The sequence below is a fragment of the Musca autumnalis genome, unplaced genomic scaffold (assembly GCF_047663935.1).
Source record: "Musca autumnalis isolate F117 unplaced genomic scaffold, ASM4766393v1 scaffold_3, whole genome shotgun sequence".
NCBI lineage: Eukaryota > Metazoa > Arthropoda > Insecta > Diptera > Muscidae > Musca > Musca autumnalis.
This window is the reverse complement of record NW_027411866.1, coordinates 205,044,971-205,333,328: the sequence shown is the minus strand read 5'-3', so window position 1 is coordinate 205,333,328 and position 288,358 is coordinate 205,044,971. Positions and strand designations below refer to the sequence as shown.

General features: G+C 36.6%; 7 protein-coding genes, 1 long non-coding RNA gene and 1 pseudogene across 20 annotated transcripts in view; 5 read left to right on the top strand and 4 right to left on the bottom strand.

The window, feature by feature from the left end:
• The window catches only part of Nmdar2 (glutamate ionotropic receptor NMDA type subunit 2), a 545,795-nt gene extending 508,356 nt beyond the window's left edge, over positions 1-37,439 (top strand). For all 4 annotated transcript variants that reach the window (XM_073976408.1, XM_073976409.1, XM_073976410.1 and 1 more), the window contains 4 exons: positions 241-392; positions 492-999; positions 1,083-1,187; positions 36,906-37,439. In XM_073976408.1, coding sequence (XP_073832509.1) covers positions 241-392; positions 492-999; positions 1,083-1,187; positions 36,906-36,948 — 808 coding nt within the window. In that variant the 3' untranslated portion in view covers positions 36,949-37,439. The remainder of the gene's footprint in view (positions 1-240; positions 393-491; positions 1,000-1,082; positions 1,188-36,905) is intronic.
• Positions 37,440-64,385: 26,946 nt separating this feature from the next.
• LOC141396989 (uncharacterized) lies at positions 64,386-73,983 on the bottom strand. Its single transcript, XR_012411292.1, has 3 exons — positions 73,938-73,983; positions 68,556-69,871; positions 64,386-65,427 (listed from the first exon to the last, which is right to left on the bottom strand). It is a non-coding gene; the product is annotated as an uncharacterized lncRNA (long non-coding RNA).
• A 17,094-nt stretch (positions 73,984-91,077) lies between these two features.
• Positions 91,078-92,552, top strand: sta (stubarista 40S ribosomal protein SA). Of its 3 annotated transcripts, none has more exons than XM_073976403.1 (3): positions 91,078-91,143; positions 91,441-91,686; positions 91,869-92,552. In XM_073976403.1, exons 2-3 carry the CDS (start codon positions 91,468-91,470, stop codon positions 92,472-92,474), a joined length of 825 nt encoding a protein of 274 aa, XP_073832504.1. In that variant the 5' UTR covers positions 91,078-91,143; positions 91,441-91,467; the 3' UTR covers positions 92,475-92,552. The 3 variants fall into 3 exon arrangements, with proteins under 3 accessions (XP_073832504.1, XP_073832505.1, XP_073832506.1); XM_073976404.1 differs by having other exon boundaries at positions 91,108-91,245; XM_073976405.1 differs by having other exon boundaries at positions 91,139-91,352.
• A 17,942-nt stretch (positions 92,553-110,494) lies between these two features.
• mei-38 (meiotic 38) lies at positions 110,495-153,088 on the bottom strand. 3 transcript variants are annotated; one of them, XM_073976394.1, is made up of 5 exons: positions 152,834-153,088; positions 152,709-152,768; positions 152,004-152,641; positions 151,719-151,931; positions 110,495-111,083 (listed from the first exon to the last, which is right to left on the bottom strand). In XM_073976394.1, exons 1-5 carry the CDS (start codon positions 152,934-152,936, stop codon positions 110,988-110,990), a joined length of 1,110 nt encoding a protein of 369 aa, XP_073832495.1. In that variant the 5' UTR covers positions 152,937-153,088; the 3' UTR covers positions 110,495-110,987. The 3 variants fall into 3 exon arrangements, 2 of the variants coding, with proteins under 2 accessions (XP_073832495.1, XP_073832496.1); XM_073976395.1 differs by having other exon boundaries at positions 151,728-151,931; XR_012411707.1 differs by lacking the exons at positions 151,719-151,931; positions 152,004-152,641; positions 152,709-152,768; positions 152,834-153,088 and adding an exon at positions 144,553-145,973.
• Rab27 (RAS oncogene family member Rab27) lies at positions 143,179-249,148 on the top strand. Of its 5 annotated transcripts, none has more exons than XM_073976397.1 (4): positions 147,938-147,997; positions 154,929-155,109; positions 227,817-228,344; positions 248,404-249,148. In XM_073976397.1, exons 3-4 carry the CDS (start codon positions 228,180-228,182, stop codon positions 248,935-248,937), a joined length of 699 nt encoding a protein of 232 aa, XP_073832498.1. In that variant the 5' UTR covers positions 147,938-147,997; positions 154,929-155,109; positions 227,817-228,179; the 3' UTR covers positions 248,938-249,148. The 5 variants fall into 5 exon arrangements, with proteins under 5 accessions (XP_073832502.1, XP_073832500.1, XP_073832498.1 ...); XM_073976400.1 differs by lacking the exon at positions 147,938-147,997 and adding an exon at positions 151,474-151,547 and having other exon boundaries at positions 155,021-155,109; XM_073976396.1 differs by lacking the exon at positions 147,938-147,997 and adding an exon at positions 154,429-154,711 and having other exon boundaries at positions 154,900-155,109.
• LOC141398758 (NADH dehydrogenase [ubiquinone] flavoprotein 1, mitochondrial pseudogene) lies at positions 237,849-239,479 on the top strand (annotated as a pseudogene).
• Positions 242,255-242,700, top strand: LOC141398761 (NADH dehydrogenase [ubiquinone] flavoprotein 1, mitochondrial-like). The gene has a single exon (XM_073976402.1). The coding sequence runs from the start codon at positions 242,263-242,265 to the stop codon at positions 242,668-242,670; it is 408 nt and encodes a 135-aa protein (XP_073832503.1). The 5' UTR covers positions 242,255-242,262; the 3' UTR covers positions 242,671-242,700.
• Positions 249,149-253,589: 4,441 nt separating the features above from the next.
• On the bottom strand, positions 253,590-270,083 carry LOC141396985 (trypsin eta). 2 transcript variants are annotated; one of them, XM_073972732.1, is made up of 5 exons: positions 269,904-270,083; positions 254,741-254,942; positions 254,280-254,565; positions 253,839-254,064; positions 253,590-253,775 (listed from the first exon to the last, which is right to left on the bottom strand). In XM_073972732.1, the coding sequence occupies exons 1-5, from the start codon at positions 269,944-269,946 to the stop codon at positions 253,654-253,656; spliced, it is 879 nt and encodes a 292-aa protein (XP_073828833.1). In that variant the 5' UTR covers positions 269,947-270,083; the 3' UTR covers positions 253,590-253,653. The 2 variants fall into 2 exon arrangements, with proteins under 2 accessions (XP_073828833.1, XP_073828834.1); XM_073972733.1 differs by having other exon boundaries at positions 254,280-254,562.
• A 1,002-nt stretch (positions 270,084-271,085) lies between these two features.
• pck (Claudin superfamily protein pickel) lies at positions 271,086-280,835 on the bottom strand. Its single transcript, XM_073976382.1, has 4 exons — positions 280,590-280,835; positions 280,137-280,345; positions 271,968-272,163; positions 271,086-271,901 (listed from the first exon to the last, which is right to left on the bottom strand). Exons 1-4 carry the CDS (start codon positions 280,666-280,668, stop codon positions 271,615-271,617), a joined length of 771 nt encoding a protein of 256 aa, XP_073832483.1. The 5' UTR covers positions 280,669-280,835; the 3' UTR covers positions 271,086-271,614.
• Positions 280,836-288,358: the final 7,523 nt, after the last annotated feature.

Genomic DNA, 288,358 nt, shown 5'->3' with positions numbered 1-288,358 from the left:
AGCATGGTCCGCTCTAGTTGTTGACTCTCTAAAATTGTCCAACATAACTTACTGACTTTTGTTTCGATTCTCGCTGGGCTCTGTGACATCAAGTTACCAAATTTAGTAATTTAAGCTCAGAGGAGCCAATCGCAGATAATTGAAAATGGATTTTATCCATGCCTTTTATATGTTTTCGTTGATACAATAACAAAACAAAAGATTTCATATTTTACACAAACGTTTTTTTTCTAATTTCAGATACAACAAATCCAGTGTAGCCGATGGCGTTGCAGCGGTACTAAATGGCAACTTAGATGCCTTCATTTATGATGGCACAGTCCTAGACTATTTGGTGGCCCAGGATGAAGATTGTCGACTGATGACGGTGGGCAGTTGGTATGCCATGACAGGTAAACAAACAACACAAAAAAACAAGACAACTTCAAATTTAATTGGCACTTATTCACCTCTCCTTCGTCTTCCTCCACCTCTTCTATTTCTCCTTTTAGGCTATGGCCTGGCCTTTAGTCGTAATTCAAAATACGTCCAAATGTTCAATAAACGTTTATTGGAATTTCGAGCAAATGGTGATCTGGAACGTTTACGTCGCTATTGGATGACGGGGACATGTCGACCGGGTAAACAAGAGCATAAATCATCTGATCCCCTGGCATTGGAACAATTCTTGTCGGCATTTTTGTTACTGATGGCGGGTATATTGCTGGCAGCTTTGTTGTTACTGCTCGAACATGTCTACTTTAAGTATATACGAAAACGTATTGCGAAAAAAGACGGCGGCCATTGTTGTGCTTTAATTTCACTGTCGATGGGTAAATCGTTGACATTTCGTGGTGCTGTTTATGAGGCAACGGAAATACTGAAGAAACATCGCTGTAATGATCCCATATGTGATACACATCTGTGGAAGGTGAAACATGAACTGGATATGACAAGGCTGAGGGTGCGTCAGCTGGAAAAGGTGATGGATAAACATGGCATTAAAGCGCCACAATTAAGGTGAGAAGTAGTATTAAATTAGTTGCGAACTAATTTAAAACAATGTTTTTGATTTTCGCTTTTCTGCTAATCTCCTCTTTCAGACTTGCCTCCTCCTCAGATTTACTAAATCATCATCACTTAAAAGAACGCCCGCCTTTGATGGGAAATTTAAGTTTAGCTGCCAGTGCCCAAGATTTATACAGGTGGTAAGTTTGTCGTTTTTCCAACCCTACCCCAAACACAAACAAATCAACACAAATATAATTGTAGCCTCACCAGCCATAGTCAAACAGCATGCCACCAACTAAACTACCAACCAACCAACTAGTCAATCCACAATCCCACACCCTCTTAACAATACCCATACTAATAATCATTGTACACCCAGTTAATTAAAGGTTCCAAACCAAGTTCCACCCAAGCAATCAACCAACCACATAAAATATCCTCTTCTACGAGTTCTTTGGAATAAACGTAATATTTATATACGTAGCAATAGCTTCTCCAACCCTATTTTCTTTGTTGTATAAAGTATCCACCACCAGCACTGTTGTTGAAAACCTTGATCTGACCTCACCCTTTTAGCATGTTGTAAAAATTCATTCCCCCCTCTCCGTCCAATAATTATTAGATTGTAACCGCAATCTTTTTAATTCGTTTTTAATTAACAGCTAAAATAAACAACAAAATTTATAATTTTTAATTGTTTTCCAATTTCCGTTTCCTTTACGTCGTTCGTTCGTACGTACGTCCATGAGGTGGAAGTTAGTCGAAGTGAAAAAAGTGAAGTGTGGTAAAATTTACACAAATACATTAACAACAATAACATTTTCACACTATTGGTTTACTTTTTTTGTTTTCTTATCGAACTATTGATCCATTTGCCATAATTTTAAGAAGTTTGAACCTAACATAACGAGCAAACATTTGGGAGCCGAATAACCCATTGCAAAGTAATTTAAACAAACTTTCTTTCAGAAAGGGTCTATAGAACCACCTTTTCTTTCAGAAAGGGTCTATAGAAGCACCCTTTCTTTTAGGTCTATAGAAGCACCCTTTCTTTCAGAAAAGGTCAACAGAAGCACCCTTTCTTTCAGAAAAGGTCAACAGAAGCACCCTTTCTTTCAGAAAAGGTCAACAGAAGCACCCTTTTATTTCAGAAAAGGTCAACAGAAGCACCCTTTCTTTCAGAAAAGGTCAACAGAAACACCCTTTCTTTCAGAAAAGGTCAACAGAAGCACCCTTTCTTTCAGAAAAGGTCAACAGAAGCACCATTTCTTTCAGAAATGGTCAACCGAAGCACCCTTTCTTTCAGACAAGGTCAACAGAAGCACCCTTTCTTTCAGAAAAGGTCAACAGAAGCGCAGAAAAGGTCAACAGAAGCACCCTTTCTTTCAGAAAAGGTCAACAGAAGCACCCTTTCTTTCAGAAAAGGTCAACAGAAGCACCCTTTCTTTCAGAAAAGGTCAACAGAAGCACCCTTTCTTTCAGAAAAGGTCAACAGAAGCACCCTTTCTTTCAGAAAAGGTCAACAGATGCACCCTTTCTTTCAGAAAAAGTCAACAGAAGCACCCTTTCTTTCAGAAAAGGTCAACAGAAGCACCCTTTCTTTCAGAAAAGGTCAACAGAAGCACCATTTCTTTCAGAAAAGGTCAACAGAAGCACCCTTTCTTTCAGAAAAGGTCAACAGAAGCACCCTTTCTTTCAGAAAAGGTCAACAGAAGCACCCTTTCTTTCATAAAAAGTCAACAGAAGCACCATTTCTTTCAGAAAAGGTCAACAGAAGCACCCTTTCTTTCCGAAAAGCTCAACAGAAGCACCCTTTCTTTCCGAAAAGCTCAACAGAAGCACCCTTTCTTTCATAAAAGGTCAACAGAAGCACCCTTTCTTTCAGAAAAGGTCAACAGAAGCACCCTTTCTTTCAGAAAAGGTCAACAGAAGCACCCTTTCTTTCAGAAAAGGTCAACAGAAGCAACCTTTCTTTCAGAAAAGGTCAATAGAAGCACCCTTTCTTTCAGAAAAGGTCAACAGAAGCACCCTTTCTTTCAGAAAAGGTCAACATAAGCACCCTTTCTTTCAGAAAAGGTCAACAGAAACACCCTCTTTTTCAGAAAAGGTCAACAGAAGCACCTTCTCAGACTGTAAAATAATGGCTATTTCTTTAAAATTTTATAAGGCAAAATCACCCATTTTAGTCATTACTTACTTACTCACGGTGCGTCTGAACCAACTTTAAATGGAAAGCTCTTACACCTGGAAAGTTTTTGGGGATTCTGAAACTACAACGTTCATAGACGAGAAAATTCAAAAAACAAAAATAAAATAAAATAAACTAAAAAATAATAAAATAAATAAATAAATAAATAAAACAAAATAAAATAAAAAAATAAAATAAAATAAAATAAAATAAAATAAAATAAAATAAAATAAAATAAAATAAAATAAAATAAAATAACATAAAATAACATAAAATAAAATAAAATAAAATAAAATAAAATAAAACAAAATAAAATAAAATAAAATAAAATAAAATAAAATAAAATAAAATAAAATAAAATAAAATAAAATAAAATAAAATAAAATAAAATAAAATAAAATAAAATAAAATAAAATAAAATAAAATAAAATAAAATAAAATAAAATAAAATAAAATAAAATAAAATAAAATAAAATAAAATAAAATAAAATAAAATAAAATAAAATAAAATAAAATAAAATAAAATAAAATAAAATAAAATAAAATAAAATAAAATAAAATAAAATAAAATAAAATAAAATAAAATAAAATAAAATAAAATAAAATAAAATAAAATAAAATAAAATAAAATAAAATAAAATAAAATAAAATAAAATAAAATAAAATAAAATAAAATAAAATAAAATAAAATAAAATAAAATAAAATAAAATAAAATAAAATAAAATAAAATAAAATAAAATAAAATAAAATAAAATAAAATAAAATAAAATAAAATGAAATAAAACAAAATAAAATGAAATAAAATAAAAAAATAAAATAACATAAAATAAAATAAAATAAAATAAAATAAAATAAAATAAAATAAAATAAAATAAAATAAAATAAAATAAAATAAAATAAAATAAAATAAAATAAAATAAAATAAAATAAAATAAAATAAAATAAAATAAAATAAAATAAAATAAAATAAAATAAAATAAAATAAAATAAAATAAAATAAAATAAAATAAAATAAAATAAAATAAAATAAAATAAAATAAAATAAAATAAAATAAAATAAAATAAAATAAAATAAAATAAAATAAAATAAAATAAAATAAAATAAAATAAAATAAAATAAAATAAAACAAAATAAAATAAAATAAAAAAAATAAAATAAAATAAAATAAAATAAAACAAAATAAAATAAAATAAAATAAAATAAAATAAAATAAAATAAAATAAAATAAAATAAAATAAAATAAAATAAAATAAAATAAAATAAAATAAAATAAAATAAAATAAAATAAAATAAAATAAAATAAAATAAAATAAAATAAAATAAAATAAAATAAAATAAAATAAAATAAAATAAAATAAAATAAAATAAAATAAAATAAAATAAAATAAAATAAAATAAAATAAAATAAAATAAAATAAAATAAAATAAAATAAAATAAAATAAAATAAAATAAAATAAAATAAAATAAAATAAAATAAAATAAAATAAAATAAAATAAAATAAAATAAAACAAAATAAAACAAAATAAAACAAAATAAAATAAAATAAAATAAAATAAAATAAAATAAAATAAAATAAAATAAAATAAAATAAAATAAAATAAAATAAAATAAAATAAAATAAAATAAAATAAAATAAAATAAAATAAAATAAAATAAAATAAAATAAAATAAAATAAAATAAAATAAAATAAAATAAAATAAAATAAAATAAAATAAAATAAAATAAAATAAAATAAAATAAAATAAAAAGATCAAAGTTCACATTTTTAGGGTTTTACGATTAACTAACTTTAAACGAAAGCCGCTTACACCTGGGAAGTTTTTGCGGGTTCTGAAAAATCAATTTTCGGCGTTGAGAAAAATCTAAAAACAAGAACAAATCGCTGGAGGGATTTTTAAATAAATTGAGGTCAACGTTTAATTTTTATACCCACCAAAGTATTTAGGGTATATTAAGTTTTTTACTTACTTAGCTGGCCCATTACAGAACATTTGTTCCATAGGCCGAACTAAGAAAATATCTCCAATTCTCTCTAATTCACTCAGGAATACCGCGCCTTTTCATCTCTTCACACACTTGCTTGCGCCATCTATTCTTTGGCCTGCCAATTATGCGTGCACCGCCAAGCGGCTCATATTTATAAGCCTTTTTAGCGGGTTCATCTTCTCCCATTCTTATGATATGGCCTAGCCAACGCAATCGATACGTTTAAGTATACTGATGTCGTTGTATAGCAGATACAGCTCGTGGTTCATACGACGTCGATATTCACCGTCAACGCAGATTGATCCGTAGATCTTTCGAAGAATTTTTCTCTCAAACACGCCAAGCACTGCCTTATCTGCTTACGCAAGTACCCAGGTTTCGGAACCATACATCAGCACGGGTGGTATCAGTGTTTTGTAAAGCGTTATTTTATTTATATTTTTGTTTGACGAGTTGTAGCTTTCTTTTTGAAGTGCTTACTTAAACCAAAGTAGTATTTGTTGGCCAATACAATTTCTCTTTTTATTTCTCAACTGATGTCGTTTGTTGTGTTTACGGCGGTGCCGAGGTATACTAAGTCTTTTACTACCTCCAAATTATAGGAACCAACTTCAACAGTTGGTCCGAGCTCTATGGACTCACTGGGCGTCGACACCAACAATTTTGTCTTTTCGCCGTTTTCCGCCAGACCCACTTTAGCAGATTCTACTTCGAATTTCATAAAGGTATCGGTATTCTAGCAGGATGTTGAAAAGATCACACCAAATGCTGTATCCTTGCCTGAAACCCCTTTTTGGTACAAAACTCTTCGGAGAGGTTCTTTCCTATTTTAACTGAAGAACTTGTGTCAGTTAGAGTCATTTTACAAAGACGAATGAGCTTTGCGGGGATATCAAATTCAGACATGGCTTGGAATACCTTTGAACGTAACGGGCTGCCAAAAGCTGCTTTATAATCGACAAAAAGGTGGTATGTGTCGATCTGCATCTCTTGGGTCTTCTCCAGGATTTGCCGCAGGGTAAATATCTGGTCAATGGTGGACTTGCCAGGTCTAAAGCCCCATTGGTATGGTCCAATTATTTCGTTGACCATGGGCTTTAGTCGTTCGCACAATATCCCTGACACTATATTGTAGGCGATAGGGAGAACACTTATGCCCCTATAGTTAGAGCATACAGTCTTATCTCCCTTCTTGTGGACGGGCCACAGGATACTCAGGTTCCAATCGTCGGGTACTCGTTCTTCATGCCACATGGTGCTAACTTGCTGATGAATACACCTTATCAGCATGTCGCCTCCGGTTTTGAACGGCTCAGCTGGTAAGCCATCGGCTCCTGCTGCCTTATTATTCTTCAGCCGGTTTATTGCTGTATTTACCTCATCTTGGCTGGGCGGTATACATTCAGTACCATCTTCTGGGATTGGGTCTATGGTATCTTCGTCGTCTTCGCTACTATTGGATACCAACAGTTTGAAAAAATGCTCTTTCCATATCCTTAGCTGTTACCAGATTACCTTGCTGGTCTCTACAGGAGAATGTGCCAGTTCCAAAGCCATCAGTTTGATACTTGACTCTTTGGTAGAATTTTCGGACTTCATTCTGATTCCTGTACATCAAGATTTTTTCACACTCCCTCTTTTCCATTTCTCTCTTTTTCTTGCGGAAATGTCGTTTCTCCTCTCTCCTTTTCTCCCAATATCTCTCTCGTGCGCTACGCGTTGCTACTGATTGTAAAGTAGCCCTATATGCCGCATTTTTCTTATCGGTAGCAGCACGACACTCCTCGTGATAGAATGGATTCCTTGGTGGAGTTCTCTGGTATCCAAGTACTGATTTTGCGGCTGTTTGCATGGAGTGGGCAATGTTTTGCCATTGTCCTGATATCTTACCGGGACGATCTTACCTTGTCTTCAGTGGGGGCATGAGCGCAAATAAAGCTAATGTTGAAAAATTTTGCATTTAATGAATTGCAGCGAGTCTTTCATTCATTTACTGGGATGAAGCTGAAGACCAGGTGTTTTAACCTCCGACCAACTACAAATCCGCAACCATACTCATGCTTTGTGTCATGGCAGCTATAATACAGTGCGTCACCTTTAGGTGTTGTTGTGAGGCCTTTCCCATTCCATCGTATTTCCTGTATGGCAGTAATGTCGGCCTTGTACTTTTTAAGTACATCTGCCAATGCGTAAACTGCACCTTGCCTTTAAAGAGTGCGAAAATTCCAGTTGCAGATTCGCAGATCATGATCCTTAAAACGTTTGCGGGGGTCGTCAACTTTTGAGGGATTTGTTTTTCTTTTCTTTTATTTTTTCATAGTAGACAGCTTTTTCTAGCGGAGGGTTACTAACCCTGCGCCCAAACCCAAGCTTTTAACGTTCTTATGGGTGAACGCGCGGCACATATTAGCTCACTACCCCAGGTGACACCACGGGGAGGTCAGTGTCCACTTGAGATGAAAGAGGGACCAAGATAAAATTCTGAAACATCAATTTTCGACGATGAGAAAAATCTATAAACAAGAAAAAAATCGCTGGAGGGATTTTTAAATAAACTGCGGTCAAAAGTTAAATTTTTATACCCTCCACCATAGTATGGAGGGTATATTAAGTTTGTTTTTCCGTTTGTAACGCATTGAAAAAATCATTTGCCACCCTATAAAGTATATATATTCTTGATCAAGGTAAAATTCTGAGTCGATCTGTGCATGTCCGTCCTCCTGTGGTAATTACTCTAGCATCCACAAAAATTAAGATAGGACGCTGAAATTTTGGGAAGATGCGTCTTTTGTTTGCAGGCAGGTCAAGTTCGATTACTCACTTTTGAGATTTAAGGCTACTTTATGCTCCAGATATGCATCAGACCCAATACTTAATAAAAATATTTGTTTAAACTACGTTGCCGTTTCTCCAGATCTCTTGTTCTCCAACTAGAAATAAATCTAACATCTACTTAGTTTCGTTTCAATATTTTATTATATTCCTATTCAAATAATTTATACATACATGTAAAGTAAAACTTCCTTTAACAAAATTTTCTTCAAAAAGTAATTAGCAAATGTTGCCAAAAACCAAAATAAATATTATCTCGCATTCTCAGACGTAAGCAACAAACAAATAAGTGAAATAAATTTCAATAACTACATGCTACAACCCCAAGCAAAATGCGAAGCATATACATACATACATATGTATGTATGTAGACTCAGAAAAATGTATAGACACGCAAACTATTTTCTATAAACTAACTTTTACTAATTAAATGCCTGGCTCAATAATTTGTTATGAGATTGAAGTAATTTATTCTTGGAAATCAATTTCAAAAAATAAAATTACAAAGTGTGGATACATAGTAAAATTATATATAAACAAGTAAAAAGTTGTTAAGTTCGGTCGGGCCTAACTTTTTATACCCTTCATAATAAATTAATCTGAACTAAAATAGAATAATTGCCTAAATTACACTATACAACACTGAAAATACAAACAACTTCCAGTACGCATTTTCTGAAAGTACATATTTAGACGGTTTTGTAGTCTGGTAGGGTTTTGTCCTGTCAGATCCAGTTCGGATTTTATGGCCTCATCTAAACCGGGCTAAATCTACACTTTTTTGCATTTATCAGCCCTTTATCTCAGAAACGAATAGGAATTTGGCCTTGCTGTCTTTAGCAATATTGTAGCCCTAAACTAGTAGAACCCACATAAGAAAAATTTGATCTAGGACATCAAAATCTATAAAATATAGAAAATTTTACATAATTGCTGAAATTCTGGTCAGTATCTGCTAAACTGTTGGGAGTTGAACTAAGTAACCTTTTGCAAAAATCTTCCAAATAAAGTTATCAACAATTCTTTAGACCATTCTGAAACTCTAAAATGCTTACTTCATGTTGTTTCAGCGGTATTTTGCATCATATCTTTTACAACACGTATTTCCAACACAGTTCACACCAACTTTTTTTTCGCATTTCGGATTTCACTACATTATTGACATTTTTATTAAATCGTTGTTGAAAAATGTACTGAAAACAAGGGCATAGAGGCATTTTACAACAATGACATGTTCTGAAGAGTTGTGTATTACATTCCAGGGAATATTTTTCCAAAAGAAAATATTCAGAAAAAATTAAAGGTTTTGCAGATACGGTGCGAAATGTATAAAAATTGTGGAATTTTTGAATATATTTTGAAATTTGAGGCAATAAATGTAGTTTTTCTAGTTTATTATTTCTCTAAATATTTTATTCTTGACCTTAACTACAAATTTGCTTCAGAGGTCAGAAGAATAGAGATATAGCCCCGAATATCTTTAAAAACTCAAAACTTGGGTCTGTACTTTCAAAAAATCCACAGTTCGAATTGTTTGCACAAGATCACCTCAAAAAAGATGCACAGTGTTATCTAGTCTAAAAAATGTTTTCAATGAGGTGGTACCTTTGTTTATATGGGGGGCTATATCAATGTGGCGGCCTATGGTCACAATTTTTGGTGGAAAAGTTTTGTGACTGCAGGGAACCTAAAACGTCAAATTGCGGGTAGTTCTATCAAAGAATGTAGCTGAAACCCACAATACACCGAAAATCAGGAGGTACCGTTATATGAGGGCTATACTAAAAAATGGACCTTTGTTTTTTTTATAAAGAAGTTTCGTGACCACTGGGAATCTCAAATGTCAAATTAAAGATAGCTCGGTTAAAACATAAAGCTAAAATCCTCAAAATACTGAAAATCGGGAGGTATCGTTATATGAGGGCTGAACAACAACATGAACCTATATTGACGATTTTTGGCGGAGAACTTTCGTGACTCAAATGTCAAATTACAGATAAAAATTGTAAGATGAAAAATTGTTCAGGATAAAAATTGTAGCTGAAATCCCCAAAACACCGAAAACCGCGAGGTTATATGACCGGGGGCTATATCAAAACATTGACTTATGCTGATGGTTTTTGGAGGATAAATTTAGTGACTCAAATGTCAAATTTCAGCTAGTTCGGTTAAAAATTGTAGCTAAAATACTTAAAATACCGAAAATGGGGAGATACCGCTGTATGGGGGCTATACCAAAACATGGACCTATATTGACGATGTTAGGCAGAGAAGTTCCGGGTAAAAATTGTAGCTAAAATTCTCCAAATGCCGAAAATTAGTATCAAACAAGTAAAAAAGTATCAGTCGGCTTTGCCGACAGAGATATACCCTCAGCCTGTGTATATTGAAACAATTTTTTCCCAAAAAACGTGTGTATTTAGGGGGTTTTAAAAATTTTGGGCTTTGAACTGACAAAAATGTTGATTAAGATTAAAGATTTGCGGAGGAGATACTAAAAGGAAAGGATCGACATTGACCATTATGGAAGTGGATCTCCAGCCACTACATATTGTGCCTATGGGGTTTTACACACTTCGAGCTCTTTGCTCTAGAAGTATGGACTTGCCCCTGAAAAAAAAACTTTTACCATCGTAATTAAGGCAGCGAATGCAAGTCGCTTCAACAAAAATCGAAGTGATTCGATATCAGGTCTTAAAGTCTTATCCGAAATTTTGTGTGGGAGGTACCGAATGGAGTAGACAAATATAGTCCATATTTGAACCTGATCTATATCGGGTAGATATATTATGATGTGTAATGTATGGACCAATTCGGCAACTCCCTTCAAAAGTTACCGTACGAACAATTTTTCCGAACATTTTTGAACTTTTGTGGGGGAGGTACCTGAAGGAATGGACCGATATAGCTTATCTTCGAACTTAAACTAAGTTTTGCACAAAATATTACGAAGGCCACATTTTGGACCGAAACGGTAGATCCGTTCGAGAGTTATCTTACGCTCCAACCACCTCACACTGTGTCATAGGGGTTTTTTGCAACTTTCATGCTATTTTCTCAGGAAGTATGGACTTGCCCCTAATGAAACTTGTACCATCCTATGGGGGCAGTGAATGCAAGTTGCTAAAACAAATATCAAAACGATTCGAGAGATGGCCCTAAACTGAACTTTTCCGAAATTTTGTGTGGGAGGTAGCCGAACGAGTGGACTGATTTAGTCTATATTGAAGCCTTATCTAAGTCTGGTACACATTTCAGGATGTGCAAATTATGGACCAAATCGGTTACTCCCTTCAAGAGTTATCGTGCCCACAAATTTTCGAACATTTTCCAACTTTTGTGTGGGAAGGAAGGAGTTGACCGACATAATAATTTTCATCTATTGCCTTCAAGGATAACAATGACATCAAAAATGTCCTTGAAAAATTAAATACTAAAAACTCCTTTAAAAAAAATCCTGCATTTTTTTCAAAAAAAAATATATGTTTTTGAATTTTTGCCTTTTAGGGCCAAGATCATTTTTAATGATGATTTTTTGAAAAAAAAAAAGCGTTTGTCGTGAAGAAAATACATTTCAGCGGGCAAATATCCGCGTAAATTTGCATTTGAAAAACAAAAAGTTCTAGGAAAGAGAAGCCACTACATAGTCGATACGTCCGAAGATCTGCTTCACCACCAGTGAAACCAGGTAACGTAATTTGGTGACTATGTGGGTTCGAGTCCTTGGCTTTCCCTTTTCACTTGCAAATAATTTCCGATCATCAAGCTTAACTCTAAACGAGAAAATTAATAAAAAATCATTAAAAATGATCTTCGCCCTAAAAGGCAAAAATTCAAAAAATAAAAAAACAGGCTGAACCCGGCTGGGATTTGAACCCACGTCCTTGAAAACATATCAAAAAATGTTGTCACGGCGTGTTAGCGTCCAAAGCCAAAACTCATAACTTCAAAGGCATCGCAAAAAAGCGTTTGTCGTGAAGAAAATACATTTCAGCGGCCAAATATCCGCGTAAATGTATAAAACACATTTGCATTTGAAAAACGAAAAGTTCTAGGACAGAGAAGCCACTACATAGTCAATACGTCCGAAGATCTGCTTCACCAACAGTGAAACCAGGTAACGTAATTTGGCGACTATGTGGGTTAGAGTCCTTGGCTTTCCTTTTTCACTTGCAAATAATTTCCGATCATCAAGCTTAACTCTAAACGAGAAAATTAATAAAAAATATATGTTATTATCCTTTATGTAGTGCAACACTTCCCGTAATTTCAATATCCTACCTACAAAACATTTTATTCTATATCATTGTGCAACACGAACAAAATTAAAAAATAAATAAACAAACCTTATGTTGACACCGCAGCATGATAGAAGACCAAAAGGGAATTTGACCTTGACGATTTTGATTTTGAACATGAGGTTTGGTGGATTTTATGCATTCAGAATTAGTTCTTTAAGACAAGAGCTACAACTTTTCCTTTCGAGAGTAAATTAAAATTCTTAGCGATTTAGAAAATATGAGCCGGGCAAAATTATCCCTTTTGACAACAAGGCCTCAGACCTTTGGGGCCCATAACCGCGAAAGTGGAAGCGATGGGGAAAAACTCCGAGACATGTGTCTTCTTATTTTTGGTGTTCTATCATGCTGCGGTGTCAGAATAGGGTTAGTTTATATATTTTTTAATTTTGCTCGTGTCGCACAAGTATTTAAAACATTTTTTTTTTTTTTGCAAAATTTTGTCCTCTGAAATTCGAATGTCTTTTAAAAGGTCAACAGGAAGAGAAAACGAAAAATCTTAAGTGCATTTTAACTCCATTTTTCCTAAAGTTTTAAACGTATATACATAGTCCGGTTCATGTGTAACGCACTTCTTTGAAAATTGTCTGACGGTGTTATTAAGAATTTTCGTTTAACATTTTGCCTTTTCTACCGATAAAACTGTTAAAAGTGATTTTATAAAAGGTATATTGTAATAATACCCCTCAGTAATGTTGGCGACATTTCCTGAGTATTTTAGCCTTGAAAAACTTCTCCACAAGTGGTGTCTTAAGACACGCCGTTCGGACTCGGCGATAAATAGTATGTCCCATATCATTGAGCTAAATATAAATCGGGGTGCACTCATTGATATAAGAGAAGTCTTCCTTGTCCCGTATGGGATGTTGTGGAAAAAAATTTAATATTGTAAGAATTTATTTATTTACATAAATACATACATTCTCTATTTTCTATTAAAGTATAGCAAAATCGTCCTTAAAGACAAATTATGTTTATTATTAATTCGCACCACCATTACCGCATAACAATCACCTTGAAAATATCATATTCATTAAAGAATTATGATGTCCTTATGACAACCGCAGTACAACACTATCACAATCCATCCTTGTTGCTTCCTATTCTTACTTTTGTTTCGTCACTTGACTATAATTGTTACTACGAAACGGAAAATGGTCATTATATGGTTGATGCTGATGCTGCTGTTGTGTCGCCATAATCTAATGTAGCAGAATGAAAATATGATAATGATAGCTGCGGCGCACAGTGGGAAAACATGTATAATTATGAAAAGAATAGCTTTAGATTGACAGTTTTACTTCATATACTGATATATTTGGTCGATTTGTATTTTTTATATATTTTTTGGTATAACTCCCGTAGGGCGGTACCTCCCGATTTATGATATTTTGATGATTTTAGCCGCAATATCTAACTGAAACGGCTGAAATTTGGCATTTAGTCTTCGTTGGTGGTATAAAATATTGCGACAGAGAGTTGTCCACTTTTTGATTTAACCCAAAAAAAAACGGTACCGCTCATTTTTCGGTATTTTTAAAATGTCACCTACATCATCCAACCGAAATGACTGAAATCTGATTTGAATGTACATAATTTATGGCGGAGAGTATAATAAGAGTTCAAAATCACCCTCTTCTGCACTCTTTAGTAATAAAAAGTTGTAAATACCATTACGGTATATCAAAAATACAAAAGATTCCGCAATAATATATTCACAGAATTCACACGTATATCGTAATTTTACAGCTAAAAAAGGTCATCGTTAACATTGACTACCGTTCTGACTACCTATTTCTAATTATTACATATGCCGTCAATATTGCACTATCGTTTCATAGTTTCCTTCAAGTCCATTTTTTGATTTTCTGCACGGTAGATCGGTATTTTTCCCACTGTACGGCGGCGGCAATGGTGATGGCGTTGACAATGACGATGGTGGTGTTGACAATGTTAACGGATGTCATTGTGGTTGTTGTTGTATATCTTCATGGTCCATGGGTGTTGATGGCACCAACAACAATTATTTTGCATTAAATTCCACTCCTTTTTATCTTTGGATTGTGGATATTTCGGCTAGAATTACATGAGAAATTATTACCACCAACACTAAAAACCGCATACTCGTATTCGCATTCATTTAGCCATTTGCAAGGCTTGGACAACACAAACAACAAGGAAAGGAAAGCAAATTTCTGTTAAAAGAGTATATGCTATAAGTCAGGATATAAATTTGTATATTTTGTAGCGTGTGTGAAGCAAAGAAAAAATGATGTATTTAAAGAATATTTAATGTTATAAGGAATGTAAAAGTCCTTCACGAACTTATGTTTGTGGGTTTATTGGGGTCTATAGTTGGCTATTTTTTGATTACGTGGGTGCTACCGCTTCAGGATATATTGGGAGATTTGTTCCCTGTATATTGCATATCCTCACAACGTTTTGCAATCTCACGGCAGCGGGTTCTCTCGTACCGGATGGACCCGGAACCACTCAACATCCGTCTTCCGGCCAGCGTCTGCCGCCTCAGTGTACACATGTTTGTATTTGTATCCTTTTGTTTGTATTGGCAGCAGCATATCCCGGAATACCTCTTCCGGATTCTTTTGGTCCGTGCTGGTGCGGAGAAAAACCCAAAACCAATATATTTTGTGCTCGGTTTGTCACATCCACATATTCACCCACATCCAATCTTCGGTAAGATGCAATGGGTGTCGGTAAGTGGTACATCTAAGGCAGCAATCGGCACCCCTTTACTCGCGAGCAAGCAAAGAGAGTTTCTCTCTCCACTCACACAATGTAACTCATTGAAAAACCATGCACTCACATAATGACAAGCCGTGTTTGTTCAAATTTTTGTTGTTGTGTGGCGCTTGCTGGGACAATGTTGCTCCATGCTGCGTGATCATAGCCCCTAGTGAGTCGTCGTCATCAGATTACGAAACTCCCCCGTAGTCCCCCCAAAAACAAACGCACACGCAGCTATTAACACCAGCCGTTGTTGTTCCACTCCCAGTAAATGCATCCTTTTTGCAATTTAAATGCAATGGACCCCGAAGTAAGATCGAGGAAATAGTGGAATCAGAAGAATATCAAGGTCGCAGCGCAAGCTCAACAACAACTGCGGCTTACAGCGTTGTGGTGGTTACAACGTACTGAGGAAGAATCGCAGCAGAAGTGGAGGTGAAGATTAGCTTTCCTATTACACCAGTCTGTTCAATACAGACCTATCTCGCCTGATCTAACTCTAATGATCCGTACACGGAATGTATGGGGAGGTAGCAGTTAGGTATGTAACTGCCGAGATAGAGTTGTTGAACGTATACATCCAGAACGTATACATAGCCCGCTTTTGGAAGTTCATAACCGTCTTGTCATGGGGGACTTTAATGTGCATCATGAGCTGTGGCATTCGGTCTTCGGAAACGACCAAAGGGGTACAGCGTTTTGCTCGGACGGACCTAGCAGAATTAGAGGCAGATATAACCATCGTGCCTCCTGGTCTGACAAATGACGTCAGCTGGCAACCCGTCATTTCTCTCGGATCAGACCATCAATAAGGACGCAGACCAAGCAGAATTAGAGGAGAGTGCCACAGTTCGCCAGACATAACAATCTTGACACACAAATGACGTCAACTGGAAACTCGTTATTTCTCTCTGATAAGACCATTTCCCCATAATTTTTCCCCATTAGCAGTCGGCCCGATTTCATCACCCTGAACGCCGCAATGGACGAAAGTCCATCATGGGAAAGCTGATTGGCCGAGTTTCAGAGAGTTAACCAATCGCCGCTTCAGAGATCTGCCCAATCCATCTGATGTTCGGGTAGCGGACATTATCACTGCAGCAGCCGCTCGCCATATACCAGCTGGAAGAATACTCGAAGTGATAACAAATTTCCCAGCAAAAGCGAAGGGATTAGTACATGAGCGTGATGAGCTTCGTACAGCCAACCCCAGTGACCCCAGAGTCAGGAAGCTGACCGTGGAAGTTAACAGTTTGTTCGGGGAGCACAAGCGGAACAAATGGTTAAATCATCTGAAGAGTCGCAATATCGGAGTCGGTATAAGTGAATTGTGGGCAACGGTTAAGTCACTCTCGAACTTTGGAAGGAGAGAAAATAGGACCTCAGTCACGTTTGACGATGTTGCGTTGACTGATCTGAAGAGGTGCGCAAGTTATTTTAATCGGCAGTTTGTCGAGCTCCCCCCGGGAGTGACAGGGCGAAGAGAAGAATACAACGTCACATTAGATCTTTTTCTGTCGAGAATGAATCACCACAATTTACAATGGATGATGTTGCGAATGCCATTAGGAAGGCTAAATCATCCAAAGCGTTTAGGCCCTGATGGAATCTCCATGGTAATGCTGAAACAGTTGGATGAGCCGGGAATGGAGTATCTCAATAAAGTTCTCAACTTGTCGCTATTCACCGTAATTTTTCCCAAAGTCTGGAAAATGTGAAGAGTGGTGATTTGGTGTAGAAGTTTCTATTACTCCTAGGATGTTTGGTATTGCAAACAGGCTATATCGGTCCACGTTTTGATATAGCCCTCATAGAACGGAACCTCCCGATTTTCGGTATTTTCAAGTTTATAGCTAAATTATCCCACCGAAATGGCTGAAATTTGGCATTTAGTCTTCGTTGACGCTATAAAACATTACCCCAGAATTTTGTCTGTATAGGTCCGCGCCTTTATATAGCCCCATAGGACGGTACCTCCCGATTTTCGGTATTTTCAAGTTTTAGCTTCATTATTCCACCAAAATAGCTGAAATTTGGTATTTAGTCTTCGTTAGGGCTACAAAACATTCCCCCAGAATTTTGTCTGTATAGGTCCACGCCTTTATATAGCCCCCATAGAACGGTACCTCCCGATTTTCGGTATTTTTAAGGTTTTAGTTTCATTATCCTACAAAAATGACTGACATTTGGTACGTAGTCTTCTTTAGGGGTATAAAACTTTCCCCCAGAATTTTGTCGGTATCGGTCCACGCCTTCATATAGCCCCCATAGAACGGTACCTCCCGATTTTTGGTATTTTGAAGGGTTTAGCTTCATTATCACACCGAAGTGGCTAAAATTTGGTACTTAGTCTACGTTGGTGATATAAAACTTTCCCCCAGAACTTTGTCGGTATCGGTCCATGCCTTCATATAGCCCCCATAGAATGGTACCTCCCGATTTTCGGTTTTTTGAACGTTGTGGCCTCAATATTCCACCGAAATGGCTGAAATTTTGTATTTAGACTTTATTGGGGGTACTCAAACTAAATTTGTCGGTATAGGTCCACGCCTTCATATAGCCCCCATGGAAAGGTACCTCCCGATTTTCCGTATTTTGAAGGTTGTGGCTTCAATATTCCACCAAAATGGCTGACATTTGGTATTTAGTCTTCAATGTGATATAAAACTGTTCGCCAGACATTTGTCTGTACAGGTCCACGATTTCATATTGCCTCATTTCCGACTAAAATTCGTCGGTATAGGTCCGCGTTTCGATATAGCTCACTTAGAACGGTACCTCCCGATTTTCGTAATACTGAAGATTGTGACGTCAATATCCCACCGAAATGGCTGAAATTCGTTATTTAGTCTTCCAAGAGTTAGAAAATATTCCAGAAGAGTATTATCAGTGTAGGTCCACGTCTTCCTATATCCCCGCAGAAGCGTACTTCTTGATTTTCGGTATTTTTTAATTTTTTGCCACATTTTTTGCCGAAATATAGAAAGTTTGGTATTTAGTCTAAAAACTTTCCATCAGAAATTTGTCGGTATAGATCGACGTTTTGAAATAGCCTCCATAGAACGATGCCTCACATTGTTTACAGAAATTGCTGAAATTTAGTATTAAGTCTTTTTCATACACGAAAAGAAACTAATTATTCCATTTTACTTCAATACAACTTGTGGTGGAGGGTATAACAAGTTCGGTCCGGCCGAACTTAACGCCGTTCTTACTTGTTTATAGTTACCTACAAAAATCTGTAAAAAGTTTTCATAAATATTTTCAAAGATGACATCTTTTTCCTCTGAGTCACCCTAATACACGTTAACCATTAAATGTGACTTCTAGCATTCGAAGAAGCCTTTACGACGTCATCTACATAATAAAGATACCGTATATACTGTAGGTTTTATATTAAACGTTATCTTTATGATAATTAACTTCATTTTGTTTTGGTTTTTTTGTCGTTGTCCGCTTTAGCTTCTTCTTCTTCTGCTTCTTAACTGCAATAGCAATTACGGGAATAACGGAAATAGTTTATAGCCACTTCAAAAGGCACTATTTCTGTCGTCAGCAGCAATGAGTTGTGTGAGTGAGTGTGTGTGTGAGAGAGAGAAGAGTTTGTTTGTTGTCGTCACAACAAACTTAGCTCAAAAATTAATTAAGTTAAATTTTTTAAAGTGATTTCCCCTGTTTACTCCCTCCCAATGTTATACATTGTCCGATTTTCTTGATAATTGACCCAGATCCAGATAAAGTGGGCTAAAAATAAAGTCATTTTCTAAGAACGCAAATGACGTAAAAAAACCAAACCAAATAGTCCGGTCAAAATAGACATTGAAATAGCAAAAATTCCCACAAAGCTGAATTTTGGTGGAGAGCTAGGGTTTGCCATTAGAAGCAACGTCCTAAAAGTCCCCATCGATCCCATGTGTGCAAAAAAAATTATTCGGGGTCAAAGGTCAAAATTTAAGGGTTTTTAGGTTTTCAGATTTATTTTTTGAAAACGGTTGATCTAATCAAAAAGTGACTAAAGTAAATATTGTAGACAGAAAAATTATCTACAAGTTTGACCCTTACAATTTTTTCTTAGAAGGAACCATTCTTGAGATATAGCTGTTCTAAAAAACACATGGTTTTTATGCACTTATAAGGGAAATATGCACATATTCAGACGGACCGGCTAAAATAAGCGAAGTAATCGGGTCTGTCCCCCCAAAAAACATATATTTTCTTGAAGAGCGAAATTATAGCTATCTTCTAAAACAAATTCCAACAAAATCGGAGTGTGTTTAGTAGAGTTATTCAATGTTAGAGTCATTTTGTGCAAAAATAGCCCATTTAACCCACATGTATAATCGAAAGCCCAACGGGAACGACCCCAACGAAAACTCTCCGATTTTTTTCAAGTTTTGTCCGAAGGTAGGGTTTGTTGCACTGATTACGGAAATGTATAATTTTCAACGGTTGCGGATCCGGTTCGCCGGTTATTAGACCCGAAAAGCCAAATTTAAAAACCGGGTTAGACCCGGTTCTACTGAACCGATTACTGCAAAGTGGATATCGTTTGAAAGCTTACGAAAGTATCTAACACATAGTGTCGTTACTTTAACCGATTCGCCTCATAATGTACTTACACGGCTAATTTTTTATTTGACCTTTAGATCGAGATATCTCGAAAATGGTAACTCTTTTTTAAGAATCATAAGGACCAATCTTGTAGACAATTATTGAATCTACAACTTTTACTTTAGCGGTCTTTTGCTAAGTATTACCGTTTTTGAGAAAAATTAAAAAAACTGAATAATGCCTCCAAAAATGACCTTTGACCCCGAATAACTTGTTTTGCACACATGGGATCGATGGGGACTTTTAGGACGTTGCTTCTAATGGCCAACCCTAGCTCTCCACCAAAATTCAGCTTTGTGGGAATTTTTGCTATTTCCCCCTTATACGCATGTCTATTTTGACCGGACTAAAATGCCAAGTTGTTTACCAAATGTAATTGTTTGAATAGCATCTTCATAACAAAAGGATTAGTTTGTTTGTGTGTGTTTTGTGTGTATGCGTGTGTGTGGGAGAGACTTGAAGATAATCAAGGCCATATTCAGAAAAATATTAAGGAGATGTTTTTCTGTGTGTAAAATATTAAAAGGAAAGTTAAAACAAAAGAAAATTTGCTTGAGGGAGAATTTGTTTGTTTCGTTAATGGAATGTTTTTGTGTTTTGAAAACTAATCTTTGAGAGGTATTATTTATATTTATTTATAAAAAAGAAAAGAAATTATTTTATTTATAATTAGAATTATAAATAGAATATTGATTTTAAACATTTTTATGGGTTAACGAAATTATTTCCCAGGAACATTGTACACTGCAGTCTTATGATATTTTTGGGCGGAATACAATCAGAGTACGACGCCATTTATAGGGGAATTTCATTCGGTTTATCAACATTATCTAATCTTAGTAGAAGCGTTTTCATTCACCGTTCAAAATGTTGAGCTATAAATTTGCTCGGAAAGCGCTGTACCCTAGGATGGAATGCCAAAGCGCATGCCAAAGCATTGAAGTTCCCTAGCACCAGACTGTTATTGCCTTCCAATAGCGAACTAATGTCGGGCTTATAACGCAAGGCACAGCTATTCATCGCCCACATGTACATTCAGCAACTCCACCTCGGCAGTCCCACACTTTACTGCTACTCCCATACACTCCATGCTTGGGTCACGTGAGTCAAGCTCAAGCGGGATAAGTCTCTGCTGTACAGACTGGTGTAAAAGGAAGGCAAGTCCTCCTCCTCTGCTTCTTGTGCGATCATTCCGCAAAACTACAGGTCTTTAAATCTCACAATGTTTCCTGCATCGGGGCGACCATGATGTTATTTCGACTTATAAACTCTAAAATTTCGGTGAATTGCTGGAATTAGGAAAATAGATGATGCATTTGTTGAGTTTGAGGAGACAGCGCGGGTCTCCCTTATTTCGACGTTGATAATTCCCACGACGAAGTTGGAGAAACCCATGGGAATACTCTGGTGCGGTTAGCAGCAACATAACTCCTGTCGTCCGCGCAAGCCGCAGCTATTTGCGATAAGACCACAAGAAGGAACAATGTTCTCAAGTCGTTGACCGGCAACACAAATGTTAGCGCTACGCAGTGGAAGAATATTCAAACCTACCAGAATGCCGCCCTGAGGACTGCAACAGGGTGCCTCCTCATGACAACAGTGCACCATCTTCATAAGGAGGCTAAGGTTTTACCGGTGCATAGGCTTTTGGGTTTTCCCGGTTTTTATCATTCCCGGGAAACGGGAATCATAAAATCGCCATTCCCGGGAATCCGGGATTTCCCGGGAAATTTTAAAATACGAGAGTCAATACAACAATACTTCTGACGTTTCTAGGGGCTTTTTGAGTTTTTAAGCTAATTTCTTAAGAAGTATGGATTTACCCTGAAAAAAAATTGTACCGTTTTAACAAGGGTCGCACACAAAACATGTTGCCGAACATTTAAAAGAGGGAGTGTGGGATATTTCTCCCTTCGACGGTTATCTTATGCTTTTTCTCAGGATGAGTGGACTTGCCCTCCCAAAAAAAGTTGCGCCGTCGTAACACGGCCTTCAAGTAGAACTTTTGGAAAGAAATTTAAAACGATTCGAGATGAACTGTTAAACTGCAATTTTCCAAAATTTTGTGTTGGAGGTACCCGAAGGGCTAGACCGATATAGTCCATATTCCAACCTGATACATGAATAGATGAAATAATACAATGTGCAAAGTTTGGACCAATTAGAAACTTCCTGCGGGAGTTTTCTTTCCAATTTTCCATTTTAGTTGTTGCCATCAAGGTTTTTTGGAGCTTTTAAGACATTATCTCAGGAAGTACGGACTTGCCCCCGACAAAATTGGTACCGTCGTAAAGGGGGCCGTAAAGACAAACTGCTGAAAAAATTTGAAATCGATCCGGGAGGAGCTCTTAAACTTCACCTTTTCTGCATTTTGTGTGCAGCCCTTTCTATGCCTGGAACTAATATTACCATATGCAAAATTATGACAGATTCGGTTACTCCCTTCGAGAGTTGTCGTACGCACCATTTTTGTGATAATTTTTGAATTTTTGTGGGGAAGGTACCGGAAGTAGTGGACCACCGATATGGTCCATCTTCGAACTTAAACTATGTTTGAAAAAAATCTCGAATGCCAAATTTTTGACCTAATCAGTGCCTTTGTTCGAGAGTCATCGTGCGCACCAGCCAGCCAGCCAGCCGGACCATCTTTAGCCCATTGATTGAGGGTATAAAAATGGGATTTTAAAATAGAAAATATTATTTCGCACTTAAATGGAACATAATAAAAATCCGTCTTTATAGTCCATGTTTTCCCGTAAACACTTTTGTAGATTAAAGATAAATATTTCCAAATCTTTTGTAATTTATTGATTCGGTAAAATCTAATAGAATTCTGATTCTATGATATAAAAATGACGGGCATAGTTTATTCATTCATTCAATATTAGTTGTGATAAATGTAAAAAGATATTTCCTGATTTCCCGGGAAGTATGATTTTGTTTCCCGGGAATTCCCGGTGCGGGATTTCCCTACCCAAAACCCTACCGGTGCATCAACACAACAGGATGTTGTAGATGCAGTACCTGCTTAGGTGTTATTGCAGCGAGCATCCCTGTCACGATTTAATGGACAGTCTTCTCCCATCTAAGCACGCTAGGAGAGATCTTCATGATCTAGAGAGAGATGTCCAAACTATTAAAGAGAACCTCTAGACCCACAAGTCTATCAGGCAGTCGTGGATAGCATTCACAATGACGCAGTCGCGCATACAGTACAGAGATACTGTGTGAAGGTCGTACTCGTGGACTACCCCCACCCATCGCTGCAGAAGAACGCCAGCTGCCAAGGCAAACACGACATGTGGATTGTGCCCACACGACGCTCTGCATTTGTTTAGCTGCTCAGCTAACCCTACTCACCTGCATCCCGTTTCTTTATGGACGAAACCAGTCCAAGTTGCAGAATTTTTGAGGTCTGGATACAGAGGAACCGGAACCTAAAAACTTAATTAATGCTCAATCGAACATATTTGCGTTGCTACAACAACAAAAATAATTCCTCTTATCGCAGTAGTCCTGGATGCGACTAAGACCTGAGGAGCCTTCACTATCCTCTGCACTATATGTAATTCAATATTCTATACATCCATTACATCTCACCGAATTTGACGTATGGTGGATGGGGATCTGGCAAACGGAACAGATCCATGGTGTGGGGTTGTTCTTTATACAGGAACGAACCAAAATAGCTTGTAGCAGGCATTCGGGGATATATTGCAGCCTCTGTGGTGAAAAAAGTAAACGAACACAAACCCATAGTTATTGATGTGACGGCCCTTGTCGAATAGGTTTATGCTAACTATTGGGTTTTCAGTACTTCGGCATCGAGTTTGCGATCTGTGATTTATCGTTCTCTTTCCGCTTTATTAAGTCCAAATGGATAAAATATCCCACAGGATTAACAAGGCGCTTGAACCAACATGTTACACCCACAGCAATAAATACATGCACTGAATATACATTTGCATGCATGTATATTAGGCCGGGGCGATTTGAGAACGTTAATGGGGCCCTTCGCGTTTCTGAATAATATTTCTACGGTGAAAATCGAGCCTCCCAATTTTTACTTGAAGTTTTTCATTGACGTTTTTTGGATATTTTGGCATATAACAGCCAAACCATTGAGATTTGCGATCCAACACAAAGGCCAAAATTGTAGCCAACACAATAATTTAGAACTCTCTACAACATCGCAAAATTATTGGAATGCTCCTTCAGGCAGTTTTGGCCTTGAGCCTGCGCAAATTTTTCGGCAAATATCGATGAATGAAACTGTGCTACAAAAGTTGAGTAGAAAAATATTCAAGCGTTCTGTTAGAAAATTCTATCGTGTTGGGGTCCATGGACAACGAAAATACCTTTGGTTTGTTTGGGTCACTTCGTTTTATTGTTTTATAACGGTAAAAGTAGTGAAAATCTGGGTTTCGTACATTTTCAAATTTAAACGGGCATATCTTCTTCTTTTCACAACGGATTTCTATTGATCCTTTTTCCTTTTAAAGGGGTGAATAATATCTTTCAAAACGTGGACCGATATAGTCTATCTTAGAACTTGACATGTCCTACACAAAAAAATCTATTTTTCCAAAATTTCTGCGTCTTATCTCAGTTTTTGTGGATGCTAGAGTGATTACCACAGCCGGACGGAGAGGCGAACTTGCATAAAAAACAAAAAGTTGAACACACAAAAAATTGCATAGCTCCTCCATTTTTCAACCGACTTTATTAGTTCCCGTTTTCGGAAGCTAATCTAAATTTCATTATGGTGAAAATAAATAATTATACTGTGTGGTGTCTTCTAAGCAGCCTAGTGCAAGAGGAAAATAATTTTCCCGCCTTTTTGGTCCTGTTTTTATACCCTCAGCATTTGTGCTAACGAGGTATATAAGTGTATATACTTTCATACGGGCAAAATGTGCCTCATCGAAATAATGGTTTTAGACCCCAAGTATGTTTGGACGAAATCCGTTTCAGACAATTTGGAGTTGATTTAGCAATGTCCGTCCGTCTGTCTGGCTGGCTAGAGCGAACGATAACTCTCGAATGGATTAACCGATTCGGTCTAAAATTTGGCTTTCGTAATATTTTGCACGAACTTAGATGTTTCAAGAAGGGCTATATCGGTCCACTCCTTCCGGTACCTCCCCCACAAAAGTTTGAAAATGTTCGGAAAATTTGTGCGCACGATAACTCCATACTTTGCACATCTTAAAATTTCTACTAGACTTAGATGAGGTTCCAATATGTACTCAATCGGTCCACTCCTTCGGGTACCTCCCACATAAAATTTCGGAATAGTTCAGTTTAGGACATGCTCTCGTATCGCTTTGATTTTTGTTGTAACAACTTGTATTTACTGGCCTCTATACGATGGTACAAGTTTCATCAGGGGCAAGTCCATACTTCCTGTGAAGAAAGTCTGAAAGGTGCACAAAACCCCTATGACACCGTGTGCAGTGGTAGGATCGCAAGATAACTCTCGAATGGATCTGCCAAATTGGTCCAAAATTTGGCCTTCGTAACATTTTATCCAAACTTAGTTTAGGTTCGAAGATTAGCCATATCGGTCCACTCCACAAAAGTTTAAAAATTTTCGGAAAATTGTGCGCACGATTACTTTTGATGGGAGTGGCCGATTTGGTCCAATTTTACACATCCTAATACATATACTACTCCACTCCTTTGGGTACACAAAAATCGAACTGATCACCGATTTGGTCCAAAATTTGCCCTTCGTCGTATTTTGTCCATACTTAGTTTCAGTTCGAAGATGCGCAAAACCGGTCCACAACTTCAGGAACCTCCCCCAAAAATTGAAAAAATGCCATTTAAATGTTACATTTTATATCTACTGAAGAGAGCAGCCGATTTGGTCCAAAATTTGGATCTCCTAATATTTTGTACATATTCGAAAACGGCCCATATCGGTCCCCTCCTTAGGTACCCTAAGGTTCAATATTTCTGTCTAGATGTAGTTTAGGGTCTGTTCGAAGATCCTTTGGAAATGTATACCAATGCTGTTTGTTGTGGTCCTGTTTACAGCGATGTTATGTTTTTCCTGGACAATGCTCCATGCTCTCTGACATACTGGTCCAAAAGTTATACGATGGTACACTGAAATGATTAGTGGGCGCGATATCTATCGAAAATGTATGACCCCCAAAATAAGATCCACTTCCATAATGGACTATGTCGGTCAATTCATTCATGTACCTCCTCCCCAACACATTTGAACTTTAATCCAAATCCACAATTTTGTCGGCTAGTTAAAATGTCCAAAAAGAGCCACCAAATTCTAAAAAGACCCTAATTACATCCGATCTTTCCGTAGATGAAAGTTAAAATTCACATAGGCTGAGGGTATATCTCTGTCGGCAAAGCCGACTGATACTTTTTTACTTGTTCTGGTCAACTTTTGTAGCACAGTGTCATTTATCGATATTTGTCGAAAAATTTGCGCAGTCTCAAGGCCAAAACTGCCTGAAGGAGCATTCCAATACTTTTGCAATGTACTAGAGAGTTCTTAATTATTGTGTTGGCTACAATTTTGGTCTTTTGGTGGTCAATGGTTTGGCTGTTATATGCCAAAATATCCAAAAAACGCCAATGAAAAACTTCAAGTAAAAATCGGGAGGCTCGATTTTCACCGTAGACATATGGTCTAGTGGACTTTTTTGCTCAGTTCAATTCCAGGAATCAGAAACGCTAATGCCCCCATTAAGGTTTTTTCCTTCCACACAAATCGCCCCGGCCTAATGTTTATGCCAGTTAGTGTTGGTATAAAATCTTAAGTCCTTTATATAACCAACCTCTCTGCTAACAAACACAAAATTACTTCAAGATTTACAAATATGTATGCATTTACATACATGACTTTAAAATAACTACAAGATGTAACAACCATAATATACCGACACATACACACATATGTATGTGTATGTCTGTGAACATACCGACATGCAATCATAGAATGTATTGTATTCTTCTTTGCATATCCATGAATCTGAAATTAATTTTGTATCTACTGGCAGTGGTTTTCTTGGAGTAGAATAACAGAACATTGTATGTCTGTATATATGTACGTATGTAGTAGTAAAATGTGTAGAATCTACACATATCGTACATATGTACATCCACCAGACTACTAGTCAAGTCTCTGGCTTTTGGAATGTATGTACAACTCTGGGTGGTGTATTTGTATAGTAAAATGTGTCTTTTTGTGTGCAGTGTTTCTAATTCTTGTCTGTTCTTTTGTTGTTGTCGTTTTTTTTTTATTAAATGCCTATGAAAGACTTAACTACAACAAAAGCAAAACGGGGAATGCCTGTTGTAATGTTTTAAAATATGTTGCTTCCTTCCGGTTATATACACATGCCGATCTCCATACCCAGTTACTTGTTTGGGGGGTAGGGAAGAGGTTACGTTGTAACTCTACTACAAACCCAGTCATTGTTCATTCTTCCATTACCATTACTGTGTGTGTTTGTTTTTTATTATTCCTTATCTGAAAATGTGATTTCTCTTACCACCCAGAGAGGTCCTCCACCCATTGCAGAATATCAACATTAATTGCTTATGTGCAAACAATATGTAAATGGGGTTATTATGGTACATTTATAGGTGTATGAATGTCGGTGAATGTGTGGGAATCTCTGTCGTTATTGCACATTTGTAGAGCTGATGCATATAGCCTATGCTAGAATACAATTACCAACAAATAGTTGTATGTAATTTAATTTTACAGTGGGGCACCTTACTCTGGAGAATGTGGGAGACCTTATATTCCCATAGAAATGGGGGCACCTAGTATTCCTATAGAAGGTTGTATCATTTCCGGGGGCTACCAAGAGTTGAAGATTTTGCATACACATGTGTGGATAAAACAAGGCTGCGTTCCGTTCACCGAGATTCTTCTAATGCCAGGAAGGATGTTAAGCATGTTAGGTACTGCTGTTCCTGCTGGTGCTTCTGTAGTTATTGTTGTTTAAGGAGTTCAGTACGTTTTCTTTATTTTCGTGTTTCCTGTTATGTTTTTTTTTTCATTTCCATCTCCCCCTCAGTTACTGCTGCACTACATTTGTTGGTGTTTTGCTTTTCGTTTTGTTTCGAAGCGAGTTTCAACATTAGAATTACAGTCTTTTGTTTTATTTCCTCTGAACAAAAAACAAAGGAAACAAAACTTGTTTGGCTTTCACTTTATTTTTTGGGACAAAAGATGAAATGGTGGTGGTGTTTTGTTTTTCCTCTTCCTCCGCAGCCTTTTTTTCCTTTATTCATGAAAATTGTTTTTAATTGTTTTTGGATTTGAACAAAAAAAGTAAGAATGAAAAACAAAAACAATACATGTGATAAGAATCAACAAACCATATGTGAAAAGTGGCAAGGGGAGGTGAGGAAACATTTAAAACAACAAAACAATTGTCAATTGTTGTTCTTATGAAAAATGAATGCAAATTTCACTTAGGCGAAAGTACATACACATGTCTGTGCATGCATAAACAATACAACAAATACATACATGTGTTGAGGCTATGTATATGTGTGCTTTGTTTTTTACACTCAGTTTTATTTTTCCAAATTGGGTATGTTCCACAATATCCCCTCTGGCATTAAGGGGGCTTCTCTTTTATGTGTGTGTGCTTCTAAGCACATGGACTTTGTTTCGCAGTCTTATCAAAATGCCTCCACAAGTATTTTTGTTTTGTTTTCCCGAGCTTCTTGTTGGGATAAAACCTCAAGTTAATTAAAATGACTTTTATTGTTTGTGCGAATTTTAGCATCCACTCTTAATTAAAATGAAATATCCTTTATCCTGTGAGTAACAGGAATTAGATAAGATAGTGTAAATGATGGCCGAGTTGTTTATGGTAGTTATACTGGAGGAGAGAGACTACTTGGCATACAACTTCCTAAGGCCAATGCTTAATAACAGAGAAATACTTAAAAAGAAAACTACAACTTGGAGAGCTTCATTGGACATGGTAGCGTATTAGCAATATCTCTAACAATATCTCTAACGCACGCTTATTGCTTTGCAGCCCAATGATTGTTTTTTAAAAACATATGTACATATCGTCTGCTCCGTCGGAAAAGGTCGTAAGTCCCTCTCAATAAATTTTTCAGGAGGAAGAAAAAACATTCCAGCGCTTTCTGTATTAAAGATTTTATTATGATGGTAAAGACAGTATTTTTCGTTTATTTATTCCGCTTCAATACCTGTACTTTGATTGATAAAATTCGTTTTGGACACAATTGGATGTCTTTGGACTTACGACCTTTTCCTTGTACAGTTTTTATTTTTGTAGGGACTTACGACCTTTTCCTACAATTTACGGACTTTTTTAAAATAAAATATTTATACTTTACAAAACAATGTGGAATGGGTATTATAAGTTTTTTTTTGTCCAATGTTCGTGTAACATCGCGAAGTATTCATCGTAGACCGCCTCCCCTTGCCATTTTTTCATATCTTGACGAGATAAATCGATCTAGCTATGTGTGTCCGTCCATCCATTAACAATTTTAATAAAACTCCAGGCCTCAATTTTGGACCGATCGTCACGAAATTTTGTGGAGAGGTCGGGTTCCTACCAAAAGTGACCCCATTAGATGTTGGTTATGATCGAAAGGTGTGAAATGGACCAAACCCACAGTTTTTACCCGACTTTGTAACTGTCCTGTAGATCGCAGTAATATTCCAATCGGAGCGAAATTTTAAGAATGATTTGAGTTTAAGGCAAAGAATAAGCTTGCAATTTAACATGGTGATGAGATAATTATTAGCGGGTTTAATGGACCAAAACGTTTTTTTAAATGCGCTCTATATAAAACTTACGAACGATTCCGTTTCCCCAATTCTGGGTACATATTTTAGCAATAAGACCCGACCAGAGTAAAATTCTATGTCGGTATAATCATGACCGTCTGTCCGTCTTTTGAAATTAAGATACAGCTCGCAATTTTAAGATAGATCTTCTTGATTTGGTATAGATGTTTGGTACTGACGCCTTCATATAGCCCCCATAGAATGGTACCTCCCGATTTCCGATGTTTTGAAGGTGTGGCCTCAATATTCCTCCGAAACAGCTGAAATTTGGTATTTATTCTTCGTTTCGGGTATAAAACTTTCTCCCATAAATTTGTTTATGTAGGTCCACGCCTTCATATAGCCCCATAGAACGGTGCCTCCCGAATTTCGGTATTTTGAAGGTTAGCCACATTGTTTTACCGAAACGAATTGAAGTAAAATTCAATACAACTCGTGGTCGAGGGTATAACAAGCTCGCCCTGGCCGAAGTTAAGGACGTTCTTACTTATTATTGATATTCACTGGCATATCCCAACTAATTTGCGATGCAAAAAAAAAATTAATTGACATAAGAAAAGGTAACATAAACTGTTTCAAGAGCCAGCAACGTGGACCGCTTCGGCTAATATTTAATATAAAACATTACACGTCCTTTTTTGTCTTCCCATGTATTTCTGCCACAACTCACTGCATCTTTTGTTTTTGTCTGCAAACCATGTAGAATTTTCAGCATGTAATGTCTTCCTGCGTTTAGGGAGTTTACCATCAGAGCTTTCAGAATCACCGTGAAAACCATAGGGAACTACACCCATGACACCATCGTCTAATTCCATTCCAAATTCATACTGCTCTTTGTTTGCAAAAACCATGATGTCTTCTTATAGTCCGGTCAAAATAGACATTGAAATAGCAAAAATTCCCACAGAGCTGAATTTTGGTGGAGAGTTAGGGTTTGTCATTAGAAGCAACATCCTAAAAGTCCCCATCGATCCCATGTGTGCAAAAATAATTATTCGGGGTCAAAGGTCAAATTTTAAGGGTTTTTTAGGTTTTCGGATTTATTTTTTGAAAACGGTTGATCTAATCAAAAAGCGACTAAAGTAAATATTGTAGGCAGGAAAATTATCTACAAATTTGACCTTAATAATTTTTTTCCTAGAAGGAACCATTCTTGAGATATAGCTGTTCTAAAAAACACATGATTTTTATGCTCTTATAAGGGAAATATGCACATATTCAGACGAACCGGCTAAAAAAAGCGAAGTAATCGGGTCTGTCCCCCAAAATATATATAGTTTCTTGAAGAGCGAAATTATAGCTATCTTCTAAAAAAAATCCAACAAAATCGGAGCGTGTTTAGTAGAGTTATTCAATGTTAGAGTCATTTTATGCGAAAATAGCCCATTTAACCCACATGTATAATCGAAAGCCCAACGGGAACGACCCCAACGAAAACTCTCCGATTTTTTTCAAGTTTTGTCCGAAGGTAGGGTTTGTTGCGCTGATTACGGAAATGTATAATTTTCAACGGTTGCGGATCCGGTTCGCCGGTTATTCGACCCGAAAGGCCAAATTTAAAAACCGGGTTAGACCCGGTTCAACTGAACCGATTACCGCAAAGTGGATATCGTTTGAAAGCTTACGGAAGTATCTAACACATAGTGTCGTTACTTTAATCGGTTCGCCTCATAATGTACTTACGCGGCTAATTCTTTATTTGACCTTTAGATCGCGATATCTCGAAAATGGTAAGTCTTTTTTAAGAATCATAAAGACCACTCTTGTAGACAATTATTGAATCTACAACTTTTACTTTAGCCGGCTTTTGCTAGGTCTTACCGTTTTTGAGAAAAATTAAAAAAACTGAATAATGCCTCCAAAAATGAATTTGACCCCGAATAACTTGTTTTGCACACATGGGATCGATGGGGACTTTTAGGACGTTGCTTCTAATGGCTAACCCTAGCTCTCCACCAAAATTCAGCTTTGTGGGAATTTTTGCTATTTCCCCCTAATACGCATGTCTATTTTGACCGGACTATGCACTATGTCGCGAGTTCAAACAAACGGTGGCCAAATATAAAATGAGTTGGCGTTGGCAGATGAATTTTGGTATAAATACTTATAGTTCACTGACAATGTCGAGAGCAAAAAATTGGGAAGGTCGGTCCACGTTTTGGGATAGTCCCCATGCAACGGTACTTTTTAATGTTTCGGTATTTTGAATATTTTAGCTAAACTTATCAACCAATTTGGTTGAATTTTGAGATGCGGGATTTTCACTTTACAAAAAATTTTCCGATAAAAATTATGGACATAGGTCCACGTTTTCATATAGACCTCATATAACGGTACCTCCCGATTTTCGGAATTTTTAAGATTTTACATATGTTTCACGCCCAAATATGCCGAAATTTTGCATTGAGGGTTCCCAATGGACCAAAAAACTTTTCTGATAAAAATTATGTACATAGGTGCACGTTTTGATATAGCTCCAATAGAACGGTATCGCCCGATTTTCGGTATTTTCAAGGTTTTAGCCACATCATATTTGGTATTCAGTCTTCGCCAGGTCTTGCGAAATATTTTTACAGAGAATTATTGGTATTGGTTCACGTTTTGATATAAACCCCGTGAAACGGTACCCTCAAATTTTCGGGTTTTTAAGTTTTTAGCCACATTATCCACCCAAAAATACAGAAATTTGGTGTTCAGTCTTCATATATTTTTGTGAGTTTATTGAATACATCAAAATTTTGTCTTCAAATAAGAGAATTTACCTTAAAATTTTTTTAACCGATTAATGGCCAATAAACGACGCATTTTTGTTAAAAATCAAAATTTTGACTTTGTATTCTTTTCCTTGACGGTGTATTCTTTTTCGGGGACAAGTCCATACTTTTTGAGATAATGGCCCTGGAGCTCCAAAAAATCTGCCGGCACTAACTAAACTTGGTTGTGCCTAACATAACACTCGCGTACATACTTGGATTACGCCCAAATATGGAACGTACATCGTACCACTCCTTAGGGCATCTCCCACGCATGATTTGAAACATGTAAAGTTTAAAGTTTTTTATACCCTCAGCATTTATGCTAACGAGGGTATACAGACTTTCATACGGGCAAAATGTGTCTCATCGAAATAATGGGTTTAGACCCCAAGTATGTTTGGACGAAATGTGTTTCAGACAATTTGGAGTCGATTTAGCAATGTCCGTCCGTCTGTCTGTCTGGCTGCCTGTCCAAACTTAGTTAAAGTTTGAAGATGGGTTATATCGGTCCACTCCTTCCGGTACCTCCCCCACAAAAGTTCGAAAATGTTCGGAAAATTTGTGCACACGATAACTCTTGAAGGGAGTAACCGATTTGATCCGATTTGTATCAGACTTAGATAAGGTTCCAATATGGACTCAATCGGTCCACTCCTTCGGGTACCTCCCCCACAAAATTTCGGAGAAGTTCAGTTTAGGACCTGCTCTTGAATCGCTTTGATTTTTGTTGTAGCAACTTGTGTTCACTGCCTGAGAAAATAGCGTGAAAGGTACAAAAATCCCCTATGACACCGTGTGTAGTGGTTGAAGCGCAAGATAACTCTCGAACAGATCTGCCGATTCGGTCCAAAAGGTGGCCTTCGTAATATTTTGTGCAAACTTAGTTTAAGTTCGAAGATTAGCCATATCGGTCCAGGTACCTCCCCCACAAAAGTTCAAAAATGTTCGGAAAAATTGTGCGCACGATAACTTTTGAAGGGAGTAACCGATGTAATCCATACTTTGCACATCCTAATATATCTACCAGATATAGATCAGGTTCGAACATGGACTATATTTGCCGACTCCTTTGGGTACCTCCCACACAAAACATGGGATAAGTTCACTTTAAGACCTGTTCTCGAATCACTTCGATTCAGAAAACAGACCAAAAGGCGTAAAAAAACCCTATGGCTCCATATGTAGTGGCTGGAGAGCATGAACTAATCAAACGATTTGGTCCAAATTTTGGCCTTTGTCATATTTGTCCAAACTTAGTTTCAATCCGGTCCACAACTTCCGATACTTCCCCCCAATATTTAAAAAAATGTCACTAAAATGCTATGCACGATATCTCTTGAACGGGCTGAGGCACTGTGGTTCCGCCCGTGGACAAAAATCGAAAAATTTATGTTGACAAATTTGATTGCGATTGAAATAAATATTCTCTAAACACATAAAAATTTTATTATCCAGTATTATTTTTGCCAATTTACAGCGGTAATATGCCAAGTTAAGTCGCAGAAGTTGAGATTTGTATGTGGTACCTTAAAAACGAAAAAAAGATCCGCAAAGCATTCGTAGCTTATGCGTGAAATTATAAAAAAATTAAGAAGTAAATGTACAATTTGCAAAATGAAGCTTAAAGTTGATGGCATTGACAATTTTCTTGCGAAAAAACAAATTCAAAATTCGTTTTCTAAGTTCCTAAAAAATAAATTCTTTGTATATGACTTTTTGTGTTATTTTTAAAATCATTGCTATAAATTTATGTTGAGTTTTACTAATGGTGGCTCCGTAAGGACAAGTCCATATTTCTTTAAAAATACAGGGTAAAGTCTCTAGTTTACGATAAAAAGAAATCCAGCTGTCACCATCTGCCACCCTGTAAGTTATTCCCCTTATACCACGCCTGTAAAATCACCAAAATTCCGAAAATCGGAAGGTACGTTTATATGGGAGATACACCGAAGCGTGGACCTATATTGAACATTTTTTGCAAGGAGGTATGGTGTTCCCTCAGAAATTAAAATGCAAAATTACAGCCAAATCGGTTGAAAAATTTAGCTAAAATCGTCAAAATACCGAATATCGGGAGGTACGTTTATATGGGACCTATACTTGGACCTATATTGAACATTTTTTGCACAGACGTATGATCTTCCCTCCGAAGTCAAAATACAAAATTACAGCCAACTCGGTTAGAAAATCTGGCTAAAATCGTCAAAATACCGAATATAGGAAGGTACGTTTATATGGGAGCTATATCTAAACGTGGACCTATATTGAACATTTCTTGCAAGGTGGTATGTTGTTCCCTCAGAACACAAAATGCAAAATTACAGCCAAATCGACTGGAAAATTTGGCTAAAATCGTGATAATGTAAAAAATCGAGGAGTACCTTTATATGGGGGCTACACCCAAATGTGGACCTACATCCATTAAATTTGTTTTTCTCCCTTTTGGGCTCGTTATAAAACTATGTTTAAAATTTCGAGGCGTTAACTCGATTAGAACTATTTTTGGCACTCCTTTCCATACAAGTGACACCACTGTGTGAGGGTATATTTCTGTCGGCAAAGCCGACTGATATTTTTTACTTGTTATATTTTATGTTTCATATTTTATATTAAAATTTTATATTTTATATGTTGTATTTTTGGTGCCACCGTGGTGCAATGGTATGCACGCCCGCCTTGCACGCAGAAGGTCGGGGGTTCGATTCCCCGGCCAGGCAACATCAAACATTTTTCAACGGTGGCAAAATACCCCTCAGTAATGTTGGCGAAATTTTCTGAGTATTTCAGCCTTGAAAAACTTCTCCACAAGTGGTGTCTTAGGACACGCCGTTCGGACTCGGCGATAAACAGTAGGTCCCATATCATTGAGCTAAATATGAATCGGGGTGCACTCTACCTTGCCCCGTATGGGATGTTGTGGAACAATGTTTTTTTTTATATGTTGTATTTTATATTTTAAATTTTGTATTCTATAATTTATATTTAATGTTTGATATTTTAAAATTCATATTTTATATTTTATAGTTTATGTTTTATATTGCGTATTTTATATTTCATATTTTTTATTTCTTGTTTTATATTTGTTATTTTATAATTTATATCTCATATTTTATTGTTTATGTTTTATATTTCATATTTTATAATATATAGTTTACATTTCATATTTTATAGTTTATATTTTATATGTTTTATTTTATATTTTTTATTTTGTTATATTTTATATCTTATATTTTATAGTTTATATTTTATATATTACATATTATATCTTATATTTCATATTTTTTATTTTATATTTTTTTATTTCATATTTTATTTTTTAATATCTTATATTTTATATTTAATATATATATATATATATATATATATATATATATATATATATATATATATATATATATATATTTTGTATATTGTATTTCATATTTTATATTTTACATTTTATATTTTGTGTTTCATATTTTATATTTTTTTCTTTTTATACTTTTATATTTATATTTTTATATTTTATGTTTTATATATTGTATATTTTATGTTTATGGCTTAGAGCCATTGAAGTACTTTTTACAATACTGTGAGTTCAAAATCGTATAATAATTAATTTGCCTGCTCTCTAATTTAAATTAAATTTACAACAATTTATTTCACATCTATGCTTGTAAATTATACCGCCCACGGCTTGTGCCCAAATGTTGTTACATTATTCCAACAAATTGTCCCCAAAATGGTCATTTCTATAGAAATGCATATCTTAAGGCGACGGAAAAAAGAAAACTTTCTTGCCGACATTAGTCAAAAACTTTTCGAAGAATAATTTGTAATGCTTTTCTCCATTTTGACACATTAAGTACATGTTTTTGTGTAGATATGGCGTCCCTAAGCAAAGGACATTGACATAAATTATTAGATTACAAAGAGAAGGGGAGGAGGACACAACAATTTATAGCCTCTTTGTGTATGTGAATAAATAAAACAGAAATTAAATATCAAATTTGTAGGCCAACAAAGAGAAAGAGAAACAAATATATGTAGTTGTTGTTCTTGTTATCCTTGATGAGTTATACAAAAGGCTTGATTGATTTGCAGGATTTTTGTATTTATTGTTACTGTTGTAATTAATAGGAAAAGTTTTTCTCTCCCACATAGAATCATGATTACAATAACATGTTTGATTATTATGGCAAATGGACAATTTTCAGCTTAAATGAATACACATCCGGCTTAAATGAACTTCACAAGCACAGACATACATCCATAACAAAATCCCACTCACATACTCAACACCATTACCACTAAAACCTAACCACATTCCAGCTAAACGTTGCAAGAAAGCATACCACTCCTCCCAAATTGGAATCTAGGAAAATTGGAAATAGCAATGAAGTTCTTAACATCAGATATCATCAATCACATGGATGACTTGAGAATGTCGTGTACGAAAGGATACACAAAATAATATCGAGATAACATTCAATTTAATTACACATACACACACTCAAACACAAATATACAAACCCCAAAAAACAATAAACAAAAATTATTTTAGAAATTTAATTAAATGTTTGCAATAGAATAACATTTAAAATAAATTGATTAATAATTAAATATTTTCCTTTCTTTTGTTTTTTATTTGAAATTTTTATTTTCCTTCCTGTTTCATCTTCTTAGGTCATATAAAACGGAAATAGCGGAAATGGAAACTGTTCTCTAAGGAGTCAACAAACATCACAAGACCAAAAAAATAAAACAAAACTCAATCAGGCTCTCACTCTCATCTTATGTACATGATAAACTGATATACCATTGTATCGTAGCAGGTTCCAAATGTTCATCAAAAAACAACAACTACAACAAGGTATTTTTCCACACCACTAGCATCACTAACAACAACAGCAACAACTGAATTATGGCAAAACAAAATTCAATTTTTTTGTAAATCTTGAAAATTCTTTATTGAATATGTGAAAAATTAATTTGTTGTATTGTCGAATTGAACGAAAGGAAAATAAAAAAAAAACAAAACGAAATTCCTTCCTAAGGATGCCATGTCGACGAAGTAGATGTGTGTGTGTACGTGAATGTACATCACACATCATAAATCAAGCAACATTTTGTGTGCCATATTTGTAAGTTAACAATAAATGTATTAAATTTAAGACAAACTAAAGCAAAAAAAAAACAACTACAACAAAAACAAATAAATTTAAATTAAAGGAGAAACTATGGAAACGGAAAAAATGTATCTAGGTTGAGAATGTTGGTTTGGCAAGGAAATATTTTTTTAAGCATAAGTCTTTTTTTTTTTGCTCTGGAGACTGTAGCAAAGGTTTTTTTCTTATTATGAAAATCGAAATGGACTTCCAATCGCATTGTTGTGTTCTGTGTTATTTCAAATGCCGAGAGGAAGCGTTACCAATTCTGATATAGTTTTGAGAGATTATTTTTTCAAGCAACTCCCACAAGTTTTCCATTTGACGGAATAGAAAGCCTTCTCTACTTACTAAGTTAGATGTCTTAACAGAATGTTTTGTTCCATAAGTCGAACTAAGATTAGATTTCCAAAGCACCGATCTTATAATTTACTTCTTTAATTTTGAAAGCCATGTTTTGTAATATCATCTTCAACTTGCAGCGTCTTAAGTCAAAAAATGATCATGCATATGGCCCATAAATCTCTCGAAGAATTTTTCTCACAAAAATACTAAGTTTTGCCTCATCTGCTTTCGCAAATACCCATGCTTCGGAACGATAAATAAATACGAGAGAGGTGATTTTGCTTTTAACTAACATTTTTAGTTTTATTCTCGCGGTGCCAATAAAAATAATTTTAAATTTAATTTTTTTATACCCTCAATCTTTAGGCTAAGATAAGACCAAATTTTGGGTAACGTAACCACAAATGTTGAACAAGTTGAAGGGAGTAATCAAATTTGTCATACTTCTGCATATGGTAATATTACTTATGGACTAAATTGTATAACGAGTGGTTTTATCGAAGGCTGAGATTAGCCCAGCCATTAAGGACCCACAAACCTTAAGTAAGAACAACAGTTAATTGTGATACAACGCTTTATTGATACAATTGCGTAAATATAAATATTCAATGGTTTTGAGATTAGCTGGAGATGTAGTGTATGTTGGTTGGCTGTCGCATCGATTCGGTTGTTGGTGGCAGTCGTCGGCAACACTCGGCTCGGTATCGGCAATCGGCTCGGTGACGATCGGGTGAATGATGGTACTCGGCTGTGTGACGATCGGTTGTGCTACTCTGTAAAGAGAAGAGTCGAGAATGGTTAGGTAACGGAGTGAACAAATCGCATGGAGCGAACGAATCGCGAGGAGCGAACAAATCGCAAGTAGCGAACGAATCACAAGTAGTGAACGAATCGCTAGGAGCGAACAAATCGCAAGTCCGACGGTTGCTGTTAGATTCGGTTAAAGTGACTGCGGTCAATGTCACACGTCTTTTCTTGTACTTCGTCTAACGCCAGCACTCGACAAATTCAGCGACGAAAACTAAACGTCTTATCCGTCTGTGTTTACGGAGTGAATGAGAATGATTTTAAGGCGAGTTATCCAGGAAATATACTGAAGTTTCAATAATGCATGAATAGTGTTGTAATTATGCATGTAACAACATGCATGACGCAGGGTTAATAATGAGGAGGTAGAGGTGTAATGTAGCGGTCGGGAAAACATTGTTTTGAAATTTCTTGCAACAAGTTCTTATAGCGGCGCGCAGTGGTTTAGAATAGTTTGTTTTTTTCCTGGTCAAAACACTGTAACTTTTGAACGGATAGAGATATCGATGAATAAAAAGGATCAAATTCGGTCTAAAATTAAATTTTTTATTTTTTTTTCACATTTTGCATCAAAATATGAGTGTTTTAGAGTTATTCAAATGTTCCAATCAATTAATTTTTTTTAAAAATAAAATTTGTTCCAACGCTAAACAAAATACTCCTTGGATTTTCAAAAAAAAAAATCATATAAAAACTCATAAATATAAAAAAACTATAATTCATGTGGGAAACCGGTAAGAAACACCATACATATTTGCCAATGTGATTTCAATAATTTTAAAAAAGTGTTAAACTGTACGGTTACAAAAGTATACATGGGCTGAAAGAGGACACTCTCTGGTATTTATCTGCGAAAACAGAATATTGTTCTATGCTGTTCCCTAAAAGTTCTAGTCCACTAAAATTATAATTTCATTAAAATTAAGTACGTGAGGAAAAATAAAATAACTCACTTCGTGTAAAAGCTACGGTAATTTATTGAAAAGGGTTTAATGGCAACGACCCTTCCTATCTAAGAAAATATTCCATGAAATAGCAATTTCTTTCTCCAGAACTTTGCGCAAATGACGCATTTTCCGAAATTAGAAAAAAATGTCGTCTTTAGGAGCAACCACGCCCACACCTTCCAATATTTTGAACTAATTTTTTGTTTTCCTTAGTTTCAGTATGGTTAATATAGAACATCATACAGAAATTAACAATTGGTGACGTCAAACAATTCCACAGATAATGTCACAAACGCTGAAAAAACCCTGCCGGCACCAACTACACTGGGTTGTACGTAAGGTAACCCTCGAAGGGAGAAACAGATTTAGTCCAACGTTGTACATCGTTCTATTTCTTACAGACTCGGACTATGTCCGAATATAATAAGTTCGGAAAGAGTGCAGTTTAAGGACTCGTCTGAGATCTTTTTTGAATTTTTGGCAACATGTTGTGTACACAGCCCCAGGTTACAACTTCTTGAGAAATTGGCTCAAAAACTCAAAAAAAAAACGTCAGAAGTATTGTGTATACTTATTTTCTTTAGGTCCGATGCGGAGAGACTGATACGTTTTAATTTTTGAAAGTCCACAATTGGTCCGGGTCCATTGGACGTCTTGCGTATTGATACCATGAACTTACCGTCTTATCATAACGTCCGTTACTGCCAGACCCTACGGTGGCTGCTACGGCTGTTGTCGATGTCATCTGCATAGGCCAGGAACATTATTTCTTTATTGTAAATAGTGTTATTTTTATGATTTTTATATATCCCGTATGACCTTCCCCAGCAAGATGTTAAATAGGTCACCCGATAGGCTGTCACATTATCTTAAATCCGTATCAAAAGTATCGGAGAGGTTCTTTCGTATTTTAACCAGGGTTTCGGAGTCGAAGTCTACGAGTCGGAGTCGAGCAATTTTGCTGGAGTCGGAATCTGAGTCGAAAAAATAACTCGACTCCGGGCACATTTTTTTCCACTTTATAGAAATATAACATTAAATTTTGAACAAGAAAACTGTTTTAAAAATCATTATTTATTTAAAAAAAAAAAAGGTGTAAGAAAATATGCAAATTATTTATTATACTAAGTTAAAGGACAATTCACAGGATATATACAATCCTCTGAAGTGTAGTATATCTATTTCATTTTGTTGATCCAATTGATTCGTTACATTTTTGCAAGCAAAAGCAAAGTTCTATGACAATCGAATTAAAATTGGACCTTTAACCTCTTTCGTCAGAAGTCTTACTGGTCTTCTTACAAGGTCTATGATATTCTCATCTTGTTTTTTATGAAAAGTCATCCTTGCCTTCTATTAAAAACATTGTGAAATTTCTGAGTCATGACATAATGATTTTTTTATTGACCCACATCAATCATTGAGACACTAGCTTTATATCAAAAATGTTCCACCGAAACTTATATGTAGGTTTCCCATTTCCAAGAAATCGATATTGTCACGTTTTCATTGTTCTTTATAAATTTCACCCGTTACTTTCTCAAAAAAACCGTATGTTTATGTATTTCGGTAAATTAACCATATATCAAATTCGGAAGTTTACGCCTCTGAATTAGGCATCATAAGTTCGTTGTAGTTCAACGACAGATTCATCCCGCCATAACTCAGAAGTCTGACAAACGTCGAATCTTTCTTCTAGGATTCATTATATACTCAATGAGGGCTTTAAATGTAGACATTCAAATAACCGGATCTCTTCGCCAGGAACAGATATAGTTCATGTGTATACGAAATTCAATGAAATACATAATCATAGAGTTTTCATGAGAAAGGATCGGGTAAAAGTGATAAAGGACAATGAGAACATGACAATGTCGATTTCTTGTCCTAGTGGAACGACCCTACATAAAATTTTCCTACGAAATCTCATCGTTTGCTAATTTTTCAGTTCCAGAAAACATCCATCTGCTTACGTGCTGAGTGGTGTACACAATATATCTCAAATATTTCAATAAAATTATCCACTCCACACCAAAGTTCAAAATGTGAGCGCTGAATTTTAGCCAACCTCAAAACTTCGTAATATTTTTCTCTTTCAGACGAAGAAAAAAATCTGCCAAAAAGTCACGCAGTTTTCTCGAAAAAAAGTCATGAAAATGGCTTTTATTGAGCTTTACAACTGGGGGTCTCCTTTTAAGGCTAAGCTCATTAAAATGTTGGCTTACATCCAGTTTGAAACTTGGTCGTGAATTGCTTAAAATTTTTATTGCTTGCAGTTCCTACGATCACATATTTTGAAAGCTTAAAGATTTTCTCACGCGGAAGAATATACTCGTGCAAAAAAGGAAAACCGACAAAAACTTTCTAACTTTGCAATTTTTCAATGTAAGATTCGGCAGAAACAGTATTGAATGTCCTTTCTAATGAATATGTATGGAAAAACTAACACATTAGCCCATATAGGCCAAAATATAGGACAAATTTAAAAATTTGTGCATAGGAATTCACTCTCGGAGTCAACGCGGAGTCGGAGTCGTGAAAAAAACTCGCCTGGAGTCGGAGTCGAGCCAAAAATACCTCGACTGTGAAACCCTGATTTAACAGTTCATCTCTTGTCAGTTTATGTTATCTGCATAAACCAATCATATTAATTTTGCCGGTGCCAGGAAATAATGCCCACGGACATAACTCCCAAAATTCGTTGGGAGTTATGTCCGTGAAGCAAAGCGGACATAGCACCCAAATAAAATCGCGGACATAACTCCCAACGATTTTTTTCTTAATTTATAAATTATTTCTTTGCTTAATTTTGAAATTTATAGCTATACATTCTTTTAAAGTTTAGAGTAGAAGTTAGAATGAGGGCGGAATTATACATTTGAGAAGGCCTAAGTGCCAACCAATACCGAAGTATCCACAAATTCCTCCTGAATTCATTATTTAAAAACGAAGTTATGCCCGAAATTATGTAAGTAGCAGTTAGGAGAAGTTTTAAATTGTAAAAATATTTGTTAAAAAAATCGCGCTATTTTTTCAAAAATATTTTCGTTTTTCAGAAAGTATTTGAATATTTGTATAAATAAACACTTTTTATCTTCTTAAATTATGAACATATTTTTTTCAAAAATATGTTTGACTTTTTATCTCCTTAAATTGTGAACTTATTTTTGAATACTTTTACAAAAAATGTTATTTTCTTAAATTTTGAAAATATTTTTGTAAAAATCGCGAACTATTTACAAAAACTTTTTATCTTCTTAAATTGTAAAAATATTTTTGTAAAAAATCGCTCGATTTTTTCCGCCAAGGGGGGGTGGGACATAGCTCCCAAAAAATTTGACCATATTGGGCTGTCGAACGCCGTCTTATAGTCGACGTAGTGATGGTATATGTAAATCTGGTTTTCATGGGTCTGGGTAGAGCCAGTTCTAACCCGATTATTCAATTAGTTTTAGCCCTTCACACAATACACCCGACAGCACATTATATGCGATGGGTCTCCCTTCCTCCGTTGGGTATGTATTCCTCCACAGACATTGTTCTATTGTGCTTATATAAGTATGAAGCCAATGGTCTTGATAGTTAGGCTTGCAGCCCATCAGACTACAGTGTCTTTATTGTTCTTCATTCGGTTAAGTGTTGTGATGACCACGTAATACCGTAATTTTGGATTGGTTCTGGAGTATCTTCATTGCCGCCTATATTCGATATCAAAAGCTTGATAAAATGCTCCTTTTAGATCCTCAGTATGGTATTTGTAAAAGTTACCAGGTTCCATCAGCCTTCTGGCTAGAAAGGGTATACCCACCTTCATACGGGCAAAATATGCCTCATCAAAATAATGGTTTTAGACCCCAAGAATGTTTGTACGAAATGTGTTTCAGACAATTTGGAGTCGATTAAGCAATGTCCGTCAGTCTGTCTGGCTGGTTGGTGCGCACGATGACTCTCAAACGTATGAGCCGATTTGGCTATCGTAATATTTTGTCCAAACTTAGTTTAAGTTCGAAGATGGGCCATATCGGTCTACTCCTTCAGGTACCTCCCCCACAAAAGTTCGAAAATGTTCGGAAAATTTGTGCGCACGAAGGGAAGTAAGTAACCGATTTGGTCCATACTTTGCACATCGCGAAATGTGTACCAGACTTAGAAAAGGTTTCAATATGGACTCAATCGGTCCACTCCTTCGGGTACCTCCCACACAAAATTTCAGAACAGTTCAGTTTAGGGCCTGCTCTCGAATCACTTTGATTTTTGTTGTAGCAACTTATATTCACTGCGACGGTACAAGTTTCATCAGGGGCAAGTCCATACTTCCTGAGGAAATAGCAAGGTGAAAAAAACCTATGACACCGACTTTGATTTTTGTTGAAGCAACTTGCATTCGCTGCCTCAATTACGACAGTAAAAATTTGTTCAAGGGCAAGTCCATACTTCTTGAGAAAAAGCCCGAAAGTTGAAAAAACCCACTATGGCACCATATGTAGTGACTGGAGAGCTCGAACCGAATACTGCGTTCTTCCACACTTTGGATATCGTAATATTTTTTCGAATATTAGATGAAATTCGAAGGTCCACTCCTTCCTTATTTTCTGGGGTAAGTCCATACCTTGTGAGATAATGTGCCGATTTTCGGTATTTTGAAGGTTTCAGCCACATTACCTTACCAAAATGACTGCAATTTGGTATTTGATCTTCTTTGAGGCTACAAAACTTTCTCCGATAAATTTGTCAGTATAAGGTCCACGTTTTGATATAACACCCATAGAAGGGTTACGCCCGGTTTTAGCCGAATTATCCTTCAGGAATGGGGTACAATCCCGGTTTTCGATATTTTGAAGGTATTCGACATAAGTATAAAAAAGGCACACAAAATTCTGAAAATACGATAAAAAACAAATCTACATAGGCCGAGGGTATATGTCTGTCGGCAAATTCGACTGATGCTTTTTTACTTGTTTTGTTCTGTCGTTGAGATATACATTATATCGGAGTTTTTTTTAATTTGTTTTTTAGGGCTGCACCCAAATTCTATATGTAGTTCAATGCTTTTTTTCGTCTGGTCCGAACGGCTGTAAATGGGGAAGTGTAAGCCAGCAGTACGCTAAGATTTGTTTATTACTTTCGAAAATATTTGATTTTTTTTCGCCTGCAAGGCCTGCAACGGCGACATCCATATTCTCCTGCTAGTCTATTAAAGTTTAACCTTAATCTGCCAGTCTTTATCTGCCGTCGGGACATGAGTGAAGGTGAGAGAGAACGTAACATTTATCAAATTTGCCTTCTTCGGCGAACGCGGAAAATTTGGAAGCAAGCCAAACCCACAATTCAACCTTATGTAAATTTTCGATCTGGTACACCGCTTCCGCTTAAATATATGTAGCACTATTGCTATCGATTTTCGCATTATTATTTATTATTTTATATATATATTTTTTTTTTTTTTGAAATTATCAACTTCCTTGCCACAACATCCTTCCCCCAAACCACTGTGAGCACATTTGAAATCCAAACCAAACGAAACAAATATTTAATTATAAGAATAATATTAATATTTATTGTGTAAATATATAATAAATGTGAGTACAGAAAAGAAACTACCACAACAACACAAAAACACTTTGAAGAAACAAAATTCTAAGAATTGCCAGGTGGTGTTAATTGAATGCCAAAAACCAACTGAAAATGTAAAACACCGATAAATCAAAATCAAATCTAATATGGAAGGCTAAGGGAAGGGACGATACAAAATGAAACGAAACGAAGCAACCCCAAAGAAAGAAAAAAAGAGAGCAGTAAAAACGAGCTTTAAAGTTTTTGATAGCAAACAAAAAAACAAATAATTCCAAAAAACATTTTTTATTATTAAAACAAAACAAAGAAACAAACCAAATGAAGCAAAGCAAACCACCTTTTTCGTATTAAGAACAACAACAAAACCCCACAGGTTATAAAAAACTTTAAAGCCAGAAAATAAAAAAAACAGATCGAAGAAACCAAAGAATGGAAGCTTGCTGAAAACAAACAACTCCTAGAAAATTAAATTAAAACTAAAACTGAAAACTGTCCTCAAAATTACAAATTAATATTGAAAACCAAACTCACCTTAAAAATGAAACAAATACTGTACAGATTCTAAAACCAAACCACAAGATTTTTATAAACCATTAAAAACTACAAATCTTAGTCAGCCAGACAAGCAAGCAACCAATCATCTAACCAAACTCCAACAAAAATTGTTAATTTGAAATTATTTTTTTAAAACTGTTAAACATTTAAAAATCATTAAAACATAAATCTATAAAAAACTCAAACAAATGTTGTTATTAAATTTTTAAATTAAAAAATATTGTGATAATTTAACAAAAATTCTAAGAAAAAAAAATAATAAAACAAAAAATTCAAATCGCAACGAAAGGAAACAATTGTTATCTTTTCCAATAGTTTATACTGAGCGCTTCAATCCAATGTACATAGATATGTATATTTGCAAAGGGAATTCAGTTTATAATGTAGTCCTTGGTCCTGAAATGTAGAGACCTATTTTCAAGAAACTTTTGGAATACATTACAAACTAGTCTCCCCTAAAGTATTTACATACATGATATATTATTTTGCAACACTGTGTTATTAGAGCTGGACAACAAATTAGAGCTGGCAAACCATCGATATTCCCAACATTAGATATTTTCGATATAATAGTTTAAAAAATCGATTGCTATCGATATTATCGTTAATTTGTCACCACCATTAATTTGGAAATGAAAATGGCGGAAATGTCTACGCTTTTGTTGACATTTTGCAAAAATAGTTCACAGAAATCAAAAAGGAGAAAACGACAATTGCTTTTATTTAATAAAAATACATTTTACTTTTCCGAAAAATTTGTACGTGTGACTACCAACTAACTTTCTTACATCCGCAAAAACGAAAAACCGCGAATTTCTATTAATTTCAATGAATTTTAGGTTAGGGGTTTTTAATCCGATAATATCGATAGACAAAACTATCTATCGATATTGTATTTTTAAAAAATAATCGATATTATCGATAGTGCCATCGATTGTTTGCCAGCTCTACAACAAATGTTAGACACCATGACTGGAGTTGTGATGGTTGTTGTAAACCTAGCTGTACATAGGACTAGCTTTGCTAGGAATAAAGCACAACATTTATGACAACAATAAGAACGTCAATGGTGTTTTCGATAGTATAACAGCTCTATAAACATGTTTACATTTATGAAAGCCAGTGGATTTCAATTGTCAATTCCTTTTTGTATACGTCAAATAAATCCTAATCTGAAATCCATATGTAACTTGTTTGACGTATACACAAAGGAGTTGACAGTTAAAATCCACTGCATTTCGTAAATGTAAACATACGGGCCGATTCCGTACAGCGAGGCGAGTCATGTCGCGTCGTCTATCGTCTCTGTGACAAAATTTAAAAAATGCACTACGTACAGCGATAGAAAATAATCGTCGATAACAAGTAATTTTTTTTTTTTTATTCGTTAGTAAAAATGTACGGCGACAGCTAATTTGTTGTCGCCGGAAAATGAACATTTCGGCGACAAAATTTGACGACGTCAGGCGATATTGCCATACGGAATCGAAAAATTGCATTTGGTGACGCGACACGACTCGCCTCGCTGTACGGAATCGGCCCATATGTGTTATTTGCTTTAAAGCTTTAAATAATAAAACCCAAAACTAAAATGCTATCCGTCTCTCTCTATCACTCTTGCTAAATCTGAGTCTTCTTAATTGGCAAAAAATATTAACGAAAATAATTAAACTATTTCGAATCTCTCAAGCTATCCTTAGACTATTACTCTCCGCGTTATTGTATTAAAACAAAATCCTTCAAAACAAAGAAGTAAAAAAACACACAAAACCAAATACTGCCCACAAAATTTAATTTTCCAAATTTGTAGCTAATAAAGAAACAAAAAAAGAAAACAAAAACCAAAACATCAACTATGTATTTCTTAATCCAATTTAATACCCACTGTTCCATAGTAAAAGTGATTAAATCCATTTAATCGCCAGCAATGGTTTCATTAGATTTGTTGTGAATTTACTTACTGATGTGTGCTGAAAATATAGCTTCTGTCATTCTTCTTTCTCTCACACTCCCTCTTAAGCGCCTGTAACTCTCGTTTTTTCTTCTTCTTTTGTACAAAATTCTATTTCCATTGTATTTATGTGCGTGTGTGTCTGTATGTTTGTGTCTATATTTGTGTATGTATGTGTATGAAGTTAAGTATGTGTTATGTATTATATTTGAATTTGGTAAAACAAATTGTTATAAAACTAAACTTTATACTTTTGGTATAAAAACAAAAAGCAAAAACGCTCCAATTGGATTATTAAAGAAGAAGAGAAAATAAAATAATATTAAGCTGAGATTTTGTGTTTTGTTGATTTCTTTGCATTAAACCATTTTGATTTTATGTCTTTGTTAGGTGAAATGGAAAACTGGTATTGAAAGAGTTGGCGGATTCTGTTCCCCATAACATCCAGAGGGATGTTTTTAGATCAAATATAGGGAACTTCCTGTCTATGACCGAATACGAACAGAGACTTAAGCACGACACCGCTCATCAATAACTTTAAAATAAATAATATACACGGAAAATGTTGTTAGAAATACTGACCTTCGAAACCTAATAATGAAAACGCGAATATATATCATCAAAAATGGTTTTATTGTTTTTCAAAGTATTCTCCAGCATGATCACGGTGCTCTTGAAGCAACTTTAAATGGAAGGTGCTTACTTACTTAGCTGGCCCATTACAGAACATTTGTTCCATAGACCGAACTAAGAAAAGATCTCAAATTCTCTCGCGCCTTGTCATCTCTTCATCCACTTGTTTGCGCCATCTATTCATTTTCCTACCAATTCTGCGTGCACCGCCATGTGGCTCGCATTTATACGTCTTTTTAGCGGGTTCATCATCTCTCATTCTTATTATATGGCCTAGCCAACGCAATCGCTGCATCTCGATACGTTTAACAATATTGATGTCGTTGTATAGCAGATACAGCTCGTGGTTCATACGACGTCGATATTCACCGTCAACGCAGATTGGTCCGTAGATCTTTCGAAGAATTTTTCTCTCAAACACGCCAAGCACTGGCTTATCTGCTTGCGCAAGTACCCAGGCTCCGGAACCATACGTCAACACGGGTAGTAGTCCGGTCAAAATAGACATTGAAATAGCAAAAATTCCCACAGAGCTGAATTTTGGTGGAGAGCTTGGGTTTGCCATTGGAAGCAACGTCCTAAAAGTCCCCATCGATCACATGTGTGCAAAAAAAATTATTCGGGGTCAAAGGTCAAATTTTAAGAGTTTTTTAGGTTTTCGGATTTATTTATTGAAAACGGTTGATCTAATCAAAAAGTGACTAAAGTAAATATTGTAGACAGAAAAATTATCTACAAGTTTGATTTTTATAATTTTTTTCCTAGAAGGAACCATTCTTGAGATATAGCTGTTCTAAAAAACACATGATTTTTATTTCTTATAAGGGAAATATGCACATATTCAGACGAACCGGCTAAAATAAGCGAAGTAATCGGGTCTGTCCCCCAAAAAATATATATCTTGAAGAGCGAAATTATAGCTATCTTCTAAAAATTCTTCTAAATTCCAACAAAATCGGAGCGTGTTTAGTAGAGTTATTCAATGTTAGAGTCATTTTATGCAAAAATAGCCCATTTAACCCACATGTATAATCGAAAGCCCAACGGGAACGACCCCAACGAAAACTCTCCGATTTTTTTTTTCAAGTTTTGTCCGAAGGTAGGGATTGTTGCGCTGATTACGGAAATGTATAATTTTCAACGGTTGCGGATCCGGTTCGCCGGTTATTCGACCAGAAAGGTCAAATTTAAAAACCGGGTTAGACCCGGTTCTACTGAACCGATTACTGTAAAGTGGATATCGTTTGAAAGCTTACGGAAGTATCTAACACATAGTGTCGTTACTTTAACCGGTTCGCCTCATAATGTACTTACGCGGCTAATTCTTTTTTTGACCTTTAGAACGCGATATCTCGAAAAAGTCTAAAAATCGTAGTCGACTTTTGTCTGGAGGGAAAGTTCCATAATCGATTATCTTGTAATCGATTTTCGAGTTTGCCCATTGATTTTTGCCTTGACGGTTTTACAGTTTCAAAAAAAAAAACTCGAAAATCGACGAATAATCTATTAAAATCAATTTTTTGCTGTTATGAAATAGACGAAAGTCGAGTGTTGGGACAACTGATATAATCGCCAAACCGAAAAATCGCATTTTTTGGCTTTATACCAAAATCAAAAAGTCGAAAAATCGGTTATTGCTTTCCATTACCTATCCCTAGTCCTAATGAGGTTTGTTCGAGGCATTTGAAGGTGGGAAGCCCTTTGGCGGTGTTCTGCTCCTCAGGAGATCTTATCCTCTTCGCCGCTTCCGAAGAAGTAGAGAGAGTGTCTGTGGCATCCTTTAGAACATTCCATTGTTCCTCCTTTTTCGCAACTTGCCGATGTTCAAATTCCGCGTTGTGTCTGTTCGTACTTAATTTGCTACATTAAATCGGGTACGTACATTTACAGCGACAAGGTGGTGGTCCGAGTATATGTTTGCTCTTCGGAACGATCGTATATCCAACACACTGAATGTATTCTTTCTATCACAACGTGATCCATTTTATTTCTTGTTTTCTGATCGGGAGAGAGCCAGGTTCCCTAATGAATGGTTGCGAAGTCTATCAACCTTATTTCATTGTCAGATGTTCACTGTGGAGACTGAATTTCCAGGCCGTTGGGGCAAAGATATTATCCTTTCGCTATGTCTTCGGAGGGAACACGGACGAAGTTAAGTCTGCTGTTGAAGATTTTAGTTTTTATCAATATGAAAATTTCAATGACTGACCTATGATAATGACCTATGATGACTTCCGAAAGGTAATTTGCTTTGCAAATATCTTAAGTATCAACACCGTTCTACTTAACAACTGCTAAGCGATGTATTTAAAACGTCAATGCCTCGACACATAAGAATCATGACATTCTTGTTTAATAGGCCATTTAGATATGACATCATTAGCCGGATTTAGCCCATTATCAGTTTTTATTTACTAAATCCGCCCAAAATCTACCAGATTTACCATACAAAAAAAATTCTTGTAGATGCATAAGTGAATTGCTACAACAAAAATAATTTACAATGTCATACAAAGTTGATTTTAATCAACCAAGACTAATATTTACGATGTCTAAACAATAAAATAATTTTTTATTTGCTCATTAGTTAGCATTAACAGCATAAGGTGTATCATTTTCAATACTAAACAATAGGTCTGTACGAAAACATTCTCAGCAATAACTACTCAGCAATTTCCAGCAAATTCTCTCAGTGAAATTTACTCTCTCAAGCAAGAAAAATTGCAGAAAGTTATAGAACAACATTTTGTAATAACTTGTAAGGAAGTCAGCTGTTTCCGAAAATGTATGAAAATTGTTTTTATTTCTTTTGATATTTTAAACCAAATGGAACAAAAATACAAATTTAAAAATGCATTTCCCTTATTTAAAGCAGTAATCCTATGTCCCAGGCCACACTATGAGTAATTTAGAATATTGCAACAAAGCAAAATTGCAGAAGACATGAAACCGTGTACACTAGTTTCTTGAAATTATGCATTTTTCCCAAAAAATGCAAACTTTCATGTTAAGATTTCAATTACTCTAGTGTGGCCCGGGACTATCCACAACGCTTCAAAATGTAAAAAAATGTGAAATTTTCATTTGAAGTTGTTTTCATTGAACAGCTGATTTAAATTCAGCTTGCCGAACTTACAAATTTTAACGGGACAAATTTTCCCAGCAAAAGTTTGCAAGTTCTCAGTCACAGAACTCTCCAAAAGTATCTCCCAACTCGCTCTCTTTTGCTAGACAATTTTGTTATCGATCAGCTGATTTAAAGTCAGCTTGCCGAACTTACAAATTTTTACGGGACAAGTTTTCCCAGCAAAAATTTGCAAGTTCTCAGTCACAGAACTCTCCAAAAGTATCTCCCAACTCGCTCTCTTTTGCTAGACAATTTTGTTATCGATCAGCATTCAGAAAAAATTTTTACGAATTTATACAACATTTTTGGGTTATCGTACAGACCATGGTACTATTACAAAGGTAGATGCCTCAGCCAAGCTGATCGAATCTAAAACATCAAAAAGCCATATGATTCGGTAAATAAGAGATAGCATGTGTTCGCTTTATGGACAAACACAAGTGATAAAAAGAGACCATATGGCGAAAATATTGACATTTTACATTACAAAAGAAGTTGCTTTGTTGTAGCAATTCGCCGATGCATCTACCTTTGTAATTGTACCATGGTACAGACCAAATAAATTTGTAATTCGCCGTAGGTTTTTTGAGACAAATTCAATTTACAACGATTTCTTTTTAAGTTTCAAATTCGCTCAGATGGGCTAGTGCATCTACCTTGGTAATTGTGCTATGAAAAAAAAAATCAGCTGACTGCCATTTAAATCCTCCAAAGTTATATCTAATCGCAATGAGATTTGTACTGGATTTATTAAATCCAGTTGAGGATTTACGGCTAGTCTAAATGAGCTATAATGCTTGGTTTACATTTGCGAAATCCACTCGATTTCAACTGCCAAATCCATAGGTTAAACGTCAAATGAAATCCAGATGAGATTTCATTTGACGTTTGAGCTATGGAATTGACAGTTGAAATCGAGTGGATTTCGTAAATTTAAACTTAGCATAAGTCATATCTGGTAAATGACTAAAGACCAAGTTCGACCTAATTCAAATGTGACTCTTGGTCTTTAGTCTTTCATCAGATATGACTTCAGCAAGAATGCCATGCTTCTTATGTGTCGAGGCCTTAACAGCTACAATTTAGTATTTAGTCATCCCTAGTATTAGAAAAGCTCCTGGAAAAAATGTTCAATATGGGCCCACTTTTTGATTGGATTCCCAGAACGGCAACATCCAGAAATTTTTTGATATACAGTATGCAAAGTTCATATTCGTACACCCCTGAAAAATGAATAAAATCGTTATTAATTCCAATTTTTATGTGCAAATATGAAATAATTGATAGGAATTACCATAACGAAGAAAGACTTAAGAATAACAAAACTAATTTTTAATTTATTCCGTCATTTAGGTATAGATGGCGCCTGTGTGGGTGGCAAAATTCGTATTCGTACACCTAAAAGCACTATATATTTGGAGTTTTTAAGGATTTTCAAAGCAAAATACCTCAAATTTTTGGTTTAGTCGTCTTTCTGAATGCCTCTGCTATAGAAATATTTAAAAATAACGGTAATTTTATTAAAATTTTTGCATAAATAATAAGAATAAAAAGTCGGAGGAATATTTAAAATCCTTAAGAAAACTGTGGTAGATATGATTAGCTATTGCAATTTATTCCCGAATTTTTGAGGAAAATAGCTAATAGCAGTCCTTCTGTAACAATATTTGAGGTCTAATATAAAAACAAATGTTGTCAGCGTTTGGAAATGCAAAGAAACGTAATCCGGGCTTAGGTAAAGTAAACACATTTTTGGTTTTTACTTGGTAAAAATCGGAAGTTTCGTCCTATATTTGACATAACATGTATTGAAGTGTTAGAATACGGTTTCGAAAATCATTTTATGCCGAAAACTGTGAGAAATTATGAAGAAAAATGAAACTGTACAAGTTTTCATACTGTCTGCGTACGACTGAAATTCTACCTTTACTATGAATGAGGGTTATGACTGCCGAATTGCGAAAATAGTGGTTTTTACTTCTTGAAAATTATATTTCTTTACCAAAGGATCCAAAATGAGTACAAAAATGTCAAAAGAATGAAGTAAATAGTCCAGGAAAGAACGTGGGGTAACCTTTTGAAGAAATGCATTATTTCTGGGAAAATTTTCTTAATTAAAATTTTTTTATTCCTCGTAATTTCCGATATTTCTTGACATAGAATGATTTTCGAAGCCGTATTCTAAAACTTCAATACATTTTATGTCAAATATAAAACGAATCTTCCGAATTTTACCAAGTAAAAACCAAAAATGTGTTTACTTTACCTAAGCCCGGATTACGTTTCTTTTCATTTCCAAACGCTGACAACATTTATTTTCATATTAGACCTCGACTATTGTTACAGAAGGACTGCTATTAGCTATTTTCGTCAAAAATTCGGGAATAAATTGCAATAGCTAATCATATATACCACATTTTTGTTAAGGATTTTAAATATTCCTCCGAATTTTTATTCATGCAAAAATTTTAATAAAATTACCGTTATTTTTAAATATTTCTATAGCAGAGGCATTCAGAAAGACGACTAAACCAAAAATTTGAGGTATTTTGCTTTGAAAATCCTTAAAAACTCCAAATATATAGTGCTTTTAGGTGTACGAATACGAATTTTGCCACCCACACAGGCGCCATCTATACCTAAATGACTGAATAAATTAAAAATTTGTTTTGTTATTCTTAAGTCTTTCTTCGTTATGGTAATTCCTATCAATTATTTCATATTTGCACATAAAATATGGAATTAATAACGATTTTATTCATTTTTCAGGGGTGTACGAATATGAACTTTGCATACTGTAAATAGGTCCACACTTTGATAGAATGATAGCGCCCACTTTTCGGTATCCTAAATGTAATAATATTATATAATCAAAATGCCTGAATTTTCAAACTTATACCTAGAGGACTACATTTGGGCATAAACTCCATACACCGGCATCTGAACGGCATCTCTCGCTTTTCGGTATTTTAAAGGTTTTAGCCTCGTTATCCCAACGAAATTCATGAAATTTGAAAATTCAGGTTCACGTTTTTAAATAGGCCCAATAAAATGATACCTTCCGATTTTCGAAATTCCTGAATTTGAATTTCGTCTTCTTTGGGCGTTAATGAGAGGATGATCGGTACAGGTTCAAGTTTTGATATACCTCCCATAGAACACATACAGCCCGATTTTCGGTATTTTTAAAGTTTTGAGCCACATTATACAACACAAATGGTTGAAATCTAGTTGCAATACCATTTATGATGGAGGGTATCAAAAGTTCGGCCCGACGGAATTTAAAGCCGTTTTAAAGTTTCAAAGACATAAAATCATTGTTACTCCCTTCTATCTTTATTTCTTTAAAATATATCTAATTTTGAATAATATATGTTTTTACATTAAGCAGGGTTGTATTTTTTAAGTACGGGGGGAATATTAAGCAAACCAAAAAGGGGAAAACAAAAACGCAAAACAAGGATTACAAACAAACAAAGAAAAAACACAATATTTTGTAAAGTAAAACGCTTATTTTTCAAAACCAAAAAAGCCAAAAAAAGAGAGATTTAATTTAGCTAATTTAAATGTTAATTTGTGTAAATAAATGACAAAAAATATTGTATAAAATATTAAATTATAAAATTAAAACAGAAAACAAAATATTTTTGTGAGCAGCCATAAAAAGGTTTTAAACAAATTTGTGGTATTTTTTAATTTATTTAAGCAAAAATAGATAAGAGGAGCTCTCCAAACACTTGGGAGTTTAAGAAAAAATGAGAATGGAAATTATGAAAAAAGAGAATAAGATCAAAATAAAAGTGAAAGTTGAAAAAGTGATGTAAAATATTAGCATTCATCAGGGTATGAATCAGCTGGCAGTAATGCACTTGTCTTAATAAAGACAAAACGGAATGCGATTTTTATGTTTTATTTATTAACAATTATATTTCTAAGTAAATTACAAATATAAGGGGGAAGCACTGGCTGCTAGGCCTTAAGCTATTTTTATGTTATATTAATTTCTGTTGCATTATTTTTGATTAATAAACAATGTTACATTGTCTGTTTCATTATGTGGCTAATTAAAATATAATGGCAAATCCAGAAAATTAAAAGAAAAAAAAATCACACAATGAAAAACCACCTTATTTTATTTCTGGTTTAATGCCAATAATTATTTAATTTACATGTTGACATACCACCCTTAGAAAAACATGTTCAAAATTTGAATGATGTATGCAACACAATTTTCAGTTGAAATGTTACAAAAAAATAAATAAAAACATAAACATACATAGATAAATAATAATTTATTGTAACTAACACAATGGTTAACATTTTTATATTACCTTATTTTTAAAACAAGAATGGCAAAACAAGTTGATAAATATATTCATGAAAATAATAGATATAAAAACAAATTAAATATATTTTTGTAGTTATTTATTGTTTAGTTGGGAAATAATTTATTTTGATAAAAAAAAACAACAATTTGTCAAATGAATAATTTATTGTGTACATATTTATTTTGCAAGGATTTTCCTTAGTTAGCCAAATACACCTGAAACAATTTATAACAAAAAAATTACACTAGTTTAAAAATTAAAAAAAAATGATATATAGATTCGATGTTTAAAAAAACATTGGTAAACATTTTTAAAATTTCTTAGATCTTATGTTAAAATCTGAAAACAAACAATTAAAAAGTCTATAAATTTTCAATTTATACATTAAAATCAAAGGGAAATTATATAACAAAAGCGAGCTAAACATTAATTTAACTGTGAGATATACATATTGACCACCTTTACCTGGGTAGACAGAATTAATACGAACTAGACCTCTGAGATCACTGCAAAAAGAAAGACGTGGGCGTCTAATCTTAGTGAGTGCTTGGAAAAGTAATCGTTCCAGCTCGAAGGAACCTGCTTAAGAGCGAAAAGATAAATCGAACTTTGCGCCAGTAATTTCAATCCGTTTTTTGATATTAGTGTAAGTCTAAAGTGCTAAGCTATAATAGAAATCTTAGGGTCAATATTTTTTTCCAGAGGGTTTGGATGGTTTTCAAGTATGCGTGTGTCGTTTCTGCAAAACCTTTTCATTTCTTCTTCAACTGGAAATAGTTGTATAATATTAATGGATCGCACAAATCCAAACAGATTTAACCCATTTCGTACCGAGACAAATTTTTTATTTATTTTTTAAGAAAATATCTTTTTTTAGGATAATTAGGAACCACTAATGTCAAAAATCTACTCAAAAAAAGTTTACGTTTTTTTTTTGTTTTCCCGAAAAGGTGTTCGAAATTTCGAACACTGGTGCTTTTATATGTAGAAGTAAACAATTTTGATTTATTTGTACTTTTATTGATTTATTTTATCATTTTTTGAATGATGAAAGAAATGGCGTTGGAGTAATACTGAAGCAAAATATAGCAAAATTTGTTAAAGGGGGATTCATCCCAAAATCTGACAGAGCTATTCTTATAAAGCTGGAAACTAAACCAATAAATATAAATATCATACAGGTATATGCTCCAACTGCCGACAAAAGCAAAGAAGAAATAGAAACTTTTTATAAAAACATTGAAGAGTTGATGAAACTAACAAAGCCCCATGAAATTACTATTGTACAAGGTGATTTTAACTCAAAAATTGGCAGTGGGATTGTTCCCGGTATAACAGGGTCGTATGGACTAGGAGAACGAAATGAAAGAGGAGACCGCTTGATTCAGTTCTGCCAAGAATTCAACCTCAAAGTGACAGACACGATGTTCAGCCTTCCAGCGAGAAGATTATACACCTGGAAATCGCCACAAGATAGACCAGGAAACATCGTACGCAATCAAATAGATTACATTTTAATAAATAAAAATAAAAGCCGAAATCCGAATTGCCAAAAATAAACAACTAAATTTGCAGTGTCAAGAAATCGAAATGCTTCAGAGTCTACACGACGACTTTATACAACGACGACAATTTACATAAAAAACTAAAGGAAGCAGCGGGAGTGTATAAGAAAAGATATCCAAATGTCTTATACAATAGTAACGACAAACCAATATTATCAATAGAAGAGAAAAAGAAAGTCTGGAAAGAATATGTTCAACAACTGTTCACAGATAATAGCCGATCAGACAGCAGCGAAGAGGTACAATTGCAACATTCTGGAACCCCTATAACGAGAAGTGAAATAGAGTCCGCGATAGCATCACTTAAGGACAAAAAATCGCCGGGAGCTGATGAGATTCCATCAGAAATATTAAAACTTATAGACTCTAACAATATTGAGCTACTAACAATACTTTTTAATACGATTTATGAAACAGGAATATATAAGCTACGCCAAATCATGCAATGACTACAGGTTAATAAGTCTAATGAGTCATGCTTTAAAAATATTTCTTAGGATAATACACAGGAGAATTTATCCAAAATGCGAAAAATACATGGGCATATCACAATTTGGTTTTAAAGAAGGTATGGGTACTCGTGAAGCCTTACTTTCCCTGCAAATTATAATCCAAAAAATGCCAGTACAGAAAGATGTTTTCATATGCTTTGTCGACTATGAAAAAGCATTTGATACAGTGCAACACGACAAACTAATTGATATCCTTATCTCAATTGGGATTGACAGTAAAGAAGTCCGATGTATCAAAAATCTGTACTGGTATCAATCCGCACAAGTTACTATTGACGGAGACAACACAGAACCTATCCTAATATCAAGAGGCGTCAGACAAGGATGTATATTGTCTCCTTTGCTGTTTAATATATACTCCGAAAAAAATTTCGAAGAATCAATCAATAAAAATTCAAAAGGTATACTCGTTGGTGGTAGATACATTAATAACATACGATACACTGATGATACTACAATACTAGCTAATAGTATCTCAAATCTGCAAGAATTAATGGACAAATTGGTGACATGCAGCAACCAATATGGACTAAATATAAACACCAGAAAAACAAAATATATGGTTGTGAGCAGGAAGAATAGCCACAGCAATATTTCCCTTAAAATACAAAATGTCTCAATCGAAAGAGTCCAAAACATTAAATATCTCGGAATAACTTTAAATGACGAATGGGATTGCTCCAAGGAAATAAGAAGGCGTATTGAAATTGCTAGAGACTCGTTTTTCAAATACAAGAGAGTTCTATCCATCCATGATATAAATCTCGAAACTAAATGTAGATTTATAAATGCATATATATGGTCAACCTTACTATACGCTATGGAGGCATGGACAATAAAATCATTAGACATGAAGAAATTAGAATCCTTCGAAATGTGGATCTACCGCAGAATTTTAAAAATACCATGGACTGCCTTAGTTTCAAAGAATGTAGTGCTTCGAAAAATGAATCGAAATAGAGAGATAATGATAAACATCAAAAGACGGAAAACTGCCTACCTTGGACATGTCATGAGGAATTCAAAATACAAGCTCTTTCAGGATATCATAAAATTAAGAATAGAAGGAAAAACTCCTAAAGGCCGAAAGGAATTGTGTTGGATTGCGAATATTCAAGAATGGACTGGAATACGGGACGTGGGACACCTACTTAGTGCTGCCAGAAGCAGAGACATATTTGCCGATATTATGAAAAATCTATGAATTTATTTGAATTTTTTTATTAAAATCCATTGTTTCTTTGTAATTGTAATGGTCGCCAACATTCGTATGACGAATAGGCAAATAAAGAAGAAGAAGAATAAAAAATGGTTGAAGAGTGATATTGAGTCTTCTTTGCACCTACAAAACTTTTCCCCGGAAATGTGTCAGTAGTGGTCCAAGTTTTTGTTACCCCCATAGAACGGTACCGCCCGCTTGCGCATGTAAATCATGTCCTTTATATTAGCAATAATTTCCCATAATTACTTTTTAAATTTAATTTTTTTTTATAATTTTTTAAAATTAATTTAAAAAGCATCCAAAAATATAGGTTTCAAAAATGTACCCCTGCCATCGAGAAGGAGGGGGAGTTTTCAAGGGAAGAATCTTTTTATTTGCTGACAGTTGAGACTTAATATATATACTAAAGCTTTTATTAAAATTTGCCTTTTTAATCCATAAATATTTTTTGGAAAAAAGTGATTTTAATGTTAGAAAAATCGAACACCAAGTACGAAATGGGTTAAGCAAATAACATAACCAGATTTTTCATTTCAGAATTCACTTTTATATTATATCATAAACATAAACATATGTTTCCACAACATCCCCGAAGGGACAAGCGAGACTTCTCTCATATCAATGAGTACACGCCGATTCATATTGGCTCAATGATATGGGACCAACTTTTTGTTGCCGAGTCCGAACGGCGTGTCTTACGACACCACTTGTAGAGAAGTTTTTCATGGCTTAAATACTCAGGAAATGTCGGCAGCATTACTGAGGGGGAAATTTTGCCACCGCTGGAAATTTGATGTTGCTTGGCCTGGGATTCGAACCGCAGACCTTCTGAGTGCAAGGCGGACGTGCTAACTATTGCACCACGGTGGGCCCCATTATATCGCATATATTATGTCAACATCATTTACACGCAGAGAAAAAATAGTTTTCGCTTTTGTAGGAACAAGAATGTCTATTTTTGTTCCAAAGATTTATTTGTTTTGTTCAAGAATTATAATTGCAAATCCGAAAGTACCATCTTCGGCTCCCAACATAAGCTGTCTTCCTTTACTTACCTGAGGTTACCATTTTTACCATTTGTTACCATTTTTAACCTGCAAAGCGTTCCACATATGCATTTCTCTTCTACCACAGGCTACCAGCAAAGTTTCTGCAGGTAAAAAATGGTATAACTGATTTTTCGACTTTTGTTTGACGATTATTTCACAATGAAGAAAAAATGGACGAAACACAGAAGAAAAAGTCGAACGCTGACAAAACTAAATTAAAAACTGTGAAATAAAAGTCGAAAATTGATTTTTTATGTTTCTTTTTGACATTGCTACCAGATCTACCATTTTTTCGTTCCTTTACTTTTCTGGTAAAAATGTTCATGAGAGAGCAATTTTGAGAAATGTTGACACTTTTCTCTTTTACCACTGTTACTATTAAAAAAGCAAAGGTACAAAGCTATAAAAAACAAAATTTTTTATTTAATTATATATAATTCTCATCTACACTTTCTACATAACTTTGGTATACTCGTAAATGTCACGTAAAAAGCACACAACATAAGGAATAAAAACCCATCACAAATATGAAAAAAATACAAATTAGTTTCATCTCAAAAACATTTGTCAGATTGTGTCGGGGTATAACTCAACCATCAAAACCCAAAGAAGAATGAACAAGAAGAAACAAAAACAACAATCTCATTGGTGTACATACAAAAAACACAAAGATAAAATCATTCTGTCATACAAACAAAAACTCACCAAAATTGTTTTTTCATCACGACAATCGAATACCATTGAGTAGAGTTGTGTCGTTCCGGAACGAACTAGTTCAAAGGAACTACTCCACAAAAGGAACGACCGGTACTAGGTCCGACTATGCGGTTCAGCTAGTTCCTTTTCTTTCAGTTAGTTCCATCAGTTCATTTAACATCAGTTGTCACTCTCTCTCTCTCTCTCTCTCTGTCTTTTATAAGTGAATAAGAAATCTCATAGTGTCATTTCGTTTTTCATTTCTTACTAAACTGATCTTTGCCGAACTAAAAAAAAACAATTGAAGTATTTTTAATTAGCAAAACGATTGTAAATTTGTTTTCTACCATGAAGAAAGCCGAAAACAATTTATTTTTCTTTTGTTTTGATGGAGAAGAAGCACGAACGATATGAAGTGAGTGATCGAGTTTGAGTGTGGTTATACATATAAAGGTTGGTACTAAAAGGAACTATGGAACTAACTGAACGACCTAGTTCCTTTTGTCGAAAGGAACGGAAAAGATCGAACCGCAAAAGGAACGAGATTTCCCAACTCTACCATTGAGCAACAAAGTGCAAACTGTCTTGCTTGCACCTTCTGTCTGCGTCTCCGCACCTTCGACGACCCCAATGTGTGAAAGGTCGAAAAAAATCTCCAGTCGTAAAGGTCATCGAGTCCATACTCCTGTTGTACTTCACTGAGCACTTCCGCCTGGCCGATTATTAGCATGGCTTCAGAGCTGGAAGAGGCATAACTAGAGCCCTGAGTGAAGTCACGACAAGGATCACAGAAAGACAACACATTAAAGAACCATATTAGTAAACCATATTAGTGGCGCTGAACTTGTCGAAAGCCATCGACACAATAAACCATACTCCTGAGGAACGTTATGTAGACCTCTCAACCTAACTAACTCAAGAGATGATTGGTAAATTACATGGCAGGAAGACAGTCTTATATGGAATTCCGCAGTCACAAATATCTTCCCTCTTCCATATTCTTCAATTTGTATGTCCCCCAATCCACCTGACAACGTGCTATTAATAGCTCTGTTCCTTTACGTGCCTGAGGTTACCATTTCTTACCATTTTTAACCTGCAAAGTGTTCCTTTACTTTAAAAAGCATACAATTTATATGAGACCAGTTCACCACTTTTACCATTTTTAAAAGTAAAGCGCTCGGCACATACGGTGCGTTGTGCGTCGCGCTACAACAACCACATGAAAAATGTGTACGTGATGCCAAGTTTTTTGAAAAACAACAACATGGCTGGCGCATTAAAGTTAAACATAATTTAACTGTTTTGGGACAACGCATGTCCCAACGTGTCACTAAACGGACCGTATGTGCCGAGGGCTTAAAGGAACAGACCAAATATGTCTGTTCCAGAACCTGCAAGAATCTACGAATTTTTACTAAGATAAAAATGTTTCCTTTATGTTATCGAAAAAAATGGTAAGAAGTAGTAGATCTTTGTAGTTCTGGAACAGACCAATTATTAGACGCCGATGACAGTACAGTAATAGGTCTGTACGATGACCCAAAAATTTGTACAAATTCGTACACATTTTTACTGAATGCTGTTCGATAATAAAAATTATCCAGCAAAAGAGAGCGAGTTGAGAGATTTTTGACAGTTCTGTAACTGAGAACTTGGAAATTTTTGCTGGGAAAATTTGTCCCCAAGTCTGATCAGCTGACTTTTAATCAGCTGTTCAATGTAAACAGCCTTGCGATTATTTTGTTATTATTTTTTTCAGCCGTAACATTCATGGTTTAATAAGAAAGGTTAGCCAAAGCTTTATGTCAATTTAAATTTTTTTATTCGAGTATGCCTAAAACTTCAAAACAATATAAACAAACTGTGTATGTGTGTGTGGTGTTTGAATAATATGCCAAACAATTTTAAAAACAATAGAATTCAATGACTTTTAAAATTGTTTTTAGACCATTTGTATGGAAGAAATTGGTGATATTTGCATTGAAACAATCAGTTTATCATATTCACAACTCGATTATGTGGAGAAAACTTAACTCTTCATTCATTTTTCGCGTTTTTTATAAAATGCTCAAAAAATACATTGTAAACAACCCCACTTGTTGCTTTTATTTTGAAGTTTTAGGAATTCAAGAAAAACAAGGGTTCTATAGATTTTTTTTCATTTAAATCTACCTCCTTACTTATACCATGGTAACATTACTGTCTTGACCTAATTTTGGCTAGCTGGCATATTCATCGATGCCTATATTTCTTGGCAGAAGTTGCCAGATTCCCTTCAGCATCTATGCGCAGTTGAATCACTACAAGTGTACGGTACATTTGCCGTTGGAGTACATCTTTTCCTATGAATTCACTTATGAATTTTACAAGAGAGCGCGCAGTTAGGACGCACTCCATTTTGCTTCCACAGCACTCAGCTAGGATGCACTCCATTTTCGATCCAAATTGCGGCTTAAAATGCAGTGCTTTGGATTGAATTTACATATATGCATTCTTCGGATTGCATTTTTAATCAGTCTAAAGATGAGTAAATTTGATTTGTACAGTCTTTTGATGTGTACAGTCTTCTGAAGAAATGTGTAGGGATCAACCAACTGTTTTTTCTGTAGGGATATCTACAGCAACTGCTTATAAAATGTATCGAACGGAGTGCATTTGTCATAACTCTGTTAGACTACATTGAAAGATGTTGTGAAATCATAACTCCAATTGCACAACTTCCAAAATTTTTTGCTGGGATCAGATTTGAGTAAATTTGATGTGTACAGTCTTTTTTGCTTGATATTGCCATATTTTTACAAAATGTAATATTTAATTTAAATGGCAGGTGTCATGGTATAAGTAAAGAGGTAGATTTAAATGAAAAAAATCTATAGAACCCTTGTTTTTCCTGAATTCCTAAAACTTCAAAATTAAGCAACAAGTGGGTTTGTTTACAACACCAATTTTGAGCATTTTATAAAAATCGCGAAAAATGAATGAAGGACCAACGTTTCTCCGCATAATCAAGTTGTGGATATGATAAAATGTTTGTTTCAATTATAACCTGACGAATTATTTCCATACAAATGTTCCAAAAATAATTTTAAAAATCATTGAATTCGATTGCTTTTAAAATTGTTTGACATATTATTCAAACACCACACACACATACACAGTTTGAGTATATTGTTTTGAAGTCTTAGGAATACTCGAATGAAAAAATTTAAATTGACATAAAGCTTTGGCTAACCTTTCTTATTAAACCATGGGCAGGTGTAATAATAAATCTCTGTAATAATAAATCTTCTCTTAAAGTAAGGTATAACAAAAATTGGCTTTAATGGCAAAACGTAAGAATGGGCCTATCAGTTTCATACTGCTGTCGTATGGTTATATAAGATCGAACGTTGTACGTTTTTTTTTTAATAAATTATTTTAAAATATATTTAAAAAAATTTTTTAACTAGTGTAATTTTTTTTAAATATACCAAAATAAATGCCTTTTATAGATTGTTTAAATTTCTAGTTAATTTTTATACATTTGAAATCAAACTAAGAACCATCTGAAGGCAGGACCAAAGAACGCGGAATACACCGATTTATTGGTCTTGCAATCGCCACATTACAATAAGAATAAGAAATTAAATTCATATTATTTTATAATATAGAATTAATTTCTTACTCTTATGAAAATTGTTATTCTTTTTCGAAAGAAGGAAACAAACAAACAAAACCACAAAAAACAAAAACATTTAAAAAGGCAAAACAAGTTAACATTACATGATATAAGTAGTTAGTAATTAAAAGAAACAACAACAAACCAAACCAAAAAAAAACTTAACATTTTTATTAAATATAGAAACAAACAAAAATACAACATTCCCGCAGACACAAAATAATAAATAAATGTGAAAAAATAGACGTTAAGTTAATAAAAATTTACCGCATAAGGTCATGCCGGATACAAATAGGCAACATTGTCTCGTCATAAATACAATGTGTACTTACATTTACATAAATAAACAAAAGAAATTTATTTTTTATTATACATACTCGTATATATTGTATATGTGTTCTGTACAAAGCAACAACAACAAAACAAACAATGAAATAACAACAAAATACTCATGATCCACAACATGACATTGTTTTTTTTTAACAAAGAGAACAATTTTTCATATAACCAACAACAACAAAATTACAACAAAAACCTTAAGTTTAACAACATAACCTCATAAAAAAATAAACAAACACAACATTAAAAACTTAACAATTAATTGATTAAAATAAAACAATTAAGCTAAACCCAATTTAAAATTATAGCTAAAAAATTAATAATAAAAACATTAAAAAACTAATAATAATTAACAAGCAAAACCATCATTAAATGAATGAATGTAAATCATTGTTCCAAAGAAAAAAATCCAAACCAAAAGAATTGATAACAAAATGTCACTTTTATTAACAAAAAAGAAACTTATAAAACAAACCAAACTAAATTAAACAAACAACTGATTATAATTGATGGTAACTAAAATTAAAAACAAATAATATTTTAAACAAAATTAATAATAATAATGAATTGTTGTGGTAGATACTGAGCAAAAATTTAAGAAAAAATGCAATAAAATAAATGTATACAAAAATTAAAAATGAACTATTGTGTTTTATTTTTAAAAGGTAATTAATGGTGGACAAGAATGGTCTACCACTTAGTTAACTTTTTTAGAAGAATCAGAGATGCCTAGTGTTTAAAAAAGAAGAGACACGAGGTCTTTTCTTAGTGAGTGCTCTTACAACACTGATATTTATTGAATAAAATACTACTTATAAACTACTTATGAAAATGTAACTTAACCTAATAGCTATATTAAATTACGTGTATTTCATGTGTATGTTTTGAATTTTTTGTCCTCGTGTAATTCTTTGTGTGTGCGAAAAATGACGTTTTACATATGATTTATAATTTTTGCTATTACACCAGTATATGTTTTTTTATGTGACATAACCTATAAATGTAAACAAATCCTTTATCAAATCGATTTATTTAAGTTTCTTTAAGAAATTATTTCTTTCATCAAATTTTGCAAATTTCTGCTTTCATCAAAACAAACAAATCAGCTGTTTTCTATTTATTGTACATACAAAAATAGGAAGGGCTCAAAAACGAAAAAGTTACACATGGGTTCACACATCATTTTGATAGATGAAATTTTTTATATGGATCACACTATGTGTACAACATGTAGATGTAAAAAATTCAAAACATACACATGAAATACACGTAATGTAATATAGCTATAATGCAACTACAATCACTCTTATCGTTTCTAATAATAGAGAATATCGGAACGCTGCAGCGCGCTGCTTGCTTATCATGCGAGATGTGAGTGTGTTTGTGTGTGGTCATGACCTTTATTATCACCCAGTCGTATGCACAAGAGTACGAGATCACTGAATCTTTTATTACTTTTATTGCCTGCTGGAGAGCTGAAAATTCCCAAAATCTATTTTTATAAGAGGATTTCCAGCGGCCAATCTCAACCAAAAGCATGTACAACATTTGTTTGTACAGTAATTTCTGGTTACCTGCATTATTCATAGCTGCATTTTGGCGTTACCTGACCAAAAATCTGTTTATAGGCAACTATTCTCTAGATTCCGTTTAAGATATTATGTTTTAGTGCACATTCAATAGCTGCATTTTCGTCATAGCTGCATCAAAATTTTGGTGATTTTACTTCAATTTGGTTATAAAATTTACATATATCTGCACAAGGAAAAATTTTAAATTTTTTTGCGAACTCAAAACAAGGATAATATTCAACCACTCTGTATATTCTCCGGGGCAGCTTAAAAAAGTATTGTGTAGTGGACTGTATTTTGTCATCCTAAATATTTTCTCTAAAACTAATAAACAGTATGTATAATACAAAATGAAAATGAATGCTACTGCGCTAATTGTTTTTCCATCTTATCTTCGGACATCTTCACCCATATGTTGGCGACGTCTGCTGCCATTGGTTGGTTTTTCGTGGTTTGTCCTTAATGATGAAAATTCCCCTTTGCCGTTGCATCTCTCTTTGAAACATTAACTCTCTTAGCATAGAGAAAGCTACTCTCCTCGAGCATCTCAAGTTCAGCCAGATGTGGGCTTTCTAAACTTTGCCGTTCTGATGTCTTAAAACTCATCGTCGCCTTCGGTATCGTCTTACCTGGATCCATTGTTTCATATTGCTTCGGTAAAATAATGAAATTCATTTCGCTACTTTGTTCCTTGGAAGCAATCGATTCGTTGCAATAGATTCGTCACCCTTTTGTTTGAAGAGTTGGCTTGCAATTGATGTTGGAGGATCTGTTTCTACTTCTTCAGGATTGCGATATTCAATTTCTGCTTGTGGTTTTTTTTTATTTAATGACAACGTTAATTTGGCAAAACGTTCGCTGCTTGGAACTGCTCTCTTTTAAGGATTAAGGAGCTTGTACTAAACCGTCTACGGGTTCTTCTGCATTGTTGATGATTGATGGTGATTGTTGTTGCATGTCCACATTTGTTGTTGTATATGTGACACTGGTATGCGACTGCATTTGACTGTGGAAATATTCTAAAAATCCTACGTTTGTAGGACTTGCCGGCGGGAACATTTCCGTCCTTCCATAAAGTGCTTCTATTTCTTTTAGAGAGAAGACTTTTTGAGTATAGTTTTGGGACGTACGTCCTCTTTTGTGTTTGTTTTTATAATGGGACTCATGCCCTCTTTTCAAATTTCTTATGTATTTTTTTAAATGTTTGCCTTCGCGGCTTTTTCTACTTTTGCCTCATTGGGTCTTTTCTTTACTTTGCTTAATTCGGTCTTTTCAAATTGTTGCCTCTCTGGGTCTTTTTCTATTTATGCCTCATTGGGTCTTTTCTTTACTTTGCCTCATTGGGACTTTTTCAAATTGCCTCCTTGGGTCTTTTCTCAATTGTTTGCCTCTTTGGGTCTTTTTTAAATCTTGCCTTCGCGGCCTTATTATTTTTGCCTTCGCGACTTTAAAATTTTTACCTTTGCGGTTTTTATATTCTTGCCTTCGCGGCTATTTCATTTTTGCCTTTGCGGCTCTTAATTTTGCCTTCGCGGCGTTTTCATTTTTGCCTTCACGGCTCTTAAATTTGCCTTTGCGGCATTTTAATTTTTGCCTTTGCGGCGTTTTCATTTTGCCTACACGGCTTTTAAAATTGCCTTTGCGGCATTTCCATTTTTGCCTTCGCGGCCTTTCTATTATTTATTATTATTATTATTATTTTATCTTTTCAGCAATTCCCATCTTTTCTTGAGAAGAGCTGATTCTATTTTCTTATTTTATTGAGTCTCTTACCACTGGTGGGGGAAAACTCAATTTTTTAATATTTTTGTCGCTAATTCAAACCCCGATCACAAACCCATAGGTTTATGTATCGAAGGCTCGAAGGCTGTAAATGCGAGAAGAGAAAAGACAACCTTTCGTTTCGGTTGAGGATTCAATTCCAATTTTATTCAAGATCAAATGAATCTTAAGAACTAAGTTACAAAATAATTCTTAGCCTATCTTCTCTTATTCTATGCTCTTATCACTACAAGAACCTGCTCCCTTGCTGAGTGCATTATCTCTTGGGCGATGCCTTTATTATCAATGCACCCCAGCTGTTCACATAAACTGCTATCTCTTGTGCTCTACTTATCTAAAATACATAGATTTTTATTGCCCATTGTACTTTAATATTTTATGATCGAACATATTAATAGAAAATGTTGCTGCTGGAAAACTGACTGATTAAAATAATTTTCAATATTACACGAAGTTCCCCAACAGCACAACCATTACTAAATCATGTACAAATAATTTGTACACCTAGTTAAAACCTCAACATTTATGCTAACGAGGGTATATACACATTCATAGGGAAAAATGTGCCTCATCGAAATAATGGTTTTAGACCCAAGTATGTTTGGAGTCGATTTAGCAATGCCTGTCTGTCTGGCTGGATGGAGGGCACGATAACTCTCTAACGGATTAAGCGACTTGGTTCCAAATTTGGCTTTTGTAGTTACTCCCTCGGGTACCTCCCCACAAAAGTTAAATTTTTTTCGCAAAAATTATCTCGAAGGGACTTAACGATCCATGATCCATACTTTGCACATCGTAATATTTCTACCAGATATAGATGAAGTTCGAATCTGGACTTTATCGCTCCACCCCTTCGGATAACAACCACACAAAATTTCGGAAAAGCGTAGTTTAGGATCTCCTCTCGAATCGTTTTGATTTTTGATATTCGCTACCCCGATTACGACGGTACAGGTTTTTGCAGGGACAAGTCCATACTTCTCGAAAGCTGTAAAAACCTGCTATGGCACCATGTGTAGTGGATGGATGGATAATAACTCTACAACGGATAAACCAAAATTTGGCAGTCGTAATATTTTGCGCAATACTAAAAAAGTTCTATGATGGGGTCATATCGGTCCACTCGTTTGGGTACCTACCTTCCCCAAAAATATTCAAAACTTTTCGGTAAAATCGAGCGGACGATAACTCTCGAAGGCAGTAACCGATTTGATCAATACTTTGCACATCGTAATATTTCTACGAGACGTAGATCCAGTTATATGGACTATATATGTCGGAAAAGTTCATTTTATCACCTCCTCTCGAATCGTTTTGATTTTTCGTGAAACATGTTGCACTCAAATCCCCTATAACGATGGTACAAGTTTTTTTGAGTGGAAAATCAATACTTCTTGAGAATGTTACCGAAAACAGTAAAAATACACCTATGGCCAGCATCTGTAGTGGCTGGTACGCACTACATCTCTGGAACCGAATCGTAATATTTCTTCGAATATTAGATGATATTCGAAGATGGTGCTTATAGGTCCACTCCTTCCGGCACCTCCCCCACAAAAGTTCGAAAATATTCGCTATAGCAAACGATTTGATCCAAACTTCGGATTTCGAAATATTTTCTGCAAACTTAGTTTATGTTCAAAAGTGGGATCTATCGGTTCACTCCTTGGAGTACCGCGCACACAAATGTTCAACATTTTTGTTTAAGTGCGGTTAATAGCACGGTTACACTACAGCTTTTTGCCGGGTTAACCCATGGTACAATCATTACAAGGTAGGACACAGCAAACATATGATTACAATTTTTTCCTGAGGTCCTCCTATTGTGTCAAAACTGTTTTGACAAATGACAAAATAAATTGATTAAATATAAATAAAATCAAAATATAAATAAAAACAGAAGACAATACATACATTTTTCGAAAACAAACGTGACTTCAACATTAGCGAGGAATGCTTTTAAGCAGTTGTGGCAGTTCAGTGGAGGAATATGCTGTGGCTATCTTTTGTGATTGCAATTTAACTATGTCCAACCAGACCGTCAGATGCCCAAATGACAGTGAAGATGCCTGAATCTGGTGCTGTTATCGTGTGTTCTGTGGATGCGAAGTCTATCAGCCTAATCCGTAGTCAGATTTTCGAATTTCAAATAAAATTGATTTTGAAAAACTTAGCCTTTATCCAATTGCAGCAAGTCTTTATTCAGAGTGAATCCGGATACCAGATGTTTTAACCTCCGACAAACTATAAATCAGCAACCGAACTCATGATTTATGTCATTGCACATAATTCAGTGCGTCTCCTTTGGGTGTTGTTGTGACGCCTTTCCCTTTCCCATTGTATTTCCTGTATGCCGTAATATCGGCATTGTTCTTTACAAACATATCTGCCAGTGCATAAAGTGCACCTTCTCTATGAAGAAACGCAGGTACAGATTCGCAGATCATGGTCGTTAAAACGTTTGCGAGATTCATGAACTTTAGATGGGGTTTGTTTTTTCATAGTACGATGTTTTTATAGGGTGGGTTACTAGCCCAACGGACAACCCAAGTGTTTATAAATATTATGGATGAACGTGCAGCACATGGGGAGATCAGGGTCCACTTGAGATGGAAGAGGCACCATGATAAGTCATTATCATGTTAAAGCCGGTTAAAACCGTTGCTTTTAACGTTCTCTCCTTCGTCACTCTTACCATACAAACGTTTTTTAACCTCTAGAAACACGAATGGCACCTTCAGTATTCCTAAAAGCGATAAGTCTCGTTATATTGTGGCTATACCAAAACGTGGACTTATATAGCCAATTTTCAATACAAAAACAAGTGAGCAAAGGCTATAGTCGGGACGGGGCCGACCATGTGTTACCCTACACCACTACCCCTGTGCATAAGCTTTTCACTGGTAAACATTTCTATTAGGGAATATAATCCGAATACAATCAAACATATTATGCCTTTTTCTCTCGGGACCCCCATAAGCAACCAAAATTTCGTGACCATCCGATCAAAATTGCGACCTGTAGCGTGATTGCAACCTACTTTACACCAATTTAAAGGTAATATTGTCTTCTTCTATTGACAGGCTTTGCCGTTGGAAACCCCCACTAGAAGCCGATATATTCACAAAGAATAAAACTTTGAATTTGTCTCCACATGAGTTTTCCCCCATTCCGACCCCTAAATATTGTCCGACTATCACTACAATCAATAGGCTTCTTCTTCTGTGGGGCCCGCATCTACCCCCAAAATCTAGTGAGTATCCGATCAAAATTCCAACCGGTAGTGTGATTACAAAAAAAATGAAAAAAGGATATATTACTGACTTTTGCAATATCTCGGTTGTTTGGCCACTTACGCCAACATACTTTGCATCAATATAAAGGAGATCTTTTCTTCTACAATTAGCGGGTTTTCTTTTTGGAATGCTCCTATCGGAAGCGGAGATATTCGCATAAGAAAAAACGTTGACTTTTCTCCACATAAGCTTTTTGCTTATTCCGACTCCTGAATATTATCCGACCATCACCAAACTTAATAGGCTTCTTCCTCTGTGGGACTCGCATCAACTCCCAAAAAATTCGTGACGATCCTATCAAAATTGCGACCGGTAGCGTGATTACAAGGAAATCGGAAAATGGGATGCATTACCGACTTATGTGATATCTCTGTTGTTTGACCACCTACGACAGCCTACTGTACATCGTTGTAAAGGTGATATTTTCTACTTTCCTTGCCAGATTTTGCTTTTGATATACCTCTTAAAGAAACAGAGCTATTGGCTTTGAAATAAAACTTTGACCTTTTCTCCAAATAAATTATTGCCCATTTCGACCCCTGAATATTATTCTTTCGTGTCGATCCGATCAAAATTGCGACCTGTAGCGCGTTTTTGAAAATAATTGAAAAATGGGATGTATTACCGACTATTGCTATATCTCCGTTATTGGGCCACCTACGCCAACCCGCTTTGAATCATTGTAAAGATGGGATATTCTTCTTTCATAGTCAGGCTTTGCTTTTGGAAGATCCCCAACCAAAGCTGTGATATTCGTCATTATAACTCAAATCGCAAAAATAAAAAGATGGGTTGTATTAGCGGCTATTGCGATTTCTTCTTTGTTTGACCACCTACGACAACCTACTATACATCGTTTAAAAGGTGATTGTTTCTACTTTTGATATACCCATTATAGATGCGGAGATATTCGCTTTGAAATAAAACGTTGACTTTTTCCGCAAATAAGTTTTTTGCCCATTCCGACCCCTGATTATTATCCCACCATCACCAAAATCAATAGGCTTCTTCCCCTCCGGGACCCTCATCAACGTCCAAAATTTGGTGACGATCCGATCAAAATTGCGACCTGTAGCGTGATTACAAGGTTTAGATGGACAGACGGACAGACGGACGGACGGACACACATAGCCAGCTCGTCGAGACATTCATTTTGGTATATATAAGTATGGGTCTAGGACCATTATTTCGATGCGTTACAAACTTTTTGGCCAAAACCAACTTATAATACCCTCCCCACATAGTGGTGTAGGGTATAATTATAAAGGCCTACAATATAGTTGGCCAACATTTTATCCAAAACATCAATCAATTCGGACACTAGAGTGATCTCCGCAGACAGACGGACATGGCTATATATATGTTTATTTCATGTGGGAGCGTCAATAAATGAAAAAATAAATTATTTTTTAAAATTAAATGTAAACAAAACAAACTTTGACATAATTTCAAATAAACAAAACTTGTTGCTTTTGTTATTAGTAATTTTGAAGTTATAAGCATACTGGCTTCAGAGTTGTTTTTTAAAAATTTAATCAACCTGCCCAATCTTCTAATAATTGAAACATGGGTTAACCCACTTCATGAGGATTTATTTGCTTAATCTGCTCAAATCTGACCAGATTTTCCATACAAAAATTAAATCCTCTCATGGCTGGGTTTATTTTAAATCCGGCAAAAATCCACCAAAAATACAGTGTTGTATTCGGTATTTGTGCAAAAAACCAACCAAAAGTCGCAACTGTTTTGCCAGTTTGTCGTGTTTTACAGCTATACCTAATTTAAGTCGTGACGTACAAAAAATATTCACCTACCTACCACAACAACGCTCTCTGAGCGTCCGTATTACCTAAATACGTTGAATCCGAAATCTCATTTAAAACACAAAAACCGTGACAGAAACTTTATTAAACGTTTTCATTCGTAAAACAAACATTTTTCCTTTGCAATAAATTGTATTTCATGTGTTGTTGGGCTTTTGTTTTCAAAATACAAATCACACACACACATACAAACAATAACGTTCTGTCAAAGTTAAACTTTTTCAACTTACAAAAGTATACGCTCGACGTATTTCGGTAGTTCTCATAAGAATACATGTCGACGCCTCCAAACAATAGTATGCTAAGTCGACTTAGCATGTTTTCAAGTTCTTTACATTTTTTATTTAACGTCCTTTAACTTAAATTCTGTCAAATTTTGGTAATGATCGGACAATCCGAACAGAAGTTATAAACAAATATTTACTTAGCATAGTACTGAAGGTCAAAGAAATTTCCAAACTTTTAGAGCTTGTCCTGCAAAACTCGCTTTTCAGAATTAGCAAACTATTATTTGGAGGTGTCGAACGTCCTTTAACTTAAATTCTGTCTAATTTTGGTAATGATCGGTCAATCCGAACAGAAGTTATAAACAAATATTGACATAGCATAGTACTGAATTTCAAAAAAATTTCCAAACTTTGAGAGCTTCTCCTGCAAAACTCACTTTTTAGACTTAGCATACTATTATTTGGAGGTGTCGATGTGTTCTACTTTTTTCACCACAAACGCCCTGGGTATACGTCCGTATATAGGTATGGGCCTTCCACGTTTACGATTGGTCGAATGAGATTTTATGGAGTTAATAAATTTAAAGTTATAGTACGTTTACATTTACGAAATCGAGTGGATTTCAACTGTCTATTCCTTTGCATATACATACGTCAAATGAAATCTTTTCTGAAATCCATTGGATTTCATTTGACGTTTAAGCTATGGATTTGACAGTTGAAATCGAGTGGATTTCGTAAATGTAAACAAGCATTTTTAACAAAAAGTACGATTGATACCTTGATACAAAAATGTATCAGAAATGTTTGTATGGTAACATGGGGCGCCTTCGCCACGTTTTTTTCAAAATGTTCTCATATCGACATCATTAAAGTTTTTCCAAATATTATTTGTGGTAAGAATTTTAGCATATCTTGACTATAAGTTTTGACATATATAATATAATTGTTCCACAAACATCCCAGGCGGGACAGGGGAGACTTCTCTCATATCAATGAGTGCACCCCGATTCATATTAGCTCAATGATATGGGACCTACTGTTTATAGCCGAGTCCGAACGGCGTGTCTTACGACACCACTTTATAGAGAAGTTTTACATGGCTGAAATACTCAGGAAATGTCGCCTACATTACTGAGGGGTATTTTGCCACCGTTGAAAATTTTGATGTTGCCTGACCGGGGAATCGAACCCACGACCTTCTGCGTGCAAGGCGGGTGTGCATACCATTGCACCACGGTGGCACCGTGTAAATAAATTATTATAATTTTGTTTTTAAAATATTATTTTTGAGCATTTACAAAATGTCTAAAAAGTGGCGAAGCCTCCCCACCCATGGGGAAGCTTCGCCATCGACATAGGACATATATCAACGGACTCTAAAACTGGCATTTACCATACTTCCTCCCCAGATATCAACATTATGCATAAAAAGAACATGTTTTCTATTTAATAGTCAAAAATTATTCTAAAATTTACAAAAAGAAACATATTCTAGCCGTTAATTGAAGTAGGTACCTTGAATTTAGGCAAAAAAAATGAAATTTTTGCCAAACTAGATAGGTTTAGCATAATATTTGATTTCAACTTCACATTATAGCGTGGTATATCAATAGCATAAACAATTTAAGTTAAACCTGACATATTTCTCACATTAACCCACAACACCCCTATCATGGCGTAGCCGCCCCACCCCCTACATAGTTCATAATATGAATATATTGACATTTATAATTACTTTTATCATGCAAATTATTTGGATTTATATTCTTCAGTAGTTGTCTATTAACGGTATAAAATATAATTTTGATATCACAAAAGGTATACAAGATATCACAAAATATACCCACCATGAATATTTTTCTCAATACCCCAAAAACATGAAACCGCGTGCATCAGCAATCATATATTTGATAGAAATGCCAATTTATGGGAGATGAAGGATCTTCTTTAAACTCACAATTTTCCCTTTAACGGCATTTCTGTAGCAGTTATAATTATCAAGAAAGTCGGTGCTGGCGAAGGCGCCCCAGTGGCGAAGCCGCTCCATGTTACCATATATATCTCATACGAGAAATTGTAAAAGTAAACAAACATCAGCTGACAGTTTATATCCTCGAAAAGCTAAGTGTAACCAGCAAAGATTAACCCACTGGATCTATTAAACCCAGTGGGTTAACCTTCAATAGTGTAACCGGGGTATAAGGGTCTGATCGGGAATCCTTTGGAAATTTTTACCGAAGATACTCTTATACTCCGGTTACACTATTGAAGGTTAACCCACTGGGTTTAATAGATCCAGTGGGTTAATCATTGCTGGTTACACTTAGCTTTTCGAGGATATAAACTGTCAGCTGATGTTTGTTTACGTTATACATACAAAATAACTAATAAAGTCGTGTGTTACACTTTTACAATTTCTCGTATGAGATATCGTCCCCTCTTTGCTCATATTGGTATATTTTACACACAGGGATACATTTTTGTATCATGGTATCAATCGTACTTTTTGTTAAAAAAGTGTCTAATGAAAAAAAAATAATTTTATGATTACGAAGTAACTTTAGATTTAATAACTCCATAAAATCTCATGCGACCAATCGTAAACGTGTAAAACACGACAAACTCTGTTGCAAAAACAGTTGCAACTTTTGGTACTTTTTGAGTAGAGTTGGATTTTTTGCACAAATACCGAATACAGTACTGTATTTTTGGTGGATTTGTGCCGGATTTAAAATAAACCCAGCCATGAGAGGATTTAATTTTTGTATGGCAAATCTGGTCAGATTTGAGTAGATTAAGCAAATAAATCCTCATGAAGTGGGTTAACCCGGCAAAAAGCTGTAGTGTAACCGTGCTATTAGTGCCCCTCTTTACATCCATGTTTCCTGATATAATGGTCCAAAGGTTCTAAATTATATGGTGACCAACTGAAATGACTGCCGCTCGATATCTATCGAGAGGAATGACTCCCAAAATAAGACCCACATCCAAAATGGACTATGTCGGTAAATTCTTTTAGGTACCTCCCGCGCAAATCGTTTGAGCTTTAATCCAAATCCATATTTTGTCGGTTGAAAACCAACCTAAGTCTTTTTTTGGGAATAAGTGTTTCAATTCACACAGGATGAGGGTATATCCCTGTCGGCAAAGCCGACTGATACATTATTACTTGTTTTAAAGAGCTTTTTGTGCGTGAGCTGTTTTCAAATAAGATTTTATGTAATCTTATATAGAAACTCAACACACAAAACATACATGGTCTGTTCCCGTACTACACATTTTTACTCCGATAACCGATTTTTCCTTTATGTTATCGAAAAAAATAGTAAAAATGTGTAGAAATGAGCAGTACTGGAACGGACCAACAGTTTGTCAAGTAATAGTTTTCACACTAATAGTTAGTTTACATTTACGAAATCCACTCGATTTCAACTGTCATTTCCATTGCTTAAACGTCAAATGAAATCCAAGTCGATAGTCAGACTAGCACGATTTCAACATGGTCCCGGTCCACACTAACGTGAATTTCATTAAAAAAATTTCGTGAAATTAGGTGTTCTTAAATCGAATTCCCCACTACAGCCATTTTATGATTTTACTTTACTATGGAGGTCGATCTAGAGACGCATAATTTCATGCAATTTTTTCAATGAAATCACTCTAGTGTGGACCGGGACATGGCGAGTCAAGTTTATAGGCGAGGGATATGAAGTAGTGAAACCCATGTGTTTTCTGTGTTTGTTGTGTTGCCTCTTCTTGTTATTCGTTGCAAGTTTTTTTCTTCCATATTCTTTCATGTTTATTTTCTCAAGCAAACATTAATAACAAAACAAGCATAAAAAGATTTAATAACAATATTTAAATAATGAAATAGTGAAAATTTAAGTAATAATATTAATTTAATTATTAAAGTTATTTATTTTGTGTTGTTTTTTAGTTTATTTATATTTGTTTTGTTTTTATTGGTATGTGAAACACAAAAAAACGCGAATGGTAAAATAAATAGGACACGCAAAAATCTTAAATTTCACATTAACGGGTGTGGACACTAACGAAACTTGAAAAGAAACTTTAACGAAATTGGAATTCAAGAAACATTGCTAGTCTGACCATCGACTAATTTGCCGTATGTTTTTGATACGAATTCAATTTACAACAACATCCTTTGACGTTTCAAATTCGATCAGATGGGCAGATGCATCGACCCTGGTAATTGTGCTATTGACAAAAATCAGCTGATTGTCATTTAAATTCTCCAAAGGTATATCTAAATGCAATGAGATTTGTACTAGATTTATTAAATCCAGTTGAGGATTTATGGCTAGTCTAAATGAACTGTTACCATGATAATAAAATGCTAGTGTAAACTAATATTATTTAGTTTTACAATTTTCCGTTACTTCCGTCTTTATTTTGGTTATTATAGGCCATACGCTCCCGAAAACAAAGAGTGCTTTCGACGTATGAATACAACACTGTTGCAAAATTACAACCATGCATGGTATAGTGTAACAACGCCCTGGAGGGCGAAACCTATAACTCTGCGTGTTGCGTGTGCGTAAAAACAAACAAAATACATGTATTTCAATTTTAAATACATGTATTTTGTTTTTGTATTTTTGAACGCATACGCAACACGCAGAGTTATAGGTTTCGCCCTGACACAACACTGTCCAAAATTTATTGTCTTATTTTTTTTATTTTGTGGCAACGCTGAATCCTCTCGTGTGAATTGTCTTAAACTTTTATTTCGTGGCAACTCTGAATCGACAGTATCAATGCGATTTGGCAACACTAAAAAAGACAATGGCAACTGAAAAAATGCAATTTTTGAATCAGTCGTTAATACTATGTTTACATTTACGAAATCCACTCGATTTCATCTGTCAATTCCTTTGTGTATACGTCAAATGAAAACTCATCTGAAATCGATTGGATTTCATTTGACGTTTGAGCAATGGAATTGACAGTTGAAATCGAGTGGATTTCGTAAATGTAAACATAGTATAAGATTCTAGAGTTGTGCAATCTAGAATGCGATTCTCTAACTAATTTTTTGAGTTACCGACAAAAATCGGTAGAATTAAAACGCAAAATTATGAATGAAAAGTTCAAATAAAAGTTGACAACACTCTTGCTATCTGCAGAACTTTACGACTGTTTTTTATTCGTGGCTAACTTACCGAAAACATAGGTAATTACCGAAATTATAAGCATTTCAATTTTACCGACAATTGTCGGTAACACAAAAAATGAGTTAGAGAATCGCACTACTAGTTCCCGGAGCGGATCGATCATTCTAGTTCCTTTTCCCAAAAGGAACTAGTTCCTTAATATAGTTCCATAGTTCCAAATAGTTTCGAGACCGATATAGTTCAACGAATATTTCTCTTTCATTGTTCTTTTCGTTCCAAATAGTTCCGAGATCGAAATAGTTCAACGAATCTTTCTCTTTCGTCGCTCTTTTTGTTTTCTTCGTCCCAAATAGTTCCGAGACCGAAATGTTTTCATGGTTTGGTGGATAAATTGACATAAAAATAAATAAATTGCAGCGAACAAACAGCAACAACGTAAGATCGACGTAGGCGTTAAATTGAAGGAATCAGAAAAACGAAAGGAACTATATGAGCTAAAGGAATTATATAAACGCAAGAGCTGAATATATTTCCTTGGAACTAGTTCGTTCCGGAACTACACATCTCTATTAAATTCCTTCGTTGAGGATGGTCGTGTGCACGGGTGCTGAAAAAATTTCCTTCTCTTTTTTGGACACCCGTCTATTTCTTCTTTCGTTTCTCATAATTGGACACAGGCCTCCATTTTTTTCTCTTTTTTGGACGAAGAAGAAAAATTAAAAACATGAGTGATTGTGATGAAGAATCAATTTTGATTAAATGAAATTAAATTAATTGAAACTTTAAAGTGATTGTACAACAAAAGAACAAACCAAACTACGAAAGGTAAATGTAAGAAAGAAAAAGCAAAATGAGGTAAGTGGGATTTAATTATATTAATAATTATATATTAAATTGAATTTTGAAGATTTTTTAAGTAGTATTAGTTGTATTATTCCATTCTCATTCACACCATGCATGCATGTGCTTTTCATTCATTCTTACTTGTAAAGTCCCGTTGCAAACTAGAGAGATGTGATGGAAAATTTTAAGAAATTACGTTCGTACGTCGAGTTCATCACCATTTCATAAATTACCTTTCGTATGGAACTCGATGTAAAGGCCTACGTACATAAGCTGCCTCGCCTGGTTGCCTTGCTTGCTTCTGATAAAAGAATAAAACCCAGTTCGAAATTTGCTCGGCCTCCTTTAAGGCCTGCGTACATAAGCTGCTTTGCCTGATTGCCTTGCTTTGCTGCTTCAATAAAAAAATAAAAGAACAAAGAAGGCCGACCCAATTTCCAACTGATGGCAACCCAGTTCGAAATTTCGTCTTTATTCTATTATTTTTATTACGTCAGAAATGAAGCAGGTAAGCAAGGCAATCAGGCAAAGCAGCTTATGTACGCAGGCCTTTATTCTTTTATTTTTATTATGTCAAAAATGAAGCAGGAAAGCAAGGCAACCAGGCAAAGCAGCTTATGTACCCAGGCCTTAAGAACCATATTTTCATGAAATTCTTCCAATGGCTGTGTGTCGTCATAATTCCATTAAATAAATATCATCCTCATAATGAAAACTAACTATACTAGCTGACTTCAACATTGCAAAAAAAGACATCATAAAAAGAAGTAATGAATATGATGATTGGAGCCAAATTCATTATCATCATAAGCTCGATTCAATGATGAATTAGCACTTTGAATGTCCTAATAATCTTGATTCAAATTATACATTTATAATAAGATATATGTATACGTCGTTGTAATTTATGAATGTGGACCCATTATATGCTGCACACACAATTATTATCTTAAATAATTACCGCAATTCTAATTGCTTCTTATGTATTTATGCATATCAGTACATGTCAATGTGATGTGCGCAAAATGCTTGCACAAATTTAACGATTGTAATTGTATTAATGTTTGTTTAATTTTGTATGTGTATGTTCCACACATGGAAGATGTCATTGCATTATGAAGTCGGCCTATCTGTTAAACGTATGTTTCATGTTTTTTTTTTCATATTATGTTCTTTTCTTCTTGTTTGGCAGGCGTCCACCATGTCACCGATAAATATAATTTCCTTGCCTTATTAAGTCCCGATCCACACTAGAGTGATTTCATTGAAAAAATTGCATGAAATTATGCGTCTCTAGATCGACTTCCATAGTAAAGTAAAATCATAATATTGCTGTAGTGGGGAATTCGATTTAAGAACGCCTAATTTCATGAAATTTTTTAATGAAATTCACGCTAGTGTGGACTGGTACTAACTAAAATAATACGAGGCCGTAAACTTATTTAACCAATGTTATGACAATAGTAAGTATTATATAAGATATAAGACTACAAATTATGTTCTATCGCGGATAATGGAGGTTCCCGGGTAATCGATTCACGGATAATCAAGGTACGACTGTATTATTATTGATCCTATTGACATATTAAGAACAGGAATACCCTATGTTATTAGGTTTATTTTAGAATGCCTTGTTTACATTTACGAAATCGAGTGATTTCAACTGTCACACTTCCATAGTGTATACGTGAAATGAAATCAACAGATTTCATATAAGTTCATTTGACGTATAAGGGAATTGACAGTTGAAATGGACTCGATTTCGAAAATGTAAACAAGAGAGCCTCAAAAAAGAGAGCCTATAAAAAGTTGAAGACAATAAAGTAAATTGAAGGGTAAAATAAATATAACTTTCGGTGAGTTCCTGTTGCTACCTGGGTTGCTGGTGTCATCCACGTCCTCAGATGATGACTAACACTCCCGAACCGACACCTAACACACTTCACAAACTGAACCGTTGCTGTCCAATCTCGATTGGCCCTGGTCATGGATTTATATTGGCTTAATGATTGGGACCTACTTTTATAGCCGATTATTTGATGAACAAATGATGTGATGTTTGTTGTGACACAGGTTAGTAGAAATCAGCAGTTGTAATTATAAATTATTATGCTTTGGATTATTATTATTATGGTGTATATTATTATATTAATTTATGGTAAGTAATTGCGTGGAAACTGTTGTGCGAATCTATAGAAAAGCAACAAACAAAAATGCATGATAAAATGAATATAAGGTTATGTCATGCACACTTTATAAATATATGGCCCATCTTCGAACTTGAATCAAATCTGGATAAAATATTTCGATACCCTAAATTTGAACCGAATCGATTGATCCGTTAGAGATTTATCGTGCGCACCAGCCAGACAGACGGACGGACATTGGTATATCGACTCAATCTTAAACCATTATTTGGATGGGGCACATTTTTGGTCGTATCGTATTTTTAGAGATACCTATAAAAAACAGTTTTTTGATCCCTACAGCGGCATCATTTTTCCAAAGTCAAAAACAGTGCATCATTTTTAAGAATTTGTTATAAAATAAATAAATAAAGACTAAAGTTGTGCATATTTTTGAGGAAATTAATAAAGGAGCTGGAATGGAGTGGAGCTGGAGCCATGTCGAAACCTGAACTGGAGTGTGACGCCGGAAGTCGACTCTTGTTTCCGGCCACACATATTTTTATCCTTGGCCAGCGAAGTGCTGGTATTGTCATATATTGTTTTCTCTAACCTTTGAATTGATTCCCTTTCTAACCGTATTCTATCATATTATCATATCACCTAATGAATTGTATATAATTGAATTTTACCTTTTCCTTGTTATCGTATTACTTCGTTGAATTACATATTTGTGAATACATGCGAACATGAACGTGTTTATTTTCTCTGAATTATTAATGTGCACTCGTTCTTGTTTACACCATCGATCGTCGGCACAACAAACAAGATCATCAAGTAAACAATACTCCAATTCGAGTTCGTAAACAACACTCCAATTGGAGTTCGTAAACAACAAAATGCAAGGGAATAGGGCACGGTGGAGTTCGTAAACAACCACTCCAATTCGAGTTCGTAAACAACAATGTTGGCTGATGTTGTTCATAAACAACCAATAACAACATGTAAAGGGATAGGTTTTGAAGTCGACGCCGACGGTAGTCTAGGACCCTATAAAAGGACGCGGCAAGCTGACAGCGAGGACAGTCAGTGAAAGTGAAAATTACCAAGTGTACGCATAGTAACCCAGTGCCCGTATCAAAGTACCCAGCTATTAAGAAAAATCCTCAGGTGAGTAGAGTGAACAAAGCCAAGTGTCGATGTGTGTGTGAGTTTCCTAAGCCGTCCACACATCTACGATCGAACCGAGCAAGCCCAGCGCGATTGAGTCTCCACAGGCCAATCGCGACTTCCCTCAAGAAAGGCTGTCCATCGCCACTTCAGAGGCGATGGAGTTTCTACAGGCCAATCGCGGCTTCCCCCAAGAAAGGCTGTCCATCGCCACTTCAGAGGCGATTGAGGTTCCACAGGCCAATCACTACTTCCCTCAAGAAAGGCTGTCCATCGACCACTTCAGAGGCGATTGAGTTTCCACAGGCCAATCGCTACTTCCCTTAGGAAAGGCTGTCCATAGCCACTCCAGCGTCGTGTTACGCTCTGGTCCCGAGAACCGTCCAAGGTCTCACCTCCCAGGTCTCGAACCCCACTCCTGCCACCTCAAGCGTCCAAGTGCCATCGTGTGAGTGAGTTTCACAGGCCACTTACATATGCCCGAGCGGACCGTGGAAGCCTGGCGTTAGGCGATCGATTTTTCACAGGCCAATCGTAACTACCCTTCCGGCTTTCCACCGCCACCCCGGAGCAGTGCTCCGTTCGAGAACCGCCCAGATCCCGCATCGGCAGCCCAACGAGTGGACACCGCCACGAGAACTGTTCTAGGTCTTACGTTGCCGGCTCCAAGGATAAATGACATAGAGGCAACCGCCTTGGGTAGCGCACCAGCAGGTTCAACTCCCGGCCACAGCCCCGAGCATCTTGTTTTATAACCGATTAAAAAGCCAAAGCTACTCCCAACACCCAAAACATCCTTTTCTTACTCTCCGTCACTGAAATCAATAAATATCTGGGACGTGCCCTGGCCACCGCGAGCTGCCTCAGCAAACGGAGCCATAGGTGTCGTTACAGGAGATATGAAGTCAATATAAGGAAAACATTGAATGCAGAGGACAAACTGTTGCCGTGAATTTACCGCAGATATTTCATAATATGTGTCAATGTAATCAAATTCTTGTTTTTGTACTTTTTATAATAATAAAAAAGTTCTTAGTATACACAAATATAAAAATGAGTTTTATTTATTCTGGGATATTTTACAATGCTTTCTTTTTTATTATTACATCTTTGGAGTGATTCTAATGTCGTGATTTGGATTTAAAATGGATGTACTCTAGTGGCATTTGTTCTAGTGATTTGCTGGGATATTTATATGTATTTTTAGCTGTGTTCCAGAACTAAAAAGTTTTTACAATTTTTACGACTTTTACACATTTTACTCGAAAAAGCGTTCCCGTACACAAAAAAGTTGTATAATGTTCACTTCTCTTTAAACAAAAATGGCGCTGAATGACGCTCTCTTTAAAAACTTTTTACACGACAAATTTGGGCGAGTAAAAAAATAGTAACATGGTTGCCGGCGTCTGATTGGCTGATACGCCGACTTTGACATTTGTTCCAGTTTTTTTTGACGTATTTTCCATTTTTCCGTTCCCGAACTATTTCAGAAAACTTGTGTGTAAGAACAAATTTTTTGCGATTCTCTCTTTTACGAGTTTTACCATTAAAAAGTACGGGAACGAAGCTTTTATTTACCTCTATTATATCTATTATTTTGCCATGCAAAAATGTGGGTGAAATTACTCAAGTGTGGCGCGGTACTTATCTAATCCGACAACATACTTATCGAATTGTCAGTGTCATCGAAGTTTTGCCGCTCTCTATCGCCGCAAAAAAAAAGAAAAACATTCTAAAACGCGTTACGTTAAAGTACAATAAAAGTCCCAATTTACATTAGGCGAGTTTACTTGCGGCAATTGTCAGTTTGATGGAGAGAGAGGTGAGGTATATGGTAACCCTTTGCCTCTCAACACCCTCTCTCACCCACAAACTGACAATTGCCGCAAGTAAACTCGCCTAACGTAAATTGGGACAAATAACATTGAAATAAAATGGCTTACCAATTAGCTTCATACATTGGGCCGTCCTTTAGCCATTAGAAAGAAGAGTGGCGATTTTAAAAGCGCTGTTTTCAAGGACCACTTATATGAGGGAACAGGAATTCCTACACTTTTTAACACCTGCACTGGAGGAAGTGGAGCTCATGTTCCCTCAAAGGGAAATGGGCTTTGAAGGAAGTACCGCCAATACACTCCGAACAATAATGTCCGAAAAACCGGCAGCAGAAAAAGAATGTGTCCTTTCTTTTGATGGTATTAAGGTGGAGGACCCAATAATCAATTACGTGTATGCATTCCAACTAGCATCGCTAAGAGGAAATTGGAAGCTATTGGTCGGTACTGTGGCCAGGCCAAGTTACCCGATGTTGCATATCCGTGACAACTACCTTCCGGAAATTTATGCAGCAGCGGATAATATAGGAGTAAAAATAGTGTTGTGTGTGTGATGGGGTTCCTCAACATTTACAATTGATTTCACCATTACAATATAATGGAACATTTTTCGATCAAGTTCGCCGGATATATTGGTGCCTCGTCATTGCCCATGTTCTATGCAACATTGTGCATGCTTTTATGGAGAGAAGGCTCACATATTACACGGTGGAGCCTAATTTTCAGCTCATTCAGAATTACTGTAAGCATCGAGGCACCCTGGGAAATTCATATTTTTACGAGAGTTTCAACATTGCACACTACAATGAAATTTTTAATGATTCGGTCCTACAATTCTTAGATGACCTTGAGCAAATCAATGCAAAAAATGATGATTCTGTGTTCATTGATTGAACATAATGATCTACCTTTGGAACGAAAGACAAGACTATTGAGAAAATTCTACATCTTTTTTTTCAATGTTACTTGTCATAATATTGAAGCATATATGGCAACGATACAATGATGGCGGGTAATGTTAAACACTGGCGACTTAGATCTTATGAAAATGAGTTCGCATTCAAACATAAAACATTTCTTTGCCGAAATAATGAAAAGGACGGAAGGTACGCCAACACCAATGACAATGCGTTATGCAAAAAGCAGATCTGATGCTTGCATCGAATACTTCGGTCTGGAAAGCGCTGTGTATTGGAATGAACACAAGTTTGTCCGATGAAGTAAGTTCAAGGTATAAATTAAGTTAAGAAATTATAACTAAATTTCTACTTTTTATAGATGCTGGTGTCGAATGCTGAAGTGAATTTTCATAAAAATAAAAAGTTAAATCATTAAATATTTTACAAATATAACATGAGTTTAAACATTTTGTACAAAAATAGGAAAATATACATATGTATACACTTGGCAAAATATTATGGGTTTGTATTTTTCCCTGAATTGCTATGGGGATATTTTTAAAAATTCGTACTTATGGGTACGAGAAGTACCCGCTGAAGCTAGAATCTTGAAATATTGGTTGAGGGTCAGACTTGGTGTGTAGGTGTGAGATAAGGCTGGGTTTTTGGAAATTCGAAGTGAAGGGTACGAAAAGTACTAAAATGTACTAAATATCCCAGCAAAATTTATTTGAAGTTGTTCTATGTGAAGTAGTGATTGCATAGTTTTTTTTGAAGCAGTTCTTGCAGAGTCATGAAAAATGCATTCCGTTCTTCACATTTTGACAATGTCCGATTTGAATCCATTTAATAAAATTTCACATTTAAGAAATTTCAAAATTTAATTTGTATACATAAAATGATATTTGGTAAATGTTGAGTAGAAGGAAAAATGGCTTGACTATGAAGCCCTGGCTTTCATTGGGCTTTTATCCTATAATTAATGTCAGTAGTCCATTCTTTTGTACTTATTCGTGTTTGTTTTATGACTTGTGAACAGAAAAAAACTGTTTGACCTGAGTATATAGGTATTACAGCACTTTAAAAGTCGGCGATATCATGCCCCTTTGACTTAAATTTGATTTACAATTTTCTACTTTATTGTCGTCGAAGAGACATTCTTCCAGACCAATATTCGAACATAAATGATACATGTGGTCAACTATAGTGGATTTGTAAGCATGATAATACTTAAATTTGTACTGCAAGGATAGTTAAAAAATGAAACTTGAATTAAAATACCTATTACGAGGGCGGTTCAGAAACTTCTTAGCCTATCAATGAAAGAGAATAGTTAGTTTTTCAAAAATATTTTTATTTTTCAATATAATCTCCTGAAACTTCAATACACTTAGTCCAACGATTTTCAAGCAATTCTATCCCTTGATTAAAATAGTTTTCCTCAAGGTCTTCAAAATAGTGGTTTACAACTGTAATTGCATCTTCATTTGAGGTAAAACGCTTGCCAGCAAGGAATTTTTGTAGATTTGGGAACAAGTAAAAGTCAATGGGAGCTTAATCAGGAGAATAAGGTGGGTGGTCAAGCAATTCGTACATTAATTCGTTGATTTTAGCCATTGTTAAAACACTCTTGTGCGCTGGTGCGTTGTCTTGATGAAAAATTATTTTTTTGTGTTGTAAGCCAGGACGTTTTTCTCGAATTTGTATATTTAATTGATCCAAAAGGTTGCAATAGTACTCCGAATTTATTGTTTTACCCTTTTGCAGATAGTCAATCAATAAAATACCTTTGAAGTCCCAAAAAACCGTTGCCATAACCTTTGGGGCACTTGCTCCAGCTTCAGTCCATTGTTTGGATTGTTCATTCTTATGCGGTTTTGATCGACTGTTAACAAATGCTGCACCCATCTTGCAGAAAGCTTTTTCATATGTAGTTATTCATGCAAAATTAAATGGATTCGATCATATAAGATGCCCATGATATTAGCAATTTCACGCACTTTTATTCGTCGATCATTTAATACCATATCATGCACTTTGGCTACAATTTCTGTTGTTGTTGCTGTTTTTGGACGTCCACAACGTGGTTCATCTTCAATGCTTGTACGACCACGTTTAAATTCAGCAACCCAATTTTTTACTGTTGCATATGAAGGAGCACTTTCACCTAACACATTCACCATATCATTATGAATTTCTTGTCCCGATAAACATTTTTTATGTAAATATTTAATGACAGCACGCATTTCTAATTTTTCCATTGTAAAAAAATTGCGGATGCGTCTTTTTTGAACACCTGTTTCTATATGAAGGAGTTGCCAGATCAAAACAAAATTTAACATGTGTTCATAACATAGATGGAAGTTTCCAAAACACTTAACTTTTTTCTGTTTATACCGCGCTTTTTGTGCTAGGCTTAAGGCCCCGGCACATACGGTCCGTTGAGTGTCGCGTTACAACAACCACATGAAAAAATCGAGAACAAACTTGGCATCACTTACACATTATTCATGTGGTTGTTGTTTCCAACGCGCGACGCGACTCACAGCGGATCGTATGTGCCGGGGCCATAAGAAGTTTCCGAACTGCCCTCGTACCTAACCTAACTATTTTCAATGACCTCCCTAATTTATCCATACTAATAATATGGCTAACCATGGTTTAATAATAAAGGTTAGCTAAAGCTTCCTGTCTATTTAATTTTTTTTCTTTCGACTGTTCCTAAAAAGTCAAAACAATATACACAATCTTTGTATGTGTTTAAAAACAATCGAATTCAATGATTTTCAAAATTGTTTTTAGAGCATTTGTATGGAAGAAATCCTTCAGCTTATTATTGAAACAAAGATTTTATCATATCCACAACTCGATTATGTGGATAAACCTTGGCCCTTCATACATTTTTCGCGTTTTTTATAAAATGCTCAAAATTGGTATTTTGTAAACAAACCCACTTGTTGCCTTTATGTTTACTAATTTTGAAGTTTTATGAATTCAGGAAAAACTAGGGTTCTATAGATTTTTTTCATTTAAATCTACCTCTTTACTTATACCATGTGGCTAACACTTGGTATTTGCTTTCAGACAATTTTCGAAGCTCAGAAGAGATCTAACGAAATAAAAAGTCATTTAAAGCAAGTATATAAAACGTTTTTGTTGGAATATTTCTTGATTTTATCTGAAAGTTCTTGCTAACTTTTCCATGTTGAGAATTGAACCAACGTTCCTAATAAAGCGGGTCAAATTTAAACCAAAAAATTTAGCAATATTTGCATGGGTAGTACATTTTTTCAATTTTATTTGATTCAAACCTATTGTGATGATCGCAAAAATTGGGCACTTTTTGTAAATTTTTTATTATAATTGGGATATTTTCCGAAAATATGTTCCCAGCAAAAAAGTTTGGAAGTAGTGCAATGCAGAGTTATGATTTCAATACATCTTTCGATGCAGTCCGCACGGAGTTATGAAAAATGCACTCCGTTCGATACATTTTAGAAGCACTCGCTTATACATCCCTAGCCAAGCAAGCCAATTTTTTGATCCCTACAGTCGCAGTCTTTTTTTTTTTTGAACACAAGAAAGAGTGTCTAAAATTATAAGATTTTGTTTAAAAAAATAGCTTTGTTCCTTGACTTTTTTAATGGTAAGGGTGGTAAAAGAGAAAAGTGTCAAAATTGCTCTCTCATGAACATTTTTACCAGAAAAGTAAAGGAACGGAAAAATGGTATATCTGGCAGCAATGTCAAAAAGAAACATAAACAAATCAATTTTCGTCTTTTATTTCACAGTTTTTAATTTAGTTTTGTCAGTGTTCGACTTTTTCTTCGGTTTTTCGTCCATTTTGTGAAATAATCGTCAAACAAAAGTCGAAAAATCAGTTCTGCCATTTTCTACCTGTAAAAATTTTGCTGGTAGCCTGTGGTAGAAGAGAAATCCATTTTCGCTCTCACTCTCTTAAAAATTGCTTCCAGTTTTGCCACTTTTCGGGGTTAAGGAACGCCTTGCAGGTTAAAAATGGTAACCTCAGGTAAGTAAAGGAACACAGCTAATAAAGAAATACAAACTAAAGATACCAACATTGCTGTAATTCACGAGACGCAAATTATTTTTGAAGTGGAGTCAGAGTTTTTTTGGAAATCTGTAGTGGAATTCTGTAACTCATTTTTGCTGTTTCCGACAAAAATCGGTAAAATTAAATCGCAAAATTATGACTAAAAACATAAAGAAAAGTTGGCATCACTGTTTGTTTCGGTAGAGGCTAGCGACTACTTTTTATTCATCGTTAACTTACCGAAAATTTTCGTTAATTATCGAAATTATAAGCATTTTAATTTTACCGACAATTATCGATAACAGCAAAAATGAGTTACAGAATCCCATTACTGAACTGGAGTTGGAGGAAAAATGAAAAACTATTTGGATGATGAAGCAATATCAGTGTCACAAAAAGCAGAGCAGAGGAAGTAAACTCAGTTATGATCAAATTTAATTGAGAGTTTTTATAATTTGTATTAGTGTAATAAAGTTAATATACTTGTTTACACGAATAAGCAATGTATTTTATTTATTTTGGGATATTATCAATGGCTTGCATTTTATAGCATCTTTAAGACTGCATTTAAATTCGAAATGGAGTGCATCCTAGCTGTGTGCCGTGGAAGCAAAATGGAGTGCATCCTAGCTGCGCGCTCTCTTGTAAAATTCATAGGTGAATTCATAGGAAAAGATGTACTCCAGCGGCAATTGTTCTAGTGATTTAACTGCATCCGCGGATGCAAACTTTTTGCTGGGTTGGCATAGTATAGTGCTTGGTTTACATTTACGAAATCCATTCGATTTCAACTGTCAATTCCATTGATTAAACGTCAAACGAAATCCAATGGATTTCAGATGAGTTTTCAGTTGACGTATACGCAAAGGAAATGACAGTTGAAATCGAGTGGATTTCGTAAATGTAAACCAAGCATTATGCTTGGTTTACATTTACGAAATCCACTCGATTTCAACTGTCAAATCCATAGGTTAAACGTCAAAAGAAATCCAGATGAGATTTCATTTGACGTTTGCCAGCTGAAATCGAGTGGATTTCGTAAATGTAAACTTAGCATAGGACTCTCAAAAAGTAAATAGTATGGATCTGCAATACGAACACATCAGAAGATACCTTAATGCTTTGTTTACATTTACGAAATCCACTCGATTTCAACTGTCAAATCCATAGGATAAACGTCAAATGAAATCGAGATGAGATTTCATTTGACGTATAACCTATGGATTTGACAGTTGAAATCGAGTGGATTTCGTAAATGTAAACTTAACATAACATATAAAAAGAAAAAAATTGAAACCTATTCAGATGATCGCTAGTGTATAATTGACAGTTGAAATCGAGTGGATTTCATAAATGTAAACCTAGCAATATTCGTCAAATATGTCCCCATAAAAAGATTAAGCCGACAAAAAGCTCTAACGTTCTTTACCATGATAATAAAATGCTAGTGTAAACGAATATTATTTACTTTTACAATTTTCCGTTACTTTCCGTCTTTATTTTGGTTATTATTTTAGGCCATACGCTCCCAATAACAAAGAGTGCTTTCGACGTATGAATACAACACTGTCAAAAATTACAACCATGCATGGTATAGTGTAACAACGCCCTTGAGGCTTGATGACGAAAAACAAAATGCAGACTCGTCCATTTAATTATCGCTCCCAGTGGCATCCACAACGTAAGTAGTCGTCGCTTGGAAAAGTACCAAAGAAAAAAATGGCGGCAGTGAATTTTTCAATAAGATGAAATTGTTTAAACAACAAAAAAGAAATGTGAACAAGTAAATATCCAACAACTTCATAAAAAAGACACAACAAGTAATTCATATTTTATGGAATGCTTGCAATAAAAATCAACCCTTGCAAATGTGTTGGACACAACTAAAATGTACGACACGTGTTAAATTGCTGCTGCTAATTTGAGGTTATGTTTTGGGAGTAGTTTTACTAATTATATGCTTTTCTTTTCATTTTAGGTTCCCGTAACTCTATAATACGTTAAAATGTCGGGAGGCTTAGATATTTTGTCCCTCAAAGAGGAAGATGTTACCAAAATGTTGGTAGCCACCACCCATTTGGGCTCTGAAAACGTCAACTTCCAGATGGAACAATATGTTTACAAGCGCCGTTCTGATGGTGTCAACATCATCAACTTGGGCAAGACCTGGGAAAAATTGGTCTTGGCTGCTCGTGCTATTGCCGCCATTGAGCATCCCGCTGATGTAAGTATTACAAATAAACAAGTTATAATAAAACAGAAAACTTACATGATGTTCATATACTAATCTTTCGGGGCTGAAATTCAATGATGCCAACTTCACATCTGATAAAATCATAAATTCTTTAATAATTTTATTTGTGGAGAGAATTTGTCTTAATGTTGTGTATTTGCTTTTTATTGCAGGTTTTCGTCATCTCTTCTCGCCCCATTGGTCAACGTGCTGTCTTGAAGTTCGCCAAGTACACCGACACCACCCCCATTGCCGGCCGTTTCACTCCTGGTGCCTTCACCAATCAAATTCAACCAGCTTTCCGTGAACCCCGTTTGTTGGTCGTCACCGACCCCAACACCGATCACCAACCCATCATGGAAGCTTCTTATGCCAACATCCCCGTTATTGCTTTCGTCAATACCGATTCTCCTCTCCGTTATATCGATATTGCCATTCCATGCAATAACAAATCTGCCCACTCCATTGGTTTGATGTTGTGGTTGTTGTCTCGTGAAGTTCTCCGTCTTCGCGGTACCATCTCCCGCAGCGTTGAATGGCCCGTTGTTGTCGATTTGTTCTTCTACCGCGACCCTGAGGAAGTTGAGAAGGAAGAAGCTGCTAAGGAACTTTTGCCAGCCGCTAAGGTTGATGAAGTTATTGAACACCCCGTCGAAGAAGCTTCCAACTGGGCTGAAGAAGTTGTTACCGATGTTGTCGCTCCCGCCGTTGTTGCTGGCGCTGAAGACTGGAATGACGATACCGTCAAGTCCTCCTGGGGAAATGATGCCAACTTCTAAATACAAAGCATTTTAGAAGGATGAATATATGATTTGACCGAAATAAAAAGGCATTTTTTTATTTCTACAAAACTTAAATTTCTTTTGTGTTTTTATTCTCGGGGTATTTATCGAATTATACGATTATAGGAACGAAAATGGGTCAGAGTTACTTGCTGCACGTGGTTTTTTGTATAACACGTGTTTGGTAAATGTATTCCAATTAGGTATACAATTCAGTTACTCTTTAAACAACCGATGAAAGATTTCGATCGAGAACCATCATGCCGTTTTATTTTTGTGTCTAGCAAATGCTCGATCGAATACAGTAATTAGGCCACAGGGTATTGAAATGTTTGGTTAGTTTTATATCCAATACTTTGGCGCTACTGATAAATGAAGTATAGATGCCGTAAGATCCGGAACACTGACCGAGTTTATAATTGCAAGTTGTAATTTATCATCAATATAAAAAGTCTTCCGGTTTCGAAAATTATCATTTATGAATGGGATAGCAGAAAACATATTGACCTAAGAGGACAAAGGATGTAAATGTATCCATTAAAAAAATGAATGGAACCAATGGACAAAAATGCGTATTGAAGGCCAATATTGTTGAAATCACTATGGAGGTGACGACTTCGGGAACTTCATTTACAACTGTAAAGTTGTATTTAGACTAATAGACATCGGAATCCTATGCAAATGCATTTATGGTTAGGATGGTCGTAGAGAAAATAAAGAGACAGACTCGTTTTATCACAAAATAAAACGAATTAGGCCCAGAAATTTTTGCATATCGTGCATATTTTTACATATCTGCATAAAATGAGCATATGCAAAAATATATTCAATATCCCACCGACATGGCTGAAATTTGGTATTATGTCTTCGTTAGGGTTATGCAACTTTACAACTGAAATCTATCCGCATAGGTCCACGTTTTCATATAGCCCCCATAGAACGGTACCTACCGATATTCGGTATTTTGAAAGTTGTAGCCTCAATATCCCACCGAAATGACTGAAATTGGTATTTAGTCTTCGTTAGGGGTATAAAACATTCCAACTGAAATTTGTCGGCATAGGTCCACGTCTTCATACATCCCCCATAGAATGGTACCTCCCGATTTTCGGTATTTTGAATGCTCTGGCCTCAATATCCCACCGAAATGACTGAAATTTGGTATTTGGTTTTCATTGGGGGTGTAAAAATTTTCAACCAGTTATTTGTCGGCAAAGATCCACACCTTAATATAGCCCCCATAGAACGGTACCTCCCGACGATTTTTGGTGTTTTGAAGGTTGTGGCTTCAATATTCCACCGAAATGGCTGAAATTTAGTATTTAGTCCTCGTTGGTGATATAAAACTTTCCACCTCAAATTTGTCCGCATGGGTCCACGTCTTCATATATCCCCCATAGAACGGTACCTCCTGATTTTTGGTGTTTTGAAGGTTGTGGCTTCAATATTCCACCGAAATGGCTGAAATTTAGTATTTAGTCTTCCTTGGGGGTATAAACTTTCCACCTAAAATTTAGGTTCAGGCCTTTATATAGCCCCCATAGAACGATACTTCCCGGTTTTCGGTATTTTGAAGGTTGTGGCTGTGGTTATACATTTCTCTATTTTATTGACTTGTCTGAAGAGAATGTTAAACAGAAAAATTGTACATATGTACAAACATTTATACCTATTATTGAAATATTTGTTGCATAAGAAAATGCATAAATTTTGCATATGTCATATGTTTCGATAATCAGAAGCCAAAAATATGCCCAGTCCCAAAATTTGACATGAATCGGACCAAAAATAGGGGTTGCATAAAATTCCGCTGTCTGTATAGTTTATTGATAAAAAGTGAAAAAAAACAAAGTTTTTGGTTACTACCCTTTTGTTGAACAGGTGTGATATGTATATATACAGGGCAATCATGAATAAAAATTCCGTGCGGAATTTGTTCCCTTTCCCCAATTTCACAATTTTCTATTTCCATATTTATGCCCAAAAAGGGAATATTTTTGTCGATTCGACTAGAATTAAGTGATTCTACACCTTTTTCAGATGTAATTCGAATTATTTTAATTGTAATTCGAGAATTTTATTTTTAATTCGTAACATATTATTTGTAATTCGTAATATTTCATTTGTAATTCCAATTATTCCATTTGTAATTCGAATTATTCCATTTGTAATTCGAATTATTCCATTTGAAATTTGAATTATTCCATTTGTAATTCGAATTATTCCATTTGTAATTCGAAATATTCCATTTGTAATTCGAATTATTCCATTTGAAATTTGAATTATTCCATTTGTAATTCGAATTTTTCCATTTGTAATTCGAATTATTCCATTTGTAATTCGAATTATTCCATTTGAAATTCGAATTATTCCATTTGTAATTCGAATTATTTCATGTGTAATTCGAATGAGTTCATGTGTAATTTGAAATAAAATAATTCGAATTACAAATGGAATAATTCGAGTTACAAATATAATAATTCGAATTAAAAATGGAATAATTCGAATTACAAATGGAATGTTACGAAATACAAATATAATTCTCGAATTACAAATGAAATGTTACGAATTACAACTAAAATGTTTCGAATTACATGTAAACAATTTTTAATTATTTTCCGTGCGGAAAATTCCGAGGGAAATATTCATGAATTGCACTGATAATCTCTGCAAAGTCCATACTTCCCGAGATATTCAGGGCAATCATGAATAAAAATTCCGTGCGGGATTTGTTCCCTTTCCCCAATATCACAATTTTTAATTTCTATATTAATATTTTTGTCGATTCGACGAGAATATTCCATAATCAAGTGATTCTCACAGTTTTCAACGTTTTAAAACATTAGCTTCGTTCCCGAACTTTTTAATGGTAAAACTCTTAAAAGAGAGAACTGCAAAAAATTTCTTCTCACACACAAGTTTTTTGAAATAGTTCGGGAACGGAAAAATGGAAAATACGTCAAAAAAACTGGAACAAATGTCAAAGTCGGTGTATCAGCCAATCAGACGCCGGCAACCATGTTACTATTTTTTTACTCGCCCAAATTTGTCGTGTAAAAAGTTTTTAAAGAGAGCGTCATTCAGCGCCATTTTTGTTTAAAGAGAAGTGAACATTTTACAACTTTTTTGTGTACGCTTTTTCGAGTAAAATGTGTAAAAGTCGTAAAAATTGTAAAAACTTTTTAGTTCTGGAACACAGCTATTAATTTTTAATAGAATTTCAGGATTCGATTCTGAACATTCAAACCTATCGGTTGTGTTTTTTCAATAAAATAAAAAAAAATCTGAAATTTGTTTTTCAATTTTTGTCTGATTTACGGAAGAAAAACTTTATAAATAAAGATTAATCTTAAACGGATAACGTATTTTGCTTGTGCAAATAATGGGGAAACACCCATCCCTATCTCAGGCAGGAGGAAGGCCTCCGAATGGGAACTCAATTGAAGATTCAAATGGCGTTTCACTTGGAATTCAATTGGATCGTGCCAACTTATGTAAATAAGCTAATTCAGAATCGCAACGGCGAGGTGATTTATTGAAACAATCAAGTGATTGCGCCCTCCCGACAGATTCTTCAATGTCAAATAACAATGAATTATGCTATGATTGTGACCAGGAGACAAGTCCCAACATTCAAAATGATCAAGAATTCCAAGAAGTTAAAGGGAAGAAGAAAAGAAAGCTTGATGGTGATGTTGTAGTTGATTTTTCTAAGCACACGTTCAAAAATTCTGATGAACCTCATGATGGTATAAATCGTTCCAATAGAGAATGCCAAAGCGGTTATAAGAGAGTCGTTTTGTCCACCAATTTTCTTAGAAAACGTTAATATAGCAGTTGAAATCTAAAAATGTCCAATTTAAAATCAAAAATCAGTCGCAAACCAAAAGCAAGCTATTCTTAAAAGATGCAACAACTCACGCTGAGATGATGCAATTGCTAAAAGAAAGGAATATTTCATCTTATTCGTGTACTCCCAAGGAGCTTAAAAGACAAAAGGTAATATGTAGAGGTCTATACTATAAGTCTGATATCAATGATATTATTAAGTCTGATATTGATCATTTTGTACCGGATACTGTAGAAACAGTTACAAAGTTTTCAACAGAGTTCTCTAGAAAAAATGGATTTGATACTGGTTTATTTTTAATAACTCTTAAATCTAATCTAAAGTCCTTGAACAAACGGTTACGTGGGAAAACCCCAAGATTTCTTCGAAAATACCCCAATGCTGGTCGTGTCAGCAATGGGGTAATTTTTCTAAAAATTGTACTCGCCCTTTCTCTTGCGTGAGCACATGAACGAGGTTCTTGCCAATTAGGTTTGGATGACAAAGTTTTCTGCGTAAACTGGACATACGGCAAATTATAGAGGCTGTAGCTCTTACAAGAATTACGTTTCATATAGGAAAAAGATTGCTGAAGCTTCAAAAGCTAAACAGGAAAAGCCTGATTTAATTCAAGAATTTTTAAAGGTAGCAAAAGTGATATGTGGCACTGAGGCTCTAACCCTCGAAGATAAGATTAGAAATTTTATGTCTAATTACAAAAATATGTCAAAGGATCAAGCGAAATCAGAGTGCTTGAAATTAGTAATAGATATTCAAAATGGGTACTCCCCGTAAATATTTGAACTTAGTTACGTTTAAGTTTAATAGGCAGAAAACTTGAGCTAAATGTATTACTGGATCAGCATCAAGTTGATATAGCTTTTTTTGCAGGAGTTACATTTACCTGTGTTCAAAAACATATACTTAGATAGTTTCACCGTTTTAAGAGATAATAGTTCTCTTGGTGTAGGTATAGCAATTAAAAATGGTGTGTGATATTCAAAAGTAATAATCCCAAATTTACATTTTCCAAATTTATTTGTAGAAGTAAAGGTAATGAGATTAACGGTTCAGTGCGTAAAATCCTATGTGGTTCTGTTTACTTTCCTACCAACTTTGATAGGAGATTTTGAATTTCTCAGAGAGTTACAATGGTCTAATATTAGCAGGTGACTTAAATGCTAAAAACAAAGTTTGGGGAGATACTGTTAATAACTATAATGGTGAAGTGTTATCAAATTGGATTAGTTCCGAAAATTTAAATGTGTCTAGAATCCGTGATTCTTATCCCACCTACCCAGGTGGTTCGTCTCAATTGGACCACTTTATCGTCAGTTGTAATTTAATATGTAACCAAAATTTTACGACAAGTGCGTTGTCGACCTTTTTAGACCATTTACCATTAAAACTTAAACTGTCATTTTCGGAATTTAATTTTATATTAGATTCTCCCGAGAACTTCGTTTCTTTCAAAAACATTAATTGGAGTTTATTTAAAAACGATGTTGCAAATGCATTATTATGTCATTTTCCTCCAATAGACCGAAATTTAACAAATAGTGAAATTGATACATTTGTCGATGAGTTCGTCACAACGATAAATTTTATAGTTAAAATACACTCTGCGGATGTTAAAAATGTAATTCTAAATTTGTAGTCTCTGAACATTTGAAGAATTTGTTCAAAATTAAGTATAATTGGAAAAGAGACTTAAAGAGAATTTACGCTCGAACACTTAATAGGAAACATCCGGACTATTTGCTGATATCTAAACAACTTGATCTGATCAAGATAATTATAAGAGAACAAGTAGAGTTAGAGCAGGCAGTTGTCTTTAATTCGAAACTTCAGAAAATAAAACCGGGTCCTTGGGCATATAAGCAGATTTACAAACTTATAGGGAAAAACATAAATCGAAAATTGATGATATTTCGGTTGATGGTCAGAATATTTCCGATTTGAATCAAAAATTAGGAACCCTTAAGAATCATTTTACATCTATTTATCAAGGATCTCCTACTAATAGAGACATATTGCTCATCGACGAAACTATAGACCGAACTTTATCTAGAGTTCCTGAAATTATCCACGCATTTGTTAATGCTTTCACAGCTTTAAATAACCAGAACAGTGCTATATTTACATCTTTGAGTTCTCTTTTAAATAACTTAAAGGATATAAATAACACGAAGTCATGCGGTGTGGATAACATTTCCAATTATTTAATAAATAATCTTCCAGTAAAAGCTTTTGAGTACTTAACAATCATTTTTAAGAATTGTATAAATAACGGTTATTTTCCGAGTGCGTGGAAAATTGCAAAGATAATAACAATACCGAAAAAAGGCGATAATGATATTAATAATTTAAGGCCTATTTCTTTACTATCAAATTTTGGAAAATTTTTTGAAAAGATCATAAAGGAAAAAATGGACGTAGGTTTGGATGTTCCTTATATATCACAGTATCAATTTGGTTTTAAGAAGGCAAGTTCCACTGTACATGCACTGTTAAAATTTCAAAATGATATTGTTCAAAACTTAAGGGAAAAGCGTTGTACTGTCGTGGTGTCTCTTGATATCGAAAAAGCTTTTGACAAAGTTTATCAAAATGGTATATTATTTAAAATGATTTCTATCGGCTTTCAACCTGCGATAGTGAAACTGTTCAAAAATTTTTTTGATGATAGGAAATTTTGCGTTCAAATTGGAAATACTTCGTCGTCTTTGGGTTCCATGACATGTGGGGTGCCACAAGGCTCAGTGCTGGCACCTCACTTATACAACATCTCTATTTATGATTTTCCTCACGAAGTTAACGGTTCAAAGGGTATATTATATGCCGATGATTCTCTCCTCTATGCCCATGATGAATCTCCGTTGGTTGCACTACAGCGTGCGTCGTCGCATCTGGATCAAGTAAACCATTTTTACTCTCATTGGGGTCATGGTAGAACAAATACAAGGTAAAGTTAATACTACAACAAATACAACTCGAACAACAACCACAAAGGAATTTGTTTTTGTTTGTAAACCTTAGTGTCAACGTAAATGTAAACAAAACAAGGAAATGTCTATAAATTATTGGAATTTAAAAAAACTAATAATTTTTCACATTTGATTGAATATTTTGGAAAACATGAATGAAAACTCGTTAGATTTTCAATTTGAATGTTTCCATATCATTCCCCTAAATGCATAATTTCTCGCAGAAAGTAGAATACTTGCAAAAATGTTTCGGGTCGCTGGTAATTCATTGAAAAAAGAGAAGATGTTTCAATCATTTGCTTTTGAAAACAAAAAAGCACATGTTTATTAGGGCTATATTCTTTTCAAGTTTAACAAAATACCACACATATTAACAAATATTGTACCGCCTCTATAAGCGGTGTTTTAGTGTGCGGCATGTCGTTCGGACCTGAAGGAGGTTACATGTCAATGATATGAAGCCGTCTTTATGGGAAATAGTTTTTTTTCTGATGAATAAATTTGTTCTTCAAAAATATATATCCCTAATATACATCGAACATAGAAATAAATACATAAAATGTCGAATGGAATTTGACACTAACACTACAACCCAGTTCAGTCAGCTGGGTATTGCTGCTACCTTTTCTTGTTCTACCATGCATTGGGGTATAAAAATTAATGTATCTAAAAGTAATGCCATTTGTATGATAATGATTCCGGTAAATGCAAATATACAGTAGTTCCGGAAAGTAAAAGACTAGACTTGAGAGTTTAAAGATAGCCTCAAATACTTAGGGGTGGTTTATACTAAATTACTAAAGTTTAACAAACACGCCGCATATAATTTAGAAAGAGCAAATAAGGTAAAAGGCGCATTTGCCAGTTTATTTAATAATAAATTCTTGTCCAGAGATAGTGAATGATAGTGAAGAAGATATACTCGTAGTTAACGTACATAGCATCTATCAGACGACACATAAGAGATAAATCTAATCCTTTAGAATTGCCATCAGTATTGTGAATTTGTTTGGTTTCCAACATTCATCAAAATATTTGTTAATTTTTTAGCTTTAAAGCCTATTTTCGGCTTCCAAAAGACGCGCATTAAAAATGACTTCAAAAAAACCCACAGATCAACAGCAATACAGACGCTCTTTAAAGTGTGTGCTGCTTTCAAAATAAAAACTATTTTTATTCAAAAACAAATTTCTCGGGCGTTGTCGGGTGCATTGACGGACCAAAGAAAGATGTTCGCCATTTATATCTGAATAGAAAAGTTTTTAGTTTAAACGTTTAGTTGGCAAGTACGTTGTCAATTTCTACTTCATTTTGAGGTTTTTCATTTTCCACCTCAGCAGATTGTCCAATTTCACTGTTATTATCATCCCATGTCTCTTCAATTCCGTAGATCGCTCCTGCAGGATTTGAAACCATATTAATTTGCAGTAAGTTTGCTACCGCTTGCTCGCTCCATCGACGTCAAAGATATTTCTTGTGTAGCTGTATTATTCTTATTTTAAGACATTTTTTTCTTTTGTTTGGATTTAAAATGAGTCCATACTCTGTTCCATTCATCTGGTGTACGCACACAACTATTTAATTGCTCCGCAACATCCTTCCACACCTCATCAAAAGTGTCTTTAGTTTCGCCAAAAATCTGACTCCACGAGCTACGTTTCGGTGGGCTTCCATTTTTTCAAGCAGCATTTCAAATTGCTGTTTTGTAGTAATTTTTACCAATATAAGTACTGAAAAACCAAACATCGTATATAATATTAAATAAATTCACTTAAAATAAATGAAAATGTGATCTACGTTTCATTTTTTCGTTTTTATTCGTTTGCAAAAATGCACGGCGACAGCTAATTTGTTGTCGCCGGAAAATTAACTTTACGGCGACAGAATTTGACGTCGTCGGGCGACTTTTGCCATACGTAATGGAAAAATTGCAACTGGCAACGCGACATGACTCGACTTCTTCTATTTTATGCTTTTACAATTTGGTTTAGCATATCGCCTACGACAATGAAAAATTTAGACATTTTTAAAAGACATGTACTTCGTAAATGCATAGGTCGAAATTTTCAGTTGCCCAACAAACGTTTTTCAAATGAATATATTTATAAGGAGAGCAATATTACTCCGTTATCTGTTTACGCTCTTAATCTAATGAAACGGTTTGTAGAAAATCTGTTTTATTATGATGGGGAATTGATTCAATGTATTTTGAACCGTGAAGAAGAATATAGCTGGACAAACACCAATTACCTTTCAGCTATTGGTATTCTCCAAGAACAATTTGATGGTCCTGTTCCAAATTTTTATTTATGTTTTTCAAAACTGTGCATTTCCTGAGTCCATCCATACATCATATATCAGGGTCAACAATAGTGGTAAAAAAGTGAGCAAAAACCTGTCGATGTTTCTTACGATGATAAATAATATATAAAATTTCAGAAAAAATGGAAATGATTGCAAGCCATATTAATGCCTAAAAGTAGGCAACAATTATTGTTCCCACCATTATAACACCAAGTAATTATAGCCAATTGAAAAATTTTGTTATAGTACAAATTAATTTATTTACATACATTCAAATATAATAATACATTTTCAATTACAATTTTTTAAAATATGTATAATTTCCGTGTATAATATAAATTCGATTTAGTATAAAATTTTGTATATCATTCATATTGGAATTTTAGAATTTAGTTATTAAGTTAATATTACGTTTTAGAAGTTTATTGTGTTTTTGAATGAATGTTTATGTAGATAAAAAACAATTCTTGATTATAGAACCAAAACAAATAAATTGAACAACAAAGTATAAAATGTTTGAATTTTATAAAATCATTTTAATATCATCTAACTGTATAATTGACCGTAATCTTACCTGTAGTTTATCATCTATGTCACAAGAACGAATTTCGATCGAAAGTGGAATTAATTCCGTATTTAGCTTCTTCAGAAAACAAAAAAAAAAAAAACAAAAAATGGTATGAAACCACTTTTGATTTTGTAAGTGGAATTGTATTTTTTGAATTTCATTTTTATATGCAGTCGTAACCAAAATCGGTCACATCTCTTTTCTCATATTTCAACGCCATACGTAATACCGATTCGTCGTATTAAAAAAATAAATGTTATTATTAACCCAAAAAAATCCTAAGACTGATGACTGTGTTTCTTTCGATATTTTATGGATCTAAGATCCTGTAATATACAAACATTTTCGTAGTAGGTATATAATTTTTCATCATATAAAAAATGTAAACTTCGATTACAAAAGTCTACGATACTTGCATGCCTACGACTATACCAACCGTAATAAGGCTGATTACCATGCACAAAGGATGGAACAATGCCAGTCACTCCTTTCGATAGCTATCGTGCTTACCAGCCACTTTAGTCGATCTCCGTCGATTTTTAGGTTTTTTTGCCATTATGGCAGTAAGCATTGACTAGGCTACTAAAAATATTTTATCGCTGTAAATAGAACCACAAGGAGTACCTTCAATGGGAATTTTAAAATAATCCTCGAACAGCCCTTAAGCAAGGATGTTGATATTTTGAGAGGGAGGTACCGATAATGAACTTCTGGGAACTGTATATTTGCAAGTAATTATACGATGAGCAAAGTTTCGGCCAAATCGGAAGTTACCGTGCCAACAATCAGTCATTTTTGTTCCTGCCGACAGGGTTTTTACAGCTTTTGTGACATTATTTCAAGAAGTACGGACTTGCGGCAGGTACCAGAGGAAGGTATAGTCCATATTTTAGCCTAATAGAGTATGCCTGAAAGAAATTACTACGATGTGCAAAGTTTCGCCCAAATCTGTTGATCCTGTCGAGAGTTATCGGACGCACTATTTCAGATAACATTTTTGAACTTTGGTGGGGCGGGTACCCGAAGGAATGGATCTTCAAGCTTAATCTAATTTTGTAGAAAATATTACGATGTGAAAAGTTTAAACCAAACCTTAATCTGTTCGAGAGTTATCGTGCGCTCCAGCCATAAATAGTCTGAAACGATTTTATCCACGATTTTAGGGTATTTTAAAAGAATAGTACACCCTAGTCCGCCCATATAAAATAATTGAAAAATAAGCGTAAATGGGGTGAACAAAATCCCTGAGGAGTGAAGTGAGAGGTGAAGTGTGCCTCAGAACCTACCCGTATGATGCATATATTGGGGGTCCTTATAGGGTATTATCATTGCTTCTTCGCTAATATGGAGTTCAAGACATTTCCGAAGTCTAAATTTTGATTGCGTCGTTTTATTCTGTAAAATAAGGCGTGGGTGCCACCGTGGTAAATCGAATGACCGGGTTCGAATCCCAGCCAGACATAATCAAATTTTTAACGGTGGCAAAAAATCCCTCATTATTATGTCGGCGAACTTTTCTGAATATTTCAGCCATGTAAAAGGGGTGTCGCAAGACAAACCGATTGGATTCGGAGATAACCAGTAAGGTCCCATATCATTGAGCTAAAGGAGCTTATTCACGGTGAGTTATCTCATCTCCTTTATAATAAATCCGCTTAGAGACAAAATTTACGGGGAATTTACATTCAAAATAGCCCTCACTATGGATCGGAGTGCGCTCATTGATATGAGAGAAGTCTCTCTTGTCCCTTCTGGGATGTTTGTGGACCATTTATATATACATAATAGGAAGGAATACCACTTTCAAGATTTTAATGGTTAAATTACACTTTCCTTAATACATTTTTTGTTAACTTTTATTGGGAGGGTTGGCGTTTTTTAGTTTTTAGGCTATTTTACTTTACTAGTCAGGATTAATCCCACAGTCGTTGTTTTAATATTTTATTAAAACAACTTTAATGTATTAGTGGGAAAAATGGAGATGTTTACCAAGGGGTAAGGCAGGGAAGACCATAGTTTCGGATCTCGCCACAGATGCTCATCAGTTTCCTTGTTTCTTGTTTTTTAACAAGAAACTTTTTGTACATAAGTGGCAATTGCGCGCTTTAATAAAATATTAAAACAACGATCATGGGACTAAGCCCGAATATTTTGAAAAGCGAAATAGAAATCGTCATCACGAATAAGAAAGTGGTTTATTGCTGTAATAAGCAATACCAACGAACGAACGCATAGCAGTGGGAAGAATTTGGTTTTATTTGCAGGTGAAGTTGTTCGAGTTTAGGTAGGGCCAAAGAAAATCTCAATCGGAGTGTTTCTTTGGACACGTATCTATTTGAGCGAGCAATTGACACTTGGGTATGAACAGGGCAATCAAGAACAAAAATTCCATGAGTTTTCAATTTTTTTATTTCCATATTTATGTCCCAAAAGGGAATAATTTTGTCTATTCGGTGAGAATATTCCATAATTAAGTGATACTAGTAGTTTTCAAACTTTTAAAATATAGATTTTAAAAGAATTTCACTTTTTAAAGTGAGGAAAATTCCGAGAGAAATATTCATGATTGGCCTGATTAAGTTTTTTGTTGAAAAAAGGAATTTAGAAAATTAGTTTTTACATCAACTGTCTTTAACACCCGTTAAAGGTAGTGAGCTAACATGTGCCGCGCGTTCACCCATAAGAACGTTAAAAACTTGGGTTTGGGCGTCGGGTTAGTAACCCTCCCCTAGAAAAAACATCCTACTATGAAAAAACGAAAGAAAAGAAAAACAAACCCCTCTAAAGTTGACGAACCCCGCAAACGTTTTAAGGACCATGATCTGCGAATCTGCACCTGGAATGTTCGCACTCTTTATAGAGAAGGTGCAGTCTTCGCATTGGCAGACGTACTTGAAAAGTACAAGGCCGATATTACTGCCATACAGGAAATACGATGGATTGGGAAAGGCGTCACAACAACACTGTATTATAGCTGCCATGACGTAAAGCATGAGTTTTGTTGCGGATTCGTAGTTAGTCGGAGACTAAAACATCTGGTATCCAGCTTCACCCCAGTGAATGAAAGACTTGCTGCAATTCGAATAAAAGCTAAATTCTTCAACATCAGCTTTATTTGCGCTCATGCTCCCACTGAAGAAAAGGACGAACAGACCAAAGATATATTTTACGAGCGCTTAGAAGAAACATATGACCGTTGCCCTGCCCATGACATTAAAATCATTCTAGGCGATTTTAACCCTTTCGGTGCTTCTTTTTTGTTTTTGATCTGAAAAATATATTTTTCCAATTTTATATATACTTAAGCCCACTATATGAATAATCAAAACTAATTTTTTAACATTTTGTTTGGAAAAGTGGTTTTTGGACACTATGCCATATGGCATAGAATGTATTTAAAGGAAAAAAAAAACAAAACTAAAATATTCAAGTTTTTAATTAAATTTCATCTTATAGAAGACCAGGAGGCCTTATAGAAGAGGAAGATGTCTTCTTATAGAAGAGCAGGACGTCTTCTCATTAAAGAGCAGAAGGTCCTCTCATAGAAGGGCAGGATGTCTTCTCCTGGAAGAGCAAAAGGTCGTCTCATAGAAGGACAGGATGTTTTCACATAGAAGAGCAGGACGTTTGCATATAGAAGGGCAGGAGGTCTTCTTATAGAAGAGCAGGAGGTCTTCTTATAGTAGAGCAAGAGGTCTTCTTATAGAAGAGCAGGAGGTCCTCTCCTTGAAGAGCAGGAGGTCCTCTTCTTGAAGAGCAGGACGTCTTTTCGTAGAATAGCAGGACGTTTGCATATAGAAGGGCAGGACGTCTTCTTATAGAAGAGAAGGAGGACTTCTTATACAAGAGCAGGAGGTCTGCTCATAGAAGAGCAGGACGTCTTCTCATAGAAGAGCAGGAGACCTTCTTATAAAAAACCAGATGGTCTTCTCATAGAAGAGCAGGGGCCCTTCTTATAGAAAAGAATAAGATCTTCTCATTGAAGACCAGGAGGTCTACTTATAGAAGACATGAAGGTTTTTCATAGAATATCTGGACGTCTACTATTAGAAGATTTTGGGGTCTTCACATAGAAAGTTTTCTTATAGAATATCTGGAGGTCTTCTTTTAGAACATTTAAAGCCTCTTATAGAAGACTTAGGGTCTTCTTATAGAAAAGCTAGGGTCTTCTTATAGAAAAACTAGGGTATTCTTATGAAAGATTTGAGGCCTTCTTATAGAAAAACTGGTGGACTTCTTATAGAAGACCTGAATGTCTTCATATACAAGATCTGAAGGACTTCTTATAGAACACCTGAATGTCATGCTATAGAAGGGCTGGGGGTCAGCTTGTAGAAGACGTGGGGCCATCTTATATAATATCTGGAGGAGTTATTTTAGAAAATCTGCAAGAATTGTTATACATCATCTGTAGGTTTTCCTATGTTGGATCTGAAGGTTTCCTTATAGAAGACCTGGAAGTCTTAGTATAGAAGACCTGGAGGTCTACTTATACAAGATCTGGAGGTCTTCTTATAGATGACCTGGAGGTCTATTTATACAAGATCTGGAGGTCTTCTTATAGAAGATCTGGGAGTCAAACAAAGTGAAATATTTCCGTTGGGAAAAATCTATGCCATATGGCATAGTATGAAATATAAAAAATCTGGCAGCTCCATTGAACTATATTTCGGATCTTTTTTTCGTTTTAATTATTAAGGCAATGATTATCTACTAAATTAAATACAAAAAGTTAACAAAAAAAATATTTTTGTTAATAAAATATATAAAATTATAAGATGGTGTTTTCATGCAAATTTTAAATCGAACGAGGATCGCTTGCTCTTTGAGACATAACAATGTATAGGGTCCACCAATCAAAATTTTTTGTCGAATTATTTTTAGATAACACTTCAGGGAAAAATACAAAATTATTAAAAGAATGGTATCCATAAGTATTTTGCCTTAAAACGGGCTTCAAAAACTGGCTATGCCATATGGCATAGAATCACCGAAAGGGTTAATGCCAAAATTGGAAAGGAGAATATCTTTGGCCCAACAGTCGGGAAATTCAGTCTCCACAGTGAAACATCTGACAATGGTATGAGGCTGATAGACTTTGCAGCTGCAAAAAACATGGTAGTTAGCAGTACCAGATTTAATCATCTCGATATTCATAAGGGCACCTGGCTGTCTCCAGATCAAAGAACAAGTAATCAAATTGATCATGTTGTAATAGATGGAAGACATTCATCCAGCGTGTTGGATGTACGATCGTTCCGAGGCGCAAACATTGATTCGGACCACTACCTTGTTGCAGCAAAGGTACGTACCCGTCTAAACGTTGCAAATAAAGCACGAACAGACACAACGCGGAAGTTGGACATCGATAGGCTGCAAACACAACAGATAGCCACAGCATATTCCACTCAACTAGCCCAATTGCTTAACGCGAGCACTCCTTGTCCCGATAACATAACAACACAATGGCAGCATATTTCCCACTCCATGCAAACAGCCGCAAAATCCATACTTGGATTCCAGAGACCTCCACAAAGGAATTCATGGTATGACCAGGAGTGTCGTGCTACTACCGAAGAGAAAAATGCGGCATATAGAGCTACTTCACAATCAGTAGCAACGCGTAGCGCACGAGAGAGATATCGGGAGAAAAGGAGAGAAGAGAAACGTCTTTTCCGCAAGAAAAAGAGAGAAATGGAAAAGCGGGAGTGTGAAAAAATCGAGATGTACAGGAGCCAGAATGAAGTCCGAAATTCTACCAAAGAGTGAAGCATCAAACAGATGGCTTTGGTACAGGCACATCCTCCTGTAGAGACCAGTATCTGGTAACAGATACAGATAGTGTGATCAGGATATGGAAGGAACATTTCTCCAATCTGCTGGTATCCAATAGTAGCGAAGACGATGATACCACAGATCCAATCCCAGAAGATGGTATAGAATGTATACCGCCCGGCCAAGATGAGGTAAAAACAGCAATCAAGAGGCTGAAGAATAATAAAGCAGCAGGAGCCGATGGCTTACCAGCCGAGCTGTTTAAAACCGGAGGCGACGTGCTGATAAGGTGTATGCATCAGTTAGTTAGCACCATCTGGCAGGAAGAACGCGTACCCGACGATTGGAACCTGAGCATCCTATGTCCCGTCCACAAGAAAGGAGATAAGACTGTATGCTCAAACTATAGGGGCATAAGTCTTCTCCCTATTGCCTATAAGATAGTGTCAGGGATATTGTGCGAACGACTAAAGCCAATGGTCAACGAAATAATTGGACCATACCAATGTGGCTTTAGACCTGGCAAGTTCACCATTGACCAGATATTTACCCTGCCGCAAATCCTAGAGAAGACCCAAGAGATGCAGATCGACATATTTCACCTTTTTGTCGATTATAAAGCAGCATTCGACAGTCCCCTCCGATCAAAGGTATTCCACGCAATGTCTGAATTTGGTATCCCCGCAAAGCTCATCCGGCTTTGTAAGATGACTTTAACTGATACTAGGTCCTCAGTTAAAATTGGAAAGAACCTCTCCGAAGAATTTTGTACCAAAAGAGGTTTCAGACAAGGAGACAGCCTTTCGTGTGATCTTTTCAACATTTTGCTGGAAAAGGTAATACGAGATGCAAATGTCAAAAGAAATGGCACAATTTACACCAATAGCCACATGTTACTTGCCAATGCTGATGACATAGACATCATGGGACGATCGGTAAAGGAAGTAACTGATACCTTTAGGAAGGTCGAAGCAGAATCTGCGAAAGTGGGTCTGGCGGTAAACGGCGAAAAGACCAAATTGATGGTGTCGACGCGCAAAGCGTCCATAGAGCTCGGACCAACTGTGGAAGTTGGTACCTACAATTTTGAGGTAGTTAAAGACTTCGTCTACCTCGGCACTGCCATAAACACAACAAACAACATCAGTTGTGAAATAAGAAGAAGAATTGTATTGGCCAACAGATGCTACTATGGTCTAAGTAAGCAATTTAAAAACAAAGCCACCACATCTCGTCAAACAAAAATAACACTATACAAAACGCTGATACTACCCGTGCTAATGTATGGCTCCGAAGCATGGGTACTTGCGCAAGCAGATAAGGCAGTGCTTGGTGTGTTTGAGAGGAAAATTCTTCGAAAGATCTACGGGCCGATTTGCGTCGACGGTGAATATCGACGTCGTATGAACCACGAGCTATATAAGCTATACAAAGACATGAATATAGTTAAACGTATCGAGATGCAACGATTGCGTTGGCTAGGCCATATCATGAGAATGAGCGATGATGAACCCGCTAAAAAGGCGTATGAATACATGCCACATGGCGGTGCACGCAGAATCGGCAGGCCTAAGCTTCGATGGAGCATACAAGTGGATGAAGAAATGAAAAGGCGCGGTATTCCAAAAAGTCAAGCGAAAAACAGGAGGAATGGAGATCTTTTCTTAGTTCGGTCTATGGAACAAATGTTCTGTAATGGGCCAACTATGTAAGTAAGTAAGTACTTATGTCCCAAAAGGGAATATTTTTGTCTATTCGGCGAGAATATTCCATAATTAAGTGATTCTAGTAGTTTTCAAACATTTAAAATATAGATTTTAAAAGAATTTCACTTTTTAAAGTGCGGAAAATTCCGAGAGAAATATTCATGATTGGCCTGATTAAGTTTTTTGTTGAAAAAAGGAATTTAGAAAATTAGTTTTTACATCATATAGGCCCCATTATATCTCTGACCTGTCTAAACAACGTCGAATTCCAAAGTGGACAAATGTAGATTACCTTTTTTATGGGATACTATTTGTATTATAAAGGCAAAATGCGAAATAACACATTTTGGAGAAGTTTTTTTAGCGAACGTTTAATGGCATGTAAAGTACATATGGACCTTTTAGAAGGCCATGATTGAGATTGGGTTACAAAGTGTTGGGTGGTAACTCAAAGCATGACAATCCAAAATTAAAAAAAAACTAGCGGTTTTGGTTTCACTACTAATTCCCCTTCGTATATGATCGATAATATTCCATATACTCGCCGTCATAAGATTAATATTCAATAAAACAGTTTTTAATTTTATAACGTTTTTTTGCTTCTCCTGTAAAGTTTTGGTTTTGTGGGTTACGTCTTGCAAATGCAAAATATTTGCCAAAGTAGCAGGAGAACAGCTTAAAATCATTCTTAAAGACTCTGTTGTCTCTTTACAAATTTGAGGTTTTATAACACCTCATAATTGTTTTTTTTTTTTCTATTTGGTCTTTCGACATAGGCGTCTTGGATAGTTTAAAAAATCGAACCGAAAAACATTGGACATAGTAAATTATTATTCAAAATGTATGTATTTGTGTTTTTGCAAAAAAAAAGTTTATTATAATAGTAATATTGTTATAAAAACATTAAATAATTAACTGTTATACACATAAATTAATGATATATAAAATAATAATAAGATGTATTAGTAGTTAAAAAGGAGAGGGAGAGAGGGTGTACACGTGTGAGATGGGTGTGGTATAGAAAAAGAAAATAAGAGCGCATATTTTATTGTTTTGAGTTCTTGTTTAGGAATATCTTAATAGTAAAAGATCTAAAAAGGCAAATAAACAATATTTCTCCATTTCAAGAGATGTTAATTTGTGGTTTTAGGAAAAAATTATAATAATTGCAAAAAATACATTATCATATTGTGTGTGTTGGTTTATGTGTTAAATGTTTTTACACGTTTGACGAAAGAATTCAACTTTCTTTAATAATATCTCTAATATGTTAAGGGGGTTTGTTAAATTGTTTTGTTTTTATGTTTTTGCATTTCAAATGTATAAAAAACGAATAATATCTTAATGTCTAAAGGGATTTGGTCGTGCTTTAAATGTAGCAGCTTTTCTTAATTCACGTATGCGCTCCTCTTCACGTCTTTTGCGTTCTTCTTCCTCCTAAAAGTAGACAAAGAAAACACAAAAAAAATTATTAGTTTATGAACGAAATAATCAATTATGATGTTAGTTAAAAATGAAACAATTACAAAATATTAAGCAAATTATGAGATTATTGTTATATTTTACATTAATGGTTTGGGCTTAGTATAATACCGATTAAAAAAAATAATGACTGATAAGAATCTACTTGTTGATCTCAAATGTTTTGCAAACATTGCCGTCATTCTGAAATTGCTTTTGTTTTAAATGACGGCAAAGATGACACAGTTTAAATAAAGTTTATTAATCTCTTGAAAGCGACAATTTTACCTCGGTATAAATTCCAGTTTTCTTTCCACAGAATTGATAAAACCTTTCTAAAAGTTTTTGAAGTAATCTATGGAATGAATATAACAACTTAGGGTCTAGAAATTATAGAAATAGAAATTCCACAAAGGGAAGCCCTGGAGAATTGAATGCCATCTACAAACCACTCAATTAAATGCTTTCATTTCCGTTAACATATTGTTTATAGGTCGTTCGAAGTGCAGACAATCCGGAATACGAAGACCTTTAAAAAAATGTGTGTTACACCCGCACTTCTTTTGTACTCTTCCATTCAGGCAAATCATTGATATTAAGCAATTGAATACAACAAAACCTAATTTCCATGCCAAGAGGACATATGGACACACACAACGCCAACAACTAATGAGAACGAACATAACAACACCAAAGGGGACACACTTTTCTCAATTAAAACGTGAAAATATTCCAACGAAAAGAAGAAATGCAAGACACACTTACATATGTTATGGCTGCTAAAACACAACAAGTGAAATGTAAGAATTGGTCAAACACGAATAGCTACAAGCTTTTGGTGCCACACAACAACAACCCAAATGCGAAAACCCCCAGAAGAAATGAAAATTATAATTATAAAGCGGAATATGCATAGACCAAGAGGAGAGATAAATGGTGGTACACGTAAAAAGAACAAGAAAGAAGAATGCCATTATGAGAAAAAGGTAAAACGCTGAAAATATGTCACAATTCAGTCCGCAAACAAGTTAGGAAGGAAGGAACCATCAGCTGTGCTGACGGAGATGTACCCCCATCTTTTGACCAAAAAAGTAAATAACATATATTGATTTTGTATTACGAGTTTGCTTCAAAATAAGCGGAATCTGTAGGAACCGTAATGTGGGGCTATAACAAATCATTGACATATACCAACAATTGTTAGTAAGCAAACTTCTGATTCATAGAGGACTCGAAATATGGGTGGTTTGTTAGAATCAGTGATTGCTAGACTTGTTGATTGGGATCCATGCCTTGCCAGTTCATCTGCCTTCTCGTTTCCCATAATGTCACAGTGTCCCGGTACCCAGCAGAGTCGGACAGCGTTTGTGAGGTTCACCAAAGCAGTTCTACACTCAAAAACGGCCTCAGACTTGATGTTGGAGGATTTGATGCCTACAAGAGCCGGCTGACTATCAACGAAGATAGTCACCGGTTCAAAGATTTCTGCATCCAAACTTTTTATCAACTCTGTAGCCATTTTGATCTCGAAGATGTCGGCTTGGAATACACTACAGTCGCTGTTCAACCTGTATGGAGAGATCCTCAGATCCTCAAACAAGAAACTCTAGACCAACGAGCCTATCAGCAGGCTTGTATAGCATTCACACTGATGCAGTACGGAGATGCAGTTTGAATGCGGTATTTGGAGACCACAACCCATCCCATCGCAGCAGAAGAACGCCAGCTGCCAAGGCTAACAGTTCTACACTCAAGAACGGCCTCAGACTTAATGTTGGAGAATTTGATGCCTACAAGAGCCGGCTGACTATCAACGAAGATAGTCACCGGTTCAAAGATTTCTGCATCCAGACTTTTTAACAACTCTGCAGCCATTTTGATCGCGAAGATTTCGGCTTGGAATACACTGCAGTCGCTGTTCAACTTGTATGAGTACTCGAAATATTAAATTACGTTAAACTTAATATGGTAAAATTAGTTTGAGAGTTATCTTGAATACTAGCCATTTTGTACCCGTAGTGCGTTTTGGAGCTTTTGGGCCATTACCTCAGGAAGTATGGACTTACTCCGGAAAACAATTGTACCGTTGTAATGGGGGCCGTGCAGACAACCTTTTGCCAAAAATTTCAAATAGATCTGGGACGAGTCCTTAAATTGCACTTTACTCAAATTTTGTGTGAGAGGTGCCGCCCGAAGAAAGGGACGGAAAAATCCACATCCCAACCTGATATATGACTGGATGAAATAATACGATGTACAAAGTTTGGACCAATCTGAAACTCCATGCGACAGTTGTCATGCAGATTTGCATTTTTATTAGGTTCAGTCAGGGTTTCTTGTATCTTTTAGGCCATTATCTCAGGAAGTATGGACTTGCCCCGGAAAAAATGGTATCGTCGCAATGGGAGACGCAAGGACAACCTGCTGGAAAAAATTTCAAAACAATCGGAGAGGAGTTCTAAGGGCCTGTTTATGTATGTCGATAAGAAAATGAATGCGTAAGAAACACTACCAAATTTGAGTTTTTCTTTTTCAAATTTGTTTTCGGTTTTGAAGAAATGCAAAGGAAATTATATTTCGTAAACTTAAGTTTGGGTGTGTTTCATGCGCACACATTTTCGTTTCGAATACATAACGAGGCTGTTAAGCTTCACTTTTTCCAAATTTGGGTGGGAGGTACCCGAAGGAAAGGACCGATATGGCCCATTTCGAACTTAATCTAAGTTTGGACAAAATATCAAAAAGTCCAAATGTTTTGACCGAATCGGCTGATCCTTTCGAGAGTTATCGTGCGATGAAGACCAAAGAGTAAGTTCTCTACTCTTGAAGTCAACAGGCAAGAAGGCGAAGGTAAGCGGAAAAAAGGCTAGACCACCTGAAGCAATGCAACATTGGTACAGGATTAAGTAAATTGTAAGCAACGGGTAAATCAATCTCGAATACGGAAAAGAAGGATGATAGAATGGCTGTTAATTTCAACGGCGTGACCCGAAAAGGTGCTCGTCTTATTTTAAACGGCAGTTTAAAGAGCAACCCGAGAGTAATAGGGCGATGCTACAGATGCGAAACGCGAAATCATCCAAAGCGTTGGACCTACGCCGGATATCGATGGTAATGCCTAAGCAACTGAATGAACCCGGAGTTGAGTACGTAACAAGTGTCTTCAACTTATCGTTAGCCACCCATATTGTACCAGAAGTCTGGAAAGTTGGCAGGAAGGAAGCAGAAGTGAATCGTACAGAGCGATTTCCCTCCTGTCGCCAGTAGCATAGATTCTGGAGTCTGAATAGGCCGTGAGATCGAACAGTCATGGTGGCCTTGGCCTATCGAAGGCCTTCGATACTGTCAACCATGCCATGGCTGTTAATTTCAACGGCGTGACCCGAAAAGGTGCTCGTCTTATTTTAATCGGCAGTTTAAAGAGCACCCCGAGAGTAATAGGGTGATGCTTCAGATGCGATGGTAATGGATATGGACGGTAATGGCTAAGCAACTGAATGAACCTGGAGTTGAGTATGTAACAAGTGTTCTCAACTTATCGTTAGCCACCCATATTGTACCAGAAGCCTAGAAAGTTGGCAGGGTGGTCCCGCTACTTGAGCCAGGCAAGGAAGGAAGCAAAAGAGAATCGTAAAGGTCGATTTCCCTCCTGTCGCCAGTAGCAAAGATCAAAGTCAGAATATGCCGTGTGAACGAACAGTCATGGTGGCTTTTCGCCTATCGAAGCCCATCGATACCGTCAACCATTCCAGACTGTTCAAGAAAATAGAGAAGACTTCTCTCCAGCCGTGTTTGAAACGTTGATTAATCAACTATATGTATGGACACCAGTCGTTTGTTAAATTCAGAAACAATATGTCCAAAACCCGTAGAGTTAAACGGGGAGACCACAAGGCTGGGTAATACCTCCGGATTTGTTTAACCTGTAACTTTCTGAAATTCCACACAATGCAGGCTTGGATATTATTCACACTTATGCAGTACCAAGATACAGTTTGAATGTCGTACTTGGAGACCACAACCCATCCCATCGTAACAGAAGAACGCCAGCTGCCAAGGCTAACACGAGTGATTTTAGCCCACTTAAGATCCGGACAATGAAGACCTCAACTCTTATTTGGCCCGAATTTATGCCAAGATACCCAACCCTTTCTCTGCTCACCTGCCTCCAGAAACTTTATGGACGCTTCCATTCCAGGTGACAGAATTTTTGAGTCTGGATACAGAGGAACCGAGGGTGCCACCGTGGTGCAATGGTATGCACACCCGCTTGCACGCTGAAGGTCGTGGGTTCGATTCCCCGGCCAGTCAACATCAAACACTTTTCAACGGTAGCAAAATACCCCTCAGTAATGTTGGCGACATTTTCTGAGTATTTCAGCCTTGTACAACTTCTATACAAGTGGTGTCTTAGACACCCCTTTTGAACGGTAGCAAAATACCCCTCAGTAATGTTGGCAACATTTTCTGAGTATTTCAGCCTTGTACAACTTCTCTACAAGTGGTGTCTTAGACACCCCGTTCGGACTCGGCAATAAACAGTAGGTCCCATATCATTGAGCTAAATATGATATGAGAGAAGTCTCCTATGTCCCGCCTGGGATATTTGTGGAACAATTATATTATACAGAGGAACCAACACATCTGTGTGCTACAATAACAGCGCTGCACCCCATCTCTACACTTATAAACGGAGGAGTCAATAAGAAGCCAGGCGATAAGATAGTGTCGGTGGCGTTCGACTTATGAAAAGTCTTTGATACCGCCATGCACTCCACCCACTCTGTTCGAGGACATCGAACTAAGTTTGTAACGTTGGATAATCAATTACATGTGTTGACGACAATCGCACGTGGAATTCAGAAACAGGTCGAATCGCCCTGCCTTTAGGCACACTTTCATACGAGCAAAAAATCGAAATAATGGTTTGACCCCAAGTATATTTTGGACGAAATCCCTTTCAGACAATTTGGAGTCGATTTAGCCCATCTGTTTGCCTGAAGCGCACGACACCTCTCGAACGAATTAACAGATTAGGTCCAAAATTTAGCTGTCGTAAAAACTTAGATCAAGTTTGGTCCATATTGGTCCACTCCTTCGTGTACATCCCACAAAAAGTGAAATATTTTTTTTTCTAAAATTGTGCTTACGATTACTCTCGAAGGGAACAAACGTTGAAGCAAATCGTTGTGGTTGCGTTGCCAGAGGAGAAAATCATACACTTAAAATGGGCAAAATGACAGAAATTTGTATCGAATTCATTCAGCATCATTGTTTTGAACCTTTAGATATTGACTTAATTGTAAAAAAGTATGAATTTCTATGCGGAAATGAAAAATTGTATTATTAAATTTGCTGTCGGCAACGAAACTGGAGTTAGGTTGCTATCCATAATCGATTGTAAAAATCCTTAAATATATTTTTTAATCTTTGCCTCTTGTAATTCCTTTTAGTGTATGCAGTTAGTTTGCTTGTAGCCAGACATGTGGCAAACATAGTCAACATATTGCAAGTTTAAGAAGCGAAAAAAATAAAGAAACAAAAGTTAGTTGAAATGATGATGATGTGAATTTAATAGAAATGAAAAGAAAAACCTAACAGAGAAAAAATATGGAGAAAACATGTGAATATATAAGTAGTGAAAAGAAAGGCATTAAAGTAACATTTCAACAACAACATCAACAAATATCAAAATCCCCATCACACAAAGAAGAAGAAAATCCATCCCAATGGCAAATCCAAGCGCGTGTAATTGCAGGCTCACTTACATCACATACAGGCACATCGACCAAAATGCATTCAAGGTTTGTGAGTATGTATTCGCAATGTTTCCGCCGATATAGCACAGCTTAAAATAAAACAAAGCACAAAATTACACAAGCATTAACTACTCCACCTCCTCGCTGCTACACAACATAAAGTCAGTCGATAGACCTTTGGGTACATTTTAACATGACTCACCCATCTGAGTAATTTTGTTTGATAAGGTGGCTCTGGCTGGTTGGTTAGTTGGCTATATTATTATAAATCATTTCGATTTGTTGAATATATTATTTGGCGTCTTGTTTGTGCTAGAGAACACAACAAATTATGCCTGATACGATGTTCTGTTGTAAAGTTCACCGTCATTCTTCATATCAATCAAATATAAGCGCGATGATGATGCCTTGGTAACATAACTTAATGTTTATAAAAATACTTGATTTGCGTTTATATTGTGGGTGTATGAAAGAGCAAATGAACGCTTAAAGATAATTTTAGATGATTCACGTGTTGTAAAATAAAATAAAAATGGTTATAAAATGCGGAAGAATAAAAATCTCAGTAGAGCACATTTGTATGTGTAAGTAGGAGTATTTTGTTTTGTTCCCCACATGGAACATTGACCTTTGTATGAATAGAGTTGAGGGGGATTTTGTTACAATTTGTGGTTTGTTTTGCGCTACCGTAGGTACCATGGAACAGATGTTACCATCATCGCGTTGCATATAGAACGTCAGCGGTTTTATCCCTCGCAAAAATATACAGGCATGTGATGAGTTTCGAATCGATTTGGTATGAAAACGATTTGCCCAAAACGAGTGGATTGTTTTTAGATGTGATGGGAACCGCATCGAATTTCAATTCCACGATGTTTCAATTTCACTGAATTTCCACAATCAAAAAATAGACTAGTGACCCCTACTTTGTAGTTGAAAGAAGAAAAATAGAAATAAAAACACCTTTTTAGTCTTGGCGATGGCAAAACCGATAAAAATTAATAAGAAATAAAATAAATTTGTGTTCTTCAAATTAAGTGCCGAAATTCTTGCCCTATTACATGAGAACTACAAACAGTGAAAACAACATATTAACCCAGCGTTTACACATGCCAGTGACAGTTCGAAAAATTCAATACATACACAATATTTTTATACCCTCAGCCTTTAGGCTAAGGAGGGTATATACACTTTGATACGATGAAAATGTGCCTCATCGAAATAATGGTTTTAGACCCCAAGTATGTTTGGACGAAATGTGTTTCAGACAATTTGGAGTCGATCTAGCCATGTCCGTCCGTCTGTCTGTCCGTCTGTCTGTCTGTCCTGCTGGCTGGAGCGCACGATAACTCTCGAACGGATGAACCGATTCGGTTCAAATTTTGGCTTTCGTAATATTCTGCCCAAACTTAGTTCAAGTTCGAAGATGAGCTACATCGGTCCACTCCTTCCGATACCTCCCCCACAAAAGTTCGAAAATGTTCGGAAAGTTTGTGCGCACGATAACTCTTGAAGGGAGTGACCGATTTGGTCCATACTTTGTATAGCGTAAACTTTCTATCAGAGTAATATGAGGTACCAATATGGTCTCAATAGGTCCACTCCTTCGGGTACCTCCCACACAAAATTTCGGAAAAGTTCAGTTTAGGGCCATCTCTCGAATCGCTTTGATTTTTGTTTTAGCAACTTGTATTCACTGCCCTTCATACGACGGTGCAAGTTTCATCAGGGGCAAGTCCATACTTCCTGAGAAAATAGCATGAAAGTTGCAAAAAACCCCTATGACACCGTGTGAGGTGGTTGGAGCGCAAGATAACTCTCGAACGGATCTGCCGATTCGGTCCAAATATGGCCTTAGTAATATTTTGTCCAAACATAGTTTAAGTTTGAAGATAAGCCATATCGGTTCACTCCTTCAGGTACCTTCCCCACAAAAGTTCAAAAATGTTCGGAAAAATTGTTCGTACGGTAACTCTTGGTCTATACTTTACACATCCTAATATATCTACCAGATATAGATCAGGTTCAAATATTGACTATATTTGTCCACTCCATCCGGTACCTCCCACACAAAATTTTCGGATAAGTTCACTTTAAGACCTGATATCGAATCACTTTGAATTTTTTTGAAGCAACTTGCATTCGCTGCCTCATTTACGATGGTAAAAGTTTTTTAGGGGCAAGTCCATACTTCTTGAGCAAACAGCCCGATGAGTGTAAAAACCCCCTATGGCACCATATGTTGTGGCTGGAGATCCACATCCATAACGGTCAATGTCGATCCATTTTGTCTGTTCAAACCACCAAAAATTTTTAAAACCCCCTAAATACGTACGTATTTTGGGAAAAATTGTTTAAATATACACAGGCTGAGGGTATATCTCTGTCGGCAAAGCCGACTGATACTTTTTTACTTGTACTACCACAATTACATTTTTTGAATTGTCGACTCCACTGGCACCAGATTTTTCATGCCATCAAAATTTTGAACTGGCTGCCAGTGATATGTCGAAAATGGAAAAAGAGTTGCCGAGACTATTTTTAATCCATGTACATTTTTGTTTCTTTTAAGAATGCAAAGATTTTATGCATATTTTCAAAAAGGATATGAAATACAAATAATAATTTTCGGTATCTGCAATATATTAGTGGTAAATAAAGACATAATTTTGATGTTTTTCATAAAAATACAGGTTGACAAATAATTTCCCCTCTGGGATTATAAAATACTGAAAAGACGGCAATACCAGATTCATAATGTTTATGATTGAAAACAATCGTTTTAAAACGAAATAAAATAAAAATAATAAAATATGTTGTGAATTGGGGTTTGAATCTGAAATATAATGCAATTTTGTGTGTTATATGCGGCTTAAAATAATTTTGAAATTGAACTTGCACTGGCATGTGTAAACACACAAGAACACTGCATGCCAGTCGAACGCTTTTTCGGCATTTTCGAGTATAATATATGTACTCAACTGGCACCAATTTACTGGCATGTGTAACTGCAATGTAAGCTTGTGTTAGCCAATTTGGAAACAAACATGTTAAAAGCAGATTTTTTTATCTGTGCTTTTTTATCGAATTATCAAATATTTTTGCAACAAAATATACCAAAAATAAGGAAAATAAATGTAAATTTATCTATTCTATATCCGTGTTTAAATTTCAAAGTGTTTTATCCTAAAAATTCTCAAAGTTCATTACATCGTTTATAAATCGACCACAAAAATATGACCGTTTTCAAAACGAGAAAAATAAACGATTCTCGGATTGCATCACACATTGTTTTGATCAAGTTTTCCATAGAACACAATGGAATATGAAACCGATATCGAAAACAATTCGAAATCGGAAAATGTACATACATACGTCACACCTACAGTCGTTTTTGACTCGCTTTGCGCTCGAAATAGATTTCCATCACATACCCAATAATTACATTTTTAGATGGTGGCTAAGCTGGCCATTTATGAATATTTTAGCACCATTCTAGCCATTTCAGAATATATCAGCATCTCTTTATAAGGGGTATCGTTTTATGTTCGATGAGCCGTTTGGACTCGGCGATCAAGAGAAAATCTCTTTTATGTTCCTTCGGGAACATTCAAAGTGTATCCCCCCACGGTTCAGGAAGGGGGCAACCTTGGGTTACACAACATAGTACATACATACATTCCCGAATGGCCAAGGGAGACTTCTCTCATATCAATGAGTGCACGCCGATTCATATTGGATCAATGATATGGGACCTACGTTTTATGGCAGAGTCTTACGACACCACTAGTAGAGAAGTTTTTCATGGCTGAAATACTCAGGAAATGTAAGCCAGCATTACATTGAGGGGGGTTTGTCACAGCCGAAAATTTTTAAGTTCTGGTCAGGGATTGAACCGCAGACCTTCTGAGTTCAAGGCGAACATGTGGCACCACAGTGGCTTACGTAGTAGTGGCCTAAATGTCAGTCTTATCTGAGGACAAAATGAATGCCACATTCACTTCAGCAGATGCATTCGTGGATAAAATGAAACCATCGGCCTAGTCTTCCTAGACAGAATGCAATTTATGAAAAAATTTCGACAGCTAAATTAGTCAAAAAAAAAAAAATCCCCATAACATCCGAAACCGAGACTGAAACTTGGACTGAAAATGATGTCGATGTCTACGGCGAGAAAAAAACTCGTATAAGCTTAAATAGAACGGAAGCATCTTTGAAGCTGAGAGTACAGTTATCAGGAATGCTGGTTAGATGACTGGGGTCCAGTTGTATGATTCTTTAACTCATTTTTTGAGTTACCGACAAATATCGGTAAAATTAAAATGTTTATAAATTCTGCAATTGACGATATTATTCGGCAATTTAGCGGCCAGTAAAAAGTAGTCGTAAAGTTCTACCGATAGCAATAATGTTGTCAACTTTTATTATAACTTTTCATTCATAATTTTGAGTTTTAATGTTACTCAAAAAATGAGTTAGAGAATCGCACTACAGACTCACAGGTCACACCGTGACTATATACATATGTCATGGATCATAAATCCACGAGTGATCCATGATTGAAGAACGTGTAATGTAAACTTTTTTTCGTTCGTATCCGAAATTAGCTGATGAACTAGCTTGGAGTGGATCTTATCCAATGGATATACCAATTGGTGAATTTTTAAGACCACCTATGCACTTCGTAAGGTTTACTTCAAATAATATGTTGAAGAAGAGGAATAACCAAGGCAGTCTGACTTGCGATTTCTTCAATCGGGAGGTACCGTCATATGGGTCCTATACATGCACCAACATGACAATTTTTAATTTTGGAGAAGTTTTGTGACTACTGGGTACCGTTATATGGGAACTACAATTTTTAGTGGAGAGATGGTGTGACCACTGGGACACGTCAAATTATAGATCGTTCGGTTAAAATTATAGCTAAAATCCTCATAATACCGAAAATCGGAAGATACCATTATATGGAGACTATACCAAAACATGGACCTATTATAAAAATTTTTGGTGGTGATGTTTTGTGACCACTGGGAACATCAAACGTCAAAAAGTAGCTAAACTTTCAAAATATCGAAAATCGGCTACACCAAAATATGGACCTATGGCGAAATTTTTTTAGAGAAGTTTTGTGACCACTGGGAACCTTAAATGTTAAATTACAGGTAGTTCGGTCAAAAAATTTAGCTAAAATCCTCAAAATACCGAAAATCGGAAGGTACCGTTATATGGAGGCTATACAAAAACCTGGATCTATGTTGACAATTTTTGGTCGATAGGAACCTCAAATGCCAAAATTACAGCTAAACAATTAAAAAATTATCAGTCGGCTTTGCCGACAGAGATATACCCTCAGCCTATGTGAATTGAAACTGTGAGCCAAATTTTGGATCAAATCCGTTGACTACTTCGAGTGCTATAGTGCGCTCCAGCCACTACACATGGTGTCATAGGGATTTTTACAACTTTCGGGCTATTTTCTCAGAAAGTATTTACTTGCCCCTGAAAAAATTGTACCATCGTAAGTGGGTCAGTGAATGGAAGTTGCTTCATCAAAACTCAAATTGATTCGAGAGCAGGTCTTAAAGTGAAATTATCCGAAATTTTGTGTGGGAGGTACCCGAAGGAGTGGACAAATATAGTCCATATTCGAACCTGATCTATACCTGGTAGATATATTAGGATGTGCAAAGTATGGACTAAATCGGTCACTCCCTTCAAGAGTTGTCATACGCAAAATTTTTCCGAACATTTTTGAACTTTTGTGGTGGAGGTACCTGAAGGAGTGGACCGATATGGCTTATCTTCGAACTTAAACTAAGTTTGCACAAAATATTGCGAAGGCTAAATGTTGGACCGAATAGGCAGATCCGTCGGAGAGTTATGCTGCGCTCCGACAACTATACACGGTGTCATATGGGTTTTTTGCACCTTTCAGGTTATTTTGTCAAGAAGTATGGGCTTGCCCCTGATGAAACTTGTACTGTCGTATGGAGGGCCGTGAATACAAATGGCTACATCAAAAATCAAAACGATTCGAGAGCAGGTCCTAAACTGAACTTTTCCAAAATTTTGTGTGAGAGGTACCCGAAGGCGTGGACCGATGGATTCCATATTGGAACTTCATCTAAGTTTGGTAACCAAGTAACCAAATCATTTACTCCCTTCAAGAGTTATCGTGCGTACAAATTTTCCAAACATATTCGAACTTTTGTGGGGGAGGTACAGGAAGGAGTGGACCGATATAATCCATCTTCGAACTTAAACTAAGTTTGGACTAAATATTGCGATTGCCAACTTTTTGGCCAAATCGGTTCATCTGTTCGAGAGTTATCGTGCGCTCCAACCAGCCAGACAGACAGGCAGACGGACGGACGGACTTTGCTAAATCGACTATAAATTGTCTGAAACACATTTCGTCCAAACATACTTGGGGTATAAAACCATTATTTCGATGAGGCACATTTTTGGTCGTATCGAAGTGTAAATACCCTCTTTAGCCTCTTTATCCTCAAAATACCGAAAATTGGCATGTACCGGTATATGGGGGCCGATATAGGCCATGGAAAAACATACTTGGGCGCAAAAATATACTGTTCTAGCTCAATTATTGCGACACGGTGCGCTTGAACCAGCTTTAAATGGAAGTTTCATAGATGTAAAAAATAAAAAATCGCCGGAGCGCTTTTTAAATAAATCACGGTCAAAGTTCACATTTCTGTGGTTTTTTATGTATACATGATTTTGCTTGGAAACCGCAAGTCCTATGGAAATAGGATTAGAGAAAATCATGGTGCAAGAAAGAAGGTGATACAATAATACCAACTGATGTCTTCATTTGCTGTCAAAACATATTTTTAATCAAAAATAAATAACAAATAGTAAATAAAGAATTGGTCTGTTCCACAACTGCAAGAATCTACTGATCTTTACTATTTTTTCCGATAACATAAAGGAAAAAATGTTATCGTAGTAAAAAATAGTAGCTTCTTCCAGGTTCTGGAACAGAGCAAATATTTGTGTACAACATATTTACTTTTCTTTTACATTTTGTGGATATATCGCGCAAAAAATTTTGACAACAAATGAAGACTACAGCCTCAATTCGCCTTGGAAAAAATATTGTAGCAGTGAAAATTCTCTACAATATTGACCTTTATGATATTTTCGTAGGTTTTACTGTTTTTGAGATATAGAAGTTCAAATTGGGACAATGCACTGATTGTATCGCCTCCTTATATTGTTCAGGCGCACCGTGTAGAGTGATTACAACAGGCGGACATGGCTATATAGACTCTAAATTTCATCCCGATCAAGAATATATATTCTAATCACCATATGGTCGATAGGACCCCCACCCAGGGATGTCTGGAGGGATCTTCATGATCTAGAAAAAGAGGTCCAACGTTACAACAGAGAACCCCTAGATCAATAAGCAAGTTTAAATATCATTAACACGGATGCAGTCGCAGATGCCATAAGTCACCCATCTAATCCAGCTGAGGTGCGTCAGCTGCCACGGCAAACCAGAACAGATTTGCTTTAACTACGATCGGGATGGTGTAGCCGTCTAAATTTTTCCAAATTCTAAATATTACAATAATCGATAACACTATTCAAGACATTCACATTGCTATACCTGCAGATATAGCTAGAGCAAAATAAAGAAAGTTAACGTACAATGATGCGATATAATAGCTTTGTTCCACAACTACAACATTTTTAAAATTTTTACGACTGTTACACCCGAAAACCCGTTCCCGTACACAAAAAAGTTGTAAAATGTTCACTTCTCTTTAAACAAAAATGACGCTCTCTTTAAAAACTTTTTTCTCGACAAATTTGAGCGTGTAAAAAATAGTAACATGGATGCCGGGGTCTGATTGGCTGGTACGCCGACTTTGACATTTGTTCCAGCTTTTTCAATTTTTGCCTTCCCGAACTTTTTGAAAAGTAAAAACTTTTGTGTGAGAACAATTTTTCTCTCTTTCTTTCCTTTACGAGTTTTACTATTAAAAAGTGGGGAACAAAGCTAATGTTACAACAATCATATCAGGCAGGATTGATTAGCATTTTCACAGATCTAACCAGAGTACGTTTGGTTAAAATACATCCTTCGATATAAACAACAATTCGTCAAATTGCGAAGAAGATCCAAGAAAACCGAATCAACAAATTGTCATTTGAAATCCTCTCTCGTTACAAGTTCTTCTCATCACAAGTTAATAATTTCCCATATCAAATGTGTCACACTCAAACGCCTATTATTTTCACATTAATTCTTATTAAAAAATTGTACTTTTGCAAAATTAACATTTCGCCAACTTTTTTATCTCCTCCAGTTGGATTTGGACTTGTCTTATCTTTTGTAGATTTATTAATTTGTACATACACTAGAGTGAGTATGTAGTATATATTTACATACAAAAATATTATCATATTGCTGGATAAAAATGTGGTTTAATTTTTATTTAGATTTCATTACTACACACAGACGCATACACACAAAACAAGGGACATGGGGATGTTGTCATGAAAGTGTCTTCCATAAACATTATTTGCATGACAATGCCAATCATATAAACGCCACACACAAATACACAACAAGTAGTAGATACAAAAAGAGACCATACCGAATAAGTTTATGGTCATATGGATTAGGAGGACTAGGCAAAACAACAGCAGAGAAAAAAATTGCAACGTTGTTTATCATAATCAACCACAATTAGCCTTAGACGATAAATCACTTTTGGATTTATTCAAATTTAGTATTGATTGACTACAAAGTGCTGGAATTATTGTGATAATAAGGTTGCTACTATATGGGAAAACACGTGTAGCACCACTATTGTCCAGCGTTGATGTTCGCGGTGTTCTTATCAATTTGAACTTGCATAGTGTTTTTTTATTGTTTATTTGTTGTGTTGTTGAATTTTACCTGATTTTATTTGCTGACGCATTTTTAAGATTTCTTTGTCTTTGTCAGTCGGACACCAGCGTCACATGTTATTATCAAAAACGAAAAAACATTATGTATAGAGAGACCCTGATTCCGCGATAGACATTGATCTACTTTTTTGGTTCTAAATTAAGTAATATCAGATTATAGATAATTGTTGGTTGGTATGTATAGGGTGTTAAACTTTCAGAAGGTTATTAAAGAAAAAACATATAATGATTGTTTCTGATACTAAGCGAATTTTGAAGGGTCATACAAAAATAACAGATTCTGATTTTCTTGGCCTTTACGGGAGGAGGTATACAGGTAGTAGGGGGAATACATAGCCTCTCCTACCCTACTGTTAACCTTCACCTATCCTGCAGACGAGGAACCTTGAGCAATAAAATGCCATTCATCACAATGGAGCGCTTTCGGGATTTAAAATGGGCTTAGAGAAGTCGAGGTAAAAACTCAACTTTAAAAAAGGTAAAAAGAAAAAACAAAACAAACAAATACATTTGTTGACCACATGTAACGCGATAGATCAAACTTTGACCGCATAGGTTGTCAAGTGCCAGTGTAGTCGGCGAAAACAAGTGCTACGCGATGGAATAATATCCCAGCAAAATGTTCGATGCCAAAGATGACATTCAATCATGGGTGTAAGTGAGCTGGCATGTCATCTTTTTAGCATCTTCGTCGATGAAAAAGATTTTATTCATTTTTGGGTCCAAAGCATGTCATTTACACCAATGCTTTCACATGTCATTTTCACCAATGCTTTGGCATGCCATTTCCACCAAACCTTTGCAATGACATCATTACGACAACATCAAGCCTATTGTAAATAATTAATCTTATAATTTAGAAAAAATTATATAAATAAAAACACAAATTTCATCCCTATTGGATCGATGGAATGGGTTCAAATGCTGATGAAAAGATCGGATCTTTCACCACTTCCTTTGCATAGGTTCAAATGCTGATGAAAAGATCGGATCTTTCACGACTTCGTTTGAACCAATGCAAAAGATGCCATGAAATCACGTCATCGCATGGAACCCCTTCCTTGAAAGTTTGCTGGGATTCAAACCTATCAGAACGACCTGAGATTTGCAACATTATTACCCCCCCCCCTCCATGAAGGAAAGAAGATTCTTCCAGTATGTTACTACACTAGCATGCTCTCCCTGCAGTACTTGCTCGGATGTAACAGTGAGAATCGTCGTAATCACCATATAATAATAACAAATTGTTCCACAAACATCCCATGAGGAAGACTTCTCTCATATCAATGAGTGCACCCCGATTCATATTAGCTCAATGATAAGGGACCTACTGTTTATAGCAGAGTCCGAACGGCGTGTCCTAAGACACCACTTGTAGAGGAAAATGTCGCCATCATTACTAAGAGGTATTTTGCGACCGTTGAAAGTTTTTGATGTTGCCTGGCCGGGGAATCGAACCTACGACCTTTAGTGTGCAAGGCGGGTGTGCATACCATTGCACCACGGTGGTGTATAGGACCCCCAATAATCAAGCATGTTAAGAGTTATCTTCATGGTCTAGAGAGATAGATTCCAATGTTACAAGAGAGAACCCCCATATTAGCAACCTTAACATAGACCTGGAGATAAAGCCAGAGTCAGATTAAGCATCAAAGCGAACATACAAAAAGTACAAAACAACATGATACAAGAGAATTCTCCAACGTTAATGTTATCTGCACACAGGCCCCGACAGAAAGCGAGGACGTCAACTAAGAGCGTACTTCTTGTCAGTGAAATCCCCACCTCTCGAACAGGAGGAAGCCCTATCGAGAGGGGTGAATACCGAGGAAACCTCTTGTTCAAATAGTGATACTCATTCGTCCAAGGCGGCTACGCACAACACAATGGGTTCGAGAGGGACTATTCTCATGCAAGTAAGAGCGTACTTCTTGTCAGCGAAATTCCCACCTCTCGAACAGGAGGAAGCCCTATCGGAACCAAAATTCTAGGGGTCACACTCGACAGCACGCAAAATTGCCGCCCTGAGAACAGCAACAGCGTGCCTTCTAATCTCTGCAGTGGACCATCTACATGAGGAGGCAGAGATTCTTCCAGTACAGTAACACAATGACATGTTTTCGCTGCAGTACTTGCTCGGGTGATACCTTGAGAGCTATCCCAATTACCATCGGATGGGTATGCCCGACACACTCAGGCACATCAAGATCAAGGATCTTCACCATCTATATAGAGGTCGGGATATTACTGTCACCTTAATTCTTATAAGGCAAAGATCGATGGCACCGCGCAAAACATCCGCCCAGCATGCGGCATGGGCCCGCACAACACACTGCATATTTTCAACTACCCTTTCAAATCTACTCATTTAACTCCAGTGGATCTGTGGTTACATCCCATCGAAGAGCCAGATTGAACAGAAGAACGAACACACAAACATACAATAATAAACACTGTTACAAAACAATCTGGGAAACTTATTGTACAAATAAGAATTCTTCTTCGTCCTAGGCGAATAAGTGGCACCAGAGAAGAAACCAAAAAAGGCAAAGAGGGAATCCAAATCCTGTGGGACGGTTTCATCTGGCTTCTCATCTGCATCAATTCCAAACCCCCGGCAAAGGGTGATGGAAGTGAGTTAACCAGCAACCATAGACAAACCATCCGACGCAGGTGCAAATGCTGGGTCTGTGACAGCGTCAACTGCTTCGAAAGTCGCCTGTCCTCAGTCGACCAATTAAAAATCACAATCAGTTGTTGTGAAGAGGAATGACCTTATTCGAGGAGCAGCATCCTGTCGCGAAGAAATTGACACTGTCACAATCGGTCCATTCGCTTCCGTTGTTGTAGCAACGCATATATTTTCGTTCGTGTATTATTTCAGTTATAAGCTTCTGGATTCTCTGTATCCAAACTCAAACATTCTGCAATCTTGACTGGTTGCGTCCATAAAGAATTAGGAGACAGATGAGTGGATTATCTGGGCAGCTAAACAAATGCAGCGTGTCGTGTGGTTCCAAATCCAGTGCCGGGAATGTGTTGGTTATCGTGTCGATTCGGGCCCAATACAAATTGAGGCGGCTGCATCATCCTCATCTTAACTGGTAGCTGGCGTTCTTCTACTGCTGTGGATGGGGAGTGGTACGGCATTCACACTGTATCTCTATACTACCTGTTCAACCGTGTCAGTGTGAATGCTATCCAAGCCTTCCTGATAGGCTCGTTGGTCTATAGGTTCTCGTTTATAGCTTTTACCTCTCTCTCTAGATAAATGATGAACACGAAGAGAGCATTTGTAAGGTGAATCATACGAAAACATGAAGACGAGTGCTAATTTTGTTCATCTATGCTCTATATCATGAAGGTCTCTCCAGACTTGTCTGGGTGGTGGATGCCTGTCCATCCCACCCAAGCAGGTACAGCATCAATATCTCGTTGCGCTGACGCATCGGTAAAACCTTCGCCTACTCATGAAGATGGTCCACTGGTGTTATGAGGGGTCACACTGTTGCGGTCCTCAGGTGGCATTCTGGCAGCTTTGAATCTTCTTCCACTGCGTAACGCAAAAATTTGCATACCATGCTGGCGCCACAAAGCTTACCGCAGATCGGCCTATTGCTTTGTAAGAGATCAACAAGGTTTCTTTGTCAGCACCCCAAGTGCTGTCGCTTGCGTCGTTTGCTTGGTGACGAGGAAGGTTAATGAAAATATCACTACTGGAGAGACCAAAATCCTCCATTCCATCAGCACATCTTGTCAAACCCGAAGCATTTTGACAATACTGCACGACGCACTGCCTCACAGATGGTCTACGGCTAGCAATCATCGACAAGCCTGATCCCAATGGGCGCATATGCGGTTGTTATTGGTTGTCAAGATGACCATCCAATCTTTGAGTGGTTGACCTTTGGTCCAATGTACGGCTTGGTTTGGCTAGGCAACTCCATACAAGGAAGTTAAGCTATTAGCTCTACAGAAATCTGAATAAAAATTGGTTTGTGAACATCATCCTCATCTAGTGACGAACTAGGAAGTCTGGTAACATATAAAACAATGTATGTTTACGAAAAGTTAATTTTTTCAGGCTGCTGTGTCCAGTAGAACTGATAACAAAGCTGACGTTTAGCCAGTATGAGATCGAGGAAGCAGTAAACAGCTAGAACAATTAAGGCCTTGGTACATAAGCAACCTCGTCGCCTGTCTTTCTTGCCTTGCTTCCTTCTTTCTTTTATTTTTATGCCCTCAGAATTTTTGCTAACGAGAATATATACACTTTCATACGGGCAAAATGTGCCTCATGGAAATAACGGTCTTAGACCCCAGGTATGTCCCGGGCCACACTAAGAGTAATTTCACTGAAATTTTGACATGAAAGTAAAAGAAAATGTAAAATAAAACTGTCTGTTTATATCATACGAATATTGCAACAAAGCAAAATTGCAGAACACATGAAACCGTGCACACTAGTTTCTTGAAATTATGAATTTTTCGCAAAAAATGCAAAGTTTCATGTCAAAATTTCATTGAAATTACTCTAGTGTGGCCGGGACTATGTTAGGACGAAATGTGTTTCAAATAATTTAGAGTCGATTTAGCAATGTCCGTCCGTCTGTCTGGCTGGTGCACACGATAATTCTCGAACGGATGAACCGATTTTGTCCAAAATTTGGCTTTCGCAATATTTTGTCCAAACTTAGTTTAAGTTCGAAGATGGGTTATATCGGTCCATTCTTTCCGGTACCTCCCACACAAAAGTTAGAAAATGTTCGGAAGATTTGTGCTCACGATAACTCTTGAAGGGAGTAACCGATTTGGTCCATACTTTACACATCCTAATATATCTACCAGATATAGATCAGGTTCGAATATGGACTATATTTGTCCACACCTTCAGGTACCCCCCACAAAAATGTTGGATAAATTCACTTTAAAACCTGCTCTCGAATCACTTTGATTTTTGTTGAAGCAACTTGCATTCGCTGCCTCAATTACGACGGTAAAAGTTTTTTAGGGGCAAGTCCATACTTCTTGAGAAAACAGCCCACATGTCCACATGTCGTGGCTGGAGAGCTCGAACAGAATACTGCTTTCGTCCACACTTCACACTTTGGATATTGTAATATTTCTTCGAATATCATGTAGTTCGAAGGTGGTGCTTATAGATCCACTCCTTCCGGTACCTCCCCCATAAAAGTTCGAAAATATTCGCTAAAATGGAACGCGCGATTTCTCATAGAACTAGCAACCGATTTGGTCCAAACTTTGGATCTCTTATTGTCGAAACTTAGTTTATGTTCAAATTTGGGCCCTATCTGTCCAATCCTTGTGGTACCACCCACACAAATGTTCAACATTTTTGTGTGGTTAAGGACTGTTCGAGGATCCTTTGGACATTTTTACCGAAAGTTTTCCTAGTAGCCCTGTTTACAGCGATATTATGTTTTTCGTAGGCTAGTGTGATAAAAAGCCGCAAATTTTTGAGCTTTAATCCTATCCATACTTTTGCGGTTCATACGCTCAACATTTTGAATACCCACCTAAATACATATTTTTTTTTTGGAAACAAGGTTTTTCTATCCACACAGGCTGAGGGCATAACTCTGCAAAAGAACGAATTGCAAAAGAACGGTAGACGCCGGCTTATTCAGTCGACGACCAGCAAAAAAAACCTTTCATATCGAAGCTGTAAAACATGGAGGCGGAAGGTTTTTTGCTGGTCGTCGACTGAATAAGCCGGCGTCTATCGTTCTTTTGCAATTCGTTCTTTTGGTAATTTTTAAACCTAAGGGATTTAGTATTTGACCAGAGAATGCTGTAGCATCATTTTTGGATGAATATGAACAATATCGGCTAATGTTTTGGTATAGCCTCCTTATAGCGGTACCTTCCGATCTTCGGTATTTCGGATATTTAAGCCACATTTTCCTACTTAATAAGCTGTAATTTGGTACTTAGGGTTCTTAGTGGTCACAAAACATATCCACCAAAAATCGTGAACCTAGGTCCACGTTTGGGTATAGCCTCCATATAACGGTACCTTCCGATTTTCAGTATTTTGAGGATTCAAGCTAAATTTTCCGAAAATCAATTATTTCGCCTGCAGTAATTAATAATTTAGTATCCTTTATGCCTAAAAGATGTGATTGTGTCATCCAGAATAGAGGATAAGCAACGTAATATTGATTTCAATAGTTTTTGCTGTACTTCAAATGGGGGGGGGGGTGCTTTAGTTTTGTCCGCTTATATTTGCGACCTAAAATGATTTTTGAATTTTAACTTTTGTTTACTAAATTCTGATCTCCTTATTTTTGTATTTTTCAATTATAAAGATATAAATAAATAAAAAGAAAAATAAAAAATAAATTTATAATTTAGTTTTCATAAAAAAATTATCATTTCAAAAAAATTTACTGAGGGGGTGCTTTAGTTTTGGCCGATACTGTATGTGTGTGTCCGTACATCCATTGTTAATTGGAATCAAATCTCTAGGCCGCAATTGTGGACCAAGCGTCACGAGATTTTGTATGGATTCACCTTTCCGACAAAAAAGTTACAGCCTAATACGAATACATGGAATCTATAGTTTTAATTGTTTGAAATGTAAACATAATCGCGCTAAAGGTTACAGTTATATACTACCAACATTTGAACGAGCTAAGACTTTAGGTCAAGGAAGATGCCAATAATGCTGGATGACGAGTGAAATGGACCATAAGTTTTCTGTGAAAAATGTACAAATTTAAAATTTTTCCATATTTTCATTCATTCTACGACCTCATTCATATTCCGGAAAAATAACTCTTTTGCCATTACCTTAATGTTTTTCGCGATTTCGACTTAATAACCAACAGTAGTATCTTAACTCATCAATAGCTAATTAATAAAAACACTGACAACAAATGTCCCAAAAACAACACACTCTTCTACACAGTTTAATATAGAAGTATTAGCTGATGGCCTTTTTAGCCAATGCTTCTACGTCATGTTAATATTATTCATATATGTACATATGTTTAATTGTAATAAATAAAATAAAACCACTCTTACAACCGAATGTAGTGTAAAAAAAGGAGAACTATAACAGTGACACAGCATAAGACATACAAAAACTACTTCTATTTTAAGTGAAAATAAAACTAAATCAAAAATTCATAGTCATCATGCATAAAATCATTCATCAGTGCCGTATAAATGAAAGTAAAATTATGTTTAGCGCCTATGCCGCCAGCCAATGTGTAACCACACATTTTTAGCCGGTGTATGTTACATGATCGTCATCATCATCATCTGGCCCAACAACAAGACTATGTTTTGTCAATAAAAACTATATAGAAACGTATATAACAACACTAAGATAAAAATAAAAACAAATTATATACGTTTAAAATGATATGAATGATGAGATGCTTCATCATTACGAAGAAGCTAAGAAAATTTCTGTTGTTGTCGTCGTAGCCGATAATGTCTTTGACTTTTAAGCAGTAGGTGGAGATTGTTGAGGTGGTGGTGTTGGTGGCATTGGAGCCTTCGCCAGTCATTTAGCAATGAAATGTTTTATTTTTTTATTTTAAGATAAACTGTATAGGTACTTATAGTAGCAAAAACAAAGAAATAACGGCAATGCAAAATATAATTTCCCTTTGGTGTTTTACATTTTCTACGTTATTTCTTGAAAGATTTAAGATATGGACAAAATAGGTCGGTATGTATGTATAAGGAAGTCAAGAAACTGATATGAATAATTTTATCGGGCAAAGAACTGGATGCGATTATAAAGTGGGACATTTGAATTTAAAAATGAGAAAGAATGAAAGACAAAGGTATCTTACATTTCGTATAATTAAAACAACTATAATAATATATATATATATATATATATATATATATTTCTTTATATATTCTTAAATTACTTGCTGTTATTGAATACTTTGAGACCGCTAAATGTAATACATTGTTAGTTTTAAGCTTATTGAGTAGTACAGGTTTTATAGTGTTTGAACAGCTCTTGGCCCGATGGGCTAGGTTCTCATTTATAAATAAATTGCATTGAATTAAATAAAAAAAACAGTAAGAAAAGGATCATAGTCGTGCGGGGCCGACTATATGATACCCTACACCACTGTGAACTTGAAAAATATAGGAGATATATATAAATTTGAACTGATTTCTATATAATATGGTACACTTATTATTAGTAGACAAAATTCCGTTACACATTCCAAATTTCATCAAAATTGGACAGATCGGAGGAAAATATATATGGGAGCTATATCCAAATCTGAACCGATTTCGATGTAGTTTGGCACATTTATTTTTACACCGAAATCAGTCACACATTCCAAATTTCATCAAAATCGGACGTATATAACGTGTTTGGTGCAGCAAATACGTCAAATCGGCCGAAAATATATATGGGAGCTATATCCAAATCTGAACCGATTTCAATGTAATTTAGCACATTTATTTTTAGACACACGTTCCAAATTTCATTAAAATCGAACGTATGTAGGGTGTTTGGTGCAGCAAATACGTAAAATCGGCCGAAAATATATATGGGAGCCATATCCAAATCTGAACCGATTTTCACCAAAAGCAATAGCGTTCTTCCTATGGCTAAAAAAATTATATTACCCAATTTTCAGCTGAATCGGACAAAAAATGCGACCTGTACGTTGAGAACAAAAATACATGGACAGACGGACGGACATGCATAAATTGAATCAGAAAGTGATTATATGTATATTCCCAAAAGGAACTAAGGGTCTATTTCATTTCCTTTTGTATGTTACATAGAAATGCACAAAGACATAATACCCCTTTACCACAGTGTGGTGTAGGGTATAATAATATAGCCCAGTCAAAATAGACATTGAAATAGCAAAGTTGAATTTTGGTGGAGAACTAGGATTTGCCATTAGAAGCAATGTCTTAAAAGCAGAGCTCCGATTTACTCGCGAGTGAAAAATGAGTTTTTTGGGTGCAATTTTTTGGTGGGGTTGGGGTAAGTTTTTGTTTGGTTGGGGGGAGGAGGCAAGTTACCCTCATTAACTTGCTAGAATTCGAAAAGAGTTTCACTCGCGAGTGGAATACGTGTGATTATTCGGAGATCTGCTTAAAACTCCCCATCGATCCCATGTATGCAAAAAAGTTATTCGGGGTCATAGGTAAAATTTTACGTGTTTTTTAAGTTTCGGAATATTCCTCGAAAACTGTGGGTCTAACCAAAAAGTGATTAATTAGAGTAAATGTTGTAGACAGACAAATACTCTACAAGTTTGATCTTCATGATTTTTTTCTAGAACGAACCATTCTTGAGATATATAGCCCAATTATGAGATATCACGGTGAGTTTACATTCATAATAAGCCTAATTGTTTTTATCCTTTATTTATTCCACTTGGGAACATAGAGCTTCTACAAAAGGATTCCATCTTACTTTATCGTTACAAATATGTTTTAAATTATCTAAGTTTGTATTTTGCTTTTCAATTTCATGCAGGACCGTTCTTCGCCAGGTGTTTCTTGGTCGCCCAGGACGTCTGCTACCTTGCGAGTTCCATTCCAAGGCCATTCTAGCTAAGCTGTACTGTGGCTTCCGTAGTAAATGGCCTATCCATTTCCATTTTCTTCTTGTTATTTGGCGGATTATGGGTTCCTCTTTTGTCATTATCCATAGATCAGTGTTTGTGATTCGGTTTGGTCAGAATATGGGACAAATTATACGAAGGCATCTGTTCACGAATGTCTGAAGTCTTTGGATTACACTGTGCAACATTTTTAAAGTGATCTTGTGCAAACAATTCGAACTGAGGATTTTTTGAAAGTACAGACCCAAACGACAATATACCCTAGGTTGGGTTTTTTTTGTGTCAGATCCAGCTCGGATTTTATGGCCCCATCTAAACATCGTTAAATATTGAGTTTTTAAAGAAATTCGGGGCTATATCTCAGAAATCAATGTGAATCTTATTCTGACCTCTGAATCAAATTTGTAGATAAAGACAAGAATAAAATATTTGAATAAATAATGAACTCGAAAAACTACATTTATTGTCTCAAATTTAAAAATATATGCAAAAATTCCACAATTTTTTTAAATTTCGCACCGTATCTCCAAAACCGTTAATTTTTTCTGAATACTTTCTTCTGGAAAAATATTCCCTAGAATGTAGTACACAACCCTTCAGAACAAGCCATTGTTGTAAAATGTCTCTATGCCGTTGTTTTCAGTACATTTTTCAACGACGATTTAATAAAAATGTCAATTATGTAGTGAAATCCGAAATGCGAGAATAAACTGCTGGTGTGAACTGTGTTTGAAATACGTGTTGTAAAAGATATGATGCAAAATACCGCTGAAACAATATGAAGTAAGCATTTTAGAGTTTCAGAATGTTCTAAAGAATTGTTGAGAACTTTATTTGGAAGATTTTTGTAGAAGGTTACTTGGTTCAACTCCCAATAATTTAGTTGATACTGACCAGAATTTCAGCAACTATGTAAAATGTTCTATATTTAATCGATTTTGATGCCCTAGATAAAGTGTTTCTTATGTGATCTTTTCAAAAGATAAATGCAACTAGTTTAGGGCTACAATATTGCCAAAGACTGCAAGACCAAATTTCCATTCGTTTCTGAGATAAAGGCCCGATAAATGCAAAAAACTGTATTTTTAGCCCTCATCCAAAGGCTGTAAAATCCGATCTGGATCTGACAGGATAAAACCCTACTAGGGTTTTTGTAGTCTCAATATGTACTTTCAAAATATACATACTAGAAGTTGTTTGCATTTTCAGTGTTGCATAGTGTAATTTGGAAAAAATTAAGGTTGAAAACAATTTTGCAGGGGGGTTCTATTCAAGTGAGCGGCAGTGTAGTTCAGAGAATGAAGTAGTTTAACAAATATTTCTCTTTCGTTTGGTTTTTATCTTATAGTGGTTGAATGGACCTTCGGTAAAAATTTCAAAGCGATCCTCGAACAGTCCTTATACTGTAAGGTAGGTACCCATGGTACAATAATTTGGAAGGTAGGTCAGGTTCGGACGAATTGTGAAAAACAAGGCCTGGGTGTATTTGCTTATTCTGTCAGAATTACCATAACTGACTACGCAACAGGTTGTGCTGTTTATTTGATATTTTGGATCAATAACTAAAAACGCGAAAAATGAATGGGGGACCAAGTTTTCTTTACAGAGTCAGCTTCCGCATCTGTTCAAAAGTTTGTTTCATCACAGTGTTCATGAATTTCAGTTCAATAAATGTTGTAATAACAACTTTCATTTCGACTGAATTTTAATAAATATAAAATATTTTGTCATAGTTTTCAAAACAATACACATACATATACAAGCTGTGTATACTGATTTGACAGAATAAGCAAACCAATAGAAAAAATTGTAATCAGCTGTTTGCTGTGTCCTACCTTGTAATGATTGTACCATGCAAAGACATAAATACAACAAGATAAGACATTTCTTTTGCTATCATTCTTCAGTGAATGGCTTTTGAATTTAACATAATGTTATGTTACGATATGGTGATATAACATTTTTTTCTTTTATACATTTTTACGTATTTAACCGAATTTACCGATCCAATTGACATAGAATTATTCTTGAATAGATCCTTGAATTCATAAGTTTCGTTTCTGATACCATTACATGAAATGTTCCTCCTTGGTTGCGATTTTGAATTAAATGCAACCTGTTAAGGGTAATGTTTCTATACATAGTTTCGGAAACATTTTTTTGTTGCATGCATTTTGTCAGGTCTTTATTACTTTATGTCTTTGTACCATGGTAGGTACCCAAAAGTGTTGTCGACTTTCATGCAACTTGATGTACGTTTGCACTAAATTTTACTAGTGCACATTTTGGGGCAAATCAGATACCCACTTTGTAAGTTATCGTGCTTATCAGTCAGTTTATTTGATGCCAGCAAAGGTTTTTGGAGTTTTTGGGTCATAATCTCAGCAAGTATGGTCTTGCACCGTCTTAATAGCGGACATGGGGACAACATGTTGCGAGCCAATTTGCAACAAAATTAAAATTTTGTTTTGAAGGTTCATAGAGGAGTGTCTGGACACTGATCTATATTACGAAGAGCAAATTTAAAACCATAACTGTTGCTTCCTATGAGAGTTGAAAACTGTTTGATGTTGCTTGGCCGGGGAATCGAAACCACGACTTCAGCGTGCAAGGCGGGTGTGCATACCATTGCACCACGGTGGCATCCACGAGAGTTTATGCCACTTGGAATAAACCCTGGCACAAACCAGGGAACTTGCAAAATCGGAGGAGGCAGTAGTTTTAGTGAAAGAAAAAATCTTCTTACGAATTAATCTTACAAATGGAAGATTTTATCACGAAGCCGGGGTTGGATATTAAGATCATTAAAATGGTAACAACGGTGCTTACGAAATTATCGGGAACTGTTGACTTTACCAACAAAAACATAAAGTGCTACCAAAGGTCGACGTAGTAGCATCCACAAGGGAAGCCTTAAATCGTCCTTACGTGTAGTTTATTATATCCCACACCGGTTCGATCTGAAATGGTTATCACATCCCAGCAAAATTTGACGGAAGGGGTTCTTTGCGATGACGTGATTTCATGTCATCTTTTGCATTGGTTCAAAGGAAGTCGTGGAAGATCCGATCTTTTCATTAGGATTTGAACCAATGCAAAGGAAGTCGTGAAAGATCCGATCTTTTCATCAGCATTTGTACCCATTCCATCGATCCAATAGAGATGATGTATGTGTTTTTATTTACACACCTGTTTATTTTCATTTTGGTATGTTCCAGTACTGCAAAAATCTACTAATTTTTACTATTTTTTCCGATAACATAAAGGAAAAATTGTTACGTTGTAAAAATAAGTAGATTCTTGCAGTTTCTGGAACAGACCAAAGTTGTTAGAACTGTCGTCGTGATGTTGTCTTACATTTCCTGCATATCAAACAACTAAAACTTCTAAACAATTGGTATTATATGAAGTCCCAACCATCGAGCTAAAAATAGAATCGGACTGCACACATTGCTATTTTAAATGTTCCCTTGTCTGTTCTAAATCTGACATAGAATGAAATCAATCAAATCTCGCTTCTTGGAATTTGAAAAAAAAAGTCCGAAACGAAAAGGAACAAGAATCTGAAAATAAAGAAGAAACTACTTTTGGAAAGAAACAATTAAAAATAAATTAATTAAGCATAAATGGTATTTTCCATAAAAAGTCTCTCCTCCCCGTTCGTTACATTTTGTTCTTAGAGATCCCTAAAGCAAGCCGGGTTGTAGATCCCTACATATTTCCGTCACTAATGCCTTGTTCAGACTGACGGTAATTCGCTCTCTATTCGTTGTTCGACCCCAAATTACGATACAAATACTTCATTTCCCATACAAAATTTTGAGAACGAACAACGATTTTTGTACATTGTTCAATTTAAATTACACTCAGAACGACGATAAAATGTGTCCCATCTCTAACAAATGGGAGAATTTATCGAAATAAATTAATTATGACAGGAAAAATAAAAAATTAAAAATGTATTAAAAATCCAAACCTTTTTAGAAAAACTCCAAAATATGAATGAAAAGTAAACGGTTTAACGACTAGTATACATTCAAATCATAGCAAATGTTGTCTTCTTTTTCATTGCAGTTACATTTCTTGTTCATCGTTTCAAATTCGCGTACAAATTTAGAAACTAAAATCAAATGCATGCCGGAAAATCTGTACATATACCAAAACGTTATTTTGGCAGGTACGAGTATCTCTCTCGTTAATTCTTAAAATAGAAAAATTTGAAAATATACTGAAAACACCAAAATGTTGAGAAAAAATAGAAAACATGAATGAAAATAATATAATTTAATATTGAATAGATATCTGGAAGAAGGACAAATATTTTTTCAGTTCATATCAATTAATTTTAATTTAAAAAATTTAATTTTTTGGCTGAAACATTCTTTAAAATCAGTAAACAAAAACCATGCAAATATGAATCATGTTGCTATGAATTGTGTACCATGTCGTATGAACGGGTTAATTCGTGTACGTAATTATGAGAACGAACGACGTGAATTAAATGCTGGTATGAACATGACATAAACAAAAGAGTATAAATTACCAAAATGTTGTTATAAAAGAACGAAATTATAAAATAAAAGTAATTTACGAAATAAAAATACTTAAAGGAGTGCATTTGGAGTCCATGTCGAAATCTGAACTGGTGATGGGAAAGATAATTGAAAAAAACCTTTTGTAAGATGAAAGAATATCAGTTGCGGAGAACGGAGGAAGTAATCTTTTGCGTTGCAGCGGTGGTGATTACATTGCAATTTTGGATGTAAACTTTTGAAAAACTAAACTGATAAATTAATTGTAGTTATTTCATGAATTCGTTTGAATTAATAAAGAGTTTTGTTTTTCATGAAAACCATATTTCAATACAGCATTTCCATTTTCCAAACAATACATGAAAATTTCATGCCAAGGGGTTGGTGAAAATGACATGCCAAAGCATTGGTTAAAATGACATGTCAAAGCATGGGTGAAAATGACGTGTCAAAGCATTGGTGAAAATGACATGCCAAACCATTGGTGGAAATGACATGCCAAAGCATTGGTGGAAATGACATGTCAACGCATTGGTTAAAATGACATGCTTAGGATCCAGAAAAGAAGGTCATCTTTTGGGGTCCACGCTCATATAAAATTCATCGATGAAGATGCTAAAAAGATGACATGCTAGATCACTTGCACCCATGATTGAATGTCATCTTTGGCATCGAACATTTTGCTGGGATCGTGTTATGACGAACCCAAAGATATATTTATTATGGTAAGTCCGGTTGAAGGCAGGCGATTTACCGCAAATTTACAATTTAAAAGATGTTTGCATTGCTGTGTCTTTCATCTGACCATAGGAGAAAGCCTCAAACTTATCCAATTCCATTGTTGATCCCAGTTCAATTCTGTTTCTATGAAAATGTGAAATGAAAAATTTTATAAAGGAAAAAACTTTCAAATTAAAAGAATTATAAAGAAAATATTTTTTATTTCAAATTTTACTGCTATGCCTAAATACGACCGTATTCCCAGGGCGTGTGTGGTGAAAAAAGTAGAACACATGTATTCTTATGAGAACTACCGAAATACGTCGAGCGTATACTTTTTATAAGTTGAACATTTTCAACTTTGACAGAACGTACGATATCCCAGCTAACAATTTTTTCCGATTTTTTTCCGAATTCGGAACGAAACTCTGCACAAGTATGCGATTCAGATGTCGAATTCGTTCAGAAATCGGAACAAAATTGTGTGAAGGTGCCCACGAATTCGGAAAGTTTTATCGGAAAAAAATCGGAAGGAATATTAGAGTTTCTTTCCGAATTCTGAACGAATTCGCAAAAAAACTCGAATGAAAAAAAGGGAAATTTTAAGGGAATTTTCGATTATCTGCACAATTTCGGAAAAAACTCGGAAGGAACATTCGAAAATCGGAAAAAATTCGGAAGATTATCGGATGTTTGATCCGATATTCGGAAAAAAATCGCAAAATTATCGGATGTTTGATCCGATATTCGGTAAAAAAATCGGAAGATTATCGGATGTTTGATCCGATATTCGGAAAAAAATCGGAAGATTATCGGATGTTTGATCCGATGTTCGGAAAAAAATCGGAAGATTATCGGATGTTTGATCCGATATTCGGAAAAAAATCGGAAGATTATCGGATATTTGATCCGATATTCGGAAAAAAATCGGAAGATTATCGGATATTTTATCCGATATATGGAAAAAAATCTGAATATTTTCGTAAGGTTTTATCCGAAAATCGGAAAAATTCCGGTGATTTATATTTCGGAAAATGTTCGGATGTTTAATGCGATTTTTTTTATTCTTTATTTCATCATCTTCACAAGTTGGATTTAATAGTATTCATTGCTGCTGCCCGCTGATATTGTGTGTTTGCAAAATTATAAAACACAACTTTTCCTAATAAAGTTTCCATGTGTCGTCACGATGTTGTTCTTTATTCGGCGTATCTAAAATAGAATTAACAATATTTGTTATTATAAACAGCTTTCTACAAAATGTGTATGCAAACTTCCAATTTTAATTTGTTTTAAAACACACAATAATTTGTTCCGCTACGTCTTACTCACTTAACTGCTGCGAAATAACTAAAAAACAAGGTACAGCATGCAAACAAAGCAAAGAAATTTCCCTTGCCACTGGCGTTGTTTGTATACAATTAACTCTCAACCAGAGTTCGGGATTTTTGCTCGCGAGAAAAATACACAGATCAAAAATTCTTTCAGATTATGTGCAGAGTACTCGGAAACTAATCGGAAAGAAAACAAATCAAAATTTCCCTTCCGAGATTGTGCAGAGCACTCGGAAAATAATCGGAAAGAAAACAAATCAAAATTTCCCTTCCGAGATTGTGCAGAGCACTCGGAAAATAATCGGAAAGAAAGGTTACGAAATCTCGGAAAAAAATCTGATATCAGAGCCATCGGCAAAAATTGTTGGCTGGGATGTTATTGTATGTATGTATGTGTGTGTTTTGTATTTTGAAAACAAAAGCCCAACAAAACATGAAATACAATTTATTGCAAAGGAAATATGTTTGTTTTACGAATGAAAACATTTACAGGCATGTCACAGAAACCAATTCCGATCGAAAGTGGAATTGATTCCGTATTTAGCTTCTTCAGAAACCGAAAAACGAAAAATTTGTTCGGAATGAAACCACTTTTGGTTTCTCAAGTGGAATTGTATTTTTTTGGAAACATGTCTCTTTAAAACACTCCAAAAACTCTTAAAAATAATAAAAATATTGTTTTATTAACAAAATCACATTTAATTTTATATTTGTTTATCATTATATTTAAATAATTCGCACATTTCCATTATTTCTCAATCAACGAAACCAATTATTAACAACGTATTGCCACATAATTTTTTCGTTGTAAATTTGTAATAACTAAACAATATGGCATTGCGAATGTAAAAGAGAGAAGAAGCAAAAGAAGAAAGAACTCAAACAAGGTATTATTCATTGTTATGGTTATTACTTTGTGTCTCGATTACAGTAACAGTAGAAAAATTGAAATTCCAATAAAAATTAACTTTAATTTCGCACAATCAAACTTTCTTTCAACAGAAAATATTTTCACAATTCCCACTTCCACACTGTTTTCTAATCATATTTTTTTGTTTTGTTTCTTTTAATTCCTCTAATGTTGCCATATTTATACTTAATAATACGATTTTCGAAATTCATCAAATCGATCGGAATCTGAAGAAGCTAAAACAAAAACGATCGAAATGAAATTACGGAATTGAAACCATTCCGATCGGAATCTGTGACATGCCTGTTAATAAAGTTTCAGTCGCGGTTTTCGTGTTTTAAATGGGATTTCGAATTCAACGTATTTGGGTAATACGAACGCTCAGAGAGCGTTGTTGTGGTAGGTAGGTGAATATTTTTTGTACGTCACGACTTAAATTAGGTATAGCTGTTAAGGCCCATACCTATATACGGACGTATACCCAGGGCGTGTGTGGTGAAAAAAGTAGAACACATGTATTCTTATGAGAACTACTGAAATACGTCGAGCGTATAATTTTTGTAAGTTGAAAAAGTTTAACTTTGACAGAACGTTATTGTTTGTATGTGTGTGTGTTTTGAATTTTAAAAACAAAAGCCCAACAAAACATGAAATACAATTCATTGCAAAGGAAAATTATTTGTTTTACGAATGAAAACATTTAAGTAAGTTTCGGTCGCGGATTTTGTGTTTTAAATGTGATTTTGGACTCAACGTATTTGGGTACTACGGACGCTCATAGAGCGTTGTTTTGGTAGGTTGGTGAAATATTTATGTACGTCGCGTCGTTATTTAGGTTTAACAGTCATAGAACAAGAATCCAGCCCTAGTACACTGTTCAAATTGGAGAAACAATATAAAATATCGGCGTGGTGCAAATCTAAACTAAAGTTGGCTTATATCATTTTTTTCAGATTATGAAAACGTTTTCAATAGGTTTGAAAAACTTAAGGTCTTTGGAATCTTTAAACCGAACTATTCTAAGCATTAGAATTTGAACTGATAGCCATATCTTATATACATACATATGTACATATGTACCTATATGCATATTTCATTTTGGCGTGATTCAGAGAACAATAATACAATGACTGACATTCTGTACTTTTATGATCTGTACTTATTTTCGTATGAATATTAAAAAAAAAAAAGACGAAAACACATATTGTGGGTTTTGCTTAAACAATATGACAGCTCATATCATCATCTTATTATTGTTGGTTTTTTTTTTTTTAATTTACCCCGTAAGAAGATTAGCGCTGGAAAAAATTGTTTAAAACGAGAGAAAGAGAAACAAACAAAAATATAAATAATAAGCGCGATAACACAAAAAGACGACAAAAAACTTGTTTATTGCTAATACAAAGGCATAGGCAAAAATAAGAAGAGGAAAAAACTGCGTAAGAGCAACATTTGTTTAAAACCATGTATGAGCTTTAGATAAGATTAAACGACAAAAGGCAGAAGGCAAGCAATCAAATGGTACCATTCAATGCCAGTAACCAACAACCAAGAGGCAGGCGGCAGAGGCAAACAGATGGCTTACATTTTAAAATTTAAACAATTAAAATTTAGCAAAAATAAGAATACATTTTTTAATTTAAATTACACTCACCATTAATTCTTAAAAAGAAAATAACAATAATTTTCACGTTGGACATATTGTAGGTAATATCCTGGTATTGTTTCGTTGTTAGATAACGAATTTGGATCCTTGTTGATTGATTTATACAAATGTATATTAAAAAGTAGGTTGGTTGGTTGGTAAATATCATTAAAATGAAGAATAAATTTATTATAAAAAACATTTCGTATTTTTTGTTTGTTTTGTTGATGTTAGAAGTATGTTTTAACAACGGCAACGTTAAACGTTTATCTATCTTATGCTCGGCTGGAGGAGGCATCTCCTCCTCTGGGTTTCAAATTGTTATGCTAAAATCATGTTACAACTTTCGATTACTCCAAAATATGCTATGCTCATTTTGTTTTTCTCACCACCCATACCCAACTATCATCTCCACCTGCTCTTGTTCCTTCTCCTCCCCTTCCAACAGATCCTTTTGCTGTTCCTTTAATCTTTTCTTCAACACTCGTCGTTCCTTCGCCGCATACTCCTCCTCCAGCTCTATCCCGACTTTTCTTTAAATATCAATTATGACTAGAATTTAAATGGGTAGAATTATTGGTATCTGTTGCCGATAGAATACTGCTATCTCCATAGAATTTAGGCTCATCGTGCTGTTCATTACCGCTACCATTTGTCTCATCTTCGGAATCATCATCGCCAGATGATTCATTATTGGCATTATTGTGTACAGAATCTTTATTGTTACTGGTTGTTGTTGTTGTATTTAACGAATTCGATGATGATATCTTGGCCGATTCTTGCTTAACAGCATTACTCAAACGTTCATAGCAGCTGGTGCATACCCTTTGCGGCTTGGAACTTTGTTGGGGCAAAAGGAATTTCTTCGATGAACATGGTCCACAAACAACGGCACCACAATTACGGCAATGATGACGTCTTACAATCATTGTAAATTGCGTCTTCTTGCAGTGCATGCAAATGATGGCCTCTGCATCGGGCACCCAAACTGCAGCATGCTTTTCCACAGGCTTTTTACCCGATTTCTTCAGTAAATCTTCAACACACTTGTTGATATGGGCCATCCATTCTTTCTTTTCGGTTTCAGTGGCCGCACACACAATAAACGATTTGGTGGTGGTACGTATCAGCCAAGCATTGCGATATTGGGGACAATCGTCAATGTTCTCCAATGAAACCTCTTCCAAAGGCATTATATGTTGTTTGTTGTATTTCTTTTTGCCAATAACAATATTTCCATAGACCAGAATATCATTGAACAAGAAAAACTGGCGTGATTTTGGTCGTTTGCGGCACATTTTGGTTAAGACACCCTCCCCCACCAAGACACGTCCAGGTATGGCTAGTGGCACACCTGCACCGCCAAAACAATTTTCCACTGTTGCAATACGTCTGGTATTGGCTTCGGAATTTACTAAACGATCAACCATTTTGTTTGTGGGTTATGGTGGTGTGGTGGTGATGCTTTAGCGTAGCTTAATTTTTACAAAAAATATCAAAAATATATTTTATAAGAGTATTTTCAGCTTCTTCACTCCGACGACGACAAATTAATTTACGCTTTTAGTAGTTCCTTTTGTTGTTTGTCTTTCTTTTGGAACAACTACTGACGACAACGACGAACGGAAGTGATTATTAGTTTTGTTCGAGAGTATTTTCACACGTATTTTTTTCGATTTTCTTTTGCGTTTGACGTTTGCACTGTTTTTGCCTTTTGTTTCTAGTTTTTCTTTTGTTCCGTTATTTTTCAATAATAAAAAATTAATTATTCTATAAAAACGAGAAATACATTCACGTATAGATTGTGCCAATCCTCAGTTATAATTTCGACTTCGTAAGACGTTTTTGTGCAACACACAAAATAGCCATACACTCGCTCGCTCACTCAACCGTAAGCACACAAAAAGAAACGGGGAGAGTCTGTCTGTTGATTGTCAAACTGCTGCTGCTGCCTGTCGCTATTGTGTATTTGTTGTTATTGTTCATGGTTGTGCAAGTATGTGCGTGTGTTTGTGTGATTTTTCACTGCATTGAGTGTTGGTAAGCGTACCAATAATAAATAAGGTCGTATAACGTAACATTAACGCCCAATTAAAATGGACTGGACGATTGACATTTTTTGAAAAAGTTTTCAGAAAGAAGAGAAATATGAAATCTCCAGAGAGAGACTACTGGTCTATTCCAGAACCTGCAAGATTATACAATTTTTTTACAACGATAACAATTTTTCCTTTATGTTATCGGAAAAAATAGTAAAAATTAGTAGATTCTTGCAGTTTTGGAACAGACCATACTTTAGGGGTAGTTTACACTATATGTAAATGTCATATGACATGTAATTTTCCATAGTTATATAGTCGCTAATATGTGCTATATTGGGGATTTTCCATACGCCATTTACATTGTAGGTCCACACCAGCAGAAATGTAATAAGATTACGTCTTCACATTGCCTGCGTGGGTAGATATAGAATGTTTTTGTTTCGTGTCATAAGACATTGATAGATAGTGTAAACTACCTCTTACTTCGACCATATGTTATATGTATGTATATGGAGAATGTGCCAATTATTTGACACATATTTTCATACATACGACATAATAAGAAACCAAACGGCCAGCCGTTCTTAATAGGTACTTTACACGATATGTTTTTAAATATGAGTTGTTACTTTTTATGTACAAAGCAAAATTGACAAACACATGAAATCATGTGTTTTTCCCAAAAAATCGCAAAATTTCAGTGAATTTATTCTACTGTGACCCGGGTCTATATACATTTTTGGTTTGTTTCAGAACTCCAAGAATATACTCATTTTTACTATTTTTTTTCGATAACATAAATGAAAAATTTTTATAGTAGCAAAAATGTGTAGATTCTTGAGGTTTTGAAACAGGCATTAAATATGTATTTTGAATTTTTAATGTGATACGCCAACGAACGCTCAGTCGTACGCTTTTGTTTAGTAACCAATATGCAACCAAAACACTTTACAACACTATGTATTTTTGTTCAAAATGGAAGAGTAAACATTGCACCCTCAATCGTCTCTCTTTCACACAAACACTGTCAACAAAAATCAACATCAACAATCCAAAGAAAATTGAATGAATAACAGACAGCCAGCCGTTTTTACTGTTCTTCTAGAAAATCTTCTATGTGCAAAATAGCAACAACAACAGCAGCAACTAGTGAATCACAAATATGCAGCAATAAATTTAATATGATTTGTTATTTACAGTTTAAATATAAATTTGTTTCGCAGAGATGTAAAATGATTGAATATAGGAATTATACTGGCAATAAAAAGGAGATAAAAACCGGACACAAAAAAATAATACACAAGAAACGAAAATAATATTCCAAAGGAGAAGTTAAAAACGGCAACAGACCGAAAAGCAACTCAACAAACTAAAGTCATATGAAGAAGCTAATGAAAGCAAATGCCAGACAGGTCAGAAATAACTGTCAAAAAACATTTTGCATACACAAGTTCTGTTCCGAACTAAAAAGTTTTTACAATTTTTACCACTTTTGCACATTTTGCGTTCTCTTAAACGGCGTTTAACAGGCCAACAAAGAAAACAATAACAAGTAAAAGGTATCAGACGGGCCACAAGACCAAATACGATTTTTTGGAAACAAAATGTACGTCCCTGCATGGACCGATATAGTCCATATTAACACATGATTTAAAGTTGTAGAAATAGTAATGCACAAAAATTGGGAGTGTCAATCACTACTTTCGTTAAAAATTCGTAAACGATCTTCAAACAGATCTTAAACTGAACTTAACAAAAATGTTGAACTATAGTGAGGAAGGTACCAGAAGATATTTTCCAATATATCCCTTCTTAGAACTTAATGTACGTTTGGAAGACATTTTTCGACACTCAATACATAATTTCTAATGTTTATCGGTCATTAGAGTTGATACCGGCAGGGTTATTCAGAGCTTTTGGGACATTATATCAGGAATTATGGAACAACTTGTATTGTAATGAAAGGGGTCGTGCTCGCAACCTGGTGCAAAAAATTACAACCGATCCGACAAGATTAGAGACTCGTGCACAACATTTTGGACCATCGTGCGCTCCAGCCAAACTGACAGATGGAAACGGATTTCATCCAAACGTACTTGGGGTCTAAACCCATTATTCTTTAGGCTAAATGCTCAAGGTATAAAAAGGGTATATTGTAAAATCTGTAGTCGAAAATACGAATATTTCAAAACCTGATTGCTGGATTGGACCTGTTATTAGCTGAACTTTAGTCCCACCATCTGTATTGTTATGAAATTGTATGTTTCGGAAATTTCGGAACGTTTTTTAACGAACCAAAGTGGAGTTGGGAACTTGTTGAATTTCTTGGTTTTACTCGCTTAAGTTTGCCTTGGGATCATCATTTGAATTACTATAAAATTTTCGGATTTCGGCACTTTTGGAACCTATATTTCTTTCCTGATTAATTACGGCATCATCGGTATCCTAAACTCAGGTATAAATTTCCTGAAAGAACCAGACACAGCAAGACTAGTCCTCCTATTTGGTCTTTTTAGAAAATAGGCCTTATAGAGAAGCGGAAGCTGGTAGTTTTTGTTCTTGTAGCAGCATATAAACCTATATAGAAGCATAGGTTTGATGCTGGGTTGGCACCGCTGCCCGAAACACTATGGTTTCGGCTCAATCTGGTATGAAAGAACCCGCTGTCGTGGGATTGGGAAGATGGAAGTGGTTTTACGAGTTGAAACCATGGGTCTTTATAGCTGAAAGGTGATGTCCCCATAGATAAGCTGGATAAGTGTGTATTTTTTTAACGAGCGGACTTCGGAATCTAAGGATACATTTCTGAAAGAATCAGGAACAGCTTGAATTTTCAATATAGAGCAGATGATTTTAAAGTCTATGTAGAGTCCGATATGGATTTTTTTAGAAAAGTGTCTTTATAGAGAAACGGAAGCTGGTAGTCTTTCTACGAGCTGAAACTTGGGTCTTGATCGACGTGCTGAAACAGATTGTCAAGCTGAAACAAGGTGTCTTTCTTAGACGATCTGAATTGTGGTGTCTCCACAGACTAGTTGGATAAGTGAGTATTTTTAAAAGAGTTGAACAAGGAGTTTTTTTAGACGAGCTGATGCCGGGAGTAGTCTTTTGTAGTAGAACTAAATGGAATGTCTTTCTAGACAAGCTAAGGCAGCGTCTTAACAGACAACTTAATCAGGGAGTCTGTATAGACTAGCTGAAGAATAATGTTGTCTTTTTGGAATTTTTGCAGACTGTTTGAACAGGGTCTGTATAGAGAAGCTGAAGTAGATAGTCTTTTTAGATGAACTGAAGCAGAAAATCTTTTTAGTCGGTCTGAAAAAGGGCCTCTATTGGACGGGCTGAAGAAGGGCGTGGTTTTAGACGAACTGAATCATGGAGACTCCATAATGGAGTCTTTACAGATGAGTTTAAACAGGGACTCTTTTTAGACGAGATCAAAGAGCTTTTTAGATGAAGAATGGGATGTCTTTCAAGACAAGTGGAAGCAGGGAATGTTTTTAGACCAGTTGAAACAGAGAGTACAGGGAGTCCTGAATGGCCTTGATATGACAAAATCTAAGATTTATTATGACCATTTGAAAATTTCCATATCAAACTTACTCTTTCCTGTCTAGCAGACACTGACCGCAATTTGTTTTAATGGACACGATCGGCAGCAGTATTGTGAATGTAGAACAGCAGAGTCTTTGCCTTATTTTCTTACAGAATTTTTGAATGGTTTTGGATGAAACGAGACATGACTAGGTATCGATGCTAGAATTACAAAAATCCCCGCTAAAACCGAGAGAAAGGAAGCAATAATAATAAGATTATGCAGAACTTTAGAGTTAAAAGAACGGCATTTCAAATAGGAAAAATCCTTTAGATACATTTCAGTACCAAACGAGCATTCAGGCAAGATTTTAGTCCATCGTATCATATTTTCAACATTTTGATTATTCGACCTATGAGATGTAATCGTGAATAGAAATGGTACACTGAATTTTTACTAAAGATAGTTCATAAAGCAGTAAACACCGTGATTTAAATTGCTTTTGGAAAATAGGCATACTTGCCGAGATATGGAAATTTAAAGTTCCCCAAATTAATCGGTAACGAGTAAGAAATGCATTTGTATTCTTATAATTTTCTTTTTTTATAATGCATATTATTTTCTTACAGAATTTTTGAATGGTTTTGGATGAAACGAGACATGACTAGGTATCGATGCTAGAATTACAAAAATCCCCGCTAAAACCGAGAGAAAGGAAGCAATAATAATAAGATTATGCAGAACTTTAGAGTTAAAAGAACGGCATTTCAAATAGGAAAAATCCTTTAGATACATTTCAGTACCAAACGAGCATTCAGGCAAGATTTTAGTCCATCGTATCATATTTTCAACATTTTGATTATTCGACCTATGAGATGTAATCGTGAATAGAAATGGTACACTGAATTTTTACTAAAGATAGTTCATAAAGCAGTAAACACCGTGATTTAAATTGCTTTTGGAAAATAGGCATACTTGCCGAGATATGGAAATTTAAAGTTCCCCAAATTAATCGGTAACGAGTAAGAAATGCATTTGTATTCTTATAATTTTCTTTTTTTATAATGCAAAAACGGCAAAGTGATGAAAATTTTTATATTTAAACCAAAGGAAGAGGGCGTATTTCAGTCAAGATAAAAACTTTCACTATGAACGGATAAAATCATGTATACGCTTTGAAATTATATTTGCTATTTAAAGCCAAAAACAAGCAATGGAAAGGAGATTTCCTCTCAATATCTTCTGTTAGTGGCGATAAATATTTTCATAACCATTCCATTTCTTGATTCGAAAGTTATCATTTTCAGATTTTCTACCAACATTAATCAGTTTCGTGATAAACATTTATGTACCTAATCATAAATGTTGTACTTAACTCTACAACAAAAAGGGATATTGGATTAGTTGGATTGGACGGACATGCACATGTAAGTAATTTTGAAAGGAATAAGGATATGTTTTTTTGGAAGAGGATAGATGACAGAAAAACAATGACGATAAGCACACACACATTTTTAACACACATACATATATAACAAGGACATATGGACATTGAGACACAAATACTATAGTATGCTGTTAAATGCGAACGTGCTTACAATTTCTACCTGTTTTCGTTTTTCTTCCAGCGCTTTATGTTTCTCCTCATCGTAATGTTTACGCTCAGCCAGACGTTTTTCTGTATGCAAATTGAATGGACACTGTTGTATGACCAATGGTTTCTTTGCGGGAACAAATGGTTTCTCTTTGAGGACGGTGGGAGGTCGTGATTCAAATTTAGGAGCTTGGCTCTTTTGTTTCCATTCTTCCAGCTGTAAAAAATAGATAACAAGGTCAAATATTTATTATTGTATCTTCCTTTTTAGAAATTGTGGGCGACCTACCCTTTGTCTACGTTTTTCTTCGGCTTCTTTGGATTTTTTCAGAACTTTTGGAGTCACCGCCACTGTAAAGGCATGTGCTGGTTTCCGTTTTTCCATAAGCTGATGGTAAGCAGTGAAATTTGGCACAGGTCTTGAATGAAATTCACGTCGTTTGCGTTCCTCTTCTTCTCTACGCCGTTCAGCTTCTTCACGCTTTTTCTGATATAAATCTTTTACCAAATATGCCTGTGGTGGAGGTGGCATATTTTTGGGAACTGCACCTTTCGAAGCAGCTGCCGCCGCAGTATGACATTTTCTTGTGGCTGGTTTTTGGGTAGACCATTGACAGACCAAATTTAATTTGGGTGCTAAATGTGTTTTTTGCACAGTCTTATCCAAATGTGACTCCTCCTGATGTTGTTCATGTTCATTGTCAGTATGTTGTTCCTGGGGGTTTAAATCTTCCAGGGGTTTTACATCTTCCTGCGATGTTACTTCCTCTTCCTCATTTTGGCTGGAGTATAGGGAACTGTTAATATTTTCAATATTTTCTTTGTCGCACTCCTCCTCTTCTTCCTCTTCAGTGATGTCGCTATAGTCTTGTTTTTCAATTTTATACATAACACATTGTTCCTCAATGTCTGTCAATTCTGTTTTGGCTGTAATTGGAAACCGACAAGGACTTTTTGTTGTGAATATTCGTAAGAATCTTCTCCCATATCTTACCCAATTCTTCCTGTAATAGTTCGATATCTTCAGGTCTCTCGTGTTCAAAATGTTTAATGGCTAAGAAAGGAACAGTTTTTAGTTAATAACGGCGCGAAAAAGATGTCTTCTCCAATTACACTTACCGAAAAAATTTTCAGAGTGATCAAGTTGATTGTTGCCCACATCAATGTCGTCCCAATCAAATTTTACTTGCACCTCAGGCATTTTTACATTATAATAGGCCATAATTATGTTATTATTTTGGTGTAGATTTGTTTAACAAAAATTATTGCAAATTGCAGTGATTTGTGGTACTTGAACAGAAACAAAAGTAAAACAAATACGAGCAGAGTGCAAAGACAAATGCCGATGCCGCGAAACACGAAAAATCAGTTTAAAATGCGATGGCGATTTATTAAATTTCACACACACAAATGTATGTAACCATGAGTGAGTACTCGGTAGTTGATTACTGTGTAAAGTAGTTGGTAGTTTTGTTTAGTGGTTAAAGTAACGTAACGTTACTAAAGTACTTATCAATTTTTGTGTACGTTATTTGAAAATAAGATAAAACAATAGATCTGTACGATAACTTCGCAAGTGAAAAGTGCTTGCAAGTACTCAGCAAGTTCTCAGTAAACTCTCTCCACTAATTTTACTGTCTCGAAGCTAAAAACTTGCAGATTGTTATCGAACAGCAATTTGCCAAAACTTGCAAGAAGTCAGCTGATTTGATAAACAAGAAGAAGTTGGCGGAAAAGATTAAATAAAATAAATACATAATAAAATAAAAAAGTCACCACAAACTACAAAATAAGTTATTTTACTTATGTTATCGTTTTCCAACATTTATTTAATATTTTACCCTTTTTATTTCTATTTATTTTAATAACCAAACGTTTGTTTATGTTTTTGCCAAGAAGTCCGCCACAAAGCATTCGAATTTAAGTCAGCTGATAGAACTTGCAAATTCATACAAGAAAAAATTTCCTTGCAAAAACTTGTAAACAAAACTTTCCAAAATTCTCTCACAATTGTCTGCAAATTCGCTCTCTTTTACTTTACATGTTTGTTATCGAACAGCATTTTGTAAAAGTTTGTGCAAATTTGTACAAACTTTTGGGTTGTCGTACAGACCTAATCTCTTGTGCCATACATTAAAAATAGCAGATGAAAATTTTTTAGCTTTTAGGAGATAGCGGAGGTGAAGGAGATCCTTTTCTACCTTCTTACCCAAAATTTTCATAGTCTGTCACAAGACAATCATAAATCCAACATGACACAATAATCCACAAAATAGCGTAGAAATATAATGTATCATTTACATAGAACTGGATTTAGTGATTAGATTTAAAGCGTCAATAACATTACATGCTTGTCACTCATGCTGCAATACATAAAGTGCAATACACATTGTCCGTTTTGAATGACGATTATTCGCAATTATCCATATAACTGTACACCCGTGAAACGATAAGGCCAGCTGATTTCGGAGAACTTGCAATCAAAATAGTTCTGTTGTTGTAGTCCCTGTTTCACCTTATTAATTCCATCAAGTTTTCACTCAGAAATGAAGCAGGAAAGCAAGGCAATCAGGCAAGGCAGCTTATGTACCCAGGCCTTTACTCTCTGAGAAAGTTCTTGCTGGGAAAGTAACCAGACAGACCTATTTTCAATGGCGCAAAAAAGCTTTTATTCCTCTTGTTTACATCTTCCTTTCTTTTACCCCTCTTTTTTGCTTGTTAAATCCTGACATATCCTGCACAAGAAAGCTTTTATTGGCAATGAAAAAGTCCTTCAACAACGTGTTGCATTCTTGTGTGGTGTTACAACATTAATCAGCTGTATTTTTTAAGTCAGTAACGGTTTGGAAGTCATTCGCAACAGGTCTTTGCTGTGATACCACGGTTCGTTCGTTCGGTTATTCAAGACATTTGTTGTCTAACGTTGTGTTATTTGGTGGTGTGGCGACAGTCTGCATTGCTGCTTCCCAAATGTGTCCAATCAAATGTTGTTAAATGGTACCATTTAAAGCTACATTAAGAACTGTTTTTCGGATTTCCGTGCTCAACTTAGTGTGAAAGTAAAAACCTACCCCATTTGTAGAGCAAATAAGGGGATGGATGGTGGTGGAGATGTGTAAACATTCCATTAGTGTTTAATGCAAGTTTTGTATTCCAAACAATTTCGTTTTCATATTTTTGGACAGTTATTTTTGTTTACCCATGTTTGTTAAAGTAGAGATTGTTTGAATATCATTTTTTGGAATTGTTTACAATTGGATATTCAACGACATTCTGCTTCTTGCTGCTGGTAAATTAATTAAAAAGGGCTTATCGCGAGGCAGGTAACCGTTGCATGTATTAACGTTATCTTGGAGACAGACACATGCTGCTGTTGCTAGTGGAATAATTTCAAGGTAAGTTGAAAACACTTTTTTAGAATAGTTTTGATTTTGGGTTTCGTGTAGTCTTCTATTTATTTGGGAAATTACGTTTCACTGTTGTCCCACAAAACGTTTTAGTTAAAATAGTGACCTACGTTTAAACGTTCTTTGGAGACTCAAGGTGATTATTAAACCTGATTTGTTAGGATTTTTGTAAGAAGTTGGAAAATATTTTTATGGATCCTTTGACGACAGTAAAAGACTTTTTAATAATTATGCGAACTCAAGAGATAATAATCCAACAAATTGGGCGGTATTTATAGGTTTTAACGTCCTAACACATCAGTCAATTAGATTATTTTAAAAACTGTTTGGAACACCCAAAAAACATAAACGTGCGTTTTTTTACTTAATTTTAAAACGTTCAAAGAAAGAAAAAGTAAATAGGTATGATGTTTTTTTAGATTTAATGAACTCTGCTCTAATAAGGCAAAAAAATCAAGTTCTTTGGAGCTCAAAGGCCTAAGATTTTTAAGACTTTTTATAATTTTTTAAGGATTCACCAATGTAAATTTTTATATTTCGTTAGGATTCAACAACGTGAATTTTTATAATTTCTTAAAGTATTCCTACTTGGAATTTTAGAAATTTTTTTTAAATTTAATTTTTAAAATTCACCATCGTGGGTTTTTATAAATTTTTAAAATTCATAAACTTGGATTTTGTTTTTTTTTTTTTTAATTCACCTACGCAGATTCTTATATATATTTTTTAAAAACAACGTGAATTTTTATGTTTTTAAAATTCACCAACATGGATTTTTATAACTTTTTATACCCTCCACCATAGGATGGGGGTATATTAAGTTTGTCACTACGTTTGTAACTACTCGAAATAATCATTGTAGACCCCACAAAGTATATATATTCTTGATCAGCGTGCAATTCTACATCGATATAGCCATGTCCGTCCGTCTGTCCGTCTGTCCGTCTGTGGAAATCACTCTAGCGTCCGAACGGATTGACGTAGGTTGATGAAATTTTGGGAAAATATGTTATTTTTACGTAGGACTTTTGGTATTGAAAGCGGGCTATGTAGGTCCACGCTTTCGTATAGCCCCCATACAAAATGACGCGTGACGCGTCGTCGTTTTAATGAATTTTTAAGATATTTGGCCTATTTTACCACCGAATTGGTTGTAATTTGGTACTTTGTGTCTCCAGAGGCCAAAAAATATTCCTACCAAAGTTGGGTTATATAGGTCCACGTTTTGGTATAGCCCCCATATAAGGCCCCATATAAAGTACGCGTCATTTTAATATATTTTGAATGTATTAGACCCATTTGACCACAGAATTGGTTGTAATTTGGTATTTTGTGTCTTCAGAGGCCAGAAAACATTCCTACCAAAGTTGGGTTATATAGGTCCACGTTTTGGTATAGCCCCCACATAAGGCCCCTTATAAAGTACGCGTCATTTTAATATATTTTGAATGTATTAGACCCATTTGATCAAAGAATCGGTTGTAACTTAGTATTTTGTGTTTCCAGAGGCTAAGAAACATTTCTACCATAATATGTTTATATAGGTCCACGTGTTGATATAGCCCCCATAATACAATATCTCCCGATTTTCGATATTTTGAACGTTTTAGCCTCATTATCACACCGAGATGGCTGAAATTTGGTATTTAGTCTTCGTTAGGCGTATAAAACTTTCCCCCAGAAATTTGTAGGTATAGGTCCACGCCATCATATAGCCCCCATAGAACGGTACCTTCCGAATTTCGGTATTTTGAAGGTTGTGGCCACATTAATCCACCGAAATGGCTGAAATTTGTGGTGGAGGGTATAAAAAGTTCGGCTCGACCGAACTTAACGCTTTTCTTACTTGTTAAAGTTCACCAACGTGGTTTTTTATTACTTTTTCCCGTTTAGAGTTAAGCTTGATGATCGAAAATTTTTTGCAAGTGAAAAAGGAAAGCCAAGGACTCGAACCACACACAGGTTTTTTATAATTTTTTTTTTAATTCAGCAACGTGGATATTTTATATATTTTTTAATCGCCACGTGGATTTTTATAGTTTTTTAAAATTCGACAACGCACAGTGGTTCCGCCCATGGACAAAAATCGAAAAATTGATGGCGACAAATTTTATTGCGATTGAAATAAATATTCTCTAAACATATCAAATTTTTAACATCCAGTCTTATTTTTGTAAATTTACAGCGGTTATACGCCAAGTTAAGTCGAAGAAATTGTGATTTGTATGTGAGGCCTTAAAATACATCCGCAATGCATTTGTAGGTTATGAGTAAAATTATAAAAAATTGGAGAGGTAAACGTGCAATTTTCAAAATGAAACTTATAGGTAATGGCATTGGCAATGTTTTTACAAAAAACAAATTCATAATTCGTTTTCTAACTTCATTAAAAATAAATTCTTAATAAATGACTTTTTCTGCAATTTTTAACATAATTACTATTAATTTATGTTGAGTTTTACTAATGTTGTGAGCATTTGTGAGTCTAGAAATTTTTTTAGAATGCAGGGGAAAGTCTCTATTTTACGATTGAAAAAGACCGGCTGCCCCCATCTGCCACCCGCTAAGTTATTCCTCTTACACCAAGCCCGTAAAATCGTCAAAATTCCGAAAATCGGGAAGTACGTTTATATGGGAGCTATACCCAAACTTGGACCTATACTGAACATTTTTGGCAAGGAGGTATTTTGCTCACTCAGAACTCAAAATGCAAAATGACAGCCAAATCGGTTGGAAAATGTGGGTAAAACCGTCAAAATTTCGAAAATCGGGAGGTACGTTTATATGGGGGCTATACCTAAACGTAGACCGATATTGACAATTTTTTCCATGGAGGTATTTGGTTCACTCAGAACTCAAAATGCCAAATTACAGCAAAATCAGTTGGAAAATTTCGCTAAAATTGTCAAAATACCGAAAATCTGAGGTTACATTTATATGGCGGCTATACCTAAACGTGGACCTATTTTGAATATTTGTTGTAAGAATGTAGTTTATTCACTCAGAACTCAAAATGCAAAATAATATCCAAATCGGTTGGTTAATTCGGCCAAAATCGTCAAAATACCACAAATCGGGCGGTACCTTTCTATGGAAGCTATAACCAAATGTGGACATACATCCACTAAAAATGGTTTTCTATCTTTTTGGCTTCTTATAAACCTACGTTTAAAATTTGGAGGCGGTAGCTCGATTAGAACTTTTCCGTACAAGTGTGACCACTGTGCAACGTGGATTTTTATACCGTCAGTGGGTATATACACCTTGATACGATGAAAATGTACCTCATCGAAATAATGGTTTTAGACCCCAAGTATGTTTGGACTAAATGTGTTTCAGACCATTTGGAGTCGATCTAGCCATGTCCGTCCGTCTGTCCTGCTGGTTCAAATTTTCGGTTCAAATTTTGGCTTTCGTAAGTTCGAAGATGAGCTACATCGGTCCACTCCTTCCGGTACCTCCCCCACAAAAGTTCGAAAATGTTCGGAAAGTTTGTGCGCACGATAACTCTTGAAGGGAGTGACCGATTTGGTCCATACTTTGTACAGTTTAAACTTTCTACCAGGGTAATATGAGGTTCTAATACGACCTCAATAGGTCCATTCCTTCGGGTACCTCCCATATAAAATTTCGGAAAAATTCAGTTTAGGGCCATCTCTCGAATCGCTTTGATTTTTGTTTTAGCAACTTGTATTCACTGCCCTCCATACGACGGTACAAGTTTCATCAGGGGCAAGTCCATACTTCCTGAGAAAATAGCATGAAAGTTGCAAAAAACCCCCTATGACACCGTGTGAGGTGGTTGGAGCGCAAGATACCTTTTGAACGGATCTACCGGTTCGGTCCAAAATATGGCCTTAGTAATATTTTTACAAACATAGTTTAAGTTTGGAGATAAGCCATATCGGTCCACTCCTTCAGGTATCTCCCCCACAAAAGTTCAAAAATGTTCGGAAAATTTGTTCGTACGGTAACTCTTGAAGGGAATGGCCGAATTGGTCCATACTTTACACATCCTAATATATCTACTAGATATAGATCAGGTTCAAATATGGACTATATTTGTCCACTCCATCCGGTACCTTCCACACAAAATTTCGGATAAGTTCACTTTAAGACCTGCTATCGAATCACTTTGATTTTTATTGAAGCAACTTGCATTCGCTGCCTCAATTATGACGGTAAAATTTTTTTCACGGGCAACTCCATACTTCTTGAGCAAACAACCCGAAGGGTGTAAAAACCCCCTATGGCGCTATATGTAGTGGCTGGAGATCCATAATGGTCAATGTAGATTCATTCCTTTTAATATCTCCTCCTCAAAACTGTTGATCTTTAATCCTAATCAACATTTTTGTTGGTTCAAACACCCAACATTTTTAAAAACTCCTAAATGCATACGTTTTTTGGGAAAAATTGTTTATTTATACAGGCTGAGGGTATATCTCTGTCAGCAAAGCCGACTGATACTTTTTTACTTGTTTTAATTTACCTTCGCAAACTTGGATTTTAAATATTTCTAGAATTCACCAACGTGGATTTTTAAACTTTTTAGAATTTATCAATGTGGATTTTTATATTTTTTTAAGATTCACCAAATGGCAGTTTTGTAATGTTTGAAAATTCACCAACGTGAATTTTTATATATATTTTTAAACTTAGTCTAATCGGGCTATAAGGTCATTAGGGTTTTTAATGAAAATAAAGAATATTTATTTCATTTTTTCATCCGACGTTTCGTTGGGATTTTCCAACATCTTCAGGGATAAAACTTTATCTGTAACGACAACAATAATAAATCAAAATAATTATTCTTCTTGTTTTACATTCTGTTCTTTCTTAGCACTAAGGATTTGAATACTTACAAATAATCTTTCGTCAGTTTTTACATTTAAATATAGTCAATTGAAGATTTTTTTTTATAACGACACAACAATTAAAACGTGTATAAATGCAAAAATAATAAAAAAAATATAAATAAATATCACAAAGCTCATTAATACTAGTAATCACAGTATGTTTAATAAGACTAAATTATTGGTAATGTATGTTGTTGTAATCTTAAGCTGTTGTAATCTTAAGCTTTCGAGAGTAAATCGCTTATTTTCCATCCTTTCTTTGTCAAGTGTTTTGACATTGTCAAGATCAGCTGTGTGGCCAAATTCTAAGGGGTAGTTTACACTATATGTAAATGTCATATGACACGAAATAAAAACCTTCCATATCTACCCACGCAGGCAATGTGGAGACGTAATTTTATTACATTTTTGCTGGTGTGGACGCACAAAGTAAATGGCGTAAGGAAAATCCCCAATATTGCACATATTAGCGACTATATAATGATGGAAAATTTCATGTCATGTGACATTTACATATAGTGTAAACTACCTCTAAGCAGTGTTGTGCTAAAGCGGTCGTTTGTTTTTCTTTTTGTATGTCATTAGCTCTGTTCCTTTACGTGCAAGAATCTTCAAGTTTTACCACTTTTTACTCGAAAAGCGTTCCTTTACTTCAGACACCATACCATTCATATGGGAGCAGTTTACAACTTTTTCTACTTTTGCCGGTTTTACCACTTTCAAAAGTAAAGGAACAGACCAATTGTTGTGTTCTGATATTCGTGTGCCTAAACTCCTCTTTGTTGTACCGATGTATATTTTGCCGCATTTGTTTTCTGCATTGCCTTTACATTGTATTTCATATACATACTACATTATTTTTGTCATTTTTTCTATTTTGCTTTTTGTTTTGGTGTATAGTGACGATATTGTTTTGTATGGTTTGTGTGCTATGTTTATTCCTTCTTCATCCATAATTTGTTTTATCAGTTTTGTTTCTGTTAATCTTGGTATGTACTTACTTAGGTGGCCATCAGACCATCTGCTTTTTCACATGTATTTTGTCACTTTGGGTATACTAATATACAGAACAGCTGATGTCATACATGTGAAAAAGCGCATGGTCTGATGACGGCCTTAGTTGGCCGATTACAGAACATTTGTTCCATAGACCGAACTAAGAAAAGATCTCCATTCCTCTCTGTTTTTCGCTTGACTTTTTAGAGTATCGCGCCTTTTCATTTCTTCATCCACTTGTATGCTCCATTGAAGCTTAGGCCTGCCGATTCTGTGTGCACCGCCATGTGGCATGTATTCATACGCCTGGTATGTACTGCATACTGTAATATGTGGTGTTGCCAGATTGATAGTTTTTGTCGATTTCTGGGCATAATGATTTTTTTACTAAATTATTTATAAGATTGGTCGGGTAACTATTTTGTATTAATATTTCTTTAATTTAATCAATGTTTTTACTGTGAAACTTTTCGTCACTAAGGGATAAAACATTTTTAATGAAATTTGTTGCCGTGTTTTTCTTTTGTTGAAATGGCTGCGTCGAGTGAAAATTCATTAATCGTCCTGAGGATGTCGGTTTCATATACCAATCTGTGTATAATCTGTTATCCGCTTTATATATTTTTATATCTAAGAATGGAATAGCATTATTTTCTTCTATTTCGATTGTAAATTTAAGCTTTGGGTGATAATTATTCAAGGTTTCCAATATCTTCGATGCATCTCTGTTTTTGATTATTGCGAACATATCATTTGAATATTTCGTCAAGAATTTTAAATGTATGTTTTCCCTGTCCAAATCTTCTATTACTTGCGTCAAAAGAGTGTCAAAGACTATATCTGTAATGGTTGGAGATAATGGATTCCCCATTGGCATGCCGTATATTTGATTGTAGAAATTGCCGTCATATGTAAAATAGTTATTGTCATTAAGGCTGAACTGTAGAAGTTTCAAGAACTGTGATTTCGGTATTTGTGTATGCTTTTCTAGGGATTTCCATTGTGACGTTATATTTCTTATAGCTAGATGTATCGGTATGTTTGTAAACAACGATACCACGTCGAAAGAAACTAGAATATCGTCATCATCCACTCTTAATTTGTCCAACTCCTTCTTGAGTTCAAATGAATTCTTTATGTTATAGTTTTGTATTATGATGTTTTTAAGTATATCTCCAATGAATTTAGACAGCTTGTAGCAAGGAACTTCCACAGAAGATGATATTGGTCAGAGTGGCATGTCTGGTTTATGTATTTTTGGAAGTCCGTACAATCTCGGAGCATTAGATGCATAAATTTTTCTTTTGTTGATATGTAATTTTGTTTGTGTAAATCGCAGATTAATTTATTGTTCGCTCGGTGTAGTTTTTGTGTCGGGTCCATTCATTCCGTTCTTGTATGTATCTTTATACATAATGACCGTTTTATTGCCTTTGTCTGCCCTCGTGATGACTATTTCATGTTTATACTTCTTCAAAAATGTCCTGGTTTCGTCACATTTTGATAGAATGAATTTATCCTTTTGATTAATTTTTGGTATTCGTTTGTATGTCAATATTCTATTTGCAATTTTTGTTCTTACCCAGCAAAAATTTGGATCCGGTAGTCATTACGTAACCCATTACAAAGTAATGTAAACAAGCTTCTTTTCCCATTACAAGTAATCTGAAAATGGGAATATGAAATGGGATACTTCTTAAAAAAATAACAAGGCAAACCTACTTACTTTGCTCCTCACTAAGTAATGAGGACGGTGGCACAGTGAGTGTGTGCCCGACTATAAATCCAACGCTCATTGTCGGCACGCGAGTTTTTTTTAATTAAAAAATAACAGTTCGTGGTGCACATTTAAGTTCTTAAGAAACCCTTAATGTTCGTGTGCGTGGCACAGTGTGTAGAGTCTTCGGCCAGAAATCAGAGGGTTCGTGGGTTCAATTCGGGCAGACAGCGAATTAAAATAAAGTAAAATGAAAGTAAGAAGTGTGTTGAAATAAAAAAATCTCCACATCAACTGTTCTAAAAATAGAATTTTTTTCAACTTACTTTTCAACTTCTAGTGGCCACAGAATAACTAGTTATTCTAGTGGTCATAATATAACTACATACTGAGTGCGACATGCCCTTGTAAAAATAATGGGGAAGAAAGGTGGTTTGGGAGTAGTTACGGCTGCCAAAAATGCCTTACAAAACCCATGATTTTGGGAGGATTTTTTTGCTGGGTATTACATCCTTTTGTCTGTCATCGGTAAGAGTTTGGACCCACTGTTCCAGATCCGCTATCAGTTGTACTGATGAGTAGTTAGTGTCGTTGACAGGTATTGAAAATTTGGGACCCAGGGATAAAATCCACTTTATTTCTTGACTGAACTGTATATTAGTTTCATTTCCGAACCACTCATTGTTAAATTGTAGCCCATATTCTTCTAATCCATTGTGTTTTAATTTTGCTAATTTTGACGACTGTGTCTTTCTGTCAGATGATGTGAAGTAAATGTACCTTGATCGTTGTCTTTTTATGAAGTTGTCATATTCCTCAGTCTGCATCGTCAATCTTAGGTTTTTAGTCTTGTTTGACATACATCTTTTTAAATCTTTTATATTGTAATTGGTTTCCCTAATTTCAATATTTAGAATTTTGGCATGGAATTTTAGTTCTATTTTGTTGTATTCCCTCAGAATTTGTGGGATTTTAAGTAGCGATTTGGTATTTGTTGTTGAATTGAATTGTGAATTTTTATAATTTTTGAAAAATCAAACGGGATTTTGTATATTTTTTAAATTATTTTTAGGATTCACCAACGTGGATTTTTAGAAATTTTCAGGATTTACCACTGAATTTTTAAAATTTGTAGGATTTTCTTAGGATTTACCACTGTTTTTTTAGGATTCAATGTGGATTTTTATATTTTTTTTAGGATTTATCAACGTGGATTTTTATAACTTTTTAAGATTCACCAAAGTGGTTTCTTATAATTTTTTTTAAGATTTACCACCTTCAATTGTTATATATTTTTAGAATTCACCAACGGGGGGTTTTATATATTTTTTGGATTCACCAACGGGGATTCTTAAAATGAATAAAATTTTAGGATTCACCAATTTATAATTGTTTAGGTTTCACCTATGTGGATTTTTATACATATTAAGATTACACTATGCAACACTGAAAATTCAAACAACTTCTCGTATGCATTTTTTGAAAGTACATATTTAGACTATAAAAACCCTAGTAGGGTTTTGTCCTGTCAGATCCAGTTCGGATTTTATGGCCTCATCTAAACCGGGCTAAATCTACACTTTTTTGCATTTATCAGGCCCTTATCTCAGAAACGAATTGGAATTTGGTCTTGCTGCCTTTAGCAATATTGTAGCCCTAAACTAGTAGAACTTATCTTTTGAGAAAACCGCATAAGAAAAACTCCATCTAGGGCATCAAAATCTATAAAATATAGAAAAATTTACATAATTGCTGAAATTCTGGTCAGTATCGGCTAAACTATTGGGAGTTGAACCAAGTAACCTTTTGCAAAAATCTTCCAAATAAAGTTCTCAACAATTCTTTGGAACATTCTGAAACTCTAAAATGCTTACTTCCTGTTGTTTAAGTGGTATTTTGCATCATACCTTTTACAACAAGTATTTCAAACACAGTCCACATCAACAGTTTTTGCTCGCATTTCGGATTTCACTACATTATTGGCGTTTTTATTAAATCGTCGTTGAAAAATGTACCTAAAACAACAGCATAGAGGCATTTTACAACAATGACATGTTCTAAAGAGTTGTGTATAACATTCCAGGGAATATTTTTCCAAAAGAAAATATTCAGAAAAAATTAACGGTTTTGGAGATACGGTGCGAAATGCATAAAAATTGTGTATTTTTTGCATATATTTTGAAATTTGAGGCAATAAATGTAGTTTTTCGAGTCTATTATTTCTCCAAATATTTTATTCTTGTCCTTATCTACAAATTTGCTTCAGAGGTCAGAAGAAGTTTCGCATTGGTTTCAGAGATATAGCCCCGAATTTCTTTAAAAACTAAATATTTAACCATGTTTAGATGGGGCCATAAAATCCGAGCTGGATCTGACACAACAAAACCAAACTAGGGTTTCTTGTCGTTTGGGTCTGTACTTTCAAAAAATCCTGAGTTCGAATTGTTTGCACAAGATCACCTTAGAAATGTTGCACAGTGTTATCCAAAGTTAATTTTTTTAGTTTTTTTAGGATTTACCAAAGCGTATGTTTATATTTTTTGAATTGATCAACATGGATTTTTATAATTTTTGAAATTTCACCAACGTAGATTTTTATAATATTTTAGGATTCATCAACGTGAATTTTTACAATTTTGTGGATTTATATATATTTCTTTAAGATTCACCGCTTCTTTTATTGTTATTTTGTACAGTCACAGTGTCCTTTGCTTGCCCTTTCCTTTTCAAAAGAATAATAGCTATTATCGACTTAGTCCCATTAATGAATTTCCTTATTTCCTTGTTGTTGTTAGGATTCTATGATGATTACCTTCAATGTTGCTGTTGATGCTGCTAGACAACAACTCTCACTCTCAATGTAAATATGAAAGGGATGCACAGTTATTAAATTCAATGAGCATTTGTCTAATTGGTATCATCCGCTTCGTTCCTTTCATTGTCCTTAATGTATTTAAAAAAAACAAAGCGTAGGATTCCTGTTATTCAATGACAATGCCAGGAAGGGCAATGGTAATGAAACAAACCAATCGTGTTGCCATGGATTTTAATATTCTTCCAAAATGTAATTGTGTGCATGTGTTTGTGCGTACATTCAGTCATGTATTTAATCTCCTCTTACTCCTTATTTGATTCGGTAAAACGGGAATTATTTTTTTTTTTGGTTTTTAATTTGTATTTTGTTAAGCGTGACGGTTACAGTAAAAGGAATGCTAATTGCTAAAAAAGAACAACGCTGCAGTAATTGAAAAAAGTTTTACAAAAAATTTCACGGTGCTCTTGAAACAATTTTAAATGGAAGGTGCTTACACCTCGGAAATTTTTGCGGATTCTGAAACTACAATGTTTATAGATGAGAACAATCAAAAAACAAAAAAAATCGCCGGAGCGCTTTTTAAATAAATCGCGATTTAAGTTGACATTTTTAGGGGTTGTTTAGGTTTTCGCGATTTTGCTTAGAAACCACATTTCCTATCAAAATGGGACTAAAACAAATGTTGTAGATATGAAAATTCTCTACAAGATTGACCTGTATGATATTCTCGTCGGTTTTACCGTTTTTGAGATATAGAAGTTCAAATTGGGACAATTCAAATTCAATTCAATTCTGTATCGCCCCCTTATAAAACAATGTCATGACTGCAAATTCCCAACTTGAACTTATATATCTACAAAAATGTTAAAACTAAGGATAATTTACTTAAGCCAGTCTTGTAGAGAATTTTCACAGCTTTAAGATTTTCTCAGGTCACATGTCGATACGACTTACCGTATTCAAGCAAATTCGCGAAACCCTAACAAAAAAAACTAAAAATGTAAAATGAGCTTCCTTATCTCAAAAATGGTACAAGCTGGGAACAAATGATAAAGTTAATCCTCTAGAGAATTTTGACAGCTACAACATTTTCTTTAGCTCCATTTCGATTGGACTTGCGGTTTTCAAGCAAAATCGTAAAAACCTAAAAAACACCTAAAAATGTGAATTTTGACCGCGATTTATTTAAAAATCCCTACAGTGATTTTTTCTTGTTTTTGGATTTTTCTCATCTATGAACACTGCTGATTCAGAATTCACAAAAACTTTCCCTGTGTAAGCGGTTTTCATCAAAAGTTAGTTAAGGGGCACCCTACATGACATTGTTTATAAGGGGGCGATACAGTCAGTGCATTGTCCCAAGTTGAACTTCTATATCTCAAAAATGGTAAAAACTACGAAAATACCATAAAGGTCGATCTTGTAGAGAATTTTCATAGCTACAATATTTGTTTTAATCCCATTTTGATAGGAAATGCGGTTTCTAAGCAAAATCGCGAAAACCTAAACAACCCCTAAAAATGTCGACTTAAATCGCGATTTATTTAAAAAGCGCTCCGGCGATTTTTTGTGTTTTTTGATTGTTCTCATCTATGAACATTGTAGTTTCAGAATCCGCAAAAACTTCCGAGGTGTAAGCACCTTCCTTTTAAAATTGTTTCAAGAGCACCGTGATTTCTTATCACTTTTTTTATTAACCCAGGCGACAACTACATGATTTTTTGTTATCGCCGCCGTAGAAAATTAAACCCAAATTAAATATTCCTTAACCATTATCCACATTTAAATGGTTATCCCCATTTCAGGAGGGATATGGCTCGACGTTATCATGACTTGGTTTCCCACGCATGTAATTAGTGTCGCAGTAATTCGGCCTTTCAAACAGTTTTCGGTATTGTTTGTTATGCTTACATATGCATTCTTTGATAAGCTTAAATGTTAATAGGTGACCGTAATTTTTTTGGATATAAAACTATTTCCCACAAATATCGTGGAAGGCATAAAGTGAGACTAATCTTTATCTGCTGCAATGGATGGGTATGGTCTCCGAGTAAGGCATTCATACTATATCTTTGTTCTGCCTCCGTGAATGCTGACTGATACTTTTTTACTTCTTACTTATGTCAATCGATATTTTCAGAAGAAATTTGCCATCAACCTTGTACTATGTTTCCATTGAACCTCATAAATCATGTGTTATCATTCATGCTGCTGTCAACACACAGATATCCATCCTACCATCCGCAAACGCATTCATCCCTATCAATGGCAATTTCATTTTAAATGTTGATATTTTCTATTTTCCACTTTTAGAAAATCGAAGAAAAGAACTTTTCTCCGCATCACAAAAGCCACATACAATTCTGGTTATTATTTGTTATATCTTTAAAGCCATATCGACGAACTATGTACATATGGATGTTGTGCCATGTAATGACAGTCTTTTGTGTTATGACTTTCTAAGATGAAATGTGGAATATCAAGAACTAGACAGACATGCAGTCCACTCCGGATAACTGGAAATTTTTCAATATATTCTGTAAAATGTGGATTGAAGATTATATTTAAGTTTCGTAGATTTACAGTATATCTACTGAGAATTCCACTATCCGCAGTCTGAAGTACTCAGCTATACTTCGTCGAAGGTATGAAGCGCTGTGCAATTCTGTAACTACAGGGTTAACGATAGAATTACCAACAATTAATACAAATTTGTTAAACTAAACTGAACTGACCTACATACATAGTTGGTATGCTCTTTTCAATGAATAGTGCAATTGAACTAGTTCATTCGTGAACTAATCATCTTTTTATATCGGGTTATTTCTTGTTGTTGTTGTAACAGTGTTTATTATTATGTCTGTATGTTTGTTCTTCTGTTCAATCTGGTTCTGGGTCTATCTCCAGTTCCAGGAAGATGGGTGCTTCGAAGGGGTGTAGCCACAGATCCACAGGAGTTAGATGAGTAAGTTTGGTGGGGCAGTTGAAGAGGTGCTTTGTGTCGTGCGGGCCTATCCTGCATACTGGGCAGATGTCTTGTACGGCGTGATCGATTTCGGCCCAATAAGAATTTAGGCCACTGCAATATCCCGAGCGCAGTTGAGTCAAAACAAGTAAAAAAGGATCAGTCGGCTTTGCCGGCAGAGATATATCCTCAGCCTGTGTATATTGAAACAATTTTTTTCCCAAAACACGTATGTGCTTAGGGCGTCTGAAGCGGCGACAAAATTGTTGATTAGGATTAAAGATCAAAAGTTTTGCGGAGGAGATACTAAAAGAAATGGATCGACATTGACCGTTATGGAAGTGGATCTCCAGAAAACATATGGTGCCATAGGGGGTTTTTACACTCTTCGGGCTGTTTGTTCAAGAAGTATGGACTTGCCCCTAAAAAAACTTTTACCATCGTAATTGAGGCAGCGAATTCAAGTTGCTTCAACAAAAATCAAAGTGATTCGATATCAGGTCTTAAAGTGAACTTATCCGAAATTTTGTGTGGGAGGTACCGGATGGAGTGGACAAATATAGTCCATATTTGAACCTGATCTATATCTGGTAGATATATTAGGATGTTTAAAGTATAGATCAATTCGGCCACTCCCTTCAAGAGTTACCGTACGAACAATTTTTCCGAACATTTTTGAACTTTTGTGGGGGAGGTACCTGAAGGAGTGGATCGATATGGCTTATCTGCAAACTTAAACTATATTTGGATAAAATATTACTGAGGCCAAATTTTGGACCGAATCGGCAGATCCGTTCGAGAGTTATCTTGCGCTCCAACCGCCTCACACGGTGTCATAGGGTCTTTTTTTTGCAACTTTCAGGCTATTTTTTCAGGAAGTATGGACTTGCCCCTGATGAAACTTGTACCGTCGTATGGAGGGCAGTGAATACAAGTTGCTAAAACAAAAATTCAAGGCGATTCTAGAGATGGTCCTAAACTGAACTTATCCGAAATTTTGTGTGGCAGGTACCCGAAGGAGTGGACCGATTGAGTCCATATTGAAACCTTATTTAAGTCTGGTACACGTTTCACGATGGGCAAAGTATGGACCAAATCGGTTACTCCCTTCAAGAGTTATCGTACGCACAAATTTTCCGAACATTTTCGATCTTTTGTGGGGGAGGTACCGGAAGGAGTGGACCGATATAGCCCATCTTCGAACTTAAACTAAGGTTGGGTAAAATATTAGGAAAGCCAAAATTTGAACCGAATCGGTTTATCCGTTCGAAAGTTATCGTGCGCTCCAGCCAGCCAGCCAGACAGACAGACGGACGGACGGACATTGCTCAATCGACTCCAAATTGTCTGAAACACATTTCGTTCAAACATACTTTGGGTCTAAAACCATTATTTCGATGAGGCACATTTTGCCCGTATGAAAGTGAACGTATATACCCTCTTTAGCACAAATGCTGAGGGTATAATTACTCTGGTTTGTCGTAGCAGCTGACGCTCCTCAGTTGCGATAGATGGGGGATGTACTCCGAGGACTTTATTCACACTATATATGACCTTGGGTGACGTAGGGGATGGAAGATACCAAGGAACGGTCCTGACCGGCTTCATCTCAAGTGGACACTGACCTCCCCGTGATGTCACCTGGGGAACTGCCTTTAACACCTGTTAAAGGTAGTGAGCTAACATGTGCCGCGCGTTCACCCATAAGAACTTGCGTTTGGGCGTCGGGTTAGTAATCCTCCCCTAGAAAAAACAGCCTACTATGAAAAAAAAAAAAACGCTAAAGAAAAGAAAAACAAACCCCTCTAAAGTTGACGAACCCCGCAAACGTTTTAAGGACCATAATCTGCGAATCTGCACCTGGAATGTTCGCACTCTTTATAGAGAAGGTGCAGTTTACGCATTGGCCGATGTACTTGAAAAGTACAAGGCCGACACAACAACACCCAAAGGTGACGCATTGTATTATAACTGCCATGAGAAAAGCATGAGTTCGGTTGCGGATTCGTAGTTAGTCGGAGGCTAAAACATCTGGTATCAAGCTTCACCCCAGTGAATGAAAGACTTGCTGCAATTCGAATAAAAGCTAAATTCTTCAACATCAGCTTTATTTGCGCTCATGCTCCCACTGAAGACAAGGACGAACAGACCAAAGATATATTTTACGAGCGCTTAGAAGAAACTTATGACCGTTGCCCTACCCATGACATTAAAATTATACTAGGCGATTTTAATGCCAAAATTGGAAAGCAGAATATCTTTGGCCCAACAGTCGGGAAATTCAGTCTCCACAGTGAAACATCTGACAATGGTATGAGGTTGATAGACTTTGCAGCTGCAAAAAACATGGTAGTTAGCAGTACCAGAAAACGAGAAATCAAATTGATCATGGTGTGATAGATGGAAGACATTCATCGAGCGTGTTGGATGTACGATCGTTCCGAAGCGCAAATATTGATTCGGACCACTACCTTATTGCAGCAAAGGTACGTACCAGATTAAACGTAGCAAACAAAGTGCGAACAGACATAACACGGAAGTTGGACATCGGTAAGCTGCAATCACAACAGATAGCCACAGCATATTCCACTCAACTGGCCCACCTGCTTAATCAAAGCACTCCTCGTCCCGATAACATATCAGGACAATGGCAAAACATTGCCCATTCCATGCAAACAGCCGCAAAAGCAGTATTTGTATACCAGAGACCTCCACCAAGGGGTCCATGGTATGACCAGGAGTGTCGTGTTGCTACCGAAGAGAAAAATGCGGCATATAGGGCTACTTTACAATCAGTAGGAACGCGTAGCGCACGAGAGAGGTATCGGGAGAAAAGGAGAGAGGAGAAACGTCTTTTCCGCAGGAAATAGAGAGAGAGATGGAAAAGCGGGAGTGTGAACAAATCGAGATGTACGGGAGACAGAATGAAGTCCGAAAATTCTACCAAAGAGTGAAACATCAAACTGATAGCTTTGGAACTGGCACATCCTCCTGTAGAGTACAGCAAGGTAATCTGGTAACTGATACAGATAGTGTGCTAAGGATATGGAAAGAGCATTTTCCAAACTGTTGGTATTCAATAGTAGCAAAGTCGACGAAGATACCACAGATCCAATCCCAGAAGATGCTATTGAATGTATATCACCCGGCCAAGATGAGGTAAAGACAGCAATAAACCGACTGAAGAATAATAAGGCAGCAGGAGCTGATGGCCTACCAGCCGAGCTGTTTAAAACCAGAGGCGACACGCTGATAAGGTGTATGCATCAGCTAGTTAGCTCCATCTGGAAGGAAGAACCGCGTACCCGACGATTGGAACCTGAGCATCCTGTGTCCCGTCCATAAGAAAGGAGATAAGACTTTATGTTCCAACTATAGGGGCATAAGTCTTCTCCCTATCGCCTACAAGATAGTGTCAGGCATATTGTGCGAACGACTAAAGCCCATGGTCAACGTAATAATTGGACCATACCAATGCGGCTTTAGACCTGGCAAGTCCACCATTGCCCAGATATTTACCCTGCGGCAAATCCTGGAGAAGACCCAAGAGCTGCAGATCGACACCTACCACCTTTTTGTCGATTATAAAGCAGCCTTCGACAGCCCGCAACTCGTACGTTCAAAGGTATTCCAAGCCATGTCTGAATTTTGTATCCCCGCAAAGCTCATTCGGCTTTGTAAAATGACTCTGACACAAGATCTTCATTTAAAATAGGAAAGAACCTCTCCGAAGAGTTTTGTACCAAAAGAGGTTTCAGGGAAGGAGACGGCCTTTCGTGTGATCTTTTTAACATCCTGCAAGAAAAGGTTATACGAGAGGCAAACGTCAAAAGAAGTGGCACAATCTTCACCAATAGCCACATGTTACTTGCTTATGCTGATGATATAGACATCATGGGGCGATCAGTAAAAGAAGTAACCGATACCTTTATGAAGCTCGAAGGAGAATCTGCTAAAGTGGGTCTGGCGGTAAACGGCGAGAAGACCATGTTGATGGTGTCGACGCGCAATACTTCCATTGAGATTGGACCAACTGTTGACGTTGGTTCCTATAATTTTGAGGTAGTAAAAGACTTCGTATACCTCGGCACCGTCGTAAACACAACAAACGACATCAGTTGTGAAATTAAAAGAAGAATTGTATTGGCCAACAGATGCTACTTTGGCTTAAGTAAGCACTTCAAAAACAAAGCCAGAACTCGTCAAACAAAAATAACGCTCTACAAAACACTGATACTACCCGTGCTGATGTATGACTCCGAAGCCTGAGTACTTGCGCAAGCAGACATGGCAGTGCTTGGTGTGTTTGAGAGAAAAATTCTTCGAAAGATCTACGGACCAATCTGCGTTGACGGTGAATATCGACGTCGCATGAACCACGAGCTGTATCTGCTATACAACGACATCAATATTGTTAAACGTATCGAGATGCAACGATTGCGTTGGCTAGGCCATATCATAAGAATGAGCGATGACGAACCCGCTAAAAAGGCGTATAAATACGAACCGCTTGGTGGTGCACGCAGAATTGGCAGGGTAAAGAATAGATGGCGCAAACAAGTGGATGAAAAGATGACAAGGCGCGGTATTCCAAAAACCGGTCTATGGAACAAATGTTCTGTAATGGGGCAGCTAAGTAAGTAAGTAAGGAAGTAATATATAGCATTGGGAACTGCATCGGTGTTATTTCTATTTAAACCTGCTTGATATGCCTGTTGATCTTGGGGTTCTCTCCTGTATCGTTGGGCCTCTCCCTCCAGAGCGTAGGTATCCTTCCCGATGTGCCTGAATGTGTGGGGCCTACCTACCAGATGGTGATTGGGATGGCTTTCACGGTAACACCCAAACAAGTACTGCAACGAAAGCATCTCATTGTGTTGCAGTACTGGAAGAATCTTTGCCTCCTCATGTAGGTGGTCCACTGAAGACTTGAGGAGGCACCCTGTTGCTGTTCTCAGGGCGGCATTCCTACTTTTCAGTTTGTCGCAGATAGCTGTGGCGTGCGCGCACAACTTAAACGTAGTGTCGAATGTGATCCCTAAAATTTTGGGACAGTTTGTGGTCGGAATTCTGCTACCGTCGACCACGACATTCAACTCTCTTCCAAACTGCGCTGCCCATGTTGCGAAAATCTGCATATTCCTCGCGTGGAAAAAGTTGGTAACATCGGTTAATAAGGAGTTCAGTCTCTTACAGATGTCATCAGGGAAGATACCGGACGCCAGGATCGCCCGCATACGTTACGATCTCGATGCTGTCAGAGGTTAGGTAGAGGTTAGGTAGGTAGAGGTTAAACAATTTCGGAGATATCACTCCACCTTGGAGAACTCCCTGTTTCACTGTACGTGGTTTGGATTTCTTGTTCCTGAATTCCACGTACGACTGGCGTCCACACATATAATTGACTATCCAACGTTTCTCACTTGGCCGGAGGGTTGTCTGCTCAATGTCTTCAAACAGCGTGGAATGTCTGGCTTTTGATAAGTCAAGCGTCATCATCACTGTTCTCTCACACGGCGGTCTCTGGTTGAGTCCTTGAAAGTAGTTCGAATGTGAACCCTAGAATTTTGAGGCAGTTTGTGGTCAGAATTCTGCTACCATCGACCACGACATTCAACTCTCTTCCAAACTGCGCCGTCCATGTGGTGAACATAGTGGCCTTAGATTTAATGGTGGAAATCTGCATATTCTTCACGTGGAAAAAAGTGGTAATATCGGTAAAATAGGAGTTCAGTCTCTCACAGATGTCACCAGGGAAGGTACCTGACGCCAGGATCGTGCAATCATCCGCATAAGTTACGATCTCTATGCCTTTTGGAGGGGGCGGAATACAGGAAAGGTAGAGCTTAAACTGTTTCGGAGATATCACCTCTGCTTGAGGAACTCCCTCCCTCCCCACTCAATGTCTTCAAACAGCGTGGAGTGCCTGACTTTATCAAAGGCTTTTGATAAGTGAAGTGTCACCCTCACTGTTCTCTCACACGGCGGTCTCTGGTTGAGTCCTTAACAATTATGTGTGCAGATGGCTACAGCGCTGTTGTCGTGCTGCTTACGGAATCCATGCTGATGATCGGCAACTGGATAGCTATTTCTGACGCTGGGGAGGACTAAAGGCCTCGACACATACGCAGCTGACTTTCTGGCTGAAGTCATTTCTGGGAAAGGAGTAAAGAAATGTCAGAACCACATTTAAATTAGGTCGAACTTGGTCTTTAGTCATTTACCAGATATAAGCAGGAATGCCAAGCTTCTTATGTGTCGAGGCCTTAAGACCTCAAGGGTCTTTGCTATGGGCGACAAAAGCGAAATCGGCCAGTACGATTCACTTTTGCTGTGGTCCCCCCCCTTCAGTAGGGGGACCACTCTGCCCATTTTCCAGACTTCGGGAATAATGAGGGTGGCCAGCGACAAGTTGAGAACTTTAGTGAGATACTCCACTCCCAGCACATGCAGCTGCTTCAGCATTACCATGGGGATTCCATCAGGGCCCAACGCTTTGTATGATTTAGCGTTCCCGATGGCATTCGCAACATCATCCTTTGTAAACTTTGGTGGTTCATCCTCGTCACGAAGAGATCTGATGCGACGTAATACTCTTCTCTTCACCCTGTCACCATCGGGGTGTTCGACAAATTGTCGATTGAAATAACTTGCGCACCTCCGAACTGTGACACCTTCCTCTAATTCTGGTTGAGTCCTTGACAATTATGTGTGCAGATGGCGTGCAAAGCTGTTGTCGTGCTGTGCTGCTTACGGAATCCATGTTGATGATCGGCAACTGGATAACTATTTCTGAGGCTGGGTAGGACTAAGGCCTCACGGGTCTTTGCTGTGGGCGACAAAAGCGAAATCGGCCTGGACGATTCACTTTTGCTGGCAACCTTGCCTGGCTTCAGTAGCGGGAGAACTCTGCCCATTTTCCAGACTTCGGGAACAATGAGGGTGGCTAGCGACAAGTTGAGAACTTTAGTGAGATACTCCACTCCCAGCACATCCAGCTGCTTCAGCATTACAATGGGGCCCAACGCCTGGGATGATTTAGCGTTCCTGTTGACATTCGCAACATCATCCATTGCAAACTGTGGTGGTTGATCCTCGGCAGGAAGAGATCTGATGCTTCTCTTCGCCCTGTCACTCTGGGGGTACTAGACAAATTGTCGATTAAAATAACTTGAGCACCTCTTCGGGTCAGTCGACGTAACGTCACCAGACGTGACTGAGGTCTTTTCGTCCCTTCTTCAAGGGTTTGAGAGTGACTTAACTGTTGTCCACAATTCACTTTTACCGACTCCAATGTTGCAACTCTTCAGATGATTTAACCACTTGTTCCGCTTATGCTCGCCGACCAGCCTGTTAACTTTCAGTGCCAGCTCCCTGACTCTGGGGTAATTGGGGTTGGCTCGACGAAGCTCATCACGCTCATTTGCTAATCCCGTCTCTTCTGCTGGGAAGTTTGTACTTACTTCGGGTATTCGACCAGCAGGTATATGGCGAGCGGCTGCAGCAGTGATGATGTTCCGGAATGTCCTTTCCGCTACCCGAACATCAGAAGGATTGGGCAGTTCTCAGAAGCGATGATTGGAGAACCCTCTGAAACTCGGCCAATCAGCTTTCCTATGAGTAACGAATGTCCGGCGTTCAAAGGTGATGAAATCGGGTGGTGTGCTAATGGGGACAATTATTGGGAGATGATCTGATCCAAGGGAAATGACAGGTTGCCAGGTAACGTCATTTGTGAGACCAAGTGACACGATGGTTATGTCTGGCGAACTGTGACACTTTCTTCTAATTCTGGTAGGGGCGTCCTCATTGACTTTGCAAAACTTATATCTATCAATCTGCTCAGCCAGCGCTGTACCCCTCTCATGATGCGCATTAAAATCCCCCAGGACCAGACGATTAAGACCTTCCAAAAGCGAGCTAATGTCAGGTTCGTAATCTGAGATACATCTATTTCTCGGCGGGATATATACGTTCAGCAACTCTATCTCGGCAGTTCCACACCTGACTGCTACCCCCATACATTCCATGTACGGGTCATGATAGACAGGCTCAAGCGAGATAGGTCTGTATTGCACATACTGGTGCAATAGGAAAGATAACCCCCTCCCCCACTTCCGGTGCGATCCTTCCTTAACACGTTGTAACCATCACAAAGTTGTAAGCTACAGTTGTTGGTTTGTACAGCTGTCGCTGAGTTGACAATCTCTGGCCGAGCTGGGCTCGGGTCGTTCCGGAACGTAGATCCAATTGTCGCGGGAACGGACAGTTGTTGTTGAGCTTGGTTTCTTGCACCGCCGCGACCTTCATATTCTTCCGACTCATGAAATCCACTATTTCCTCGATCTTACACAAGGAGTCCCTTGCAACTAAATTGCAAAAAGGATACATTTCTGGGATTGGGACAACAGCGGCGGGTGTTAAATGCTGCGTGTGCGGTTGCTGTCGAAGTGACTGCGGGGGAGTTTTCACGCAGCATGCAGCAACATAGTTCCTGTCGTAGTCCCTCACGTGGACAAGTCCAGAGCAAACCGTTAGATGCACCCACTCCAGACGTCTATTGCATCTCACCGAAGGTTGGATATGGGTGAAGATGCGGATGTGATAAACCGAGCACAAATGTATTGGTCCTGGGTTTTCCTCCGTCTCGGCACGGACCAAAAGAATTCCTAGGAGGCATTCCGGGATATGCTGCTTCCAATACAGAAAAACGAAACAAATACAAACATATGTACACTGAGGTGGCAGCCGCTGGCCGGAACGCTGATGTTGTGTGGTTCTGGGTCAATCCGGTACGAAAGAACCCGCTGCCTTGGAATTGAGGATACTTGTATTTAGTGTTGTTTATTACCAAATTTGTTAGAACGTTCTCTCAATATGACATTATTTAAATTTTCGCTAGCATTAGAGGAAGTTCCATCAATCCTGAGTTGACTGTACTGTAACTAATAGTTATTTGTACATTTTACAATACAATCTTTTACGCAAAGAAAACGAAAAGAAACCATCAAAACTTCCTTGCCAAAGGCATTATGATTTGTAACTTAACAACGTACCCAATATTTTTAATAGAGTTTTTTTTCTTCGTGCATTTCCCTTTGATTGATGGCGGTTCAAGATTGCGAAGGGAAAGTGGATTGTTCATTTCGATGTTTGTTGGTTGCTAGAGAGACAGCACAATGGGATAGATAGGACGGTAGGTAGCAACAATATGAGAGCGTATGTGTCCCTACCCCTGTACCACATGATATGCTATAATGTTCGATGATGGGGATGGTGTTAAACGAGTAATTGACAAATGTTTCCGCATTAGTCTTCCTTCTTGACGGATGTGAAAGTCGTTTATCTAACAATGAACATATTGGAGTTTCAGGAAAATTAAAATCTTTAAAATAGGCTTTGCTAAAATTTAAAATTTTATGGGCAAATATATCTTTAAATGACATAAAAATGGGATGTGAACTAAAAATCATGCGGTATTAAAGGTTAAAATTGAGTCGGAACATAGTTCCACATGAGCTGTACGAGGGGCACTAAAAACCTTCTGGCCCAGACAATACGCCAGGCGTCATTTGAAATTTTTTGGAAAGTTTGACAGTTTTTAGCATAAGCTTACTCAGAACAGTTTGACATACGGCCATGTGCTGGGTTGTTTACAGTGGCTTGACCTCCAAAACATTGGTTTTGAACGCTTTTACAGCATCTTCTGGCGACGAAATTCATTGACCACGCCTTTTTATACCCTACACCACTATGTAGAGGGTATTATAAGTTGGTTTTGGCCAAAAAGTTTGTAACGCATCGAAATAATGGTCGTAGGACCATACTTCTATATGTACGAGGGCAGTTCGGAAACTTCTTAGCCTAGCACAAAAAGCGCGGTATAAACAGAAAAAAAGTTAAGTGCTTTGGAAACTTCCATCTCTGTTATGAACACATGTTAAATTTTGTTTCGATCTGGCAACTCCTTCATATAGAAACAGGTGTTCAAAAAAGACGCATCCGCAATTTTTTTACAATGGAAAAATTAGAAATGCGTGCTGTCATTAAATATTTACATAAAAAAGGTTTGTCGGGACAAGAAATTCATAATGATATGGTGAATGTGTTAGGTGAAAGTGCTCCTTCATATGCAACAGTAAAAAATTGGGTTGCTGAATTTAAACGTGGTCGTACAAGCATTGAAGATGAACCACCTAGTGGACGTCCTAAAACAGCAACAACAACAGAAATTGTAGCCAAAGTGCATAATATGGTATTAAATGATCGACGAATAAAAGTGCGTGAAATTGCTAATATCATGGGCATCTCAAATGATCGAGTCCAATTTAATTTAGCATGAAGAACTACAGATGAAAAAGCTTTCTGCAGTCGATCAAAAACTCAGAAGAATTAACATTTCTCAAGCTTGTTTGGATCGTTTTAAGCGAAATAAAATGGATTTTAAGCGTCGTTTCATAACTGTTGATGAGACATGGATCCACCACTATACTCCAGAGACAAAAGAACAATCCAAACAATGGACTGAAGCTGGAGGAAGTGCCCTAAAGAAGGCAAAAACAATTCAATCGTCTGGTAAGGTTATTGCAACGGTTTTTGGGACTTCAAAGATATTTTATTGATTGACTATCTGCAAAAGGGTAAAACAATCAATTCAGAGTACTATTGCAACCTTTTGGATCAATTAACTGTACAAATACGAGAAAAACGTCCTGGCTTACAACACAAAAAAATAATTTTTCATCAAGACAACGCACCAGCGCACAAGAGTGTTTTAACAATGGCTAAAATCAACGAATTAAAGTACGAGTTGCTTGACCAACCACCTTATTCTCCTGATATAGCTCCCAGAGACTTTTACTTGTTCCCAAATCTAAAAAAAAATTCCTTGCTGGCAAGCGTTTTACCTCAAATGAATATGCAATTACAGTTGTAAACCACTATTTTGAAGACCTTGAGGAAAACTATTTTAATCAAGAGATAGAATTGCTAGAAAAGCGTTGGACTAAGTGTATTGAAGTTTCAGGAGATTATATTGAAAAATAAAAATATTTTTGAAAAACTAACTATTCTCTTTTATTGATAGGCTAAGAAGTTTCCGAACCGCCCTCGTATGCCGCATTTTTCTCTTCGGTAGCAGTACGGCACTTCTGGTCATACCATGGATTCCTTGGTGGAGGTCTCTGGTATCCAAGTATGGATTTGGCGGCTGTTTGCGAAGAGTGGACAATACTTTGTCATTGTGCTGATATGTTATCGGGACGAGGAGTGCTTTGATTAAGCAATTGGGTCAGTTGAGTGGAATATGCTGTAGCTATCTGTTGCGATTGCAGCTTATCGATGTCTAACTTTCGTGTTGTATCTGTTTGTAGTTTATTTGCTACGTTTAATCTGGTTAGTAACTTGCTGCAACAAAGTGGTGGTCCGAGTCTATGTTTGCTCCTCGGAACGATCGTTCGTGTGCGCTGGATACTCAATGAATTTCTTCCTTATATCACAAAGTGATCAGTTTGATTTATTTTTCTTTGATCTGGAGACGGTCAGGTGCTCCTTTGAAAGTCTAGAAGCCTTTATCTGGTGCTGCTAATTGCCATGTTTTTGCCGCTGCAAAGTCTATTAGCCTCATTCCATTGTCAGATGTTTCACTGTGGAGACTGAATTTCTAGACTGTTGGGCCAAAGGCATTCTCCTTTCCAATTTTGGCATTAAAATCGCCTAGAATAATTTTAATGTCATCGGTAGGGCAAAGGTCATATGTTTCTTCTAAGCGCTCGTAAAATATATCTTTGGCCTGTTCGTCCTTGTATTGGGTGGGAGTATGAACGCAAGTAAAACTGATTTTGAAGAATTTTTTTGAATTGTAGCAATACATTCATTCTCTCGGGTGAAGCTGGAGATCAGATGTTCTAACATAAGACCAACTACAAATCCGCAACCATACCCATGCTTATTCCATTGCAGCTTTACTGCATTGTCGTACCTTTAGGTGTTGTTGAGACGCTTTCCCCAATTCATCGTATTTCCTGTATGGATATCGGCCTTGTACTTTTCAAGTACATCTGCCAGTGCGTGAACTGCACCTTCCCTATAAAGAGTGCGAATATTCCAGGTGCAGATTCGCAGATCATGATCCTTAAGACGTTTGAGTGGATTGTCAACTTTAGAGGGGAGGGTTACTAACCCAACGTCCAAATCCAAACATGTTATCTCACTACCTATACGAAGTGTAAAAGGCAGCTCCCCAGGTGATACGACGGGGAGGTCAGTGTTCACATGAGATGAAATATGGACCGAGGTAAATCCTGGACTTTTCCGTGTTAAAGCCGGTCAGGACCGTTGCTTGGGATTCTCATTGCCTACGTAACCCAAGGGTGTAATAACCGATGAAAATAATTGGTCTGTTCCAGTACTGCAAGAATCTACTAATTTTTACTATTTTATCGATAACAATGGAAAAAAATTTTATCGTAGTAAAAAATAGTAGCTTTTTACAGGTTCTGGAAAAGAGCAATTATTTTAATAAAAAAAACAAGTAAACAAGTAAAAAAGTATCAGTCGGGTTTGCCGACCGAGATATACCCTCAGCCTGTATATATTGAGACAATTTTTTCCCAAAAAACATATGTATTTAGGCGTTTTTAAAAATGTTGGGCATTTGAGCCGACAAAAATGTTCATTAGGATTAGAGATCAAAAGTTTTACGGAGGAGATACTTAAAGGAATGGATCTACATTGATCAATATGGAAGTGGATCTCCAGCCACTACATATGGTGCCACAGGGGGTTTTTACACCCTTCGGGATGTTTGCTCAAGAAGTATGAACTTGCCCTTGAAAAAACGCTTACCATCGTAATTGAGGCAGCGAACGAAAGTTGTTTTAACAAAAATCAAAGTGATTCGATAGCAGGTCTCAAAGTGAACTTATCCGAAATTTTGTGTGGGAGGTACCGGATGGAGTGGACAAATATAGTTCATATTTGAACCTGATCTATATCTAGCAGATATATTAGAATGTGTACAGTATGGACCAATTCGGCCACTCCCTTCAAGAGTTACCGTATGAACAATTTTTTCGAACATTTTTGAACTTTTGTGGGGGAGGTACCTGAAGGAGTGGACCAATATGGCTTATCTTCAAACTTAAACTATGTTTGGACAAAATATTACCAAGGCCAAATTTTGGACCGAATCGGCAGATGCGATCGAGAGTTGTCTTGCGCTCCAACCACCTCACACGGTGGCATAGGGGTTTTTGCAACTTTCAGGCTATTTTCTCAGGAAGTATGAACTTGCCCCTAATGAAACTTGGACCGTCGTATGGAGGGCAGTGAATACAAGTTGCTAAAATCAGAGCGATTCGAGAGCAGGTCCTAAACTGAACTTATCCCAAATTTTGTGTGGGAGGTACCCGAAGAAGTGAACCGATTAAGTCTATATTGAAACATTATCTAAGTATGGTACACATTTTACGATGGGCAAAGTATGGACCAAATCGGTAACTCTCTTCAAGAGTTATCGTACGCACAAATTTTCCGAATATTTTCGAACTTTTGTGGGGGAGGTACCGGAAGGAGTGCACCGATATAGCCCATCTTCGAACTTAAACTAAGTTTGGGCAAAATATTACGAAAGCCAAAATTTGAACCGAATCGGTTCATCCGTTCGAGAGTTATCGTGCGCTCCAGCCAGACAGACAGACAGACGGACGGACATTGCTCAATTGACTCCAAATTGTCTGAAACACATTTCGTCCAAACATACTTGGGGTCTAAAACCATTATTTCGATGAGGCACATTTTGCCCGAATGAAATTGTATATACCCTCGTTAGCATTAATGCTGAGGGTATAAATATCAGTACGCGCAAATATGGAGATCAAAGGCTGGGGTTTGAAAAATTTTGGCGATGAATGTCGATGAAGATAATGTGATGAACTCGGAAGGACAGTTCTGCCATAGGTCAAACTTCTGAGTTATGGCGTGATCAAATTCCGTTAGGTTTTTTGTCATGTAGGTATGTACAGTTTGTCAAGAAAGAATTAATTTCGCTATAACTCCGAAGTTTGACCTACGGCAGAACTGTCCTTCCGGGTTCATCACATAACCTTCATCGACATTCATCGCCAAAAAGAATATTTCACCGGTTCCGAAACTTCTTAGCCTATCAATGAAAGAGAATAGTTAGTTTTCCAAAAATATTTTTATTTTTCAATATAATCTCCTGAAACTTCAATGCACTTAGTCCAACGCTTTTCTAGCAATTCTATCCCTTGATTAAAATAGTTTTCCTCAAGGTCTTCAAAATAGTGGTTTACAACTGTAATTGCATCTTCATTTGAGGTAAAACGCTTGCCAGCAAGGAATTTTTTTTAGATTTGGGAACAAGTAAAAGTCACTGGGAGCTAAATCAGGAGAATAAGGTGGGTGGTCAAGCAACTCGTACTTTAATTCGTTGATTTTAGCCATTGTTAAAACACTCTTGTGCGCTGGTGCGTTGTCTTGATGCAAATTTATTTTTTTGTGTTGTAAGCCAGGACGTTTTTCTCGAATTTGTACATTTAATTAATCCAAAAGGTTGCAATAGTACTCTGAATTTATTGTTTTACCCTTTTGCAGATAGTCAATCAATAAAATACCTTTGAAGTCCCAAAAAACCGTTGCCATAACCTTACCAGCCGATTGAATTGTTTTTGCCTTCTTTGGGGCACTTCCTCCAGCTTCAGTCCATTGTTTGGATTGTTCTTTTGTCTCTGGAGTATAGTGGTGGATCCATGTCTCATCAACAGTTATGAAACGACGCTTAAAATCCATTTTATTTCGCTTAAAACGATCCAAACAACCTGTAGAAATGTTCATTCTTATGCGTTTTTGATCGACTGTTAACAAATGCGGCACCCATCTTGCAGAAAGCTTTTTCATCTGTAGTTCTTCATTCAAAATTAAATGGACTCGATCATTTGAGATGCCCATGATATTAGCAATTTCACGCACTTTTATTCGTCGATCATTTAATACCATATCATGCACTTTGGCTACAATTTCTGTTGTTGTTGCTGTTTTTGGACGTCCACTACGTGGTTCATCTTCAATGCTTGTACGACCACGTTTAAAATCCGCAACCCAATTTTTTACTGTTGCATATGGAGGAGCACTTTCACCTAACACATTCACCATATCATTATGAATTTCTTGTCCCGATAAACCTTTTTTATGTAAATATTTAATGACAGCACGCATTTCTAATTTTTCCATTGTAAAAAAAATGCGGATGCATCTTTTTTGAACACCTGTTTCTATATGAAGGAGTTGCCAGATCGAAACAAAATTTAACATGTGTTCATAACAGAGATGGAATTTTCTAAAGACTTAACTTTTTCCTGTTTATACCGCGCTTTTTGTGCTAGGCTAAGAAGTTTCCGAACTGCCCTCGTATATACCCGACAAAAATCTGGATTAGGAATTAACTGCACTAAGACACAAATGTTGAACCTTTGTGGGCGAGGTACCCTTAGGGAGGACCGATATGGACCATTTTAGAAGTTAAACTAAATTTTGACAAAATGTTAGGAGATCCAAAACTGGGACCAAATTGGTTGCCCCATTCAAGTGATATCGTCCTAGCCTTTTAGTGTCATTTTTTAAATATTGTGGAGAAGTACCGGAATTTGTGGAGCGGTATTGCCCCATGAAACTAAGTTTGGATATAACATGACGAAGACCACATGTTGGACCAAATCGGTTGAACAGTTCTAGAGTTATCGTGCTCTCCGACAGCCACATATGGTGACATAGGGATTTTTTTACACCTTTCGGGCTGTTTTCCTAAGAAATATGGACTTGCCCCTGAAAAAACTTTTACCGTCGTAATGGAGGTAGCGAATGAAAATCGCTTCAACAAAAATCAAAGTGATTCGAGAGCAGGTCTTAAAGTGAACTTATGCGAAATTGTGTGTGAGAGGTACCAAAAGGAATAGACAAATATAGTCCATATTCGAACCTGATCTTTATCTGGTAGATATATTAGGATGTGCAAAGTGTGTGGATTACATCGGTCACTCCCTTCAAGAGTTGTCGTGCGCACAATTTTTCCGAACATTTTTAAACTTTTGTGGGGGAGGTACCTGAAGGAGTGGACCGATATGACATATCTTCGAATTTAAACTATGTTTGGACAAAAAATTACGAAGGCCAAATGTTGGACCGAATCGGCAGATCCCTTCGATAATTATCTTGCGCTCCAACCACTACACACGGTGTCATAGGGGCTTTTTGCATTTTTCAGGCTATTTTCTCAGGAAGTATGAACTTGCCCTTGATGAAATTGTACCGTCGAATATAGGGCAGTGAATACAAGTTGTTGCAACAAAAATCGAAGCGATTCGAGAGCAGGTCCTATTCTGAGCTTATCCGAAATTTTGTGTGGGAGGTACCCGAAGGCGTGGACCGATTGAGTCCATATTGGAACCTCATCTAAGTTTGGTAGAAATTTCACGATGTGCAAACTTTGGACCAAATCGGTTACTCCCTTCAAGAGTTATCGTGCGCACAAATTTTCCGACCATTTTCCTACTTTTGTGGGGAGGTACTGAAAGGAGTGGACCGATATAACCCATCTTCGAACTTCAACTAAGTTTGGAAAAAATATTGCGAAAGCCAAATTTTGGACCAAATCGGTTCATCCGTTCGAGACTTATCGTGCGCACCAGCCAGCCAGACGGACGGACATTGCTAAATCAATTCCAAATTGTCTGAAACACATTTCGTCCAAACATACTTGGGGTCTAAGGCCATTATTTCGATGAGGCACATTTTGCCCGTATGAAAGTGTATATACCCTCGTTAGCATAAATGCTGAGGGTATAAAAAACCTTAAACTTTACATGTTTAAAATTTTGTGTGGGAGATACCCTAAGTAGTGGTACGATGTACGTTCCATATCACTGTGCAACATTTTTAAGGTGATCTTGTGCAAACAATTCGAACTGAGGATTTTTTGAAAGTACAGACCGAAACGACAAGAAACCCTAGTTGCGTTTTGTTGTGTCAGATCGTGCTCGGGTTTTATGACCTCATCTAAACATGGTTAAATATTGAGTTTTTAAAGAAATTCGGGGCTATATCTCTGAAACCAATGCGAATCTTCTTCTGACCTCTGAAGCAAATTTGTAGATAAGGACAAGAATACAATACTTGGAGAAATAATGAACTCGAAAAACTACATTTATTGCCTCAAATTTCAAACTATATGCAAAAATACCACAATTTTTATACATTTTGCACCGTATCTCCAAAATCGTTAATTTTTTCTGAATATTTTCTTTTGGAAAAATATTCTCTGGAATGTAATACACAACTCTTCAGAACATGTCATTGTTGTAAAATACCTCTATCCCGTTGTTTTCAGTACATTTTTCAACGACGATTTAATAAAAATGTCAATAATGTAGTGAAATCCGAAATGCGAGAATAAACTGTTGGTGTGAACTGTGTTTGAAATACGTGTTATAAAAGATATGATGCGAAATACCGCTGAAACAATATGATGTAAGCATTTTAGAGTTTCAGAATGTTTTAAAGAATTGTTGAGAACTTTATTTAGAAGATTTTTGCAAAAGGTTACTTGGTTCAACTCCCAATAGTTTAGCCGATACTGACCAGAATTTCAGCAATTATGTAAAATTTTCTATATTTTATTGATTTTGATGCCCTAGATGTAGTTTTTCTTATGTGGTTTTTCCCAAAGATAAGTTCTACTAGTTTAGGGCTACAATATTGCTAACAGCAAGGCCAAATTCCTATTCGTTTCTGAGATAAAGGTCTGATAAATGCAAAAAAGTGTAGATTTAGGCCGGTTTAGACTAGGCCATAAAATCCGAATTGGATCTGACAGGACAAAACCCAACTAGGGTTTTTGTAGTCTAAATATGTACTTTCAAAAAATTCATACTAGAAGTTGTTTGCATTTTCAGTGTTGCATAGTGTATTTGAACGTAATCCAAGTATGTACGCGAGTGTTATGTTAGGCACAACCAAGTTTAGTTAGTGCCGGCAGATTTTTTGGGGCTCCAGGTCCATTATCTCAAAAGGTATGGACTTGTCCCCGAAAAAGAATACACCGTCAAGGAAAATAATACAAAGTCAAAATTTCGATTTTTAACAAAAAATGTGCCGTTTATTGACCATTAATCGGTCAAAAAAAATTTTAAGGAAAATTCTCTTATTTGAAGACAAAATTTTGATGTATTCAATAAACTCACAAAAATATATGAAGACAGAACACCAAATTTCTGTAATTTTGGGTGGATAATGTGGCTAAAACCTTAAAAACCCGAAAATTGGGCGGTACCGTTCCACGGGGGTTATATCAAAACGTGAACCAATACCAACAATTCTCTGTAAAAATATTTCGCAAAACCTGGCGAAGACTAAATACCAAATATCAGCTACATGTGGCTAAAACCTTGAAAATACCGAAAATCGGGCGATACCGTTCTATTGGAGTTATATCAAAACGTGGACCTATGTACATAATTTTTATCAGAAAATTTTTTTGGTCCATTGGGAACCCTCAATGCAAAATTTCGACGTATTTGGGCGTGAAACATATGTAAAATCTTCAAAATTCCGAAAATCGGGAGGTACCGTTATATGGGTCTATATCAAAACGTGGACCTATGTCCATAATTTTTATCGGAAAAGTTTTTTGTAAAGTGAAAACCCCGCATCTCAAAATTCAACCAATTTGGTTGATAAGTTTAGCTAAAATATACCGAAACATTAAGAAGTACCGTTGCATGGGGACTATCCCAAAACGTGGACCGACCTTCCCAATTTTTTGCTTTTGACATTGTCAGTGAACTATAAGTATTTATACCAAACTTCATCTGCCAACACCAACTCCTTTATATTTGGCCACAGTTTAGTTGAACTCGCGACATAGTGCAGCGTTTTTTTTGAGGTTATGCGCCATTATCTCGGGAACTATGGACTTGCTCTCGAAAAAAATTACAATGACGTAACGGGGGCCGCACGAACATCCTGCTACAAAAAATTTCATAACGATTCGAGAGGTATCACTAAACTGCACTTATTTCAAATTTTGTGTGGGAGGTACCTGAAGGAGTGGACCGATATAATTTGTGGTGGAGGTACCTGAAGGAGTGGACCTATATGGTCCTTATAATTAAGATTTTACCTTATAATTAAGATTTTTCCTAATCTTAGGTAAAAACTCATCAAAATATGATATAGGGATACGAGGCTGTAAAGAAAAATAACCCTAGTGTATATACATTATACATACATTTTGAAACGCCTACCCCCTATTTTTTCCATTTGATACAAGAACCATATATATGCAATTTTATGGCGATCGGTTAACGTTAACCCGTGTCACCAAAGGGATCTTTGTTTTTATAGTAATTTGTATCGGACCAAATGTCAATGTCTAATGGTCCAATCAATAAAAAAACTTTACCAGTTCATTTTTGTGACTAAAAAACCATTTCTACAAACATTTATGACGATCGGTTAACGATAACCCGTGCCCCCAGACCGATCTTTATTTCCATAGTACTTTGTACAGCCGCCAAATGCGAATTTTCAGGATATTTCAGGATATTTTTCTACAGGCATCAATTATTTTCAAATCGAAAAAAACTTTGCCAGTTTATTATTGTGGCTACAAAATGAATCATCTAAAAAATTGTGAAAATCGCGCCAGATTTTGATATTGCTCCAATATGCATATATGGCCATTTATATGTAATTTGGGCCCCATAATATAGCTAATATTAAAATCCGAGCCGATTTTGTAGAAATGGTGTTTTAGTCGATTGGACCATAAATGCGGCTTTTGGGGCATTTTTGTAAAAATTGTCCTTTGGTCCCATAAAAATTCCTATGGAAACAAAGATACATCTGGTGGTACGGGTTAACGTTAACCGATTTCCATAAAATTTTATATATGCGGTTTTTGGATCAAATGGCGTTTCAAAAAAAAAAAAAACAATTTTGTAATTTTTTGGGCCGCTTTAATTTACATACCCTCGTTAGCCTAAAAGCTAAGGGTATAAAAATACTACTTTCATAAGAGAAACTTTTTTGTGGTTCTTCTGAGAATATTTGGTTATCAACCCTGCTTTCATGAAAAATAATTCTTGGAATCATTAGGGCTTAACACAAAATTGGTATTTGATGGAAAAGTAAAACACACATTTTTCTACGACACTTTTCTCATACACTCCTACATACATACATATGTCTACCAAACTGTTCATGTGCAAAGATAAAAAATGTTTAAAATTTTCTGCAATGACATTGAACATTTTCCATGAAAACGATTTCTGCATATCAAGTTAGTCAAGGTCAATAACATTTTATTAAACGTTATCGTATTTTATGGAAATATGTTTTCGCTTTTAAATATTTATCAGACTACTAATATAGTGCTACATGCAAATCTATTTTTGGCGATTTGAAAACAAAAAGTAAACAAGTTGTAAAAATAAATCAACAACAGGTTGCATGGCTGGCTGGGCATGTATGCCTGGTGGCGTATTAGTGCGTATCACAATCATACGCCAAAGTGTCAGGTTGCTGCTGCTGCTGCTGTTGAGTGTGGAGGTGTGAAAGTTGAGAGAAAGTTTCACACACAACGAACTACAACAGCAATTTCAAGGTTGAACCAACCGACGACTAATATTAATAAAAATAAATGTTAATTTCAAACATCTAATTATAGCCGAGACTTTAATGTCAGCCATTTGCGTCGTCACGCTGAAACCGTTGAACTTTTCCCAATAAATTAATTTTCATTTACACAAATTTAATTTTAAAATAAAACGTAGTATAAATGGTTTCCATTTGTTTACTGTTTGAGGTTTCCATTAAATTTCAATGAAAATTAATTTCCATTAAACATAAAAATTACAACTAATGGTTGGTTGGTTGTTGTTGGTGGTTGTTGCATCAACAAAATCAGTTAGTTCCGCTGTTTTAGCCTTCGAAATGGATGCTTCATAGTGTAATAGAATTTCTAGTCTAACTGTAAAAAAAGGAAAGAAAGAAAGAAAGAAACATTTTCTGCTTTGTTGACCGACCATTGACTGGCCATATTAGAGTGTTTGCTTTTGGTGCGTGCTACCAAGGGAGTTGGTGGGACTTCAGAGTGTGTATGTGTGTGAGTGTAAGTGTAAACATGCAATCACACAAAAGCGTACCCGATGATGATGAATGTATGTGTACATGTGCATGTTTGATATGTAATTGTAATAGTATTTCACAATGATAAAAGCCACAAATCACATGCTAGCCATGCTGGTCCAATAGGACATTCATTTTCTGGTCTATGGTGTGCAATTTCCGTTCGATGCCTATCTCAACTGTGACACATGCAGACATACATAGCAAAAAAATGGTTTTGTTTGTCTAATCATTTACCAGAGAAAATGTAATACAAACACATACGGTTCGATGAATGTGAAGCATATGTGCGTGTTTTGAGGTTCAATTACCCAAGTTATGAGATTGAATCAGGTTATGATATGGAATTTTAAACTAGTTTTTCCACATGACTCTTTAATACTGTTGTAATAAGCATTTGAATATTGGATCAGCTAGTATTTCTTTCTTGGGTGACGTAGCGGACGGAAGATACCAAGGAACGGTCCTGACCGGTTTTAACATGGCAAACCCCAGGATTTATCTTGGTCCCTCTTTCATCTCAAGTGGACATTGACCTCCCCGTGGTGTCACCTGTCGAACTGCCTTTAACACCCGTTAAAGGTAGTGAGCTAAAATGTTCCGCGCGTTCATCCATAAGAACGTTAAAAACTTGGGTTTGGGCGTCGGGTTAGTAACCCTCCCCTAGAAAAAACAGTCTACTATGAAAGAACGAAAGAAAAGAAAAACAAACCCCTCTAAAATTGACGAAACCAGCAAATGTTTTAAGGACCATGATCCGCGAATCTGCACCTGGAATGTTCGCACTCTTTATAGAGAAGGTGCAGTCTTCGCATTGGCAGACTTACTTGAAAAGTACAAGGCCGATATTACTGCCATACTGGAAATACGATGGATTGGGAAAGGCGTCACAACAAGATCTAAAGGTGACGCTCTGTATTATAGCTGCCATGACGTAAAGCATGAGTTTAGTTGCGGATTCGTAGTTAGTCGGAGACTGAAACATCTGGTATCAAGCTTCACCCCAGTGAATGAAAGACTTGCTGCAATTCGAATAAAAGCTAAATTTTTCAACATCAGCTTCATTTGCGCTCATGCTCCCACTGAAGAAAAGGACGAACAGACCAAAGATATATTTTACGAGCGCTTAGAAGAAACATATGACCGTTGCCCTGCCCATGACATTAAAATCATTCTAGGCGATGTTAATGCCAAAATTGGAAAGGAGAATATCTTTGGCCCAACAGTCGGGAAGTTCAGTCTCCACAGTGAAACATCTGACAATGGTATGAGGCTGATAGACTTTGCAGCTGCAAAAAACATGGTAGTTAGCAGTACCAGATTTAATCATCTCGATATTCATAAGGGCACCTGGCTGTCTCCAGATCAGAAAACAAGATATCAAATTGATCATGTTGTGATAGATGGAAGACATTCATTGAGCGTGTTGGATGTACGATCGTTCCGAGGCGCAAACATTGATTCGGACCACTACCTTGTTGCAGCAAAGGTACGCACCCGTTTAAACGTAGCAAACAAAGTACGAACAGACACAACACGAAAGTTAGACATCGGTAAGCTGCAATCACAACAGATAGCCACAGCATATTCCGCTCAACTAGCCCAATTACTTAATCAAAGCACTCCTCATCCCGATAACATAGCAGCGCAATGGCAAAGCATTGCCCACTCCATGCAAACAGCCGCAAAATCCATACTTGGATACCAAAGACCTCCACCAAAGAATCCATGGTATGATGAGGAGTGTCGTGCTGCCACCGAAGAGAAAAATGCGGCATATAAGACTACTTTACAATCCGTAGCAACGCGTAGCGCACTAAAGAGATACAGGGAGAAAAGGAGAGAGGAGAAACGTCTTTTCCGCAGGAAAAAGAGTGAGATGGAAAAGCGGGAGTGTGAAAAAATCGAGATGTACAGGAGCCAGAATGAAGTCCGAAAATTCTACCAAAGAGTCAAGCATCAAACTGATGGCTTTGGTACAAGCACATCCTCCTGTAGAGACCAGCAAGGTAATTTGGTAACTTATACAGATAGTGTACTCAGGATATGGAAATAGCATTTTTCCAAACTGTTAGTATCCAATAGTAGCGAAGTCAACGAAGATACCACAGATCCAATTCCAGAAGATGGTATTGAATGTATACCACCCGGCCAAGATGAGGTAAAGGCAGCAATAAACCGTCTGAAGAATAATAAGGCAGCAGGGGCTGATGGCCTAGCAGCCGAGCTGTTTAAAACCGGAGGCGACACGCTGATAAGGTGTATCCATCAGCTAGTTAGTTCCATCTGGCAGGAAGAACGAGTACCCGACGATTGGAACCTGAGTATCCTGTGTCCCGTCCACAAGAAGGGAGATAAGACTGTATGCTCTAACTATAGGGGCATAAGTCTACTCTCTATTGCCTACAAGATCGTGTCAGGGATGTTGTGTGAACGACTAAAGCCTATGGTCAACGAGATAATTGGACCATGCCAATGCGGCTTTAGACCTGACAAGTCCACCATTGACCAGATATTTACCCTGCGGCAAATCCTGGAGAAGACCCAAGAGATGCAGATCGACACCTACCACCTTTTTGTCGATTATAAAGCAGCCTTCACCAGCCCGCTGCGTTCAAAGGTATTCCAAGCCATGTCTGAATTTGGTATCCCCGCAAAGCTCATCCGGCTTTGTAAAATGACTTTAACTGACACGAGGTCCTCAGTTAAAATAGGAAATAACCTCTCCGAAGAGTTTTGTACCAAAAGATGTTTCAGGCAAGGAGACAGCCTTTCGTGTGATCTTTTCAACGTCCTGCTAGAAAAGGTTATACGGGAGGCAAACGTCAAAAGAATTGGCACAATCTACACCAATAGCCACATGTTACTTGCTTATGCTGATGATATAGACATCATGGGACGATCAGTAAAAAAGTAACCGATACCTTTATGAAGGCCGAAAGAGAATCTTCTTAAGTGGGTATGGTGGTAAACGGCAAGAAGACAAGTTGATGGTGTCGACGAGCAATGCGTCCATTGAGATCGGACCAACTGTTAAAGTTGGTTCCTATAATTTTGAGGTAGTAAAAAACTTCGAATACCTCTGCACCGTCGTAAACACAACAAAAGACATCAGTTGTGAAATAAAAAGAAGAATTGTATTGGCCAACTATATTTGTTTGCAATCAGTCCGAAACAAATATTTGTTTGGATCCAAACATATTTCTAACATATATTTTTCTGCGTGTGGGTACTTGCGCAAGCTGATAAGGCAGTGCTTGGCGTGTTTGAGAAAAAAAAATTCTTCGAAAGATCTACGGACCGATCTGCGTTGACGTTGAATATCGACGTCGTATGAACCACGAGCTGTATCTGCTATACAACGACATCAATATAGCTAAACGTATCGAGATGCAGCGATTGCGTTGGCTAGGCCATATAATAAGAATGAGCAATGATGAACCCGCTTAAAAGGCGTATGAATACATGGCACATGGCGGTGCACGCAGAATTGGCAGGCCAAGGAATAGATGGCGCAAACAAGTGGATGATGAGATGAAAAGGCGCGGTATTCCAGAGTGCAAAGCAACAAATAGAGAGAAATGGAGATCTTTTATTAGTATGTCTTTGTATGTCGATAAAGAACCATCCTATAGTACATACTATGAAAAACTGGTTTAATGAATTCAATCGTGGCCGACACTCCCCAAAACGAACGAACGAAACGAAAAACGAAGGGTTGTCCAAAAACGGCCGTTGTGACAGAAAAAAATTAAGCCGTGTGTCAACGGATAATGCAAGAACGCAGAAGTATTTACCGTGAGATAGAGGCGTCCTTGGGCATTTATTCCACCAACTAACATTTGATATTGCATGAACACTTGGCGGCGGTGTATGAAATTTCGAAAAAATACGATCGCAGCGCTTCGACAGACGTTTGTAAGATGGATCCAGGTGATGAATCATGGAACTTTGCGTATGAACCCGAAAAATATCAGCAATCGCCAGATAATGCACAAAAAAGTTCACCATGTTTTAGAGGCGTCTCAATCAAGCCACTGTAAACAACTCATCACATGGTCGTATGTCAAACTGACCTGAAAAATGTCCAAAAAATTTTTTTCAAATGAATCCTTCTGGCTTAGGCCAGAAGGTTTTTAATGGCCATCGTAGCATATTTCCTAAAAATAGAAACATTTCGGGACCAATATCTGGGAAAGTATTGGCTTCTCCCTTCGGCTTCTCCTTCAGCCTAACGAGGGTATGTACACTGTCATACAATCAAAATGTGCCTCATCGAAATAATGGTTTCATATGGAGTCGATTTAGCCATGTCCGTCCTTCCGTTTGTCTGGCTGGAAGGTACTAAGGATTAACCGAATCGGTACAGAATTTGGCCTTCGTAATATTTTGTCCAAACTTGGTTTAAGTTCGAAGATCGGTCATAGTGGTCCACCTCTTCGGTACCTTTGCTACTAAAGTTCAAAACTTTTCGCTAAAATTATGCGTACGAAGGCAGTAACCGATTTGAACTATACTTTGTAAACCCTCCACGATAATATGGAGGGTATAATTAAATTTGTCATTCGAAATATTCTTTGGAGAATATGTATATATTAGGCCGGGGCGATTTGTATGGAAGGAAAAAACCTTAATGGGCCCTTCGCGTTTCTGATTCCTGGGATTGAACTGAGCAAAAAAGTCCACTAGACCATAGGTCTACGGTGAAAATCGAGCCTCCCGATTTTGACTTTAAGTTTTTTATCCACGTTTTTTTGACATTTTTGCATATAAGGACCAAACGATTGAGATTTTCGATCCAACACAAAGACAAGAATTGTAGAAAAGAAGTAATTAAGAACTCTCTAATACATCGCAAAAGCATGGGAATGCTCCTTCAGGCGGTTTTGGCCTTGAGAAGGTGCAAACTTTTCGGAAAATGTCGATAAATAGCACTGTGCTACAAAAGTTGACCAGAAAAAAATTCAAGCGTTCTGATGCAAAATTCTATCGCGTTGGGATCCATGGATAACGAGAATGCCTTTAGTTCGCTTGGGTCACTTCGTTTTATTTTTTATAACGGTAAAAACACTGAAATATGTTAGTTAGTCTTCGTTGGAGGTGCAAAACTTTCCATCTGAAATGTGTCTGTATAGGTCCACGTCTTCATACAGACCCCATAGAACGGTACCTCCCGGTTTCAATAACCCACCGAAATGGCTGAAGTTTGGTATTTAGTCTTCTTTATATACCTGTACTAGCTGTAATTTGAGACTTGAGGTTTTCAGTGGTCACGATACTTCTCCAACAAAAATCTTCAACCTAGGTCCTTGTTTTTAGTATATTTCGGTATTTTGAGGATTTATGGGTGAACACGCGTCACATGTTAGCTCACTACCTTTAACCGGTGTGAAGTGCATCTCCCCAGATAACCCAAAGAAGGAGGATGTTGTGTTCATTTGAGATGAAATAGGGATCAAGATAATTCCTGGGCTTTGTCATGTTAATGCCGGTCAGAACCGTGTAACAACGCCACTAAATCCAATACGTATTAGATGGGTGTTCGCACTATAGCTTTGCCTGAGCAACTGCATCAGTGCGAGTATAGCCTACCTGAAAGGCTCGCTGATGTAGAGGTTCTCGCTAGTACCCTTGGAATTATCTCTATCTCTCCAGGTCATGAAGATTCCTCCTAACGTGTCTGTGTTGGGACAGGGACGCTCACCACGATAACACTAAACCGACAATATCTTGTTGTGATGATGCACTGTCATCGACTCTTCACCTGTTCGTCCACTGTCATGAGGAGATATCCTACATACTTCAGACCGGCATTCTGACTGATTTATATATTCTTTCACTGCGTAGCGCTAACACTTACATCTCATAACATATATTAGCGTCACATAGCTTACCACAGATCGGCCTATTGCTTTATAACAGGGCAACAAGGTGTTTTTGTTAGCATTCCAAGTATGTATATCCCATAACATGCATTAGCGTCGCATAGCTTACTACAGACTGGCCTATTGCTTTATAAAAGGTCAACAAGGTTTTTTTGTCAGCACCCCTAGTGCTGCCGGTCAGCGATTTGAGGGCTTTATTACTACTTCTGATCTTGTCGCAAATAGCCATGGTTAGTGCGAACGACTTAAATATGCTATAGAATCTTCTACGCAAAATCATGGGGAAGTAGTCGCATTCAGGACAGCATCGACCAACATGTTCAGAGGGGGTATGAGATTTGGCGGTGGATATTTATACCCTCAGCCTTTAGACTAAAGAGGGTATAAACACTTTGATACGACTATATTTTTCGATATAATGGTTTAAGACCCCAATTCGTTCCAAAATTTGGCATTCGTAATATTTTGTCTAAACTTAGTTTAAGTTCGAAGGTGGTCCATATCGCTCCACTCCTTCGGTTACAACCCCCATAAAAGTTCAAAATTGAACGGAACAATAACTCTCGAAGGCTGCAATCGATTTTGTCCAAACTTTGCACATCGTATTATTCCTCCCACGCAAAATTCGAATAAAGTGAAGCTTAAGAGCACCTCTCGGATCGTTTTGAATTTTTTCAGCAGGTTGTCCTTGCTGTCCCTTTTACGACTGTAAATTTTTCGGTGCAAATTCATATTTCCTGAGATAATGTCCTAAAAGCTCTAAAAAAAACCCTGACTGCACCAACTAAAATGGCAAATCCGAAAGATAACTCTCACAGAGAGTATCTAATTGGTTCAAACTTTGCACCTTCCACACTAAATTTGGGAAAAGTGCAGAGGACTCTTCTTGAATCTAATTGAAATTTTTTGCAGAAGGTAGTTTTTTACGGTCCCTATTACAACGGTAGAACTTTTTTCACGAGTAAGTCCATACTTCCTGAGTCGGTACTAAAACGGCTATTGTTGTTTTATATTCCTCTGGTGAAAGAACTACGCTAAGTAAGCTAGCTATGTAAACATGTAATCTATCACGCATATCATCAATGATATTACCCAACGTCAAAATCATTCGCATTCGAGGTTAAACAATATCGGAAACATCACCCTGACTCAAATAACTCTCATTTTTACTCTACAGGTCTTCGACTTTTTACATCGAGCACGGCTGGAGAGAAGTTTTATAATTGTCTTCGAACAGCTTGACATAGTTGACGGCATGTTTTTGTTCAGTTCTTGACTTATATGTGTGGATATGGCCAGTAACGGTTTTGTGGTATTGTACAGTAGCGGGACCAAACTTGCCAACTTTTCAGATAACGTTGGCTAACGATAAATTAAGGACAATTGTCAAATAGTCAACTCCGGGTTCATCCAATTGCTTAAGCATTACTGTCGAGTTTCCTGGTGGTCCGACGATTTAGATGATTTTGCATTTCGGATGACGTCTGCAACATTGCCCATCGTAAATCGTGCTGGTACAACCTGCGGTGAGGGGCTTTTATATAGCGTCACACGCTTTGCTTCGCCACAAACACTCTCGTTCTATGATTCGAGGGTGTTTTAACAATTGCCCACAATTTACTTAAGCCGGCACCAATGTCGGATTGGTTCGGCAGGTCTAGTCATTTTTTCCGTTTATGCTCACCTACTAGTCTTCAGAGTTCGTACGACGAAGCTCATCACGCTCAGTTGTTAGACCCGTCGCCTTTGCTGTAGGTATATTACGAGCGGCTGCAGCTGTAATAATGTCCCCGAAAATTATCTCAGCTACCGAGGATCTGAGGGAATGAGCAGCTCTCTGAAGCGGTAATTGATAAATTCCCTGAACCCTTGCCAGTCCCCTTTTTCATGGTTCACCGCCGGACAGAGTTAGATGCTCTGCTAGCGGTGACGACGATATGAAGTCGGCTTGAATCAATTCAAACTACGGGTTCCTAGGACGCATTATTTATCAGACCTGTACCACAAGGTGGTGTCTGGCGAGCTGTGACAATCTCCTCTTATACTCGTTTAAGGGTCTTTGTTCACCGTGAAAAATGTGGAGGTTAGAACTTGCTCGGTCAGCGCTGCACACCTGTGGATATTTCCTAGGACGAAATATCAAACCTCATTAGGAGCATTGAAGTCCCCTAGGTTACCGGTTGTTGCACTTCAAAAGCGAAATGATGTCATATAACGCAGGACACAATCATGCATCGGTGGTATGTACACCATAATCATCTTTACCTTTACAGCCCTACTATTTTACTGCTACCCCAATACATTCCATTTATCGCGCACTAGAGTCGACCTCCGTCGAGATAGGTATGTAGGGACTGGTGTACAAAGACGACAAGTCCTGTTCCGCCGCATCTAAACTGAAGATACATTGGAAGATGTTTCGGCGCAACAAGCAGCAACATAGCTCCTATTGCAGTAAGAATAGAGCAGCCTCGAAAGTGCACCCAGTATCTACATCTACTCGTGTTTTACAGGTATTTATCCGATACTGCTGTCTTCAATTCATTGGAATCGGGAATTATTCACATATAATACAATCTGGATTTGGATGCGTTGTCATTATTATTGGATATCAATCGCTTGGAAAAGTACCTTAGCATGTCATTTGTATCAACTACCAAACTAATATGCCCATACGTCCATTTGTTACGACGTTTTCGTTTCCTTTCACTTAAAACGTCTTCATTTACAAAAATTGCAATTTTATGTGTTACAAATTTCAAGGATTTGTCTTCGTATAATTTTGTATCCTTTTATGCTGTCTTTTTGATCTTTATACCTGCAGACAACATTTTTAGCATAATTTTATTTACCCCCAGAATGACTTTTTTCGACACATTCTCGCTAGAAGGCAAAACAAATATCCTAAAACCAAAAAAGAAAGCAACAATAAGAACAAAAGTGTCTGTCTGCATGAATGGTGCTAATGCCACAAAACACCTTGTGCTTTTGTTGTGCCTTTAACTTTAAAAGTCTGTAATTTAAATAGACATTCAGGATTCAGTGCCTTTAAAATGTATTCGCAACAAGTTCTTATGAAAGTAAATAACGTTTGTTTTTTCTCTCTCAATATTTACAAAATGCTGTTGACTACTTTGCCGCCCAGAATTACAATGAAATACCTCAAAGTCAATTTGTCTGTGATGACTATTTTTAGTTCAAGCTGAAAACTTTGTTGTGAATCACTATTGATTGCAGGATAAACTTGTCAAAGTAGAAATAGTTGGCATACCGTTGAAATGTATTGGATTAAGTGGTTGTTAAACTTAGTTCGAGAGAGAATGAGGGAGAAGAAGTAAGCTTTGCTGTTTTGCAACTTTATTTCTTTGTATTTTACTTGGAATCCAATCAGAACATTTTTCTTATTCTTGTTTGTTGCATGAACAAATCTCATGAATATCGTTGGCTCAGGAAAAAATGGTTAACATGCAAACATTGTACAACATTCCAGACACATTGACGTATACGTTACGCATTAAATTGAATTTATATTATTCATACTGACAGGTGTTTTCAAGTTTTCCATTACGAATATTAACATGTAAATACGAATAATTAAGCAATGTTTTACTTAATTTATTTAAAATTACATTGTTTTATGTTCATCATCAGAAGATATGCTGAGAAGGTGAAATATGTTAAATATAGAGTCGGTAAAATTTAAATTGATATAAAATATAAAATAAAGATACAAAATATTTAAATATAAAATATGAAATAAAAGATATAAAATATAAGATACAAAATATGAAATATAAAATAGAAAATATAAAATAAAAAATGTAAAAAAATAAAAATGTAAAAAATGTAAGAAATGAGATATAAAATATAAGATAAAAAAATATTAAACATACAATATAAAATAAAAATATAAAGTATAAATATAAAGTATAAAAGAGAAAATATAAAATAGGAATTATGAAATATAAAATATGAAGTATAAAAATAAAATATGAAATATAAGATATAAAATATAAATTATAAAATGAAATATAATATATAAAATATAAGATATTAAATATAAAACAAACAAGTAAGAAAAGCGTTAAGTTCGGTCGGGCCGAACTTTTTATACCCTCCACCACAAATGTCAGCCATTTCAGTGGATTAATGTGGGCACAACCTTCAAAATACCGAAATTCGGAAGGTACCGTTCTATGGGGGCTATATGATGGCGTGGACCTGTACCAAATTTCTGGGGGAAAGTTTTATACGCCTAAAGAAGACTAAATACCAAATTTCAGCCATCTCGGTGTGATAATGAGGCAAAAACGTTCAAAATATCGAAAATCGGGAGATATTGTATTATGGGGGCTATATCAACACGTGGACCTATATAAACATTTTATGGTAGAAATGTTTCTTAGCCTCTGGAAACACAAAATACAAAGTTACAACCGATTCTTTGGTCAAATGGGTCTAATACATGCAAAATATATTAAAATGACGCGTACTTTATATGGGGCCTTATGTGGGGGCTATACCAAAACGTGGACCTATATAACCCAACTTTGGTAGGAATGTTTTTTGGCCTCTGGAGACACAAAGTACCAAATTACAACCAATTCGGTGGTAAAAGGGCCAAATATCTTAAAAATTCCTTAAAACGACGACGCGTCACGCGTCATTTTGTATGGGGGCTATACGAAAGCGTGCACCTATATAGCCCGCTTTCAATACCAAAGTCCTACGTAAATATAACATATTTCCCAAAATTCCATCAACCTACGTCAATCCGTTCGGACGCTAGAGTGATTTCCACAGACGGACAGACGGACGGACGTGGCTATATCGATGTAGAATTGCACGCTGATCAAGAATATATATACTTTGTGGGGTCTACAATGATTATTTCGAGTAGTTACAAACGTAGTGACAAACTTAATGTACCCCCATCCTATGGTGGAGGGTATAAAAATATAAAATATAAGATATGAAAAACTTGGGTTTGGGCGTTGGGTTAGTAACCCTCCCATAGAAAAACAGCTTTCTATGAAAAAAAAAATTAAAGAAAAGAAAAACGAATCCCTCTAAAGTTGACGAACCCCGCAAACGTTTTAAGGACCATGATCTGCGAATCTGCACCTGGAATGTTCGCACTCTTTATAGAGAAGGTACAGTCTTCGCATTGGCAGACGTATTTGAAAAGTACAAGACCGATATTACTGCCATACAGGAAATACGATGGATTGGGAAAGGCGTCACAACAACACCTAAAGGTGACGCACTGTATTATAGCTGCCATGACGTAAAGCATGAGTTTGGTTGCGGATTTGTAGTTAGTCGGACTCTAAAACATCTGTTATCCAGCTTCAGCCCAGTGAATGAAAGACTTGCTGCAATTCGAATAAAAGCTAAATTCTTCAACATCAGCTTTATTTGCGCTCATGCTCCCACTGATGAAAAGACATGGTAGTTAGCAGTACCAGATTTAATCATCTCGATATTCATAAGGGAACCTGGCTGTCTCCAGATCCAAGAACAAGTAATCAAATTAATCATGTTGTGATATATGGAAGACATTCATCGAGCGTGTTGGATGTACGATCGTTCCGAGGCGCAAACATTGATTCGGACCACTACCTTCTTGGAGCAAAGGTATGTACCCGTCTAAAGGTTGCAAATAAAGCACGAACAGACACAACGCGGAAGTTGGACATCGATAGGCTGCAAACACAACAGATAGCCACAGCATATTCCACTCAACTCGTCCAATTGCTTAATGAGAGCACTCCTTGTCCCGATAACATAACAACACAATGACAAAATATTGCCCAAACCCTGGAGAAGACACAAGAGATGCATATCGACACATATCACCTTTTTGTCGATTATAAAGCAGCATTCGACAGTCCCCTCCGATCAAAGGTATTCCATGCAATGTCTAAATTTGGTATCCCCGCAAAGCTCATCCGGTTTGTAAGATGACTTTAGCTGATACTAGGTCCTCAGTTAAAATTGGAAAGAACCTCTCCGAAGAATTTTGTACCAAAAGAGGTTTCAGACAAGGAGACAGCCTTTCGTGTGACCTATTCAACATTTTGCTGGAAAAGGTAATACGAGATGCAAATGTCAAAAGAAATGGCACAATTTACACCAATAGCAACATGTTATTTGCTTATGCTGATGACATAGACATCAGGGGACGATCAGTAAAGCCAGTAAGTAACTGATACCATTAGGAAAGTCGAAGCAGAATCTGCGAAAGTGGGTCTGGCGGTAAACGGCGAAAAGACCAAATTGATGGTGTCGACGCGAAAAGCGTCCATAGAGCTCGGACCAACTGTGGAAGTTGGTACCTATAATTTTGAGGTAGTTAAAGACTTCGTCTACCTCGGCACTGCCATAAACACAACAAACAACATCAGTTGTGAAATAAGAAGAAGAATTGTATTGGCCAACAGATGCTACTATGGTTTAAGTAAGCAATTTAAAAACAAAGCCACATCTCGTCAAACAAAAATAACACTACACAAAACGCTGATACTACTCGTGCTAATGTATGGCTCCGAAGCATGGGTACTTGCGCAAGCAGATAAGGCAGTGCTTGGTGTGTTTGAGAGGAAAATTCTTCGAAAGATCTACGGGCAGATTTGCGTTGACGGTGAATATCGACGTCGTATGAACGACGAGCTACATATATAAGCTATACAAAGACATGAATATAGTTAAACGTATCGAGATGCAACGATTGTGTTGGCTAGGCCATATCATAAGAATGAGCGATGATGAACCCGCTAAAAAGGCTTATGAATACATGCCACATGGCGGTGCACGCAGAATCGGCAGGCCTAAGCTTCGATGGAGCATACAAGTGGATGAAGAAATGAAAATGCGCGGTATTCCAAAAAGTCAAGCGAAAAATAGAGAGGAATGGAGATCTTTTCTTAGTTCGGTCTATGGAACAAATGTTCTGTAATGGGCCAACTAAGTAAGTAAGTAAAATTTAAATTGATATAAAATATAAAGTATAAAATATAAAATGTATAATATAAAATACAAAATATAAAAATAAAATATAAAGTATGAAAGAAAAAATATAAAATATAAAACATAAATATAAGGTATAAAATATAAAATATAATATATAAAATATGAAATATTAGATATAAGTAGACAGCGGAATCCTAAGCAAAAGCATATATAGTTAGGATGGTCGTAGAGAAAATCTGATTAGACAGAAGCTCGTTTTAGCAAAAAAAAAAAAAAAACAAGTAAGAAAGTATCAGTCAGCTGTGCTGACGGAGATAAACCCTCAGCCACTGACCAGAAAAAAAAAAAACACAAACACAATAATTATGCCGTACTAAAAATATATTGATTTTAGGGGGCTATACCAAATCATTGTCTCATACCACATATTTTTAGTAACCAAACTTCTTCATAAAGGACTCGAAATATTATATTACTTTAAACTAGGTTTGAAAGAAATTTTTGAAAAAGTTGTAGAGGTATCTTTCACAGTAGCCATTTTAGTATGTGCCGGGAGGGTTTTGGACCTTGGGAAGTATTGACTTACTCCGGAAGTATTGACTTACTCCGGAAGAAAATTGTAAATGAGGCCGCTAGAACAACCTACTGAAAAAGGAATGAAAACGAAAACGAGAGGACCTCTTAAACTTCACTTTATTCGAATTTTGTGTGGCAGGTACCCGAAGGAGTGGACCGATAAGTCCATATTCCAACCTGATACATGACTGGATGAAATAATATGATGTGCAAAGTCTGCACCAATCAGAAATTCCCGGCGAAAATTATCTTGCGGATTTGCCATTTTGGTTGGTGCCGTCAGTGCACAGTGGTGGCACTTACATGGGAAGGTGTGACAAAAATACTTCTAAATGCTATATCGAACTGAAATTGTTTTCAATGGGTCATAGTGGCCTAAAAACACTCTACGTAAAATATTGGGGCCCTCGGTCCAAAATTTCGCGTGTTTCCCATGAAACGGATCATCTTGAAATTAAGTATTTTACTGTTACCAAGACATTATTCAACCAAATTTGCTGTAATCCGGTACCAGGAGTTATTATTGTATTGTAAGCATCCCCACGAACAATTTTCAGTATTGGTCCATGATTTGATTTGGGGAGTAACCCCAATGATTTATATATCGATTTATTTGAGCAGATGTCAACCAAATATTCTAAGCGACTATATTCTTATAATGATCTCAGACTTCAGAACATTATCTTATAAAGAAATGTCGTATCGGTCCACTTTTGACCACAGCCTCCATATACGGTTACCATCTTTTTTTGTACTTTATAAGATTTAACCACATTTGTCTGCAGAATTACTTGTAATAGTGAATTTTTTTACTCAATGCGGGGAAAAATCTTCACTTTTTAGCGTGGTCCAACATTAGGGTGTCCCAAAAATAAAATAAATTATTTGTTAAAGTGATTACCCCCAAATCTTTTTTTCGCAAGTTTTCATTACAGGTCTAAGTTACCATGACCGTAGAAATCGCTAATAGCACAAAAAACGTTATATTGAAACTAAATTTAAGAAGGGATAATAAAATTACTTAAAAGTATTCCAAAAAATATAAATTCAGCAACTATAAAAGGGTGTTAAACTTTTGGTCATAACTGCCAAAACCGCAAATTTCCGCAAAAAGTCTATACAGTTTTGAAATTGACAGGCGCTAGGCTACAATTTGGCACTAGTGGCCATTTGTTCGAATTTGTTGAAAGTGACTAAATGTTTAAGGAAATCCATACATCTATATTAAATAATTTCATTTTTACCAATATTATAACCAAAATATTTGGCAGCCCTTGCGATTTAGAGGAATTTTTATAACTAGAAAAATGAAGCTTAGGCAATTTACTAAATGAGTCATCTTAAGTTAAGGCGTTAAAAATAGTCCTTTGTTTCATAAATTCGCTTAGAATATAAGTATTTTTTCTCATTTTTAAATGCATATTTTTCTTCAAAATTAGTCATGTTCATGAGGCTTTTTCTCCTTAAGAACCGCGAAAAATGGAAAAAATAAGTTGAGTTTCAAAAAATTTGGAATGTTTTGAAGCTATTTGCATTTTTAAATTTTTGAAACGACTACATGAATTTTTTGATTTTTGTCGTTGGGCGCATCCACTGTGCAGTGTTTCTTGGAACTTTTAGGCCAATATCTCAGGAAGTATGGATTTGCGCAAGAAAAAAAATTTTACCGTCGTAAAGGGAGCTGCAAAGACAACTTACTAAAATAAATTTCAAAACGATCCGAGAGGAGCTCTTAAACTTCATTTTATCAGAATTTTGTGTGGGAGGTACCCGATATGGCACATCTTCGAACTTGAACTAAGTTTGGACAAAATATTACGATACCCAAAGTCTGGTTCGAATCGGTTGATCCGTTCGAGAGTTATCGTGCACACTAGCCGGCCAGAGAGACAGATAGAGGGACAGAAAGACAGACGGACCGACGGACGGACATGGCTATATCGACTCCAAATTGTCTGAAACGAATTTCGTCCAACATAAATTTTATTATATTTTGCATATCTTGCGTATAGAACAGTACCTCCCGATTTCCGGTATTTTTAAGATTGTGCGGTATTAAGTCATTGTTGAGGGTATAAAACTTTCACCGGTATATATCCAGGCCTTCATATAGCCCCCATAGAACGATACCTCCCGATTTTCGATAGTTTGAAGGATGTGGCTGTGGTTATACATTTCTCGCCGGAGCGCTTTTAAAATAAATCGCGATTCAAGTTTACATTTTTAGGGGTTTTTTATGTTTTCGCTATTTTGCTTGGAAACCGCAAGTACTATCTAAATGGGTCTAAAGAAAATATTGTAGCTATGAAAATTCTCTAAAATAGTGACTATATGATACTTTCGTAGGTTTTACCGTTATTAAGATATAGAAGTTCAAATTGGGACAATCAATGCATTGACTGTATTGCTACCTTATAAAACAATGTCATACATGATGAGCCTTAACTAACTTTAAGTGAAAACTGCTTACAGCTGGGAAGTTTTTGTGGATTTTGAAACAGCAATGTTCATAGGTGAGAAAAATACAAAAACAAGATATCGAAATGGGTCTAAAGAAAAAGTTGTTGCGGTGAAAATTTTTTGAAAATTTACCGTTACGATTTGCTCCTAGGATTTACCATTTTAAGATATGGATGTTCAGGTCACATTTTTAGGTTTTTTTGTAAGGTTTTCACGATTTACTTGAAAACGGAAGCCCTATCGAAATGTGAGAAAATCTTTTAGCTTTGCAAATTCTCTACAAGATTGACTTTCGTAATTTTTTCTTAGGTTGTACCATTTTCGAGATATATAAGTTTAAGTTGGGAAATTGCAGTCATGACATTGTCCCAATTTGAACTTATATATCTCAATAACGGTAAAACCTAAAATCATAAAGGTCAATCTTGTACAAAATTTTCATAGCTACAACATTTATGCTAACGAGGGTATATACACTTTCATACGGGCAAAATGTGCCACATCGAAATAATGGTTTTAGACCCCAAGTATGTTTGGACGAAATGTGTTTCAGACAATTTGGAGTTGATTTAGCCATGTCCGTCCGTCTGTCTGTCTGGCTGGTGCGCACGATAACTCTCCAACGGAGCAACCAATTCGGTTCAAAATTTGGCTTTCGCAATATTTTGCCCAAACTTAATTTAAGTTCGAAGATGGGTTATATCGGTCCACTCCTTCCGGTACCTCCCCCACAAAAGTTCGAAAATGTTCGGAAAATTTGTGCGCACGATAATTCTTGAAGGGAGTAACCGATATGGCCCACAATTTGTACATCGTGAAAGTTCTACCAGACTTAGATGAAATTTAAATATGGACTCAATCGGTTCACTCCTTCGGGTACCTCCCACCCAAAATTTCGGAAAAGTTCAGTTTAGAACCTGCTCTCGAATCGCTTTGATTTTTGTTGTAGAAACTTGTATTCGCTGTCCCCCATACGACGGTACAAGTTTTATATTTCCTGAGAAAATAGCCTGAAAGGTTCAAAAAACCCCTATGACACCGTGTGTAGTGGTTGGAGCGCAACATAAATCTCGAACGGATCTGTCAATTCGGTATTTTGTCCAAACATAGTTTAAGATCGAAGATAAACCATGTCGGTCCACCCCTTCAGGTACCTCCCTCACAAAAATTCAAAAATCTTCGGAAAAAATATGCGCACTATAACTCTTGAAGGGAGTGACTGATGTAATCCATACTCTGCACATCCTAATATATCTACCAGATATAGATCAGGTTCGAATATGGACTATATTTGTGCACTCCTTTGGGTACATCCCACACAAAATTTCGGATAAGTTCACTTTAAGACTTGCTCTCGAATCACTTTGATTTTTGTTGAAGCGATTTGCATTCGCTACCTCCATTACGACGGTAAAAGTTTTTTCAGGAGCAGGTCCATATTTCTTGGGAAAACATCCCGAAAAGTGTAAAAAGCCCTATGTCGCCATATGTGGCTCTCAAACTGTTATACCGATTTGGTGCAACATTTGGTAATCGTCATATTTTATCTAAACTTAGTTTCATGTGGCAATACCGGTCCCCAACTTCCGGTACCTCTCCCCAATATTTAAAAAATATCACTAAAATGTTAGGACGATATCACTTGAATGGTGCAGCCAATTTGGTCTAAACTTTGGATCTCCTAATATTTTGTCAAAATTTAGTTTAACTTCTAAAATGGCCCATATCGGTCCTCCCTAACGGTACCTCCCCCACAAAAGTTCAACGTTTGTGTTAATTCCTAATCCACATTTTTGTCGGCAAGTTCAAATGTTGAAAAAGGGCAACAAAATTCTGAAGAGACGCTAAATACATTCTATCTGTCCTTAGATTGAAGTTTCAATTCACATTGGCTGAGGGTATAACTCTGTCGGCAAAGCCGACTGACACTTTTTTACTTGTTTTGTCCCATTTCGATAGGACATGCAAATCGTGAAAACCTAAAAAATCCCAAAAAATGCAGACTTGAATCGCGATTTATTTAAAACGCACTCCTGCGATTTTTTGTTTTTTTTTTGATTTTTCTCATCTATGAACATTGTAGTTTCAGAATCCGCAAGAACTTCCCATGTGTAAGCACCTTCCATTTAAAGTTGCTTCAAGAGCACCGTGTAAAATCATAATACATATTTGTATGTCAAAGCCTAAGAATGCTGTACAAGTATTGTAACCAATTTCTTTTCATGTTCCAATAAATTCCATTAGCTAACTTTGTACAATGTGACAATGAAACCCTTATGTGTCACGTTCAAGGACTTCGAATGGCCATAATCAATTTCTCAGATATGAAATTTGATGATTTCTACAAGAACACATACACAACCACATACAATCAGTGTTATTGGAGGGTGCAAATTAATTTTCATGGTGTGTGTTAAACAACAGAAGACTTATTGTTTGGATTGTCAGTGTGAATTAGAAAAGGATAATAAGTCCTGGAACACTAATTAACTTGGTTATTAAGATCGAAACCATTTTACACGTGGTATTTTGTCACTTTTGCTAAAACAGGTGTATGTGTGTTCTGGAAATAAAACAAAAGTATTCTCAAGTTTGGTTTGATATTTCTTATTTAGTGTGTGTGATAATAATATTTTGTTAGAAGAACAACAGACAATAACATTTTATGAAAGTATTCAATAGCAATTGTTAGTATGTGTTCTCCATGTTGTGCTGTTTTTCTTAGAATAAATAGTACGTCTATATTTCCAGAACATGGCCATGTTTGCCTTTTTCTCCTTTTCAAATGTGTTGTTGGCATGTGTCAGAGGTTTATATTCCGTTTTTTCTTCATGATTCAAAACCATAATCTTTTAATCTTCTTAAGTTACAGGGACAATGGAAAGTGGTTAACATAGATTTCAGTGAAGAGTTATGAAATACCTTTTGCTCTTCGACAAACGTTATTATATAAGTAGTGTGTCCTTGTATAACAAAGGAACGATATGCGTCAATACATAGAGGTAGTACAACAGTACAACTTTTTTATAATTCATCATAAGGAATACCTAATAAAATCGAACCGTGCACTACGCCATGACGCTTTTTCAAAAATGACAGTAAAATGGATCAACGTAGATCAACGTATTAGAATTTTATGCTCGGCAATAAACGTAGATTTTTCATGGAATGTTATGGTATCTATTTTGCTTTCTTTCTTTCTTTTTCTTTTTTTGTTTTCTTATTAGACCTAACCCCTGCATGTCCTGGTAACCATTTAATTGGTACCGTGCCGTGTTGGGAGTAGTAATAATTTCCGCCTGAACGTTATTATTATCAGACAGCTTTTCGTTTCCGGTTCTTCACCAAATAGTCCCAGCAGGCATTAGCTATAAGAAACACTTGTTTCGGGTATTTGGTCTGATCTATTGAATCACCCGTAGTAATCTTTATATGTTATATTTTATCTATATATATATAAAAGAGTAGTGAGGTGAGTGACTGACTGACTGATTCATCAGCGCCCAGACGAAACCGCTGAAGCTAGAAAGTTGAAATTTTGAGTGTAGGTTGCTGTTGGTGTGTAGGGGTGAGATAAGGCTGGGTTTTTGGAAATTCGACCTAGAAGTGTACGAAAAGTACTAAAAGGTACTAAATATGGTACCCTTTGTATTAGGCAAACGGTAAGAGCTAGAATTCTGAAATTTGAAATGAGGGTAACTGATGGAGAGCTAGAAAGATGTACCAAAGGGTTTTTTGAAATTCGAACTATAAGTGTACGAAAAGTACAAAAGGGTACTAAATTTAGTACAATTGAGATTTGGGTGAACAGATAGAGCAGGAATCCTGAAATTTGTAATGAAGGTCACTGATGAAAAGTAACGATGAAAGGGTTTTTGGAAATTCGAACTATAAGGTTACGAAAAGTACTAAATGGTACTAAATTTAGTACAATTTGGATTTGGGTGAACGGATAGAGCTGGAATACAAACATTTGGAATGAGGGTCACTGATGAAGAGTAACAATGAAAGGTTTTTGTAAATTCGAACTATAAGGGTACGAAAAGTACTAAATTAAGTACAATTTGGGTGAACGGATAGAGCTGGAATACTGAAATTTGGAATGAAGGTCACTGATGAAAAGTAACAATCAAAGGTTTTTGGAAAGTGTACGAAGAGTAGTAAATTGTACTAAATTTAGTACAATTTGGATTTGAGTGAACGGATTGAGCTGGAATCCTAAAATTTGGAATGAGGGTCATTGGTGGAGAGTAACAAAAGTACTAAATGGTACTAAATTTAGTACAATTTGGATTCGGGTGAACGGATAGAGCTGGAATCTTGAAATTTGGAATGAGGGTCACTGATGGAGAGTAACAAAGAAAAGTTGTTGGGAATTTGAACTATAAGCGTACGAAAAGTACAAAATGGTACTAAATTTAGTACAATTTGGATTTGGGTGATTGGATAGAGCAGGAATCTTGGAATTTTGAATAAGGGTCACTGATGGAGAGTAACAAAGACAGGTTTTTGGAAATTCGAACTAAAAGTGTACGAAAAGTACTAAATATAGTACAATTTGGATTTAAATTAACGAATAGTGCTGAAATTTGGAATAAGGGTCACTGATAAAGAGTAAGAAAGGTGTACCAAAGGTCGAAAAGTCCTAAATGGTAGTGAGTTTAGTATGATTTGGATTTGGGCGAAGATAGAGCTGGAATCGTGAAACTTGGAATTAAGATTACTGTTAGAATGTAGAATTGAGATATGGAGGTAACTTTAGAAAATCATACTAATGTGCACGAAGCAGTACTAAATGTATTTGCGTGAACAGATTACTGTTGGAGTGTAGGATTGCGGTTACTTTGGAAATTCGTGCTTATGAGAAAGTGCTAAATGAAAGTACATTGGCTATAATTTGGATTTAGGTGAACGAAAGAACTGAGTTATGCAAGTAGTTTTTGGTAGGGTAGGATGAAGTTTTGAAAATTCGCACTTATTTATACAAAAAGTACTAAATAGTAATATAATTGCTTTCAGCGGAACATATAAAGCTGGAAAAGTGAATTGCGGTCGGGATATATGTTGAGTATAAGGAAGTAAGCTTTGAAACGTTTAATTATGTGTACGTAAAGTTTGGTAACATGTTGGCACCAAAACCATTTTGGTATTGTGTAAACGGTTAAAGTGAGAAATACCTACTATAGGTGAAAGAAAATTACTAAATGGTACTAAATTTGGTGTTGGGTGTAGGAACAAAGCTTGGATTATATTATTTGACAAAAAAATACGAAATGGAAAAATATTTGTTATGAAGTTCACTCTGAACTTGAGATAAAGTTCGGAGTTCGGTTGGAAAATGTGCATAAAATCTTCAAAATACTCTAAATCTTCAAAATACCTCTTCTAATAAAAGTGGATTGATTCAGAAGCTAGAACCTTGAATTGTGAATGTGCGTTATTGTTGTTGTGAAGGGGGTGAGATAAAGTTTAGTGTTTGGAAATTCGTATTGGGAGGGAATGCTGTGTAAGCGAAGGAGTAAACCCAAAAGTCAAGTCTGAAATTTGCAATACGAGTAGCTGTTCGTGTATGTCTGTGATATGAGGTCGTAGTTTTGGAAATCCGAAATAAAAAATATGGTAGCTGTGTAGGGGTGCGATACGGCAGATATGTTTTTTGGAATTAAAAGAATTAAATCGATTAGGTGTTGGTATTAAAAATAGGTTTTAATACAACAGAATCGTCAGTGTTCACCACTTCCACATTCAATATTGTTCATATATATTTTATGTCCTTTCCGCATACAAAGTAGCGGGAATTTGCTAGTCTATACTCATAAAAGAGTTGAGTAATGATGACTGACTGATAATCAACGCCCAGGTTAAACGGCTGAAGCTAGGATCTTGAAAGTTTGGTTGAGGACCATTCTTGGTCCAATTGTGTCAGATAAGGCTGCGTTTTTGGAAATTCGAACTAGAAGGGAACGAAAAGTACTTAAATGTACTGAATTTGGTACCATTAGTATTAGACAAACGGGAAGAGCGTCAGTGTGAATTTTATTCATATCTGTCTGATAGGCTCGTTGAAGATCACTCCTGATGTGCCTGGGAGGGGGGAAGCATGGCAAATATATTGTAGCTGGGATGCCCACGGCGGTAATACTGTATCGACGACATCTTATTGTGTTGATGCATCTTCGTCTATTCATACGGTGACAAACCGTACTCTATTATAGAGTACATTATTCTACTTTAGACGTTCGTACTCTATTTTTTTAAGGTACTCTATTTGTCCTCTATTTTCATTGCACGTACTCTCTTTTGTTCTTGCCCTATTTTTCATTCGTTTTACAAATACATGTGAATTCATGGTAATCCAATGAAATCAGAGAACACTAGGCAGAAATTAAACAAAATACTCAGCAAAAAATTGTGTGTTCAAAGCTCACCATCGGCGTGGAAGTTTTTTTGTTAACAAAATTACGAAGAAATGTTGAGGTACATGTATGTTTTTAAACAACCCTAACTGTTCGTACGAGTGGCCTAGTGTGTAGTGTGTTTGGCTACAAATCCTAAGTTCGTGTGTTCAAAACCAGCAGAGAGCAAAATGAAGAAAAACAATTTAAACATAAATTCACCTCAACCGTTGCAGTTCTCAGGGCGGCATTCTGTCAGGTTTGAATATTCTTCCATTACGTAGTGCTAACATTTGCATACCACACTCGCGCCGCATGTTGCTTTGTAAGACGTTAACAAGGTTTATTGTTAGCAAGTGCTGCCGGCCAGCGACTTGAGGACCTTATAATTAATAATATTATTATTCCGACTGGGATCGGATCTGTATCAGTTACAAAATTACTTTGTTGGTCTCTATAGGAGGATGTGCCTGCACCAAAACCATCAGTTGAATGTTTCATTCTTTGGTAGAATTTACGGATTTCATTCTGGCTCCTGTACATCTCGATTTTTTCACACTTCCGCTCTTCCTTACTTACTTACTTAGCAGGCCCATTACAGAACATTTGTTCCATAGACCGAACTAAAAAAAGATCTCCAATTCTCTATGTTTCGTGCTTCGCTTTTTGGAATAACGCGCCTTGTCATCCCTTCATCTACTTGTTTGCGCCATCTATTCTTTGGCCTGCCAATTCTGCGTACACCGCCATGTGGCTCGAATTTATACGCCATTTTAGCGGGTTCATCATCGCTCATTCTTATTATATGGCCTAGCCAACGCAATCGCTGTATCTCGATACGTTTAACTATATTGATGTCGTTGTATAGCACATACTGATGTTGTTTGTTGTGTTTATGGCAATGCCGAGGTGGACGAAGTCTTTAACTACCTAAAAATTGTAGGAACCAACTTCAACAGTTGGTCCGATCTCAATGGACGCATTGCGCGTCGACAGCATTAGCTTGGTCTCCTCGCCGTTTACTGCCAGACCCACTTAAGCAGGTTCTCCTTCGACCTTCATAAAGGTATCAGTTACTTGTTTTACTGATCGTCCCATGATGTCTATATCATCAGCATAAGCAAGTAACATGTGGCTATTGGTGTAGATTGTGCCACTTCTTTTGACGTTTGCCTCTCGTATAACATTTTCTAGCAGGATGTTGAAAAGATCACACGAAAGGCTGTCTCCTTGCCTGAATCCTCTTTTGGTACAAAACTCTTCGGAGAGGTTCTTTCCTATTTTAACTGAAGATCTTGTTTCAGTTAGAGTCATTTTACAAAGCCGAATGAGATTTGCGGGGATACCAAATTCAGACATTGCTTGGAATACCTTTGAACGTAGCGGGCTGTCGAAGTCTGCTTTATAATCGACAAAAAGGTGGTATGTGCCGATCTGCATCTCTTGGGTTTTCTCCAGGATTTGCCGCAGGGTAAATATCTGGTCAATGGTGGACTTGCCAGGTCTAAAGCCGCATTGGTATGGTCCAATTATTTCGTTGACCATGGGCTTTAGTCGTTCGCAAAATATCCCTGTCACTATCTTGTAGGCGATAGGGAGAAGACTTATGCCCCTATAGTTGGAGCATAAAGTCTTATCTCCTTTCTTGTGGACGGGACACAGGATGCTCAGGTTCCAATCGTCGGGTACGCGTTCTTCCTGCCAGACGGTGCTAACTAGCTGATGCATACACCTTATCAGCGCGTCGCCTCCGGTTTTAAACAGCTCGGCTGGTAAGCCATCGGCTCCTGCTGCTTTATTATTCTTCAGCCGGATAATTGCTGTTTTTACCTTATCTTTTATCATTTCAAACAGATTGTAGCAGGGATACCCGGCGGTAATACTGTATCGACAACATCTTATTGTGCTGATGCATCTTCGTCTATTCATACGGTGACAAACCGTTCTCTATTACAGAGTACAGTATTCTACTTTAGGCGTCCGTAGTCTATTTTTTTCAGGTACTCTATTTGTCCTCTATTTTCATTGGACGTACTCTCTTTTCATTCTTCCTCTATTTTTCATTCGTTTTACAAATACATGTGAATACATAGGTAATCCAATGACATCAGAGAACACTAGGCAGAAATTAAACAAAATAGCCAGCAAAAATTTGGTAAGCACATGCCATTACTTCATGCATTACCGAGTAATGAGAGCTCACTACTACGGCATTATCAGGCCGTAAGAGCTTACACATAAATACTTTATTTATTACCAAGTAGTTGCCAAGTAATGAGCACGATGGCACAGAGCTTGTGTGTCCGACTACAATTCCTAGGGTTGTGTGTTCAAAGCTGAACATCGGCGTGGGAGTTTTTTTGTTAACAAAATTACGAAGAAATTTTGACGTACATGTACATATGTATGTGTTTAAACAACCCTAACTGTTCGTACGAGTGGCCTAGTGTGTAGTGTGTTTGGCTACAAATCAGAAGTTCGTGTGTTCAAAACCAGCAGAGAGCAAAATGAAGAAAAACAAAACCGTTGCAGTTCTCAGGGCAGCATTCTGTCATGTTTGAATATTCTTCCGTTGCGTAGTGCTTACATTTGCATACCGCGCCGCATGTTGCTTGTAAGAGGTATGTTGCTTTGTAAGAGGTTAAGCCAGCGACTTGAGGAACTTATAATTAATAATATTATTATTCCGACTGGGATTGGATCTGTATCACTTACAAAATTACTTTGTTGGTCTCTACGGGAGGATGTGCCTGCACCAAAAACATCAGTTGGATGTTTCATTCTTTGGTAGAATTTATGGGCTTCATTCTGGCTCCTGTACATCACGATTTTTTCACACTTCTGCTTTTCCATTTCACTCCTTTTCCCTCGGAAAAAACGCTACGCGCTGCTACTGCAACGCGAATATTTACCATAAAAAATAGTTTTATTTTTTCCTTAAGTAGTCTCTAACATGATTTATACAATTTTTCATGCGCTCAAACCAATTGTTGAATCACTTTTTCCACTCCGGTTGAGACACAAAATATATTTTTTGAAAGCTTTTAAAGCATGTTCTGGCGATGAAAATCGTTGACCACACATTTTTTCTGGATATGCTGGAATAAAATGAAGTCAAGGAATTCCCAGTCGGGGCTATACGGCGGATGACTCATCAATTCCACGTTTTGTCCGGTCAAACAGGCGCTGGTTTGAATCGATGTGTGAGAGCTTGAATTGTCATGATGCAGAATGATTCGTCTTCTCTTGTTTGTGATTCGAATTTCTCGAGAGACTTTAGGCAAACAAATTGTAGTGTACCACTCAGAATTAACCGTCCGACATTTCTCAAGCAGCATAGTCGCCACACGGTCTGTTTTGCCGAAGAAATAGGCGACCATTTTCTTCGAAGTGTTTCTTACATGAACAGCGCGCATCCAACACACTCGATGAATGTCTTCCTTCTATCACAACGTGATCAATTTGATTTCTTTTTCTTTGATCTAAAGACAGCTACTTGCCGTTATGAATATCGAGATGCTTAAATCTGGTACTGCTAACTTCCATGCTTTTTGCTGCTGCGAGTCTATCAGCCTCATACCATTGTCAGATGTTTCACTGTGGGGACTGAAATTCCCGACTATTGGGCCAAAGATATTCTCCTTTCCAATTTTGGCATTAAAATCGCCTAGAGTAACTTTAATGTCATGGGCAGGGCAACGGTCATATGTTTCTTCTAAGCGCTCGTAAAATATATCTTTGGTCTGTTCGACCTTTTCTTCAGGAATTGAGATATTTTCTTAGTTCGGCTTATGGAACAAATGTTCTCTAATGGACCACCTAAGTATATAAGTATTATTTCTACTACTGCGACTTAAGGGACATTATCGACCAATATGTTCAAGGGAGCCTCATTTCAGCCGTCCATGTGGTGAACGAACATTTGCATATTCCTCATATTCCTATAAGATATGTTATCGACGATACATTACGATCTCTATGTCGTCAGCAGGATCAGAAATTTGAGAAATTTAGAGGTAAAACAGTTCCCGAGATATCACTACGCTTGGGAAACTCCCTGTTTCACGCTATGGGTCTTCGACTTCTTGTTTCTGAAGTCCACGAACGACTGGCGTTCACACATATAGTTGATTATCTAACGTTTCAAACACGCCTGGAGTTTCACTCTAGGGTCTTCGACTTCGATATACCTTCGATAGGTCAAGATTCACCGTAACTTTTCGGTCGCACGGGCTGTTCTGGTTTCGTTCTCGACTGATTGTTATGTTGGGCAACTGGGAAACTTTTGCTTATCATTGAGATTCCGTGTGGGCTCAAAGCATCTGCAAAATATTTATTTCATAAAATTCAATTTACAACCATGATGTAGGTTTACTCAATAAAATAAATTAATGTTCTTTTCAAGGAAAATTAAAATTTTACCCTTTTGAAGAATTTTATTTGCAATTAGCAGACCCCGGTCCGCGTTGCTGGCCCGTCGTAATGAGCTTTAATGACCATTTTTTACGGACTTTATGCTTGACAATTCAAAAATTGGTATTTTCTACTACACTTCTTCGGTCCACTGCCAAACCGAAAATGATTTTAAAAAATTTTTATTTTGTACCACACTTCTTCGGTCCATTGTCAAACCGAGAAGGATTTTAAATGTATCTACAGATTTTGTATGTAACCTACAATATCTATTCTCATACGGACATTGTCGAATTTTTTCGCACATTGATGCCGTTAAGGATTTATCATCGTCCATGTCCCCTGTTTCTATCCTAAAGCGATCTAATTATAAAAGTTTAAAAAAAAATTATTATGTCGAATTCTCCCGCTTATTGAGGCTTATATGTTTTAGTTGTTCATGGCTGATGGACCGCTGAACCTCACCATTTAAGTAAATGTGAATATATTGTTTTTTTTTTGTCCGGGGTGCAACCACCGTTGTCTGGAAAATTAATTTGCAACCCGATGTACTCATAAGTTTAGCAAATATAGCGATTATAAAACAATAGGCCCTGAAATTCGTCTACAAATATATAGCATTTTGGACCACAGGACATTGCTGAACATTTTCTGAAAATTGCATAAAATTAGGTTTAGTAGTTTTCAAAAAATATTGTATTGAAAAAAGGTGGGCGTGGCCTTTAGTTTTCAATATATAACATATTTAAAATGTGATCGTTGTCTGGTAATGTGGCTCCAAATACAGTATAGTCTCGATAATCCGGACACCATATGTTTCGGCGATGTCCGGATTACCGAGTAGTCACAAAAACACATAAGTTTGTAAGTTAAAATCATTAATATCGCAGGTTTACTTGACAATAAACTGACATCTAAGGTAACCGAATTCATATTAAGCAAATATCACGGGTATAGGGGAAGTACCCCGCCCTCTTCCGAAATTCAACAAAATATGTACAAAATACGCAATTCCAGGAAAAGCAGTTCAGTAGTTTTTGTAGAAAAGATAAATATTAAAAATTTAAAAAGTGGATGTAAAAGTGGGCGTGGTCAAATTTTCTTTGCATAAAAACCTAAGTCGGGTTATGGCGAACATTTCACAAAAACGATTATCCAAATCGGTCAGCCGTTCTCAACTGACGCCATTATCAACGTACGACATTTGATTTTTATTTATGTAGATATAACATTTTTAAAGAAATAGGGTATTGGGAAAGTACCCCGCACCCTCCGAAATTCAAAAAATTTGTTGCCCATTTTTACACGGTGGTCATTCCTGTACATTCCCTGACAATTTCAAAAAAATCGGTTCAGTCGTTTTTGTAGAAAAGATAACAATTTTAAATTGAAACAAGTAAGAAAAGTCTATAGTCGGACGGAGCCGACCATGGGATACCCTATACCACTATCCCTGGACAATCGCTCTCCACGGAACTTCTTTTCAATGATTGTGAAAATTTAATTATCAAATATCAGAGATGTAATGTATAATACTTATGACCAAAACCAAAAAGTTATCTAGCATGACAAAGACATTTTTGTAGCAGGAAAGGAAAATTTAGTTCACACAAACTAAAATGTAATGAAACCCACTTATGTAGTACTAATATTTCCGTTGTTTAACCGCTACGTTATTGAAATTTTTACCAATTTCACACAAAAGTTTCAGTCCATTTAACCCGCTAAGTACTATCTGATCTTCACGTTGGTTTGTACGCTTCTTCTTCATCATAAACTCAAACTTTGTTTAAAATTTTGCGGGTTATTATTTTGACCTACAGAGCCGCTACAAAATTGCTTAAAATTTTGTTTTTGGTTCATTTCATCCCCTGAACATTTCGCTATCATCACCAAAAACTAAGCAACCCTTAAAAAATTCGTTACAATCGGTCCATAATTGCGGCCTTAAGCTTGTTTACAATTTTTAATGGACGGACACACATCGCAAAATCGCTTTATCTCTTCGAGATATGAATTTTGGCATACCAAATAAGGGGCCTAGGACGTATATTTTGTGGTGTTGCATAAACTTTTGGAGAGACAATATGTAGCATGGGATAAAAATGCGGTTCTCTACACAGAACCCATTATATATTAGGCAGTAGACCCGTTATCTAGCAAACACTTTATTGCAATTTACATCAGAGGAATGGTCCGTAGATTTTTTCCATATGTAGGCTACTTTGCGAAATATATATGTCCTCAAGGAATTAAAATATCGACCAAAAATAAATTTTTTATATTTTTTATACAAAAGTAATGGTCCATTTCACCCGCTAAAAAATATCAGATCATCATTCAAAATTGTAGGCATCTTTTTCGAGCTATACTCTTACCCGGTGCAAAATTTCGTGACTATTGATGTATAATTGCGACTTCTAGCGAGTTTATTATTACACTACAAACAAATAACGGAATATATTAGGCTGTAACTCTGTTATCTGATCATGCACACCAACATAATTGGCATCAATTGAAAGGTCAAGCGTTCCACTTTCAAGTATATCTCACTTGTCCGGAATGTCACTTCCAGGAATTAAGATATAAGCTGTATATTAAAAATTTTCACAATTTTCACACAAAAGTTTTGGTCCATTTAACCCTCTAAATATTATCCGATCGCCATCTCAAATTGCAAGCTTCTCCTTTGTGATATACTCTTACCTTATTTAAAATTACGCGTTGATCGGACTATTATTGTGACCTACAGAGCCGCTAGAAAATTGGATAAATATTATGTTTTTGGTCCATATCACCCGCTAAATATTTCACGATCATCACCAATAAGAATAGGGATCTATTCTGATCTGAACCCGACCTCCATACAAAATTTCGTGACGATCGGTCCATAATTGCGGCCTGGAGCGTGTTTACAATTTATAATGGACAGACGGACGGACGGACGGAGGGACGGACGGACACACATCTCAAAACCGCTTTATCTCGTCGAGATATGAAGATTGGTATACCACATTGGGGGTCTCCGACGAATATTTCGCGGTGTTACATGAATTTTTACCAAAACAAACTTATAATACCCTTTTCCACATTGTGGTATAGGGTATAAAAAGTGGGTGTGGTCAAATTTTCACAAAAAGAATTATCCAAATTGGTCCAGCCGTTCTCAATTGATGCCATTACCAACGAACGATATTTGATTTTTATTTGTAAAAATTTGAATGTTATCTTTAAAAGATTATATTTACAATTTGTTTACAGTTCAATGCCTTTTATCTGAACTCAAATGTCAATAACTTTAATATTCTGCAAGAAAGAAACAAATATATAAAATCAGCATCTTTCAAAAATGCCAATAAAAATTCAAAAGAATGTCATAACACAAAAAGAACACGAAGAAAACAAAAATGAGAACTATTCGGGCTGGGGATGAGAATGAATGACCACAAAAGTATTTTACCCTTTTTCAAGTTATTTGAGGGAGTCAAATCCAGCTACTCAGAATCCTATGGAATGAAGGAATGCCATTTGACAAGGGTATTTGAATACCCTTTGATTGTTTTGTGGTAATGTACATATGTATGTATGTGTCTATATACGGGTTTCCTTAACGGATTTATAGACACTTCAAAATGTACATAAATATGGTAATATTCAAAAATGTTTTACAATCGTTGAAGTTGAGGTTCACCATTTAATAAGTCGCGAACTGTCAATATATTTTATAAAATATGAATATATTTATATTAACTGAAGTGTTTTAGCCACGATCTCATAATATGGACCATAACAAATAATTTTCGTGGAAGCTGCGTTGGTGGTAATATAAAAAAATGGGTAAAAATGTGTTGAAGTTAGCAAGCTTTTTTGTGTTTTTTCTTGATTTCTGGTCAAACCAGGGAAAATTCAGACCTGAGCTCAAAGAAAGAATTGAAGAATACCCCTTGGGCAACATGATTCTAATGTGTGACTTCTCGATATATACAGTGCATCCCCCTAAAATCGATGCTGACATTTTGAAGTTTTGAAATCGGGGTTTTTTGAATTTTTCTTATAATTGGAGGGCGCAACCAGATAATGACCTAATCTGTTTACTGGATTGTAGAACTCGTGATTCCACGTCGTTTGATGTATATCTCATGAGTGTGCTCCCCATAGCTCCCTAGTAATAGGAGTCCAAAGTCGAGTTTTTGGTGCGTAATTTTTCTTTAAAAACCTATTTTTTGGCTTAAAAATTTACAACTGTGACTCAGGTACCCTTGAACACCGCGTGATTTTAGTTTTTTTCCGCGCCGGATTCAATGAGCCCTACCGCGATCGAATCCATCCACTAAAACCGCTGATATAGATACCCTGAAAATAGGAAAATAAGCTAAATTTTATTTTGACTAATCCGCATACTTAACCGCGATTGCCCTTAATTTTTTTTACATAAATGGAATCCTTTATACACGATTATAAAATTTGTCAAAAAGGTGTGTCATGAATTTCAGAGATTCGGGAGTAGTATTCGTATTTAACCAAAAATAGAATCAGGTAGCACATCCGCGGTTCTTGACGAATCTGTATAAAATTTGTCTTATTGACGTATTTTTAACAGGGGGTCACTGAAATCGGATGCGCCTTATAATCATATGAACATCGCGTTATTTTTACCCACATGAAGCATTTTGGTGTAGTAAGATGCAACTGATGGCACACTTTGGCGGTTAAATGAAACATGGAAAAATGCAAACATATTGACAGAGATGCACTCGCTCTATGCGAAAAGCACATGCGCCTCAACTGATTTTAACTATTTCGCGCGTTATACGGTTTTTAACTTTTATGTTTTTTCTTTAATTGTAATATCTATATCACTCTTTATTTTCTAATTCTATTGCTTATCACACTATGCAAATATACTTTCACGATGATAAACTATTTTCCTTGAAGAGGTTTTAGCAAAATAATTCAGGTTTTGTTAGGAAATTTAGCGAAATAGTAGAATAACTCCAAAAAATGTTCTCAACTTTTTCGTATTAAACCAAACAATATATTCTTGAAATAATGTTCCAACAATAAACTTTTGTCTTTTGTTGTAGCTGCAATATGCAATTTAAAATCCTAATCAATAAAATTTTGGTCTCACATTTTTCTGCACATTGTCTAGATTCTGTACGTATTTTTAATTAATTTTTTAGAGATTTTTATGGACTCTGAGTAAGAATAAATAAAATTTACTCCAAGATTCCTTCATTATTTTTTGATTTTCCGCGAAAATGAAAATAAATTTAGCTAATATTTAGGCGTCTACGAATAGATATTAAATGTTTTTACCGATTTATATATACATTTTGGTATTACAACACAAAGGGCATTTTTAAATATTTTTTCTTTATAAGGGAATAAAACCCCCCATAACTTTTGGGCGCAGCATCCAATTTTGTGAACGCGAACATATTTGAAACCACGATTTTTTTCTGAACCCATGTAACAAAAATCGTGAATGTGCTTGTCAAAATTTTTTTAAATTTTTTCTCGATGGAATTGTAAAGGAAATTTGAATTTTACCATATACATATACATACATGTATATATGTATACATGTCCTTTATAAAGTTTCAATTTAAAGGAAAATCTCTTAAAAACAACAAATCAATAAAAGATTTTTATGGTTCCCTTTATTGTTGCGAGGCGTTTGTGGTAATATTATTCATATATGTGGGTTTGTGTGTTTATATAAACGCTTTAGCAGAGGGGGAACTAAGAGTAAAATAAAAATTGCTTAGACATTCATTATTCACAGCCACATTTAAAACGGCATTTTGTTTTTTCAATTCATGTTGTTTTTCTTTTAAGAGATTTATTTAAATAACTTGTCATAAGAATTGTGCTTAACCCTTAACGTACTTAAGCTGATTTTAATAGATGCTTCATTAGTCTATTAAATTTGTCTACTTAAATATGTATATTTTACGAAATATCTGAATTGGTAATTTCGAAATTATGCTGCATAATGAACTGTACTTCCATATTTCGATATTTCTTAGTAATTTTATGGTTATGAATACGCTTTAAATGTTTTAAGGGTTAACAAATGCTTTTATTTTGAAGTAATAAAGTGGCATTAAAATGGAATTATATATATTTTTATTCAAATTATGAGGAAAGCTTTTAGATGGTAAATTACACTGTGCAACACGAAAATTATTAACCATATTCTGACACCGCAGTTTGAAAGAACACCAAAAATGAGAAGACACGTGTCTCGCCGTTTTTCCCTATCTCATCAACTTTCGCGGTTATAAGCCTCCAAAGGTTTGAGGCTTTGATGTAAAAAGGGTAATTTAGTCAGGACTATATCTTCCAAACCGTTAGGAAATTTGAATACGTCTCAGAGGCTAAGTTGTAGCTCTTGTCTTAAAGAACAAAAATTGTGAACACATATAACCCACCAAACTTCATCTGCAAGGTCAAAATCGCCATGGTCAAATTTCTTTTAAAATTTTTCTCAAGTTTTGTTATACAGCTACCAAACCGATCAAATTTGAAGCAAACAGGCAACTACAAAAATGTACCTCAGGTCTCAATAAACATCTTTTGTAAAAACTATAGGCAAAGAAATACGCATAACATCTTTAATATTAGTCGAAAAAACTGTTCTTTTTTCTTTTTCCTCTTTTTGTTTATTAAAACAAGTAAAAAAGTATCAGTCTGCTTTGCGACAGAGATATACCCTCAGCCTATGTGAATTAAAACCTTTATCTACGGACAGATCGACACAATTGTTCAACTTTTGTGGGGGAGGTAACATAAAGGAAGATTGATATCGGTCATTTTAGAAGTTAAACTAAATTTTGACAAAATATTAGGAGATCCAACGTTTGGATAAATTTGGTTGCCCCGTTCAAGGGATATCGTGCATACCATTTTTTCAATATTAAAGGGAAGTACAGGAATTTATTTCCAAACTAAGTTTGGACACCTTTTGGACTGTTTTCTAAAGAAGTATGGACTTGCCCCTGAAAAAGCATTTACCGTCGTAATTGAGGCAGCGAATGCAAGTTGCTTCAACAGAAATCAAAGTGATTCGATAGCAGGTCTTGAAGTGAATTTATCCAAAATTTTGTGTGAGAGGTACCCGAATGAGTGGACAAATATAGTCAAAATATGGACCAAATCGGTCACTCCCTTCAAGAGTTATCGTGCGCACAATTTTTCCGAACATTTTTGAATTTTTGTGGTGGAGGTACCTGAAGGTGTGGACCGATATGGCTTATCTTCGAACCAAGTTTGGACAAAATATTACGAAGGCCAAATTTTGAACCGACTTCGAACTTAAACTAAATTTGGACAAAATATTACGAAAACCAAATTTTGGACCGAATCGGTTCGAGAGTTATCGACATTGCTAAATCAACTCCAAATTGTTTGAAACGGATTTCGTCCAAACATACTTGGGGTCTAAAACCATTATTGTGTATATACCCTCGATAGCATAAATGCTGAGGGTATAAATATAAAAAATACACAATTGCTTGGGTGAAATTTTCGCGATTTAATACTAAAAATTTTTATCAATGTTTGTACTCTTCGATTTACTTGACAATTTTTGTAGTGAGATTATCCACTAAAAATTGCCAATATAGGTCCTCGTTATACCCTCAGCATTTATGCCAACGAGGGTATATACACTTTCATACGGGCAAAATGTGCCTCATCGAAATAATGGTTTTAGACCCCAAGTATGTTTGGACGAAATGTGTTTCAGACAATTTGGAGTCGATTGAGCAATGTCCGTCCGTCTGTCTGGCTGGCTGGAGCGCACGATAAATCTCGAACGGATGAACCGATTCGGTTCAAATTTTGGCTTTCGTAATATTTTGCCCAAACTTAGTTTAAGTTCGAAGATGAGCTATATCGGTCCACTCCTTCCGGTACCTTCCCCACAAAAGTTCGAAAATGTTCGGAAAATTTGTGCGCACGATAACTCTTGAAGGGAGTAACCGATTTGGTCCATACTTTGCCAATCGTGGAGCGTGTACCAAACTTAGATCAGGTTTTAATATGGACTCAATCGGTCCACTCCGTCGGGTACCTCCCACACAAAAATTTGGAAAAGTTCAGTTTAGGACCATCTCTCGAATCGCTTTGATTTTTGCTTTAGCAACTTGTATTCACTGCCCTCCATACGACGCTATAAGTTTCATCAGGGGCAAGTCCATACTTCCTGAGAAAATAGCCTGAAAGTTGTAAAAACCCCTATGACACCGTGTGAGGAGGTTGAAGGGCAAAATAACTCTCGAACAGGTCTGCCGATTGGGTCCAATGTTTGGTCTTAGTAATATTTTGTCCAAACATAGTTTAAGTTCGAAGATAAGCCAAATCGGTCCACTGCTTCAGGTACCTCCCCCACAAAAGTTCAAAAATGTTCGGAAAATTTGTGCGCACGATAACTCTTGAAGAGAGTGGCCGATTTGGACCATACTTTACACATCCTAATATATCTACCAGATATAGATCAGGTTCAAATATGGACTATATTTGTCCACTCCATCCGGTACCTCCCACACAAAATTTCGGATACATGTTCACTTTAAGACCTGCTTTCGAATCACTTTGATTTTTGTTGAAGCAACTTGCATTCGCTGCCTCAATTGCGATGTTAAAAGTTGTTTCAGGGGCAAGTCCATACTTCTTGAGCAAACATCCCTGAAGTTGTAAAAAACCCCTATGTTACCATATGTAGTGGCTGGAGATCCAGATTCTTTTTAGTATCTCCTCCGCAAAACTTTTGATCTCTAATTCTAATCAACATTTTTGTCTGTTCAAACGCCCAAAATTCCCTAAATACATGCGTTTTTGGGAAAAAATTGTTTCAATATACACAGGCTGAGGGTATATCTCTGTCGGCAAAACCGACTGAAACTTTGTTTTGGTATAGCCCCCATAGAACGGTACCAGCCGATTTTCGGTATTTTGGAGTTTGTGGCCACAAAAATCCACCAAATGGCAGACTTTTGGTATTTGGTCTTCATTTGTGGCATTAAACGTTCCATACGAAATTTGTCGGTATAGGTACACGCCTTCATATAGCCCCCATAGAACGTACCTCCCAATTTTCGGGAAGATGTCGGTACATCTTCACGCCTTAGTATAGCCCCAATAGAACAGTACCTCAATATTTCCGGTATTTTAAAGGTTGTGGCCTCAATATTCCACCGAAATGGCTTAAATTTGGTATTTGGCCTTCATTTGGGGAATTAAACGTTATATATATATATATATATATATATATATATATATATATATATATATTTATATATATATAGGTCAACGCCTTGGTATAGTCCCCATAGAACTGTACCTCCCTATTTCCGGTATTTTGAAGGTTGTGGCCTCAATATTACACCGAAATAGCTGAAATTTGGTATTTGTTCTTCATTTGGGGGTACTAAATGTTCCATATGAAATTTGTTGGTATAGGTCCTCGCCTTCAAATAGCCCCCATAGAACGGTACCTCCCTATTTTCGGTATTTTGAAGGTTTTAGCCTCATTATCACACCGAAATGGCTGAAATTTGGTATTTAGTCTTCTTCCATAAATTTGTCGGTATAGGTGCACGCCTTCATATAGCCCCCATAGAACGGTACCTCCTGCTGTTCGGTATTTTGAAGGTAGTGGCCACAGCAACCCACCGAAATGGCTGAAATTTTGTATTAAGTCTTTGTTGGAGGTAAAAGCCTTTCTGACTGAAATTCATCGGTATAGGTCCACGGAAATTTGTAAAAATACTCGTAAAAATATTTCAGAAGAGAATTATCAGTATAGGTCCGCGGGTTCCTATATCCCCCATAGAAGCGTACCGCTTGATTTTCGGTATTTTGAAGGATTTACCGAAATGTCGGAAATTTGGTATTTAATCTTCTTTGTTCTCGTAGGTGTAGATCGACGTTTTGATATAGCTCCCATAGAACGGTACCTCCCGAATTTCGCTATTTTGAAAGTAAGCCACATTGTTGTACGGAACTTGCTGGTGGAGGGTATAACAAGTTCGGCCTAGTCGAACTTAACCCAATTTTTTTGGAAAATTTAAATTTTTTTATTGAATTCGGTTTTATTTTCATTTTTAAACATTTTTTTAAAAAAACGTTAAAACGGACAGTGGCAAAATTTACTACGATTACATACAAAACACGTATCTAACTGTTTTTTCATGCATTTTTTGCAAAATTGAATTAATACATAATCCTGGATTTTTTGCGTTTGATATGCGCAACACTGTAAGTTTTGGGGAAAAGGATTTTGGTTGTGTAGCCGATATTCGATCTGTCCATAGATGAAAGTTTCAATTCACATAGGCTGAGGGTATATCGCTGTCGATATAGACTTCCCATATAAACCTGTAACGAGTATGGGTCCAGGAATATTGTTGCTTTTTAACGTCCTGTTTCGGACCTCTCTTCACTTATTACGAAATTACCCTTTCATATGCAAAATATATATAAAATGTAGATTTTTAGAATGAAATCTTTTTATACTTGTTTTTTTTATAATAAAAATGATCTCAAAAGAAATAATATAATAAATTTTATCAATATGAGAAACATCGGTTTTTAGGTTATAAAATTATGTTGTTTATTCAGTCAGAAACCTAGCATTTTTGGCTAGGTTTACGATGTTTCTGACGTATGTAATATACGTCTGAAATGTATAAGCCATTATTACCGACAAACCATCTATGGTCATTCCACCTATTTTCTAGGCACCTTTCCTCTCTCGTAGGGGACAACATTCATGGAATGACTTCACTAGAACCTTAGTTTGTTGATATTTCTGTATTAACCTTATTGATAGTTTAAACCTTAACAATAACGATGGTCGGAGAAGAAATGTTTCTCTGAGAGCCCCCACAAATATATACATACCTCTAAAAATTCTAAAAATATAGTTGTGAAGTATTAGACTCCCTTATTACATTTACGAAGGTGGGATTAATTTCTATGTTAAGTGTTATTAGGCCGTTAGTACTCAAATAATCTAAAAGGGTTGGTTTGGTTAGTACTACCCCACGAAAGATGTATTCGAATATATTTATAAGCCGAAAAATATCCAGTCTACACTCATCGAATTTATGTCTCAAACCATAAGATCTGATTGCGTCCCAACACCTAATAACTTCCAGGATAATGTTTGCATTATTGTGGAAAAAATAAAAAATTATGAACAACATTTTTATAGCTTTCCTTATTGTCGCATAAACATGTGGGTAGGCCTATACAAGTTAGCAGTGTTCTAAAAGTCAATGTCCTTACATGCCGAGCAGACAGTATTATTTGCCAACATGTTGCCATTCGTTGCCTTCTCCATTACCAAACAAAATTATTTAATGATACCATCTATAAATGATACAACTTGTTTTTATTTTGTATTTTCTTTTTTTTCGCACAAATAGCTGTAACCGCCTGCACACAGGAGCAGAATCGTTGCCCCCCCATTAATTGGAGTGTGTGTCTGTAGGTGTGTGTGTGCATGTGGGTGTTATTTTAACACCAACCTCTGGAGAATACCAGACGTCATTGTAGCCGTCGTCAACTTCTAAAGTGGAAAATCAGCTTGACATTGACAAGCAAGAGGAGGAAACTTTTCAATTCTGAGGTATCATACAACAACACCATCACCACACAAAACACTTGACGTTGCCATTCGCAACAGTAGCAAAACCAGAGGAATCATTTCAGACATCTCCATCGCTGCCAACACCTTCCACAAAGGGAAAGAGAGTGAGCCGTTAAGCATCATCAGCAACAGCCACATCATGTCATCATTACCGAACAACATCGATTATGACTATCTAATGAAATTTCTCGCTCTGGGTGATTCGGGAGTTGGAAAGACAAGCTTTTTGTATCAATACACAGATGGTCGATTTCATTCACAATTTATATCAACAGTTGGCATAGATTTCCGAGAAAAGAGATTGGTAAGTATGTACGAGTATGTAGATGATGTTGTTGTGGGAAAATGCAGGTGCATGTGTTTGTGTGTGTGGGCTTTTCTGACTACACAGGTGTGCTATTCTATGTTGTTAATTTAAATGTAAATTGATAGGACTTATGGGTTTGTAAAATATATTTATACATTTCATTGGAATTAAACAAATGGTGATGGGGAATATTAGTTCTCAAAAGAAAATGTCGAACTGTCAGTAGAAGCGAGAATATTAGGTTATTCTATGTAAAGTTTCAGAAATGGTATCGCGACGCATTTCTGGTTACGTCCCTGATGGGAGGAATATTTCAAAATTGGACAGAATTTGGATGTTTGAAGAATCAAAAAACATGAAATCGCGCGAAAATATATATGGGAGCTATGTCAAATAGGGTTATGACTTTTTGGCATTTTTTTCTCAAAAATGATTTCCTGCAGTGAGAATGAATGAACTTTTGCCTATTAATACCTAAAATAACATTCATTCCATTTTATTATAAAAAAAGGTTCCGCACAAACAACTTTGTATTTTTTTTTTTAAGAATTCTATGAAATGAAAAAAAAAATTAATTAAAAATTATTTCCTGTTGCACGAGTGAATGGCCTTTTGCCTATTAATTTCATATATTTCATATATCATAAAAATTAATTGTGAACATTGCTTTTGTGGAAAATCGGTTCAGATTTGGACATTAGGGTTATGATGAGTTTTTATGAGTTTTTACTTAAGATTGTATAAAATCTTAATTCGATGAAAAAAGCTTCCACACAAAAAGCTTTTAATGTTTTTATTTTTCAAAACTTTTGAAAATCCTTTGAAGTCACTGTAAGCAGATATTTAACTGAAAACAAGGTATAGGGCCGTTTGTTTCTCAATAATTTTATCATCGTATTATAACATAGAGATACATATATCATTTTATATTATATATATAACTTTATTTCATATACCATAAAAATTAAATTTGGTCTGCGCGGGACCTTTTTTAAATTTTAAATGGAATAAAAGTTATTTTAGTCATTAATAGGCAAAAGGCCATTCCTAGACAAATTTATATAAGGCAAATGCATGAATTACAACAACTAATAAATCTACAAAAACAACATTGTTGTTATTGAAAATTTAATGTCAAAGAAAATATTGAATAATGGGGTCGTTCTAAATATTTTCTCAGGAAAAACATAAATACATTTGGAAAATCCTCTAAATTAGAACAAATTTGAATCAAAATGTAAATATAAAGGCCTCGTCTCATAATAGGATTTCTGGCTTAATTCATTAAGTTGCATGTTCTTCCGGCTTTAAACAGAGGTCTGTATACTCGCTCGAATTCGCTAGAATTCCACTCGCGAGTGAAACTCTTCTAGAATTAAAAAATTGCACCCAAAAAAATTACCACCTCACCCCAAAATTTCACTCGCGAGTAAATCGGAGTCATAAGTCAAAGCATACGAAAATCGTGGTTCAGCACACATTCAGCCGTGTAGAGATGCGGCAAGTCTGTGACGAGGCCTTAAAGCATACAGAACCGTCATAGGTCATTGTTATTACAGGTTTATGCCGAAAGGAAGTATTTTATGGTAGCTAATTTCGAAGTTTCAAATTTCATGAGTAGTCCCTATTACATTTTGAAACCCAAATTTACAAAAAAGTAACAAGTACAAAAGCATTAAGTTTGGCCGGGCCGAACTTTTCATACCCTCCACCATAAAATAGTCTGAATTAAAATGGAATAATTAGTTTTCATTCCTGTCCCCAACTTTAAGTGGGTACGTTAAAATGTCAAATAATGTACATAAAATGCTTCATTCGGGAGGCCCTTTTTTATGGTGCCTATATCTAACTATGTATGTTGACAATCTTTAGTGGGCTAGAAATTGGGAGGTACCGTTATATAGGGGTTATAATAAAAGATGGACCTATGTTGACAGTTTTTGATGGGAGCCTTTAATGTCAAATAACTCCTAATTCGGTTAAAAATTGTAGCTAAAATCCTCAAAACACCGAAAATCGGTACATAACGTGGGAACAATTTTTGTTGGTTCGTCCAAAAAATAAAGCTAAGGTACAAAAATCGGGAGGTTTGTTTTGGGGCTATACCAAAACATGGACTTACGTTCGGTTAAACATTTTAAGTAAAATCTCCAAGTACCGAAAATCGGGAGGTATCGTTATATTGGGGCTATGTTGAAAATTGTTGATGTAGATGTGTGGTGACCACTACAACCTTCAAACGTCAAATTACAGTTAGTTCGGTTAAAAATTGTAGCTAAAAATTGCCAAATTACTGAAAATCGTGAGGTACCGTTATATGGGGGCTTTATCCATACATGGACCTTTCTTGACAATTTTTGGTGGAAAGGTGTGGTGACCACTAAGACCTTCAAATGTAAAATATTCAAATTACAGCTAATTCGGTAAAAGCTTGTAAGTAAAATTCTCAAAATACCGAAAATCGGCAGGTACCGTTATATGGGGCTATACCAAAACATGGACCTATGTTCATAATTTTTTCGAATATACGTTTTTTGGTCACTACGAACCCTAAATACCAAATTATAGCTAATTCGGTCTAGAAATGTGACTTAAAACGTCAAAATACCTGAAATCGGGCGGTAACGTTATATGGGGGCTATTCCAAAACATGGAACTATGTCCACTAGTTTTGTTATATAAGTTTATTGATACTTAAGAACCCTAAATGTCAATTTATAGCTAAATCGGTCGGTAAATGTAGCTAAAGACGTCCAAATACAGTTAATCGGGGGTACCGTTATATGGGGGCTATACCAAAACGTGGAAAGAGGTCCACAATTTTTGTTATATAAGTTTATTGACACTTAAGAACCCTAAGTGTCAAATTATAGCTAAATCGGTCGGCAAATGTAGCTAAATACTTCAAAATACCGTAAATCGGGGGGTTACCGTTATATGGGGGCTACATCAAAACTTGGACCTATATACATAATTTTTTGTATACATGTTGTTTGCCCCCCAGGAACCCTAAATGCCAAGTTATAGCTAATTCGGTCTACAAATGTGGCGAAGAACGTGAAAATACCTCAAATCGGGAGGTACCGTTATATGGGGGCTATACCAAAACTTGGACCTATATACATAATTTTTTGTAGATATGTTTCTTGGCCTCCAGAAACCCAAAGTGCCAAATTATAGCTAATTCGGTCTGCAAATGTGGCGAAGAACGTCAAAACACCTCAAATTCGGAGGTACCGTTATATGGGGGCTATATCAAAGAGTGGACCGATATAGCCCATCTTCGAACTTGACCTGCCTATGGAAAAAAGACCCTCGGGTGCAAAATTTCAGCACTCTATCTCAATTATTGCGGACGCTAGAGTGATTACAACAGACGGACGGACGGACAGGCGGACATGGCTATATCGTCTTAGAATTTTATCCTGATCAAGGATATATATACTTTATAGGGTCGCAAATGATTAGTTCGTTGTGTTACAAACGGAATGACAAACTTAATATACCCTCCATACTACGGTGGAGGATATAAAAAGGTCCCGCACAAACCACATTTAATTATTATTCGTTAAATTATTATTCATTATTTCATATATCATACAAATTAATTGTGAAAATTGCTTTTGTTGAAAATCGGTTCAGATTTGGACATTAGGGTTATGACTTTTTTTTACAACCTCTTATCCCTGTATGATTTTTTGATGAGTTTTTACTTAAGATTGCATAAAATCTTATTTATAAAGTGAAACGATGAAAAAAGCTTCCGCACAAATAGCTTTTAAAGTTTTTATTTTTTAAAACTTTTGAAAATCGTTTGAAGTCACTGCAAGCAGATATTTAACCGAAAACAAGGTATAGGGCCACACGACATAACCAAAATGACATAACCGTTTTTTCTCACTAATATTATCATCGTATTATAACAAACATATATATCATTTTATATTACATATATATAACATTATTTCATATATCAAAAAAATGAAATGTGGTTTGTGCGGGACCTTTTTAACATTTAAATGGAATAAAAGTTATTTTAGTCATTAATAAGCAAGGCAAATTTATATAAGGTAAATTCATGAATTACAACAACTAATAAATTTACAAAAATAATATTGTTGTTATTGAAAATTTAATGTCAAAGAAAATATTGAATAATGGGGTTGTTCTACAAATTTTCTCAGGAAAAACATAAATACATTTTGAAAATCCTCTAAATTAGAACAAATTTGAATCAAAATGTAAATATAAAGGCCTCGTCACATAAGAGGATTTCTGGCTTAATTCATTAAGTTGCATGTTCTTCCGGCTTTAAGTCAAAAGTCAAAGCATACGAAAATCGTGTTTCAGTACACAATCTGCCGCGTAGAGATGCGGCAACTCTGTGTCGAGGCATTAAAGCATACAGAACCGTCGTAGGTCATTGTTATTACAGGTTTATGACGAAAGGAAGTATTTTATGGTAGCTAATTTCGAAGTTTCAAGTTTCATGAGTAACCCTCAGCCTACGTGAATTTAAATTTTCTTTGTTATTTTGGGAGTCATATCAGTAGGTCATTGTATAACTTTTGGACCAGTATGCCAGGAAGCAAGGGCTTATCCACGGAAAACATATTATCGCTGTTAACAGGACCACAACGAACAGCATCGGTATGTACAGACTTCGAACAGACCCTAAACTGCACTTAGACACAAATGTTGAACTTTTGTGGGGGAGGTAACCTAAGGAGAGGACCGATATGGGCCATTTTATAAGTTAAAATAAATTTGGACAAAATATTAGGGGATCCAAAGTTTGGACGAAATTGGTTGCCTCGTTCAGGAGATATCGTGCATACCATTTTAGTGAAATTTTGTAAATATTGGGGGGAAGTACCGGAGGTTGTGGACCGGTGTTGCCCATCTTCGAACTGAAACTAAGTTTGGACAAAATATGACGAAGGCCAAATTTTTATCTAAATCGGTTGATCACTTCGAGAGCTATCGTGCTCGCCAGCCACTACATATGGTGCTATAGGAGTTTTTTACACCTTTCGGGCTGTTTTCTCAAGAAGTATGGACTTGCCTCTAAAAAAACTTTTACAGTCGTAACTGAGGCAGCGAATGCAAGTTGTTCAACAAAAATCATAGTGATTCGAGAGCAGGTCTTAAAGTGAACATATCCGAAACTTTGTATGGGAGGTACCCGAAGGAGTGGACCGATATAACCCATCTTCGAACTTAAACTATGTTTGGTCAAAATATTACGAAAGCCAAATTTTGGACCGAATCGGTTGATCCGTTCGAGAGTTATCGTGCGCTCCAGCCAGCCAGACAGATAGACGGGCGGACATGGCTAAATCAACTCCAAATTGTCTGAAACGGATTTCGTCCAAACATACTTGGGGTCTTATTTCGATGAGGCACATTTTGCCCGTATGAAAGTGTATACTCGTATACCCTCTTTAGCATAAATGCTGAGGGTATAAAAATACAGCTGATTGTCACTTCTACCTTATATAAATGTGCCTTGTGACATTCATTCATTCGTGCAACAGGAAATAATTTTTTTTTTTCATTTCATAGAATTCTTTTAAATTTTTTTTTTTTCAAAGTGGTTTGTGCGGAACCTTTTTTTATAATAAAATGGAATGAATGCTATTTTAGGCATTAATAGGCAAAAGTTCATTCATTTTCACTACAGGAAATCATTTTTGAGAAAAAATGTCAAAAAGTCATACAACTGAAAGAAAATAATAACAGGAGTGGTGGAGCTAAATGTCATTTTCCTAGGTGAAAATTTTAGGGATGAAATTTCAGCATCAAAGAGCGCAAGGAAGCATAACCCATCATGCATTCCAAGATTACATATTTATTATAAGCTGATATATATTATCCTACGAAGCAACAACAGTGTGCACCAGATTTCCGATAAGGGCATGTTGAGTCAGGAATCCACAAAGCTATCTACAAGGCAGCTGGTCGGGTGAAGGAGTACTTAGGTTAGGTTAGGTTATGGGATGCCCAGCTGTCGTTGATTGTTGACAGCCACTTCACTCGGGACTAATGGTACATTGTGCTCATCCTTTAAAGATAGATAGAAAGGTGTAGGAGGGGAGAGAAAGTGAGAAAAACAGGAAAAGGAAAGAAGAAGGAAAGTAGATATAACACAGACGTGAGGAAGATGAATAAGTTAGTTAGTCTAGTCTAGGATGACCCGCCCCATTATCACTTAAGGCTCCTGCAGTAGGTTAACAAGTTCGACCTAATTCAAATGTGATTCTGAAATCTTTTTATTAGGTCTTTAGTCTTTTATCAGATATGACTTCAGCAAGAATGCCATGCTTCTTATGTGTCGAGGCCTTTAACGTCAATATTACACGTTTTTAAGTTAGACCTATAACTTTTAACAGTATTAGTTTTAATAGCGTAGCATTCTAACGCCTTTAGGGCAGCCTGGCTATCCACGTCAAACCGTGACTATCCTATCAGCATTGTCTGTCATTTCTACTAGTAGTTCTAAGGCCTTCAACACTACAAAGACTTCTTCCTGAAAAACACTGCAGTCGTCGTTAAGTTTGTACGAGCGTCTGATGTTCAGTTCATTACAATACATACCAGATCCCTTGCCGTCTTCCATCTTCGACCCATCAGTGAAAATGGATAGGCTATCGCGAAATGGTTCGCCCTGCTCAGTATAGCGTTCAATGCTGTCTGAGGGTTGTTTTTACTGCTAACCTGGACAGGTTGGAATTATTGTTCAGGGCCTCCCAACAGAAGAAGTCATAGATCTCCTTCCATATAGCCGATAACCAAGGGCCACTACCAGTTATTTCTTCTCCGTAGAGGTGGATGCCACAGTGGTGCAACGGTATGCACACTAGGGATGTCGAACGGGACAGGAAATCGGGATTTCGAAATTCCTTAACCCTGGTTTTCGGGATTTTTCGGGGCAATTTTGGGACTGCGGGATTTGTTGGGACTTGCCACTAAAGGAGTATTTTGTGAAGAAAAAAAAATACATTGAAAAATTAAATAAATTGAAGTTAATAAAATAAGAAAATAGCATTGTAGTAAAAAACAGGAGCATAACTGGGAGAAATTACACCCTTACCAAAAAAGCTAATTCGAAAGATGATTCTTATTAAACCAATGTCTTTAATTGTTTATTTTTTTCTTAACCCTGGAATCGATCACTGAACTTTATATAGTTTTCCATAAAAAATGTTAATTCACTCTGTGTCGTTTCACTTTGAGGAACACATTAACGACGCATAGCGAGGTCTGGGTTATATTATAACTCGAATAGCTTAAGCGACCTGAAAAATAAAATTTTCTTTCAATTTTAAACTATGATACAAAATTTGTACAAACTTTTAAAAATGCTGTTCGATAACAATTTTGTTCAGTTAAAAAAGTACTTGCAAGTTCTTTTTACTTACAAAGTTATCGAACAGACCTTATATGTTTTAAGAAACTATCTTTGACATATTCCTTCACGGAAAATTTTCTAAATGTATCTTAAATTATACCCTTCGTGGCTTAATTGATCAATTATACATTCAACAACTCATTCTATGGAAGATTATTCTTCCATATGTGGATAAAAACTCATTGAAAAGTATCTTCACAAATTCCGGGACCTGGAAGAAATAAATCCCGGGATTCGGTATTTGAGTAATTCCCAAAAAATCCCGGGTTTTCGGGGTTTCAGGATCGCCATCCCTAATGAACACCCGCCTTGCGCGCTGATGGTCTTGGATTCGATGCCCCGGCCAGGCAACATCAAATTTTCAACGGTGGCAAAATATAAAACTTCCAGCCATATAAAACTTCTCTACAACTCTAGGTCCCATATCATTGAGCTATTATAAATCGGGGTGCACTCATTGGTATGAGAGATGTCTCCCTTGTCCCTTGTGGGATGTTTTCCTGGTGTATAGTACCAACTCCGTCTTTGCTGAATTCAAACCAAGGTCATTATGGGGAGTTTACGTTGCAGCAATTTAGACAGTGTAGACAAAAATTGGCCACTGATTAGAATGATTACGTCATCTGCATAGGTATCCTGATTAGTTCCTAGTCCATAAAATTAAAGGAGCATTCTACTTACAATGTTAGAAATTATTAGTCTGGTCAAGTCAGGATAAAGAGGACACTCAGTAGCTCAAGAGCCGAGTTAATGGATTCGAGTTTCACATTAAATAACTCACCTTCTACGTCCAAGAAGGCAGCTAAGGTGAAATTCAAGTCATTCATGTTCTTTTCTATATATACCACAACCTCGTGTAACGCTGTTTCTGTCGATTTCCCTTTAATGCTGTGAATTAGTTATAAAGTCGTGATTTATATAAAATTTAATTTCTAAGGAGTACTTGGTGAGCACGGTTTGTCTGGGTAAGCATGCAATTTAATGACAAACGCCTTGAGAGCTTCAAATATCAGAGCGTTGTTCTCAAGAATAAATAAAAAGAAATTAAATTGACAGCGCTAAAACTGAAGGATGGGAAAGGTCTTCTATGGATAGAGTATAGGTGTTCTTTGGAGAGAATACCTCTAAAAGGTTTTCTGTGGTTAGATAACCTCTAAGAAAACTAACAGATTTTATATGTATAGAAGACCTCGAACAGGTATTCTGTAGATTATAAGATTTTTTAGGCGTCTTCTATCTTTGTAAGACCTGTTAGAGGTCTTCCATCCATAGAAGACCTGTTAGAATACATGGAGAGGTATTCAATTTTTAGAAGACCTGCCACTTGTCGTCTATCTGCATAGGCCCTCTTGGAGGCCTTCTATCTAAAGAAAAAGAAGAAGACTTACAAGAGAACATAGAATATGTAAGGAAGACATACGAGAGGTCATTCATTTCAAGGATATGAAGGAGCTCTTCGTTTTTTAGGACATCTTTTTATGCAAGACCTGTGTGTGATTTTCTATTTGGCAAATATTCCTGAGAGGTTTTTAATCTTTAGGAAACCTATGAGACCTGTCATTGAGAGGTAGTATATCTATAGAAAATATCTGAGACCATTTCCACCTTTATACATAATACCCCTAACCATTGATTCATAACAAATATTTAATCCATAGAAGAACTGAAACAGGTCTATTGCAAATATATATTACCCTAACCTCTATAGATGGGTTACTTCTATATAGAGATATTCTAATTATGGAAAAGTCTACACTGTACAGTACCATAGTAGAAAAACCAACCATTGCTCTGTTCCAGAACCTGCAAGAAGCTACTATTTTTTACTACGATAACATTTTTTCCTTTATGTTATCGGAAAAAATAGTAAAAATTAGTAGATTCTTGGAGTTCTGGAACAGACCACATGTGTTTATGTGTTTATTTGTCTTTTTAAGCCTTTACCTAATTAACTGCGTGTTGCGTGTGCGTTCAAAAATACAAAAACAAAATACATGTATTTCAAATTGAAAGCAAAAACAAATACATGTATTTTGTTTTTGTTTTTTTGAACGCACACGCAACACGCAGTTAATTAGGTAAAGGCTTTATTTAGAGTTTTGAAACACAACAACAAATATTCAAAAAATGTTTCAATTTGAAAACATTTGTTTTCGCAGTCAAAAAATACCAAGAATCACAAACAAAGTTCTCTGGTCATCATTATTGAATGCAAAACCACCTGGACCCATATTTGGAAATGGCAAAGTTCCCTATAGCAACAAGAAACCAACAACAGAAGGCATGGCAAATGCGAAGACGACAACACCGCCACCCTCACCTCCTCCTCCTCCTCCAGGGACACCACCGCCACAAACAAAAACCAAATTCGGACCATTAGCGGATGCAGATCGTATTTTTACTAATCTATATGGGCGACATGATTGGACGCTAAGAGGTGCCTTAGAACGTGGCGATTGGTATAAAACAAAGGAGATTCTCTGCAAAGGGCGAGAATGGATTGTTAATGAAATTAAAACCTCCGGGTTAAGAGGGCGTGGAGGTGCTGGTTTCCCCAGCGGTCTAAAATGGTCTTTTATGAGCGGTCCTTCAGATGGACGTCCAAGATTTTTAGTGGTCAATGCAGATGAAGGTGAACCGGGAACATGCAAAGATCGTGAAATTCTACGCCACGATCCACATAAGCTAATAGAGGGATGTCTTATTGCGGGAAGATCATTGGCCGCACAGGCAGCTTACATTTATGTGCGTGGGGAATTCTATAATGAAACGTGTAATTTGCAATTGGCCATCGCTGAAGCTTATCAATGCGGCTTGATTGGTCGCAATGCCTGCGAATCGGGATATGATTTTGATGTTTTCATACAGCGTGGTGCTGGGGCTTATATTTGTGGTGAGGAGACAGCATTAATTGAATCCATCGAGGGAAAGCAGGGTAAACCTAGGTTAAAGCCACCATTCCCAGCCGATGTTGGTCTCTTCGGGTGCCCAACAATGGTGACAAATGTCGAAACAGTGGCCGTTTCACCCACAATATGTCGTCGTGGTGGTAAATGGTTTGCCAGTTTTGGGCGCACACGCAATTGCGGCACTAAGCTATTCAATATCAGCGGCCATGTCAATAAACCCTGTACCGTGGAGGAGGAAATGTCCATGCCATTGCGTGAAATTATCGAACGTCATGCTGGTGGTGTACGTGGTGGTTGGGATAATCTTTTAGCTGTCATACCTGGAGGTTCTTCCACTCCAGTCATACCGAAAAAGATTTGTGATGATGTCCTCATGGATTATGATGGTTTGATGGCTGCGCAAACATCTCTGGGAACTGCTGCCATTATCGTTATGGACAAATCTACAGATATTATTCGAGCTATTGCCAGGCTTAGCCAATTTTATCGCCACGAAAGTTGTGGCCAGTGTACTCCCTGTCGTGAGGGTGTTCCATGGATGTCAAAACTAATGAATCGTTTTGTAACGGGAAATGCTGATCCCAGTGAAATTGATATGCTCTATGAAATTTCGAAACAAATTGAAGGTCACACAATTTGTGCTTTTGGTGATGGCGCTGCATGGCCACCGCAAGGTTTGATACGCCATTTTAGGCCAGAAATTGAAAAACGCATGAAAGCGTATGCGGATAAATTACCCAAAAAGGTACCGGTGAAATTGTGTAATCAAGCCAGGAAATAAATACACAAATTATGGTCTTGTTTCTGTTAAACGAAATTTCTTTTATTTTTTTCTTATACCACAGAATTCCGATAATTTCAACAACAAGAAAAGACCTCATAGAAGACTGCTTCTACGAACAGACCTCTAACAAATCTCTTATGGAGAGAAAACCTCCTACGGTTATTCCATGGATACAAGACTAGTCTTGTACGGATAGAAGACCTCAAACAGGTCTCCTGTAGATAGAACACCTCAACAGGCCTTCTGTGGATAGAAGATCTCTAAGAGATTTTCTATGGGTTGAATACCTCTAACAGTTCTTCTATGGGTGAATAATTTCTAATAGGCCTTCTTTGGAGAGAAGGCCTCTAATATGTCTTCTACGAATAAAGGATCTCTAACGGATCTTCTATGCATAAAGGACCTTTAAAAGGTCTCCTATGAATAGACCTTTGACAAGTTTTCTATGAAAAGAAGACCTCTAACAGGTCTTCTATTGGTAGCAGACCTCTAACAGGTCTACGTATAGAAGACCTCTAACAGGTATTCTATGTATAGAAGACCTTTAACAGGTCAGCTATGTATAGAAGTGGTCTTCTCCAGGACTCCTATGTATAGCAGACCAATGTATAGAAGAAGTCTAACAGGTGTTCTATGTATAGAAGACTTCTAAAGGGACTTCTATGTATAGAAGACCTCTAACATGTCCTCTATGTATAGAAGACCTCTAACAGGTCTTCTATGTATAGAAGACCTCTAACAGGTCTTCTATGTATAGAAGACTTGCAAAGCAGGTCTACGTATAGATGACCTCTAACAGGTCTTCTATGTATAGAAGACCTCGAACAGGTCTTCTATTGATAGCAGACCTCTATAATAATAATGATAACATACCTCTAACAGGTATTTTATGTACAGAAGACCTCTAACAGGTCTTTTATGTATAGAAGACCTCTAACAGGTCTTCTACGTATAGAATACCTCTAACAGGTCTTCTACGTATAGAAGAGCTCTAATAGGTCTTCTATGTATAGAAACCTCTAACAGGTCTTCTATTGATAGCAGAACTCTAACAGGTCTTCCATTGATAGCAGACCTATAACAGGTCTTCTATTGATAGCAGACCTCTAACAGCTATTCTATTGATAGCAGACCTATAACAGATCTTCCATTGATAGCAGACCTATAACAGGTCTTCCATTGATAGCAGAACTATAACAGGTCTGCTATGTATAGAAACCTCTAACAGGTGTTCTGTTGATAGCAGACCTCTAACAGGTCTTCTATTGATAGCAGACCTCTAACAGGTCTTCTATTGATAGCAGACCTATAACAGTTCTTCTATTGATAGCAGACCTCTAACAGGTCTACGTATAGAATACCTCTAACAGTTCTTCTGTTGATAGCAGACCTCTAACAGGTCTTCTATTGATAGCACACCTATAACAGGTCTTCTATGTATAGAAGACTTCTAACAGGTCTTCTATTGATAGCAGACCTCTAACAGGTCCACGTATAGAAGACCTCTAACTGGTCTTCTGTTGATAGCAGACCTATAACAGGTCTTCTGTTGGTAGCAGACCTCTAACAGGTCGTCTTTGTATAGAAGACCTCTAACAGGTATTCTATTGATAGCAGACCGCTAACAGGTCTTCTATTGATAGCAGACCTCTAACAGGTCTTCTATTGATAGCAGACTTCTAACAGGTCTTCTATTGATAGCAGACCTCTAACAGGTCTTCTATTGATAGCAGACCTCTAACAGGTCTTCTATTGATAGCACACCTATAACAGGTCTTCTATTGATAGCAGACTTCTAACAGATCTTCTATTGATAGCAGACCTCTTACAGGTCTTCTATTGATAGCACACCTATAACAGGTCTTCTATGTATAGAAGAGCTCTAACAGATCTTCTATTGATAGCAGACCTCTAACAGGTCTTCTATTGATAGCACACCTATAACAGGTCTTCTATTGATAGCAGACTTCTAACAGATCTTCTATTGATAGCAGACCTCTTACAGGTCTTCTATTGATAGCACGCCTATAACAGGTCTTCTATGTATAGAAGACCTCTAAAAGGTCTTCTATTGATAGCAGACCTCTAACAGGTCTTCTATTGATAGCACACCTATAACAGGTCTTCTATGTATAGAAGACCTCTAACAGGTCTTCTATTGATAGCAGACCTCTAACAGGTCTTCAATGTATAGAAGACCTCTAACAGGTCTTCTATTGATAGCAGACCTCTAACAGGTCCACGTATAGAAGACATCTAACTGGTCTTCTGTTGATAGCAGACCTCTAACAGGCCTTCTGTTGGTAGCAGACCTCTAACAGGTCGTCTTTGTATAGAAGACCTCTAACAGGTATTCTATTGATAGCAGACCGCTAACAGGTCTTCTATTGATAGCAGACCTATAACGGGTCTTCTATTGATAGCAGACCTCTAACAGGTCTTCTATTGATAGCAGACCTCTAACAGGTCTTCTACTGATAGCAGACCCTAACAGGTCTTCTATTGATAGCACACCTATAACAGGTCTTCTATTGATAGCAGACTTCTAACAGATCTTCTATTGATAGCAGACCTCTTACAGGTCTTCTATGTATAGAAACCTCTAACAGGTCTTCCATTGATAGCACATCTATAACAGGTCTTCTATGTATAGAAGACCTCTAACAGGTCTTCTATTGATAGCAGACCTCTAACAGGTCTTCAATGTATAGAAGACCTCTAACAGGTCTTCTATTGATAGCACACCTATAACAGGTCTTCTATGTATAGAAGACCTCTAACAGGTCTTCTATTGATAGTGATGATGTCCTCATGGATTATGATGGTTTGATGGCTGCGCAAACATCTCTGGGAACTGCTGCCATTATCGTTATGGACAAATCTACAGATATTATTCGAGCTATTGCCAGGCTTAGCCAATTTTATCGCCACGAAAGTTGTGGCCAGTGTACTCCCTGTCGTGAGGGTGTTCCATGGATGTCAAAACTAATGAATCGTTTTGTAACGGGAAATGCTGATCCCAGTGAAATTGATATGCTCTATGAAATTTCGAAACAAATTGAAGGTCACACAATTTGTGCTTTTGGTGATGGCGCTGCATGGCCACCGCAAGGTTTGATACGCCATTTTAGGCCAGAAATTGAAAAACGCATGAAAGCGTATGCGGATAAATTACCCAAAAAGGTACCGGTGAAATTGTGTAATCAAGCCAGGAAATAAATACACAAATTATGGTCTTGTTTCTGTTAAACGAAATTTCTTTTATTTTTTTCTTATACCACAGAATTCCGATAATTTCAACAACAAGAAAAGACCTCATAGAAGACTGCTTCTACGAACAGACCTCTAACAAATCTCTTATGGAGAGAAAACCTCCTACGGTTATTCCATGGATACAAGACTAGTCTTGTACGGATAGAAGACCTCAAACAGGTCTCCTGTAGATAGAACACCTCAACAGGCCTTCTGTGGATAGAAGATCTCTAAGAGATTTTCTATGGGTTGAATACCTCTAACAGTTCTTCTATGGGTGAATAATTTCTAATAGGCCTTCTTTGGAGAGAAGGCCTCTAATATGTCTTCTACGAATAAAGGATCTCTAACGGATCTTCTATGCATAAAGGACCTTTAAAAGGTCTCCTATGAATAGACCTTTGACAAGTTTTCTATGAAAAGAAGACCTCTAACAGGTCTTCTATTGGTAGCAGACCTCTAACAGGTCTACGTATAGAAGACCTCTAACAGGTATTCTATGTATAGAAGACCTTTAACAGGTCAGCTATGTATAGAAGTGGTCTTCTCCAGGACTCCTATGTATAGCAGACCAATGTATAGAAGAAGTCTAACAGGTGTTCTATGTATAGAAGACTTCTAAAGGGACTTCTATGTATAGAAGACCTCTAACATGTCCTCTATGTATAGAAGACCTCTAACAGGTCTTCTATGTATAGAAGACCTCTAACAGGTCTTCTATGTATAGAAGACTTGCAAAGCAGGTCTACGTATAGATGACCTCTAACAGGTCTTCTATGTATAGAAGACCTCGAACAGGTCTTCTATTGATAGCAGACCTCTATAATAATAATGATAACATACCTCTAACAGGTATTTTATGTACAGAAGACCTCTAACAGGTCTTTTATGTATAGAAGACCTCTAACAGGTCTTCTACGTATAGAATACCTCTAACAGGTCTTCTACGTATAGAAGAGCTCTAATAGGTCTTCTATGTATAGAAACCTCTAACAGGTCTTCTATTGATAGCAGAACTCTAACAGGTCTTCCATTGATAGCAGACCTATAACAGGTCTTCTATTGATAGCAGACCTCTAACAGCTATTCTATTGATAGCAGACCTATAACAGATCTTCCATTGATAGCAGACCTATAACAGGTCTTCCATTGATAGCAGAACTATAACAGGTCTGCTATGTATAGAAACCTCTAACAGGTGTTCTGTTGATAGCAGACCTCTAACAGGTCTTCTATTGATAGCAGACCTCTAACAGGTCTTCTATTGATAGCAGACCTATAACAGTTCTTCTATTGATAGCAGACCTCTAACAGGTCTACGTATAGAATACCTCTAACAGTTCTTCTGTTGATAGCAGACCTCTAACAGGTCTTCTATTGATAGCACACCTATAACAGGTCTTCTATGTATAGAAGACTTCTAACAGGTCTTCTATTGATAGCAGACCTCTAACAGGTCCACGTATAGAAGACCTCTAACTGGTCTTCTGTTGATAGCAGACCTATAACAGGTCTTCTGTTGGTAGCAGACCTCTAACAGGTCGTCTTTGTATAGAAGACCTCTAACAGGTATTCTATTGATAGCAGACCGCTAACAGGTCTTCTATTGATAGCAGACCTCTAACAGGTCTTCTATTGATAGCAGACTTCTAACAGGTCTTCTATTGATAGCAGACCTCTAACAGGTCTTCTATTGATAGCAGACCTCTAACAGGTCTTCTATTGATAGCACACCTATAACAGGTCTTCTATTGATAGCAGACTTCTAACAGATCTTCTATTGATAGCAGACCTCTTACAGGTCTTCTATTGATAGCACACCTATAACAGGTCTTCTATGTATAGAAGAGCTCTAACAGATCTTCTATTGATAGCAGACCTCTAACAGGTCTTCTATTGATAGCACACCTATAACAGGTCTTCTATTGATAGCAGACTTCTAACAGATCTTCTATTGATAGCAGACCTCTTACAGGTCTTCTATTGATAGCACGCCTATAACAGGTCTTCTATGTATAGAAGACCTCTAAAAGGTCTTCTATTGATAGCAGACCTCTAACAGGTCTTCTATTGATAGCACACCTATAACAGGTCTTCTATGTATAGAAGACCTCTAACAGGTCTTCTATTGATAGCAGACCTCTAACAGGTCTTCAATGTATAGAAGACCTCTAACAGGTCTTCTATTGATAGCAGACCTCTAACAGGTCCACGTATAGAAGACATCTAACTGGTCTTCTGTTGATAGCAGACCTCTAACAGGTCTTCTGTTGGTAGCAGACCTCTAACAGGTCGTCTTTGTATAGAAGACCTCTAACAGGTATTCTATTGATAGCAGACCGCTAACAGGTCTTCTATTGATAGCAGACCTATAACGGGTCTTCTATTGATAGCAGACCTCTAACAGGTCTTCTATTGATAGCAGACCTCTAACAGGTCTTCTACTGATAGCAGACCCTAACAGGTCTTCTATTGATAGCACACCTATAACAGGTCTTCTATTGATAGCAGACTTCTAACAGATCTTCTATTGATAGCAGACCTCTTACAGGTCTTCTATGTATAGAAACCTCTAACAGGTCTTCCATTGATAGCACATCTATAACAGGTCTTCTATGTATAGAAGACCTCTAACAGGTCTTCTATTGATAGCAGACCTCTAACAGGTCTTCAATGTATAGAAGACCTCTAACAGGTCTTCTATTGATAGCACACCTATAACAGGTCTTCTATGTATAGAAGACCTCTAACAGGTCTTCTATTGATAGCAGACCTCTAACAGGTCTTCTATTGATAGCACACCTATAACAGGTCTTCTATGTATAGAAGACCTCTAACAGGTCTTCTATTGATAGCAGACCTCTAACAGGTCTTCAATGTATAGAAGACCTCTAACAGGTCTTCTATTGATAGCAGACCTCTAACAGGTCCACGTATAGAAGACCTCTAACTGGTCTTCTGTTGATAGCAGACCTCTAACAGGTCTTCTGTTGGTAGCAGACCTCTAACAGGTCGTCTTTGTATAGAAGACCGCTAACAGGTCTTATATTGATAGCAGACCTCTAACGGGTCTCTATTGACAGCAGACCTCTAACAGGTCTTCTATTGATAGCAGACCTCTAACAGGTCTTCTACTGATAGCAGACCTCTAACAGGTCTTCTATTGATAGCACACCTATAACAGGTCTTCTATTGATAGCAGACTTCTAACAGATCTTCTATTGATAGCAGACCTCTTACAGGTCTTCTATGTATAGAAACCTCTAACAGGTCTTCTATTGATAGCAGACTTCTAACAGGTCTTCCATTGATAGCACATCTATAACAGGTCTTCTATGTATAGAAGACCTCTAACAGGTCTTCTATTGATAGCAGACCTCTAACAGGTCTTATATGTATAGAAGACCTCTAACAGGTCTTCTATTGATAGCACACCTATAACAGGTCTTCTATGTATAGAAGACCTCTAACAGGTCTTCTATTGATAGCAGACCTCTAACGGGTCTTCTATTGATAGCAGACCTCTAACAGGTCTTCTATTGATAGCAGACCTCTAACAGATCTTCTATTGATAGCAGACCTCTTACAGGTCTTCTATGTATAGAAACCTCTAAGAGGTCTTCTATTGATAGCAGGTCTTCCATTGATAGCACATCTATAACAGGTCTTCTATGTATAGAAGACCTCTAACAGGTCTTCTATTGACAGCAGACCTCTAACAGGTCTTCAATGTATAGAAGACCTCTAACAGGTCTTCTATTGATAGCACACCTATAACAGGTCTTCTATTGATAGCAGACCTCTAACAGGTCTTCTATTGATAGCACACCTATAACAGGTCTTCTATGTATAGAAGACCTCTAACAGGTCTTCTATTGATAGCAGACCTCTAACAGGTCTTCAATGTATATAAGACCTCTAACAGGTCTTCTATTGATAGCAGACCTCTAACAGGTCCACGTATAGAAGACCTCTAACTGGTCTTCTGTTGATAGCAGACCTCTAACAGGTCTTCTGTTGGTAGCAGACCTCTAACAGGTCGTCTTTGTATAGAAGACCGCTAACAGGTCTTATATTGATAGCAGACCTCTAACGGGTCTTCTATTGACAGCAGACCTCTAACAGGTCTTCTATTGATAGCAGACCTCTAACAGGTCTTCTACTGATAGCAGACCTCTAACAGGTCTTCTATTGATAGCACACCTATAACAGGTCTTCTATTGATAGCAGACTTCTAACAGATCTTGTATTGATAGCAGACCTCTTACAGGTCTTCTATGTATAGAAACCTCTAACAGGTCTTCTATTGATAGCAGACTTCTAACAGGTCTTCCATTGATAGCACATCTATAACAGGTCTTCTATGTATAGAAGACCTCTAACAGGTCTTTTATTGATAGCAGACCTCTAACAGGTCTTCTATTGATAGCAGACCTCTAACAGGTCTTCCATTGATAGCACACCTATAACAGGTCTTCTATGTATAGAAGACCTCTAACAGGTCTTCTATTGATAGCAGACCTCTAACGGGTCTTCTATTGATAGCAGACCTCTAACAGGTCTTCTATTGATAGCAGACCTCTAACAGGTCTTCTACTGATAGCAGACCTCTAACAGGTCTTCTATTGATAGCACACCTATAACAGGTCTTCTATTGATAGCAGACTTCTAACAGATCTTCTATTGATAGCAGACCTCTTACAGGTCTTCTATGTATAGAAACCTCTAACAGGTCTTCTATTGATAGCAGACTTCTAACAGGTCTTCCATTGATAGCACATCTATAACAGGACTTCTATGTATAGAAGACCTCTAACAGGTCTTCTATTGATAGCAGACCTCTAACAGGTCTTCAATGTATAGAAGACCTCTAACAGGTCTTCTATTGATAGCAGACCTCTAACAGGTCTTCTATTGATAGCACACTTATAACAGGTCTTCTATGTATAGAAGACCTCTAACAGGTCTTCTATGTATAGAAGACCTCTAACAGGTCTTCTATTGATAGCAGACCTCTAACAGGTCTTCTATTGATAGCACACCTATAACAGGTCTTCTATGTATTGAAGACCTCTAACAGTTCTTCTATTGATAGCAGACCTCTAACAGGTCTTCAATGTATAGAAGACCTCTAACAGATCTTCTATTGATAGCAGACCTCTAACAGGTCCACGTATAGAAGACCTCTAACTGGTCTTCTGTTGATAGCAGACCTCTAACAGGTCTTCTGTTGGTGGCAGACCTCTAACAGATCGTCTTTGTATAGAAGACCTCTAACAGGTCTTCTATTGATAGCAGACCTCTAACAGGTCTTCCATTGATAGCACATCTATAACAGGTCTTCTATGTATAGAAGACCTCTAACAGGTCTTCTATTGATAGCAGACCACTAACAGGTCTTCAATGTATAGAAGACCTCTAACAGGTCTTCTATTGATAGCACACTTATAACAGGTCTTCCATGTATAGAAGACCTTCCATACTCCATACTTCTGAGATATGGACTCCGAAATTTCCCAATGAAATTTTATGTTATTCCCCTATACCAGTATTGTGTAGATAAAAGACAAAAAACCTCTGGTAGGCCTTTAATACATTTAAGTACTCACACATGTCTTCTACATATAAACGACCTCTACGACTTTCATGGAGAAGTTATTAAAATTTCAACATACAAATGTTTTCTCTTTGTATTTCCAGATCTACACATCGCGCGGACGTAATCATCGCATACACCTGCAATTATGGGACACGGCGGGACAGGAAAGATTTCGTTCTCTGACCACGGCATTTTATCGCGATGCAATGGGTTTTCTTCTCATCTTCGATCTAACAAGTGAAAAATCATTTTTAGAAATTTCCAACTGGCTGGAACAGCTGCGGCAACATGCCTATTCCGAAGATCCTGATGTTGTGTTATGTGGTAATAAATGTGATTTACATTCTATCCGAGTAATATCCCACGAACAGGCTACAGCATTAGCGGATCGCTATAAATTACCATATATTGAGACAAGCGCATGTACCGGCTTTAACGTTAGTGCAGCTGTAGAGCTTCTGGTGGGTAGGGTAATGGATCGTATGGAAAATGCTGTTGCAAATGCTGAACTAGCGCGATTAATGTCCACAACACGTTTGAATGCAATTAATCCTCAAGCATTGAGGATGGTCCTGCAAAAGGGTGAAGAACCGCCAACGACAGAAGAGAGTGGGAGACATAGTTGTAGTTGTTGAATTTCCTTTTGTTTCTCTCCCCACCAATTTTTTGTCCGTTTCCTTGTTTCAAAGGATAATTTAATGATCCTTTAATAAATAACCTACCCTAGATAGAACTGCTGTTTGGTACAATAAATTTAAGTAAGTTGAATATGTTATTTGTATGTGTTTTGAGTGGTTTTAAAATAAAAAAAGAAATAAATTAAACAAAAAACTAAGTATATTATAAAATAATGCTCAATAAGTTTTTATAACTGAATGTTTGTTAATAAAAAATTCATACATATACAACATATTTTATATTAATAAATAATATAATAAATATATTTGTTTACAAAGTATTAATCTTTTTGATTTTCTTTCTCTATTTGATATTTAGAAAAGGAAGTTTATAGAAATACAGTCGAAATCGTTTATAACGTCGGTCAAGGTACCGACGGAATTGGTCGGTATAACCGATATGTCGTTATAAGCGGTAGGGCTATAAAGGGCCCCAGAGATTTTGGACTTTTGGATGTCGTCATTATAACCGATACGACGTTATAAACGACGACGTTATAAGCGATTTCGACTGTACATAAAAATAAGAAATCCAAATTGGAACGAATTCAAATTTGGATTTCTTATTTTTATGTATTTATCCGAAGGTTTAAGATAAGATAATGAATTCGGTAAGTTAACACTTTTACAAGATCAAAATGTTTAACACTTTGTAGTTAAAAGATTGCTAAAGTTACGAGTCCTCATCTGACAGCAGTTTCAAATTAGTCGATATCAGCATAAGGTTAAAGATTTTTTTTAATTATTTACTTTTGCACAATTGAATGAACTGTTGTCTATTGATGAATAGTAGAAGGTGCAGTGTACCACGAAATATGACCATAGTTGCATCAAACGAAGTGTTTTTAATCAACGCTCAAAAATGTGGCTAAAAAGTTAATTTTCGCGGAAGCTATATGCGGTCATAGCTGATATGAATAAAACACGTAAATCAAACGAGTTTTTTACGTTGTTATTCTATTGACGGTTAAACCCTTTAAATAACGGATATCTGTCAAAAGTAAAAGTAGAAGAATGAAAATAAAGATTACACTTCTAATGTATCACATTTCAAAATTTCCACTGCATCCCCCTTACGCATAATATGATATGTATATTGACCATGTAGCCCAAACAGCATCAGAGTAATCCACTGCCAAAGGCCAAAATTTATGGCCTGTTTCACTAAGACGATTCGAATTCAAATTCGTTCGAATTACTACCAAACTTATCTCGCCATCTATTCCTTGGCCTGCCAATTCTGCGTGCACCGCCAAGCGGTCCGTGTTTATACGCCTTTTTAGCGGGTTCATCATCGCTCATTCTTATGATATGGCCTAGCCAACGCAATCGCTGCATTTCGATACGTTTAACAATATTGATGTCGTTGTATAGCAGATACAACTCGACGTCGATATTCACCGTCAAAGCAGATTGGTCGGTAGATCTTTCGAAGAATTTTTCTCTCAAACACACCATGCACTGACATGTCTGCTTGCACAAGTACCCAGGCTCCGGAGACATACATCAGCACGGGTAGTATCAATGTTTTGTAGAGCGTTATTTTTGTTTGACGAGATGTGGCTTTGTTTTTAAACTGCTTACTTAAACCAAAGTAGCCTCTGTTGGCCAATACAATTCTTCTTTTTATTTCACAACTGATGTCGTTTGTTGTGTTTACGGAAGTGCCGAGGTAGACGTAGTCTTTTACTACCTCAATATTATAGGAACCAACTTCCATAGTTGGTCCGAGCTCAATGGACGCATTGCGCGTCGACACCATCAACTTGGTCTTCTCACCGTTTACCGCCAGACCCACTTTAGCAGATTCTCCTTCGACCTTCATAAAGGTATCAGTTACTTCTTTTACTGATCGGCCTATGATGTCTATATCATCAGCATAAGCAAGTAACATCTGACTATTAGTGTAGATTGTGCCACTTCTTTTGACGTTTGCCTCTCGTATAACCTTTTCCAGCAGGATGTTGAAGATATCACACGAAAGGCTGTCTCCTTGTCTGAAACGTCTTTTGGTACCAAACTCTACGGAGAGGTTCTTTCCTATTTTAACTGAGGACCTCGTGTCAGTTAAAGTCATTTTGCAAAGCCGGATGAGCTTTGCGGGGATCCCAAATTCAAACATGGCTTGGAATACCTTTGAATGCAGCGGGCTGTCGAAGGCTGCTTTATAATAGACAAAAAGGTGGTAGGTGTCGATCTGCATCTCTTGGGTCTGTTCCAGGATTTGCCGCATGGTAAATATCTGGTCAATGGTGGACTTGCCTGGTCTAAAGCCGCATTGGTATGGACCAATTATCTCGTTGACCATAGGCTTTAGTCGTTTGCACAATATCCCTGACACGATCTTGTAGGCAATAGGGAGTAGACTTATGCCCCTATAGTTAGAGCATACATTCTTATCTCCCTTCTTGTGGACGGGGCACAGAATACTCAGGTTCCAATCGTCGGGTACTCGTTCCTTCTGCCAGATGGTGCTAACTAGCTGATGAATACATCTTATCAGCGTGTCGCCTACGGTTTTTAACAGCTCGGCTGGTAAGCCATCGGCTCCTTCTGCCTTATTATTGCGGTTTATTGCTGTCTTTACCTCATTTTGGCTGGGCGGTATACATTCAATACCATCTTCTGGGATTGGGACTGTGGTATCTTCGTCGTCTTCGCTGCTATTGGATACCAACAGTTTTGAAAAATGCTCTTTCCATATCCTGAGTACACTATCTGTATCAGTTACCAAATTACCTTGCTGGTCTCTACAGGAGGATGTGCCTGTACCAAAGCCATCAGTTTGATGCTTGACTCTTTGGTAGAATTTTCGGACTTTATTCTGGCTCCTGTACATCTCGATTTTTTCACGCTCCCGCTTTTCCATCTCTCTCTTTTTCCTGCGGAAAAGACGTTTCTCCTCTCTCCTTTTCTCCCGGTATCTCTCACGTGCGCTACGCGTTGCTACGGATTGTAAAGTAGCCCTATGTGTCTTCGGTGACAGCACGACACTCCTGATCATACCATGGATTCCTTGTTGGAGGTCTCTGGTATCCAAGTATGGATTTTGCGGCTGTTTGCATGGAGTGGGCAATGATTTGCCATTGCGCTGATATGTTATCGGGATGAGGAGTGCTTTGATTAAGCAATTGGGCTAGTTGAGTGGAATATGCTGTGGCTATCTGTTGTGATTGCAGCTTACCGATGTCTAACTTTCGTGCTGTGTCTGTTCGTACTTTGTTGGCTACGTTTAAGCGGGTGCGTACCTTTGATGCAACAAGGTAGTGGTCCGAATCAATGTTTGCGCCTCGGAACGATCGTACATCCAACACGTTGATGAATGTCTTCCATCTATCACAACATGATCAATTTGATTTCTTGTTTTCTGATCTGGAGACAGCCAGGTGCCCTTATGAATATCGAGATGATTAAATCTGGTACTGCTAACTACCATGTTTTTTGCAGCTGCAAAGTCTATCAGCATCATACCATTGTCAGATGTTTCACTGTGGAGACTGAATTTCCCGACAGATATTCTCCTTTCCAATTTTGGCATTAAAATCGCCTAGAATGATTTTAATGTCATGGACAGGGCAACGGTCATATGTTTCTTCTAAGCGCTCGTAAAATATATCTTTGGTCTCTTCGTCCTTTTCTTCAGTGGGAGCATGAGCACAAATAAAGCTGATGTTGAAGAATTTAGCTTTTATTCGAATTGCAGCAAGTCTTTCATTCACTGGGGTGAAGCTGGATACCAGATGTTTTAGTCTCCGACTAACTACGAATCCACAACCAAACTTATGCTTTACGTCATGGCAGCTATAGTACAGTGCGTCACCTATAGGTGTTGTTGTGACGCCTTTCCCAATCCATCGAATTTCCTGTATGTCAGTAATATCGGCCTTGTACTTTTCAAGTACGTCTGCCAATGCGAAGACTGCACCTTCTCTATAAAGAGTGCGAACATTCCAGGTGCAGATTCGCAGATCATGGTCCTTAAAACTACGCCTAACATAAAAAATATGTTGGTACCCAAACAAATAAAATTGAGATATGTTACAAAATATTGTAAACATATATTTGTTTGGACACAAACAAATTATGTTTGGATCCAAACATATATTTGTTTGCAAGCAGTCCCAAACAAATATTTGTTTCGATCCAAACACATTTCTAACATATATTTTTCTGCGTGTATAGCCCCAAATTACGGTACCTACAAATTGCACGTATTTTGAAGCAAACTCGTGATACCAAATCAATATATTTTTTTGGTCAGAGGCTGAGGGTATATCTCCGTCAGCACATCTGACTGATACTTTCTTACTTTGATCATATTTATTTATTTCAGTACTTTTTTCTCAGTAAGATTTCAAAACTAGTCTAGTTTTGTTTCCAATTTTGTGCTAGAGAAGCTTTCCCGTACTTTGTTAAACAAAAATAGCTTCGAATAACGCATTATTCTCTTATTTCCTTCTAGTAAAATTACCCGATTATAATTTGTAAACATATTTGCTGATTGGCGGATACGTTGACTTTGACATTTCGCTTCCGTTCCCGTATTTGTATGGGAAAGCAATTTTTGACCCTTTACTCTTTATAAGATAATGTGACCAATAAAAATCAAATTTTCTAATAAATAAATTATTGAGTATATTATTTTAAATAATTCCTTATAGCTAAATAAATTAATTAATGATTTAGTAAACCTATTACTAAAGCTACAATTAAACTTAATAAACTTAAAGTTTGTCGCATTGCTCCATTTCGTTCCATAATCCATTTATAATAATACTGAACATCGACATAAACACCTAAAAGAGAGACAAGAAAATGATTAAAGATCAACCAGTATTAAAAAAAAATTCATGACTTACCTGGAAATCCTGGTTGGGCACAACCTGAACCCCATGAAACAACACCTATTAGGGTATTATTATAAACTAGAGGACCACCAGAATCACCCTGACAGGAGTCGGTGCCACCGCGTAGATGACCTGCACACAACATACCATTTAATATGCCATTGTTATATGAAACGGAGCAAACTGTCTTCGATATGGTTGTGACATTGGCGGTGAGTAAAATTGGCGATAAGGAACCCTAAAAATAAAACAAAAGAATTATAGCATTTCACTAAATTTTGAATTTGTTTCTCTAAGACGATTCGAATTGAAATTTGTTCGAATTACTACCAAATTCTTGTTGTTGTTTGATTGAAAATAAAAACAATTCAAATATTTTTCAAAAAAACTGAAGTTTGGTACTAGTTCGAAATAACTACGAAACGTCTTAGTGAGACAGACCATTAAACTCACCCTTTCCGTTTTACCCCAACCTGACACCTGACAAGTAACACCCGTTGCCGTTGATGTATTGGCAATTGCTATGGGTTCCACTGTCAAATGGGTCTGATTAATTGGCAAACCAGTTTTCAAGAACATCAACCCAATATCATCACGCATTGTATCCATGCTAAAGGTATTCATATATGCAATCGATTTCACATCCGAAATAATTGTACCATTGACACGTTCAAAACGATTCAAGGCACCCAATACAACAACAAATTCATTGGCCTTACGATAACGTTTTTTATCGCTACTGCAAAAGAGACAAAAGATAGACAAAGAATGAAGGTTACATTTGCCGTTGTCGTCATCTTATCTCAACGAATATTTCAACGAAAATTTATTACAAGTTTATTATGGGGAAAAAAACATAACTCATAAACATTGATAATCGTTGTTCGGGGGTTTTGCTCCCCTACCCTACTTACTTGTATAGACAATGTGCAGCTGTTAACACTTTATTGGGTCCAATCAGTGATCCACCACAAATATGACCGCTACCAAAACTACTCTCGTAACGTTTCAATCTAATGGAGACAACATATTTGGTGTTTTCCACAACAGCTTGGGTGCCATTGATGATACGAGGGTCAGCCAATGAGGGTGAGATAAAGGTGATAAATAGTATTGCTGAAAGTAAAATTAATAAAAATGATATTTATGTGAATTTTAGGAAGGAAAGAAGAGGATAATGCCATTAGTGGAATTATGAAACATTTTTTTCGTTACCATAAAAAATTGAGTGAAATCAGACAAAAAAATTTTGAATTAAAAACTTAAATATAAATTAGCAACACGTAGCTGTACAACGAAAATCAATCACGCAGCGAAAACTCAAATCAATCAAGCAGAGATGAGATGTGACAAGACACCCCTAAATCCTCAGCTACTATTCTGACATCGTGGACTAAAGAGGCCAACGCTCAGATAAACATACATATCCGCGGACCGGTCATCCCGACAACCATGAACCCCAAAATACTGGTCGTAACCTTCGACAACCTCTTCTATTTTTGTAAACATGCTGAGATAGTGGATGGGAACGTCGGGAAAAGAAAAAAATACTCAAAGCGCTTGCTGGTAGTACCTGAGAAAAGACAAGGAGACCATCCTTACCGCATACAAAGCCATAGGCCGTCCCCTCATGGACTACGCAGCCCCGATTTGGTCACCAGGACTAAGCGATACACAATGGGGTAATCTTCAAAGGGTCCAAACTTCTGCACTGCGCATCACTAGCCTGGAAGAAGGAAAGATAGGACCTCAATCACGTTTGGCGACGTTACATTGACTGACCCGAAGAGATGTGCAAGTTATTTCAATCGGCAGTTTGTCGAGCACCCCGAGAGTGACAGGGCGAAGAGAAGAGTATTATGCGCATCAGATCTCTTCCTGCCGAGGATGAACCACCACAGTTTATAATGGATGATGTTGCCAATTCCATCAGGCACGCTAAATCATCCAAAGCGTTGGATCCTGATGGAATCTCCATGGTAATGCTGAAGCAGCTGGATGAGCCGGGAGTGGAGTATCTCACTAAAGTTCTTAACTTGTCGCTATCCACCCTCATGGTTCCCGAAGTCTGGAAAATGGGCAAGGTGGTCCCACAGCAAAGTAAATCGTACAGGCCTATTTCGATTTTGTCGCAGCACTCCACGCTGTTTGAGGACATCGAGCAGACAACTCTCTGGCCAAGCTTGAAACGTTGGATAGTCAATTATATGTGTGGACGCCAGTCGTACGTGGAATTCAGGAACAAGAAGTCCAAACCCCGTAAAGTGAAACAGGAGTTCCGCAAGATGGGGTTATATCTCCGGAACTGTTCAACCTCTACCTCTCCTGTATTCCGCCCCTCCAGACGGCATCGAGATCGTAACGTATGCGGATGATTGCACGATCCTGGCGTCAGGTACCTATCCTAATGACATCTGTGAGAGACTGAACAACTATTTAACCGATCTTACCACTTTTTTCCATTCGAGGAATATGCAGATTTCCGCCACAAAATCAAAAGCCACTCTGTTCACCACATGGACAGTGCAGTTTGGAAGAGAATTGAATGTCGTGGTCGACGGTAGCAGAATTACGACCACAAACTGCCCCAAATTGTAGGGGTCACATTCGACACTACTTTCAAGATGTGCGGCACGCCACAGCTATCTGCGACAAACTGAAAAGTCGGAACAAGGTCCTTAAGTCCCTAGCCGGCAGCTCTTGGGGTGCAAATAAAGAAACCTTGTTGACCACATATAATGCGATAGGTCGGTCTGTGGTATGATATGCGGCTTCAGTTTGGTCCCCGCGATTTTGTGACACGAATTGGAAAAAGATTCAAACCTGCCAGAATGCCGCCCTGAGAACAGCAACAAGGTGCCTCCTCAAGTCCTCAGTGGACCATCTACATGAGGAGGCAAAGATTCTTCCAGTAAAGCAACACAATGAGCTGCTTTCGTTGCAGTACTTGCTTGGGTGTTACCGTGAGAGCCATCCCAATCACCATCTGCTGGCTAGGCCTGACCCATTCAGGCATATCAGGAAGGATATTGAGGCTCTCGAGAGGGGGGTCCAACAATATAGGAGAGAACCCCTAGATCAATAGGCATATCAAGCAGGTTTAAATAGTATTCACACGGATGCAGTTGCTAAGGCCATAAGCAAATATAGTGTGAATAAAGTTCTCAGAGTACATCCCCCATCTATCGCAACTGAGGAGCGTCAGCTGCCACGACAAACTAGATTAATCCAATTAATTAATCCGATTAATCCAATTAATTAAAAACTTTCATAAATAATGGCCTTCGTCCTAAAAAGACAATAATAAATAAAAATCTTCACAGCAGAGCCCGGCTGCCCCGGCTGAGGTTTGAACCTGGGTCCTCTCCAACAAACAGACAATGTTGTCGAGATCTCAGCGTTCTAAGCCACTGCCAATGTATCATATCAACAAACTAGTCGACATGATGCCAATGTATCATATCAACAAAACTAGTCGACATGATATCCAAAAACTTCAAAAACTGAAGGCATTACAATTCATGAAGGAAACCCCCCTTCGATTGTATATGTGTATGTATTGAGAAAATGATTCCTAGACAAGACACTAGGGTGACTTGATAAAGAAAAAGACTTCCATAAATACTTCATAATTACAAAATTGTAAAAATGTTTGTATAAATAGAAGTTATCAAAATCAGCCTTTGTCTTCTAGCCATTAGCATTCAAATACGCCTGATGAGCCTGGCTTAAACCACCAGGCGAAACGATCGTAGCGTAATGGTTGAGTGTGTGGTATTTCGCTAGAATTCATTTTTCAATACAAAAACTCCTTAGGCCATATTAGCTCGATTAATCCAATTAATTAGAGTAGTTTTGGCTCAACTACGCTCGGGATATTGCAGTCGCCTAAATAATAAGACCTTCCGTGCATGACATCTGCCCAGTAAGCGGCATGGGCTCGCATGCACAAAACACCTTTTCAACTGTCCAACCAAACCTACTCATCTAACTCCAGTGGATCTGTGGTTACATCCCAAAGAAGCAGCCACTTTCCTGGAACTGGAGATAGACCCAGGGCCAGATTGAACAGAAGAACGAACATACAAACATATAATAAACACTGTTAAACAACAACAACCGGGTGCCACTCCAAGGCCCTCAAAACCCATTTACATCACGAATCAATGCTTCTCCCGGTGCAACCCCACTGTACTCTATTAACAAGACAACACGCAATTATATGCACCAAACTGGACCACCTAAAACAACGAAAGTCACACCAGACCTCGCACGGAAAGAGATGTGTTGATCAGACACAGCTTCCGTAAGGAGCTCCCAAACATTCTCCAAATCCCTCAAAACCCATCGAATGATGACATTCAAATCGCCTTGAGGCAGGCACATAAAAGGGTGATAGAGGACCATATCTCATCTTACACAAGCAGTGTTGTGCTCGGCGGGAGACCCCCACCCAAAACTGATACCTTATTCTATACTATTCCAATTTCGGTCTGCTATCTCTAGGTACCTCATTAGTAATATCTCTATCTGCTGAATCCTGTGATAGCAGACACATGCCCAAAATGTGGCCAATCACAGCACACCACACGACACCCCTTCGCAAGTCCTGAAAATCCAACAGACCTGACACCGGAGTCACTATGGGTACATCCAGTATTAGAGGCCCGCTTCTGGAGCTGGATGTGAATGTTTAGATGCCTACTTACTTACTTAGCTGGCCCATTACAGAACATTTGTTCCATAGACCAAACTAAGAAAAGATCTCCAATTCTCTCTGTTTAGTGCTTCGCTTTCTGAAATACCGCCCCTTGTCATCTCTTCATCCATTTGTTTGCGTCATCTTTTCTTTGGCCTGCCAATTCTGCGTGCACCGCCATGTGGCCCGAATTTATGCGCCTTTTTAGCGGGTTCATCATCGCTCATTCTTATGCTATGGCCTAGCCAACGCAATCGTTGCATCTCGATACGTTTATCCATACTGATGTCGTTGTATAGCAGATACAGCTCGTGGTTCATATAACGTCGATATTCACCGTCAACGCAGATTGGTCCGTAGATCTTTCGAAGAATTTTTCTCTCAAGCACGCCAAGCACTGCCTTATCTGCTTGCGCAAATACCCAGGCTTCGGAACCATACATCAGCATGGGTAGTATCAGTGTTTTGTAAAGCGTTATTTTTTTGACGAGTTGTGGCTTTGTTTTTGAAGCGCTTACTTAAGCAAAGTAGCATCTGTTGGCCAATACAATTCTTCTTTTTATTTCACAACTGATGTCGTTTGTTGTGTTTACGGCGGTGCCGAGGTATAGGAAGTCTTTTACTACCTCAAAATTATAGGAACCAACTTCAACAGTTGGTCCGATCTCAATGGACGCATTGCGCGTCGACACCGTCAACTTGGTCTTCTCGCCGTTTACCGCAAGACCCACTTTAGCAGAATGTCATTCGACCTTCATAAAGGTATCGGTTACTTCTTTTACTGATCGTTCCATGATGTCTATATCATTAGCATAAACAAGTAACATGTGACTATTGGTGTAGATTGTGCCACTTCTTTTGACGTTTGCCTCTCGTATAACCTTTTCTAGCAGGACGTAGAAAAGATCACACGAAAGGATGTCTCCTTGCCTGAAACCTCTTTTGGTACAAAACTCTTCGGAGAGGTTCTTTCCTATTTTAACTGAAGATCTTGTGTCAGTTAGAGTCATTTTACAAAGCCGAATGAGCCGAATGATTCAGGCATGGCTTGGAACGTAGAGGGCTGTCGAAGGCTGCTTTATAATCGACAAAAGGTGTTGATCTGCATCTCTTGGGTCTTCTCCAGGATTTGCCGCAGGGTAAATATCAGGTCAATGGTGGACTTGCCAGGTCTGAAGCCGCATTGGTATGGTCCAATTATTTCGTTGACCATGAGCTTTAGTCGTTCGCACAATATCCCTGGCACTATCTTGTAGGCGATAGGGAGAAGACTTATGCCCCTATAGTTGGAGCGTAAAGTCTTATCTCGGGGCACAGGATGCTCAGGTTCCAATCGTCGGGTACGCGTTCTTCCTGCCAGATGGAGCTAACTAGCTGATGCATACACCTTATCAGCGTGTAGCCTCCGGTTTAAAAACAGCTCGGCTGGTAGGCCATCAGCTCCTGCTGCCGTATTGTTCTTCAGCCAGCTTATTACTGTCTTTACCTCATCTTGGCCGGGTGGTATACATTCAATACCATCTTCTGGGATTGGATCTGCGGTATCTTCGTCGACTTCGCTACTATTGGATAACAACAGTTTGGAAAAATGCTCTTTCCATATCCTTAGCAAGCTATATGTTTCAGTTACCAGATTACCTTGCTGGTATCTATAGGAGGATGTGCCAGTTCCAAAGCCATCAGTTTGATGTTTCACTCTTTGGTAGAATTTTCGGACTTCATTCTGTCTCCTGTACATCTCTATGCCTACTTACTAATTTCAGATCTTCTTCTCTTTTTTACTACCTATGCAACTTTACCTGTATGGGTTACAACAACAACCTCAGTTTACAGAGTTGTGGTGGTTACATCGTACCAAACGTGGTGGTGTTGGATTAGCTTTCCTATTGCACCAGACCTTTCAATACAGACCTATTTCGCCTGAGCCTGGCTCTAATGACCTGTACATGAAGTATATGGTCAGATGTGGAACTGCCGAGGTAGAGTTTCTGAATGTATACATCCCGCCGATAAATAGCTGTATTGCAACATTAGCCCGTTTTTGAAAGGTCTTAACCGTCTGATCTTAGGGGACTTTAATTCTCATCATGAGTTGTGTCGTTCGGTTCTCGGAAACGACCATAATGTTGGCTGATCATATTGATAGCTCTATGTTTTGCACAGTCAACGAGGACGCCCCTACCACTGATGTTCCGGTAGCACAAAGGACGTTCCGAGACATCATCACAGTTGCAGCGGTCGAATGTTGGAAGTGAGACCAAACTTCTCAGCAAAGGTGACGGGATTAGCAAGTGAGCGCGATGAGCATCGTCGTGGCGATAAAATGTGAATCATTTAAATTGTCAGTGATAAATGTCCATGTCAAATTCATGGGAAAGCTATTAGGCCGAGTTTCTGAGAGTTCATCTGCCCAATCCTTATGCGATCTGCCCAATCCTTCTGATGATGGGGTGGCAGAAAGGAGATTCCGAGACACCATTAAAGCTGCAGCCACTCATCATATACTGGTCGAATACTCGAAGTGAGACCAAATTTCACAACAGAGGCGACGGCTTAAGCTTGATGAGCTTTGACGAGCCAATGCCATTGACCGCAGAGTCAGGGAGCCGACTCTGGAAGTTAACATGTTGGTCAGTGAGCATAAGCGGAACAATTGGTTAAATCATCTGAAGAGTTGCAACAACGGAATAAGGGAATTGTGGGCACTCTCGAACATTGGAAGAAGGAAGAGAGCACCTCAGTCACTGAATGATCCGAAGAGGCGCTCATGTTATTTCAATCGACAGTTTGTCAAGCACCCCATGAGTGACAGGGCGAAGAAAAGAGTACTACGTCACATTAGATCTCTTCCTTTCGATAACGTGGAGGATGAACCACCACAATTTACAATGGATGATGTTGGAAATGTCATCAGGAACGCCAAATCATACAAAGCTTTGGGCTCTGATGAAATCTCCATGGTAATGATGAGCCCGGGGTCGAGTATCTCACAAAAGTTCTCAACCTGTCGCTAGCCACCAACATCGTGTCCGATGCCTGGAAAATGGACACGGTGGTCCCGCTACTGAAGCTAGGCAAGGATGCCTCAAAGGTAACTTGTGCGCATTAAATGGATCTTTACTGGAGATACCAAAACCCCTTCTTCTCAAGGTCAGTGGAAAGCCCAGCTTTTCGCAGGAACCTTGGCCCTCTTCACCAAACCGCATCGACAAAGATGTGTAACTGCTGGTACCGAATTAACTTAGGGGTGCGATCATTGCCGAGGCTGGTCCCAATGGGTGTATCAGTAATAGTTATTGGTTGCTAATCAAGGGTCATCTCAGGAACATCCTTATCTCGCACGATATGGATCAGAATAACGTTCGGCTCGGCCAGTCAGCCCTATACAAAGGAGTCAAGGTCATTAACTGCTAGAATAAATTTTATTTGCTTATGTTTTTTGGGTTATTACGCCAGGAAGCGTAGACTCGTTCATGAAAAAACTAAAGACTCTTGAGGCTTTACTGCTCCCCAGCGCATGGGTCCTGTTTGTAGCATAGTACGACAACAGCGCTGCACGCTGCATACATGTAAGTCGAACACTCAACAAGAGCAAGTCATGCGATAGGACAATTTTTGATGTCAATTTTGAAAGGCTGAACTTCTATTTGACTGATCTTATCCAATTTTTGTACGCGAGGAATTTGCAAATATCCGCCACTACATCGCTACGGCCGTTATGTTCACCACATGAACTGCAGAAATGAGCACTGAGTGGAATGTCATGGTCGATGGTAGCAGAATTTCGAGCATTAACTTCAGCAAAATTCTAAGGGTTACATTCGACAGCATGCACACTTCGTCCGCGCTTGCCACAACTATCTGTGACAAGCTAAGATGTATGAACTAGATCCTCACTTCCATAGCCAGCAGATAAAGAAACCTTGTTGACCACATATGACGTGATATGTCGGTCTGTGGTGTGTTCGGTGAATATATGTGCAACACGATGGAAAAATATTCAAACCTGTCAGAATGCCGCCCTGAGAACTGCAACAGAGTGCCTCCTCATGTCGTCAGTGGACCATCTATATGTGGAGACAAAGATTCTACTGGTTAAGCAACACAATTGAATGCTTTCTTTGCAGTACTTGCTCGGATTATACCGTGAAAGCCATCCTAATTACCATATGGTGTCATAGGACCCAGGTATGTCAGGAGGAATCTTCAAGATGTAGAAAGATAAGTTCAACGATACAATCCTATCATGCAGGTATGGATAGCAACCACAAAGATGCAGTGGCAACTATCGTGTGAATGCGGTTCTCAGAGAACACCCCCATCTATCACTGCTAAGGACCGTCAACTACCACGATAAACTAGAGTAGTTTTGTTTGAAGTACGCTCGGAATGCAGCATAAATTCTTATAGGGCAAGGATTGATGACACCATGCCAATCATATGCCCAGCATGCGGCACAGCCCGGCACGACCTTTAACACTTTAATGAAAACATCTTTCTTTTTGGCACTACAAGTGGGACAAGTGGGGATAACTCCAGTAATACTTCTTATCTTACCTTACCTTACAAAAGGGTATAATTTCATTTCGTTCGGCTTTTTCCACTTACAATAGCAAAAACAAATCGCGATAGGAATGACACCGCCTGCCAATTGAAATACAATTTATTGTTTATTTACGATTAAATGTGAATCATTTATATTGTCAGTGATAAATCCCCATGTCAAAGGCACGGTAATGAAAAATGTTCAACGGATGTATTATTAATTGCTGTCTAATAATCAATATAACGTCAAAATAGCAACAACAAATACATATATCTCTTCATCATTGTCGCTATCTTCAAACATTTTTTAGATAAAAGAACTGAATCATTTATTGGTAGGTAGGAAAGAAATAAAAATTGCGAACATTTACATAGATAATGGGGTATATTAGGGTGGGTGATATAAAGGTACAGGTTCAAGGAAATCATTAATAAAATGCGATGCGAACATTTATTAAAAACTCCATAATGAAGCTATGTTGGTACCTCTAACATCCAAATTGCCAAAGCAAAGGAAGCTATGGACATAAAATGATCAGTATTGTACTGCAGTCGGTACATAAATAATGATCCAAAAATCACCAGCGAAGGAGAATTTTACCTAAACTATCATCGAAATTCCCACTTCAAGTGCAGGAGTAGCCCCTGTCGGGACCCTTATGAAGGTTGCGACTGTGGGAACCTCCTATACTAGTGGTAGTACCACTTTGGCAAATCCGTGGAAGGCTGTGAAGGTGTCGAGGCCGTCAAAGACGAAGGCTTGACCCCTTTGCCTTCGGTCTCAACATGTTATGGCTGAGAATGTATTGAGGCCTTCACATTCAATTTAATAGGAAAGGTAAATAATTATCCAAGTCGACAAAGCTACTTACATACTTGACCCTCTACAGAACATTTGTCTTATAAGGCGAACTAAGAAAAGATCTCCATTCCTGCTTTACTTCACCAATTTGGAATACCGTGTTTTTCGATTACGTCTTCCAATTGTTTAGTCAATCGAAGCCAACGAAAAATGACAAAGGCTAAACTCTATCAGACTGTCTCACTTGGCTCCTCAGCTCCCACACTTCCGACACCTCATACTAGGGTAATGGTGGTGCGACAGCTGTTGGGCAGAGAGAAACCGATTGATAGAGGGTCATACGCGAACAGACGGAATAATGATGGGCCTGTGACATCGTCGAACAGTTCAAGGCCTACTAATTCGAAGTCGACCAATCCGACACTACGACTGCATACTGTTGAGATGTGACGGTTAGGACGGGGCGATTTGTATGGAAGCAAAAACACCTTATTGGGCCCTTCGCGTTTCTGATTCCTGGGATTGTACTGAGCAAAAAAGTCCACTAGACCCTATGTCTACGATGAAAATCGAGCCTCCCGATTTTCAGTTGAAGTTTTTTATCCACAAGGCCAAAAGTGTCTGAAGGAGTGTTCCTATGCTTTTGCAATGTACTAGAGAGTTCTTAATTATTGTCTTGGCTACAATTATTGTCTTAGTGTTGGAACGAAAATCTCAATGGTTTGGCTGTTATATGCCAAAATCTTCAAAAACGTAAATAAAAAACATCAAAATCGGGAGGCTTGACTTTCACCGTAGCAAATGGTCTAGTGGACTTTTTTGCTCAGAACAATCTCAGGAATCAGAAACGCGAAGGGCCCAATAAGGTGTCAAATCGCCCCACCCTAGTGTCAGTACCTCTGACCTCAAAAATATCATACTGCAGTCGTAAATCATCGATAGTGAATTTCAGCTGATAAGAACGCACCTCAAGTTTGTTAAGAGGGAACATCCTATCAGAAGGAATAGTCCCTGTCGCGACCCCTATGAAGATTGCAACTGTGGGAACCTCATGTTAAGGTGTTCGTAAGGCTTTGGAAAATCCGCAACCGGGGAAGGCTGTGGAGATGTCGATTATATCATCTCCCAAAAGGTAAATAATCGATCAAGGCAATTATGTCTTCTGGGAAGGCTATGAAGAAGTCAACATAGGTGAAGGCGGCACCTAAGCTCTTTCGCTAGGCCCCTCTGTACAAGGATGATGGAGGTGAGACAGCTATTGGCCAGAGAGCAACCGTTTGATAAAGGTGCATAAGCGAACAGGCGGAAGGTGGGTCAGTGAAAGTGTCGACCACTCCTAAATCACGACCAGTGGTCATGAAGAGGATGAGGATGACGCGGAACGTTATACTGCTGCGAAGAAGTCGACACTGTCACAAGTTCATCCATCTGTTTTGTATGATTTATTGGCGATGAAGTTTAATAAATAGATCTTTACTGGAGATACCAAAACCCCTTCTTCTCAAGGTCAGTGGGAAGCCCAGTTCTTCGTAGGAACCTTGGCCCTCTTCAGCAAACCACATCGACAAAGATGTGCGACTGTTGGAACCGAATTAACTTAGGGGTGCGGTCATTGTCGAGGCTGATCCCAATGGCTGCATCAGTGATAGTTATTGGTTGTTAATCAAGCGTCATCGCAGGAACATCCTCATCTCGCACGATATGGATCAGTATAACGTACGGCTCGGCCAGTCAGCACTATACAAAGGAGTCAAGGTCATTAACTGCTAAAATAAATTTGATTTTCTTCTGCTTTTGGGTTATTACGCCAGGAAGCCTAGACTCGTTCACGAAAAAATTGTATCATATGAAAGGACAACCTTCGATGGAAATTTCAAAACGATCCTGGAACACCCTTAAGCTGAACTAAAATGAATATTTTAGTTGGTCAACGTAGAGTTTTTAGAGCTTTTGGATCATTATGTCAGAAAGAATGGGAAAAAATTTATATCTTTGTAATCAGAATCACAGGGACTACCTTCGATCACCAATTTTAAAACGATCTGAGATATGTATGCCCTACATTTCAACATTTTAGCTTAAGTGCAGATTACACTTAGGCGAAAATGTTGAACTTTTAGTTGGTCAACATAGGATTTTTTTAGAGATTTTAAAGGATTATGTCAGGAAAGATGGACTTGCTCACAAAAAACAAGACCTCAAGGAGTACTTTCATTAAAAACTTTAAAACTATCCTTGAAAAGCCCTCAAACAGCACTTAATCGAACATTTTGAACTTTTGTGAGGGAGGCTCCCGAAGGTCTTGTCCGATATATACCTTCTTGGAACATGAAGTATGTATGTTTGGAAGAAGTTTTGCGATGTGCAAAATTTCGGGCAAATCGAATATTAATTCGTATGTACAGTTTACGCATTGGCAGATGTACTTGAAAAGTACAAGGCCGACATTACTGACATACAGGAAATACGATGGAACGGGAAAGGCGTCACAACAACACCTAAAGGTGACGCACTGTATTATAGCTGCCAAGACACAAAGCATGAGTTTGGTTGCGGATTTGTAGTTGGTCGGAGGTTAAAACATCTGGTTTCCACCTTCACCCCAGTGAATGAAAGACTCGCTGCAATTCGATTAAAAGCAAAATTCTTCAACATCAGCTTTATTTGCGCTCATGCTCCCACTGAAGACAAGGACGAACAGACCAAAGATATTTTTTACGAGCGCTTAGAAGCAACATATGACCGTTGCCCGGCCCATGACATTAAAATCATCCTAGGCGATTTTAATGCCAAAATTGGAAAGGAGAATATCTTTGGCCCAACAGTCGGGAAATTCAGTCTCCACAGTGAAACATCTGACAATGGTATGAGGCTGATAGACTTTGCAGCTGCAAGAAACATGGTAGTTAGCAGTACCATATTTAATCACCTCGATATTCATAAGGGCACCTGGCTGTCTCCAGATCAGAAAACAAGAAATCAAATTGATCATGTTGTGATAGATGGAAGACATTCATCGTACATCCGTTCAAACATTGATTCGGACCACTACCTTGTTGCAGCAAAGGTACGCACCCGCTTAAACGTAGCAAACAAAGTACGAACAGACACAACACGGAAGTTAGACATCGGTAAGCTGCAATCACAACAAATAGCCACAGCATATTCCACTCAACTAGTCCAATTGCTTAATCAAAAGACTCCTCATCCCGATAACATTTCAGCGCAATGGCAAAGCATTGCCCACTCCATGCAAACAGCCGCAAAATCCATACTTGGATACCAGAGACCTCCAACAAGGAATCCATGGTATGATCAGGAGTGTCGTGCTGCCACCGAAGAGATCCGTAGCTACGCGTAGCGCACGAGAGAGATACAGGGAGAAAAGGAGAGAGGAGAAACGTCTTTTCCGCAGGAAAAAGAGAGAAATGGAAAAGCGGGAGTGTGAAAAAATCGAGATGTACAGCAGCCAGAATGAAGTCCGAAAATTCTACCAAAGAGTCAAGCATCAAACTGATGGCTCTGGTACAGGCACATCCTCCTGTAAGGACCAGCAAGGTAATTTGGTAACTGATACAGATAGCGTACTCAGGATATGGAAGGAACATTTCTCCAATCTGCTGGTATCCAATAGTAGCGAAGACGATGATACCACAGATCCAATCCCAGAAGATGATATAGAATGCATACCGCCCGGCCAAGATTAGGTAAAAACATCAATCAACCGGCTGAAGAATAATAAAGCAGCCGATGGCTTACCAGCCGAGCTGTTTGGAACCTGAGCATCCTGTGTCCCGTTCACAAGAAAGGAGATAAGACTGTATGCTCCAACTATAGGGGCATAAGTCTTCTCCCTATTGCCTATAAGATAGTGTCAGGGATATTGTGCGAACGACTAAAGCCAATGGTCAACGAAATAATTGGACCATACCAATGTGGCTTTAGACCTGGCAAGTCCACCATTGACCAGATATTTACCCTACGGCAAATCCTGGAGAAGACCCAAGATATGCAGATCGACACATATCACCTTTTTGTCGATTATAAAGCAGTCTTCGACAGCCCGCTACGTTCAAAGGTATTCCAAGCAATGTCTGAATTTGGTATCCCCGCAAAGCTCATTCGGCTTTCTAAAATGACACTAACTGACACAAGATCTTCAGTTAAAATAGGAAAGAACCTCTCTGAAGAGTTTTGTACCAAAAGAGGTTTCAGGCAAGGAGACAGCCTTTCGTGTGATCTCTTCAACATCCTGCTGGGAAAGGTTATACGAGAGGCAAACGTCAAAAGAAGTGGCACAATCTACGCCAATAGCCACATGTTACTTGCTTATGCTGATGATATTGACATCGTGGGACGATCAGTAAAAGAAGTAACCGATACCTTTATGAAGGTCGAAAGAGAATCTGCTAAAGTGGGTCTGGCGGTAAACGGCGAGAAGACCAAGTTGATGGTGTAGACGCGCAATGCGTACATTGAGATCGGACCAACTGTTGAAGTTGGTTGCTATATTTTTGAGGTAGTAAAAGACTTTGTCTACCTCGGCACCTCCGTAAACACAACAAACGACATCAGTTGTGAAGAAAGAAGAATTGTATTGGCTAACAGATGCTACTTTGGTTTAAGTAAGCAATTTAAAAACAAAGCCACATCTCGTCAAACAAAAATAACGCTCTACAAAACACTGATACTACCCGTGCTGATGTATGGCTCCGAAGCCTGGGTACTTCCGCAAGCAGACATGGCAGTGCTTGGTGTGTTTGAGAGAAAAATTCTTCGAAAGATCTACGGACCGATCTGCGTTGACGGTGAATATCGACGTCGTATGAACCACGAGCTATATCAGCTATACAAAGACATGAATATAGTTAAACGTATCGAGATGCAACGATTGCGTTGGCTAGGCCATATAATAAGAATGAGGGTTGATGAACCCGCTAAAAAGGCGTATGAATACATGCCACATGGCGGTGCACGCAGAATTGGCAGGCCAACGAATAGATGGCGCAAACAAGTTGATGAAGATATGACACTGCGCGGTATTCCAGAAAGCGAAGCGAAAAACAGAGAGAATTGGAGATCTTTTCTTAGTTCGGTCGATGGAACAAATCTTCTGTAATGGGCCAGCTAATTAAGTAAGCCCTCCTTTCAATTTTATATACATTTTGAACTATTGCGTTTGAGAACAGACTCCAGATAGTCTGAAATGGATTTCGTCCGAACATATTTAGGATTAAAAACCATTATTTCAATGATGCACAATTTCGATGCGCAAATTTTTGAAAAGTGAGGTCATTCATCTTCGTTCTTGCCCATAAAGTAGTGATTCATACCCATATCAAACCAAGTGCTTCTGAACGAATATATTCGAGTTCTATAACAAGGTTTTTTATCCAATCGAATGTCCTTTAGAGTGTATTTGAACTTGTACAACTATTTTGGAAAGCTTTAAAAATAGAAAAATTATAATTATTGAAGTCTACCGAACCAGTTAGAAGTGTTTTACGTGTGGTTAGTCCGATTATCAGTCATGTTATTGGTAGACGAAGGCTAAACATGGAAGCTACCACTTTTCATCATTCAATTAATGTAATTACAAATTTAATGTAGTTTTTTTGTTATCTAAAATGTAGAGAATCCTATTTTTCAATGTTCACAAAAATACATCATTTATTATTGTCTTTTTTAACAGAATATTTGATAATCAATTTTGTAATTATCTCCTTCCATTTTGTAATTATCTCCTTCCTTGGAAGATACATCATCGCCTCGCATGTTCATATGTCTTGCAATTTGATTAAAAATGTTTGCGTATTAACCGAAAATAGAGTGATCATTTTAATTTGTATGTCACTTTTTTAATTGCTCTCCTTTAGAAATACTTCAATATAATTTTCTTGAATTGTTTAGATATATTACATTCAACTGTTTTATCTCCAAATTTCCCCTCCATTAAAAAATATTGAAAGAATTTATTTTAAGTTTTAATTATTTTATAGTATCACTTATCACACAAGGTTTCTCCACGTACTTATTCCACACAGGAAACTCCAAAAATAGCCAAATTTCCACATTTTTGTTTGTGTTTTTGTTTTATTTATATCGGAATTTTATTGCACAGCATTTAATTGCGTTTATATATTTATTAATTTTTTTTTTTTGCTAAAGACTTGTTCTAAACCACCCGAACGGTTTGCTTTGCTTTATGATATTCGACTAACTGCTCTCTCTAAACAATAAACGTTAAATATTCTTTTGGGCTTTTTTGTCAGCAGATGCCAGCAGTATATTGATATGATAAGGTTGGTGGAAACTAATCAATGGCAAAACATCCTCATAACCTAGCAAGAAAAAATTGAAATCTTATCAGGTGTTCGCTGTCGTTGGTTCTTTTTGTTTTTTATTTATCGGTTAAAGAGAAAAGTCAATGAAGTTTCACATAAAAAAAGTGAAGAGAGTTGAGAGCTATGACACAGCATAGAAAGAAGTTGCAATTGTGATTCATAATCAGAAGTATTTGGATCTATAAGCTAAACGGTATTCCCCTCTTTCTAAGAAGTGCGTTCATCAGATATTCTTGGCATTGTTTATTAGTAATATATGATTAAACTTATTAGGTGTTTTAATAAAGGATTCATTTACAAATATTTTCTTCAATTTATAAAACAAAATCTTTTTTTGATTAAATTCCATCGATTTTCCGCCAATAATCACAAATTTTTCGTTTAAAATCTGAAAATAAAAACTATTCGAATTTGGCATCCAAAAAATATTTGGCTGATTTCAATCATGTTTCACTAGATGGCAATATCCGGAGATCATTGCCAGTGTTACCGCTTTATATACAATGTACATAATTCTAAATTGTTCATTTACAAAGCATAATTTTAGGCGCATATAAATTAACTGGTTTTTCCCATACAGAAGAACAAGTTTTTGTACGATTTTCTCTGCTCTACCTTTTTATAAGAGAAAAATTCTTCCGAATTTTGTGATTGGGGAAGTCAAAAACGCTACGTATTTAAGTATTCTTATTGCTTTATCGAATTTGTCACTCTGAACAAAAATCTATTGATTGTTAATGTTTTTTCTCATCTGCTTTTAATTGCTGTTGAAGTTCTTTGAGAACAAAACAATTTTTGAAGAACATTAAATACATTGTTAATTACTTACCTTTATATATACATACAAAACAAAACAAATTTACTTCATATTTTGGTACAATTACGACATTAAAGTGTATAATATTTATTGTATAAAAATTGAAGATATTGTAAAATAAAATAAAAACTTATTCGAGAATGCCAAATAATATGTATGTTGTGGACGGATAATATAAAAGTTATAATATTTTTGTGTGTTTGTGTGAAATACAATAACGATATGTATTTTGTTTGCGATCAAAAAGACGCCACAGTAAAATATGTTCTGTAATACAAACTACAATACTAAGGCACTTTTGTAGGTATTCTTTTTGTTTGTTAATAAATTTTCAGGTTTTAGTATCAAAAATAATTACCAAATACAAAGTTCATATTTATATAATAATAAATTGTGTATATAAAAAAGAAATTGGACGGTATTCGTTATAAACGGCTTTTGTTATAGAACAAAACTGAGATTCGAATATTCGCTTCGAGTCTTATGAAAATAAAAGCGCTAAATAAACATTGACGACAAAATGCTAATATGGAATGTTGATATGTAAGAAAATTATAGACAGTGAAAAAAAAACACAATGTCTATATATAACCATGTAAACTTCTTGATGTACTGTGATGATGACGATCAGCATGATATCCGGGTTCTTGCATTTCCATTTGCATTACCAAATTCTTTTGTTCACCACGAATTTCATAGGCTTCGCGAGCCTCACGATGAAAGATTAATGCAGCCATACCCAAGAGTATGAATGTGACAACAGCCAAGGCATATGACCAGCCGAGAACATTAAATTTCGGATACATTAGCCAGTCACGACGATAGGCACAGCCGCCAAATATGCAAACTGCCAAAAACATGAAGACAGCTGGAAATTGAAAAAAACAAGTTTTGTATAGGATACTTTGGTATATTTAAGAAAGTATAAACTTACATGATATTGTTGTTCCAAAGTAGGAGATTCGTACCAACAACCATTCATATTGCAAAACAAACTTCAACGGTAAACGAATTATGGTCAAGGCCAATATAACCAATATTATGAAGATAATGATGAAGGACAAGGTGACAAATGCTTGCACGGACATCAACCAACCGGGTAAGAGCCATTCACGAATAACATAGTATTCCTGAAAAAATAGAAGAAAAAAATGTATTACTGTATAAAGTTTTCAGCAAATATTCTACAAAAATATAAAAAGTACATTTTTATGAACTGGTTTTTTTAAGCGGAACCTAAGACGGACCTAAATGTCCTATGAACACATCCCAAATTTTACAAATAAGTTTTTTGAGTAGGTGACAAACGAAGTTTTGAAATTTTAAAGCATACATTTTTAGGTTTTTAGAGCTTGTCTGTGTTTATAATACATTCCGGCTCTATGGAATGAAGGCACAGTAACATTCATACCTAAGGAGGGAAAGCCAAGACACATAAATCCAAAGGATTATAGACCAATTAGCCTATCTTCCTTTCTACTAAAAATTAGGGACAGACTACCAATTACCTCAATCAGTCCTGCCAAACATGCGTTTACTATTCTAAATCAGTAGAATAGGCACTGAATAGGTAAATATGGATAACTCAAACATTATGGTAGCAACCTTTCTAGACCAAGAAGGAGCCTTTAACTAGCCTTCCACTCATATACCTTGGTATTTCCTCTATACTGATCAAGATTATTGACGGAATGTTAAGCAGCACATATCGGTGAAAGCTCCTATCTATGCTTCTACAACAACAAGTTGGAATATTGTCACCACTACTGTGGCTCCTGGTAATCAACAAAACCTTCAAGGAATTTGATAAACTTTATTTCAATTACGTATGATGATATTTTGATGAGGAAAATACTCACAGAACATATCAGAGATCAGGAAAGAAGATCTACAACATTTTCACATGTAATTCGAAGAATTTCAATTGTAATTTGATTACTTCCTTTAAAATTTGAAACATTTCACTTGTAATTTAAGAATTCCAATTAAAATTCGAATTATTTCATTTATAATTGGATTTTTTTAATTTGTAGTTCGAACTTTTCCATTTGTAACGCGAGATTTTCCATTTGAAATTCGAATTATTACATTTGAAATTCGATTTATAACATTTCTAATTTGAATTATTCCGTTTGAAATTCGAAAAAATACAAGGCTTTTGTTTGCATTAGGTCTGTTTGATAACTTCGCAAATAAAAAGTACTTGTAAGTTCTTGCAAGTATTTGTAACTACTTCTCATTTCTCGTTTACTGAACAAGTTTGTTATCGAACAGCATTTTGTAAAAGTTTGTACAAACTTTTGGGTTATCAAACATACCTATTGTTCTTTATATTTGGTTTTTTGCATTACAAATAAATAGCATTTATGCTAACGAGGGTATATACACTTTCATACGGGCAAAATGTGCCTCATCGAAATAATGGTTTTAGACCCCAAGTATGTTTGGACGAAATGTGTTTCAGACAATTTGGAGTCGATTGAACAATGTCCATCTGTCTGTCTGGAGCGCATGATAACTCTCGAACGGATCAACCGATTCGATCCAATTAAAATTTGTCTTTCGTAATATTTTGTCCAAACTTAGTTTAAGTTCGAAGATGGGCTATATCGGACCACTCCTTCCAGTACCTCCACCACAAAAGTTTGAAACTATTCGGAAAATTTGTGTGCACGATAACTATTGAAGGAAGTAAACGATTTGATCCATACTTTGCAGATCGAGAAATTTCTACTAAACTTAGATGAGGTTCCAAAATGGACTCAATCGGTCCACCCCTTCGGGTACCTCCCACACAAAATTTCGGATAAGTTCAGATTAGGACCTGCTCTCGAATCGTTTTGATTTTTGTTGCAACAACTTGTATTCATTGACATCATACGACGGTACAAGTTTCATCAAGGGCAAGTGTAGTGGATGGAGCGCAAGATAACTCACGAAACATAGTTTAAATTCGAAGATAAGCCATATCGGTCCACTTCTTCAGGTACCTGCCCCACAAAAGTTCAAAAATGTTCGGAAAAATTGTGCACACGATTACTCTTGATGGGAGTGACCGATTTGGTCCATACTTTACACATCCTAAAATATCTACCAGATATAGATCAGGTTCGAATATGGACTATATTTGTCCACCCCTTCGGGTACCTCCCACAGAAAATTTTGGATAAATTCACTTTAAAACCTGCTCTCGAATCACTTTGATTTTTGTTGAAGTGATTTGCATTCGCTACCTCCATTACGACGGTAAAAGTTTTTTCATATTTCTTGGGAAAACAGCCGGAAAGGTGTAAAAAAACCCCTATTTCACCATATGTGGCGGTCTGAGAGCACGATAACTCTCGAACTATTCAACCGATTTGGTCTTCGTCATATTATATCCAAACTTAGTTTCATGGGCAATACCGGTTCACAACTTTCGGTACTTCTCCTCAATATTTAAAACATGTCACTAAAATGCTAGGACGATATCACTTGAATGGTGCAACCAATTTGGTCCAAACATTGGATCTCCTAATATTTTGTCAAATTTTAGTTTAACTTCTAAAATGGTTCATAGTGGTCCTCCCTTATTGGTATTAGTGCAAGTAATTCCTTATCCAAAATTGTCGGCTAGTTCAAATGTCCTAAAAGGGCCCCAAAATTCTGAAGACACCTTAAATACATTCGTTCTGTCCAAAGGTAAAAGTTTCACTTCACATTGGCTGAGGGTATATATCTGTCGGCAAAGCCGACTGACACTTTTTTACTTGTTTGAATTATAACTAATCACATGTGAAAATGATGTAGACATGTTTGCGGGTTGGGTCGACCGAAACGTCCTGGTGGTGAACCCTTCAAATGGTGTTACCTAGGAAACACGCCAAGAGAGGGACTACTTTATTAAGTCTGCGGTAGTTTTGGATTGAAAGAACGCCTTTGGGGAACTTAAATTAATGATAACTTTATGTTGGGAGTTAACCAACGAAGAAGTACAACTCTTTTATAATGAAATTGGTGAACTCCTTAATCTGACAAAACCACATGAAAAAACGATTGTTCAGGGAGACTTCAACGCGAAGGTAGGAAGCATCGCTGTCCCAGGAACAAGTGGATAGTATGGATTGGGAAATAGAAATGAAAGAGGTGACAGACTAATAGAATTCTGCCAAGAACACCGAATGAAAGTAGCAAAGTAGTAGTAGTAGTGGAAATCGCCACAAGATAGAACAGGAAACACAATTAGAAACCAAATTGATTTCATTCTCATAGATACGCGCCACTTTACGTCTATAACGAAGGCCTCGACATACCCAGGAGCAGATGTTCCTTCTGATCATAATCTTCTTATGGCAAATATGTGCACGAAGATTATATCTAAATCCAAAAAAACACATCGTAAAAAACTTAATATTGGAAAACTTGTAAATCCCCTCATTAAAAGTAATATAACGCATAACTTAAATTTGCAACTGAACACAATTAACGCTGATGAGGTTGAAAATATATGGGAAAGAGTTAAAACTACCATAAACACCATATCTCAACATGATCTGAGAAACTACACAAAACCAAAGAATAAGGATTGGATGACGGATGACGGATGAAATTCTACACCTTATCGATGAACGCCGAAAATACAAAAATTCAAATTACGGACTGTATTGGGAGCTCAACAGAGACATTCAAACAGCCATACGAGCTGCAAAATCCGCTTATTTGAATAACCAGTGCGAAGAAATAGAAAGAAATTAAAGGAAGCTGCTGGTGTATATCGTAAAACAACTTCTGCTGTACTATACAATGAGAGCAATGAAATAGTGACTGAAATTAGCGAGAAAAAATAATTTGGAAAGACTATGTACAAAAGCTCTTTACTGATGATAAAAGATCATGCTACGAAAATCAATCCACGCAAATATTGTCTGGAACGAGCATAGCGGATTCTGAAGTAGAATAGGCCATTAAATCTTTGAGGAACAAAAAAGCAACTGGGCCTGACGAGATATCTTCAGAAATATTAAAACTCATTGATGGAAACAATCTACAACTATTTACCAAACTTTTCTACCACATATATGACACAAGACAATTTCCACAAGACTGGCTGAAGTCCACGTTTATAGCAATACCGAAGAAAAGCCATGCCAAACGATGCAGTGACTATAGACTCATAAGCCTTATGAGTCATATATTAAAGATATTCCTTAAAATAATTCATAATAGGATATATGAAAAATGCGAGAAATCAATGGGAGATACACAATTCGGATTTAAGGAAGGAAAAGGCACACGAGAAGCTTTGTTTTGTATCCAAGTTCTTATACAAAAATGTCGGGAAGTTCAGAAGGACGTATTCATATGCTACATCGACTACGAAAAAGCCTTTGACACGGTACAACACGATAAGCTGATAGAAAAAATCAAGTCTATTGGAATAGAAGACAAATAAATAAGATGCATAAGAAGTTTATACTGACATCAAACTGCCAAAATTGATGTCAACGGAGATACAACAGAAGAAATAATGATATCCAAAGGAGTTCGACAAGGATGTGTCTTATCACCACTACTTTTTAATATATACTCTGAAAAAATATTTCAAGAAGCATTTTTAAATATTCAAGAAGGTATAAAAATCAGAAATAAATATATGAACATCCGATACGCCGACGACACCACTATTCTGGCTGATACTATGTCCGGACTACAAAGTCTTATGAACAGACTCACTGAATACAGCGAAAAATATGGGCTAAAAATTAATATCCAAAAGACTACGTTCATGGTGATTTGTAGAATGAATTCGCACATGGACACATCCTTAAAAATACATAACTCTACTATTGAAAGAGTAAAATGTTTTAAATACCTAAGCGTTCATTTGAGATATGGGTTTACAGAAGAATACTAAAAATACCCTGGACAGATCACATATCGAACGAAGCGGTTCTCAGAAGAATGAACCGCACTCGATAACTTAAAAAGCAAAAGAGTGCATACCTAGGACACATTATGAGGAATCCCAAATATAAACAACTCCAATTAATTCTCCTAGCAAATATAGAAGGTAGATATTCCAGAGGTAGAAAAGAAACAACCTGGCTCAAGAACATACAGCAATGGACCGGATATCATAACGCAGACCACCTTATCAACACATCACGAAATAGAGAACTCTTTAGTCAAATCATAAATAAAATTTAATGAAAATAGAAACTATGTAATTGTATGATCGCTAATATTCGAAAATCGAATAAGCAAATAAAGAAGAAGAAGAATGCTAGGCAGGCTTGGCAAAAAGAACAAAGTTAACAAGGTAATCTTGTGAATCATCTCCAAACAAATTTCCTGACTACTACAGGCTGTGCGAAGATGAGGAAGAAACAGAAACAATCGAACATTTACTATGTTGCTATCCAATCCTCATAAACAAAAGATTACGAAATATTGGATGAACACACGATTCAATCTCTCCCAACCTTCTGCGAAGCAGTGCCTGCCTGCATCCTCTTGCCAAAGGTCTGGAATGATTGTAATCGAGAGTTATCGTGTGCATCATTTTGACGAAAGAGTTATCGTGTGCATCATTTTGACGAAAAAAACTAACTTTTATGGTGGGGGAGGTACACCAAGGAGCATATCAATACTACGATGTGCAATGTGTAGAATGCCGACTTTTCGTATGCTGAGCATATGTTTAGCTGACATGCTGCACCATCTCCCACAACTAATGTATATTGTTGTGCTGATGCGTTTCCATTGCGTTTCACTCGTATTCGCTGCAAAGTTGGCCACATATGTCAACAAGGTTTCTTTTTTCACTTTAAGAGCTGTCGGCTAGGATCTGGATGACTTTGTTCCTACTTATCAAGATGTGGAATGCGACCCCAGGTATCCAGTGTAGTTAGTGGTCGGAATTGTTCTAACTCAGTGTAAACTATCGAATCGTCCTCATATGTAAAATTTCTATTTCGTTTGGAAGCGAGCAAATAGGAAAAGTAGAGGTTAAAATTTTTCTGAGATATAACCCCTCCTTGGGAACTTCTGATTCACACTATGCAGCTTCGACTTCTTGTGATTGAGTTTGACATACGACTGGTGGCCACACTCATACAGTGTACCACAAATGTCTTCGTACTCCTTGTAATAAAATCTTTATTAGTGATAATCAGTAGATTGCGAACAATATTTTACAAAATATTTAAATGTATTTGTCCCTCTTATACATTTGTTCTATCTTATTAAAAAGAACTGGCAAATTTTACGAATTAGTGCAACGGATATTAACAAACTACTACAAAATGTGCCCTTATTGGTCCCACAAAAACCTTCGTACTTTTCAGAATTGGTTTGATTTGATTCAAATTTCCGCATATTAAATATTATTTTATGATGGTTCATGTTAAAATACAATAAGAGGGAGATGTATGAATACATTTCTGGTACGTTGATCGAAATCTATCCTAAGATTTGTGAAAAAATGTTGAAGTTAATTTTCAAGGTGGATTGAAGGTGTGAAAATCTGACAATAAAACCTTATTACCTTGAAATAAGATATTTAGACGATAATCATGTACTAATATTGTAGTGATTTGAGGTAAATTTATATCCCCGTTTAGGAAAATTGGGATGACTTAAAACAAAACCTCTAATAATAGGTTACATCTGATGTATAATACTTCAAAAACTTTGGTTGCGAAAAGGATCTAGATTCACGAGAAGATTTAAGTTTCTCGTTCAACCTACAAATGGGCCAATATAAGATCTCTCTAGGCTGAAGACACAATTAAAGCCTCGAAAATATTGATGTTGGAGGAAACACGTGGAATGGCATTTGCAACATCATTCATAGCAAACTGTGGCTGAGCCTCATAGGCTGAAAGAATCATATGCGACGGAACACTCTTGTTACTCTCGCGGTGCTTGAGGAAATGTCGATTAAAATAATTTGCGCACCTCTTCGGTTCACTCATCGTGAAGTCACCAAAAAACGTATTCTACTTTTTCCGGGGTTCGAGAGTTGCATAACATTTGTCTAGTATCGGCACCAATGTTGAAACACATCAAATGTTCTACCCACTTTCTCCGTTTATTTTGCACACCAATCTTTTGACATTGTCACCTCACCGACTCTGGGGGCATTGGGGTTGGGTTCTACAGCAGCGGCGTCTTTGTACCAGGCCAACACAGCATCAAACCTATGCTCAGAAAGCAAATTCCGGCCTTAGTCTTCCCTTTATGTCAAAAGGAATGCATAAAAAAGAATTACAAATGGGATGCTTCGAATTTCTAATGGAATAACACGATTTCCACACTGAATAATTCTAATTGCAAATGGAATAATTCGAATTTCAAACGAAATTATCGAATATCAATTAAAGTTTTTCGAATTACAAATGAAATGTTAAAATTACAACTGAATTTGTACAAGTTACATCTATATATCAAGTTACATCTGAAAATACTAAGAAGTTTACTGTTTTAATCACACTACCCTGTTTCGAGTAGTGTGAAGAAAACGGTACTACCAGCCGGGTAATTTTGAAATTTTCGACAATAAATTGAATATTGAATTTACGAAGAAAAGTGTTCATAATATAGGTTCCCCCTCTATAAGTATCCAGACTGCTATGCGGTCTGTATAATCAAAAAGGGAATTTACTTTTTAACGGTCATGACATAGGGTTAAATTTTGGGTCCTCAACTACACAGGTATTGCAATTGGGTTCATATAGTGAAACGTTGTCTGTCGAAAGGCCGGTCCGTGTTTGGCTATAAAAGGGTGCAAGAATTGAGCATAAATGAAAAGAATACCATCAAACACTTCGCCAATTTATGCTCTATTCTTGCATCCATTTATAGCCAGAAACGTACAAATTTTATTCATTACAAACTCAGTTCCTTTTTGTTAACATAATTTGTTCTAAACAACTAAGCTGACGATTCTAAGAATATTACCGGCCCCGAATTCCCTTTCTTCTTCCACATGAAAGCGGCAATACAAGTAATGTTCCCCTTAATTAGATTAATAGCATTTTTAGTATTTAACCACTAACTAGAACACGGTGACCTAATTTCAATGTCTTACGCTATTAATACGAAGATTAACACAATAACTTACATAGCTGAAAATATTGTGACAACCATTAAATTTCCGTGGTATCTGATAGTTTGGATATGTGAAATCCTTAAAACAATATTGCCACAAGCCCATATTCTTAAAGCTGCTTAGAGTTTCTTCATACGACTCAATCCAATAGGGTGAACAGAAAGACATCATCATAAAGAAATAACCCACAAAGGTTATTATGGCTCCAAAGACCACACCATCTAAAATGAAACGAAAGATACACACACAGGACACACAGGTTTTAATTAATGGGGGAAATCCATAAAAAATATATTAAAAATTGTAATAAAGAGGAAAATGGTGGTGGTAGAATACTTTCCACCATTTATTTCCCTGTAGATGTCTTAAAAAAGTGTCACTCCCTAAATTGTAAATTGTTTTGTTTTCTTTCGCAGTCACCGCCAGCTTTACACAAACAAAAATGTCATTCACTCTTTGACTCACTTGTGGCACGAGGATAATCATTCTTTTCCACGCCATTATCGGTCGTATCCGTTGATTGTTGTTTACGAAAATTATGCATTTTCTTTGTCTTTTTTTATTTATTGTAAAAAATTAACACTAATTTATTGGAAATGCATTAAATTAAGCTAAAGTTTAGGAATGTTTGAATGTTTCGCAGCAGAAAACAAATGAAATGTAACTCAGCGTCGTCAAATGTCAAATGAGAGAAGAAAACAACACCCTAATACAGTGTTGTGCTATGAGAGTATTATTTCGTATTGTATTGCTACTAAATATGCAACTCTGTTGTTGTAGTAGATGACAGGCAGTGCTTTTCAAACTAGAAGATTTTGTTTTAACGTTCGATAGACTTTTAAAATCATAATTAAAAAAAATATGAAAGATTCAACTAAATTTTTTGACGAAAAACCTATTAACTTATCTCGATTGACGTACATACCGATCGTATTATAATTTAAAACTTTAAATATATGTTAGCAGTATTGTTGCTATCTTTCCAGTCATTTTTTGGTCTGTTCCAGAACTGCATGAATCTACTAATTTGTACTATTTTTTTCGATAACATAAAGGAAAAATTGTTATCGTAGTAAAAAATAGTAGCTTCTTGCAGGTTCTGGAACAGAGCATTTGTTTGTTTCTAACTTACCATAATTATTCGATAATATATTTTTTTTTAGAGAACAATGCATGCATTGTTAATTTTTAAGATCTTGGAATAGTAAATAATGTGTTGTGGTTTCTGGAACCGTTCGTGGCCATAACATTAAAAATGTTCATCTACCAAAACACAGTATCCCATATATGGCCAACACTGGTCACACGAGATGAAATTTGAAAACTTCACCGATAAGGGAGCTACATTAATTTTATCCCAAAAATAGTGTGTGATGCTACATCGCCTAGAAGAAGATATATCACGGTGCTCTTGAATCAAATTTAAATGTAAGGTGCTTACACCTGGGAAGTTTTTGCGGATTCTGAAACTACAATGTTCATAAATGAGAAAATCAAAAAACAAAAAAATCGCCGGAGCGCTTTTTAAATAAATCGCGATTGAAGTTGGCATTTTTAAGAGTTGTTTAGGTTTTCACGATTTTGCTTAGAAACAAAATGAGACTGAAGAAAATGTTGTAGCTATGAAAATCCTCTACAAGATTGACCTTTACGGTATTTATAGGTTTTACCATTTTTGATATATTGAAGTTCAAATTGGAACAATTCAAATTCAATTCTGTATCGTCTCCTTATAAAACATACCCAGCAAAATGTTTGATCCTAAAGATGGCATTCAATCATGGGTGCAAGTGATCTGGCATGTCATCTTTTTAGCATCTTCATCGATGAATTTTATATGAGCGTGGACCCCAAAAGATGTCGTTCTTATCTGGATACTAAGCATGTCATTTTAACCAATGCGTGGACATGTCATTTCCACCAATGCTTTGGCATGTCATTTCCACCAATGATTTGACATGTCATTTTCACCAATGCTTTGACACGTCATTTTCACCCATGCTTTGACATGTCATTTTAACCAATGCTTTGGCATGTCATTTTCACCAACCCCTTGGCATGAAATTTTCATGTCTTGTTTGGAAAATGGAAATGCTGTATTCAAATATGGTTTTCATGAAAAACAAAACTCTTTATTAATTCAAACGAATTCATGAAATAGCTACAATTAATTTATCAGTTTAGTTTTTCAAAAGTTTACATCCAAAATTGCAATGTAATCACCACCGCTGCAACGCAAAAGATTACTTCCTATAATACGATACGATAACTTTCCCAGCAATAATTACTCAGTCAGTTCCAGCAACCTCTCTCAGTGAATTTTACTCTCTCAAGCAAGAAAAATTGCAGAAAGTTATCGAACAGCATTTTGCAAAAACTTGCAACCGTTTTGAAAAAGAAGAAGAAGAAGAAAAGTTTTTGCATCAATTTGATGTTCTTGTTTTCCATGATGTTTTTATATTTTTCAGCTTTTGATGTTTAATTTTTTGATATTTCTATGTTTAATTTTGTTTTCGCCAAACAAGAATAAAAAATAAAACAAAACAAATGTTTTCAAATCAGCTGATCAGACTTGCAAATTTTTGCGGGACAAATTTTCCCAGCAAAAATTTGCAAGTTCTCAGTCACAAAACTCTCCAAACTCGCTCTCTTTTGCTGGATAATTTTGTTATCGAACAGCATTCAGCAATAATTTGTACGAATTTGTACAAATTATTGGGTTATCGTACACACCTATTATTGGGTTATCGTACACACCTATTTATTCATCTTACAAAAGGTTTTTTTCAATTATCTTCCCTTCACCAGTTCAGATTTCAACATGGACTCCAAATGTACTCCTTTAAGTATTTTTATTTCGTAAATTACTTTTATTTTATAATTTTGTTATTTTATAACAACATTTTGGTAATTTATACTCTTTTGTTTAGTGACGGAAATATGTAGGGATCTACAACCCGGCTTGCTTTAGAGATCTCTAAGAACAAAATGTAACGAACGGGGAGGAGAGACTTTTTCTGGAAAATACCATGTACAGTATGCAAAGTTCATATTCGTACAAACTTCAAAAATTAATAAAATCGTTATTAATTCCATATTTTATATTAAAATATGATACAATTGATGGGGATTCCTATAACGAAGGAAGATTTAAAAATAACAAAACAAATTTTTAATTTATTCCATCATTTAGATATAGATGGCGCCTGTGTGGGTGGCAAAGTTCGTATTCGTACACATATAAGCACTATATATTTGGAGTTTTTAAGGATTTTCAAAGCAAAATACCGCAGATTTTTGTTCTTTTCTTCTTTTGGAATGCCTCTGCTATAGAAATATGTACAAATAACGGTAATTTTATTAAAAATTTTGCATGAATAAAAAGTCGGACGAATACTTGAAATAATTAAGAAAAATGTGCTAGATATGATTAACTATTGCAATTTATTCGCGAATTTTGGACGGAAATAGCTAATAGCAGTCCTTCTGTACCAATATTCGAGATCTAATATGAATACAAATGTTGTCAGCGTTTGAAAATGCAAAGAAACGTAATCCGGGCTTAGGTAAAGTAAAAAAAATTTTGGTTTTTACTTGGTGAAAATCGAACGTTTAGTTTTATATTTGACATTAAATGTATTGAAGTTTTGGAATACGGTTTCGAATACGGAATAATAATTTTTTAAGGATGCAAATTTCCCCGAAAATAATGCATTTCTTCAAAAGGTTACCCCACGTTCTTTTCTGGACAATTTACTTCATTCTTTTGACATTTTTGCATTCATTTTGGATCCTTCGGTAAAGAAATATAACTTTCAAGAGGTAAAAACTATTATTTTCCCAATTTTGGCAGCCATAACCCTCGTTCATAGTAAGCGTAGAATTTCAGTCGTACGCGGACAGTGTGAAAACTTGAACAGTTTCATTTTTCTTCATAATTTCTCACAGTTTTTGACATAAAATGATTTTCGAAACCGTATTCTAAAACTTCAATACATTTAATGTCAAATATAAAACGAAACTTGCGATTTTCACCTAGTAAAAACCGAAAATGTGTTTACTTTACCTAAGCCCGGATTACCTTTCTTTGCATTTTCAAACGCTGACAACATTTATTTTCATATTAGACCTCGAATATTGTACCAGAAGGACTGCTATAAGCTATTTTCGTCCAAAATTCGGGAATAAATTGCAATAGTTAATCATATCTAGCACATTTTTCTTAATTATTTCAAATATTCGTCCGACTTTTTATTCATGCAAAATTTTTAATAAAATTACCGATATTTGTACATATTTCTATAGCAGAGGCATTCCAGAAGAAGAAAAGAACAAAAATCTGCGGCATTTTGCTTTGAAAATCCTTAAAAACTCCAAATATATAGTGTTTATAGGTGTACGAATACGAACTTTGCCACCCAGGCAGGCGCCATCTATACCTAAATGCAGGAATAAATTAAAAATTTGTTTTGTTATTCTTAAATCTTTCTTCGTTATGGTAATTCCTATCAATTATTTCATATTTGCGCATAAAATATGGAATTAATAACGATTTTATTCATTTTTTAGGGGTGTACGAATATGAACTTTGCATACTGTATGCTTAATTAATTTATTTTTAATCGTTTCTTTCCAAAAGTAGTTTCTTCTTTATTTTCAGATTCTTGTTCCTTTTCGTTTCGGACTTTTTTTTTCAAATTCCAAGAAGCGAGATTTGATTGATTTCATTCTATGTCAGATTTAGAACAGACAAGGGGACTTTTAAAATAGCAATGTGTGCAGTCCGATTCTATTTTTAGCTCGATGGTTGGGACTTCATATAATACCAATTGTTTAGAAGTTTTAGTTGTTTGATATGCAGGAAATGTAAGACAACATCACGACGACAGTTCTAACAACTTTGGTCTGTTCCAGAAACTGCAAGAATCTACTTATTTTTACTACGATAACAATTTTTCCTTTATGTTATCGGAAAAAAATAGTAAAAATTAGTAGATTTTTGCAGTACTGGAACATACCAAAATGAAAATAAACAGGTGTGTAAATAAAAACACAAACATCAACTCTATTGGATCGATGGAATGGGTACAAATGCTGATGAAAAGATCGGATCTTTCACGACTTCCTTTGCATTGGTTCAAATCCTAATGGAAAGATCGGATATTTCACGACTTCCTTTGAACCAATGCAAAAGATGACATGAAATCACGTCATCGTCAAAGAACCCCTTCCGTCAAATTTTGCTGGGTATTTATTCCCATATTGATAGGACTTGCGATTTCCAAGCAAAATCGCAAAAACCTATGCAACCCCTAAAAATGTCAACTTGAATCGCGATTTATTTAAAAAGCGCTCCACCGATTTTTTTGTTTTTTTTTTTTTTGATTTTTCTCATCTATGAACATTGTAGTTTCAGAATCCGCAAAAACTTCCCGAGTGTAAGAACCTTCCATTTAAATTTGATGATCGATGTAGTTTTTCATGGTGACACTGAAACCGAATGCGGACAAAAATTAGGGATATTTTATAGGGTTTTTAATACAGTCGATGCTATATCTTAGCCTCCAAATTAAATTTTGAAAATTATAAAAAGATATGGTCTTTCTGTACATGAAAATCACATGCGGACAAAATGGTTTTGATAATTACTCGATTTACACGTATTTTAAAATGCATATAAATTAAAATGGGTGACGTAGAGGATGGAAGATACCAAGGAACGGTTCTGACCGATTTAAAATGGCAAAGCCAAGGATTTATCTTGGTCCCTCTTTCATCTCAAGTGGAAACTGACCTCCCCGTGGTGTCACCTGGGGAACTGCCTTTAACACCCGTTAAAGGTAGTGAGCTAACATGTGCCGCGCGTTCGCCCATAAGAACGTTAAAAACAGATCAACGATATATTTTACGAACGCTTAGAAGAAACATATGACCGTTGCCCTGCCCATGACATTAAAATCATTCTAGGCGATTTTAATGCCAATATTGGAAAGGAGAATATCTTTGACCCAACAGTCGGGAAATTCGGTCTCCACAGTGAAACATCTGACAATGGTATGAGGTTGATAGACTTTGCAGCTGCAAAAAAACATGGTAGTTAGCAATACCAGATTTAATCATCTCGATATTAATAAGTGCACCTGGCTGTCTCCAGATCAAAGAACAAGTAATCAAATTGATCATGTTGTGATAAATGGAAGACATTCATCGAGCGTGTTGAATGTACGATCGTTCGGAGGCGCAAACATTGATTTGGACCACTACCTTGTTGCAGCAAAGGTACTTACCCGTCTAAACGTTGCAAATAAAGCACGAACAGACACAACGCGGAAGTTGGACATCGATAGTCTGCAAACACAACAGATAGCCACAGCATATTCCACTCAACTAGCCCAATTGCTTAACGCGAGCACTCCTTGTCCCGATAACATAACAACACAATGGCAATATATTGCCCACTCCATGCAAACAGCCGCAAAAACCATACTTGGATTCCAGAGACCTCCACAAAGGAATTCGTGGTATGACCAGGAGTGTCGTGCTGCTACCGAAGAGAAAAATGCGGCATATAGAGCTACTTTACAATCAGTAGCAACGCGTAGCGCACGAGAGAGATATCGGGAGAAAAGGAGAGAAGAGAAACGTCTTTTCAGCAAGAAAAAGAGAGAAATGGAAAAGCGGGAGTGTGAAAAAATCGAGATGTACAGGAGCCAGAATGAAGTCCGAAAATTCTACCAAAGAGTGAAACATCAAACAGATGGCTTTGGTACAGGCACATCCTCCTGTAGAGACCAGCAAGGTAATCTGGTAACAGATACAGACAGCGTGCTCAGGATATGGAAGGAACATTTCTCCAATCTGCTGGTATCCAATAGTAGCGAAGACGATGATACAACAGATCCAATCCCAGAAGATGGTATAGAATGTATACCGCCCGGCCAAGATGAGGTAAAAACAGCAATCAACCGGCTGAAGAATAATAAAGCAGCAGGAGCCGATGGCTTACCAGCCGAGCTGTTTAAAACCGGAGGCGACGCGCTGATGAGCTAGTTAGCACCATCTGGCAGGAAGAACGCGTACCCGACGATTGGAACCTGAGCATCCTATGTCCCGTCCACAAGAAAGGAGATAAGACTGTATGCTCCAACTATAGGGGCATAAGTCTTCTCCCTATTGCCTATAAGATAGTGTCAGGGATATTGTGCGAACGACTAAAGCCAATGGTCAACGAAATGATTGGACCATACCAATGTGGCTTTAGACCTGGCAAGTCCACCATTGACCAGAAATTTACCCTGCGGCAAATCCTAGAGAAGACCCAAGAGATGCAGATCGACACATTTCACCTTTTTGTCGATTATAAAGCAGCATTCGACAGTCCCCTCCGATCAAAGGTATTCCACGCAATGTCTGAATTTGGTATCCCCGCAAAGCTCATCCGGCATTGTAAGATGACTTTAACTGATACTAGGTCCTCAGTTAAAATTGGAAAGAACCTCTCCGAAGAATTTTGTACCAAAAGAGGTTTCAGACAAGGAGACAGCCTTTCGTGTGACCTATTCAACATTTTGCTGGAAAAGGTAATACGAGATGCAAATGTCAAAAGAAATGGCACAATTTACACCAATAGCCACATGTTACTTGCCTATGCTGATGACATAGACATCATGGGACGATCAGTAAAGGAAGTAACTGATACCTTTAGGAAGGTCGAAGCAGAATCTGCGAAAGTGGGTCTGGCGGTAAACGGAAAAAAGACCAAATTGATGGTGTCGACGCGCAAAGCGTCCATAGAGCTCGGAGTTGGTACCTATAATTTTGAGGTAGTTAAAGACTTCGTCTACCTCGGCACTGTCATAAACACAACAAACAACATAAGTTGTGAAATAAGAAGAAGAATTGTATTGGCCAACAGGTGCTACTATGGTTAAAATAAGCAATTTAAAAACAAAGCCGCATCTCGTCAAACAAAAATAACACTGTACAAAACGCTGATACTACCCGCGCTAATGTATGGCTCCGAAGCATGGGTACTTGCGCAAGCAGATAAGGCAGTGCTTGGTGTGTTTGAGAGGAAAATTCTTCGAAAGATCTACGGGCCGATTTGCGTTGACGGTGAATATCGACGTCGTATGAACCACGAGCTATATAAGCTATACAAAGACATGAATATAGTTAAACGTATCGAGATGCAACGAATGCGTTGGCTAGGCCATATCATGAGAATGAGCGAT

Excerpts from the sequence above, each read along its gene's own strand:
- sta (XM_073976403.1), top strand. The coding sequence starts at position 91,468 with ATGTCGGGAGGCTTAGATATTTTGTCCCTCAAAGAGGAAGATGTTACC. Across the intron at positions 91,687-91,868 it reads CCATTGAGCATCCCGCTGAT|GTTTTCGTCATCTCTTCTCG; the intron begins GTAAGTATTACA and ends TTTTTATTGCAG.
- mei-38 (XM_073976394.1), bottom strand. The coding sequence starts at position 152,936 with ATGGCCTATTATAATGTAAAAATGCCTGAGGTGCAAGTAAAATTTGAT. Across the intron at positions 152,769-152,833 it reads TCACTCTGAAAATTTTTTCG|CCATTAAACATTTTGAACAC; the intron begins GTAAGTGTAATT and ends TTCCTTTCTTAG. Across the intron at positions 151,932-152,003 it reads AAGAAAAACGTAGACAAAGG|CTGGAAGAATGGAAACAAAA; the intron begins GTAGGTCGCCCA and ends TATTTTTTACAG.
- Rab27 (XM_073976401.1), top strand. The coding sequence starts at position 228,180 with ATGTCATCATTACCGAACAACATCGATTATGACTATCTAATGAAATTT. Across the intron at positions 228,345-248,403 it reads ATTTCCGAGAAAAGAGATTG|ATCTACACATCGCGCGGACG; the intron begins GTAAGTATGTAC and ends TTGTATTTCCAG.
- LOC141398761 (XM_073976402.1), top strand. The coding sequence starts at position 242,263 with ATGGATTATGATGGTTTGATGGCTGCGCAAACATCTCTGGGAACTGCT.
- LOC141396985 (XM_073972732.1), bottom strand. The coding sequence starts at position 269,946 with ATGTGGAAATTTGGCTATTTTTGGAGTTTCCTGTGTGGAATAA. Across the intron at positions 254,065-254,279 it reads GTTGGGGTAAAACGGAAAGG|GGTTCCTTATCGCCAATTTT; the intron begins GTGAGTTTAATG and ends TTTTATTTTTAG. Across the intron at positions 253,776-253,838 it reads TGCCCAACCAGGATTTCCAG|GTGTTTATGTCGATGTTCAG; the intron begins GTAAGTCATGAA and ends TCTCTCTTTTAG.
- pck (XM_073976382.1), bottom strand. The coding sequence starts at position 280,668 with ATGCATAATTTTCGTAAACAACAATCAACGGATACGACCGATAATGGC. Across the intron at positions 280,346-280,589 it reads TGATTATCCTCGTGCCACAA|ATGGTGTGGTCTTTGGAGCC; the intron begins GTGAGTCAAAGA and ends GTTTCATTTTAG. Across the intron at positions 272,164-280,136 it reads GTCACAATATTTTCAGCTAT|GAATACTATGTTATTCGTGA; the intron begins GTAAGTTATTGT and ends CTATTTTTTCAG.